The following is a 288358-nucleotide window of genomic DNA, read 5'->3' on the forward strand; positions in this document are numbered from 1 at the left end:
TACATGCATATGCATATACATGAAAAGTTGTCCAAAATACAGTTTTAAGAAACAGACTACCTGTAGTATATATGGTGTATCCGTATTTCTTCTTTTTTTTTTAACTTTCATTTCTTATTTTACATTTTTTATTCATATAAGAGGAACAAATTTCATGTGTTTCATAGGTATCGATTTAGGAGCAGAATGATACTTCCCACTCTTTCCTCTCTCCCACCCATGCTCCCACTCTCCCCTGCCTTATTCTTTATTTTAGTTTTTACAATGACCCACTTTCAGTTTATTTTATAATCATAAGATTAACCCTCCACTAAGTAAAGAATTCAACAAAAAGTAAGGAAAAACAAAACAAAACAAAGCACTGTTCCACAAGGGCTATAGAGACAAGGGCTGTAAACAATCAATTCTCAAAATGTCCATTTTGCTAATGACATACTTTCAATTTATAATCACAAGCTTAATCCTCCACTGAATAAAGAATCCAGCAAGTAATAAATATTTCTTTATTACTGAAATCAATATTCTTATGAGATCCTATTTCCATTCAGTGGTAGGAAAAAAATCAATCTCGCTCATGCAAAGTAACTTTAAAAACTATTTTAAAACGTAGGGAGGGCTGGCACCGCGGCTCACTAGGCTAATCCTCCGCCTTGCGGCGCCGGCACACCGGGTTCTAGTCCCAGTTGGGGAACCGGATTCTGTCCTGGTTGCCCCTCTTCCAGGCCAGCTCTCTGCTGTGGCCCGGGAGTGCAGTGGAGGATGGCCCAAGTGCTTGGGCCCTGCACCCCATGGGAGACCAGGAGAAGCACCTGGCTCCTGGCTTCAGATCAGCGCGGTGCGCCGGCCACAGCGGCCATTGGAGGGTGAACCAACGGCAAAGGAAGACCTTTCTCTCTGTCTCTCTCTCACTGTCCACTCTGCCTGTCAAAAACAAACAAACAAACAAACAAAAAACATAGGGAATTAGAGGTTAACTCAATTTCCTCCAGGAAATTGCTCTTTCATTCCTTCCCCCTTTTCTCTTGGGGCCTTCTTGCTGCAGTCTTCTGGGAACAGGAGAAGCTCAGGGATGTGGCCTTGGAAAGAGAAGGCTCCTGAGCATTGCACCTGGTTCCTGAGGGCTGGACACTGACTTCTGCAGGTGTAGTAGGTGCTGCCTTGCTTCTAGGTGTTTTGGGAATGCATTGCAGCTTGCTGTACCTCCTGGCTACACAGTTCCCTGGGCTCTGAGTTCCCAGGACTTCCACCCTCTCCTTTTCCCCAGCTCTCTCAGTCACTTGCTACCCACCAGGTCTCTCAGCATTTATTCCACACAATATATTTTAGGGGGAGAGGATAGTATTAAATGAGTATTCTTTTCCAGAAATAACATCATAACTCTCATAGAAAAAAAGAAAATGAATTAATACCAAAGATTTTCTTTAGCTTGCCAATGGATGAGGAAACCAGTAAGATGTTAACAATCCGGGTCAAAGGAGAATTGAAAATACAGGACCTGGAATTTTTCTCATCAATATGGAGCTCAAGCAGGGCAACTTTGCCACCAGGAGGCTCCAAACCACAGTTGGGAGGAGACAGTTTTAGACCGCACATGCAACCCCGGAAAATCCCAGTCGACTCACAGCCTGGAAGGCTGTTTCCAATAGAGTCAGTGTTACTGCCCTTTAGTTAGGCTTGACTTCCCCATACCACCGAGTCCTGAAACCATTCCTCTTGAATGGCCTGCATAAATAGAGACAATACTTGATGACTAGCACTCCATTTCTGCTCCAATTAGGGCAGTTCTTGATGACTATTAGTTTCCAAAAGCTAAAATCTGATCATTTAGTTTATTCACATAACTAACCCAGTGTGGATAAACTAAACCAAACAAATTCAGACATATGAAAAGAGGACAAATTACCATCATTTGTAAAAAATATGACCTTCAACACCAAAAGGCCAAGTGTAGGGGACATTTGTTGTTTTTACTGTCCAATCCTTTCCCCTCCTTGAAAATATCCCAATTATCATGCAAGTAACTACCATCTTCCTTGTGGGCGGAGACTGTGGACATTAGCTCTGCCCTGCCCTTTCCTCTCTAACCCAGCCAAGGGGATGTGACCCAGATAGGTCTTAATGGACTCTTAAATAATGATCCAAAAGTCAAAGGGGCTAAAAATGGTTAAAATCCATCTATTGCAGCAGAGACATTCTGACCACATTGTTCTAATAAGAAGGATTCTTGTAATTCCTTCTTGCTAGTTCTGTTCCTGTTTATTTCCAACACTATTTTTTGATCTAGTTAATTTGGTAAACTCTAAATTTCCTTTTAATTAATTTCCATTTTGCTTAAGTTACCCAGGGTAAGATTTTACTAATGCAACAAAAAACCCCAACTGATGCTCCCAAGCTGCACACAATTTTTATGTTTGCTAAAACAAAGAAGAATTTAGTAGCCAAATTCTAACAAATACCTAAAAATTAATTTCTTTCTATATAACAACAATAATCAACTAGTTAAAGACTATAATGTAGAAAACATTCTATTCAAATCACTAACCAAAATATAAAATACATAGCCATAAGCACTTAAAACAATTAAGAATAAGAAAAACAGAATAAAATGCAATTTAAAGACCTAAAATTTGTGAATAAAGAAACATATCAAATATTTGGATGTCAATTCCTTTCACATTATCTTACTATAAATGCAATTCCTAGAAACAGTGCAACAATTACTCTTTTTCAGCTGTGTTAACATTTCTCCAGGTTTGGTCTTGGCTTCCCCTTTCTACCCAAGGTGCCTGTTTTTCCTGAGAAATTTCAAACATGCTTCTTTTTCCAGGGCTTTCTAAATGCCAGTGGATTTCAAGTTCTCTTTCTCTAAGCCACATCTTTTCTAAACAACTACAATTTCCTATGCCATCTCTCCTCTTAGGGTTCACAGAAGTAGTAACTACCTGTTTCTACAAATGAACCTACCCTTACCCCAAATCTGTTCTTTCTCTAAAATTTACCATCTTATATTTTCCCATCCACACAGGTGCTCAAATCAAAAGCAAGAAAACTTTGCTTATTGTTTCATTTTCCTTTAATACCCCCAGTCACAGTATGTTGACTAGTTGTACCTTTTAAATATATCTAAAACATTCCTACATCTTTGCATCAGTACTGCCAGCATCCTAATCCAAGTCAACTTCATTTTCAGCTTAAATACATTAGTAGCATCCTATTTTCTCCTTTCCTCCAATCACGCCCACATCTAAGCCATTATTTAATTAGCAAGCTTGGAAAATACCTATTTCATTACATGAAACATGCGTGTGCCTCATTGACCTTAGAATAAAGGGTGGAAAACCTGAACATGAATTACAGAGTTCAGCCTCTTACAGCTCCTGATAACTATTCCAGTTCTAGTCCCTGTTTTTCTTGCTCCTTACATATAATCTTTCAGGTCCTTAAGTAAACGCTTTAAAATTTTTACGTGTAACATTCCATCAGCTTTCCTATATCCCTTTTCCCCCAGATGTAACTTCTCCATAGTTCTCAGTGTAAACTGTAAAGTCCCTTTCTCAGGGAAGCCTTGTCTATAACCCCACTCCCATTCACAGACACGGTTAGTGGATTTGTAGTAATCACTCTGCCAGTGGCCCTTCTCCTTTCTAGACTGTGAGATCTGCAGGCATAGGTGCCATATCTTGCTTGTGTTGTCCACTCTTCCCTGAGCATGTGACATTCATTAAATAATGCTTTGCTAGGAATCAAAATATTTTTAAAGAAGTTTAGAAAATGGGAGCTTAAGTATGGTTTTATTTGTGAAGAGTAAAAAATAAGTAGAGATACACAATATGATAAAATGAGTGTGGAAAAAGAAGTGTTCTCAGCTGTGATTAACAGAAACCTGAAAAACACTTTAGGGATTTTTTTTTTAATATCTTGAAGAACCTTAATATATGGAGGTCATGCCTATAGAAACAAGGGAGTTGGAGGAGGGGGCAGAGAGAGACACTCACATAACACCCCCTCCCCCCCCACACACACAGAGCAAGAGTGAGAGCGAGAATGAGAGAGAGAAACTACATGAAAAGAATTGTCTCTGGAGCTAGGGCCCAGGGAGATCTCTTATCACCTGGACTACTTTGGCTTTTCCACCATCTTTCCTTCCACCAAGATCTGGGCCAAGATTCATGAACTGTTCATATTGTACAATGAATGAAAAAGGAATCACCAGCAGATCTTACCAGAAGTACTGCAGGAAAAAAAAATGCATAGACAACAAAACACAGATGAAGAGCACAGAGCAGAAGAGTGCTGCTTTGGAGTAGAGGAAATTCATGCCAGGCAGCTCTCCATGGAGAAACACTAACACACGTAACCTTCAGGTGTGCAGGGAACTCAGGCAGAAACACGACTCAAGGAAGAAATGAGACGACAAGACGAGAAGATGAAAAGTGAGGTGTATAGTCTGTCGTCTTGTCATTTTGGATTCTTTCACTTAGCAATGTGCCCTTACAGTTTCTCCATGTTTTATATGGCTTGATAGCGCATTTCTTCCAAGTGCTGAGTCTGAAATGGCACAGTGTAGCTATCCACTCTTCTACTGAAGGACATCTTGGTTGTTTCTAAGGTTCGGCAGTTATGAAAAAACTGCTAGCACCATTCACGTGGAGGTTTTCGTAAAGTTTTGACTCATGTAGATTACATACCAAGGAGCATGGCTGCTGGATCACGTGGTAGCTTAGTTTGGAAAGGAACTTCCAAACTGTCGTGCGATGTGTGTGTTCACACCAGCAATGAACGCGTTCCAGTTGCTCCATATCCTTGCCAGTATTTGATGTTGTCAATATTTTGGATTATTGCCATTCCCAGTTAGTTACACTCATATTTGCTTATTAACTCCAGGAGTTTGTGAATTACTGTCAGACTTTCTATCTGGACAATCATGTCATTTGCAAAAACAGCTTTGTTTCTTCCTTCTCAAACTGTATACCTTTTATTTCTTTTCTTGTCATATTTTATTGGTTAGGATTTCCAGAATGAAGTTGAAAGGAAGTGGTGACAGGGAATATCCTTGCCTTAATCCTGATCTTAGTAAGATAGCTTCATTCTTACCAGAAAGCATGGTGTTAGCTGCAACATTTCTGTGAATGTTCTTTATCAAGTTGAGGAGTTTGCCCCTTTGTTCCCAATTTACTAAGAGTTTTCTTCTTTTTTAATCATGAATTCATTTGATTTTGTCAAGTGGTTTTTTTTTTCTTCATCTAGTGCCATACTATGTGATTTTGTTTCTTCAACTTGTTGGTGTGATAGGTTACATTAACTGACCTTCAAATATTCCAACAACTTTGTATGTCTGGAACAAAATCTACTTGGTCTTTAGTGTATAATTCTTTTTATAAACTGGTAGATTCAATTTGTCAGTATCCTGCGGAGCATTTTTCATCAATTTGCATGGGATATACTGTAGTTTTGCTTTTCTAATATTGTTGGTTTGGGTATCGGGTAATGCTCACCTCATTTCGATCATTTAGAAGAGATTGTAGAGGATTCACCAGTGAACCCATGGATGCTTGGTGCTTTTTTTTTTTTTTTTTTTTTTTTTGGTGGGGGAAGGGGAGGGTGACTATTGGTTCATTGTCTTCAATAGCTATAGGCCCACTCATTTCCTCCTGGATAAGTTCTGTCATGCTGTCTCTTCTAAAATCTAGGTTATCAAATTTGCAATATGAAAAAAAAAGAGCTGTTCATAGTATTCATTTATTATCCTTTTAATGCCCATGAAATCTTTGGTGAGGTACCCCCTTCCCTATTAGAAGTTTGGGGACTCTTTCATTCTTAGTGTGGCTAGAACTTTATAAGTTTGATCAGTCTTTTCAAATAACCAACTTTTGAGTTCCTTGATTTTCTCCATTTCTCTGTTTTGTTTTTCTAATTGTATATTGCTGTCAGCTCCTATTTTTAAATTTGTTTTTCCAACTTACTTTGGGTTTAATTTACATTTATTTTGCTGATTTCCTAATGTGGAAGCTTAAACTGTTGATGTAGATTTTTCTTCCTTTCTATGAATTCACCACTATAAATTTCCCTCTAAGTTTTGTTTTTACTACATCTCACAAATTTTGATGTTTTATTTCCAGTGATTCAGATTTTTAATTTCTCATGATATGTCTTCTTTGACCATGTGTGATTTAGAAGTGTGTTGTTTAATCTATAAGTATTTGGGGATTTCCCAGCCAAAGTCTCTTTTAATTTAAGAAATTCAAAGACTAATAGTATTCAATGTCAATTAAGAACAGGGCAAAAAAATCACCTCATAGAATGTGATCAGTCTCACAAACTGATCCAATATTTCTGGAATATATTTTGGTGTTCTCTATCAAAATTAAAACTTAAATGTACATTTCCTGTGACCTAGAAAAGAAAAAAATATTTTAAATAGCCCTAATACTTACCTAAATTGAATACTATTTACTAACTAGAACAAGGTAAATTATGTGACAGTACCAAGTGCACCACAACACACAGTATGTGCTTATCTCTTGATCATCCCATCCATTCAGCATGAAGTTATTCAAGGTCCCAGGCTCATGGGACTTCCCCCTCCTGTGATCCCACTATCTCCATTCTTGGCTTTCATGGATGCAAAGGGGGAGAAGAGATCTGGAAAAAGCATGGACGTCTTTAATTTTGTTAGCCTAAAACATCACAAGGCATATCTACTCGGAGTCCACTGGCCGTCACCAGACAGATGGACCTACCTACCAGAAATGAAGTTTCCTAAGCATCCAGGTAGCAGAAGTAAACAAGATATGTACAGACCTGAATAGTCTCTACTTCAGCTGCACAGCAAAGTAGCAATGTATTTCCCAACTTTGTGTATCTATTTCTATAACGGATTATCAAGTAAAAAAATCAAATGCATGCATACGTATAACCTTATTTTCTGGAAGAGAACCATTTTTTTTTTTTTTTTTGACAGGCAGAGTGGACAGTGAGAGAGAGAGACAGAGAGAAAGGTCTTCCTTTGCCGTTGGTTCACCCTCCAATGGCCGCCGCGGCCGGCGCGCTGCGGCCGCTGCACCGCGCTGATCCGATGGCAGGAGCCAGGAGTCAGGTGCTTTTCCTGGTCTCCCATGGGGTGCAGGGCCCAAGCACCTGGGCCATCCTCCACTGCACTCCCTGGCCACAGCAGAGAGCTGGCCTGGAAGAGGGGCAACCGGGACAGAATCCGGCGCCCCGACCGGGACTAGAACCCGGTGTGCCGGTGCCGCTAGGCGGAGGATTAGCCTAGTGAGCCGCGGCGCCGGCCCGGAAGAGAACCATTTTGACATGTATCTGAACAAAATATTCAGACATTAGGTTCAACTCTTTTATTTCTTTTGAAATCTCATGTCTTTCTTCTTAATCAAGCAGATAAGAGAATCTGTGCTTCCCCTCTCAGGGAAGACTGTAGTGAGATGGCAGCAGGGGGAGAGGAGAGGGGAGAGGGGAGAGGGGAAAGGCGAGAGGGGAGAGGGGAGAGGGGAGAGGGGAAAGGCGAGAGGGGAGAGGGGAGAGGGGAGAGGGGAGGGGAGAGGGGAGAGGGGAGAGGGGGGGAGGCGAGAGGGGAGAGGGGAGAGGGCAGAGGGGGGAGGCGAGAGGGGAGAGAGGCTCCAAAATCTAGATCTTCAATCCAGAGATAGATTCTGAGCTTCACATCTCACATGGTCAATTCCTGGCTGCAAAATTCTCTTGATGGCTCACAGATCTCTCCAACATTACTCATTATCTCTTCTTGTAAACTTACTCCTCATCCTGGAACCCTTATCACAGCATCTTGGATCCCCATGCATCCAGTGGTAAAGGTCACAACATGTCAACACATCCTAAATGTGCCTGGAATCCACCATCAGCCTCTCTGCACCTCTACTGCTATTTTCATTCTTCATCTCATTTAATGTGACAACCTCTGATCCTGGCTGATACCTCTAGTCCTACTTCTTTACAACTCATTCTGAAGTATAAACCAGAGCATTTTTTTAAAGATTTATTTATTTGAAAATCAGAGTTACACAGAGAGGAGAGGCAGAGAGAGAGAAAGACTGAGAGGTCTTCCATCTGATGGTTCATTCCTCAGTTGGCCACAACGGCTGGAGCTGTGCAGATCGGAAGCCAGGAGCCATGTGCTTCTCCAGGTCTCCCATCGGGTGCAGGGCCCAAGGACTTGGGCCATCCTCCACTGCCCTCCTGGGCCACAGCAGAGAGCTGGTCTGAAGAGGAGCAGCTGGGTCTCGAACCGGCGCCCATATAGGATGCTGGTGCTTCAGGTCTGGGCGTTAACCCACTGCACCACAGCACAGGCCCCCCAGTCGGGTTTTTGACTCAAATCCTTTAATTCATTCTTCACAACTCTCAAGGACAAAATGACTTCCAGTCACTCTGGTCATCAAGCCGACCTGCCTTTCAAACCCCATTCTCACAGTCTGTTATTGCTCTTCTTCCCCAGGTGGCACACCTTCTGTTTCCAACTATTGACACATCTTGCCAGAAATGCCAGTCTGCACCTACTGCATGCACGCCTGTTTTCCTAAACTGTTCTTTGATGTGCACTGATAAACAAAGTGGCTGCAAATGCAGGAGCTTGAAACTACCACACTGGGGCTGGTGCTGTGGCACAGTGGGTAAAGCCACTACCTGTGACACTGGCATCCGACATGGGCGCCGGTTCATGTCCCAGCTGCTCCACTTACAATCCAGCTTGCTGTTAGTGTACCTGGAAAAGCAGCAGAGGATGGCCCAAGTGCTCGGGCCCCTGCACCTACTTTGGGAGACCTGGATGAAGCTTCTGGCTCCTGGCTTCAGTCTGGCCCAGCACAGGCTGTTGCAGTCATTTGAAGAGTGAACAAGCAGATGGAAGATTCTCTCTCTCTCTCGCTCTCTCTCTCTCTCTCTCTCTCTCTCTGTGTGTGTCTCCCTCTGTCTTTGTAACTCTGCCTTTCAAATAATTTTTTTAAAACAGAAAAGAATCACATCTCTGTAGAAGTTCAGGTTTAAGATGAAGGGCTTAGGAGGAGCAGTTTCTTTTCTGAGACATTTCTGTGTCATGCCATTGTTTCCCTCGTTAACTCTTAATTTACAATTTTGCTTTGAACTTTTTTCCCTCACTTCTGCTAAATCCTAAATCTCCTGCACATCATATTCACAATATCATAAAGGTCTGACATGCAGAGGGCTTTCAGAACATACTTGTGGGAGCAGGTATTTAGCTTAGCATGAAGACACCACATCCCACATTGCAATGCCTGGGTTCAATCCCTGGCTCCAGCTCCTGATTCCAATTTCCTGCCAGTGCAGATCCTGGAAGGCAGCAGGTGATGGCTCATGTAACTGGGTTCCTGTCTCCTCTTCCATGTGGAAGACCTGGATTGTGTTTCTGGCTCCTGGCCCCAGTTCTGGTACAACACTGGCCATTGTGGGCATTTGGGGAGTACGCCAGTAGATGAGCGCACTATGTCTTGGTTTACCTTTCTCTGTCTCTCAAATAAAAAAGGAAAACAAAATTTTTTTCACCATATTTGTGAATAAACCAAAGAATGAGTGACAGTGATAACAACTATAGGACCTAATTATAATTAGACCTAGACCTTATAATTCTCAATTAAGAACCATTTAATAGATGGTACCATATTTCTTGTTTTATTCCAGTCATTTGGATCATAAAAAGGAGCTGAAAAGCACAAGGTTACCTTGCTCTCAAAGAACTTATTACTGGGGCCGGCACAGTGGCACAGTGGGTTAACGCCCTGGCCTGAAGCGCTGGCATCCCATATGGGTGCCAGTTCTAATCCCAGCTGCTCCTCTTCCGATCCAGATCTCTGCTGTGGCCTGGGAAAGCAGTGGAAGATGGCCCAAGTCCCTGGGCCCTGCACCCATATGGGAGACCTGGAAGAAGCTTCTGTCTCCTGGCTTTGGATTGGCGCAGCTGCGGCCGTTGTAGCCAACTGGGGAGTGAACCATCGGATGGAAGAGCTCTCTCTCTCTGCCCCTCCTCTCTCTGTGTAACTCTTTCAAATAAATAATAATAATAATAATAAAAAACAGAACTTATTACCTAGCCTGGCATTTATGCATGCGTGCAGTAACACTCACAAGACAGTTCATGCACCCATTCTTGATAATAAATTCTCTTCTATAACTTTAACTGTGCTATGTTCTTTGAAGGATTAAAATAATACATAGGGGCAGGCATTTAGCCTAGCAGTTAAAATACCAGTTAAGACCCCTCCATCCCATGCAGGAATATGGGGTTCAATACCCTGCTCCAGCTCCTGATTCCAGCTTCCCACCAATGCAGAAGCTAGGACACAACAGACAACAGCTCAAGTGACTGGGTTCATGCTACCCACATGGGAGACATGGGAGATGGGGATTGAATTCTCAGCTCCTGGCTTCAGCCTGGCCCATCAGCCTGGCTGATACAGGCATTTGGGAAGTGAACAAAGAGATAAGAGCACTCTTTGAAAATAAAATTCAAATCAGATACATTGTATCTCTTTTTAAAGAATTCCTGTTTCCAGAGCCTAGATATCAAGATATATATAAGGAAATATCAGATGCAGTAGAAAGAGTAAGCAATTAGGCATAAAATGCAAAGCTACAAAGATCAGACTCCCATTTTTTCCTGATTGTTTCTTCATATGTAACAGAATCATCACAAGGATCAAAATACAAAAAAAAATCTTAAAAAGTATTTATTTATTTGAAAGGTAGAGTGACAGATAGAGAGAGAGAGAAACTAAGATTCCATCTGCTGGGGCCAGCACTGGGACACAGCAGGTAAAGCCGCCGCCTGCAGTGCAGGCATTCCATAAGGGCACCAGTTCGAGTCCCAGCTGCTCCACCCCTGATCCAGCTCTCTGCTGTGGCCTGGGAAAGCAGTAGAAGATGGCCCAAGTCCTTGGGCCCCTGCACCCGCATTGAGACCCGGAGGAAGCTCCTGGTTCCTGGCTTTGGATTGGCACAGCTCCAGCCGTTGCAGCCAATTGGGGAGAGAACCATCGGATGGAAGACCTCTCTCTCTGTCTCTCCTTCTCTCCCTGTGTAATTCTTTCAAATAAATAAATCTTTAAAAAAATGATTCCATCTGCTAAATGCCAGCAAAACACAGGTCTGAGCCAAGCCAAAGCCAAGAGCCAGGAATTCCACCCGGATCTCTGGCAGGAGCAGCAGGGACCCAAGCACTTGAACCATCTTCTGCTGCCTTTACCAGACGCATGAGCAAGGAGCTGAATTGGAAGCAGCCGGGACTCAAACTGGCACTGCCAATATGGGATGCCTACATTGCAAGTAGAATCTTAACCTGCTACACCATCACACAGTCCCCAGGGCCAAACTACAAATAATATGAATGCTTTCTGTAAGCAGCAGAGCATATTACCGAAACAGCAAAGTAGTGCTACTAAAAATCTTCCTAAAGTTAAGCAAGACCATTCAGAAGATGCAAAATGATATTGGTAAAACATATCATTCAAAGGACTTGATGTTGGCTTTTGTTAATCCTACTTATTTATTTTTAGATTTTATCTATTTATTGAGAGGAAGAGTTACAGTGAGAAGGAGAGACAGAGAAAGTCTTCCATCCGTTGGTTCACTCCCCCAAATGGCTGCAATGGCCAGAGCTGAGCTGATCTGAAGCCAGGAGCTTCTTCCGGGTCTCCCAAGTGGATGCAGGGGCCCAAGGACTTGGGCCATCTTCTACTGCTTTCCCAGGTCATAGCAGAGAGCTGGATTGGAAGAGGAGCAGCTAGGACTAGAACTGGCGCCCATATGAGATACTGGTGCTGCAAGTGGAAGATTGACCTACTGCGCCATGGTGCCGGCCCCGATCCTACTTCATTTTAAACAAAGTAAACACTTAATCAGAGTTGTGGAATTAAGCAACAATTCTTGTCTAAAAATGCCTTTACTTATGACTGGCATATAAACTTGTAAATATGGTAGTATTTCAATAAAACCATTGATACACTGAAATTAGAATTTCATATCATTTTCATGATTCGCAAAATATTTTCCCAATCATTTAAACATGCAAAACCCATCCTTAGCTACTAGATCATGTAAAAATGGGTGGATTTGGCCATTAATCCTTAAGGGGAGAATAAGAGAATTTGCTACACTGACTATCAAGAGGCAGATAATCACTGGAGTAGGAATGGACCCTGCTTAGTAGATTCATGACACGCTGTGGCTCCAGTTGCTCCTGTTTCTTCTGTCGAAACCCAATCTCACTTAGAAGCCACCCAATCTTAATCGATAAGGCATGAATTCTCATGAAGGTTTGGGATCAGGTGGTGTGCACTTGGTGTTAAAGAAAAATGTAATCTGTTTTAAAAGATCTTAACATAAAAATGTTCTGCTTAACTTGTATAATGAAGGGATTTGAAGTAAGTGTTTCTAGTTTTTACAGAGTACAAGTGCATAGTCTGGGCTTCAGGGAAGAGGCCAGAAGCAGTATTCAAAAAATCACAATATTTCAGAAGCTGAGAGACTACAGGAATACATTAGAAGGAAGATGAGCAATGGGACCTCAAGCCTTATCTAATTGGTGAAACACAAAGGGAAGGCCAAAAAGACTCACTAATTGTATAACAGATGTTAGGTGCGATTTTGAACCTAAGAATTATAATTTCACTAATTTTATAAAAGGGACTATATAAGGGGCGAATACTGCCCAGATGGGTTCAGTATCAGTTGATTTCTAAAACCTCACATCCTTCTACATTTAGAGGTTCAGAATTCTCTCCCAAGTACTCACTGTGACAGTCTCAAGTAAATATTTTATCGTATTCCAACATATAATTGTAAAATACAGTTCCCTTTTATCTTGTTAGCTTTATAAACTCCTAGCAAGAGCTTTTCATAATGTTGTAAGTTTCTATAAAGTCAGTTTTTCAAAAGCAACCTCACTCTGATCATTGTTCTGTTGAGGTGGAGCACTGTCCCCGCGCACGCCCCCTCCATTCACGGAGCCTCAACCACCCTCCCTTAGATACCCAAGAGACTCATTAGCCAGGCTGCAACAAGCAGGTCTGGGCTGGGGGAACATACAGTGGTTTCACATCTCAGAGTTCAGCAGCCATGACAGCAGGAAAATAAAGGAGTTCACAGAGGGAAGACCAGGCAATGCAAGCCAGGAGACTCTCAAATTGACCAGAAGCACACATTATTAAACACTGATTGACAATGATTTATTAAGGTCCATTCAGTATGCTCTTAATTTCAAATAGTTCGCATCGCCCCCAGAAACTATGCACATCAGCAAGAGTCCAGGTTCATTTCTGTCACGTCCAACACAGTGCGTTCAGTGTTTTGTAGAAAGCATGCACAAACATCTTTTCACCACCCAGTTCCCCATTCTCTCCACCGTGGGCTCTTGGCAAGTCTGCCCCCTGCTCAATCGCGAACCATGCACCAGCTTCCTTTCTAGACAACCAGTCATTCTTCTTCCTGGTTTCTTTCTCTCCGACATCCTTCTGACCTCCCCAAACCTGCTTCAAGACTGCCCCTTCCTGGATACAAGCAATCACTGATCTACCTGGACAATGCATTAAACAGGCGTCACCTCTCACGGTGCCAGTCTCTCAAGGGTACTTCCTGGGGGAACACACAGTAGCCTGTTACACACTGACTTACTCAACCCCTCCAGCTACTGAAACACCCAAGCCATTTATCACACCAATCCTTTTTCTACTTGGCATGTTCAATGTCTTTGTATCTTCTACAATTCTGTACTACACTTGTGGTAACCAAGAACTGGATAACTGGTCCCTCACATGAAATTTGGAATTGCTAGATACAGTAGGGGGTCTTGGTTATTATGACAGCTGACTATTTCTAGTCCATCTTGTTTTATTAAAAAGAGTCACTTTCAACTAAAGTAACCGCTGCATTTCCTTTGTTAAAAAGGTAATTTAACTGGCTTTCCTCACAACTGCCAACCATGAGTGCAAAAGCGGGAAATCCCTTTTGATAAAAGGTAAAAAGCTTAAGAAGACATTTCACATTTAAAAAAAAAATCCTTCATGGGAATATCACCTAAGTAAACAATCAATGACATGGACAAATTTTTATGTACACAAACTTTTTGCAGCTTTAGTGAAAATTAGAAATAACCTAAATAGTCAACAATACATGGGAACGGTTACATGAATAGGGTTGTATCCATTAAATGGAATATTATGGAGCCATTAAAATCATGTTTTTGTAAAAATTTTAATGCCATAGGAAAATGTGGCAATTCTTCAGTGAAAAGACAAACTTGTTTTAAAACGGTTTATGATATGATCCCACGTATACAAAAAATTGTATATGATATACACATAGACATATATGGGAGAGAAGCTGCTAAAGGTGGTTACTTCTGGGTTGTGATATTATTTGGAAATCAATTTTATACATTCCTGTGTTCTCCAAGTTTTCTACCATGTATGAATTTATTAATTCAGAAACAGGGTGTTAAAAAATTTCCTCTGATGTCCTGTAGGTTTCTGGGAGTATTAGGCTCATGAAATGCTCCAATTAGAATGCATTTGGGTATTTTCAATACGTAGGAACAATATTACTGTGCTCCATCTTCTACTACATTTTTAAGAATACAAATTCTTTTGGTAACAAATTACATTCCCTGTTTATTTTATACTTGTTACAACACTTGAATAAAAAGGTAATATCGTGATTAGAGCAATATTTGCTTCATAACCTACACAAATACTGGCTTTGACATCTAGGTTCTTCTATTTCTTAAAAGATTTAAAATTAGTACCCTATTATCTTTTTAAGTAAAGCATACTGCATATACACATTACATGTATGCCTTCTAAACAGAAAACCATTCTAATTTACAGTTTTCCTACATAAGGAAAAAATGAAATTACGGTAGTTTAACAACAGTCTATAGGCTATAGCATCACGGACATGCTGATAGGCATAAATATGTTTATTAAATGAAATGTATCCTTTAAAAATAAAAAAGGAAGCCTGTATGTAAATGAAGTTGTGGATTCAACTTGTCAGAATTTATTCTGACTTGCACCAAAGCACACAAAACCATTTCAAGTCTAGTTAGTGTAGTCTAGATGGATACTCCAGAGTCTGTTCCTGAATCCATTGCAAGAACTCCATTTTCTACTTTCGGAAGGGAGGGAGCCCGGGACGAGGGTTGTCACATAAGCTAATCTTCAACACATCAAGTCTTGTGGGGGCTGGGAACAAATACTGCCATTGGTTAGTGTTTAAGTACATGAGCTTGCTCGCTCCTCGCCACTCCGCCACCTTGCCCTGGCAGGGAAGTGGGAGAGGCTGTTCGTCCATCTGAAGAGGACGGCCGGCTCTTCGTCTCAGTCCGCTTCCTACACCACGGAGTGGTCATCGCTGTGGACCCCGGCCAAGATGGTGTGGTTGAGGGAGGAGGCAGAGCGGTCTGAGCCTTCGGCCGGGCCGCTGGTACTCTCGCTGCGCTGGCAACAGAGGATCTGCCTGAAGGTGGCGCTCATCTCCTTGTCGCGGTAGGAGTAGATGATGGGGTTCATGGCAGAGTTGAATTCAGCAAGGAGAAGAAAAAATTTCTCATAGGCCAGAACGTCACACTGTGGACAGCACACGTCGAGCAGTAACAAGACCAAACCAGGAGTCCAGCAGATGATAAAGGCACCTGCACGGGATAGGGATCAGGAAGATTCAAAGGAGAAAGAGAACGGAAGACATCGTTATGAAGTCAGCCACCATAATGCAAAATGATTCCAGTCCAACACAAACCATCAGTGCACATGCAATGCCCGTTTTCTGAGAGGATCAGAAAAAAACCCTAGTGATCAAATAATCAACTTAATAAAAGTCCATTCGGATCCTACTAAAACTAAGTACTTAGGAGATACTGACGATCATTTTGAGCAAAACACGAAAAGTCTGATAAGCATTTAAGACATGAAAAACTGTATTCAGGGACACATTTCCCCTCTTACAAAGACATGGTTTATAACAGCAAATAGCTATTGTCAGGCAAAGGATAAGCACTAATGGTAAATGTTCTTTAATGTGTCATTGAGGCACAGTTTCTGGATTCAGGTTGCTTGGATTCAAATCCTTGCTATGCCACTTAGAAACTGGGTGAACTTAGCCAAGTTACTTTCTCACGTCAGAATACTCATCTGAAAAACAGAGATGATGACACACAGCTTCTGAGTTTTGTTTTAGGATTTAAATGGGTGTGGGGTGGGGGTGGGGTAGTTACTTGGTATCTTAACAACAACAGTAATAGTATTATTCCAAGCTCAGCAGCAGGGGCCCATTTGGAAACAGCAATTCTCAACAAAAGATGTGTTTTCCTTTTATTCAACAATTGCTCACACAAGGTATATACTTTACAAATAATAACTCGATCTTCACAAAGTTATGTGACATAGAAAGTGCCATCCTCACTGTCCTGAAGAAACTGAGACATAGAAAGTTTATGTGACTTGCTCAAGGGTATGGCCCTGACAAGTAGATGCTGGAGACAAATCCTCCAGGGATTTCTGTTCCATAGTCCACACTACAGAAAATACAACACTGTATTCTCACTTCTTGAAATATTTTAAGCCAAATTTTATGCTTCAGAGGTTTTACTAATTTGGATCAATTTTCTTTTCTTCAACTATTCTGAATCAAGATTTTACTACAATTGTAGGAACAGACAGAGAGACTGTGTTAATTCCATTATGTTTGGTTCTTGAAATCATTCATCATTTGGATCCCAGAGAAAACTGTGGCCATAAAATGGCATTAAAACGTACTACCGTGTTACCCCAGGATCAGCGGCGGATTCTACACGGGAAAGACAGAACTGGCCAAGGACAAGGAGGTACCACCATGTCCCTTTACGCCTCATCTGATGGCCCCAGAAGGATGAAGGGGTATAGGGTTGATCCCAAAAGTTTATTTGAACTTTTAGATTCAAATGGTGCTAGCCTTGGTGGATGGAGACCTGGCTTGGGGTCATGGATTTGGACTAGCCTCAAGGAATGAGTTTCACAAAATGTAAACAAACAAGGCTGAGTCTCCAAACAGCCCAGTTTCAAATGTGAGCTTTCTTTTTTGAACCTTTTCAGCGGGGAAATGAAAATAAAGCAAGGAGAAAAGTACCCCCATAAAGCTCTTTGTTCTACAACAGAAATGTGTATTGGTTTTAAACTGCTGTTCACTTTGAAGACTGTCCAAGGTGCTTCATTTTCTAATAAATACAATACCTTAGACTTTCCTTAGAGAGAAAAAAATATTTCGAATATCAAGGGATAATAGCCAAGCAGCTCTCTGAACTTCAATAAGAATGTTAATAAAGCATTCATTCCAAGTCCTTGAATTTCCTTGCTTGAAAATCACTCAGAAAGCTAAACATAAAGGAAAATCAAAGAAATGCCTCTTGGGTTTCAGAAATAATGCATTATTCATCGAGAAGCCAGGAAGGGAATTATTCTCAGGGTGGAAAATGCTTGGATGGAAAATGCATGGTCCCATTATTCCATTTACTTGGAAACTAAAACACACAGGGCCCTTCATGAATGGGAAAGCATTCTTTCAAGTTTCCTTTCCCCTTTCTTTTATCAAAGCTCTAATTGAGTTCAAACTCAGAGCTTGATTAGATACCCGCAACAAGCATCTCAACAGATAAATTCTAAATAAAATGATCTTTCTTCTCCTTCCAGAAGGGAATACCCTGACCCTCACATACTTGCTCCAGCTGCTTTGTTCAAAAGTGAGATAATTCAAATCCAGTCATTTGTTGTTAAGAAGATCTGTCCCAATGTTAAAATTCAAAAAGAGCGTGATCTTTCCAAAAAAAAGAGTCATGGTCAAATCAGCCTATGGGCCTCACTTTTAGAGCAAAAAATGCAAGGAGTCTTGCGAGATTGCAGACAGGAAGTGGGCAACACCACAAGCCTGACACAGGAGCAAGCACATGTGGCCGCCTCGTTGAGGAACTCCGGGGCCTCTCCCTCCTGCTTTACCGAAAGGGACTGTGTTCAGCACCATAATTAGGCTCAACCACACAGCCCCAACACCGTGTCTGGATCTGCATGACCGGATGGGATTCTTTCACTGACTCACCATACACGACTCAGGAGCCTACACCTAAAACCCATTGTGTGGAATTCTCCCCTCCTCTGCCTTCCTTTCTCTATCACACAGGTATCAAGAAGCAAACTGACCAAAAGATGAGGATGTTCTACAGAAGGGAGAGTAGAACCAGGAAGATTCCATGTTGATTATGCTCGTAAACCAAGTAAAAAAAAAAAAAAAAAAAAAAAAAACAAAAAACCAAAAAACTCTGAAATCATGTTTGTTCAAATTATCGATTCCCGCCATCATGAGCTTCTAAAAACAAAATAAACCTGGGGGCTGGCACTGTGCCACAGTAGGCTAAGCCTCTGCCTGTGGCTCTGGCAACCCATATGGGCACCAGTTCCTGGCCCGTCTGCTCCTCTTCCAATCGAGCTCTCTGCTTATGGCCTGGGAAAGCAGCAGAGAATGGCCCAAGTCCTTGGGCCCCTGCACCCACGTGGAAGAAGCTCCTGGGTCCTGGCTTCCGTCTGGCCCAGCACTGGCCGTTGCCTCCATTTGGGGAGTGAACCAGCAGATGGTAGACCTTTATCTCCATCTCTCCCTCTCTCAGTCTGTAACTCTACCTCTCAAATAAATAAAATATTTAAAAAAAATAAGCCTTAAATAGTAAGTAATCATCGGTGGGGTTGTGGGACTTGAAATGTACATCAGGGATCCTATCATCACACGTCTGCAGAGAGCCGGCTGTATACCTGTATCGTGATCATCTGTCACCCATCAGAGTGAAAAGCCAAACCTCTGTCTCAGCATCTGCAAAATGGGGAGATCATCGTTCCCTGCCTACCCCACAGGACATGGTGAGGATCACGTTGGACCACAGCCTGTAAAAGCTCTCTTCCATGTGCTACCACCTACTGCCACTGACAGTGGCATTGACTCAAATGGGCTGGTGACTTGGATAGGCATCTGGTGAAGTAGTTGAGATGCCACTTGGGACACCTGCAGGGATATGATAATAAGAACTACAGCAGTTTATTATTATTTATTGTAAAGCTGGAAACAAAAGTGGCAGAAGATGAAATATCCCAGGTCATGAAGGTCTTGTGTATCTGGCTAAGTCATACAAAATAGGCCAATCCAACATTGGTTCTTAACCCTAGCCACACATGACGACAGCCTGAAAAGCTTATGAGAAGTCATGATCTTCACCTGCCTCTCCCCCTAACAGATTTTAACTTCATTGGCGTTGGCAGTCAGATGTTCATGTAGGTTACAACATCAGTGAGAGAGAGGAGAGAGAAAATGATGAAAATAAAGGCAAAAGAACCAGACATTCCCACATGCTTGAAGAGAAATAAAGAGGGCCCGAATTAGGGCAGCAGCATTGGAAAGAAAGGCACTGGAAAAGTATGTAGGAGCTAACCTCCATGAGAAGTACAAGGAAGAAGAAATGGGCGATGATGGGTCCTAGATTTTTCAGTTTGGGCGAAGGAAGGATGATGCTACCTTTTGCTGAGAGAGGAAACCGGAGACAATGCTGACCGGTGTTTAGGCAGGGCAGGTGAACAGGTAGTTGATGATGACGCTGGTTTTACAGGTGTCTCGTGTGAGGCACCTGCCAGACTCCCAGATGATAAATGTCACCACAGGCACACGATAGCTGGAGTTCTGGGAAGCTCTGCCCTAACGTGCTCGCACTCTACCTGATCTGCCATTACAAGAAACACGGGAAGGGGATATTCAAAACATAGCCACAGGTCGCTCTTCCTTGAACAAGCTTAGTGCCTTTCTTATACATCTGCCAAAGCAATCTGGGAGGGGGGGTGCCCACAGAGCTGGAGGGAGGGGCGCTGGAATGTAGGTGCAAAAGGCAGGGAGGAAGGAGGTTGTTTTGGAACAACAGGTCACAGCTGCAGACCAAGATCATGTTACCACACCTTCCCTCCAATCTACACAACCCCATCAGCCCAATAATGCTTTCCATCTGGCCTCACAATTACAGAGTCTTTTCGCTAGGATGGCTTTTTCCTAACTAGTTGAACTTTGCTTACATATGGAATGCAAGAACCGAAGTGAAAGAGGAAAAAAGTCCTCCGGAGAGAAGACCTCTAGGGAGAGTGTGCAAGATTTTTGATGAAAAAAGCAGAAAGTTATTTCCAGCCTGGCTGGCAAAACTGTGTTTTTACAAAAAAAAAAAAAAAAAATCTAAATCAAGTCAAGGTGAATCGGTTCTACACTGATGCTGCGCCCAAGTTAACCTCTTCTTGGTCTCACTCAAATGAGGATCTCAGAAAGAGTCCTCCTGACTCAGAGATTCGTGGTGGGGACCTCGTGGGAACACTGTGAGTACATAAGCAGCTTCTTCTAATGCCACTAGATTGTGGACATCCTCAGGGAAGGTACCTTGGTACTCCAGAATCCCAACCCAATTTTAGTTCCTCTCTAGCTACATTATGATTTCTGCTATTAAGGTGCTTATACACAACTTCATTAGCTAGGAAATTCTTCTGTATTACATATCTTAAATAAGGCCATGTTAGGTAAAAAAGTTAAATTCCTTGGTCGAGCAGGTAAGGGGGTTGTGATAAGGGAGATGTATGTGGGTGGCTTTTTGAAATTAAAGCTTGTTCTAAAAGAATCACTTAATTATATTTTCCCTAACCAATGGAAATATATAACTAATTCAACTTAGATATTGCCACAATAGATTATTTCTGTGTTGAAATCAACATTACTCTCTAATTCAGTGCCCAACACTTCCCACTTCTTCATGGTTACTATGAATATTGTACACACTTCAAGTTTCATCATTTCCTTCCTTGTGTGATATACTCTAAAGTTTTCATTACTCATTCCCTTTTTCTCTTTTAGTTTTTAAGATAACATTATATGTAATATAATGCAAATATAATAAAATATATAATGCAATAAAATAAAATATAAAAATTTATTCATAAATTAATTTAAATTTATAAATATTTAAATAATAATAAATAAATATAATGCAAATATAATAAAATATAATTATATTATTACTGATCCACTACATAAAGACCTTGGTTCAGCGGGAATGTAGGCAGGGGCTATTCCTGAGAGCAACACCTAATTTTTAGAGGACACTAACACAACACAGAACAGTAAAGCATAGCGGAATCCTCACTATGTTCTCTCTTGAACTGGGTGAAGGGTTCAGCCCCATAATACTGTCCCAACCAACACAATTCTGCCTCTTTTATGCACAAGAGAAGGTTAACGTCACCTTCCCTATAGCGTTTTACACTCACTCTTCTTAGCTTTAAGCAGTATCTCACACACACACATATTCTCTGTATCCTACAATAGACCATAAATCTCATCCTACAACTGTCCATTGGAAAAGTGTACTCTGAAGTGACGGATAAACCAGTGCCATCTCTTCTGGAAGACCGTTCTCTGCTGCACGGCCAGGAGAAACCACTTCTCCTTTGCTAAACCCTGGCCAAGCGAGCGACACCTTTTATCTGCCTATCGCACAGACCCCTCACCAATTCCTCTTCCTCCACGAACTTCCCTAAAGTCCAGCTTGCACACAACAATCAGATCAGTGTGCACGATGCCACCTTGCTTCTTGAAGTCCCTGAAGGCTTCCTGTTTGCAATCCGTACTTGCTCCCTAAGGCCTGGCACAGGACTGGCTCCTGCCAGTTTTGAATCTCATCGCTTTCCACTCACTCCTCACTTATTGGGTTCCAGCTACAAAAACCAAACTCATTTCTGCCTCAAGATCTTTGCAATTACAGTTCCTTCTGCTGGGAATACTCTTCCTGTGGCTCTTCAGGTCTATTTTACTCAGCAAGAAATGTCACTTCCTCAAAAAGGCTGTCCTTGGCTCTGTGGTTTGAACAGGGTTTGCGCCCTCTGAAACCCATGTTGAAGTTTGATTCCCATTATGAGATGTTATAGAGGTGGGATCTAATAGAACCTCTGAGAGACGGAGAGTCACTAGGGCTCTACCTTCATGAATGGATTACTCCAAGCATGCAATGGATAGATGAACAGGCTATCTCTAAAGTGAATCTGCTATAGTCACACAGCTGGGTCTCATGTACACTCCCCGTCTCTCATGTGATGCCCTGAGCCACCTCGGGATACTGCCAGCAGAAGTCATCCCCAGATGTGGCCCCTTGACCTTGGGCCAGAACCAGGAGCCAAAAATATGAACCTCTTTTCTTCCTAGTTTTCCCAGTCCATGGTATATGTGATTAGGAACAGAGAATGGACTTGGACACTTGGCTACTGCAGCCAAAGCAGTGGGCCACTGCCACCACCAGAGCAAACCATTTTATCAAATTCATATCCCCTATCTATACCCCAAACTATTTCTTATTGGTTTACATGTTTATTGCTGATCTCTCCTCAACAAGAATGTAATCTTTACGAAAGAAAGAATGCTATCTCTTTCATATTTGTATCTCCAGCATCTCAAACAGTACCTACAGCACAGCAAACACTCTTCTTATGAATGAATGAACAAGTCACAGCTAACTGCCTAATAGGCATACTGAAAACAAAGAAAACTCATTGGTAGAAATGTCATAAAACTGTTTGGAAAACAGACATTAATATCTCCAATCTGCAAGGTATTTGAATACATGCTACAGGGCATTCAAAGGAGCAGGAGGTGGGCTGTATACCTTTAGCTTTGTCCCTAAAGATTCAATGGTCTATGCACGGTTATTTTATAGGCTGTACCATTTCCTGGTGATTAAGAGGCAGGGAGGGGGAATACATCCTCTATCCCTGGAATATATTATCCTACCATGTTTCAAGATATAAAATACAGTGTTTTTTTTTTGTTTTTTTTTGTTTTTTTTTAATTTTTGACAGGCAGAGTGGACAGTGAGAGAGAGAGACAGAGAGAGAAAGGTCTTCCTTTGCCGTTGGTTCACCCTCCAATGGCCGCCGCTGCAGCCGGCGCACCGCGCTGATCCGAAGGCAGGAGCCAGGATCCAGGTGCTTTTCCTGGTCTCCCATGGGGTGCAGGGCCCAAGCACCTGGGCCATCCTCCACTGCACTCCCTGGCCATAGCAGAGAGCTGGCCTGGAAGAAGGGCAACCGGGACAGAATCCGGCGCCCCAACCGGGACTAGAACCCGGTGTGCCGGCGCCGCAAGGTGGAGGATTAGCCTATTGAGCTACGGCGCCGGCTTATAAAATACAGTTTTATTTATCGCATAGGCAGTATCCATCTATAATACTAAATTTGAATAGCCACAGGGTTTTTCTCTAGGTGTCATAGTCATACATGTTTTACAGACTTTCACATTGGAAACTTAAGTAGTTACTTACAACCCTACAATGTAGGGATATGTTAGTATACTATCTTTCACTTTTTAGATGTTGTTGTGCATTTGGCCTAGTGGTTAAGATGCCATGTTAGACACCTGCATCTTGTATCAGAGCGCCTGGGTTTGGGTCTCAGTGCCAGTCCCAATTCTATTTTCCCATTAATGCACAGCCTGGGAGGCAGTCGGTGATTGGGTCCCCGACATCAACATGGAAGACCTGGATTGAGTTCCTTGCTCCTGGCTTTGGCACGGACCAGTCCTTGGCCACTGTGGACACTCAGGAGATGAACCAGCAGATAGGAGATTTCTTCACCTCTCTCTCTGTCAACCCCCTTCTGCCTTTCAGATAAATAAGACATATAAATAAAATAAATAAAAATTATAAAAAGATTACACCTTTTCCTGGTTACATATGAAATTAATATAGAAGCTGAAAACAAATTAATATTACATCTCACCATAACTATAATAATTGTAACATTTTAACATTTCATATAAATTTAAAACTATTTTTCTCATTTATAGTGTTGTAACAATACTACACACACACACACTTTTCTGTAATGATTTCACAACAAATACTATATTGTAGCCATTTTCTATATATAATCAAATAGTATTTTTTATTTATTTGAAAGTCAGATTTACAGAGAGAGGCAGAGGCAGAGGCAGAGGCGGAGGCTGAGAGAGAGAGAGAGAGAGAGAGAGGTCTTCCATCTTCTGGTTCACTCCCCAGTTGGCCACAACGGCTGGAGCTGCACCGATCCGAAGCCAGGAGCCAGGAGCTTCTTCCAGATCTCCCATGTGGGTGCAGGGGCCTAAGGACTTGGGCCATCCTCTACTGCCTTCCCAGGCCACAGCAGAGAGCTAGATCGGAAGTGGAGCAGCTGGGTCCCGAACCAGTGTCCATATGGGATGCTGGCACTTCAGGCCAGGGCGTTAACCTGCTGTGCCACAGCGCCGACCCCTCAAATGGTATTTTTTTTAAAGATTTATTTATTTATTTGAAAGGCAGAGCTAGAGAGAGGCGGGGCGGAGGGGAGGGGGAGAGTGAGAGAAAGTCTGCCACGGCTGGTTCACACCCCAGATGGCCGCAACTGCCAGAGCTGGGCTGACCTGAAGCCAGGAGCTTCTTCTGGGTCTCCCATGTAGGTGCAGGGGCTTGAGGACTTGGGCCATCTTCTACTGCTTTCCCAGGCCATAACAGAGAGCTGGGTTGGAAGTGGAGCAGCCAGGCCTCAAACTGTTGCCCATATGGATGCCAGCACAGCAGGCAGTGGCTTTACCTGCTATGCCACAGCGCCAGCCCCTCAAACGGTATTTACAAACATGAATTTTCCTGGCTTTCATACAATTACAACAGTAATAAATATAAGTAGAGCTAGAAATTATGAATATTTCTGATATCTCCTGTTATACATGAAGTTTCAGGGAATGCTTTCATACATGAAATATTTGACCATATATTTTTATTATTTTATCAAAGATTGCAAGAGAAGATCTTATTGGGTAAAACAGTGCAAACATTTCTGGCTATTATTCCATATGTCTAAATTGTCCTTAAGCAGTGTTGTACATTTTTAGGCACTCATAAGCAGTATGTATTTGTGTTAATGTAACCTCTAAGAATGTTGATCATTATGATTTTATAAAACCTTTGTCAATCTCATAGGCAAAATAAAAAATGGATTTTATTTTTTAATATATTATTGAATGTTAACTACATCAATATGTTCATTGACCAACTGAATTTATTATTTTATAAACTGTTCATATCCTTTATCCATCTTTCTATTTTTTAAAAGGCTTACTTATTTTTAGACAGAGTTACAGAGAGAAAGGGAGGAAGAGGGAGACGGAGTGGGGGAGGGGAGCAGACAGATTGATCTTCAATCCACTGGCTGACTCCTCAAATGGCTGCAGTGGTCCAGGCTGAGCCAGGTGGAAGCCAGGAACCTGTAATTGTATCCAGGTCTCCCACCTGGGTGTTGGGTCCCAAGCACCTGCTCCATCTTCTACTGCTTTCCCAGGCACATTAGCAGGGAGCTGGATCAAAAGCACAGCAGCCAGGACTTGCACTGGTACCCATATGGGATGCCAGCATGGCAGGTGGTAGCTTAACCTGATGCACGACAATGCGAGATCTACCCACTTTCTATTTGGGTGTTAGGGCTTTTGTTACTTGTGTACTACCGACTCCTCTTTGTTTAACATGAATAAAATTTTCTTGATCCTATTACTATGTTTTTCAGATCTTCATAAACATTTTATCTTTCTTGATGAGTTAAAATTTATGATTTCTAGTTTTTTGCTTTGTTTATAACCACAAACATATTTACCCATATTTACTTACTACTAATTAATGATTCATGCTTTACTTTTAAATCTTTCATAATTAATATTGACAAAATATTTTACTTACCTATTATTAACTTAGTTATTTAATTGACAAAACTGTATATATTTGCAGTATACAAGAGAAATTTTGATACTTACACACATACACATTGTGGAATGGTTAAATGAAGCCACGTTTTAAACGGCCCCTTTGTTAACACTATCTGTCAATTACTTCACGTTATGTGTGTATCTGTAATACACAATGTATGCATACTGCGTCTAGCAGTGTTCCCTCCACAATGCTGTGCATTTTACTAACAGTCATAAACAGAAGACATTACCATCTTCACATAAGAGTTGCACAAAGACACCACAGAAAGATGGAAAGAAATACCAAAAAAGAAGTAAAAAAGGAAACATTTTTTGAGCCAAAGCCTTAAGTCTTCAGATTGAAGCAGCTCACTTAGTGCTGAGCAGAGAAAATACACTTATTTATTTATTTCTTACTGAAATATCTGAAATCTTAGCATGCAGAGAAAAATCCTGCAGATGCAGCTCCGGCCAATGCGACCAACTGGGGAGTGAACCAGCAGACTGAAGATCTCTCTCTCTGCTCCTTCTCTCTCTGTATAACTCTGACTTTTAAATAAATCAATCAATCTTAAAAAAAAATTATTGCCTATGAGATTGACAAAGGTCTTATAAAATCACAGGGGCAGGGCAAATCATCATCAGTTACCCAATAAGAGTAAGAATCACAATGGAATCCCACTTCTTATCTCTGAAAGTCAATTCTAGAACAATGCAACAATTTATGCTAAATTTTGAGGGTTAAGGACTTTTAAGAGTGTAATTTTAACCTATTATACCTGGCCAAATTACTTTTAAGGGTGAGAGTTTTTTTAATGGGTTTATATGGACAAAAATGCAAACATATATATAGGAATATAAACAGCAATTTCAGGACATCTTCTGGGAAGAGACTACGAAAGGGTTGGGTGGGGAGAGCTCTGAATAGGAGGGCACTTCAAAAAGTCCGTGAAAAATGGAATTTAAAGATGTTTATTTTTGCCCCCAAAATTTTGAACTTCAGTCCTACTTCTTTCATAGTACGAACTTTCCATAAACCTTTTGAAGACCCCTCATGTATACGATTTAAACATTTTTATACCACAATTATCTTTTAATTCCATGAATCCATGGACTTTTTGAAGTACTCTTGCATCTGTAATTCTTTTAAGAGAGCTGAAGGAAACTAATGTTAAATCACTTTATGCATTTTTATGTGCTTAAATATTTGCTATTCAGATGTTTATATATTTAACCAACTAAACAACATAAAAATAGAATGTGTAACTTTTTTCTTTTAAAAGTAAGAGATGAGGGGCCGGCGCCGCGGCTCACTAGGCTAATCCTCTGCCTGCGGCGCCGGCACACCGGGTTCTAGTCCCGGTCGGGGCGCCGGATTCTGTCCCGGTTGCCCCTCTTCCAGGCCAGCTCTCTGCTGTGGCCCAGGAGTGAGGTGGAGAATGGCCCAAGTCCTTGGGCCCTGCACCCGCATGGGAGACCAGGAGGAAGCACCTGACTCCTGGCCTTGGATCAGCGCGGTGTGCTGGCCGCGTCAGCCGCGGCGGCCATTGGAGGATGAACCAACGGCAAAGGAAGACCTTTCTCTCTGTCTCTCTCTCTCTTACTGTCCACTCTGCCTGTCAAAAAAAAAAAAAAAAAAAAAAGAGAGAGAGAGAGAGATGAGGAGAGTAGGTTCAAGAATAGATACCATGCTAGCAGTTCTGTCTTGTTATGGGCCTACTACAGATACTGTTAACATCTTGAATCCTTTTTTTTTTTTTTTTAATTTATTTATTTATTTGAAAGTCAGAGTTACACAGAGAGAGGAAAGGCAGAGAGAGAAAAAGAGGTCTTCCATCTGATGGTTCACTCCCCAGTTGGCCGCAATGGCTGCAGCTGTGTCGATCCAAAGCCAGGAGCCAGGAGTTTCTTCTGGGTCTCCCACGTGGGTGCAGGGGCCCAAGGACTTGGGCCATCTTCCTCTGCTTTCCCAGGCCATAGCAGAGAGCTGGATCGGAAGAGGAGCAGCCGGGACTAGAACTGGCGCCCATAGGGGATGCCGGTGCTTCAGGCCAGGGAGTTAACCCACTGCACCACAGCGCCAGCCCAAACATCTTGAATCCTTAAAATATGTTTTTAAAATTTAAGGTTAGCCACTAGTAAAAAGATACTGAAAGTACAACTCAAGCCATTAAGAAACAAAGACATAAAAAAGAAGGACAAACAAAACAGGAAAAGAAAACTCAGTTTTCTCAAAATCTACATTTAAAATCTGATCCTTGGCCGGCGCAGCGGCTCACTAGGCTAATCCTCTACCTAGCGGTGCTGGCACACCGGGTTCTAGTCCCGGTTGGGGCGCCGGATTCTGTCCCGGTTGCCCCTCTTCCAGGCCAGCTCTCTGCTGTGGCCCAGCAGTGCAGTGGAGGATGGCCCAAGTGCTTGGGCCCTGCACCCCATGGGAGACCAGGAGGAAGCACCTGGCTCCTGCCTTCGGGTCAGCGCGGTGCGCCGGCCGCTGCGGCAAAGGAAGACCTTTCTCTCTGTCTCTCTCTCTCACTGTCCACTCTGCCTGTCAAAAAAAAAAAAAAAAAAAAAAAAAAAAAAAAAAAAAAGCTTAAAATCTGATCCTTAAAGTCTCTTATTATTTCTTTGTTATTTTTACTTCCATGCTTTTTTATTTGGTATCCTAGGAAATTTCGTATCCTTACCTTTTAGACCAATATTTGGCTCTTAGCCATGTCTACTTGTTATTTGGTTGTGTTTATGGCTTTGTCTCTTTATTAGTGATGGACAAAAAAAGGCAATCAGATTTTTTTTTAATTTTCAAGAATACTTTCTTGTTCCCTGATACTTCTATATAGTAATGCATGGTTATTTAGTCAACACAGTATCTTCTTGCATCTGTGAAGCTATTGACTAGAGTTTACTCGAGGCTATTCTGTGCTTCCTATATCATCACTTTTCCATTGAGGATGCTGCTGTACAGTCCAGCGAACTGGGGGGCATCATGTTTCACGGGCTTCACTGTGCAGGAAGCTTTCCTGACAAGGGGACCTCCTAGGTTTGGGAAGGCAGCGTAACGAACGGCCACCAAGATCAGCTCTTCGTATACCTAAAACATCTAGAGATGCCACCTAATGAGTAGATAAAATGCTGTTTTAGATGATCACAGGGAGAAAGTAACCCTCAGAAAAGTTCTTACCCATAACTACAGAAAGCAAAGTGACAATAATGTTCATGGAACATGCAAACAGCGTGGCCATGTGGTTAGCTACAGGAACACCCACTCTGCTTCCACTGGTGGACAACGTTCCCAAGAGCAGAATGCGACCCCTGAGCTCTCTGTGAAAATGGGAAATGCTTCAATTGACTTTCAACAGAACCAATGCAGTCTATGGCATGTGCGGAGGGGTCACCGGCTCTCCCTTTTCTCTCATCCACGTCTTCTCATTGCTACCCCAGCTCTGTCTTGGGATGGAGTAGCTGAAGTCAATACTGACTCAGCACAGCCTTAAAACTAATAACTGGTCGGCGCTGCGGCTCAATAGGCTAATCCTCTGCCTGCAGCGCCGGCACACCGGGTTCTAGTCCCGGACAGGGCGCCGGATTCTGTCCCGATTGCTATTCTTCCCGTCCAGCTCTCTGCTGTGGCCCAGGAAAGCAGTGGAGGATGGCCCAAGTGCTTGGGCCCTGCACCCGCATGGGAGACCAGGAGGAAGCACCTGGCTCCTGGCTTCGGATTAGCGCAGTGTGCCGGCCGCTGTGTGTCGGCCGTAGTGGCCACCTGGGGGGTGAACCAACGGAAATAGGAAGACCTTTCTCTGTCTCTTTCTCTTTCTCTCTCACTAACTCTGCCTGTCAAAAAAATAATAATAATAATAATAACCAACAAACAATGCTACTCCAACACCTACCAAGTGATTGTCTTAGAAGTCCTTACTATTTTCAAATAGCATAGTGTATTTAGTGTAAAATATTTTTATAACTCATACATGCTTTTTCATATGTATTACACAAAAAGGTTTTTGCCCCTCCCAATTTTTTTGCACCAAAGTAAACTCATATTATTTTTAAAAATTTATTTATTTGCACGGAAGAGTTACAGAGAGGCAGAGGCAGAGAGAGGTCTTCCACCTGCTGATTCACTTCCCCAGTGGCTGCAATGGCCAGGGCTGCACTGATCCGAGACCAGAAGCCTGGGGCTTCTTCCGGGTCACCCAAGTGGGTACAAAGGCCCAAACACTTGGGCCATTTTCCACTCCATTTCCAGGCCGTAGCAAAGAGCTGGATTGGAAGTAGAGCAGCCAGGACTTGAATCAGCACCCACGTGGGATGCTGGCACTGCAGGTGGAGGCTCTATCCTCTGTGCCACAGCGCCAGCCCCTAAACTTATGTTTTCATTTACACTTTTTCATGAATGTTTTGAAGTTCCCTCTTCATATACATATTCTTGTACATACATATACCTGTATCAGTGTACATGTACTGTGATACATACATACATGGACACTCGGAACAGTCCCTACATTTTATTTAAAAGATGATGCGATCCATTTATTTCATATGCAACAGATATTGGCAAATGAACAGAGGGCAGATAAAAATTACTATATACTTTTTTTTTTGCATGGTAAAAAACAGTCCACCTACAGGAGAGGGAGCGGGAGATGGGAGGGTTGTGGGTGGGAGGAAAGTTATGGGGGGGGAAAGCCACTGTAATCCAAAAGCTGTACTTTGGAAATTTATATTTATTAAATAAAAGTTTAAAAAAAGTCCACCTTTCTCAAAATACTTAAATCTGTTTTGCTTCCTAAACCTAGTGATAAATTGCAATTTTTTAAAAAAGTAAGTTTGTCTGTTTATCTGAAAACTAGTAAATCTTACACCTCACAGAAAATCAATGTTGTCAACCCGAAGCCAACAGCATGTAACTTAGAAAGTGATACTACACGGATTGCATGACTGTGGTCCAGCTGTTACCAAGGGGACTTGAATAATATTTACCCCTTTAAAAGGATAAATGAAATTCTCCCCAGAATCTTTCCCAAGTAAAAGCTCAATATTAACAGGAAGTTTATAATTGATTTTGCAACATATTTAATTTTTCAATTATGAATTAAGATTTTTCCAAAATGAAATGTCTAAACAAGCATTGAAATCTTGTTGCAAATGCTCATAGACTATAGCTAGTGACAAAATCCTGGAGGTTTCCCTTCTTGCACTTCACAAACACTGGCATGGAGCAAGAAGATATATTATTCAGGAGAAGAACTTCAAGGACAGGGACATGTAATGAAGCTTCATTTACAGTTCATTTTTTCTACTATCAAACAGGAAAAAATTAAACACTTAATCCAAAAGCAAATTTAGAAGATTCTGTGAAATGTTTTGGCAACATAAAATATGTTTATTAAATACATAATAAATATTTAATGGCCAAAAGTCATGAAAAAATGGCAGAAATTGTAAATGTGTTCATTCTTTTTGTGATTGGTTATGTCTCCTGCAGTTGCCAAATGTCCTGGATTGATCTTGACAGAGCTCAGATTCTTGGCAGAGCAGGAGGGAGGTACAGTCTGTTCTGCTATAATATGATGGCTTTGTGCCTAAGATATCTCCCATTATCAAAAACTTCTACAAAACAATTTTTTTTTTAATTTAAAAGAAAGGCTATTGGGAAGTCAACATTTAAGCTAAGGAATTCCATATTCACAAATCATTAACATTTTTCTACATGAATTTCAATTATTTTAAGGAGTATGAAGAAAAGAATCAGTGAGCAAAACTAACGGAATCAAGTTTAAATAACACAAAACAAATTCTGACAAGAACATAAATTTTAAGCCTTTAAAATAAAGTGTAACAATATCACTTCCAGGAGTTTATCCTATAGATGTATTCACACAAAATATGTACAAGGAATTCTTTGTTGTGTTATTTTTAAAAATTGGAAATAACTTAGATAATTGTAAGTGCAGAAATTGCATTGCATTCCTAAAGTTGATTGGTATTCATTTTAAGTGATTACGGTACTGTGTTTTCACTGATATCAAATAATCTCCAAGATACATTATTTGTTAAAAAAGAACACCATATAAAATATATGTATAATTATGTTATCAGTTATGCTTTAACAACAAAAAATGCTGACACACAAGACATCCCATAATAAGCCCCAGTTGAGGTTAACAATTTATTCTCTTAAATGTTTAGAGGCGGGCATTTGGCAAAGTTTTAAGACACCCACATCTCACATCAGAGTGCCTGTTTTGAGACCCAGTTCCTCTGCTTCCAATCCATGTCCTTTCAATGCACAGCCTGGAAGACAGCAGATGATGGCTCGAGTTCTTGGGTCCCTGCCACTCATGTGGGATCCCAGGAATAAGTTCAGGGCCCCTGGCTTTGGCCTCACCCAGCCTTGGCTGTTGCAGACAACTGGGGAATGAACCAGTGAATGGAAGCTCACTCTCTCTGTCCTTCTGTCTGCCTTTCAAAAATATGAAAATTTTAAAAAAAGATTTAATAAAAATACAGTTAGAGCAAGACATCATAAAAATATCTTAAATGTGTTATTTGAGTAAAATTATAAATTTGTTTTCATTTGCCAATCCTCTGATTGAAAGCCAAGGCCTTTTATTTGGCTGTGGGTGTGTTGCCCAAAGCGCGGTCATCTTCCCAGCAAAAGCCACACCAATTAAGCAGCACATACCACTTCCAATTTGGCTCCTTCAGACTGCAATCAGAACTTGAAATTCTTGCACAGCAGTTGGAGTGCAAAAACACTGTGGATTTCTTTATGGTTTCTCCAAACTTTAACAGTTATTTTATCCAGTTATTTTAAAGCAACTTGCTTTCATTGACTAATAACAAAGAATTCACCCAAGTTTTCTACAGAAATAATTTTATAACCATTTTTAGATAATGGAATATTTAACTAGTTATATAATTGTAACAGTCTGGCACAATCAGTCTTAGGAACAAAACAACTGGTTTGTAGTAACTCTCACGAGCTGAATTGTTGATCTTAAGGCTATATCATACTACCATTTTATTTAAAAATATTCATTCAGATATATGAGTGTCTATGTTATAGCAGACACCACTGTTCCAGGTACTAGGGATGCAGAAGTGAACCAAACAGAAAAAGAAAAATCTCTGCCCTCATTGAGCTTGGGTTCTGAGCAGGATTAAGAAAGACCACCAGCAATGGCCAGCACCACAGCACGGGGGAGGAGTAAGCTGCCATCTCCAGTAACACGGGCATCCCATAGGATGGTTCCGGTCCAGCTCCCTGCTAATGCACCTAGGACAGCGGTGGAAGATAGCCCAAGTGCTTGGACCTCTGTACCCACGTGGGAGACCCTGATGGAGTCCAGACTCCTGACTTTGGTCTGTCCCAGCCCCAGTCCTGATGTGGCCATTTGAGGAGTGAAGCAGTAGATAGAGGGTTCATATTTCTCTCTCTAAATCCACCTTTCAAATAAACAAACAAATCAGTCTTTAAAAACAAAAAGAAAAGAAAGACAAACAACTAAGAAAATAAACAAGGAAACAACCTTTTAGAGGGTGGTGGTATTTGGAGACCCTGAGAGAGCAAGTTCAAGGCTCATACAGTAATCTGGACAAGGGGTGATGGTGTCTCCAAACATGGGATGTTGGTGACCACACAAACATTTTCACAGTAGAGCTGATACGATTCATTAAAAAGCTGGATGATGAACAGAGGAGGAGGAATCAAAGATAACTGGAAAGGGCCGGCGCTGTGGTGCAGCAGGTTAAAGCCCCAGCCTGCAGCACAGGCATCCCATATGGGCGCCAGTTCGAATCCTGACTGCTCCTCTTCCAATCCAGATTCCTGTTAATGCACCTGGGAAAGCAGTGGAGGATGCCCAAGTACTTGGTCCCATGTACCCACATAGGAGACCCAGAAGAAGCTCCTGGCTCCTGGTTTAGCCCTGGCCCAGTCTGGGTCATTGCAGCCATTTAGGGGAGTGAACCAGAGGATGGAAGACCTCTCTCTGTGTCTCTATTTCTCTCTGAAACTCTGCCTTTCAAATATATAAAATAAATCTTTAAAAAAAAAAAAAAAAAAACAAGGATGTAGTAACAATGAGGTCCCTGTTGACAGTTTGGTGTAGTCCTGAGAACAGAAGCTTGATAGGATAGGGGTCAAAAGAGAACAGGAGAAACTGGGGACCACAAGTATATACAACTCGTGCAGCAGTTTTGCTGTGAAGGGAAAAAAAAATGCATCTGTGCGAATTCCTGTTTTACAAATCTATGGCAGGCATATTGAGATGGAGAAGTCAATTAAGAATAGGTGTTAACTCTGTGTATACAAAGACACATGTGCCCCACACCCCTGGATGTGTTTGTTCCAAAGGGTAGGGAATATTCTTAGAATGCTACGTTAGGAATTGGCCATTGCCATGGCTGGGGATTAGAGTGAGAGAGGGAATTCACTGCATATTTTTCACTGTTGGAATTTAGTTTTAATACAAACTGCCAACTGCCATTTAAAAATCATGATGAAATCATAATCGAGGTCTCAGCTGCCAGCATTAAACCTTAAAGAATCACAACTGAGATGCCAGAATTCACAGCAGTTTTAGATTCATTGGCTGCACAAACAGCACACTGTGATTATAGAAATAGTCAACAGCAAGCATATACGCTAATTAAGTGACTGCATTCTACCCAAATCAAATTACAAAAACTCAATCAATGAAGAAATGGTGACATACTTTCAACCAACCCCACAACACTATCACAGTTTTGCAATCATAGCTGAATTGTTTTTACAACTGAATAAAAACAATCAAAAGTAAATGAATGCATTCAACTCAAGAAATTGAGAACTCCCCTCCCCAAAAAAGAAATTAAAATTTAAATGTTACTGATATAGAAAATAATACTTGATCAATGCCACCAACCTAGTATTTGAAGAAACAAAGAGATAAAATTCTTATAACTATAATCAAAAAACTTAATTTTTAAAATGTTTCCATCATCCAGATGGATTTATGGATGAATTTTAGTGAACCATTAAGAAACATATTAATTCCTTTAGAATGTACATTTTTCCCAGGCATTAGAAATCTTTTTAAAGTTTCTGATTTTATTTTAAAACACTAAAGTGTAAGAAATGGTGGAAAAGAAACCAAACCTCCCTTCAGGAAACCACTGATTAATTTTTCTCAATTGGATCAGGGTTGGCTTTAGGGATGGAAAAATTTGTTGCATGTAATTGTTCCATGAAGAACAAGAGCATCTGCCACCCTGCCCCGCCCTACTAAATACTAGAGGACACTCTCCTAACCCACACTCTGAGCACTGTGGTCGGCAAAAATACTCCCACACATGCCCAAATGTCCCTAGAGGGTGGGGACGGAGAACCATCCCACCCCCTGAAGAAGCAGTGTACCCATGAACCTGCAGGATACAGATAAAACTGCAGCCAACTGCGTATCATCAGTATACTATGATGCAACCAAAAAAAGGCTTAAAATTAGGCAATCTCTTAATGCAATTCACTATGTTACTGTAAAGAAAAATATTAACTCCAACAAGTCATTTGGTAAAATTGCACATCCATTTAAAATGAAGATTAAACAAAAAATAAAAATACAATTAAAAATGGTCTAGGTATATGGAGAAATTATAGAAAATTAGAAAAAATAAAAACACAATACTTAGTGGTCTAGGAAGTGGAGAAATTATAAAATGTATCAGGAACCATAACAAATCTTTTTATTTAACTATGGTGTACTAGAAGGGATGAGAAAAGCATATCATTCTTATCGACATTTTAGTTGATTAATTCAGAAAAGAAAAAACAGATACAGGCATTGCGAAAAAATAAGTTATTTTCAGATTGCCTATCCGTTATTAGGAAAGCTAAATTGTTGATAACCATCCAATTAACTACTGAAAAAAATTTTAATACACATAGGTGGGCATATATAAGCAAAAATGCAAAACTAAATAGCTGTCTTGTACAGAAAATTAAGGCCCCATTTGCAAGATAATAATCTAGCAAAAATGTGTTGCCCTTCCATAAAGAACATTTTGTAACTTTTAAGACTCAAATAAAGGCCAGCGCCGCGGCTCACTAGGCTAATCCTCCACCTAGCGGTGCCGGCACACCAGGTTCTAGTCCCGGTCGGGGCGCCGGATTCTGTCCCGGTTGCCCCTCTTCCAGGCCAGCTCTCTGCTGTGGCCAGGGAGTGCAGTGGAGGATGGCCCAGGTGCTTGGGCCCTGCACCCCATGGGAGACCAGGAGAAGCACCTGGCTCCTGCCATCGGATCAGCGCGGTGCGCCAGCCGCGGCGGCCATTGGAGGGTGAACCAATGGCAAAGGAAGACCTTTCTCTCTGTCTCTCTCTCTCACTGTCCACTCTGCCTGTCAAAAAAATAAATAAATAAAAAGTAAATAAATAAAAAAATAAAAAAGACCCAAATAAAAGTTGAGAAGATTCAACATTTTTAAAATAGAAATTCCAAATTAATTTGTATATTAAATGGAGAAAAGTTAATGGCAGAAGTTTGCCTCATATTAAAACATGCAATCAAACCATAATTACTTTGGTATTCACAGAAAGATAAACAAACAGCCAATTGGGAATACTGGAGTCTAGAAATAGATCCCTCACATAACAAAATCTAATATATACTGTAAAAGTAGAGAAAAGATGAAATGGTCAACAAATTTTCTTGGAATAATTGACACTTTGGTGGGGAAGGGGAAATCAAAGTTAGATTTCTATTACATTTGGATGCAATCATCAAATGAGTAATCCACTTACAAAGGAAAACGATTTAAATAGATGTTTCTCAAAAGAAAATATATTAATAACTCACTGAGCACATGAAAGGATGCTCAGCTTCATTAGTCATCAGGGAACTGCAAATTAAAACCACAATAAAATCCCATTACACACCTACTAGAATGATTAAAATAAAAAGGACTGAATGTAGCAAGTGTTGGCTAGGATGGAGTGGAATTGGAACTTCCATCACTACTGGTGGGAAAGTAAATGGTAAGAATGCTCCGGAAAACACTCCGGGGCAGTTTCTTAAAACGTTGAGCGTTTCCACGCCATACAACTAAGCCATTCCACCCTTAAGTAATTATCCAAGAAAAGAGCTTAAGTTCATACAAAGACATGCATGTGAATGCTCACAGCAGCTTCCTTTGTAGTAGCCAAAAACTGGAAACAAGCCAGAAGTCCATCACCAGATGAATAGCTGAATATGTAGCAGCATTACCATTGTATGTAGTATTTTTGTTACTTTAACTAAAATACCTAAGAGGGGCTTCTTGGGAAGTAACGAGGTTTATTTCAGCTTGCGGTTTTGGAGGTTCACATTCCAAGCTCAGGAGGCCTTACTGGTCTGGCATCTGACAGTGGAACACATTGTGGGGGTTGGTGGGGGTGTCACATGGGGAGCCAAGAAGCAGACAGGGAGCACGTTCTTCTCCCATTGTCCAAGGGTCTCTTTTTATGAAGCCACCACAGTTCAATCTTGGGGCTCTAACAATCTAGCCTAGCAATCTAATCCAATCCAATCACTTCTTAAAAGCCCCACCTCTAGACACCATAATTGGATCAAGCCTCCAACCTAATCCATCGAACATTAGCATTAATCCATTAACATAAGATTTGGGGATTTAAATATCTGCATGTTTTGGGGGAGCCAATTCCTGTTCAGCTATAACAACTACCCAAGCAATAACTAGAAACAAACTTCTGATATGTGAAATAGCATGGAAGGGGCTGGCACATGGCTCACTTGCCTAATCCTCCACCTGTGGCGCTGGCACACCGGGTTCTAGTCCCAGTTGCTCCTCTTCCAGTCCAGCTCTCTGTTGTGGCCCTGGAGGGCAGTGGAGGATAGCCCAAGTGCTTGGGCCCTGCTCCTGCATGGGAGACCAGGAGGAAGCACCTGGCTCCTGGCTTCGGATCGGCGCAGCGCGCAGGCCATAGCGGCCATTTGGGGAATGAACCAACGGAAAAGGAAGACCTTTCTCTCTCTCTCTCTCTCTCTGTCTAACTCTGCCTGTCAAAACAAAACAAAAAAAAAATAGCATGGAAGATCTCAAAATAACTATGCTATATGAAAAACACTATAGTATGTTAAGTATTGAATTTTTAGAAAATAAAAAAATATCTAAAGTGACAAAAAGATCACTACTGCCAGGGCAGGAGTTGAGTGGAGGAATTAATTACAGAGAGACTCTAGGAGACTTCTGGAGGGGTGTAAATCTTAGTTATTTTACAGGTATATACCTACGTCAAAGCTCATCAGACTGTCTGCTAGGTAGATATTATTATTTTTAAAAGTTTAGTTGTTAAGTGGAGAAACAGATAGTACTGTTGAGAAAGAGACGGACCAGGACCAGAAGCACTAGCACCAACCATCTTGATTTCTTCTTCTTGTCTCCTGGTGGGAAATATTTCAAAGCCATGAGGTAAGCATGGTGGGTATGGACCCTTGCCAGGGAGGTCCATGGTTGTCCTGTAATGTCTGTGGCTGGGCGGCTGAGTCTGTTGATCCAGGAATGAAATACTAGCAGGCACTTTGGCTTCAGAACTAAAGCTCTTCAGTATTAAATGTTTGCTATTCTTATCTTAAAAAAGAATAGCTAACAGACTGGAGATTTAAAATGCTCCTATTAATGACATAATGAGTAATAAAAAAAAATGGGCACACTCATACTATTGATAGAAGTCATTTGGTAGCCTTTGTAGAGGGCAATTTGGAAACATCTACCAAAATTTTAAATGTTTTTTATCTAACAGTTCTACCTTTAGAAATGGATTATCCAAAATACTTGAAGCACATAAAAAGATGACTACATAATGATCAATGAGATATTTATAGTGAAGAACAATGATAAATGATCTAAATGTTCTGATAATTTAAAGAGGAATAAGAAGCAGCCACTGCTCTATTGTATTTGCCCACATGGGATGTTACAAACTATGCTAAGTCTATACATTTACACCTTACACAATATCCCATTTGTCAAGAAACTGCTATAGGTACTCTATGATTTGCGTGTTGAATATCTCACAGAAGCCCATGTGTTAAAAGATTGCTGGCCAGCGCCGTGGCTCACTAGGCTAATCCTCCGCCTTGCGGCGCTGGCACACCAGGTTCTAGTCCCAGTCGGGGCGCCGGTTTCTGTCCCGGTTGCCCCTCTTCCAGGCCAGCTCTCTGCTGTGGCCAGGGAGTGCAGTGGAGGATGGCCCAAGTCCTTGGGCCCTGCACCCCATGGGAGACCAGGATAAGTATCTGGCTCCTGCCATCAGATCAGTGCGGTGCGCCGGCCGCAGCGCGCTGGCCGCGGCGGCCATTGGAGGGTGAACCAACGGCAAAGCAAGACCTTTCTGTCTCTCTCTCTCTCGCTATCCACTCTGCCTGTAAAAAAAAAAAAAAAAAAAAAAAAAAAAAAAAAAGATTGGTCCCTAGGATAGAACTTATAGGGAGGTGGTGTTATCTTCAGCAAGTGTGGCCTAGTGGGAGGCCCTTAGGCCACTGTGGGCCTGCTCTTGGAAGGTGTTCCCTTGTGCAGGCTGTCCTAACAGCCCGAGCCCTGCCCCACTGAGTCTCTCTCTGCTTCCTGCTTCATGTATGTTCCACCATCTGCCACGGGGTCTTTACCAGAGCTGGCATGGTGCCCCTCAGACTTTCACCCTCTAAAACTAGGAGCTAAATAACCCTCCTTTTGCTTTATACGTAGCTTATCTCAGAAATTTCATTGCAGTCATGAAAAGTAACTCATAGAAGGTTCTCATCTGCATATATATTTTACATGCTTTAGAAAAAAAAGTATTAAAGGATACATATCAAACGGCTAACATTAGTTACCTCCAGGGGTCGCGGGCGGCAGTTGTGTTAACTTTGAATTTAACACATTTTTGTAAATTTCGTGAGTTTTGTTCTAAATTTTGTGAGAAGGTAAATGTTTCTCTTAAATAACTCAGGAAATAGAGGGGGCTGGGGTTGTGGTACGGCAGGTGAAGCCGCTGCTTGCTATGTGGACATCCCGTATCACACTGCCAGTTCAAGGCTTTGCTGTAGGTATAATACCAAGTAAAGGGCCACCAGATAGGTCCACTTCAATTTTTTTTCTTTCTTCCTCTAGGGACTACCCAAAGAATAAGCCTATAAGAAATATGGCTATTTGAGGGGGCTGGCGCCATGGCATCCCAGGTAAAGCCACCGCCTGCAGTGCCAGTCTCCCATATGGGTACCAGTTCAAGTCCTGGTTGTTCCACTTCTGATCTAGCTCCCTGCTAATGTGCCAGGGAAAGCAGTGGAAAATGGCCCAAGCCTATACCCATGTGGGAGATCAAGAAGAAGCTCCTAGCTTCTGGCTTTAGATTGGCCGAGCTCTGGCCACTTGGGGAGTGAACCAGAAGATAGAAGACGGACCAACCGACCTCCCTCCCTCTCTCTCTCTCTCTCTGCCTCTGTCTTTCAAACAATCAATCTTTTTTTTTTTCTTTAATGAAATTTGCTTATATGAGGGGCCAGCCCCACGGCATAGCAGGTAAAGCCACTACCAGCAGTGCCAGCATCCCATATGGGCTCTGGTTCCAGTCCTGGCTGTTCCACTTCCAATCTAGCTCCCTGCTAACGAGCCTGGGAAAGCAGCAGAGGGTGGCCCAAGTCCTTGGGCCCCTACACCCATATGGGAGACGTAGAAGAAACTCCTGGCTCCTGGCTTTAAATCAGCTCAGCTCTGGCTGTCACAACTCTGTGGGGGAGTGAACCAGTGGATGGAGGACCTCTCTCTCTGGGTGTCTCTACCTCTCTCTGTAACTCCGTCTTTCAAACAAATAAAATGAACCTTTAAAAAAAAAAAAAAAAGGAAAATGACCTGTAGCTGGATGTTCAGAAGGTAATTCAATCTAGAGATAATAGTGAGCAGGTGCACTGGGCAATGTGCTATGTCAGTGTCTGTGGAAGGATACAGAGATCAAACAAGCAACAGCGTGGCTCGAGGGGCCTCGAAACTGAAGTCGGGAAGAAAGGCATTTATGCAGCTCAAAGGAAGAACTAAGGGGAGAAAGCAACAGGGCTGGGGGTGGGGGGGTGGATCAAGACAAAGTCACCAAGACCTGTGCTTTTCAACTTGAATGTACATGTGAATCTTATTAAAATACGGATTCGGTAGACCTGGGGTGGGGCCCGAGAGGCTGCATTTCTAACAGCTCCCTGTTGATGGTGATGTTACTTGTCCACGTACAACACTTTGGACAAGGAGAGTCTAGAAGATCAGCACTACCTGATACAATTTTTGGCGATGATAGTACGTCCTATAGCAGAGCTGGCCACTAGGCCCATGAGGCTAGCGAGTACTTGAAATATAATGAATCCAACTGATAAACTGAATTTTAAACTTGAACTTTAATGCGTTGAAACAGTCACGTGTGTCTAACACCCAGGCTACTGACCAGTACAGGTCCGGGGGATGCAGCTGGTCTAGAGAAAACTACACGGCTGACCTCAATCTCCTACATGCTTTGAATGCAGAAATTAATCAAGCACGGGGTTTCTCAACCTCAGCACTCATATTTTGAGCTGGAGAATTCTTCCTTGTGGGGAGAGAGGTTGGTCTTTCCATGGTGAGATGTTTAGCCATATTTCTGGCCTCTGCTCACTGGATGTCAATGTACCCTCTTCATTGTGGAAATCAAAAATGTGTCCAGACATTGCTAAAAGTCCTCCTAAAGAAAAAACCAGTGGCTTAGGTAACACTTTTATGTAGAAAGTTATATGAGGGGCCGGTGCTATGACATAGCGGGTAAAGCCGCCACCTGCAGTGCCGGCATCCCATATTGGAGCTGGTACAAGTCCCAGCTGCTCCACTTCCGATCCAGCTCTCTGCTATGGCCTGGAAAAGCAGTGGAAGATGGCCCAAGTGCTTGGGCCCCTGAACCTGCGTGGAAGACCTGGAGGAAGCTCCTAATTCCTGGCTTTGGACAGCACAGCTCTGGCCATTGTGGTGGATGGAAGACCATCTCAGTGGTTCTAGCAGCTGGAAGTCTGACATGGGTCTCACTGGGCTACAATCAAAGTGCTAGAGAGGTCTTCTATCCGCTGGTTCACTACTCAGTTGGTCAGAGCTGTGCTGATCTGAAGCCAGGAGCCAGGAGTTTCTTCCGGGTCTCCCACATAGGTGGAGGGGCCCAAGCACTTGGGCCATCTTCCACTGCTTTCCCAGGCCATAGCAGAGAGCTGGATCAGAAGTGGAACAGCCGGGACTCAAACTCATGCCCATATGGGATGCTGGCAGTGCAGGCAGCAGCTTTACCGTCTACGCCACAGCCCTAGCCCCAAAGCTTATCTTCTAATTGCATTTAGCACAAACTTTTTGAAGTATCTTCAAAAATTATATTTTAACATCCAACAAGTGAAAAACTATTTCTGAATCTTAGGGTGTTTCCTAGAACTTAAGAATTTCATTTGTATATCATTTTATTTATGGCTCTAAAATTTTTCTTTCACATTTTTGGGTCACTTTCCTTTAAAAAATAAAGAAGGCATTTGGTGATAAAACTCCCACCCAAAACTTCATCAATACCTCCCCTGTAGTTTTTAGCTTATAATGTGCCAAGGCCTGGGGTTTCTGAAGTCACAGAACACTCAGTGACGAAGTTAACTGAATCTAATTATAGTCCTCAAAGGCTGAGAGCGAATTCTTCAATCTGTTCCCATAAACTGATCTTTAGAGTAAAAGCCTGTATCTGCTCCAGCGTTCCTACAGCAGATGGGAGAAAATGAGTGAACTTCAACTTGAGATTTCTCTCCCTTTTTGAGCTAGATGCTGAAGACGGGACTGTCTTGAAAGCCCCCTTTCCCAGCCTTGGGATGTTAGGTGTGGTGAGGTTGGCAAGAGGCAGCGAGGAGGAAGGTAGAAGGAGAAGTGGTGGCCCAGGGACGGAGTAGCTGCTGACTCACTTTCCCACTGCAGCGAGAACTGCAAACCCAAACTCAGGCTTTCACTTAACTCTTCTGGAAGATACAAAGATAAAAACTTAACTCTCCTGGAAGCCTGGCGGGGAGAAGCATGATGACACAGTGAGAAGGAGAAGGGGAGGAGAGCGTGAAGGGTAGCTTTCTCTCAGTTCCATCTGCAGGAAGCAGGAGAGGTAGAAATGTAAAAATAAAAAAAATTTTTTTTTAAAAAAGGAATGCTTTCTGCACAAAGACTGCCCCTAATCAACCTGGTATCTTCTGTGATGGGGAGTCTTAGGGGTTCCCATGTCCCCCAAATTATCCTGGTCCAGACAAGATGATGCAGACTACCTTTCACCTGCTTCTCCCAGCAACCCCTAAACATAAAACCTTTGTGGGGGGGAAGAAAACCACAAGAAGAACCAAAGTGAACTCTGGACGGCAGAGAGAGGAAGCTGAGCTGGTTGGAGATCCCAGGACCAGAGGAATACCACAGGCTGTCTTTTAACCTCTGACCCCACAGAAGGAGGCGACACAGGCTCAGTATTTCCAGATCTCTGACCTGGCCACCGAGGTAGCCCAGGTGGGCTCATTTCCCGTAGATCCAACAGAAATCCCCCCAACTAGCAGGCTGCCAGCAGCATAGCATGGTGGACGGAATGTGAGCCCCACTCAGGAGAAGGGGCCATAACTAAGTGACCAGGGAGTGCTCTCCTTACTCACCAGGCCTAAGACTGCCTTCCTCCAATGACGGATAGCATGAGGCCCACAGGTCCACCCCAACACAGGCTCCCCCTGCGAAGGGTTCTCCTTGGAGGGTGGGGGGCAGCACAGGTGCCTGTCTCCAGGAAATCTGCCCTCCCTGTTAGCTCCACCAGGGCATAAACAGGATGCCTTCACACTGGCAGGCTAAACCAGCAGCACCCAGTAAGAGCCCCAGATAAACCAAGCCAACTGAAAAAGTACCACTGGGTGTCTGAGAATGTAATTATCATTGGAAGCTCAACCCACACATTGAGCTAGGATCAGCTCAATGGAATGATTGCCTGCTAAAATAAAAAGATGTAACTAGGATTTTGAGTCTGCTAACATAATAGTCAAATGTCCAGAATACAATGAAAAATCACTCGTTATACCAAAAAAATCAGGACAATCACAACTTGATTGAGAAGTGACAACCAAATGATACTAATGGTGGAATTACTAACAAGGATTTTAAAGCTGTCATCACAGGCTGCTCTGATTTCTCTTCAGGTCCTATAAATCTTTTGCCTTTTAAAGTTGCCATCACCGAAAATCTTCAGAGGTGCCAGGGCTGTGGCGTGGTGTGCTAAAGCCTCCGCCGGCAGCATCAACATCCCACAAGGCTCCAGTTCATGGCCTGGCTGCTCCACTTCTCACCCAGCTCTCTGCTATGGCCTGGGAAAGCAGCAGAAGATGGCCCAGGTCCTTGGGCCCCTGTGCCCATGTGGGAGACCTGGAAGAAGCTCCTGGCATCGGATCGGCGCAGCTCCGCCCATTGCAGCCATTTGGGAAGTGAACCAGCAGATGGAAGATCTCTCTCTCTCTCTCACTGTCTGTGACTCTACCTCTAAAACTTTAAAAAAAATGAAAAAAAAAATGCTTCAGAAAGTCATTCAAAATTCTTTAGAAACAAGTGGAAAAATAAAAAATCTCAGCAAAGAACTAGATGTGATAAAAGAAAAAGTGGAAACTATAAAACTAAAACATACAATAATGAAAATTAATTTAGTTAGTCAATAAAAAGTGAAATGAGAAAGGGCAGAATTAGTGAACCTAAGGACAGATAAATAGAATTGCAGAATTGACTCAAACAGGACAACAGAAAGAACATGGACTAAAAAGAAAAAACAGAGCCTCAGGGACTTGTGACACAGTAACAAAAATATCCAACATTCGTATCATCAGAGTTTCAAAAGAAGAGGAGAAAGAAAGTGGATTTGAAAAAGTATCAGGAAAAACGATGGCTTGAAATTTTCCAACTATGGCACAAAATGTAAACCTACAGATTCAAGAAGCTAGATAAATCCCAATTAGGATAAACCCAAAGAAATCCATGCCAGGACATTCCATAATTAAAATTCTGAGAAATGAGGGAAAACATTTACATCATGACCACTGCAGAGAGAAGGGACACATCCTTCATAAGGAAACATGGAATCAAATAACAGCCAATTCCTGACATGAGTGGCCAGACAGAACAGAGGGAATGGCCAGCACATTTTCCAAGTGCTGAAGATAAAGAACTGTCAACTTCAAGTTCTATATCCAGCAAAACGGTTCTCCAAGAGCGAAGGGAAAATAAAGCCATTCTCAGATGAAGAAAAAATCAGAAGAACTTGTTGTTGGCAGCAACAACCTAAAAGAAGGTTTTCAAACAGAAAGGAAATGACAGAGGACCTGGGAGCTTCAGCAAAGAAGGAACAACGAAAGGAGCAGCAGTGTGGCTGCCCAGCAGACAACCCTCCTCGTAAGCATTACAGGACTCCCCAGATGACTGAAACAAACAGCACTACCCACACTCAGGACAATGATATTGAACAGCTGGGAAGGTAAAGGGACTTAAATGGAAATAAGCCGTCCATATTCCAATGTGGTAAAATGTTGGCATCAGTAGACTGTTATGTGTATTGTAATAAAGGAGAAGTCAATAAGAAAACACTAGGAGGAGATACACACGCAACAAATAAGGGGCAGTCTCCAGAATCCTAACACTGAAACCCTGCCTGGGATTCCGCACAAAGGACATTTCATGTACATTCTGACCAAATGTCAATGAATGCAGAAAGTTGTTCAGGAAGAGTCCTGGACTGGGAGTCAGATCACTCTGGGACACAGCTAGATGGAGCATGATCGGACTCTAACTAGGAAAACAGATCACCAGAACCTTGTGGGCCTTGGCTTTCACATCTTTCAAACAGCAGTGCTGGGAGGTTGGTTTGTAAGACAACCTGGGCCATTTCTGATTGCCAGTTCTATAGGTTATTATACGTCTCCATTCTTCCTACCCATCCTGTTCTTCCTCATAACTCAGATGTCTCTAACAGCACTCTGAAAATCGTAAGAAAGCCCACAATCTAGAGATAATAGAATGTATGCCCCACTCAAAGCTCTCAGAGACCAAAGTCGAGAGAAAAGGAAGTGAGGGGAGAAAAACACTTCAATGTAACATTGGAGTGTGGACCATTTCCATTTGGAGGAATTATTCATTTCTTTCACACCATGGGAAGGGAGTGGAAATAAGCAAGGTAATGTCAACTATTTACAGCTGTTAATGTAGCATCCCCTTAGATCAATCTACACCAGATTTCTGGAACTAAAGAAAGTATATGAAAACTGGCTGATCACCATATCACCAGGATACCCTATTCCAAGTCTGCATAAGTGGGCCAAAGACAACTTCCCTTTGGAACATTCAGATCACATAGGAATAGTTCAGTACATAGAAAACAAAAATGTGTTTAAAATAAAAATATGCCTGTATTGTGTTTTACAAATAAATATAAATACCTTAATCGTATGAAAAACATACAATGGTCACAATTTTCTTATCAAGTTATAAGCAAGGATTGAAAATATTTTATACATTTCCTTTAGCCTTGTATGTTCTACAGCAAGAAAGAATTATTTTTCCTAGAGAAAACAGATGGAATCATGTAGGAAGGCTGTCTATTATAGTGGTTAAGGGCATGGGCCTTGATGTCAGAAGTGCCAGGCATATTTAAAGTTCCAGTACGTGTAACCTACTCTGTCTTGGCATAATACCTTGGACCTCATTTTCTTCATGTGTAAAAATGTAATGGTTATATCTGCTATACAGATTACTTGTAAGAATCAAATGAAGTTAACATAAAGTACTTGTCATGGAAAAAGACATATTATTATTAGACATATATTAGCTACTACAGTCCAGGGATGTCCTTTTTTTGTTTTGTTTTTTGGTTTTTTTTGCTCATAAACTATGTTATCACAGGGAAAAAAATGAAACATTACAAGAAATGAGGAAGGTGAGGGCTATGGCACAAAAAATGTATCAAGTGTGAGTTGTTACCTCTGAAGCCCAAATTTCCTGTGCTTAGCTTTGGGACTCTACAACCAACCACATACCCACAGGAACGATCCATACTCTGTCTTCTGTGTTACGAAAGAGTTAACTCCTTCTACCCTTAGTGTGATGTAGTCCATGAAGCAGTAAAACCCCACTGGCCTATTTGTATACTATAACGCTGACACTGATGATTTTCTTTAAAAAAAATAAATAAATAAAGCAGCTTATTTAAGCCGTATTTCCTTTTCTTTGGTGGAGAACTTCTGAGTAAAGACCTGTAATCATTCAGAATTATCATCTCTGTAATTTAGCTTGTGCTAGAAATACAAGCTTATCTTTCCTTTTAAGTATCAATTTTAGCTTGTGCGAGAAATACAAGCTTATCTTTTCTTTTAAGTATCAACCCAACATATGCCAAAATGATCACCTCAAAAAATGATCTAACGCAAGCACACATTCCGAGCATTCTGCGGTAGATTATTTTCATATTTAAATATTTTTCTTGGGTTTGCCTCTTTAAGTCAGGAAAATAAAATGCCTCATAGCAACAAACTATTAGAGTTGATAATAAGTTATCCAAGTACTTCAAAAACAGCTGGGGTTCTTCTAAATCTTTTCTAGGAGGAAAAAATAAGTTAAAATGCTTTGCTATATAAGATGTGTAAATATATTCAGCAAATATGAAACATAACAAACACATCCTATAAGGTATAAGCTTTACATATCTTATGTGTAAGACCAAAACTTCAGTGGTGATATGAGACATCATCTAAGGGGCAACAAAGGACCAACAAAACTTCTAAAATTCATGACAAAGAATTTCTTCATGGATGAAAAACTGGATGCAGATTGTTTTAATTTTGTACTTTTTAAGTCTAGAAGTAAGAATAGTGGCTGGTGGTTGGTGCAGTGACATAGTGATTTAAGCTGCCACCTGCAATGCCAGCATCCCATAAATTATTGCCTGGTTTACTACTAAAATTTAAATACACTAAAATTATTTTAATTATTAAAGTATTAAAATAGGACATTCCTATTTTCAAAGAAAAAAAAAAGAAAAAAGAGGACAGGCATGCCCAGCACTCATCAAAAGAGTTGGTATGTTCATCCATGCAAAGAAGTTCAAAGAATTTTGAGTCTCCATTTCAGACAGGACAAGAGAACTGCTTCGGATATAGGCAGGCAGGTAGGCTTAAACTGATTAATTTGTGAGCTGGAGACCACTCACCCTTTGCCTTGACCCCTTTCCTGATCTCACACCCCTACCTGACCTCACCTGCATGCCCATCTGCCAATCACACTGTGTAACCACTCCCCTTTGGAAGTGAATAAAAGACCCGGAGCACGGTGGGCCCGCCTCTTGTTGTCCCATGCGGCCTTTTGGCCACCTGCTCTCTGCTTTTCTGCCCACACTACGCTACCTGTGGCTGAACCTAACTGCACACTTGCCATGGCTCCCGGCCTGCTCTCTGCCTGGTATGGACCCAACTTGCATCTCTAGACTTCTTTCTCCCCTAAATAAAGCCCTCACTTCCCTGTATATTTCTTTCACCAACTAAATGCTAAAAACTTGCCCCCTATTCCTATCCTCCTATTTCCCGGCAGAGATCTGAATTACACAAGTGTCATACACAGTGAGCTGGGTGCTCGTTTGCAGAGACAGCAGGAAGTAGAAGGGCTCTGTGCACTGTTCCTCTCTCCTCCAGGCAGGCAGAAGGGTGAGAAGCAGCACACCGGGTCCCGGAGGACTGCGGAAGGGAGGAAGGAAAGCACAGGTGGCACTCAGGGGCACGGCCCAGCTCTGGCGACCTTGGTAAGAGAAAGGAAAGCAACACACAGCTTCTTTCCAAACACCCCCTACTTCTGACCACCCCTAAGGCCAGGTCTCCTGCCTGTGACCCTTCCTACCACAAAGGTCACCACAAGATTTCAAACCACCAGGGAAGCTTGGAACTTGGGAACTTGAACACTGCCAGGAATCTCCACCCTGCACACGCAATTCTGAGTTCTTTACAAATGCAAACCTCTGATCCCAGCCCTGGAGACCAGTATAAAACCCTGCAAAAGAAAAACTCCAGTGTCCTTCAGTGACAGTTTCAAAAGAGAGAGAGATTTAGTAGGGAGCAAAGACCTTATTGCTGACCACCGAGTTCTCATTTAATTGTTTTTTCTTCTAAGAGTGAAGAGAGAAGAGGTAAAATAAGTTTCTCCTTTCACAATAAAACTCATCTTCAGGCACGCATTACTTAGAGAGCATGGGACTTTCTTTAAAGGAGCTCAGGTTTGCATACTGAGGCTTCCAGCAACTAGAGAAGGTGGCAGGATCTAAAACTGAATCAACTGTTAAAATGCAGCCTAAGTCTCTTACTGAAGATGAACGTCTCAACGTCAGCTCTTTTTTCATTACTCAGTGTCCAGGAAGCAGGGCTACAGATTCCACCCTACACATCCCCGGCCGCTCTGTCCTCCTTCTCCCCTTGCAGGTGAGACGAGCACCTTCAGTCCTCTCTCAGAACTGTCCCAGGAATGCAAGGGCTGACTTCAGCCGGACTGAGCAACCCCTCAGACCGAGGAAGGTCGGAGATTCGGTCTCAGGCAGAGGAACAAGGCAGGGAGGCTCCAGGGCCCTGGGTTAGAACTCCATGGCAGGCCGGCGCCGCGGCTCACTAGGCTAATCCTCCGCCTAGCGGCGCCGGCACACCGGGTTCTAGTCCTGGTCGGGGCGCCGGATTCTGTCCCGGTTGCCCCTCTTCCAGGCCAGCTCTCTGCTGTGGCCCGGGAGTGCAGTGGAGGATGGCCCAAGTGCTTGGGCCCTGCACCCCACGGGAGACCAGGAGAAGCACCTGGCTCCAGCCTTCGGATCAGCGCGGTGCGCCGGCCACAGCATGCTGGCCGCAGCAGTCATTAGAGGGTGAACCAATGGCAAAGGAAGACCTTTCTCTATGTCTCCCTCTCTCTGTCCACTTGTCCACTCTGCCTGTCAAGAAAAAAAAAAAAAAAAAACCCAACAACAAAAAAAACACAGAACTCCATGGCAGGTGCTTGTGGCGTATTCTCTTTAGCACAGCATCCTAAGCAGGTTCCTTTGATGAGGAAACTACACTTGAAATCAATGGACTTCCCAAGCTCCTATTCAAATTAAAGTCTGTTCAAGTTTGGTCTTCCAATATAGTCCCGGATCTAGAAATCTGTCTGGTTAAAAACAGGTGCCATCTATGTATGTATCTATCCACGTATCCATCTGTATCCTCCTATGGATCCAGCCCACCTATGCATTTGTATATCTACCTATGTATATTCATAGGAATCTATAAATGTATGTGCATATCTATCTGTGTTCTACATCCATGTATTTATCAATGTTCATGCAACCAAGATGTTGAAGGGGCCTGACTCCAAAGGCATTTTTCTAACAGACCTTTGGAAATACAGACTTTTAAGGATGAGTGTTGTGGTGCAGCAAATTAAGCCACTGCTTGGGATGCCCACATGCTGTATCAGAGTGCTGGTTCAAGTGAAAGAAAAGCTTATTGCGGGGTAAAATATTGTGGAAACCCATGTATAGTTTTTTTTTTTTTCAGAATGTACATAGTACATGAAATTTTTGAGGAATCTTAGTACAGATGGATTTTTTCTGGACAGGCAGAGTTAGACAGTGAGAGAGAGAGAGACAGAGAGAAAGGTCTTCCTTTGCCGTTGGTTCACCCCCCAAATGGCCACTATGGCCGGCGCTCTGCGCCGATCCGAAGCCAGGAGCCAGGTGCTTCTCCTGGTCTCCCATGGGGTACAGGGCCCAAGCACTTGGGCCATCCTCCACGGCACTCCCGGGCCACAGCAGAGAGCTGGACTGGAAGAGGGGCAACCGGGACAGAATCCGGCGCCCCAACCGGGACTAGAACCCAGGGTGCCGGCGCCACAGGCGGAGGATTAGCCAAGTGAGCCACAGTGCTGGCCAGTACAGATGGATTTTAAAATGAACTTATCTTTAAACCCATTTTCTAGGAAGTTCTTGCAGTACCCTTGCACTAGACGAGTGATTGAACTGTATCTTTTTTAAGGAACAAAGACATGCTCTGAGGTGCAGGTTGATCTCAGGCTGCCAGTCTCCATCGAGGAACAAGCAATGACCTCGGGGACCCAGATCCCCTTACTGTAGGGAATGCTGCCCAGTCCAGGACATCGCATGGTGACTGATGTGTCCAACACAGATTAAACCCCACAGGAGGCCGGTGCCGCAGCTCAACAGGCTAACCCTCCGCCAGTGGCGCCAGCACCCCGGGTTCTAGTCCCAGTTGGGGCACCGGATTCTGTCCCGGTTGCCCCTCTTCCAGTCCAGCTCTCTGCTGTGGCGCAGGAGTGCAGTGGAGGATGGCCCAAGTGCTTGGGCCCTGCACCCCATGGGAGACCAGGAGGAAGCACCTGGCTCCTGCCTTCGGATCAGCGCAGTGCGCCAGCCGCAGTGCGCTGGCCGCAGCGGCCATTAAGGGGTGAACCAACGGAAAAGGAAGACCTTTCTGTCTCTCTCTCTCTCACTGTCCACTCTGCCTGTCAAAAAAAAAAAAAAAAAAAGAAAGAAAGAAAGAAAGAAACCCCACAGGAGAATGTCCCTCTGGCCTCAGTACTTAGGAGGGCTATTTCCGCTAAATGTACCTTCCAGTCACCAAGACATGAACCCAATTGTGCTTACATCTGCATTAATTTCTGAAAAATATCTCCTTTCTTGATCCCATATCACTTTTTTTTGCATGTATTTTTTCCTTTCCCTCCTTTTTCTTGCTTATTTGTAATTTGACTTTGTCCTCTGAACTGTGTGCATCTTTTTAAGCTGGCTTAAACCCTTTTATGACACAAGGTTAAGGACAAATAAACACAGGCACATATTCTTCACATGTTTTTGTAAGACTGTTTATGCAATACTGCTATTTGGACATAAAACCACCCTACATGAATGGGAACAGTGTGTCTCCTATAGACCAAAAAAGAAGAAAATAAATTTTCATCCCTGTCTTAACAGTGAGGTCCAAACAGCCTCAGATCCGTCGCGCACAAGCCATTCTGCAGATGCTCAGCTCACAACCGATCCCAGCAGGGCTGGGGCTTATCTGTAGGGTCACAATTAGAGCGGGATTAAGTGTGCCTGCGCCTCGACGCTCGGGAAGTCAGTGATCTGCAGAAAGACTGGAGCCGGCCTTGAGGGGAGTGAACACAGAGAACTGTGACGCTAAATGTGGTATTTGAGAAACACCGCGGATAAGCGAAGTGCCATGAAGGAATGGCTCAAGTGATATGGGAATCAGAACAGAGCAGCATCTCCCCAGCCAAAAAGCTCAGAAAAATCCAAGGAGGATGTGTTACATGATAAATATTTTTTTAAAAGAGAAGACAAATATTTTTGGTGCAAATATATTTTTAAAAAATAAACATAGATTTAAATACATAACATTCCATTCTTTAGTTTTCAACCTAATAACATTAATTCCTTTTATAAAAAGCAAACATTTCTCCTTATCTGTACTCCAAACACACAGTACATCCGTGGTGGACACGCCCTGAGGTGACCCCCAGCGAGGCACACCCTGTGCGGTTCCTCCTTCTTTGGTGTGGGTAGAACCTGTGACTTGCTTGCAGTGGTGAAGTAGCAGTCTCCCACAGACCCTCTCCTCTCCTGTCTTCTTCCCACCCTCCTTCCTTTCCTCTCCATGGCAGACTTGGAAGAAGCAACCTGCCATAAATTCTATAGCCACAAAGAAACGAATGCTGCCAACAACATTTGGGAACTTGGGAGCGGATCCTTCCCAGTCATGGATACAGATGAGGGCAGCCCAGCCAGCATGTTAATTTCGACCTGTGAGATCCTGAGCACTGTACAAAGGCATACCGGCACTAATTTCCCTCTCTCTCTCTCTCTCTCTCTGTCTCTCTCTCTCTGGCTCATTCCCCAAATGCCCATATAAACCCAGATAAGGCATGCTTGGATTTCTATCTATCTATCTGGTCTATTTTATTTGGGAGGTGAGAGACAGAGAGAGAGGGAGCTCTCATCAGCTGCTTCACTAACAAAATGCCCACAATGGCCCACAGCTGGGGCCAAAGCCAGATGCTAGGAACTGTTTAGGCCATCACCACTTCCTCCCAGGGTCTGCCTTATTAGCATGCTGGGACCAGGTATCCAACCCAGGCACTCTGACTGGGGACACGGGCATCTTAATGGGTGGCTTAACCACCTGGCCAAATGCCTGCCCCCAGTGGACTTCTAACCTTCAGAAATAGTGAGAAAACAAATGGATGTTTTTAACACTACTAAACTTTTGGCGATTTGCTATGCAAAATAGAAGAGCTACACACCATCTAAAGAGAGGGCACCAATGAGCACAAAAATTGACTTAGCATATCAATAACACAGAAAACAGAACTACAATGGAAACTTCAGACGCCTTCCTTAACCTCCTGCATCCCACTTGGCCAAGCTCCCCTTCATCAGGAGCTCCCCACACTTAAATGAAAGCTGCTGTCACCATGCCCTGTGATGTTGCACTGGAGACCCACCACAGCATCATCAGCAGGGCCTGGGGACCTCAGCAGGCTGGGAAATGTTTAACCTGGCCAGCCTGTGCCTTCCACAATTTTCTAGTCACCAGAAAGACAAACAACACCTTGAGATTATTCTAGTGACTCAGCACTGGAACAATCTAACATCTTTGTTAAGGTCCGTCTAGCCAGCGCCTCCCGCCCCAAAGCTACGTGACCTTTCTCCCCTCACCTGTTGTTTCTGCATAAAGATCACCAAGCAAGCAGAGAAGCAGCAAACACCCTCAAGCTGCAGGGAGCAGACAACGTCTCGGTTCCATTTCACCCCTGAGATCCTAACTGGCACTCCATTCCAAAACAGCGTGTTCTCTCTGCTGTGCACAACATGGTACCCCAATGAAGCATTTCCACCCCACGGGCCCCACAGAGGGGTCAGGAGGCAGCAGCTCTAGCAGGCTTCTGAACATGGGCAAGGAAGAGAAGAGAGAAGGGGAAAACTGTCTTCTTGTGAAGCATTTTCCTACAATCAGAAATGAAACTTAGAAGTTCTTGTATTACATTTGCTCGAGTGATGAATGTAGTGCGTGTGATATGTAGTTCAACTAAGGCCAACCAGTGTGGGTTCTTTTTTTCCTTTTGAAAATATTTCTAACAACAAAGCATTGGCAATTTTCTTTCAACCAGTGGTGTGATTTTTACATACCAATTAAAACAACTATGACACTTAAATGTACTAGACAGGGCAGGAATAGTGATTTTTCATTGTTTAGACAACTCAAAGGGAATAATTTTTCTTTTCCTTCTTCTTTTATCCTCTTTTAACTTTTGAAATATGAAAGGCAACAACAGAAGTAAGGAACACCAGCACTGAAATTATAAATGCTTGGTCAGGGTGTGGGTCCAACAAACAGTGAGTTACCATTGGCAATTCATGGGCTCTCTGAGCCTAAGTTTTGTTTTTTTTTTTTTTTTTTTTTTTTTTTTTTGACAGGCAGAGTTAGACAGTGAGAGAGAGAGAGAGAGAAAGGTCTTCCTTCCGTTGGTTTACCCTGTAATGGCCGCTGCACTGATCCGAAGGCAGGAGCAGGTGCTTCTCCTAGTCTCCCATGGGGTGCAGGGCCCAAGTACTTGGGCCATCCTCCACTGCACTCCCGGGCCATAGCAGAGAGCTGGACTGGAAGAAGGGAGGGACAGAATCCGGCACCCCGACCGGGACTAGAACCTGGGGTGCCGGCGCCGCAGGCGGAGGATTAGCTTAGTGAGCCGCGGCGCCGGCCTATCATCTTTAAAACAGGCAAAATAGTATCTGCACTATGATATCTACACTTTCATGAAAATCATAGGATTATTTAACCCCATGAAGATTCCTTAGTGCAAACCAAATGTGATATGACTGCTTTTTTCATTTTAATGGTTATGATTTCTCTCATAAACTAGCAGGGACAGATACTGAATTTTTAAAAATGAGTAGTCTGTTACTTTATTGTCAATGAAATTGATACTGTTTTAAAAGTAAACTTCAAAGTGGCCGTCAGGAAAAAGTAATAGTGAACATTTCCAAAGTGCTTACTACCCGGGAGGCCCTGGGCTGATTTCATTTCATCTGATTTTCACACAAACGAAGACCAGTTATTCTCACGGTTACACAGATGTGCGATGTGAGCTTTCAGGAAATGAGGCAAGGACACAGAATCAAGCAGTCTAATCCAGAGCTCACCATCAACCGCTCAACCATTTTCCAATCCATTTTCTGAGTTGCCACTCCAAGAACAGGGGCCATGAGATGCGCCCTTGGCATGAGTGACCCTGGTGAGCCAGGAGGCCTGGTGTGGCAGGCACGCACGCCCACATTGCAGGGAGCATGCCACAGTCGGGTAGCTACAAGGGATCCGCGTCACGGACAAGCCACTGAGGCAGCCTGCCTCGGAAACCATGCTCCTTGGAGTTGTGAACTAAAGAAATCCTACAGGACTGAAACACTAGCAATTGACCTAGAGCCAGCTACCAACCACCCCAGAGCCGCAGGGCTGCTGGTGGGTCTGCAGAAGTCCAGAAACTGCTTACTTCATGCACCTTGGAAGGCAAGGGAGGACGGCTCAAGTGCTTGAGCCCTGGGAGACCAGGAGGGAGTAGGGGCTTCCTGGCTTCCGTGTGCTCCAGACCTGGCTGTTGAAGCCATCTGGGGAGTGAAGCAGCGGATGGAAGCACTTGTTCTCTCTCCTCCTTTTCTCTCTCCCTCCCTCCTTCTTCCTCCCTCCTCCTGCCTCCTTCCCTCTCTGTCACTCTGATTTTCAAATAAATCTCTTAAAAAGAAAGGAAGGCAGGCAGGGAAGGTGAGAGAGAAGGAGGAAGACATTTCTGCTGCTTGATGGTGAGCAAACAAACGAAGGCCCTGGACAAAAGGGAAGCAGCACAGAGAGGTCTAACCCTTCAGAAAACAAAAACAGGAATTAGGGGACAAGAAGAGGCAATGAGAACGAAATCCAACTAAAGCCAGAAGCCAGGGATGCAATAGGGCCCTGGCTCCCAGCTGTGATCCAAGGATTTTCAGGAGCACTGCTAGATAGTTTACATTTTGAAGGACATGGTGACACTGGACCTGAGACACCCTCTGGGCTACTGTCAGGAGAGACTTCACAGCTTCAACATCAGATGGCATTAAATTCCCTTCTGTAACATCCTGTCTTTGCTAGATGACATCTGCAGTGATGCAAACAAAAGGTTGCATCAAGCTCCATGTGCCACAGGCAACGAGGAAGGCAGGGTTCTGTCTGTGGCCACGTTCTCAGAAGCCACGCAGCGTCCAATGGCCACACGTGTCTTAGTGATTTAGGAGTTAAGACAGGAAGCATCTTCTTCCCTTCTGTGATTATTTGGTTTTGTTTTGCAAAATGGCTACTAATCTATGGGACCTACGTACTCATTAATTAAATTATTTCACACGCTTAATAAATGAAATTGTTGAGTGTTTCATGTGGCCTAGGGGCACTATGAAAAAAAAAAAACCACCAAACTAGTACAAAGAGTGAACTGAGAAACTGCAGAGCTTAGTTGGGGATCACAGTTTTCTAGGGAAGACAGAGAAGCAAGGAACGTAAGAGCAAGTTGCACGTCTGCCTTCCGTCTTTTGGAACCCTTTGACGTGGCAGCACCGTTGGGGCTAAGGGAGATCTGCCCCGCTGAGTCCCAGAAGTGAGGTGGGTTCTGCTCCTTCCCACAACATGACAGAGACCTACCACAATGAGGACTGACCCAGAGACTTTGCATTTCAGCGGAGAAACAGTAGAATTTGGCAAAAGCACCAAGGTTGGCATTATGCAATCTGCAGAAGTATCTACCAGGTACTCATGCGCTTGGCATCTTCTACAGTAACTTCCCTGAACCTTACACAGTTGCATCGTTTCTGCCCTGCTTCTCATTTTACAGATAAGGAAACCAGAGCTTGGAGCAACTGAAATTGGTTGCCCGAGATAATGCCACTGGCATGGAGTGGCAACAGGATTAGGATCCAGGAAGTGGGGACTTCAGAAGCAAGGCTGTGACAGCCAGGCTGCAGCATTCAGCTGCCAGGCCTTTAGAGTCTACAGGAACATAGAAACTTACAAGGAACAGAGTACTTCAAAGCAGTCATATATTTAAACGTGATCAATTGCATCCCCGTTTATATTTATCCTTAATTCCTAAATCACCAAAAAGTTTCCATCTTTTTTTTCTTTTTAGACTTGGTCATGTTTATCCTCATGAATAAAAATGTCAACAGCTACAATGTAGTGCATGAAGAAAAAAGTCGTCCAATATTACCACGTATGTGATGAAATCCTCCCATAGACTTGTGGCAACAGTGTACACTGGCACAAAATTTCTGGAGGACATTACACAATACATAGTTAAGATTCATAGTTTCAGTGAGAAGAGTAAAATTTGGTATTGAATAATATTTATCTTAACATTATTTGTCATAGCAAGAAAAAAAATGACAGAAAACTTAAGTACACACAGGTTCTAAGAATACACTCACTATTCCATCCTATGGATGTACTGAAATTTGTTTAGAAAAGTCAGGTTTTTAAATGTTACTTCATGACATAAAATCACATTTTTAAAATCATAATACAACTGTGTGTATTACAAGATATCAATTATAAACTCTCAATTTGCACAAAGGACTAGAAAGAACATTCATTTTGATAATTTTGGTTTCTCTATGAAAGGTAAAATTCTAAGTGACTTTTCCTTTTTTTTTTTTCTAAGATTTATTTGTTTATTTGAAAGGCAGAGTTACAGAGAGGCTGAGGCTGAGGCTGAGGCAGAGGCAGAGAGAGAAAGAAAGAGAGAGAGAGAGAGAGAGAGAGAGAGAGAGGTCTTCCATCCACTGGTTCACTCCCCAGATGGCCACAATGGCCAGAGCTGTGCCGATCTGAAGCCAGGAGCCAGGAGCTTCTTCTGGATCTCCCACGTGGGTGCAGGGGCCCAAGGACTTGGGCCATCTTCTACTGCTTTCCCAGGCCATAGCAGAGAGCTGGATCGGAACTGGTACCGCAGGTGGTGGCTTTACCTGCTACGCCACAGCGCCAGCCCCATTTTTTTTTTAAGACTTATTTCCTTTATTTGAAAGGCAGAGTGACAGAGAGAGGAGACACAGAGAGAAAGAGATCTTTCATTGCTGATTCATTCCCTAAAAGGCCCAATGGTCAAGGCTGAGCCAGACTGAAGCCAGGAGCCAGGAACTCCATCCAGATTTCCCACGTGGGTGGCAGGGACCCAACTGCATTAGCAGGAAGCTAGACTGGAAGTGGGGCAGGCAGGACTAGCACTGGTGCCCTGATATGGGATGCATCATTGTAGGCAGAAGCCCAATCCACTGCACCATGACTCTGGCCTGTGACTTTCATTGTTTTAATTTTTCTTTTGTTTTTTTTTCCAATGAAGGTACATTACTTGGTAGTCAAAAAAGTAATAAATATTATTAAAGCAAGATTCAGTACATAAAAGAGTAAATTTAATCCAATGTAATATCTCATTTCCAAACCTGTATCATTTATACTTTAACACCCAAGTCCATGAAGTCTAATAATATGATCTAATATCTCACATAATACAATCTAATACATCCAATAAAACCATCACACTTCAACACCCAAGTCTAAACTCATTTACATAAAGTTTTCCTGATTCACTACTGACTGAACACTCAGCCCCTGCCTTTCCTAAGAATCACCTATATACACATAACATCTCCCTCTTCAGCCTGTAGGTACTGGATTGGGATGATAGGGCTATATGTGCTTCATACTTACATGTACTGTGGACTTACTGTCATTGTGTATGGTTTTAATCATGTTTGTAAGTGAGCAAGGATTATACACTTTAGTATTTGTTTTCCAAACACACAATAGGCTATATACAGGAATGTCACTCAAACTCAGTTTATACATAATGGTTTTCTTGATGGCACCAAAGGAAGAGAACTAGATCCAGGGGGGTGGCATCTGATAATAATCTGTTCTCTGGAGAGATAAGATTTTTCTCTACATCCAAGATGTTTGAACAGATGATGGCAAACCATATGCCATTGCTACTCTACAGACAATTCAAGCCTGGCATTAGAAGACTGTGTAAACGCCATAAATTTATAGTCTCAATCCAGTACCAACTTGCAGCTCCTCTCCCAATTCCAGCTTCCTGATAATGCACACTCTGAAAGGTGGTAGGTAATGGCTCAAATACTTGGGTCCCTACCAACCACGTGGGAGACCTGGATTGAGTTCCAGAGTTCCAGGTTCCTAGTTACAGCCTGGCCCAGCACCAGATGTTGTGGGCATTGGGGGAGTGAACCAATGGATGAAAGAGCCCCCTTTCTCTGTGTGTCTATTTCTGACTGTGTCTTTCTCTTTGCCTGCCAAAAACATGAGCCAGGAACTCAATCCTGGTCTCCCAAAGAGGAGGCAGGGACTCAATCACTTGAGTTAGACCTGCTACTTTGTAGGGTGTGCAATTTGTAGGAAGGTGGAGTCGCAGTCTGAGCCAAATCCAGGCACTCTTATAAGGCATGTGGCCATCCCAAGTGGCATCTTAACCACTGTGCCAAATCTTGCCTAAGAATAATATAAAATTATATGCCTACTGAAGAATTCCTAGATAAGCTATAATTTCTCAAGGAACCTTATAACAGATCAACTGCATTTTTAATGTAAGTGAAATGAACTTTCAATCTAACAGATTATACTTTCCTAAGGTGATAAAACTAGGGTGAATATTTCAAATACTTGGAGAGGAGAGTCTATATAATAGAAAAAGTCTACATTTCCTTGGATAGTAAGCTCTCCAAGAGCCAAGGATCTTATGTTAGTGGTCCTCTGTGTTCTCTCTGACTCTGCTTTTCCTCCCTTCCACTGCCCTTCTCATCCTCTCCCCTGCAAAGCAGGTGTGTAAATCCATACACATGGGGCAGTCACAGCTACTTACTGTTTAAATGGTACCAAAAATGAGTCATTTTCACTGGCAAAGGTGAAAAAAAATAAAGAGTTTAAAGTTGAACAAGGACAGGTTGAATGCCTTGTAATTTAAACCAGAGAACCCAGCACCGTCAGGGCTGGAGGTGTGTGTGACTGAAGCATTGAGCCTGGATGCCAACACAAAGATCCTACTTCAGCAAATCTGGGCTGGGGCCCAAAAACTGCCTGTTAACAAGCATCCCAGGTGACTCACACACAGGTGGTCATTGGACCACACTTGCAGAAATTCTGACGCTGACGTAGTCCTGGTCCAGATAAGGAAGTTGTTGTAAAGGTTAAGTGGATTGCCCAAAGTCACACCGACCGCTAAGTGGCCGGCCTGGAGTTCGAACGCAGCGAATGCCTTCGAAGCCACACTACATCACATGCCCTCCTTGGTATGCCAAACATTTTTTTTTTCTACTTTGGGCGACTGCTCAGTACTCAGCAGCTGCAGAGACACTTATAGCTTAGATTTGAGTGACACCTCCCAAAAAAGAGCTTCTATATACATTACCATACACAACCATCACAAAAATCTATTTTCTGTATTTGGCAGTGAGGAGACAGATTCAGAGAGACTTTCATTCTTGTTCAGAACTATAGTCAATTTGGGACAAGGCAGAATTTAGTAAATCCTGATGATTAGTAAATGCTCAGTGGTAACAATCATGACCAACACTTCCTTAACTCTCAATTCTAAAAATATTGACCTAGGAAAAGTTAAAATGAAAAGTTAATGAAAACGATGAAATTGTACAAAATAGTTATCCTTTCGTATTAAAGTTTAAAAGAAGAATCAAATCTTTTCACAAAATTTAAGTAAGGCCAATGATAATTAAATGAAAGGAAAATGAAAACTTACAATGGTACATGTATTAGTTGCTACTCATGTTCAAAAAATTAGTCAATAAATAAGTCTTCATTCTATAATTCATATACAAGGATCTAAGTCTCAGGAAAATTTCAGTTAAACCAGAAAAATACAATAAGCAAGAAATATTTGAAATGTATGATATATTAAATTGTTGAAGAGCTTAAAGTAGATTAATAACATATAATACATATTTCTAGGAAATATCTTCTCAACAAAAAATTGATAGTATCTTAATTCTAATTTAGAGATGCATTTGTAAAAAGTCAGTATCAAAAGTCCTCAAAATCTGATTGAAAACAGGGGATCAAAATATCTCATGATCTCAATGAGCTACCCAGTAATAAAGCTAAACACAATACTATTATTATTAAAGCTGTAAATCAGTAATTACTGAGGAATAATATATTGAATATATAAAGTAACCACAACAAATTATTTTTATGTACTGTATCATAGATCAATATGTAAATGAATGTTTTGTCTCATCTCTTTTCTAATTTTAATGTTGTTTTTTAAATTTATTAATATGTTATTGACAAGTCTTTTGCTTCAAAAGTGGTAGAAGTAATTCAGATTGAACGAAAACATTAGGAAATTCCATTATGTTACTCTTCTCTGATTATATAATGGAATACTATTGATCAAATTTGAATTTGATCAAATTGAATATAATATTAATCATATTTGGTTTCTACAACATTTTCTTCCACTCTAGACAAATTGTTTTTGGGTGTTAGTGGTTGTTAATACACTCTAGAATATATGCACAGAGCCTTAGAAATAGTGTTTTTAATTAAAACATCGTCACTTCTCCCCTAAAACATTAGAATTTGCCAACTTAAACAAGGCTAGTGCTCTAAGTTCTACAACTTTTGTTTATTTGACCATTTGATCATTTTACACACACACACACACACACTTTTTAAAGGATGCCTAAATACAGCCTCTCTTGTTTTAATTCAAAAACTCACTGATTCCAGCTCCTCGATTTATAGCCTAGCTTTTCCTTTGGAACTGGGCCAGTATACGAAGGAACATTCCCGCGCACCAAGTGCTCATGCTCAATAAGGTTAGCAAGCAAATCCCTTTGGCAGGAAATGCTGAAACACTCACGGCACTATAGAAATAGCTTCTGGACTTTTCCTCGGTCTCTCCTGCAGGTCCTTTAAGGCTGCACTCCTAAGTGGCTATCTTCTCTCTCCCACGAGAAAGGAAAATAACTCAAGCAAATGAATTCATGCCTGCCACATACAGAGAAGCCTTCTGAAGTGCAGAAATACTCATTTAGAATGAACTCATGGAAAACCCCACTCAACACGCAGTGTTCCTTGTGTCAACAAAATCCTGCTAGGGCAGGATAAATAGGGGCAGCCATGACTTTCCAGTCTCCCCATGCCAGATTCAATCCCACTTCTTCAAAAAGACCCTGTTACTGCTGTGTCACCCTATTAGAACTTCATATTTGCTTTGGCCCATTATAATGACTCCTCTATTGGTGGAAGAGACCGGCCAGGGTTGAAGTCAAGCCATGACAACATTTAGTCTAGACACTATCATCTTCAAATACATGAATAAAAAGTAGCTTCTCAGAGGCACAAGTCTCTGGTTTAAACCTCAAAGAAAAATATCAACAATACCAACACACACACAAAAACCCTCTGTGTGCAAAGAGCTCATTTCACTAAAATGATTTTTTTCAAAGAGCATGATCAAAAATGCATAGCAGAAGAGAATAATTTGGGTTTGATATGGAGGTACTCAACTCCACCTGCTCATAGGCAAACATCATTGCTGAAAATCAAATATCACATTCAATAAACAGGACACAACCCTTTATTTCCAGGGAACGCAAACTAAAAATCAGAAATAGTAAATCAATAAATTCATGGTCATAAACTGTTCACTAGCATAAAACGGAAAACTATAAAGAAAACCTACATAATAGAGAGTCAGCTGTCATCTCAAATGCTTTATTTCCCAGTCAATGCATTTTATTGTTATGCCTGTTGTGGGTGCCAGATAAAATAGAGGATGTCCAGTTAAATTTGCATTTCAGATAAACAACAAATTCTGTTCTTTTAGTACAAGCATGGCCCATGTGATTATTTTTATTTTGCAAAGTCTGGCAGTTTGCCCAGGCATGGATTCCATGTTCGTTCTTACTTAATCCATGTGTATCAGGGAATCAGAAACGATGCACTGTCTCAAAGAATGCAAAGCCCTGAAAATAGCACTGTACACTTGTAGAGGTGGCAGCTGCCCTGCATTCTCAAATCTTCCTTCCCGACAAAGCCACTGCAGACTGTGAGACGCCGTAGAAAATTATACTCCCATTATGCTACAGGTGTAGGTGTCAACTTCTCCTAGCCATGATCTTTCAGGCACTGAAACACATTTTTGTCATGATAGAGTCCTGGTTCCTTTTCATAGGATGTTAATTTGCACATATTAAAATATATACCTTTTTTTTAAAGATCAGTAACCATTCAAAACACATGTACTTCATCACCAGTTTAATGATGCTGATCTGCTACCTTTGGCCAATTTAAAACATGCATGTATTATACCAGTGCAAGACGCAGGCAAACAATTATAAGCAAATGTGATCTGACCATTAGAGAAGCTTCCCCTGCTACATCTAGGGATTCCTTTGAGATCTGCCTAACAAGGGTTAAGGTGGTATCTAAAGTGGCATAATAATTGCAGTCTCAGGAGAGTGACTGAACAGGCTGTTCAATTCAGAGTGTCAGTAATATCTGATGAAAATAATTCCTTTGCCTGAGGTCACTCAGCAAACCCTCACACATCAACCATGATGGAATTCCAGTTTTACGTTTATCTTGAAGACTTTCCATTCAATGCCCAGCCAGAAAACAGCACTCCTATAACCCTTTGCATACTGTATACATAGCACAAGTATACTGTGTTTACTTACATGGTAGATTGCACTTATTCAAACTATCACTCATTACCTACCAAGATGAGGGCTCCCTGAGAGCAGAGTCCACATTTTCTCCACAACAGAACTTAGAAACACACAATAAGTGTTTGCACACAATAAGTGTGTGTAACCAAGCCTTACAAATGCCCCAGACAGGTGGAGCTGCTTCACTGTAGCAATCCCAGGACAAATAGAATGGAAGTTGTGATTGAATCAAGTTGGATTTCAGGCTGCACAAGTATATTTCTATGGTAACTGGGAAACCTGTAACACTCCCAACTCAGACTAGCTCAATTAGTCATTCAACAAATAGCTAGAGTTTGCTAAGCCCTGAGACCTGCTCAAGGTGCTGGGATGTAAGACAAAACCTTGTCCATGAGGATCCTCCAGTGAGATGGACCAGGTCGCAAGGAAGAGTCAAAGAAATGAAACACCCTTTCCTTCCTGGGTGGATGACCACGAAGCCGAAGCCTGCAGGATTCGTAGATGGTTACACTGTGAAGATGGGATTCCATTCACTTACCATTTCCCCCTATTGATCAAAAGGACACAGAATGGTGCTCTAAATGATATCTGGGTTGCCAGCAGTGCCTTAAGTGTTGCAGATGCATCTGAAGGAGCCAATGACTTTTAAGAGATACCGGCAGAGCAGCCTCTGCCATTCCAAAATTCATATTAGTCAACACCACTTATTCATCTTCAGGAAACTTCTATTTCCTTGATGCTACCAGAACTTCTCATACGCAGAGTTGAGGCTCAACGAACAAAGTATAGCCAACACTGCAATACAGATATATCTTTGGAAAACCAAAAGCTTTACAGATAAAATGTACATCCTATTCCTAGAGCCAACAGCTGCTAACAACAACAGTATCTTTATAGTATGTCAAAGAAATGAAGTGGCATCTCAAACAGCAAATCCACTATTGTGATTTGGTGCGTGGGGAGGTGTGGATGCCACTGTCAGAAAAAGAGAAAGAGGGGCTGTCATTGTGGCGTAGCTGCTTAAGCCACTGCCTGCAATGCCAGCATCCCGTATGGGTGCTGGTTCAAATCCCAGCTGCTCCACTTCTGATCCAGCTCCCTAATAATGGCCTGGGAAAGCAGCAGAAGATGGACCAAGTGCTTGGCACCCTGCTATCCACATGGGAGATCCGGAAGAAGCTCCTGCCTCCCAGCTTCGATCTGGCCCAGTCCCAGCTGTTGTGGCCATCTGGGCAGTGAACTAGCAGATGGAAGACAGTGCGCTCGCTCTCACGCCCTTTCTCCCTCTCTCCCTCCCTCTCTTTGTAACTCTGAGTTTCAGAAAAATGAACAAATCTTTAAAATAAAAGAAAAAGAGAAGGTGGAAGGATGTTCATGTGGGCCAGCCCTAACAGTCCTGATAGCCATTGCCACCACGTATCACCTGCTTTCTGCAAGCCAGAGTCTGCACTAAGTGGTTTACATCAATCAGTTTGCCTACTGCTCACAAGCTTTGGACGAGAAAGATCCTACTATCCTCAATGGATGAATTCTGAGACTGGGGCTCAGAGAAGTCATTTATTCGGGGTGATGGAGTGAGTAAGCAAGGAGCCAGGACTGGGACTTACAATACTGGCCCATCTCACCCTAGATGCCGGCTCTCAGCCCCTCGGCCAGGGGATGCCCAGTGGTCACCACGGTTCATCTGCGGCCTCTGGTTATCATTCATTACCTTTAACGACACGGACGGATACTTTTGCAACCTACTCATTTAGACCGAGGGAGTCTCCACAGGAGGAGGGCTGAGTCAGACCTAAAATAAGAAAGGGCTTCATGTCCTGGTGCCTGCGCCCACACCTCCACAGGCACTGTTAGGTCTGCGTGGTATTTTGGGGTTTTGTTTCTGTTTACAAGTTGCTTCTAAGTAAAAATATTTGAATGGAGATGGGCAACAAAGGGGTACAAAGAACTGGTGTTGCAAGGCTGTTTTTGCTTCTGACCTGAGCCTGGGGCTTGGGGTCTGGGCAGGCCTGTGGGACTGCTGCAGGGTGTGTCTTCTGGCCACCAACCGGGGTGCCAAGCCGGACCAGGGGCTGGCTCAACAATCAAGGCTCTCACGAATATTCTCCCGGGTTCTTCCTCAAAGAACCCTTCACAGGGACACCACTGGACCTGAGGAGACTGGAGGTAGCTTTGATTCCTTTTTTTGGAGCAGCAGGGTGTGTGGCTGGTCACCTGTGGCCAGGGAATAAGGGACTTGTGTCTATTCCCTTGCCCTAGCAAAAGCGCCAACTGGACACCTTTCCTTCCAGCCACACGGCTTTCCACAGGAACATAAAGGCTAAAACTCATTTCTTTGACATAATACATTATAAGTGCATCGTTCCCTTTAACAGAGGAAGAGTGCTCTTTTTACTTAACTTTTTAAATTCATTTGAAAGACAGAGAGAGGCAGATAGAGAGCCTCCAGCCACTGGTTCACTCCCCAAATGGCTGCAATGGCCAGGGCTAGGCAAGGTGAAAGCCAGGTGCCAGCAACTCCACTCAGGTCTCCCATGTGAATGCAGGGGCCCAAGCACTTGGGCCATCCTCTGCTGCTTTCCCAGGTGCACTAGCAAGAAGCTGGATTGGAAGTGGAGCAGCTGGGACTCACACTGAGGCTCTGCTGTGGAATGCTGGAGCAGCAAGAGACACTTAAGTTCACTGTGCCACAACACCAGCCCCAGGGATAGTGGTTCTAAAAGTGAATCATTAAAGAAGACGCCCCAGCTACACACAGTCTCGTGCTTTTATTCCAATCCCATTGTTAAGTTTTTCACTAGAAAGTTTTACATGATTGATCCACAGGGAATACTCCTTATAACTAGATCCCCGATTAATCTGGGAAATCAGACTAGCCAACTTGTTCCTACAGAAGTTACAGAGAAAGTCACTTGCCAAGCAGCACTCAGATAGGTAAACCTAAGTGAGGAAATACACACATGGAGTACAGTACAAACTTGAAAAAAGAAAAACTGAATGAACAGAGAGCAAGGCACTGCTGTTATTAAGAAAGTTAAAGGATGCCGATATTTGCAACTGCTGCATAATGCCACACTGATTTGCTTTCAGATGCCTTTGTCAATACTTCACCACAGAGATGACCAGTCCAAATTCAAGGTGATCCTTTCTATGGGGACCAGTTCCCTTCATAGGCACAATGTTTAGACCTAATCCTAAGCAGCTACATAAATATACTGTGTAGTTTACAAGGGGGGGAAAAATGGAAAGTGTGCCTGATTAGGGTGATGGCAACACAGGCCAACATTTGCCAATGAACGTGGGAGTGTGAGTCTTCTCCTTTGTAAGAGGAAGGAAGTAGATGGTGTCATTATAAAGAACCTTTTCTAGCTCTCAAATTCTAAGTCCAGACCTTTACCGCAAAAAAAAAAATAAATAAATAAAAAATAAAATCTCCAGTATCATTCTTACATGGTGGCACAAGCCCAGGAATGAACAAGCTCCACCTCTGGAAAGCCAAAAGAGAACCTGGAGAGAACAGACACCAACAGAGAGCAGAGCCCAACAGGAGAGGGACCACACAACCTGGGGTGCCCAGAACAGGCAAGGTCTGCAAGTGTTGTCCCAGTATCGCAACAAATTAGTGTCTGTTTTTATTACCGAAAAGGCCTCAGTTTGGATGGTAAATTCTGATGATCCTACCTATAAGAAACTACCTATAAGGAACTTTATCTTGAGGGGCCCTGTAGCCTCTCCCATCGCCTACAGGCAGAAGCCCCAAACTCCTTCATATATTCTGAAGGTACTGCCCCCCTAATGGAAACCGCACCTGGATACCCACTCTACACTAATCACACCTGCCTACACTTCCACAAAGGTGACGGCCCTCGCCCGTACTGTGGCTCACCTCCTCCTCCACCACCACGTGGCCGGATGGCAAGCTCCTCCACCTCCACACTTCCTGCTCTGGGAGACCCCCCCTTCCCTCCACTCAGGGTTACACGGCGCATACCTCCCCGGGCACACAGCTCCTACTGCCTTTCACCTCTTTCTAAGTCTCCTCTACTACACCATAAACTCTGTAAAGAATTTCCCTTACTTATCTTTTCATTCCTTGACACTCAACAATATGCTTGTGGATTTAAACTGAAAAGAGAAGTATATAAGGCTCCACTGGCAGGATGCTAGCCAAATTCGCTTTCATCAGGATGAACAAGAAAACAGCAGGCTTAAACTTATCTGGCTCCTACCACCAGCAACATGACAAGTAATAATCTCTTAAATGGGATGTGGAGTGTCAGGGTCCTGTAGTCGGAGGGTATAGCCCACAACTCTCTCAGCTCTTCAGCTAACAAGCAGAATGATCTTAGACAAGTTACTTCTCCCATAATAACTTGGTTCATTCCATACAAAATGGGGGAAATGCAATTTTCATTGTTAAAGGGGTTACCAACAACCAATGATGCAAAGAGCCTAGTGTTGACCTTGGCACAGAGTACACAGGTAAGAAGGGATAACTTAGTTTCGGTGGTGATATTTTCCAGCCGAAACAGATCAGTATCTTCTTCCGCAAAGCGATAAGCCCCACCTGAACACCGGATTTGTCTTACTTTATGTCTCTCCCAGGACACACACACACACACACACACACACAACATTCACTGTGATCATTAGGATTTTTCTCCTTCCAAGTTTCCTCCTTTCTAGTGACTTCCCCAGAAGAAGTAGCATCATGAAGAACAGAACCAGGCAGGAACAGACGTACAGCTCCAGGCAGACCGTGGTCAAATAAGGAAGCAGATCTTGACCGCCACTCTGATTCAACCATGGAACAGACTCAAAAGGAATTCTTGGTAAAGTGTCAAACATGGAGAATTCAAGCCTGGGGAGGGACTGCATGACTTCACCCCGGGACAGTCGCTCGCTGATGCTGCCACGCCAGAGAATGGAAAGGGGCAGGCGAAACGAGCGTCGTGGCATCATCAGAAGAGAAAGGAAGAAAGGAGTTCTCCCTTAAAGCTTTCACTGCCCACAGAAACAAAGCACAGGCAGCCGCAGGCAGTACCAATGGAAACCAATGGGTCACAGTTTCAGTTTAGCAACACCCTGCTGATGAAACTGAGACAAAATAAAACATGCACCAGGGGTTGTTTTCATTATAGAGAAGCAAGAAGGCATGGATGTGAAAAATTACCTGGGCTCTGGAACCTGAGAGCCTGACTTTGAGTCCCAGCTCCTCTAGGTAAATAGCTATGTGGTCTTAGACAAGTTTTTTAATGTCTCTGAACCTCAGTTGTTACTATATGGAAAATGAGACTAACAAATCAATAATAGTACCTATACTCCATAAGGTTGTTATTTGCAAATAGTAATTTCTTTTTTTTTTTAATTATTAATTTATTTGAGAGGCAGAGTTAGAGAGAGAGAGAGAAAGAGAAAGTGAGCATGTGTACTCTTCCATCTGCTGGTTCACTCCCCAAAAGGCTGTAATGGCCGGAGCTGGGCTGATCTGAAGCCAGGAGCCTACAATGTCTTCCAGGTCTCCCACATGGGTGTGGGAGCCCAAGTCCTTGGACTATCTTCCACCACTTTCTCAGGCCATTAGCAGGGAGCGGGATCAGAAGTGGAGCAGCCAGAGCATGAACCAGCACTCGGGATGCTATGGGATGCTGGCACCACAGGCAGAGGCTCAACCTACTACACCACAGCACTGGCCCCAACAAATAGTAACTTCTAAGTGCTGGGCACATGATTGATCCTAAATTAGTGTTTGGAAGAAAAAAATAATTATTAAGATCCAATACTCACTTAAAAACAGCTTATATGCAACCTCATGCCTAACAACCTGCCCCTGGTATTGCCATCATAAATCTGAAAGGAGCCTTTATTTTTAAGTTGTTTTCTAGGAACTCAGCTGCCAACCAACATATCCTTCTCTTGATCACCACAACTGTACAGGTCTAAAATCCAGAGGTCAAGGGCAGTGTTCAGCCTAGCAGTGAAGAGGCCGGTTAAGTCACATCAAAGTCCCAGCTTTGCTCCCAATTCCAACTTCCTGCTAAGGCAGACTGTGGGAAGCAGCAGTGATGGCTCAAGCCAACAGATTCTTATCACTCACAGGGGAAGGTCTGCACTGAGTTGTTGCATGCTAGCTTCAGTTTGTTCCAGGCGTGGTCACTGTAGGCATTTCAGGACTGAACCAGCAGATGGGAGCACCCTCTGTCAGCCTGTCTGTCTGTCTGACTCTCTTCTTCTCCCTCTATTCCTCTTTCTTCTCTGCATCTCTCTTTCTCAAATATTTAGTCCAGAGGTCATTGTGACAAAGTGAAAACGGGAAGAGCAGATTTTCCACACAGCTAATCACTGTGTAATTATCCCCAGAAAAAAAATGAAAGCAAAACGCATTGTTTACGGCACACACATTGCATCTGGTTATTTTCCAATCTGGTGCGTCTGGACAAGAAGACACAGAATGGGACAGGAGTACAGCCAGGCCTGGCTCCCATGCAGCTAAATCAAGTGGCAACCACCATCATGAACCATGGCTCTCCCTGCTCCTCAATACTGAAGGCTCAGAAACATGGTCTTGGCACCACATTCATTCATTCAACAGTTAGCTGTAGAGCATCTACTTTGTGCCCAGCAGTGGAGACAGGCAATGTGAAGAGCACAAGTATCAAAGATTACAACAGCTGTCTATTTTCATGAAGCTACCAATCTGGCAAAGACTGATACTAAAAGTCAAATGTGCATAAACTAAAGCTTAAAAAAAAAGTAGTCAATAGATTGATTTACAATGAGGGAAGCTTGGGTAAACCAGAATTCCCATTGCTACAACCCATTTTTTTTTTAATATATATAACCATACCCACATAGGTATGGACACTTGTGATTCAAGCAAGGAAATAAGCTATTTGAATGGCATTAGGTCTCACCTTGACAAATATCAGACTGGTCAGGACTGCAAATTCCCTCATCTAAGCTTTCTCTCTACTTCCCCGCATGGGTCCTGCTCATTCTTGCTGCTTTTTCTCAAGAAAAGTACAAATTATTCAGTGAATTCCTGCCTCCTATTTATAATAATCACACTCCTACCTCGCCTTACCAAATACCTTCACCTGTTACCCTGACTGGACTCTTCCATTTTCTGAAACTTCCTCCCCGTCATCGCTATAGAAATAATGCTATTTTATTCCAGAGTAGTCAACTACTTTGATCTCTGTAGAGCCCAAAAGTTTAAATCTCAGAGAGCCACATTATTTCTGATAATTTCCAGTTAGAGGTTTGTGAGGATGGGGTTGGAGAAGAGGTGTTTAGGGGAGATGTACACTGTCTGTATAGCCCTATAAACCTTCCAAATAATGACCTCAACCTGGACAACAAGCCAAAGAGGCCCAAAAGTTTATTTTATTTGGATCATTAAGTATATTGCACACTGAAGAATGACAGATATTATACAAAGATCAAAATTAAGACAAGAACTTAGCAGGTTCATCTTGCAAAATAGTCGATTACAACTGGTGGTTCCACAACCTGTAAGTCCCACTGGATGTCTTAATAGAAAAAGTGCACACACATGAAAAAAAATGTCAACCACCATTTAGGCCATCAGTAAATCAATATTTGGGATAGTACAGAATATAGTAAAATGTCTCATGTTACTTAATTTCATACAAAAATGATGTCCATAGTAAATGAAAATGTATTCCATCCATATCATATAAAATATGTCCTTGGGGCACAAGGATGCTTAAGTTTTTTGTTGATAATTAAAACATACAAGAAAATCATTTTTATACTTCTACTAAATGTCACTGGATGGAATAAGACAAGTTCACATCTGAGGCAACAGGGAATCCGGTGAGGACATCACCCACGTGATCTCGTCAGTCAGGCAGGGATCCAGTGAGCACATCATCCACGTGATCTAGTCAGTCAGGGGATCCAGTGAGCACATCACCCACGTGATCAGTCAGGCAGGGGATCCAGTGAGAACATCATCCACATGATCTAGTCAGTCAGGGGATCCAGTAAGGACATCACCCATGTGATTTAGTCAGGCAGGGAACCAGTGAGGACATCACCCACGTGATCTAGTCAGTCAGGGGATCCAGTGAGGACATCATCCACACGATCTAGTCAGTCAGGGGATCCAGTGAGGACATCACGCACGTGATCTAGTCAGTCAGGGGATCCAGTAAGGACATCACCCATGTGATCTAGTCAGGCAGGGATCTAGTGAGGACATCACCCACATGATCTTATCAGTTAGGGGATCCAGGAAGACATGGCCCATGTGATCTAGTCAGGCAGGGATCTGGTGAGGGCATCACCCACGTGATCTAGTCAGGCAGGGATCCAGTGAGGACATCACCCACGTGATCTAGTCAGTCAGGCAGGGCTGTAGCTGTGCCAGCAATTCCAGGACCTACTTCTCATTCTTACAGGTCCAGAGAGGGACACAAGCAATATATCCCAAAATTATCTCTGTGACATATTTATTCTACCCTAAAACAGAACTGGTACACCATCCAGAATGTTCATTTATTTAATGATAATTAGGGCTCCATTTCCCTCCAGTGACTAAAATTAATGTTATTCCTAAGTTTCAGAGGAGACACATAACCCCATATTACAGTCACCCAATACTGCTTTATAAAGCATTACAAAGAGAATTATAGGAACTTTCCAGTGAATTTCCATCAGGAAAGATGAAAGAATAAAAGGATATTTTTAAGATTTAAAAATGTAATCAAACATTAATCTGAACACAGCCTATGGAGAACAGGTAATTCAATTGGGTAATTATTTAAACAAGTCTCACTCAGTGAACTTTAAAACAGACACTCTAAACTTGAGAAGAAATGTTCTGTATGTGTGTATCCCCAGGGGCTGGCACAGAGGCTAGAACTTAGTAGATGCTCTTTAACTATTTTCTGAGTATATCATGGAAGAAATGTACTCCTCTAGATCATCATCATAAATTTTCTATCCTGGAAAAAATGTTAATTAAAGGCAAAAGTAATGAGTCCATAAAAATAAAATCTTGTTGTTCACTTTGAAATATGAACTAAAAAGCATAACCACAGGCAGAAAATTAGTGAAAGAAACAAGCTTTCATGAAGATGACTATCACTCATTATAATCTGTTTTGTTCAGAAAATCTACACAAAATTTTGTTATATTTGCTTATTAACAGTAACAATTACAGAATGAGACAGGTAACTCATTCTGAAGTAAGTGAATAAAAATAGCTATATATAGGGGCCAGTGTTGTGATGTAGCAGGTAACACCACTGCCTGCAATGCCAATATCCCATATGAGTGCTGGTTTATGTCCCAGCTGCTCCACTTCTGATCCAGCTCCCTGCTAATGTCTTAGGAAAGCAGTTTAAGATGGCCCAAGTGTCTGGGTCCCTGCTACCCTTGTGGGAGACCCAAATGAAGCTCCTGGCTCCCGGTTTCAATTTGGCCCAGATCCAGCTGGTGCAGCCACCAGGAGTGAGAGTATGGATGGGAGATCTCTCTCTCGATCTCTCTCTCTCTCTCTCTCTCTCTGTAAATCTTCCAAATAAATAGATCTTTAAGAAAAAAAGTACATATGAAAACTATTCTTATTACACAAAAGCACTCTCTGGGAATCTGTAACATGGCATTATAAAGCAAAAATTCCCCTCTGTGGGCTATAAGGAAACCTTTCAAAAACTAAACAAATTTCATTGATTACTCTGATACTTTCAATACCAGACAGCTGTACTTTTCGGGGATATCTTTCATGCTATCATCATTTATCCTGCACCAACCACAGGGGCCCATAGTTCCCTAAAGCTGGTTCTGTGATTGGATTCTGCCACAGGCATTTGATATAAAAGTGCCTCTTCCCTGGTGGATACTCACCACCACCATCAACACACAAATTTACACTGGGAGCCCATAAAGCGAGAGTCAAGACGAAACTTACCAAGCACAATGACCACTGTCTTCAGAAGACTCATCATGGTGTCCCGATTCCTCCGGGGTCCAGAACTATGTCGGGACATCCTCATAGTCCTCTGGCGAACATAGCCAAAGATGTGAGCGTAGAGAACCACCATGACCACAAAGGTCACCAGGTTGAAAATGGCCCAGAAGACTAAGTAGGATTCACTGTAGAGGGGTGCCATGTTGGAGCAGTGCTCAATATCACAGATACAGTTCCAGCCCACACTGGGGATAGCACCCATGATGATGGCCATAGTCCAAATAACCACGATGACCACTACCACGCGCCGGTTGCTCATCCGTGTGTGCAGCTGCATGCGGAAAACTGTGATGTGCCTCTCAATTGCAATGGCCAGCAAGTTGGCCACCGACGCTGTCAGGCTAGTGTCAATGAGGCCCTGACGGAGGAGCCACGTGCTAACCGTCAGTCTCCGCGTATTGGGTCCTGTGTTGAACATCAAGTAGAAGTAGGCCAACCCTGCAAAGAAGTCTGCAGCGGCCAGATTAGCCATTAAGTAATAAATAGGAAAATGGAAGCGGCGGTTGACGTAGATTGCCACCATGACCAGTAGGTTGGCCAACATGATGAAGATACAGACCGTAATTCCAAGTCCCATCACCAGCTTGCTCACTGTGTTCCATTCTGTGGCAAGGTACTTTCCACTCCGGTTATAAAAGAAGGCAATGGACTCATTGTAGAAGCACTGGGGTTCGTTCATGGCTGTGAACTAAATGGGAGGAAGGATAGAAAGATGAGGAATAAAGAAAAAAAGAAGGCATATATCAAACTCAAAGACAGATGTGCATGTATATATATATATTATATACACACACACACACATACATAAATACATAAGGCTTTTATGGTGGTATACAGCAGAAAAATAAAAGCGAAGAATCTGAAAATCTGACTTTCTATGATGTTCTGTGATCATGCTAAAACCCCAAGGTTTCTCACAGTATTACTGTCCTCTAGATTAAAGACAGTTGGAGTCAAATAAATGACAAGGTCTCTTGCTTGGTGGTTGCGTGTCATTGAAGTCTACTAGAAAAGCCACATGACCCAAAAATCTTGCTTAAAATACATGAGACAGACAAGAATTTTACAGAACGTTGCAATTGGAGTATTTACCATAGTGAAATCTATTTCGACCTGTTATTTAGGGAATCTGTAAACACAGTTGGTTTATAGATAGGGTATCATTGCCCTATTATTTTGCACTTCTAGTCTCACATAGTATCTTCAATCTGTGACAGACATTTTATAATGCAGGTTCCCACAGGGACCATCCATCCCAACATTTCAAGGAGGTCACTATGCATCAAAGCTTCTTTGGCCAGAGCCAGCATTTGCTGTTCTACATTCCTGTGGTCAGCACAGCCTACCCCCACGACTCCTTATACCCAGAATAGCATTCATCAACCAATCTGTGACGTTGGAGGATCTTTTTCTTTTTGGAGCACCTAAGATAACCTCTCAAGAGCTTTTGGCACTTTGCTCTGCAAGAAATCAAACATACTGAGACTGCAGGAAGTATCATAATAAGTAACACTACCTGTTTATGTTTCCTTATTTTGCAATATTATTGATTAGAATACACGGGCCTATGATTGGTGCTCTTATTTGAATCTAAAAAGGATAGAGACAGCTTATCATAGAATAATATCTGTACTCAGTAAAACTATTTAAACAAAATTAGAATGTAGAAAGTTACATGGGAGAAACTAGGAAATTTTTTTTTTTTTTTTTTTTTTTTTTTTGACAGGCAGAGTGGACAGTGAGAGAGAGAGACAGAGAGAGAAAGGTCTTCCTTTTGCCGTTGGTTCACCCTCCAATGGCCGCCGCTGCAGCCGGCGCACCGCGCTGATCCTGGCAGGAGCCAGGAGCCAGGTGCTTTTCCTGGTCTCCCATGGGGTGCAGGGCCCAAGCACCTGGGCCATCCTCCACTGCACTCCCTGGCCATAGCAGAGAGCTGGCCTGGAAGAGGGGCAACCGGGACAGAATCCGGCGCCCCAACCGGGACTAGAACCCGGTGTGCCGGCGCCGCAAGGTGGAGGATTAGCCTATTGAGCCACGGCGCCGGCTCAGAAACTAGGAAATTAAATATCACATAGAATAAATCCCTCATCCCAAAGCATCTAGTTTGTCCAAAATTTCTAGAATTAGAAAATATTTCTTAAGGACAGTTCACATTTTACTTCTTTCTTTTTATCTTGCTTTGTGTGGGGAGCAACCCGGACTGGACTGAGTTACTGGAATTAAGACTTATTCTATGCATCTGCTCTCCCACAATATGGCGCTGGGAGAGGAGAAAACAGCTTCTACGCAGCTGCCTCTTGCCAACTTGAGTGCTGACCTCCAGGAGCTGATCCTGCTCCTGATTGGAGGAGAGCAGCGTACTCGGCGTGTGGGCAGCCGAGTTGGGATTGGCGGAGGAGGACTATAAAGGAGGAGAGAGACGGCATGCACCAGGAACATCTAAGGGGAACATCTTTTTTTTTTTTTTTTTTTTTTTTTTTATAAATTTCCAAAGTACGACTCATGGGTTACAATGGCTTTCCCCCCCCCACCGTCCCTCCCACCCACAACCCTCCCCTTTCCCACTCCCTCTCCCCTTCCATTCACATCAAGATTCATTTTCGATTATCTTAATATACAGAAGATCAGCTTAGTATACCTTAAGTAAGGATTTCAACAGCTTGTTCCCACACAGAAACATAAAGTGAAAAATAATAGATGATTTTTTTTTAAATCATGATGAAATCAGATCAGACCTATTGTCATGTTTAATCCCAGTGAGAGTCAAGTTGGGAATTGATAATTTCTTTTTTTTTTTTTTTTTTTTTAACAGAAGATCAGTTTAGTGTACATTAAGTAAAGATTTCAATCGTTTGCACCCCCATAGAAACACAAAGTGAAATATACTGTTTGAGTACTCGTTATAGCATTAAGCCTCAGTGTACAGCACATTAAGGACAGAGATCCTACATGAGGAGTAAGTGCACAGTGACTCCTGTTGTTGACTTTACAAATTGACACTCCTGTCTATGGCATCAATAATCTCCCTATGCACCAGTCATGAGTTTCCAAGGCTATGGAAGCCCCTTGAGTTCTCCGACTCTTATCTTGTTTAGACAAGGTCATAGTCAAAGTGGAGGTTCTCTCCTCCCTTCAGAGAAAGGCACCTCCCTCTTTGAAGACCTGTTCTTTCCACTGGGATCTCACTCACAGAGATCTTTTTGCCAGAGTGCCTTGGCTTTCCATGCCTGAAATACTCTCATGGGCTTTTCAGCCAGATCCGAGTGCCTTTAGGGCTGATTCTGAGGCCAGAGTGCGATTTAGGACATCCGCCATTCTATGAGTCTGCTGAGTATCTCACTTCCCATGTTGGATCACTCTCCTAAGGGGAACATCTATCTGAAGGAACACCTGTGCAGCCCCCCGAGAGAGCCAGCCGGCGGTGTGCCGCTCCCCCGCGGAAGTGGGGAATGTGGCAGGGGGTGGAAGGGACGGTAGCCAACCCGGGAAGAACCAGCAGCAAACCCGGGGAGGGCCGAGCAGACAAAAGAACAGCGCAGGGTCTTGTGTCGTTCCTCCACGAAGAGGGGGAGCGACACTTTGTTTCTGATAAATTGCTTAGCACATATGATAGTTTTAACACTATTTTTGATGAGATTTTACTTACTATCCATAGTCTGTGCAGATGTTTATCAAACACTGACAATTTTGAAAGCAGGATAAGACACGTGTGTGGTTAGCCTTCCGACCTGGCCCAACACTAAAGCCCCTTTCCTCACATCTAGACTCTACTGGATTTTAGATCAGGATTCCAACATCACACCTAATATGCTGTATATTACTCTATCATACTCCAGCATAAGAGTGAAGACCTGGTCTTACAAATGTTGGTATCTTATGTGCCTGCCTAAGTGCCTCATTCATGGGTGATCAAGGAACTTGACCTCCTGTGCTCCGATCCACCCCAAATTATGCCATTACTATGAGTAATTCACCTAAATTTCTTGCCCCTCGTTTTCTTGATGTCATCTCTAATAACTTCTATTCCATTACATCTCAGTCACCCACACCCAGTGGTTACACCCTGGACCGTGTAACCACCCAGAACTACCTCCCTTTGGAAATAAGTGAGATAGTCTAATTACTCATCAACACCTCCCCCACTACAAAGTTGTCCTCATTTGACCCACCAAACTTCAGTGCTTTGAATGTGTCTGTGTCCTTGACCCTTCTGCTTCCCCACCCCCCGTGCATTACCCTCCCCACTTTACCTTCCCCTTATCTGCCTAAGATTCCACAGTATATCATTCCAACCTCCTCACTGCTAACAGGAACACACTCACTTCTTGAAGACATTTGAGGTCAGATGTCCTTCAAAATTTTTCTGGTTTTAAGAACAGTTATACACTACATATTCCAAATGTGCTGTCACTCCCCAGCACTCTATAGGCACACACATTAACTTGTGAAGCAAAATATATGGGCATATATATTTGGTAAGTGGAGACTATAAATAACTTCACAACAGTTCATTCAGAAAAGTTTTGACACCAAATGAGTAATGAGAAACCTTCAGTTTTCTGTTTCCTGAATCTTGGAACTTTTAGATAAAGGAGAGAAGCATTTATCTTTTAATCTCTTTTCTTCACTGTACCTCCAAAACAACGTACTAGAGTAACAGTCTTGGATGAATCCAACTTGCTGTTATCCTTCTGATAAATGTTAGACAAAATCAACATAGCTGCAGATTGCTCTCAGGATAATTTTAAGATGTTTGTCTTCAACTGGAACTTCAATGCCACACAAAAACCTGTTTTCCCCTCATCATTACTATATTTATTCTACACAATGGCAATTTTAAACTTATGTGCCATTCTCAAAGTTTTGAGCCCTATCTTCTCTCTCTCCATCAGCATTTGCCAAAAAAAGAAAAATAGAAATCATCAACTTGGAACTCCCTCATTTTCTCCCAATAAAAGACAAAATTCCCTTTTCAATAGTAAGTCCTTCTTTTCTCCTCTTCTGTTACCACAGCAGTGCACCCTTTTCCACCCAAGGGCTCTGGATCCCATCCCTTCCTGCTGTTCCGAGAACCTCATTCTAGCAATTGCTTCCTTTCTCTTCCCTCTCTCCAGGTTCTTCTCCTTCCTCCTTCTATTCTATTCTTTCCTGCTCTTGCTCTGCTTTCCCGTTCCCCTACCGCCTCCTCTCCCTCCACTGCTATTCTTCCCTTCAACATTCAAGACTAAGTCTCTGTCGTCTTAGAAAACAGAAACAAGAAAAGGTCCCCATGATCACAGGCTCTCCTCCGAGCTCTGATCCTTTCTCCTTCACAGTGAAGTCCTCCCTAACGTCTGTGTGCCACTGATTTCCTACAGAATGGCTGCGGTCCCCACCTCTCCACTAAATGCACCCTAGTCAAATCCTTGAGATTCATTTACCTTCTCAGTCATCCTGATCCTTGTGTAGCTATTCTATCCTAACGGAAACTTTTCAGTTCTCCCCTCTTGACCAAGAGGCTCTTTATGGAAAATTCTCTTTCCTTGGCTTCTGTGACATTATACCATTTTGGGTTCCGATTCTTTTCCATGGCTGGTCTTTCCCAATCATTTTTGGAGGCTCCCCTTCCTCTGCCCAATATGCATGTTTCTGCACTATTTGTGTCGTCAATCATTCAATAATTTCAGAGAATTATCTATTTAGATTTCAACTACCTCATATATCCCAAATATTCCCAATATGCCTCTAATCCATATTTCCTTGCTTAGCCCTAGTGAATTGCCTGCTCCTATCTCTATGGATTATCTTACAAGGTACTTCAATTTCAGTGTTCAAGATCAAACTCAAACCATAATCCCCTACAAGACCCCCAACTTGCTCGTTCTATATTTCTTATGCTGTGGGCTAGAGACCCACTATATATCCTGGTTGCCCAAGTACTAAACCTGGGATTGTCTCCTTTCCCCCTCATCCTCATCATTTAACTCAATAACTGAATCCTGGAAATTCTCTCAAATATCTATTCCAGCTGTCCACTTTATGCCACCTTCATGGCCATCACCAGTATTGCTATGCTGGCTTCTCAGGGGTTCTTTCTACCCAGCTCTAACCTCTTCCTTGCGAGCTTTCTCTAAGACCAAGTTGACCAAGCTGCTTCCCTAATAAAAAATGTTCCAATGGCATGTAAGTACATTTAAGATGTAAATCTAAGCTTCTCATCATCTTATCAGTCCTTCCCTGTGTCTCTAGCCTCAACTCAAGCTGTTACTGACTTGCGACTCTCTGCTTTAGTGCTGTATAATGGGCTGTGTTCTCTCTTACCTCTGTTTCTCAGTATCAGGGAGAAGAGGATTTCCTGCGTCAGGATTATCTGGAAGATTTGTAAAACAGATTGCTGGCCATACTCCAAGAATGGCTTCAGTGGATTTGTGGTGAGTCCTGGGTGTTACTGCTGGTCCAGGGACCACACTTTCAGTGCTACGATCATCTCCCAGTTTTTTCTTTTTTTTAATTTTATTTATTTGAGAGGTAGAGTTACAGACAGTGAGAGGGAGAGCCAGAGAGAAGTCTTCCTTCTGCTGGTTCACTCCCCAAATGGCGTCAACGGCTGGAGCTGCACCAATCCGAAGCCAGGAGCCAGGAGCTTCTTCCAGGTCTCCCACGTGGGTGCAGGGACCCATGGACTTGGGTCATCTTCTACTGCTTTCCCAGGCCATAGCAGAGAGCTGGATAGGAAGAGGAGCAGCCGGGACTAGAACCGGCGCCCATATGGGATGCCAGTGCTTCAGGCCAGGGCTTTAACCCGCTACACTGCAGCGCCAGCCCCCAACCCCCAACCCCCAGTTTTTGTCAGCTGAGGTGTTATTCTAAATCTAGGTAATATGTTTCCTCCCATAGTTCCCTACAGTTCTCCTGCATTAACACTTGATAGACTGTACAATAATTGTTTAATTATCTGTAATTTCCTCTCCTCTTGGCTAGAAACTCTCTGAGAGTGGAAATTCTAGCTTTCTTGTACATTGCTGTTTAACATCAACTGTTAGTTGCAGTGGATACTAAATATATATTGGTTGCATCAATAAACTAGAGCTAATCACACTATTCTTTTCTTTATCCGTTGTGACTACTTTCTTTGGGCAAAGAGAAAATTTTGGAACGAAATTTCAAGCAAATATTATTTCATGGCATTCCAACTTCTGAACGTGAATTACCAACAAAGTTAAGTAGGTATACATGCGGCTTCCAAATCAGAAAAACAATACAGCTAAGGATGACAACATTTTAAAAAGCATGAATTCTTCTAAGAATAACAAAGCTGACAGATTTTCTCTAGTGGTATCACATGTGCTGAATCAGCATGGCATTCCTTTTCTCTCAAAAAAATTAAGTTATTATACTCTAAAAACCATACCATTATAATGAAATAACATGTGGTTTTTAGAACCTCAGTTTCATCATTTGTGAAATGAGGAAATTGGACTAAATTATCCACAGGCTGAATATCTCTCATCCACAACGCTTAAGATCAGAAGTGGTTCAGATTTTGATTTTTTTCAGATTTTATTTTATTTATTTATGGTGAAAAAACATGTATTTAGAATTAGCCAGCTGGACTCCGTTCAGATGATCCCAATTTTGTTGGCAACGTCCAGAGCATCCTAGTCAGGAGCCAGCGCACATACGCCTTCTTCTCTCCATCAGGGCTGATCAGGGTGTCGACTTTGGCCACATCAATGTCATAGAGTTTCTTCACAGCTTGTTTGATCTGCTGCTTGTTGGCCTTGACATCCACAATGAACACCAGTGTGTTGTTGTCTTCTATCTTCTTCATGGCTGACTCCGTGGTCAGGGGGAACTTGATGATGGCATAGTGGTCAAGCTTGTTTCTCCTGGGGGTGCTCTTCCGAGGGTATTTGGGCTGCCGTCGGAGGCGCAGTGTCTTGGGCCGCCGGAAGGTGAGGGACGTGCGGATCTTCTTCTTCTTGTGGCTGTGGACGCCTTTCAGCACTGCCTTCTTCGCCTTCAAGGCCTTCGCTTTGGCTTCGACTTTAGGAGGGGCAGGAGCTTTCTTCTTCGCCTTAGGCGCCATCTTGGTGAAAAGCTTTTTTCAGATTTTAGAATATTTGTACAGACATAATAAGATAATTTTGGACTGAAACCAAGTCTAAACATGAAACACATTTGTGTTTCACATCCACCTAATACACATAGCCTGAAGGTAATTGTATACAATGTTTTTAACACTTTTGAATATGAAGCAAAGTTTTTGGATGTGGAATCTTTCATTTGTGGCATCATGTTTATACTCAAAAAGTTTCAGATTTTGGAGTGTATCAGATTTCAGATTTTCAGATTAAGAAAGCTCAGTCTGTACACAAGCTCTTTCAGATTTAAAATTCTATATGAGGATTCTGAGTAATAGTTCTATGTTTCATGAACATGACCAGCCAAATATTAAACTAGTACAAAAGGCAGTAGGAATTAAAAAATAGTATGGGTAGAATAAGACCAAGAAAAAACAAGTCAGATTTCAGCTAGATTTAGTAGAAGAGGACGAACTGAAAAAAGAGCCAGCTCTCTCCTCCTATCACCTGCACACAGCAGCGGGTCAGGAGAAGTCGAGGAGACTTGGGGAGAATTCCAACAGTCATCAGAAGGGCAGCAGGACTGGGCTTTCTATCTGCTCAGGACCTCGGGGGCTCAGGCAGAAAACCCACAGCAAATGAAGAGAGAATCATTTAATTTCAACTGGACTACAAGACAGTAAGATAGCCATGGCTGTCAAGATGGAGCAACCAGGGGGGAAAAATGCTCAATATAAGGGGGAAAAATGCAGTCCCAGGAGAGGACCACCCTGAAAAGCAAAAAAAAACATCTCACCCAGAAGCAGACTTGTGAGAGGAAAAAGACAAAGAGACAAAGGGAGGAAGGAAAGCATTAAATGATGGGATATTTTTTACTTGTGTTTTTAGTGTGCTAAGTTATGAGCAGTGAAAATAGAACAAGCCATTATGTAAAACCTACACGAAAATCGCATTAGTTTCCTACTGCTACTATAGCAAATTGCTAGCACCTTAGTAGTTTAAGTACATAAATTTGTGATGTTGTAGTCCTGGGCATCAGAAGACCAAAATGTGTCTCACTGGGAGAAAACCAAGGTGTTGGCAAAGCTGTGTTCCCAGAGGCTCCAAAGGAAAATCCAGTTCTTTCTTCTAATGTACAGGGGTTGCCCACATTCCTGGGCTGTGGCCCCTTCCACATTCAAACACCACTCATGGCGGTGAGTCTTCTCCCTCTGCATGACTCTGATAATGACTCGTCCACATCCTCTCCCATACAAAGTGCCCTTGTGACTCCGAGCCCACGGGAATAACCTAGGATAACGTCCCCATTTCAAAATCCTTAACTCAATCTCATCTGAAAACCCCCTTTTGCCTTGCAGGGTGGCACATTCACAGCTTCTGGGACTGAGTAGTAGAATTCTTCAGCGGCCATCACTGTGCTTACCAGGACAAATTGAAAACAATTTCTGAATGAAAAATAGTAATGCAATGAAGTGGGAAAGGGCTAGAGATGACAAGCACAGAAGGAAAGGAAGAATACATGAGGGTCCTTCCAACAGTCTGTGGGACAAAGAATTAAAAGATGTTTATTTGGTGCACAGAAAGTTTGAAACTGATGCATTTGTTCGTGGAAACCATGTATTTTGAAAAACGTATGCATGGATTTCAAAACTCCTTTTTATCCCAGAATAAACTTATCTTTCAATTCCATTTTTCCATGAACTTTTTGAAAACAATGTGTTTAGGCAATTCACAGAAATGAAACCCTTAAAGGACAATCATCACAGGGGAAAAAAATCATCCTTACAAGGAATTAAAGAAAGTTAAGTACGAATTGCAGTGAGATTCAATTTATCTCTGTCAGGCTGGCAGAAATTAACAAATCTGAATACATCCGTGGCTGGTAGATGTAGTCATGAGTCCTGGAGAAAAAGTAAAAGTGTCATGTACACCGCTTATCTTTCTCTCTGCTTGTCAGTTGCAGTAATATGAAAAGTCATTACCTTTTTGTAGTGAATTAATCATTCCATTTCATGACTTTGGCATCAGCATATTTAAATGTATTTTCGACAATTACTGCCACAATTTAAACACTATGTTTTGATTCTTATTCCAGTAATGTGAGAATTACTCGCATATTATTAGTACAATAGCTCTGAAAAGGTTTGGCAAAATCCACTGAAGTTAGACATGTTCATACACAAGACTGAGAGTCTAACCTTACTAAAATAAAAAAAATCACTCAAGTGCCCAAGGAGACACTCAGGAATTTTCATTGCTCCTGTTCCATAATATTAAAATGTTAAAAGCAACATTAATATTCATCAACTGGAGAATGGATAAATTACAATATACTCAGAAAGGCATACTATAAATCAGTTAGGATAAACAAAGTAGAGCTTTATATATGTTAGCAATTAAAGCCACTTGCACAAGTATACATGTGTTATACCATTCTTAGGAATGTAAACACTTGCCGAAATCTACTATATATTGTTTGTAATTTTCCCACATACATATACTCCCGTAAATGCATTCAGACAGAAGACAATCATCAATTTATGGTCTGGGCAAAGAATCTAATAGAATTGTGAAGGACTACAGTGGGCCTCAATTTATCTGTAATCATTTTTTATTTATTAAAGCCCAAAAGATTTTGAAAAATTAAAATGTTAAAATTCTACATAGCTGAGTAAGTAACAGATACATTATGGTATTACAATTCTCTGTATATATTTTACTACGCTTCATATAGTCATACTTCATTCAAAGAAAAAAGAAATCTAATTCAACCTGACCCATAAAAAGAGGGGGGGAGGGGAAATACTAGTTCCTTCATCTGAAAAGTAGAGAGAAAACCATCAACTTCTTGTAAAGATTGAGTGTGTATTATTGCTGCGATGACTTTTCTCCTGAAACTTAAATCAATATCCCAGAGAGCTTCAACCTTCCTAAACCAAACACCATCCCTAAAATGCAGTCCTACTTGAACAAACAGATCAAAAGAATTAAATAATTCATCTTATGAAGTAAGTAAATTCTTTCCTGCTGGCCTGTTCTTCTCATAGGCTAGTAATAGAACATACTTCATCAACTTGTTCAATTTTAAGAGACAGCATTGTGTGCCTGTTTCTTTCCTCTTCTTTTCTTTTCCTTTTTGGAAGAATTTTTTTAAATGTTATGTTCATCTACTTGAAGCTGATTCACTTGCCAAATGTGCCCACAATGCCCAGGGCTAAGTTAGGCCAAAGCCCAGGAGTTCCGAACTCCATCCAAGTCTTCCATGGGGTGGCAGGCGCCCAAGCACTTGAACCATCATCTGTGGCCTCCCTGGAAGCATTAGCAGGAAGCTGAATGAGAAGCAGCCCAGCCAGGACTCAAACCGGCACTCCATAGGGGATGGGGGCAGGCCGAGCAGCAGCCCACCTCACCACACTGCAACACTTACCCTACAAAGGCTCATCTCTTTCAGTTTCTACAATCGTCGCCCACCTCACCTTACTGTGACTAGCTTGGAGAAAGCAACTGAATACAAAATAAAAAGCATTTAGTATTTTAAATTTCAAGAGCAGTTTTCATCATTTTTTATAAGATTTGATTTATCTACTTGAGAGCTTGAGTTACAGAGAGTGTGAGAGACAGAGTGAAAGGTCCTCCAACTGCTGTTTCACTCCCCAAATGCCCTCAATGGCCAGAACTGGGCAGATCCAAAGCCAGGAGCCTGGAGCTTCTTCCGGGTCCTCCACGTGGGTGCAGGGACCCAAGTACTGGGGCCATCTTCTACTGCTTTCCCAGGCTGTAGCAGAGGAGCAGCAGCCGGGACTAGAACAAGTGCTCATATGGGATGCCATTGCTGCAGGTGGAGGCTTAGACCACTGTGCCACAGTGCTGGCACCACAATTTTAATCATTTTAAGAAACAATTTATGCAAAAAGTACCTAAAGAACTCTCAGTAATTGTATATTCCGACTATATCATTTTTTAATTTTAATTTTTATTTTTTTATTTTTTTTGACAGGCAGAATAGACAGTGAGAGAGAGAGACAGAGAGAAAGGTCTTCCTTTGCAGTTGGTTCACCCTCCAATGGCCGCCGCGCTGCGGCCAGCGCACCGCACTGATCTGATGGCAGGAGCCAGGTACTTCTCCTGGTCTCCCATGGGGTGCAGGGCCCAAGCACCTGGGCCATCCTCCACTGCACTCCCTGGCCACAGCAGAGAGCTGGCCTGGAAGAGGGGCAACCAGGACAGAATCCGGCGCCCCGACTGGGACTAGAACCCGGTGTGCAAGGCGGAGGATTAGCCTAGCAAGCCGCGGCGCCGGCCCCGACTATATAATTTGAAAGATGAATGATAATTATAATCCTCATATCCCATGATATCCCTATCACTTGCCATCTCATTTTCTCTGCCCCTTCTTTCTCCACTGCCACAGAGTTGAACTGCCACATACAGCTTCGTTCTCGCCCAAGCGCTCCAAGCAATGCCTGAAGGAGACAGTGCGATGATCAGGGGTGAAGTCTCCCCACTCTGACACGTTTCACAGAGGTGGAATCTGCACGTGACCATGACAGCGGATTCCCACGGGATTCATAAGCCATGGATGGGGGTGCTCTGAACCTCCCTTCCGTTTTTTGCCATTTGCTGTAGTCATCTGATCAACTGCAATTAAATTCATTAGTGCTACACAGAGTCCTAGAGTATGTAAAGTCCTGAATTTGGGACCCACGCTGGAATTCAAATGAGTGGCTCTTCCTCTGCTGGCTGGCGCAGTCTCATCTAAGTGTCACTGTCTGAAAAATCACCTGCTGGACATTCCGACTTTGGAATCAAGAGACACCTAACTCACCAACAACCATACCCCTCTTCTCTTATGGCAGGGCTCAACACCTTGGTACTAACCAATGCCTGCATCCTCTAAAGCTGCTTTACTTTTATTTTTTATTTTTTATTTTTTTTTTTTTTGTGACAGGCAGAGTGGACAGTGAGAGAGAGAGACAGAGAGAAAGGTCTTCCTTTTGCCGTTGGTTCACCCTCCAATGGCCGCCGCGGCCGGCGCACCGCGCTGATCCGATGGCAGGAGCCAGGAGCCAGGTGCTTTTCCTGGTCTCCCATGGGGTGCAGGGCCCAAGCACCTGGGCCATCCTCCACTGCACTCCCTGGCCACAGCAGAGAGCTGGCCTGGAAGAGGGGCAACCGGGACAGAATCCGGCGCCCCGACCGGGACTAGAACCCGGTGTGCCGGCGCCGCAAGGTGGAGGATTAGCCTATTGAGCCACGGCGCCGGCAGCTGCTTTACTTTTAACCTAAGCCCTCAGAAAGCACTCTGCTCCACAGCCCATCCTGACGCTAAAGGGTGGGATCAGCCCAGTTCTACTTCTCTCCCAGCTTGAGCCTGCCCAAGACAATCATTTATGCAACAGAGGAAGTTTAACTGAAGGCCAAGTGATGCTATAATAATTACCAGATGGCGGTACCATCACCCAGCAAATGAAGGTTTTTGTTTGTTTGTTTTTAAATGATGGCCTTACTACAGTAAGGTAAAGGTTTCAAAAGACAGAAATCCCTTAGCCTCCATGATTATGGTTAAAAAAAAAAAAGTCATTGTCCCATGTTGGTGTTTACTCACAGTGAAGATGCAACGAAAGTTCAAAGAGGAGAAGTTAGGAGTGTGCAAAGGAAAACAGGAAACAGCGCTATAATGGGCAGTAAGGGGAAGACCACACCCCTTGGAAGGGTAAAGAAGTAGTTCCATTAATCATGAAAGAGTATACCAATTAGAAGGGATGTATTAGAAAGAAAAAGAAACATAAAGGTCTCATTTGTGGCCTACCCTGGGTGCCCCGGCACAATTTTGTGTTATGAAACGAAAATTCAAAGTGTGCTCTCGGATGCCAAAATAGGATATTCCCTCAAACTTTGTCTGCATTTATAAATACAAAGGGAGCGTGGATGAATTTAAATTGCAATACGAGAACAACTTTTATTTCTAATAGAAACACGCTTCGGGATGGAGTCAGTCAGACAGCGCAGTGTTTATCTGCACATGCATTTATTCCTGGCAAAACGCTGGTGTTTTCTGCAGTGTTTATCTAAGCTGACTTTCCTCTGATGGGTCTCCTGGCACACGGCGTACGCACACCATATGCACGGGCCATATGGAGCCGTAAGCACGTTCCCCTGGAAAGAACTCCCAGAATAAGCATGCAGAAAGCAGAAGGAACTCACACATGTCTGCTATCTGTTAAAGGCTGATACTGCACACAGCACTTAACACATGTTTTGCTATCTCAACTTCTAAGCATAGTGCATATTATTTAGATACGATAGGTTAAAAAATAATGAAAAAGAAACTGAAGCAGATCCCTATATTGAAAGATCTCTTAGCTGCAGCATACAAAAGCCTAGATTAGAACAAAAATGTACAGGATGGATTTAAACCCATGCATTGTCTTTTCTCCGTGTTAGTGGGAGCCAGACCCACACTGTGTATTTATTCATTCTGTGGGGACACACTTCTGTCTACGCTGCAGTCTGAAAGGCCTCGCTGTGAAGAAGATACCCACAAGCCCTTAAAGGCTCCTAATTCAACTGCTGCATTAATCCCCTCCCACTGGAGCCTTCAGCGGGAGTCTCCTGTATTCTTCAGTGGCGAAATAGTCTCCTTATAATCGCCATCTACCTCCCCATTTAGCGAATAAAGCGGGGGTGGAGGTTCGAAGTTGCCTCTCGAGGTTTATACAGAAGAGTAAAGTGATCTCGTCAATGGGTTTTTGAAAAAGCCTAATAATACAGCAACTGCAAGAACACTTTCAGGAAAAGCCATTGGAGAAATCTGAATACAAATTGAATATAAAGCAATATTAAAGAGTTCTTTTGATTTTGTTAAATGTGATAATGCTATTGTGGTTTATGTAAGCAAATTAGTGTTTAGAGATAAATACTGTCATATAAAAGGTGGGATGAGATGACAAGATGTCAGGGATTTGCTTTAAAATACATCATCCTCCCAAAATGGGAGCAAGTGAAGTCAGTGTAACAAACTGTTAATAACTGTTAAATGTAGGAGGTGGCTGCACTGAGACCTAGTATGATATTCTTTAAATTTTTGTGAATATTTGAAAATTATGATAACACAAACTTTTTAAGATCTTATTTTTATTTGAGAGGCAGAGTTACAGACAGAGAGAGGGAGAAACAGAGAGAAAGGTCTTCCATCTGCTGGTTCACTCCCCAAATGGCTGCAACAGCTGGAGCTGAGCCAATCTGAAACCAGGAGCCAGGAGCTTCTTCCAGGTCTCCCACATGGGTATAGAGGTCGAAGCACTTGGGCCATCTTCCACTGCTCTCCCAGGCCACAGCAGAGAGCTGGATCAGAAATGGAGCACTCAGGACATGAACTGTTGCACCTATGGGATGCTGGTGCCATAGGCAGAGACTTAGCCTACTACACCACAGCACCAGCCCTGATAACATAAATTTTTTTAAAGTCTTTGAACCTCAAAATATGCAGCTAATTTTGTGTAGATTTCAGTTTCTTTGATCCAAAAGTAACTAATCTCTAGTAACAGAAATAAAACTTTCTAAAACATAGATTTTGGAAGCATGACAGAGTTTGTTAAAATAATCTATAGGTCATAATGTTTGAAAAAAATTACCCTCTAATAGGCAAGTAGAGACCAATCAACTTTTATTGGATTACTGGGGCGAAGAATTAGAGGAACAATCTGTCAAAGACATTGAAAAATCTACCCTAAGACATGGAAAATCTACCCAAATTCAAACCTTTAATGAAAGCTACAGAAAAATCACTTGAAAGTATCAAAATATTTTCATGCTTGGCTTAAAACCAAAGTGGCCACTTAGCAAATGAGAGGCAGAATGAAACACCTTCTAGAATACTGAAGGAAGAGATTCCTTCTATGTGGAACCAGACAGGAGAGCTGGATGCCTTTAAGTGCTCAGGCACCTGTTCTGGTCTCTAACACCAGTTTGGGCTGGGGTTTGAGAGAAGCCACATCGCTCATTCAAGTATCGAACTACTGACCCTTCCAATAAACACACTAAAACCTTCATTCCAAACTACCCACAGCAACCTGATCGATCACCATTAGAGTAGTGCTCCACAGAGTTCTAGAAACAGACAGCGGCCATCGAGAGTGGCCAAGTTGAGTGTTTTGGTTTCCCATCCCCTTCCACCTCTCGCCAGTGTGTGCCGGATGTGAGCCCAGCACCTTAACTGATGGACAGGTTCCTGTCTCTGAATGCATCCCTGGAGTGTACTTATCAAAGCAGGCTGCCTATCAGTGTCTAGACTAGCACAACTACAAATCAGCTACACACACAGAGTTTTCCTGCTGCTGCTAGCCCAGTTTCGCCCTAGCAGCCACCTAGCTTTGTGAGAGCAAGGTGCCGTCTCAGCAGGCGAAAACGGAAGTCCCTCTTGCAGTGCCAGCAGGAGCAAAGCGAAGGGAACAAACTTGCTCCACTTCAAAGCACAAGGCTTATCTTTCACTAACTACACTGCAATCCCAGCAGGGGTGACAATGAACTCTTTCTTCCCTCTTATTGTTTGAAACAATCACTGGCTATTTGTTCACAGTAATTAGTTTATATCTAGTATTAAGCAGCCTTGATTAAAAATATTTTTTGCTACCAATGACTAGAGGAACAAACAAAACCAAAACTTTTTTTTTAATTGTTTTTGCCTTAGGAAAGGATTTTTCAGGCCTTTCACACTCCCTGAATTCAGTCTCAAGAATGCAAATTGTTGTACCAGACAATACCAGGCTGAGCTGACTGAGTGAACTGCTTATTATACTTCGCCTAAGGAAATGCTGCATTTAAATAATTTTTTTTTTTCTTCTCTGAACCTGGAGAAAGCTAATAATAGGAGAGAAGACATCAGTGTTGGCTTGGAGGCAAGGGTAAGTTAGCCTTGGACTAAAATTTGACTCTACAAATTACATGTGAAGAGTTGACATACAATCAGGAGGCCCATCATTATGCACCAGAGGATCCTGGGAGTTAAATGACCCAATGGTCTACTCGCTGCAGAAGTATAGAATCCCTCTCCCTATGCCTTAACATGCCAGCTTTCAGCTCACTCCTTCCATATGGGCTGATCAGTCCCCAGTTACTGCTACCACTATTCATAACAGCAGCCAGGATTCTCTGCATACATAGAATAATGGGACACAACTACCCTGGTTGACAGTAAGCAAAAACTTGCTCAATAGAATTGTCAAGAGTCAGGAACTGAACTCAAGTCTAAGCTCCAAGGCATGAGTAACCATTAAGTTAACTGCATTGGCTCCTTTTTTTTCTTTCTTTTTTCTTTTTTTGAAAGACAGAGTTACAGAGAGGAAGACAGACAGAAAGAGCTCTTCCATCCGCTGGTTCACTCCCCAAAGGGCCACAACAGCCAGGGCTGGGCCAGATCAAAGCCAGGAGCCAGGAGCTTCTTCCGGGTCTCCCACACAGGTGCAGGGGCCCAGGCACTTGGGCCATCTTCCACTGCTTTCCCAAGCCACAAGCAGGGAGCTGAATCAGAAGTAGAGTAACTGGGTCTTGAACCAGCGCCCATATGAAATGCTGACATCACAGATGGAGGCTTAATCCACTGTTTCACAATCCTGGCTGCTACACAGGCTTCTTTAAGATCAATGTTAAATTCCCTAATGTGCTTTGCACAGCCCTGTGAGGTTTCTAACCTAACTCACCTACACTGATTGTTAGCATTTGTTAATTTCTGTAGTGTAAAATACTCTATGTGGCCAACTTCAAGCTACCAGCATGAAAGTCAAATGACACAAAATTCCTGAAACTCCAATCTGTCCTCTGAGCTGATGACACTGGCTCTAGAGATGTCCCCGACTACAACCCCATCCCCTGCTACACGGCAACCCCAGCACACTCGCTACTCCACGCTGGGCTCTCTTTGGGACATCTGACATTCTCCCAAAGTAACCCCTACTCACTCATTAACTCCCAGCCTCGTGCTCTTCCTCCAGGAACCTTCCCTGATACTTAGTTTTATCTGGGTGCTCTGGCTTTACTCCTGGGACCCTGTTCACGGCACTTGTAACACAGTGGCATAACTGTTTCCTTATCTGTGTATCTCCTATTATGTTTCTAAACTATCAAGTGGAAAGTCTTATTTATCTTAGTTATTCTGGGGTCCCCAGCTCTGCTATGGTGCATGCTGAACACAGATGGGCAACACATGCCAGCCAGTATGAGAGAAAATGAGAGAGAGAAGAGGTAGAGAGAGAAAGAGAGAAGTGAGATATTCCATCTGCTGGTTCACTCCCCGGATAGCCACAATGGCCGGGGGTGAGTCAGAGTGAAACCAGGAGCTAGGAGCTTCCTCCAGGTCTTCCGCATGGGTGGCAGGGGCCCAAGGACTTGGGCCATCTTCTACTGCTTTTCCAGACCATTAGCAGAGAGTTGGATCAGAAGGGAAGCAGCCCAGAGTAGAACAGGCGCCCACAGGGATGCCAGCATCACAGGCTGTAGCCTGACCTGCTATGCCACAGCACTGGCCCCAAACTAATCTAAGCTTTACATGTATTATCTCATTTCATGCTTAAAACAACCTTGGGAGGTTGGCTTCAACATCACAATCCCTGTTTTGCAGGTAAGGGCACAGAAGCACTGAGAAGGTGAATACCTTCCCCTTGCATTCACTCAAATCTTGTTGGAGCCAAGATTTTAACTCAGGCAGAGTGACTGCAGAGGCCTTGGGCATCTTTCAAAACACCAGTGTCTTTTTTTTTTTTTTTTTTTTTTTTTTTTTGCAGTATTGACCATCAAGGAGAAATTTTTAATTAAATTTAAATTCTCCTTCACAAAATGAATTACTTACTAAAGAAAATGATTTTGTTCAATAGGTTAAGCTTTGGAGGGTTTTTTCATCTCCCTACATCCAAATCTGGCCCTCTCGTGGGCAACATTATTCCATTAGGAATGGGTGCTACAGATCTTTCACTATGGCATTTTCATTAGCATGCCATATGTCTATCCCTAAAAACACATGGTCTTGTTTTACAGTTTTAACGATATCTTCCTGTAAGTATAATTCCACATCTTGTTTTGCTTTGCCTCCATAAGATATCTTGGAGCAATAGAGCTGGGTTGATATCCTCACTGTTTCAACTGCTGCCTGGTATTTCGATCAAATCCATGTGCCTGAGTTTACCACCTTTCCATTGTTGGGTATCAGAAAGTTCCGTCCTTGAACAACCTCTTCAGGACTATCTTCACATGCCCCTCCTTGGGCTCACGTTTGAGTGATATTCAAATAGAGGTACCAAGTCAGCAACAGAGTTGGTGCAAAGGTATGTAATTATAATGGTGCCAAATCACCCCGTCTATTAAACATGACCTCTTGCTCCTTCGGGCGGCGTTAAGCATTGTCATTAAATGAATCACATGAAAGTACTTCCATTACTCACCAGCTGATAGGAGCTCTTCTAACAAGGAAGATTAGGAGATGAGAGGACACTGTTGCACCTGCTGATAAATGACAGCAGTGATGCTGGCGTGCCAAAATGCTGTTGCAGAAAACCTGTCCCGGGGCCTAACTCACTTCCTTGGATAATTTGGGAAGTTCTGTACTTGAACCAGAATAGTCAGTACCTGGGAACTTGGAAACTGGACTTGGAAAGCGGTGACCTCAGGTAACAGACACTAAATCTCTCTACCCATCCGCTAAGTGTCTCAGGCACCAAAAACCAACCAACCAACCAACCAACCAATAAAATAACTACTGGGGCTGAGGGAAACCAAACGCCCAAAGTCAATGAACTGTTCAGGAGGCAACGATCCCTTCATCAACAGCGAAATACACATGATGGAGGTAACACTAGACATCCTGGAAAAGAACACTAAAGAACTGTGACGTTACCCATATGATAAAATCCTCAAGTCTTTTAGGAGGCAGAAAAAAAAAAAATCACGTACAACAAATGAAGCAAAAAGACCCCTCTTCGGAGCAGGTATTGTGGTGCAGCAGGTTTGCTGCATCCCATATCTGCATTCTGGTGCAAGTTCCAACCCCTCCACTTCTGGTCCAGTTCCCTGCTCAGCATCCTGGAAGCCAGCAGACTGGCCCACGTGGTTGCATCCTTGTCCCCAGTGTGAGATACCTGGATGGGTTCCTGGGCTCCTAATTCTGGCCTGGCCCATCCCTGACTGCTGTGGGCACTGCAGAGTGAACCAGCAGACAAAAGACCTCCCTCGCTCTTACTCTTTCAAGCAGACAAAAATAAATAAAAAGTACACATTTTTAAATACTACTTTCTCCTTCTTTCTTCTCTGCTTCTCTCACAAACACAGGCACTACTTGAAATACATATAGAATTTAATAGCCTACAAAATTAAACAGAAGAACAAAAATGTGGAGCATCGTTCTACATCTTTAAGACTCAAACATTAATGAGTACAGCTCTTCCTCAAAGGTTTAACAGGAGTCTTCAATAAAGTCCAAGCAAAATGTATATTCCAATAAAAAATGCACAGATTTCAAATTTTTGTACCAAAATAAGTTTATCTCTCTCTCTCTCTTTTTTTTTTTTTAGGTTTTATTTCTATGAAAGGCAGACTTCAGCAAGAGAGGGAGAGAAAGACAAAGAGTTTTTCCACCTGCTGGTTCATTCCCCAAATGGCCACAACAGTCAGGGCGGGGCCAGGCCACAGCCAGGAGTCTGGGACTCCACCTAGATCTCCCACGTGTACGGCAGAGAGTATTTAGGTCATCTTCTGCTGCCTTCTTAGGCACATTAGCAGGGAGCTGGATCAGAAGCAGAGCAGATGGGACTTGAACCAGTGCTTGGATATGGTGTCAGGTTAACCTACTACATAAAAATGCTGGCTCCCATAAGCTTATCATCTAATTATAATTTTTCGCAAACCTTTTCAAGTACTCTAGTACTTTGTACGTTAGCCTTGGCCTAAAAATGACTGTCATGGAGAGAGGTCACCCTCAAGAAAGAGTGAAGAGAAAGGAAGAACAAATGAGAAACTATCCTTGTTGACCCACAATGTGTGCTGTCCATGTATTATATCATTTAATCTACACACCACCATGTGAGGGAGGATCACAGGAGAGGAACTGAAGCTGACAGAGGTTAGCACGAGGAAGGTTCTTCTTCTTTTTCTTTCTTTTTTTTTTTTTTTTTTACAGGCAGAGTGGGCAGTGAGAGAGAGAGACAGAGAGAAAGGTCTTCCTTTGCTGTTGGTTCACCCTCCAGTGGCTGCCGCGGCCGGCGCATCGCGCTGATCCGATGGCAGGAGCCAGGTACTTCTCCTGGTCTCCCATGGGGTGCAGGGCCCAAGCACTTGGGCCATCCTCCACTGCACTCCTGGGCCATAGCAGAGAGCTGGCCTGGAAGAGGGGCAACCGGGACAGAATCCAGCACCCCGACCGGGACTAGAACTTGGTGTGCCGGTGCCGCTAGGCGGAGGATTAGCCTATTGAGCCGTGGCACCGGCCAGAAGGTTCTTCTCCCATAATCAGAGGACCAGGGATGTGATTGGAAGCTCGATGACCCCAAAGTCTGTTCCCCCACTGGACCATGCTACCTGCTGAAACTCAAGAGTCCAGGGAAGATTCAACTGGACCAGGTTGTAAAATAATGCAAAAACACAATGTCCCTGCCATCTCACTTCTCTTCACCGGACAGAAATACCACCTCATATGACTCTATTCAGAAGTTTCTGGAATCACATTTTGTTTTCAAAGTTCCTAGAACAGGTTCAAGAAAAATAATAATTATAGGAAGAGGACAACAAGTTTGGCAAATTTGTTCTTAGATCCATTCTGAGTATTTCATTAAACCCAAAAGCAGAGAAGAGAGGAAAAGCAGCAGGATTTACTACTGACTTATCTTGATTTGGAGCTGGCTGCCTACAGCAACAGCCAGGCGTGCTACGCCCTAAAAACCAAGGCCGCCTATGCACAGAGGCCAGTTCACTAAAATCACTTGTCCATTGTTCCAGCTGCTTCCTGAACTAAATGGCACCTCACTCACAAAAGCACCATTGTCCAAATACCCACCCAGATGACAATGAGAGCGAAATACATGATCCCTGGAGTCGAACACACTTGCTGAAACTCCACTTAAGTATCTGACAGAACTGTGATCAGCTCAAATCTACGTGAGTTTGAATCCTTACCTGGGGCTGTGAAATTACAGGGGTGGAAGTAGAGGCAGCAGCCATGGCTGCTCTCCAGAGGGCGGTGGTTGGCCCAGCACTCCAGTGTCAGACAGGGGTGTCCAATTCTTGTGCCTGCTGATCAGATGGTAGTCATGCTAGGAGAAAGTGTGCACCTGGAAGGAACAGGAAAACCCACATTTAGCCTGGAAGATTAGCACCTGGGAGTGACGTACCATCGGCCAGAGACCCAGAAGGAAGATATGACATGTAAACACCATGACTTAAATGATGTTATGTAGATATAGTTTCAAAAGTGGGAAACCAACTCTGTGTGCCATCATTCAACAGGAAAGGGAATGCCTGATCTACAACTGAAACTACAATATACAGTTTATATACCATGAGTAGACAGAATAACAGTGGCAAACAACCCAGTTCAACTTTATTCATTTGCAAAAGGAAAAATGAGGGTAAGACACAAGAAGGAACTAGAATCACGCATTTAGTTAATAATACAACTTGGACTACAGCAATAGCCCTAATTCCTAGTCCAGTATGGAACATAAGAAACTGAATACACAATAGGTTTTGCTTACTCAAGGAACTTAATTACCATTCTGAAGACTAAAAGGCAAGACATCACCATGTCACCAGTCAGTCCCAAGAACAGGTCAGGTACTCAGGCAGCAGGGGGAAGGGAAGCTTTAGAAATGTGACCTACACAAGTGTAAAGAGGGGGCAGATTTTGAAAGTCTTTTGATGTCTCCAAGAAAGGATGCTAAATGAGCACAAGGTGTAAGGTGTAACCAAATCTTCTCTTAACAGCATGCCCATTAAGAAAACAGAGGGGCCAGCGTTGTGGCATAGTGGGTAAAGTTGCTACCTGCAATGCCAGCATCCCACATGGGTACCAGTTTGTGTCTCAGTTGCTCCACTTCCAATCCAGCTCCTTGCTAATCTGCCTGGGGGAAAAGCAGCAGTAGATGGTCCAAGTGCTTAGGCCCCTGCCACCTTCGTGGGAGACCTAGAAGAAGCACCTGGCTCCTGGCTTTGGCCTGGCCCAGTCCTGGCTCTTTCAGCCATCTAGGGAGTGAACCAGCAGACAGAAAATCCCTGTCTGTGTCTCTCCCTCGCTATGTAACTCTTTCAAACAAATAAATAAATCTTTAAAAAAAAAAAAAGAAGGAGGAGGAGGAGAAGAATAATAAAAAAAACCTCACAAAGATGCTCAATTTCCAGCAACACAGCTTGGCCTTAGTTCTGTCAAAAGTCTGATGTGGTCATTTTACACACTGCAGTTTAAATTCAGAAGGGGGACCTTTTATTTTTATTTTGAGAAATTAAGGAAATTATTTCAAAAGAATTTTTTTTTAGTTTTTATTTATTTACTTGAAAGTCACAGTTACACAGAGAGATGAGAGGCAGAGAGAGAGAAAAAGAGAGAGGTCTTCCATCTACTGGTTCATTCCCTAGTTGGCCACAACAGCCAGAGCTGCACCAATCTGAAGCCAAGAGCTTCTTCTGGGTCTTCCACGTGGGTGCGGGGCCTAAGGACTTGGGCCATCTTCTACCGCTTTCCCAGGCCAAAGCAGAGAGCTGGATCAGAAGTGGAGCAGCTGGGACTCGAACCAGTGCCCATTTGGAATGCCGGCACTGCAGGCGGAGGCTTTACTGGCTACGCCACAGAGCCAGCCCCAAGAGAAACTTTCATTTTAGGTGGTCTTCAATATATTTTCTTTTACTCGAAAGATATTTATTGAGCATCCACTGCAGAGACGGGGAACCTCTGGACCATGGGCCCGCAGAATCACTGGGTCTGGCCGTGCTAAGGCAACCGCAGCGGGGGCTGGAAATTCACTCAATCTGTAAGCAGGCTAACTGTTACTGTTTGTCATTTTGTGCGGCCTGTGAATGATACAAATATCCAAATGGCCCTTGGTGGAAAAAAGGTTCCTGTGGGGAGCAACTGAGACTAGACTAAGTTACTGGAATTAAGACTTATTCTATGCATCTGCCCTCCACAATATGGCGCTGAGAGAAAGAGACCAAACAACCTCTACGCAGCTGCCTCTCGCCAGTTTGACTGATAAGCTGCAGGAGCTGATCCTGCTTCTGATTGGAGGAGAGCAGCGTACTCGGCGTGTGGGTAGCAGAGTTGGGATTGGTGGAAGAGGACTATAAAGGAGGAGAGAGACAACATGCACCAGGAACATCTATCTGAAGGAACATCTGAGCAGCCCCCGAGAGAGCCGGCCGGCGGTGTGCCACTCCTCCACGCAAGCGGGGAAAGTGGCAGGGGGAGCTGCCCCTCCACGGAGGTGGAGGGGTCGGCAGCCAACCCGGGAAGGACCAGCAGCAAACCCGGGAAGGGCCGAGCAGACAAAAGAACAGCGCAGGGTTTAGTGTCGTTCCTCCACGAAGAGGGGGAGCGACAGGTTCCCCACTCCTGAATAGAGAACCAGAGGCGTAACAATAAGCCTGAGCCAGCCCCTGCCTGCAGGGAGCTTTAGTCTGTAAATATACTTTCTAGTTTCACCAACATGCAAGACGACTCTTGAGCACTTTCATGGAAAATCATGCTCTCCATAATGGTAACAGTAATGAACCACAGATCACCAGACCCAGGCCTTGTGCAGTGGGAAGGGGAGAGCCGGCTGCTCCATCCACATCCTGTGGCAGCAAACCCTACAACATTGTTCCCTCTCAGCTCAGGGACGCTGGGCAAGTCACCAGCTCGGAAGGGTGCCTCACTAAGTGATGATGCAGGTTTGGCACCGACTTCCATGAACTTGATTTGTTAATGTGTATGCTTTTGTGTATTAGCCTTCAAATGATAGTTTCCATCACTTTAGTTTTTAATTGTTTAGAACTGTGGAACTTTCCCATGTTCTTCCCCCAGTGAGATTATTTTCATTAACAAAGAGATAGTAAGTCTTACGCTATCTTGGCAGGGCACTCAATACAGAATCACATTCCTGCCCTAGTGGTGTGGCCCTTAGATCCAGTTTTAGGTGGAGAAAAAGACCTGTTGTTTACCACACCCTGAGTTGAAATGAACAGCCCAGAAGAGAGGTGTACGTATGTAGGAATGCCTTTCCTTTTTCATGATGGTTGAAGGAGTGCTGAGAAAATTACAGGATTCCACAGTGCACTGTTTTTACTGAACTTATTCTTGGCATCACTTTGTAGCCACTCCTACTTTTGTTTTTCCTTCTCCTTTTATGTATTTATAATTCACATGCTCTTGCTCTAGTTGAGAGGTAGACAGATGGACACATAAACAGCATGAGAACCAAAGTACAAGAAAAGCAAAGTGAGATTCTATTCTTAAGCATGCACACTATATGCTAGGGTTCTACTCATTTTGGCCAAGGTAAGTCATTATGCAATAGAGCCTTAAAATATGACCAACATTGAGAATACAGAGTTGCCAAAAAGGTGAACACAGGCTTGTTCTAGTAGAGAAATAAATTTGGAAATAGATAAAATCAGCAAAACCAGTATGATACACAGCATCACTGCCAACAGAAGAGGGAGAGCAGTCTGGAGTTTACTGAATGCCCCTGGACGTCTAGCCCTGGAGCAATCATTTCAAGTAGCACTAATGCTGGTCCTGTTATTTCACTTCTCAGAGGAGACACATGAGGCTTGGAAAGGCCATGAATCATTCTCAAAATCACACAGCAAGGAAAGGAGAGGGCTGAGACCTGAACCAGGATCAACACCTGGGCCCCTGCGCTTTCACAGACCAAGCTCCAGGCAAACAGAGTAAGAAGACATGGAGGGGCTGGCACTGTGGTGCAGTGGGTAAGGCCGCCATCTGCAAAGCCAGCGTCCCACATGGGCACCAGTTCAAGTTCCGGCTGCTCCATTTCTGAGCGAATGCATCGAGATGGCTCAAGTGCTTGGGCCCCTGCACTCACATGGGAGACTGGGAAGAAGCTCCTGGCTCCTGGCTTTGACCTGGCCCAGCTCTGGTCATTGCAGCCATTTGGGGAGTGAACCAGTGGATGGAAACTTGCTTGCTCGCTTGCTCTCTCTCTCTTTTACTCCCTCCATCTCTCTCTGTAATTCTGCCTCTCAAATAAATAAATAAATCTTTTAAAAAATAAAAAGATGAGGAGAGTGCATACAATCTAAGCAAAACTTTCAGATAATCCTGAAGACAGCAGGATGAAAATCGTATGGCCCACAGAGTGTGCCATAGAGAGAGAACCCAAGCTGCTCACCTCATGGAAAGCTTTACGACGTGGTTCTCATTTTCATTCATCTCATATCCTTCAGATGCCTGATATGCAAGATAGGTAGTGTCATATCTTCAAGAAGAAATAAGACAGAAAATGAACTGTCTTCCTCCAAAAGCACTCAAGATATATCTAGTTTAGAAACTTCTGTTGATCCTACTTGCACATGGTAAGAACTGTTTATCAAACCAGCTGATGTTTACTTATCTCTGCCAAATACAAGGGTTAAACAACATTGCTTCAAAAGTACAGGAATGGGAGTTTAGCCTACAGGTAAGACGTCTACATCCCACATCAGAGAACCTGGCTTCAATACCTGGCTCCTAACTCCAGCTTCCTACCAGTGCAGACACCAGGACACAGCAATGATGGCTCGGGTAGCTGGTCCTTGCCACCTGTGCGGGAGATCTGGCTTGCATTCAGCCCCAGCCCAGCCCCAGCCCAGCCCCGCCCAGCTACCACTGCAAGCATTGGAGAAGTGAACCAGCAGAAGAGGAAGCGCTCACACACTCTCTCAACTCTTTCAAATAAAAAAAATAATAATTTTTAAAAAGTAAAAAATCAGCTCTGTCAGGTGAGTGATGTGTTAAATGTACATCTATGGACCTTACTTCCCAACATAGTCAGGAAATGCACAAATCATGGAGGAACTAGACAACGTGACAAGATAATATCCTAAGTAATAGCGTGACTCAGGGCCGAGCTGAATAAGCCAGTTCGTGCTGACACGCTAACCGCCTGTCTTGCCAGTGCCCTATTCTAGCAACTCTAGTGTTGCACAACAACTTCTCAAGAAATACACCCGTCTTTGAACTCTTCCAAGTACTTGGCCTGTCCTGTAATTCTTCCAACCTCCATAAACCTCCATCTCTTTGCTGAAGCTCTAAAACTGTGTTCTAGCCACAGAAAACCACAAATCAGTGTGGGTTTGCCTCACTAACATCAGGTTTTCCAGCTACTCATGGGTCATGACGAGTGCTCCTTCTCCTCTGCCCTAGTTGTCTCCACTTTCCATCATCCTGCTACCTCTTCTCATTGATCTCTCACTTCTGAAAACCACAGAATTACCTCCTATGCCTCTGACCTGCAAAAGATGAGCTTTGCCATCTATGTATTTACAAGAACATTTATCTAACCCCCTATAGTTATTGGATATGAATTACAATTCAAACTAGATATATAAAAGTCAACTTCCAAATACAAAAACTGCATGCAAAGCTTATTCTTCAGTGACAGATTATCCAAGAAACTATCAACTGATTGTCATAGGAAAGGTCCTGAGTCAGCCCTAGGAACCACAGATGGACCCCAGATACTGCTTCAACTTCCACAAAAGAGGCTGACAAAAGGACCAAAGCCCAAAATTCCCTGCATGTGAAACTGTGCTGGCGTGCACAGAGGGTAAACAAACCAAAACCCAAAGATCTGTAATGATGCCTTCTGCGAAGATGAAGACCGGAGGGGACTGAGCCAGGAGAGAGCTGGGATCCGTTGAAAACACACCAACTCCTTAGACAGGTTGCTGGTCAACCAAGCAAGCAAGCAAGCCATCTCTGGCTGTATTTACTCCCAATTTGCATATGGCCATGATGACTGGCCCAGAAAACCTGAGAGAAAAGAACCTTCCCAGCTGGCTTCTGACTAGGACAGCCAGGCCAAGTGACAATGACCTTGCTAATTACAGTGTCACACCAAACACCTAAAAGAAAGTTTCTGGTTTGAGGCAAACTTTCCTTTGATTACTCTTAGAGCTGATGCTGGCTCTCTCCCCAGGCCTCCCAGGAAGATGAATTTCTAATTGGTAAATTAATTTACTACAAATTTAACCTTTTTCCTTTATCTGGACTTGAGTCAAGCAGTGACTCATGTAAGTCTCCTGAAAGAACACAGGGCAACACTCAACCCTGGATATGCCAGGGCTTTCTCGTTCAAGGACAAGCAACAGAGAACAAGCTAAACCCACCAGGTCAATGAAACCTACTATCCTTCAAAATCAGAGAAGACTCCAGAATCCATGCAAATATTTACTTAAGAAGTAGATGTACTGCATGAAAGAGAAAACTTCAGAAGATTTCTAGTTCATGGTTTTAAAAATTCCTGAGGGCACAGCAGCATCTCTGTACACAGAATGGTCATGGAGAGAAACACGAGATCAGAAAAGAGTTTGCTTTCCATGAGTGAGGTTGGACATCTTTCCATTTGATTATTGTTTGTAGTCCTTGACTATTTGTCTGCTGAACCATGGTCTTTTTACTTTTTATTTGTTGAACTCTTTATTTAGTAGTCATTAAGCCTTTGACTGTAATGTAAATTAAAATGTGATCTCAAAAAAAATAAAATATTAAGTTGAAAAAAAGAGTTTGCATTCACCAAAAAAAAAAAAAGGAAAAGAAAATTCAGGTTAGAAATTCAGAAGTAAAATATAAAATAAAGCAGAGAAGAAAAATTAGTGATGCAGAAGACAAACCAGAGCTTCCAGGAAGAGACAGGGGGAAGGGGAGGACAAAAAAACTACATAGGTGAAGATTTTAAAGCCTCCAACCCCAAAACAGAAAAACTGAACAAAAATTAATAAAAAAAAGGAAAGAAATCATCAATGCTGAACCTAGAAAAGAATAAATTTATCCTCAAAATTTTAGAGAAGTATACACACAGGTACACAGCATTTTAGATGACATACGGAAAATTTTCAGGCTTGGAGTCTGTGCACATTCTGTAGAGAGCTCTACAGTCTGGCAGAAACCAAGCATAAAAACTCTGGACCCAAACCTAAAGGAACTAGAAGATGAGCCATACAAGGACCAGAGCTACATCTCATCTTTCTTAGCATCTGTTGCCTCTACCTAAGCTGAATAGCATCTGAAGCCGGTGTTCCATCACGTAAGGCCTGAGATCAGAAGATTCTTCTCTCTGGAATGTGAGCAAAAAAAGACTTAACGATTGTAACATCAAGAAGGAATCATTGCAGCCATGCAAACAGAAACAGGATGCTTGAAACTGATGATCCAAAAGTCCATGAAAGGTGAAATACAAATGGAAGGGGCATGCCCAAAATGCAGAGCAAGACACAAAGTGAAGGGAAACAAGAGGAAAAATGAGAAAGCTAAGGGAGTGGCCCAGGAAGCCTCACAGCCAAACACCAGCAACTCCAGAATGAAAAAGCAGAAGGAAAAGTAAGGAGAGGGATCAAATAACTAACTCGAAACATTTCCTCAACTGGAAGGGTATATATCTAGAGACAGTAAGGCCCACCAAGTGCATACTTTCTGATCACCTTAAATGATTTAATAGGCACATGTTATATACTACGCCCAGATTATACACATCTTGCATAAGATTTTCTTTAACACTGCAGGTTTTTTAAACTGCTGTAAGATATCAGAAGGGAGGCAGGGAGAACTCACAGACTAAGGATTAGGAATCAGAAATTTGGGGACTTCTCAATTGTTAACCCTGGAGGTTAGAGGACAAGGGAGCAATCCTGGATCTTGAATACTGAAGGGTGTTCTGCAAAAAGCGAGGAAGCTACAGGCAGGGAAGGCGTGTGATGCAGGAATCAGGGGGCCAACGCAGAACAACAAAAGGAGTTCCCGCTTAACTGAGAAGGAAAATCACTGGACCACAGGTAAGAAAGACCCAAAAGGCAGCCCTGACAGAACCACTTTCCACCTGGATACAGGGAGAAGTCTCTGTAACTAGGAGAACTTGAGGTTGAATGAGCAGTAAGCACATTTGAAAACTGAGCAAACACCAAAAGAAAGAATAACTAGAAGTAAAAAGCTGGGGATTCTACAACATAACCCAGGAGCCAGGAGCTTCTTCCAGGTCTCCCACGTGGATGCAGGGGCCCAAGGACCTGGGCCATCCTCCACTGCCTTCCCGGGCCATAGCAGAGAGCTGGATGGGAAGTGGAGCACCGGAACAGGAACCCGTGCCCATATAGGATGCCGGCACTGCAGGGGAAGGCTTAGATCTTAGAGATTTTTAACAGCCCTTGTCTCAACCTATGAGGAACAGTGTTTGTTTCTGAATACTATGTTAAACTCTTAATTTATGTAGGGTTCTTATGAGTATAAAGTTAACTAAAAATAGATCTTTGTAAAAATTAAGTAGGAAAATAAAGAAGGGTGGGAGTGGGCGTGGGAGGGCAGGGGAGGGTGTGAAGTATCACTATGTTCCTGAATCTGTACACAGGAAATACATGAAATGTGCATTTCTTAAAGAATTTTTTTTAATTTTTAAACATTAAAAAATCTTAGAGATTCAATGCAAATATCAACTGCAGCAACTACAACAACTGAAAGTGGTAGCTTTAGTGATGGAAAAATGACAAGGAGGAGAATAGGGCTCCTGGGACCTTCATAAAGCTATTTGACACTTTAAATCATAAATTTATAATTTTGATTTTAAATAATTTCACTGCCTAAATTAAAAATATAGAGCAAAAGTGCCACCTGGAGAAAATCAAGTCAATGCCATGGAAATTTGACTGGGGAAAAATCATATGCATTTGTAACAATGGAATTTATCAGACTGATTAGAAATTATGGATACAAAGCACAGAAAATATTCAACCTAATAATGGGCATATTTGAGAAGAGCAACTTACAAACACACAAAAACAAAATTGCCTGATTCTAAAAATAGGTAAAGGACTTAGACATTTCCCCAAAGAAGATACACATATAACAAACAGACATATTAAGATATGTTCAATATCACTAATTGCTAAGAGAAATGCAAATCCAAACTGCAAGGAGATATCACTTTACACAAGTCAGGATGGCTGTTATAAAAACAAAACAGAAAATCCTGCTGGTGAGATGTGCAGAAATTGGAATCCTTGTGTACCACTGTCTGAATGGATAAAATGGATTGTCACTATGGGAAATAGTATGGACAGTCCTCAAAAAATTAAAAACAAATCTACATTTTGACCCAGCAATCCCTCTTCTGCCTATGCTTGCAAAAAAACTGAAAACAAGATCTTGAAGAGCTATTTGTACACCCAAGTTCATAGCAGCATTTTTCACAGTAGCTCAGAAGTGGAAGCGGCCCAGGATGAACAGATAAAAGCACAATGTATAAAGGCAGGACATTCTGACTCTACAACATGAATGAATCTTGAAGACATTATGCTAAGTGAAATAAATCAATCCAAAAGACAAATATTATAGGATTCCACTTATACAAGGTACCTAGAGTAGTCACATTTATTTATTTATTTAAAAGGTGGAGTTACAGAGAGGCAGAGGCAGAGAGAGAGAGAGAGAGGGAGGTTGGTCGGTCTTCCATCAGTTGGTTCATTCCCCGAATAACTGCAATGGCCGGAGCTGGGCAAATCCGAAGTGAGGAGCCAGGAGCTTCTTACAGGTCTCCCATGCAGGTGCAGGGGCTCAAGCACTTGGGCCATCTTCTGCTGCTTTCCCAGGTGCATAAGCAGGGAGCTGGATAAGAAGAGGAACAGCTGGGACTCAAACCAGTGCCCATGTGGAATGTCGGCACTATAGGCAGAAGCTTTATGCGCTATACCACAGCGATGACCCCGGGCAGTCATATTTACAAGGACAGAAAGTAGAATGGAGGCTGCCAAGGACTGGAGGGAGGGAAGAATGGTGAGTTTTCATTTAAGGGATATAGAATTTCAGTTTTCTAAGATATCAAGAGTTCTGGAAATTGGTTGTACAACAATGTTAATATGCTTGGCACTAAACAGAGCTGGACACATAAATGACTAAGAGGGATAAGTTGATATAATGTGTATTTTATCACAATTTTTATACATATAAAGAGTTTACCACATTCCAGGAAAAATATAAAGACTCTACAGTGGAAACACAGGTTAAGTACTTAAACTTCAAATATTGAAAGAATTCCCATTAAAAGAAAAGCAAGGGGCCGGCGCCTTGGCTCACTAGGCTAATCCTCCGCCTTGCGGCGCCAGCACACCGGGTTCTAGTCCCGGTCGGGGCACCAGATTCTGTCCCGGTTGCCCCTCTTCCAGGCCAGCTCTCTGCTGTGGCCTGGGAGTGCAGTGGAGGATGGCCCAAGTGCTTGGGCCCTGCACCCGCATGGGAGACCAGAAGAAGCACCTGCCTCCTGGCTTCGGATCAGCGCAGTGCGCCGGCCGCGGCGGCCCTTGGAGGGTGAACCAACGGCAAAGGAAGACCTTTCTCTCTGTCTCTCTCTCTCTCACTGTCCACTCTGCTTGTCAAAAAAATAAAAATAAATAAAAATTTTTAAAAAGGAAGAAAAAAATCAAATCACAAGAGAAAAAAATAAAATGAGGCTAGACACAGCCACCATTCTGGCTACAACAGATAATAAGATGAACAACTTTCAAGACTTGGTCAGAATACAGAATAAGTCACAAATTTACAGTCAGCCAAGCTGTCAGTTACACAACAGAAGCAAAATACAAAATTTGAATATAAAATAATCAGGGTGTATTTTGGCCTGAAAAACATCGCTTGATACAATACAACTGCCCATATGACAAGTCAAAACAATGTGCTCGGGACAGAGTCGGCCTGAGCACCCTGTCCACCCAGAATGCTGGGGACAACAGTGGTCAAAAACAGGCATGCAGGGGTGGCTGTCTGGCCTAGCAGGAAAGATGACAGTTAGGGGTGGGCTTCGGGACATCAGCTAAGCTACCACGTGGGACCCTCACATCCCATCAGAAGGCCTGGGTTTGGGCCCCAGCTCTGCTTCTGATTCCAGATTCCTGCTAGCACACACCCTGGGAGGCAGCAGGTGTTGGCTCAAGTACTTGGATTCCTGCCCACCCTCATGGAAAACCAGGTTCAAGTCCCAGACTCCTGACTTTGGCCTTGCCAAGCCTGGCTATTAGCAACACTTGGGTAGCAAACCAAATGATGTAATCACTCATACTCGCTCACTGTCACCTTGCTCTTCAAGGATATGAAAATAAATATCTTTCAAAGCGACACATTTGAAATACACACAGCTCATGAACTAAAACTGCATAAAATCACAGAAAAAGAGAAAATTCTTTACTTTTTGAGAAAGAAACCAATTCACACTATTTTATTTCTAAAGTTGATAAAATCAGAATTTCAGGCTCAAAGACCCAGGAAGAAAAGAAACAGGGGAAAACAGGGTGCCAAGGAGCCAGCCCCGGTAAGCTGCCTTCTGGGCTGCCCATCCTGACCACTGGCTCCCACAGCAGGGATGAGGCTTGGGGACAAAGAGACTGGCGATCACCTTCAGAGTTCATTTGTGGGATCAGGGCAAGGAAACCAGAGAGGCACTTGAGAAGCCAAACACATTCCTCCAATTTTGTTCCAACACATCTGTGGCCGCACAAACTTTCTCCTACTCCCAGAAGACAATATAATTCACGTTCTTAAATCTTTCGATTTCCAAACACTGGGTCAGTTTTTCCATTTGCTCCTCCACCTTTTCGATCACAATTTTTATTCCACGTTTTGGCCTAAAAGTCCATCATTCTTTCCATGTAGCACCAAGCTGATGTGTTCAGGGGAATACAGTGAGCCCATGCTCACTGCAGAAAGGAAAACACAGGACCACAGTCCCAGCAGGACGTGTATTTTGTCCGTTGAATCCAGGATTGTGGAAATGAAGAAATTGGCCAGAAACTACATAAAGTCGCTATCCTGATTTCAAAGACTGGCTAGACAGGTAGTTTCACTATACATGTGTTCCTGATGGGGAGAAATGCTATCCTGAAACTTGTCAAAATAACCAGGAAGGGCCAGAAAGAAACGAAACTTTTCTTTTCACAGTGGGTTAAGCTACAATCTGCAGTGCTGGTATCCCATATCAGAACGAGTTCAAGTCCCAGCTACTCTGCTTCCAATCCAGCTCAGCGGACGATGGCCCAAGAACAGGAGATCTAGATGGAGTTCTAGATGCCTGGCTTTGGCTTGGCCCACACCCACCGAGACCATTTGGGGAGTGAACCACCAGTGGATGGAAGACCTGTGTGTGTGTGTGTGTGTGTGTGTGTAAATCTCTAACTCTGACTTTCAAATAAATAGTCCTTTTTTAAAAAAAAAAAAAAAGTTCATAGAAACACTGGAATTAAAAAGATAAGTTTAGGCTGGCGCCGCAGCTCACTAGGCTAATCCTCCGCCTTGCGGCACCGGCACACCGGGTTCTAGTTCCGGTCAGGCCACCGGGATTCTGTCCCGGTTGCCCCTCTTCCAGGCCAGCTCTCTGTTGTGGCCAGGGAGTGCAGTGGAGGATGGCCCAAGTGCTTGGGCCCTGCACCCACATGGGAGACCAGGAGGAAGCACCTGGTTCCTGGCTTCGGATCAGCGCAGCGCCAGCCATAGCGGCCATTTGGGGGGTGAACCAGCAGAAGGAAGACCTTTCTCTCTATCTCTCTCTCTCTCTCACTGTCTAACTCTGCCTGTCAAAAAAAAAAAAAAAATGTTTATTTTAACACAAAAAATGTAGTCCATGCAGTTTTTCACAGGACGCATTTTCCATGAACTTTTTGAAGACCCTTCAAGTACTGCTAAGTGGGGGAGGTGAGAAGGGAAGGAGGGTGAAGGAGATCAAGTGCGGGTGGGAGCAAAGTACCCAAAGTGCCAGTCAGAAGGTAGAAGTCTGTGGCTGTGGAAGACAAGGGATGAGCCAGAATGAGCTTGCAACAGCAGGGATTTCCGGGGGCTGTTCCCACTGTTTAAGATGCCAAGTAGCTGATAATTCAAGCACCTTTGGCAGAATAAGTCAGAAATCAATTCTGATTGCCTGAACCAAAGATATCACAGGATAGTGATTTAAAAACTGTACATCAACACGAGAACGTTATGTTAGAGAGTTTTCTGATACGTTTGAACACAAGGTAGGAAAACAGGCCCTCAGATACGATTCTTTAGTCAGTCCAATTGTTCTGATCGTTCCAGAATACATTACAGATTTGTGTGTAAGTGTGTGTGTGTGCATGGTTTGCATCAACAGCCTGACAAGTACGCTGACTCCAAGGATCTGTAACTGCACACTAAGAATTTACACTGTGGGAAGAATACTGCGGGCAAACAGGGTGCTTTAAAGATGCTTAAAACAAAGATCATGGATGACAGGAAAGTTTTAGAAGCCATCCAACACGATAGTACTTGCCAGCTGAGGTATTTAAACTAGATTTACATGCAAATCCATTTTAAACAGCCAATAAAATTAAACTACTGAAATATCTATCTCCTACTTGAAAAACATACACACAGAGAAAGATAATACCAACTACATGTTAACTATTACATCTTGGGGTGACACAGGCATTTTAATCTTCTACCAAAAAAGAATGAATAAGGCTACAATAGAGGACCAGGGACCAGTTATAACCAGATATAGATTTAAAGATATGATTCCCCCACTGATCCCAAAATGCACGTGAGAAAACTGGTGGAGGCCATCTGAAAGGATCACAGGGAACAGCACCTGTGATCAGAGAGCTGGGAACAGCCTCTGCTCCCATCAGCAAGCCCAGAAACCTCGGAATCTGTGGGCCATTTGGGTGGACTATCCAGAAGCATTTCGCCTCCGCAGCAGGGAATAATTCTCCCTAGACTAAACACCGGGCTGATCGTGTCTAACAACTCTGACAAGCAAGATACGAAGAAAGCAAATTGTTTCCAAGTAATTAACTGTGACTGAGAACAAAGCTTGAGAATATTTATAGGCACATAAAAAACATCACCATGCAACAAGGTAGAATTCACATGGCCTGGGTTCGCAGCCACACAAAGAAGCAGGAAAGGATGAGCCACAATGATGAGAAAAACCATTCCACTGAAACAGATCCGAAACGGACAAAGTTGTTAAAACTGACAAGTACATTAAAACAGGTATTACAACCACCTTCCAATGCTCAGAAAGTCAAGAGAGACATAAAAGATACAAATCAAACATCTACTTGTGAAAAAAATACAGTATATAAAAATGAAAAATAAATGGAGGTAACAGAAAACCTGACTTCATTGGAGAAAAGATTAGTGAAGTGGTAGCCATAAACTATCCAAACTTAAACACTGAGGGGAAAAGAGAATTATGGGGCCAATGCTGTGGCACAGTAGGCTAAGCCTCTGCCTGCAGTGCCAGCATCCCATATGAGCGCCGGTTCATATCCCGGCTGCTCCTCTTCCAATATACCTTTCTGCTGTGGCCTGCGAAAACAGTAGAAGACAGCCCAAGTGCTTGGTCCCCTGCCCCTATGTCGGAGACCTGGAAGAAGCTCCTGGCTCCTGGCTTTGGATCAGTGCAGCTTTGGTCATTGCAGTCATTTTGGGGGTAAACCAGCAGATGGAAGACCTCTTTCTCTCTCTCTCCCTCTTTCTGACTAACTCTGCCTCTCAAAAAAAAAATCTTAAAAAAAAATTAAATTTAAAAGAATGTTAGTGAACTAAGGAAAATTTCAAGTGGATTAATACACATTTTATTCATGTTCCCAAATGAAAGAGAACAGAAAATATTTTGAAAAGTAAAGGCTAAAAAACTCAAACGTTGATGAAAACTATAAGCCCAGATTCAATGAGTTCAATGAACCACAAACACAAGAAGCAAAGAAAAACACACAAACAGCGTAATCAAATTTATAAAAATACAGCCATAAAAATCTGCAAAGCCACCACAAAGATAAGTCTGACAGCAGGCTTCTCTGACCGTGAACAATGAAAACAAAAAGACCAAGGGTCAACACTGTTAAAGCAATGGGGATACTATAAATCTGGAGTTCCATACCCAGGGAAAATACTGCTCAAAATGAAAAGTGGAACAAAAAACAGTTCAGTTCAAACACTAATAATGAAAAATATTCATTGTAAGCAGATCTTACACTACAAGAAATGTTAAAAAGTCCTTTAGACAGAGGAAAATTATATCAAGTGTTGGCAAGAATGTGCAGAGACTGGAAGCCTCATACACTGCTGGCTGGAATGTAAAGTAGTGTGGCCATTATTAAAAACAGCCTGGTGATTCCTCAAAATATTGAACATAGAGTTTGTACAACACTTAGCAATTCCGCTCACTGCTCCACTCCCGAGAGAACTGAAACTGTACGTCCACCCAAACACTCCTCCGAGAATGTTCCCACAAGCATTATTCAGAATGCTTCAGAATGTCAAAAAGTGGAAATAATCGAGATGTCTAGTAACCGGTAAATGCATTCTAAAAGGTGGCATTTAACAACAGAATACTATTGGGCAACAAAAAGAGATGAGGGAGTGATAAATGCTGTATCACGCATGAACCTTGAAAACACTGAGTGAAAGAATCCAGTCACAAAAGGCCACATGTTCTGTGAGTCACCTATATGACGTGTCCAGGATAGGCACATCTATCTGTAAGTAGAAAGCAGTTTCCTCTAGAATGATACAAATTTTCTAAACTAAATTGTAATGATCACTGTACAACTCTGAATATAGTGAAAATTTAAACTTTTTAAAAAGAGAGATGTACATTTGAAATTTTTCATTTATTTTCAGTCTTTACTTGAAAGGCAGAGAGAAAGAAAGAGATGAAAAGAGGGTGATCTTCCATCTGCTGATTGACTCTTCAAATGCCTGCAACAGACAAGGCTGGCCAGGCCGAAGCCAAGCTCCCATAGGAAGCCTGAACCCTAAGCTCCCAAAAGAATGGCAGACAACCAAATACATGGGCTATCACCTGCTCCCTCCCACATCGCACAGTAGCAGGAAGTTAAATTAGAAGCAGAGCTAGAGCTACAACTTGAACCAGGCGCTCCAGTGTGGGCTGTGGGGTGTCCCGCAGAGCATCTTAAACCACTGAGCCAAACACCCACCCCAAAATTTTAACTTTAAGTGGTTTAGTTATATGATATGTGGATGATAGCTCAATGAGGCTGTTTTTTTAAAAAGTTATCAACAAAAATAGTAACTAACAATGAGGTATCTCTCAAAAGTAAAGGTAAAAAATGTTAGGAGGGGAAAATTCAGGATACACTACAGTAAGGCTCTTATGCTACACAACATGACTTAAAAGTAGCCTAAAATAACTTACAGTCTACTACAGACACTGACTGAGGCACTTACAACAAAACAAAGAACTCAGCTAATATCCAACAAGATAAAATAAAATCGTAAAACACACCAAATCCCAAATAGTAAACAACAGAGGGGCAAATAAACAGCGAGATATCAAACTGCAACACAACCATATCAAAAAGCATATACTGGTACACAAACGTTAAATTCAAGCGGGCCAAGCCACCCAATTAAAAAGCAAGGCTTGTCAGACTGAGGAAAACAGCAAGCCCTAACTACATGCTCTCTACAAAAACCATACTTTAAGGATGAAGACACGAGGATGGAAAAAGACCCACCAGGACAACACTAAACAAAAGAAGGCCCAGGAGCCTATATAAATATTGTATATGTATAAAATATGTATAAAATAAATATAAAATATAAGTGTACAAAAATACATTTTAGAGTAAAACAAATTACAAAGGTCATTTCATAATGATAAAGGGTCTATTTATCAAGACAATGTAACAATCCTAAAAGCTTATGCATCAAGTGACAGATATTTTAAAATATACAACCCAACACCAGCAGAGTACACATTCATCTCAAACACATAGAAACTTGTACTATTACAGACCAAGTTCTAGGCCATAAAACAAGTCTCAATACATTTAAAAGGAAGTGGGCTAAATAAAGTATGTTCTTTGACCACACTTAAAGTAGAAATGAGTAACAGATATTTGGAAGATAAGCAAATGCTTGAAAAGTTAATAACATTTCTAAATAACTTATGGACCAAAGGAACAATCAAAAGGGGAAATTATAAAGCAATCTGAATTAAATAAAAATGAAAACAAATTACATCAAAATTTGTGGGGTGCCACTAAAGCAGTAGCTAAGCGGAAACTTATACTATTTAACACCTATAGTAGAAGGGAAGAAAAGTCTCATTAAGTGACCTTATCTTCCATCATCAGAAACTAGAAAAAGGTCACCTAATTACTCAAAGGAAGGAAAAAAAAAAAAAAGAAATGGTAAATTATGAAATAGAGATCTAAATAAACTGAAAAAATGCTTCTTTGAAAACAAAAAACAAAAAAATTGCTAACCTTCTCAGACCAATCAGAAAAAACAAAGAAGACGGAAATACTAATATCAGAAATGAAAGAAGTGTTATCACTTCATAAACATTAAGTTAATAACAATGTGGTTAAGGACATAAAAATAGACAAGATTAATAGATCATAATATCTCTATCATATCCACTTTTATGTTCAAAAGTAGACCTACATTTATATAGACAAGTAGTTTTTTTAAATAGTATTTTAAATTTTATTTTCTTGAAAGCCAGAAAGAGAGAGAGAAAGAGACACACTCCATCCTCTGATTCACCTCCCAAATGCCTACAACAGCAGAGTCTGGTCTAGGCCACAGCCAGGAGCCCAAAACTCAACCAAGTTCTGCCACTCAGGTTGCTGGGACTCAAGCCCTTGAGCCATCACACGCTTTCTCCCAAGGTTCAAATTAGCAGGAAGCTGGACAGGAAGCAGAGCTGGGACTTGTGTCCAAGCACTGTGAACTGGGAGGTGGGTGTCTCAAGCAGCACTGTAACCATGACACCAAACACCCCTCTGAACACCTGAGGCAAAAGAGATCATGGAGAAATTACCCATTTTCCTCCACTCTTCAATACAAACAAACAATTGTGCTGGGGCTGTTGAATATAAATAAAACAAACTTAGATTTACCACATGCAAACATTAACTGAAATATACCACACATCTAAATACAAAACTTAGAACTATAAAATGTCTAGAAGAAAACATGAGAGAAAAATCTTTGTGTAGTTAGGGTGTAGGAAAAGTATTCTTAGATAAGATACCAAAAGCCTGATTTTTAAAGAACAAATTGGGAATGGGTATTTAGCCTAGGGGTAAGACACCCGGGTCTCACACTGGAGTGCCTGGGTTCAGTTCATGCCCCAACTCCTGACTCGAGCTCTCTGCCAACGCAGACCCTGGAAGGCAGTGGCAATGGCTCAAGTAATTGGGTTCCTGACTCCCACATAGGAGACCTGAACTTAATTCCCAGCCCTGGCCATTGTAGGCATTAGGGGATTGAACCCCCAGATGGGAGCTCTCCCTCCCTTTATGTCTGTCTCTGTCTCTCAGGTGAAATGCTCCATCTTAGATAAAAACAGTTTGTAGTAGGTTTTTCTTTCCTTTAAGATTTTAACAATTTTTAACATTTTCCCATATTCACTTCATATGTAGATATTATACACATTCACACAGTTTTGTTTCTGAAGATAGGGGTATTCACATCACAAAATGTGGTATTCATGACCATGATCCACAACTCAAACTTTTTCAAAAAAATTTTAAAAATGAAAAACTGAAAAATTGTACATCATTAAAATTAAAAAATTCTGCTCTTCAAGAGACACTGCTAAGTAAATGAAAAGACAAGCCATAGTTCCAGGAGAAAATACTTTCAGAGGCCAGAGTTTGGCATCAGTAGGCAAAATCACTGAGACACTGGCGTCCCATATGGGTGCCTGTTTGTGTCCCAGCTGCTCCACTTCCAATCCAGCTCCCCGCTAATGTGCCTGGGAAAGCAGTAGAAGATGGTCCGCATGCTTGAGCCCTTGCACCCACGTGGAGACCTGGAAGAAGCTCCTGGTGATACCCTGGCCCAACTCTGGACATTACTGCCACCTAGGGAATGAACCAGCAGATGGAAGATCTTGCTCTCTCTCTCTCTCTCTCTCTCTCGCTTAATCTTTCAAATAAAATAAATAAGTCTTTTAAAAAAAAACTTGTAAAGCATACATCTATTCAAAAAGCTTGTATCCAAAGTATGTAAGAAATCTCAAAATTCACTAAGAAGCCAAACTCCTTTTTCAAAAGGGGCAAAACATTTGGATACTTCACCAAAAATAATATACACATGACAGATAAGCACAGAACAATAATTAGGAAAATGCAAATGAAAAGCACAATGAAATGCCATTATATTTCTACTAGAATAGGTAAAATGAAGAAGACTGACCATACCACAGAAGGGTAAGGATGTGAAGGAACTGCAACACTCACTACTGATCTGGGAATGTAAGAAGGGATATGTTTGCAAACAATTTGGTAGTTTCTTTAAAAGTTAAATGTGTGCCAGCACTGTGGTGCAAGGGGTTAAGCCACCTACAACACCTACATCCCACACTGGAATGCTGGTTCAAGTCCTGGTTGCTCTGCTTCCAATACAGCTTCTTGCTAATGCACCAGAAAAGGCAGAGGATGACAGCTTCGGGACTTGGGCCCCTGCCATCCCTGTGGGAGACACAGATGGAGTTCCTGGCTGCTGGCTCTTCTGGGCATTTAGGGGAGTGAACCAGCAAATGGAAGATCTCTGTCTCGCCCTGTCACCCTACCTTTAAAATAAATAAATAAATCTTTAAAAAAAATGTTAAACATCATTCAAACCAGCCATTTCATTCCTAGATATTTACCAAAGAGAAAAGTCTATGCAAAGACTTTGCCACAATTGCTTACAGTGGCTTTATCTGTAATAGCCAAAAATTGGAAACAGCTCCAATGTGCCTGCCTAACTAAATGGATAAACAAATTGTTGTATACTCATACAATGGGATATTACACAGCAATAAAAAGAAATGAACTATTGATATGCACAATAGCATGTTATCAATCTCAAAATCACTAAGCCAAGTGAAAGAAGCCAGACAAAACATAGCACTGACTGTATTCCATTTATATAAGACCACAGAAAATGCAAGCCAGTCCATGGTGGTCAAAAGCAGACCAGTGGTTGCCCGGGAATGTGAGGGCAGAGCCACCCCAGGGAAGCATTTCAAAGATACAGGAGAAGATTGGGGAGTGATGGATTGGTTCATTATCTTGATTGTGGTGATGAGTTCACAGGTATATCAAGCTGTACATCTGAAACATATGCAGTGTATGTATGTTCTCAATTAAAAAAATAAAACAAGTCTTACAATAATGAAAAATACTACTCTATAGATTTTGAAATCACAAAATGTACATGGTTCTCTCTTGAAATGGGAAACTCCATAAGAAAATGTGACTACTAATCACTTTACTAATTTAAACAAATCATGCCTGTAGGTATGCAAGAGCAGCCCAGTGCCAGGTGTCAGAGACTGAGAAGGATGGCCCCACAGGAAGGGGCACAGAGCTCACGTCACAGCCTGAGAGGTGAGGGGGCGCCCAGGAGGGCAGAGACAGAAGTGTGGACAGAAGTGTGGACTCAGGGTTTCCAGTAGCAACAGAAATGAGACTGGGCACAGCGAGGAGCCCAGGAGAGGGACACCCCACTAACAGCACACACATCCAGCGCTAAGATCTTAGTCTCTAAGTGCCACCTGCTACTAAAAGGAACCAGGTCCTCTGGAGAAAGGCCCACTTCCAGCACGGGGGCCGGGGAAGTGTACTCTATCTTAGAGCAAAGTGATGTCTGTACAGCAGGCAAACACCTGAGAAGGCACTAAAACAACTGAGACAGGCCGGCGCCATGGCCCAATGGGCTAATCCTCCACCTTGCGGCGCCGGCACCCCGGGTTCTACTCCCGGTCGGGGCACCGGATTCTGTCCCGGTTGCCCCTCTTCCAGGCCAGCTCTCTGCTGTGGCCAGGGAGTGCAGTGGAGGATGGCCCAAGTGCTTGGGCCCTGCACCCCATGGGAGACCAGGAGAAGCACCTGGCTCCTGCCTTCGGATCAGTGCGATGCGCCGGCCACAGCACACCGGCCACGGCAGCCATTGGAGGGTGAACCAATGGCAAAAAGGAAGACCTTTCTCTCTGTCTCTCTCACTGTCCACTCTGCCTGTCAAAAAAAAAAAAAAAAAAAAACTGAGACAAGAAAACTAGTTTAAAAGGCACCCACTCGTCTAATTATTATTCTGAAAAAAAAAATTCTTAGGTCATTTTTGTTTGCATAAAATTTTTGATAAAAATTGGATATTTGCATAGACTCAAGTACTTTCCCGCAAAACAGTTATATAATCCCAAGAGAAAAATGGTTAACTCTATAATAGAGAAGTCTGGAAGACATCACCTTAATTAAGTGATCAAAGTAAACACTGCTAGTAAGGGAACAAAAATCAACGTTTGTGCGACCTGACAGGGTGTAATGAGAAAATGACTTTTGTGGCACTTCTGACAAGGGTTTCAAATATAAATTTGATCAACAAGAAACATGGGACAAAGACAAACCCAAACTAAGAAACATTCTAAAAAATAACAATAACAATAACTGGCCCATCGCCTTTAGGAGATCAAAGCCAGGGGAGGCATTCGGTACAGGGGTGAAGACACCACCTGGGGCCACCCACATTCCGTCTCAGAGTGCCTGGGTTGAAGCTGTGGCTCCACTTCTGATCCGGCTTCCTGCTAAGCAGCACCCTGGAAGGCATCAAGTAGCTGGGTACCTGCCACCTACACAGGAGACCCAAACTGAATCCCCAGCTCCTGGCTTCCGTCTGACTTAGCCTTAATTGTTGAAGCATTCAGGGAGTGACCCAGGGGATGGAAGATTCTCATCCTCTCTCTCTCTCTCTCACTCTCTCCAAATAAAATTAATTTTTTAAAAAAATAGGCCATCATAAAAGTCACCAAAATAAGGAAAACAACTGAGAAACTATCCATATTAAAGGAGATTAAGAGGAGACAGGACAACCAACACACTGCAAGATTCTGAACTGGATTATTCCCTATAAAGGATATCGCTGTGACAATTAGGGAATACTTGAGGAGAATCTGAAAATCAGATGAGAATAGGATAATACTGACTGCTTTCAATGCTTGCTTTACGACTGTGTGAAAGAATGCCCTTGCTCAGAGGAGCAGATTATGAAGTATTTGAGGGTGTCGGAGCGTCTGAACTGACTTGGTGATCAATGGTTCTTTGCACTTCTGTTCTGTGTACTTGCAACTTTCCTGCAAGTCTGAGCGAGGAGGAGCAGTGAGGTAGGGAGAGAGAGGAAGGAACAGGGGGGATTCAAAAGCATGATCATCTAAAACAAAACCCTTTCAAATGGAGGAAAGTGTTCAGGTGCCGCGACTAACAGTAAGAACAGACATGCCAAGAATCAATTCCATTTAAAAAGATGTTTAAAATCCAGCTAGAAGTTGCTGTTTCAAATTACAGGACTCTCCCAGACACACATGGGCCTCGTTTCAGAGACAGGTTTTTTTAGACAGGAAAAGACGTCTCAGACAAATCACAAAGTCTAAGGGGCACGTTGCCAAGAGTCAAATAGGTCTTTTGCAAAAGGAGAAGTCTGGACCACAGTAAACAATGCAGGCAGCATCACACCAGCAAAGTTTCTGCTGTATTTTCAAAAGCTACAGCCAACGTGCCAAAGAGATACATTTGCATTCAGCCCAAAACACAGAGAGCCATGCTGCAGCAATGCTGGGGCTCTTCTGCTGTGCCCAGCACAGTGGAGAAACGCGACACGGCACTCTGTCCTTTGAAGATGGTAGATTATGACATTTCGCCTGCCTACCAGTGAGAAGAATCTCTTCCAGATGGTGTTTGGCCCATGATGTGCTATTCAGAAATATGAAAGTTGTGTTTATTTTCAAAGTTCAAGAGCCAAATAAGAAACCCAGTTCCCTTCTCCAGCCTCTAATTAAATGGGAGATAAAAGTAGCTTAAAAAAAATCCATATACAACCTGAGTCTAGACTTATGCATCCTAATCTGAGTTTTGAGAAGAAAAATATATACCTGCTGAATTCAATCCTAATATCTGCTTCGGCCTGGGAAAAATGATGAGGTGTTTCATTTCATTTCCTTTCCTGCTCCCAGCATCCTCCGCTCTTCCTCAGTGAATTCCTCTTGGCAATACCTCTTCAAAACAGTAAGTACAGAGGGGAATCTAAGGAACACTGTGCTGGAGGATGAATTGTTCCCAGCTGGCCTGCGGATACGTAAATATGTCAGCTTCCTGAGAATTCACACGTGTGCAGGATTTGACCGACTTGAGGGTTCGGGAAGACAAGGCTGGCCTCACGTCTTCCAGACAACAGTCCTGTAAGGAGCATCTCAATAGTTCCACCTTGTAGGAGGAGAAATGAGGGCAGTAAAGCAAAGCAAATGCCATGAGACTTCCCTACTCACAATGATAGCAACCAAGAAGCCAAGGGAACAGGGCGGCCCCTCCCTAACTTACGTGAAGGGTCTTCTAGATCCGGTTTGCCTGCTATGAAAGGGTTTCTTATAATGTACCAGGGGATGCCTTTTAAAATAATTGCTGAGACTGTTTGTCCAGAAAGCAACAGACCATGAAAAGGAGAAGGGGCCTTCTTTATGAACTGTGAAGAGATAGCAAAACCACAAAACAGCCACAACGTCCCTATCTGCCGGACACGTGACCTAAAAAACAACCCGAGACCTAAGAAAACAGCTGTGGGGTCCTGCTTTAAAGATGTCAAACCATCTGCACATCAGCCTGAAAGGTGCTGTCTCGCATGTCCAGAAAAACACAGGAGAGTGAGGAGTTCAGTATACTGTGAATGGACAACGTCATACAGGCAGCTTCTAACCAGTGTGAAAAGGGCTGCCATGGCCACTCCAAAGAGGAGATAAAGCATCAGGTGTTAACAGCAGAAATGAAATTGTAGTTCAAAAGGAATCAGCTAAGGAAAAAATTAAAAGTTTGCTAAACTGATAGTCCCTAGAATATCTTGGAGAAGAAGAGAGAACCACATGGCCCCAGCGGCTGAGGCTTCTGCCTGACCCAGCATGTCCCAGGACCTGAGAAGCCAGCGTTAACATGGCTGCTGTATTAAGCCAGGTCCCATGGATAAAATAAGCAGGCAGCACTTCGCTAAGTCTTTCTATTCCCAGGTTTCCCCTTTGTACAGTATTGTCATTCTGGGCTGCAAGAGATAGAAAGTGCTATGTTCAATTCACTGCAGAGAAGAGACTCCCAACAAATAAAATAAATAAATAAATAGAGCCACCTCTCCAAAGTCACCTCGGTTTCTCCGGGCAGTGGCTGTGCAGATGATGAGGGTGACACACAAGGACCCTTCTCTGGCTGGGGCCTGATGGTGTCAGTGGGAGGCGTGCCCTCAGATCCCAGCTCCATGAACTGCTCTCAGCTGGAGTTCACAGAGCCACACTGATTTCACTGGCCCCACGCCCACCATGCAGCTGTTTGTACTTAACTGAGGTATGGTGTGTTTTGAAACAAAATGAACCAGATTTCCCCTACTGCCTATGTCAGTGCCTGGTATTGGGAAACATGAACTATTTCCCATGCAGGCCACCGACACTGTAGCACATGGGGAGGGAGACATGGACCCGGGGACAGGAAAGTTGTCCACACAAGATGCCCAGAGCAAAGCACAGATGTTCCATCATGTACTTAGTTTTTGGACCCCCTTTATCTCCAAACAAGTTTCCCCCCGTTAGAGGAGATTACAAAAGAACTAGAGTCATGGATTAAGGTAGGCGAGGGCAATAGATTTTTTTTTTTTTTTTTTTTTTGACAGGCAGAGTGGACAGTGAGAGAGAGAGACAGAGAGGAAGGTCTTCCTTTTCCGTTGGTTCACCCTCCAATGGCCGCCGCGGCCAGCGCACCGCGCTGATCCGAAGGCAGAAGCCAGGTGCTTTTCCTGGTCTCCCATGCCGGTGCAGGGCCCAAGTACTTGGGCCATCCTCCACTGCACTCCCGGGCCATAGCAGAGAGCTGGCCTGGAAGAGGGGCAACCAGGACAGAATCTGGCGACCCGACCGGAACTAGAACCCGGCGTGCCGGCGCCACAAGGCGGAGGATTAGCTTATTGAGCCACGGCGCCAGCCGGCAATAGATATTTCAAAACTGAGTTTTACTCTGAGCTCTCTGATAACTACAGCAAAAGATAAAAAGAGTTGCATATTAACTAACAAAAGAGAGCCACTATTTTCTTCTATCTAAATCCTACTCAAGGTTTCCACATGACATATACGCCGAGTTACTGATGAGGCAATTTCTTCTCCTTGGAACCCTTAATGAATGCAACTATGGGCTCTCAGGTGGCACATCAGCCCTGAAACCGAAACAGAAAACAAAACCTAAATGCTTCTTGTATCTTTAAAGTCTCTTTAATTCTGAAGCAACCCTGTGATTACATGCCATTATCTAATTCAGAGTTCTTGTCCAGAAAGACTCTTATAAGGAAACAAATGTAGCAGGTTCTACACTTAGAGCAACTGAGGACCTAACACAATGCAAGGTACCAACAGAGCAAGCTTTAATACAGAATCCAAAAACGGTGACTCCTAGGCTTTAGCCAAGCCTGCTGAATCAAACTCTGCGCGGAAGGAACCAAGAATCTGTAGTTTCAACAAGTGCCCCACATGGGCCTAAGTTGAAAGCTGGGCGAGTCGAGTACTAGGTCAGAGCAGTGGTTCTCAACTGCTGCACACAGCAGGCAGAACTCACTGGAAGGCTTTGCTCAACACAACACAGCGGGCTGGCTCTCTCCCTGCTCGGTTTCTGATTCAGTAGATTGAGTAGGTCTCGGGGTGGAGGGGCAAGAGCCTACCTTTCTCACAAGCTCCCAAGTGGTGCCGGTGCTGCTGGTCCTGGGGTGAGACTGGAAGAACCGCTCACTGTCTATTTAACACGCCCATGGCTCAGATGGTCTTTGATAGAACTGGAAAGCAGATCATTCAAGACTGAAATCTCTGCTAAGTGTCCCAAGTGTTCAGTGTGGCTGCATTAAAGCAACTGCACATGCTTCTGATAGCCAGCATCAAAGGAAAAATTGACATTTAAGAAAATGTAATTAAACCTGAATCCAAATGGAGTGTTGTTTTACCTGTTCAATGATGAGGACTGCATGAAATTTTCTTAGGAGAGAACTTCTGAAATATTCAATAAAGACTTTTACTGAAGCTCTGTGAGCCAGGGAACAAAAGATCTGAGGTCAGGCATTACCATTTGGAAATCTTGGACATTAAACACACACACTCTCTCTTAATGAAGCTTCTAAGAACATGTTGTTTTTGAAAAGGACTTCATCCCAGCATGTGTCCACGAGAATGAGAGAGCTGCAAAATGTACTCACCACATCATTATGTGAGGTGATCTATGGAAGGAAGCTTTTAAAAAAAACTTGTTTTAGCTGAGAAGCAGAAACGGGGCTCCCATCCCTTGGTTCACACCCCCCCAAATGTCTACAATGGTCAAGACTGGACTGGGGCCAGCAACTGGGAACTCGAGCCTTGTCTCCTACATAGGGAGCAGGAACCCAATTACTTGAGCCGTCATGGCTGCCTCCCAAGGTCTACGTTCACAGGAATGTGGAGTCAGCAGAGACAGGAATTAAACCCAGGCACACCATGTGATGCAGACAACTTAGTTGCTAAGCTAAATACTTGCCCTAGCAACTACTTAACACTGTCCATCTGAGTAGTGGAGGGTGTCACCAGAAGCAACAACCTTGGCCTTGACAAAGTCAATAGTGTGCTATCGTTTAAGAAAAAGGGCTGGCCAACAGATTTAAGGCTTCTTAATTTCCTGTTCATGGGGATAAGATTACAGCATAGCTTAACTGGACAGGCGATATTTAATTCATACAGAGTTTTCAGTTATTAAATCGTAAATTTAAAAGAAGGCAGAGGGATGCTGACGCAAGTGGGTTTTGTATCATTTGGAAATGGAATTTGATCTGTCAAAAGATAATTCCTATATATTATTCTGAGTTCTTATATCAATCCTTGTAAGAAACATAAAGTTTAAAATCAGTCAGCTCAACAGAGACATTTCATTAGGATCCAAAACTGTGGTTACATCATTAAGTCTTGCAAATAGTCATAAACCGATTTCTGAATAAAGATGGTATCAGCCCAATTTCCCGATTGCCGCCACCCAATTTCCAGTTAAAATACATATAAAGATAAACAAAAACTCACAGGGGCCAGCGCTTTGGCGCAGCAGGTTAAAGCCCCAGTTTGCAGCACCAGCATCCCATACGGGCACCGGTTCGAGCCTCAGCTGCTCTGCTTCCAATCCAGCTCTCTGCTGTGGCCTGGGAAAGCAGTAGAAGATGGCCCAAGTCTTTGGGCCCCTGCGCTCACATAGGAGGCCGGGAGGAAGCTTTTGGCTCCTGGCGTCAGGTATCAGCTCCAGCTGTTGTAGCCATTTGGGGAGTGAACCAGCGAATGGAAGACCTCTCTCTCTCTCTCTGTAAGTCTGTCTTTCAAATAAATAAAATAAATCTTAAAAAAAAAAAAAAACAGTTCTGAAACCAAGAATAACTGCCAGCCATTTATAAGAACCTAGCGATAATATCGAGTGTGTATGGTGCAGATAGAGCGAATTTAAGCCATTAGTGTCTAATGAACGCTTTTCTTGCTACAAAAGAACAGCTGCACATTAGAAGGTTCAGACTCTACTGTACCTCACTGTGCAGAAAACGCAGCTGACAAAGGCATCAGGCAACACCCAGGACTGTGCAGCTCTCTGCTTTAGTCAATTCAAGCTGTTATGACAAATTACTGTAGGCTTGCTAGCTTGAACACACACTTATTTCTCATAGTCCTAAAGGCTGGAAGTCTGAAATCAGGGAGCCAGCACAGGTGGGCTCTGGTGAGGGCCCTGTTCTGGACTGCAGATGGGTGGCTGCCTTCTCCTTGGGTTTGTGTAAGTAGAAGGAGGGCTAGGGAACTCTCTTTTATAAAGACAGGTGTCCATTAGTGAGGGTTCCAGGCTCAGGAGGTAATGACTTTCGAAGGTCCCGCCTCCCATTGTTATCACCTTGCAGCTCAGGATTTCAATATCAATTGGGAGGGAAATAAAAACATTGTCTATAACAATCACTATTCTCCCATCAATTGCAGAAGCCCTGGGCAACCCTGATTTTTTTTTCATGAGTCAGTAAGCACCACAAAAAATCCACTGATGGTTCACGACTTCCTGAGTATGAATGGACAGAAGTCCAGTTCCAAAAGACCCGTGTTCAACAGTTTTCTAACATGAAGAATTTCCCTGTCACTAGCTAAGTCTCTTAGTACTGCCTTGTAACATGGGAAGCAATAGGCTAGGCCCCACTTGGATTGGATGACTTCTTCGAGGAGTGGGACCAGACTTTCTCCTGTGTTGGCAGTCAGCATGGAGGGACTGCAGAGGTGGTCATGGGTAATCTTCCTAGTCATCCCTCCTTCTCCGCTCCCTCCCTCCCGTCTCTTTGCCTTTCAAGTAAAAAAATAAATTTAAAAATTATAAAGGACAAACTTTTCAGTAGAAGCATCTTCCTTAATATCAGAAATAACAAGAATTTCACTATTATTCCAACAATTCAACAAAGGCCTGGGAAGTCTAGCTACCTCAGTAAGACAACAACTAATAACAATCAAGGGGTAGAAAGAGTCAAAACTGCCCTTATTGCAATCAAAATTATTGTCTCCACTTGAAATCCTGGGCTAACTAGATAACTAGAGAAAATCTGATCCTAAATTTCAAGTAGAAATGCTAAGGGGCATAACGGGTAAAGCCGCCACCTGCAGTACCGGCATCCCATATGGGCACTGGTTCCAGACTCAGCTGCTCCACTTCTGATCCAGCTCTCTGCTATGGCCTGGGAAAGCAGTAGAAGATGGCCCAAGTCCTAGAGGCCCTGCACCCGCATGGGAAGACCCAGAGGAAGCTCCTGGCTCCTGGCTCCGGATTGCCGCAGCTCCAGTTGTTGCAGCCAACTAGGAAGTGAACCAGCGGATGGACTCACTCTCTCTCTCTCTGCCTTTCCATCTCTCTCCGTGTAACTCTGACTTTCAAATAAATAAATAAATCTTTCAAAAAAAAAAAAGGGGGGGGGTGGGAAGAAAGAAATGCTAAGGACCAAATGAATCAAGAATCAAGACAAATTAATAGACAAGGATGACCTGATCTACCAGAAAGCAAGACATAAAATCTTGGTAGTGAAGGCAATATATTTTTTAAGACCAGACATATGGAGGAGCAGTCTCGAGATAGACACATATAGATACGACATTAGAGTAGGGACATAAAGACACTGGACTGCAACAGTCCAGAGGCAAAAGGAGAAATGGCAGATAATCAGAACCAACAAAGATAACATCTAGGGAAATTACAGCCTAAACACGACTTGTCTGCCCAGGGAAAACTCGGTGTTATTATAATGGCTCTTACTTTATTTTAGCTTCATTTCTTTTTTTTAACTTCATTTCTTAACACTTCCACTATCATTCTGTGTTATTCCCATGTAGGGAATAACACTGCTTCTATTTCCTGAAATGATACAGAAAGAGGAAGTTAAAAAGTTGATCCTACTTGAAGGTCTCATTCACACCTAAAACTAACCACTTGCTTCCTTCCGCTCCAAAGTCACATACGGTTCCTGATTCCCCAGAAAGATTTTAAAAAGCCCATTGAGAATTCTGTTTTAAAAATAAGATGCCCAGCTCCACTCAGAACATACAAATGGACAACGAGTGAATACCCTAGGTAAAGCTTTCAGAGAAAAAAATGCCTATGAATGTCACCATCAACTGCACTGCACAACAACATGCAGCTCTTAATATATGCTAAATGCTTCGGAAATCAAATATTTTACATGTGAATTAGTGATTTTTAATATTCTGTCTTGGAGTTCTTGTGTCCTACACTGGTACCTGAGCTATATAAATTGATATATTTTAGCTGATCAACAACTACTACCGCAGAGACATTCAATTCCAGAGGCAATGTTAACATGGTCACAGATAAAAAGCAAAGTATCATAATAAAACCATTTAAGTTTTAAAAAAGGTATAGGGTGATAATTACATATTCATCTATTATACACTCCTCATAAAATTCGCATGAAACCAATTTTCAAACTGACATCTAAACCACCTTAATCTGTATTCTAATGCTACATCACAATATTACTCTTGTGTAGACCAGACATCTGGAGCTAAAATAAGTATTTCATTTTTCCAGATAGTATTCACGGGGTACCAAAGTGAATCCCACAAAACCAGAAGCATGACCCAACATGCAGACATACTTCTGAAAGAATTTATCCTTAAAATGGAGAAATGTCTCATAAATCAACAACTGGACAACAGCGAGCGTGAACATGATACAACTGCCACTGCAATTCAAGTGTAGACAGATGGGTATTCCTGTTTCTAGATGAGGTTAGGATAAACAAGGGGGCCTAAAACTATAAATGGTGAAAGGATTTTTTTTTTTTCCTGCTAAAACTAACAAAACAGTCAGTGAATGCAGAATACAAGGGCCAGGCTCTGGAAAGTTGTGTCCATCCAAGTCTAAAGCACAATGGTATGTGATTCTTCTTTAAAATATAAAGTGCTGAGGTGGGTGCTGGGGTGCCACAGGTTAGGCTGACACCTGGAATGCCCACATTCCCACATTCCAGTGTCACCTGGAGTCCTGGCTACTCAGATTCCAGTCTAACTTCCTGCTAATGCAACTGGGAAGCAGTGGATGATGGCTCAAGCACTTCAGTCCCTGGCGCCCACATGGCCGACTCAAGATGTAGTTCCTGCTCCTGATTTCCACCTGGCCCCGTCTCAGCTGTCGTAAGCATTTAGGGGACAGGGTCGGCTGATGGAAGATATGTGTCTCTCTCTGCCTTCCAAATCAATCACACATATACATACAAACATATATGTTTGGTTACAGAAAACCATACCCAGATGAAGAACTTCAGGAATCCAAGCAGGTCATCAGGAACTTATTTAGAATGAGAATCCCTTGGTCCTCTGGAGTCAACAGGAAAGTATTTAAACCACAGAGACTCGGTCTTAAACAGACAAGGAATGACTGTGGCTGCTTCAGCCCCTGGAGCTTAGTAGGCAAGCCTGAACACCCCAAGGTGAGACTGAGTCAATAGACGCATATTCATATCTCAAGTAAGAGATATGAGTAAGCCCTTTAGGATGGCACACAAATCACCCCATGGCCCAGCCTCTCGGGGCATCTCGTGTAATCTGCTTAATATAAAAAAACTGCACAGCAAAAGAGAACAGGCAATCTTCGGTGCTAGGGAGTTATAAACGCACAGGCATCTCTGAGGATGCCTGAAAGAGGAGGAAAATCCCCTTCTTTCTGGAGGTGAACCATCTTTGGAGGTTCAGAAGCCGCAAGGTTGTGGCGGCAATCACAGCGTAGCCAGTCAAGTGCAAATGCGATGTGGCGGGAGCTTCCTCGTTCCCAAGAACACCCACACAGCTGGAACCTGAAAACCAAACCAGTCTTTATGGGAGTGAAGGGGAAAGACTGGAGCCACATATCTTGGGATTTACCCACAAATTCCCAACATACATAGAACCGCCTGTATCTCAGGTTCATGGGGCTCCCAGGGACAAGGATGTATTAGAAACAAGAATTAGGCTAAAGAGTAGGAACTCAGAAGTAACTGAATTTAGTTACATGTATCCTTGGCCATCATTCCAATTGACTTGCAACATTCATATACTGTTAGTAGAGTCAACAATCATATTACCTCCTTCAATACAGTTTATCCCAACAATCTGGACTTAGGAGAAAATACTCAAATATATGATGAGGGCATAACCAGGCTTCTCTCATCCACCCAGTAGACAGTTGCCATAGTTCTTTGTGAAACTGGACATCTGTGAAATACGTGTCTTAAAAATGTGCATCTTCCCGTGACAGTCACAGTCCCGTTTGGGCCAACACTGGCTCTGCAAGACACTTCTCCCATCCACCCTCATCCACCCTCATCCACAATCTGCTGGATGTAGTTTTGAACTACAGTTTACTTCATTCAATCATTCTCTCTTCCTAAACTTCCACTCTGTTCTCCTCTGAGCTCCCAGCCTGCAGAATATAAACATTCTAAAATGCTTATTGAAAAGAGAATATTCCCTTGACCTCAATATCTTCTTTCTCTTCCTACCTCCCTGCCAAGACCCCTCTCTCACCCATCCTCTCTTCAAAGCCAAGAATACTGAAGAACTGTGCTCATTTCTCTTGCATCCTTTCATGATGCACTGTGGCTTCTGCCTCCACCACACAAAACTTTGATAAATGATTATTTTCCTCTAAATAAGGACACTTCTCTACCCTTATCTTACTTGACCCTTCAGTAGCATTGTGCCTCTTTTAATCGCTTTTTAAAAACTTGCCCGACTCACGACACCATGTCCCCTTGACTCTTATCCAACTTTCTAATGGCTCTTTCTCAGCATCTTTGCAAGATCCTCTTCCTCTGACAGTCGGGTAATGCTAGTTCACCACTGACTTCTTAGCCCTTTTATAGTCTAGTTCTGTTCATTCTCCCCTGCCATCGTACGCTATGAAGATTCCACAGGCATTTAGAGGCTAGTAATTCTTATTTTTTAAAAATATTTATTTATTTGAAAGTCAGAGTTACACAGAGAGAGGAGAGGCAGAGAGAGACAGAGAGAGAGGTCTTCCATCTGATGGCTTGCTCCCCAGATGGCCGCAATGGCCGGAGCTGCGCCAATCCGAAGCCAGGAGCCAGGAGCTTCTTCCAGGTCTCCCACGCGGGTGCAGGGGCCCAAGGACTTGGGCCGTCCTCTACTGCTTTCCCAGGCCACAGCAGAGAGCTGGATCGGAAGTGGAGCAGCCAGGACTTGAACCGGCACCCATATTTGATGCCAGCATCAGGCCAGGGCGTTAACCCGCTGTGCCACAGCACCAGCCCCAGGCTAGTAATTCTTAAACACGCATCCCCACTCCAGAACATACTATAACACTCCAGTTGGCTAGTATGTCACTTAAGAACCTCCTGTTTAAAGATATTCCAAATATAATTTATTATTCTCCTACACTGTGTATATCATTAAACCCTAATTACTAGAATTGTCAGTATATATATTCAAATCCATTCGGTCTGTCACTCACTCAGTTCAGGTCACCTCCTCTGGACAATGGTAAGGGTTTCTATTTGTAACCTTATTTCACTTCTCTGTCCCTCTCCTATTTAATCTCTCATGACGATCGAATAAAACCATGGAAATCCTTCCAACTGTTAAGAATTGGGAGGGAGAAGGCAAGCTTCAGATCCCTTTGCATTCTCCACAAACCCTCCCCGGATCTGGCCCCCACCTCACCTACTAGAAAGTCTTCTGTTATTTATCAGCAAAACGACTTGGAGTTCCTAGACAGTACCATGTTATCTCATGTCTTCTCATGTTAGATTTTCACCAATTAAAACGCTCTCGCCTATCTACATGATAAACTCCTCTTTATCCTTCAATCTTTCATTATCCAACTGGAGTTATCAGAAGTCTCCTCCTTAGGCAGTGCCCCCCCACACACACACACACGTCACCGTCTTCTCATATGCTATCATCTCTGCACCTTGCACATGAATGGTGCCATTCACCGCACTAAAGTCCACTCATTTATGAGGCACTTGCTGGACTTTGAGCCTCTTGAGGGTAAAGTCAGCACCACGGTTATCTTTATCCTCGTGCTCAGCATATCTGGCATGGTGAGTAACAAGAGGAGGAATGAATGAAGACCCATGGCCACTAGACGTGTACTAAAGAATTGGTTCACCCAAAGCACAAGTATTTGAACACAATTTAACTGTTCCCTGACCGGTGAATTCCCTTCACTCGTGCGTGCATTCCAAAAAAAAAAAAAAATTTCGTACTACACAAGACACAGAACACTGGTAACAGAAGTCTTCCCAGATTTCTGAAGCCACTGCAAATCACAAGACAAGATCCTTTCTAGTCAATCCTACACATCCCATCCCCGATGGCCATCAAGAGGAACTAGAGAGAGAGAGAGAGAGGGTAGAAAGGTGACTCTATATGGTTAGGCATTATAGTTCACCTCATTCCCAAGCACACCCCTTAACTCATCCTTCTTCCTTAATTCACTCATCTGCATTTTCATCATGAATGCAGGTTCACCATTGCCTATATAAATGTCTACACTATAAATCCCATGCTATAGTTTCATTTTCAAACTTTAAGCCTCAACACACCTATACACACAAGTTACTAGATAATCTGGTTTTATAAATCATACATTCAAGTAGATATCCATGCAAGCCAACGCAAATAAATTCATGGTGTGTGATAAATTCATGAGGTGTGAGATGAGTCTTTATATCACATAAAAAAAGTTTCTACAGGAGAATAAAATATGAAAAATAAAGCCTTAATAAACATAAAGTACCCATTATAACATTTATAAAATCCTAGCGAGAGCAGGCTATTATAGTACAAGGCTGAAGTAAAAATCAAAGTAAAAGGCCAAAGTAAAAGATTAATAAAGGCCAGCGCCGCGGCTCACTAGGCTAATCCTCCGCCTTACACCGGGTTCTAGTCCCGGTCGGGGCGCCGGATTCTATCCCGGTTGCCCCTCTTCCAGTCCAGCTCTCTGCTGTGGCCAGGGAGTGCAGTGGAGGATGGCCCAAGTGCTTGGGCCCTGCACCCCATGGGAGACCAGGAGAAGCACCTGGCTCCTGGCTCCTGCCATCGGATCAGCGCGGTGCGCCGGCTGCAGCGCGCTGGCCGCGGCAGCCATTGGAGGGTGAACCAACGGCAAAGGAAGACCTTTCTGTCTGTCTCTCTCTCTCACTGTCCACTCTGCCTATCCAAAAAAAAAAAAAAAAAAAGATTAATAAAGCTATCTACACATTTACAACTTCTTTACATTTAAAAGAAAAGGAAACACACAACTTGAAAAATGCATGATAAACTGTTAATATCTCAAAAAAGTTTTGAAAAGAATGTTATATATTAAATACATAACACAAAAATATCCTAATAGCAAAATGACTGATAAACATGAGTAGGATATTTTATAATAGAAATATAAAATAAATGGTAGTGAGCAGGTTAAAAAAAAGCACTGAAAATGCACAAGGAAATCTAAATTTTAAAAACACCATTTCCCTCAACAGTTTGATAATTTTTAAACATTCATAATATTCAGTGTGAATAAAGTTGCTGTACTTTCCAGCAGTAGGAGTAGGAGTTTCACTATGGAACAATTATCTGGTTCCTTTGGCATGACTCTAGTTCATAGCTACCAAACACCAGACAAGCATCCCCTTTGCCCTAGCAATTCGGCTTCAAGATATTCATTGTGGGGAAATAACTGGCAATTCACCCTATCTAAATGAGGACACCGTTGCAAAACTGTTCTGTAACTGTGAAACTGAAAGCAACCTTAAAGCTCCCCAGAAGGAGCCTATTCAAATAAAGAAAAATGCATTCGAAGGATGAACTATGTCCGCTATTTAAAAAGTCACACTGTAGACTTCTCTTCCAGGAATACTCAGGGCAAAATGCCCTGAAACCCCTTCCAGTGCAACAGCATCGGAAACTGCCAGGTGTGCGCGTGCATACAGAAACACACATACACGCATGCCTGCCCTGGCAAAGGCTTAGCCAAGTTGGCAACAGGAACGACTCTCCCAAGAAGCAACTGAATCCGGCAGTTGATCGTAGCCCAATTCCAGGCAGCTTTGAGCTGTGGCTTTTGCAGGAAGAAATCAAGAGGAGAGTGGAAATCAGATCAAAGACCACTGCAAAAAGCTGGGACATCCTATCCTCCAATGGGTGCACTAGAGGGGAAAATGCTGACCCGTGTGTCAGGGGAGAGAGTAACGACACCTGACTGACCTGCTCAGACTTAGATCAAAGTAGGAAAGTCTCCCCCGAGAACGTATATCCAGACACTAGCCCTTAATAAATCAAGGGCCTGAATTCACACTCTGTGTGTGGCCACACCCTCAAAACAATTCAAGTTGGATATTTCAACTGATGTGAACATGAGTTGATAATGCCTTTACGGCACCAAGCAGAAGAAAATACAAATTCTTTCAGGATGCATTCACCTTAAGTTCTCTAAGAAAAATGAGCTCACACATCAGGGGAGGTAACTTGTGCATCCCAAAACACATGCAGGAGCACACCACCATACCAAAAAAAAAAAAAAATCACCCAAAACAATAAATAGCATAATCAGACCTACAAAGTCTGCAGATACCACAACTACCAGAAACAGAAAGAAGCATTTAATATGTTTCAAAACAAAAGAATATAGTAAGAGGATATGTTAAACATGATCATGCAAATTTTAAAAAGATTCAATTAAGCTTTCTAGAAATAAAAATCACAGAATTTCAAATCAGAAACTCAAGGAGTGAATCAGGTAGCTGATTCAGTGCAACAATGAGAGAATCTGTAAACGGGACCACCACTAGGAAGCAACGCCCCAGAAAGCTGCACAGAGGTACAGAAAAGAAACGTGGGAGCTAAGAGAAAACGTCCATGAGAGCTAACAGTGTGCCAGAATCAGTGGTAAACATAAATCCTCGGAGTCAAAAAAAACAGCATGATTCCCAAAAAGGAAACCCACAGCAAAACAACTTCCGAGAGCACTGGTCTTTGTGTTCAAAAAAACACAAAGCAACATACTCATTCATTTTGACCTTCCAGTTGTGCAAGTGTGAGTTTAGACATTAAGTATACATATTCGGAAGAACTGGTAAAAGATTTTTTTTTTTGAGTGAAAATATTTGAGACCATCTTTGATATATACTTTATAAATTTTCCAAGGGATCTGAATTGTAAATGAACACTTTCATTTTAAGAGAAGTTATTTTTTCAATTAATAGAAAAGAATACTGCCAGGTGTTTGGTGTGGTAGTTAAGATGCTGCTTGGGACACCCACATCCCACACGAGAGTGATTGGGTTCCAGTCCTGGCTCTGCTTCTGATTCCAGCTTCCTGTTGATGCACACCCTGGGAGGTAGGAGGTAATGGCTCAAGTGCTTGGGTTCCTGCCACCCATGTGAGAGACGGGGATCATGTTCTAGGCTCGTGGCTTCAACCTGACCCAGGCCCAGGCTTTGCAGGCATTTGTGAGTGAACAGGCAGATGGGAGTTATCCTCCTTCTCTCTCCCTCCCATACATCAAAAATGTTAACAGCTAAAATTTCTAGTTTTCAGAATTTGGATGATTTAGATGATTTTTACCCAATTGATTTTCTCCAATGGTCGGCTAAATAAATTATTCAAGGTCTGGATCTTCAGAAAGTTGTTGGCAAATGTATACAATGAAAAAATTATGCATAGATTTCATTTTTTGCACTAAAATAAACTTATGATTTTTTGCATGAACCTTCTGAAGTAACTTCATACATATAAATACAAAAGAAAAATAGTTGATACTTAAAAACAAACATTCATAGAGGATTATTATGGATGCTAGGTTCCTATATTATGTGTAATTTTTATATTTTTCAAATTTTGTCTATTTTTACTGCCTATGGTTTCCATTTTACACATCATCTGTCATTTCACAACTAGGAAAAGAAGTGTCAATAGATAGATACATAGATAACATAGATATATAGATACATAGGTAATCAGTGGACCAATGCAGAATGAAGAAAATTTTGTGCAAAAAAAATTTCATTTTAAAATAATCAAAATTGAAAACAAATGTGCAGCATATTTGTAATTTACACACAATCTTTACAGAGATGGACAATGTCACTGCCTCGAAGTGTTAAAATTTAAGACTGAAACACACATACACACACACACCTCACAGAGAACCTACATGCACTAGCAAGCAAAATTACAGAAGCACATTAACAGTGCCCGTCCCTGGTGCCCCAGTTTCCTTCTTGCATTAATATCTGGGGAAGGAGAGAGAACAAGGCGGCCAGTCAGGGTTTCTTAATGTTGACACACATCTGGCCTCAATTTTGATTCTTGGGAACCAGAGCACTGGAAACAAGAGGACCAGGGAAATCAGGCAGAAGTTAAAACCACCCATATTAAAGCACATTAAAATTTACAATCATTGGCAATTAGAGGGGAAAGTGACATTTACTATGCTCTTTCAAGATAAGCAAAAAGAACCAATGCAACTGAAAGGGGGAGGGGCTGAGGCTGATAACTGCTGGCTGCTGCCACTTCTCTTCTCAATGACATCAAAACCCACATCAGATTTACAATTTTGGGGTTGGGGGCCACAATACCTTTGAACTAGAAATCAGAGATTTTCACTCTTTAATTTGTTCAGAAATAAAAATGTAGACCCTAGGCAACATGCTTCCACGTATTAGCTAACGATAGGAAATTATTAGCTAATGATAGGAAAGCTTCACTCACATTGCCTAGTTGAATTTGCCCAAAATGTCCTGACTTTGCTCTCCTTCTAGAAACAGATGTTGGAGGACAGAGCCCTCGCCAAAGAACAAGAATACCAAATATCAAGAGAAAACTCAATTTCTTCTATTCAATGTTCCTCTAATCTTTAAAGGAGTGATTCTGCACTGCTTTCCAAATTCATAGCAGACACAACGTATAAACATCAAATCAAAGACGGTTCAAGAGAGCACTTCACTTCTAGAAACATTACAAACTAAAACATAAGAGCGCCTACACCTGCAAATAATAAACTTCAAAGGCAATCCAAACCTACCCTGGCATTTATCATTTCTGTGTGTGCGTGTGTGTGGTGGGTGTGTGTCTATGTTTGCTTTGAATAATCAATCGACCAACTACAAGTAGTCTTATTTCAGCCTTGGATTCTGTAGGGTTCTAAAACAGCTTTAATTGTGCTGTTCTTACAGTTCAGAGCATCGCAATGATTGGAAGGAAATTTCTGAGGTCATGTGGTTCCAGCACTTATACAATGCTGTAATCCCAGCAGAAGCTATATTCCCCAGCCCCTGGTGGACCATTTCCAATAACAGGCAGCACGCTCCCTCTCACGTCCTTGGGCAGGTCACTCCCTACAAATTCTCTTAAATGTAGTTCAAAGCATCCTGACTGAGAATGCCATCAGTAGGTCCCAGCTGCTCTCCTGTAACCAAACTGAATCCTTCAAACACTTAGGGCTCATCAGACCAGTGAACATAGGGATCAGATCACTTTTTCTTTCTTCCTCTTTCTCATAATTTCTATTATTTCTATTTCTCAGATCCTTATAAGCCCCTCTTCACTGAAGATACTACAGTTTACTATCCTTAAAGGAGGGCACCTAAGACCCTATATGGTACTCTTACTGGGTAGTTCTGACCAGGCCAGCCTACTGTGAAGTCACTATCTCACCTGCTCTTACTATGTATTTATTCACTTATTTGAGAGGCAGAGAGAAAGACACAGAGCTCCTATCCAGGGCTCCCTACTTGGGTGGTGGGGATTCGACTGCAATAGCAGGAAGCTGGAGATGGATAGTAAATCCAAATGCTCTGATGTAGGATGTGAGCACCCCAACCTTTAGGATAAATGCCCTCTCCCTCGCTTGCTCTTATTTTAATTTTCAGATAAATGATGTTTATAGAAATAACATCTACATAGAAACCATTTAAAATAGGATCAGCTTTGAAAAATGTTGCTACCATGACAAAGAAAACTATAAAAATTAAAGTCTCCAAATATACTCTTTCACAAAGAAAATGTGGCCCATGCATAGTTTATTAAAAATGTAGAGTCCTGGATCCTTCCCATAGTGCTTGACCCTGAAACCCAAGGAATGGACCCAAAAGTAGGCATTTTAAATACATATATCTCTGGTGACTCTGTTGCACAAAGATAAGAACTGATTCTTGATCACATGCTCACCAAATCGTCACTGCTTTCAATAAATGCAAACGCACATGCGCCCATATTCAACCTTCTAACAGCCCACAAAGGCAGAAATGCAGGGACTAGAACAATCTGGATTGTTTCCAATTGATGGTAAAACTAAGGTTAGAACAAGGCTCTGGGAATCACAGCTTTTAGGCCAAGTCTGTGTTTGCCATTCAAAGAAGAAAACAGTATGTGAGATATAGTAGGAGGATGAGGACAGGGGTGAAGTATTACGGGGGGGGGGGGGGGGGGGGGCGTGCTGTGGCATAGCAGGTAAAGCGACCGCCGCCTGCAGTGCCGGAATCCCATATGGGCACCAGCTCGAGTCCCGGCTATTCCAATTCCAATACAGCTCCTTGCTAATGTGCCTGGGAAAGCAACAGAGGATGGCCCAAGTCCTTGGACCCTTGCACTCATGTGGGAGACCTGCAAGAAGCTCCTGGCTCCTGGCTTCAGATCAGCCCAGCTCCAGCCATTGTGGCCATCTGGAAAGTGAACCAGCAGATGGAACACCTCTCTCTCTCTCGCTCTCTCTCTCTCTTTGCCTCTTCCCCTCTGCAACTCTGCCTCTCAAATAAATGAATCTTTAAAAAAAAAAAGTATTGGAATCCCCTGGCACATTTCTAACTCCACCATTTGGGGCAAGTCTGATTGAACATATCCCAAATTGTACATCTCCTCCATCTCTTACTCCCACTCTTATATTTAACAGGGATCACTTTTCAGTTAAATTTTAACACCTAAGAATAAATGTGTGTTAATTACAGAGTTCAACCAATAGTATTAACTAGTTTACAATCCCATCAAGACTGCATGTACCAATGCCATCTCACTAGTCCAAGTGATCAATTTCAGTTCACAGTTGATCACAATGATAGGTCTAAGAGTCAAAGGGATCACACAAACAAGACAAATGTCTGCAAATACTAACTGATAGAATAAAAAAGGGAGAGAACGATCCAACATAGGAAGTGGGATACACAACAGACTCATAGAATGGCAGATGTCTTAAACAGCACTCTGGCCTCAGAATCAGCCCTTAAGGCACTCGGATCTGGCTGAAGAGCCCATGAGAGTATTGCAGGCATGGAAAGCCAAGACACTCTGGCAAAAAAAAAAAAAACAACAACAACAACAACAAACCTAAATGAAAGATCTCTGCAAGTGAGATCCCAGTAGAAAGTATGGGCCATCAAAGAAGGAGGTACCTTTCTCTGAAGGGAGGACAGAACTTCCACTTTGACTATGACCTTGTCTAAATAAGATCAAAGTCAGCGAACTCAAGAGGCTTCCATAGCCTTGGAAACTCATGACTAAAGCCTAGGGAGATTTCTGACACCATAAACAAGTGTGTCAAATTGTTAAGTCAATAACAGGAGTCACTGTGTACTTACTCCTCATGTGGGATCTCTGTCCTTAATGTGTTGTCCAATGTGAATTAATGCTATAACTAGTACTCAAACAGTATTTTACACTTTATGTTTTGTGTGGGTGCAAACTGATGAAATCTTTACTTAATATATACTAAATCAATCTTCTGCATATAAAGATAATTGAAAATGAATCTTGATGTGAATGGAATGGGAGAGGGAACGGGAGATGGGAGGGGTGCGGGTGGGAGGGAAGTTACGGGGGGGTGGGAAGCCACTGTAATCCATAAACTTTACTTTTGAAAATTATATTTACTAAATAAAAGTTTTAAAAAAAAGTATTAGATGGTGCTGAATTGGGGGAAATAAAGAGCCTAGGGCTATTATTCTCTTACACTTGAATTTTTGAGATGGGTGATTTAAAAAAAAAAGAGAGAGAGAGAGAGAAACCACTCAGTTGGGAGGCACCTGCGGGGTGGGGGTGGAGGGCATTTTAGGACAGGAAGAATGTCACAAAAAGCAAGAAAGAAGAGGAAGAAGAAAAGAGACTCCCAGTAACAGGGGAATTCCTGCGGCTGTACTGGGCAGACCAATCAGATTCAGGCAAAAGTTTTGCCAAAGTTCTACAGTTCACTCTTTCAAGTTCAATTGCCACATTTTCTTGTGCTACTAGTAAGCTTTATGTGACTTAGAAAACATTCTCTCCAAACAAGCAAATTCCAAAGAGTTGACATGTGCATTTGTTGCAAGAAAAACAACAAAAAATAATTTCCGCAAGGGTCACTTTTTTTTTCCCAGATTAGGATAAAATTTATTCCCTCATATGACAAGAAGGCAGTCTAACATGAAACACAAAATGTGCTTGAACCATTCTTTCTGTCGCTTTGGGGCCCTAGTTTTTAAAACTACACTTCATTCCAGTTCCAAAAATGGGTTCAAACTGCAGACAAAACATCCTACCACAAAACTAAATCTGAAAATGCCCAAGATCAACCAATCCACAATAAAGAGGTTACACACCAAACCCATAATGGCAAATGCAATAACCATGACCCTTCCCATGTGGTAAAAGATGAATCCCATTAATGTTACCTTAAAAAGAACTTAAGTAACGCCTCTCCTTCCTGCCCTAATTGCCTATTGTAGACCTCAGAAGCCAGCTGTGCGGTGCAGACAGGGCCGTTCAGAGAAGCATTTTCTGCCCGAGGTACTGCTTTCCCCTGTGTGAACCCTATCAAATGTACATTAGTGGCCTCCAAAGGCATTTAAAGAGGCTATAACCTGTCAAACATTTACAATTACAAGAGAATCAATAAAAACGGGATTGTTAAATGGCTATTTTCCAAACTGCGTTCTTCTTCTGGTTCCAAAAGGAAAGGGGACAGCACTGACTCAAAGCATGACACTTTTGTTACAAATGGTGAGGCTGGAAGGGACCTTAAAGGTTATGGAGGAAATCCCCCTACCCTGCATCCCCTCCTCCAAATAAATCAGTCACCCAGCAAGGGCGGTTTCAACATAACCAAGCCTGACCTCCCAGCCTTTTCCTCTCCGGCCCATTCCAGCTAGGCCCTCGTCACCCAGAATTGCCCCATGACACTCCAAAATCCCCCTTCTAACTGGAACTGGACATCTGCGCAGCTGTTTGCACTCACACACACTCCATCTGCCCTGAGATGTCAAATCGTCCAGCTTCCTGCCTCTCTGTTTCCCCCAGTCCTCAACACTGCGCAGCCTCCGTTCTCACAAAGTGCAGCCTAAAGCCTCTGATGCATCTGCCAGCTCCTTTCAGACGGGCCTCTCTGCCCTTTAACGCTGCAATCCTGATCCAGCTCCGAACCGCCTGTTCTACTCCCACGCACAGCATGCAGAAAACTCAAGGACAAGCTAAAGCCGTCACGACTAACCAATGCATTCTAACCTCGGCCAGGCCCTCAGTGGCGGCCATCAGCGTTGTCACTTCTCTGCTCTCTTTCATTTCTCATAGTGCCTCTGCCAAGCCTTAAATCTCCTGAAAGAAATCCCATAGTTTGCGTGGCCAGTATGGAGAAGTCAGGGAGTCCCCAGGACCCAGCCTCTTCTCTCCTTCTCTCTCTGCCCACCCACCAGGCGAGCAACCTGGGCCACGCTTTTCCATCTCTTCTCCAACTCCTGCCCCACACTCCCTCTAGGACAGCCCTCTCAAACACGGATGCCCATTAGCACAAGCAGGTGGCTGCCCTGACCTGTCTCCCAAAGACCCCCTCGCCTGCTCTGAAGTGGGTCCACAGCACATGGCACGTTTCAAAAACTCCTCAAGATGATTCTTAAAATAACTCAAGGTTGGGCAGCCCTGGACAAGACATCTTTATCCAGCTGCACGGATTTAAATACCAATTCTGAGGCTCTATTCGGTGCTGTATCCTCACATACTTAAACACGTTCTAGAATCACCCTGCCCCCTTGCATACTTCATAGGCACCTCCAACTCAGCAAGTATCAAACTCATCCTTCCTGCAAAGGGCTCAATGGCACCCCCCAAAATTCACATACTGAAGCCCTAATCCCTGGTACCTCTAAATGTGAACGCACTTGAAGACGGGCCTTTAAAGAGGTCATTAAGTTCAAATGAGGCCAGGAGTGGTATCAGTCCTAACCCAATAGCAGAGTTCTTCCAAGAGAAAATTTAGATACAAACATGCACAGAGAAAAATGCATGTGAGCACCCAAGCAGAAGAGGATCGCCTACAGGACAAGGAGGGGGGCCTGAAGAGAAACCAACCCTACCAACACCGATCTCAGACCCAGCCTCCAGAGCTGTGAAAACAGTGCTGTCGTGTAGGCCACCCAGTCCACAATACTTGTATATGGCAGCCTCCAAAACTCACACACTTGTCACGCCTGCATCACTCTCTCCATCTTGATCAGAGGCATTGCCATCCATCACCTCCCGTATCTACCCACTGAGTGGTTTCCATTTTCTCCCTAAATATCTTTCATATCATCCTTCCCTCCAAACCATATCTAACTGTCTTAATCCAGGCCCTCCTTAGGTCCTTGAAGAAACTCTAGCACTTGCTTATTCTCACTTATACATGGAATCAAATACCATTAACTCAGGGCTGGTGCTGTGGTGTAGCGGGTAAAGCCGCCACCTATAGTGCTGGCATCCCATATGGACGCCAGTTCAAGTCCTGGCTGCTCTACTTCCCATCCAGCTCTCTGCTATGGCCTGGGAAAGCAGTAGAAGATGGCCCAAGGCTTGGGCCCCTGCACCTACCTGGGAGACCTGGAGGAAGCTCCTGGCTTCAGATTGGCACAGCTCCGGCTGTTGCAGCCTTCTGGAAAGTGAACCAGTGGATGGAAGACCTCTCTCTCTCTCTCTCTCTGCCTCTCCTTCTCTCTCTCTGTGCAACTCTGATTTTCAGATAAATAAATAAATCTTCAAAAAAAATACCATTTATATGAAGGTAATTGAAAATGAAACGTGATGAAGGGCGGGATGGGAGAGGAAGTGGGTGAGGGGAGGGCCACGGGAGGGAGGGAGGTCGGGGGGAAGCCACAACAATACAAAAGATGCATTTTATTTTCTACTTAAAACTATTGGTTGAGCTCTGTAATTAATACACAATTACTCTTAGGTGTTTAATCAATGCTATAACTAGTACTCAAATAGTATTTTACACTTTGTGTTTCTGTGTGGGAGCAAAATGTGGAAATCTTTACTTAACATACGCCAAATTGATCTTCTGTATATAAAGATAATTGAAAATTAATCGTGATGTGAAGGGGAAGGGGAGAGGGAGTGGGAGAGGGGAGCGTTGTGGATGGGAGGGAAGACACGGGGCGGGGGAGGCTATTGTGGTCCATAAGCTGTACTTTGGAACTTTATGCTCATTAAATAAAAAAAAAAAAATACCATTAACTCAGAAGTAGAGTAGGGTCAGCATTGCAGCACAGCGAATTAAGCCAGCTCCCCGGCTACTTTCTCTCTCATCCAGCTCCCTGCTGATGCACCTGGGAAGGCAGCAGGCCAAGAACCAACTACCTGGGTTGCTGCCACACACATGGGAGAACTAGATGGAGCTCCAGGTTCCTGGCTTCGGCCAGGCCTACCTTCTGCCCTGGATGGTGTCAGCTGAGCCCTTCCTCAATTCCTCGGAACCCATAGTTCCATGACATAAGAACAAATCGCTGTTTAAGCTATTTACTTCTGAATTTAAAAAACAGCAATATTTAACTGGAATAATACAGTGCAGATATCTTTCAATGATATAACTGTGGGTAATTTTTTCAACTGTGATGCTGACCATAAGAAAGCATATATCATTTCTGTAAACAAAATCATTTCAAGGGTGGGCATTTGGTATAGCAGTTGACATGTTGGTTAAGACATCCATGTCCCATACAGTAGTCTGTTGTCTGTTGAAGAAAGACATTCCAGGCTCTTCCATCTTGGAACTATGTGTCTTGTCTGCACAGAGAACAGTCTTCCTGAAATGGAAACCCAGCAAGGCAATGATCTGTTTCAAACCCTCCCATAGTTCGCTGGTGGCTCAAGTCCAGCCTCCCCAGGCAGGGCACATGGAGTCCACCAGCTACTTCCCTCTTCAGCTATGCCCCAGCTTGCTTGTTCAGCTCCAGCCCTCTGGGACTCAGGACTGCTGTCACATAAAGCTGACCCACACCATTGTCTGCACATGCACGTGTCCAAATTTTATGCCTTGTAAATACTTACTCATCCTTCCAGGCCACGCCTCTGAAGCAACACTCAATGAAGCCTTTATGAGCCTCCTCTCCACCCAGATTAATCACGGCCTTTTCTATGCTGCCTCTGGAACTTACAGCACATGCTCCACATTACGCTGTGAGCGTACTCGGGCAGGTGGCAGAAACACTAACACCCACAGGGACCAGCCGGTATCATAAATGCACCAAGTGCCTCGTGAAAACAGATCTGAGACTTGCATGATACAGAAACTACGCTTGTACAAGCCATCAACCATGATGCCAGCCCGTCTTCGCAACCTGGGAAAGCCTTGACCTGAACAAATAAAATGCATGTGGGAGAATTCATTTAGCAAGTGGAATGCCAGTCTTACAAAGCCTTGCCAAAGGCATCAGATGTCAAGGTCTTCATTTCTCTTCTTTCTGCTCCTTGAAATGAAGAGACTTCTAGATGTGCCTGAAGGTATCCCCTTAGCCCAAATAGCTGTGGTCATGGGCTTATCCTTACCCTTAGTTCATGCTACTTAGTTAAGCCAACACTGAAAGCATATAGCTCCACACTGAACCAACTCAGTACTTAGCAAAAATATTCTCTTGAATGGAAATCTTAAACTTGCACTGATAAGCATTATCTAGAAAGATATCCAGTCCATCACCCCACATGGAATATGGAACATCTATCCTTGGATACAGACAGAAAAAAGCCACTCATCTGAACCATCTCACATTAGATCTCCTAGAATTGCTTTTCTGAGATAAGTTTTGCATTAGGCCACTGGCATATGTCTAAGCAACACTATTTAAAAAGAAAAAAAATCCACTGCTACATTCATTATTAAAAACTGTGTTTGAAGACACTGCTCAATAGATTAAAATATCCAGTGTCTGAAGAACCATAGGCAAAACCTTCTCTCTTGGGTCCAATGTTGTGGCACAGCGGATAAAATTGCCATCTGCAACACTGGCATTCCATGCGGGTGCAGGTTCGAGTCTTGGCTGCTCTACTTCTGATCCAGCTCTCTGCTGATCCACTTCTCTCCCTCCACTACTATAAAGAATTGTGCCCCTTGGTTAGTTCTCATCTGCATGGGCTCTTGGGATCACACAGTGGACTGTCACCTCTTTCTATCAACTACTAGGAAGGACACCAAAATGCATGGCTCTTTCCTCATATGTCAAAAGGAGTCTGAGGTGGGTCATCACTCTTGGTCTCTGTGTAAGTTCTCACTCTCACCTCCTCTTCCCACATTTCCTTCCTGTGGTTATCAACCTCATTATCTCCAGTAGAGAAATACACATGGAACTAACTTCTTAAAAAGGATTTTTTTGTTTGAAATGCAGAGTTACAGAGAAAGAGAGGAGAGACAGAGAATGAATCTTTCATCCACTGCTTCACTCCCCAAATGGCTGCTATGGCCAGGGCTGGGCCAGGCTGAAGTCAGGAGCCAGGACCATCTTCCAGGTTTCCCATATGGATGGCAGGGGCTCAACCATTTGGGCCATCCTCTGCTGCTTTCCAAGGCCATTACTAGGGAGCTGGATGGGAAATGGAGTAGACTGGATACAAACCAGTGCTCATATGGGATGCCGCCATCGCAGGCAGCTACTTAGCCTGCTACATCACCATGCGAGCCCCAGGACTAACTTCTAACATTGCACTTATCACGTAGTTTTCCATCTAGTTTCCATCCTTAGTGTTTTGAGTTTTTGAAGATAGATAGGAGTCTATATTGCTCATCGTGTACTCATCTCTATTTTTAACTGGATGTCACTTTTAATTGCATTCCATGTAACTATGGTTCAGTAGTGACTGATATAGTACATAAACTAACTACCAAGGAAACTCACTTTCAGTCCCCAAAGGGCAAAAAAGTACCCTTAGTGGTAATGCCAATAACATCTAGAAGAAAATAAAAGCTCACAGGGACAAACCTGAGGAAAATGCACCAAACAAGTGCATGTATGAATATAATTTGATTGATAATTCTTGGCTATCCACTGTCAGAGCCCTTGCTCCCGTTTCTAGTGGCTAACCAGTGACGTAACAGAAGCATACTCACCTGGAATACGCCACCAAGAGATGAGGAAGTGACTGTGATTCAAAACCAAAACTTTTCACGTTACATTAAAGCCAGTGTGTTCACAGGGTCCAGGACCCAGGGAAACCTGGGAGAAAACGGTTTCTGTCACAACAGAAAACTGTGTGGGTGAGGGCCAGCGCTGTGGTACAGCCGGTTAACACCTTGGCCTGGGGCCGGTGCTCTGGCACAGCGGGTTAACGTTCTGTCCTGAAGCGCTGGCATCCTGTATGGGTGCTGGTTCAAGACCTGGCAGCTCCACTTCCAATCCAGCTCTCTGCTGTGGCCTGGGAAAGCAGTAGAAGATGGCCCAAGTCCCTGGGCCCCTGCACACATGTGGGAAACCTGGAAGATGCTCCTGGCTCCTGGCTTCGGATCGGCAAAGCTCCAGCCCTTGTAGCCATTTGGGGAGTGAACCATCGGATGGAAGACCTCTCTCTCTCTGCCTCTCCTCTCTCTCGCTGTGTAACTCTGACTTTCAAATAAATAAATAAATCTAAAAGAAAAAAAAAAAAAAAAAAACCTTGGCCTGAAGTGCCGGCATCCCATATGGGTGCCAGTTCTGGACCCAGCTGCTCCACTTCTGATCCAGCTCTCTCTATGGCCTGGGAAAGCAGTGGAAGATGGCCCAAGTGCTTGGGCCCCTGCACCCGCATGAGAGACCCGGAAGAAGCTGCTGGCTCCTGGCTTTGGATTGGTGCGGCTCTGGCCGTTGCAGTCATCTGGGGAGTGAACCATCTGATGGAAGACCTCTCTCTCTGCCTCTCCTTCTCTCTCTGTGTAACTCTGACTTTCAAATAAATAAATGAATCTTTAAAAAAAAAAAAAAAACTGTGGGTGAGCAAAGGATTTCACGTAACAAAGACAGCATTATCCTCCCACGGAGTCTGGGCACCCCCACTTGGTGTCACCCAGGACCAATCACTGTTAAAACTGCCCATCATTCTAGTCACTCCCAAAGTTCCACAAATCTGTATTTCACTCACCCTCTTACTTTCAACTGTTTCTCCAACTCTGTTAGCAGAACGAGGAAGTGCGATCTCTGTTTTGGAAATCAATGCCATCATTTCTATCGCTTGCCATCAATTCTGGTACCAGGGATCTAAAGAAATCACCTGAAGTGCAGAGAAAGCCTTGCAAACAGCATTGTTCACTGCAGTGAGGTGCAACTACTGAAGAGAATTATGTCCCCCCCCCCCCCAGTGATGCACTACCAACAGATAGCCCAGGACACTGACTGTACCTTGTAGAGAGAGTGTCCAGGAGAAAGGAGAAGAAAATGTCCCATAATATGGACAATGATTCTCTTTAGCTGGAAATTGTAGCAACTTTTTTCTTCTTCATAGTTTCATTTGTTTTCTACAATGAATATATATTTACTTTATAAGTTAAAAAATTTTATAAACTTTTTAAATCTATTACTTGGAAACCAAATGACATTACTCTCTAATTAGTAAGCCATTTTTCGCTCATAATAATTATATAGAAAGTTACTGGGTGAAAAATTCCTAAGATAGCCAAGATGTAAGAAATAAAACTATATGCCTAAAAATAGAGCAATGGTTGAATGAGCAATTTAATAACTTAATGGATTATCACTCAGGCTATTAAAATCTGACTCAGACTACATGGCCATATATAATAATAGGTTAAAAAATGGTCATTTGTAGGGGGGAATGTTAGTAAAATGTCACAGTCCCGACACCATCCTAGGCTCTAGCCCCTGCCACCACTGCTGGAAGCCAGGTAGCCATGTGGCTCAACCACCACTGGTGTCAGCCCCACCCCCATCCTAATGGGATTCACTGCTCCTACTTTCCTGCCCACCCCCCCCCCCCAACCCCGGAAGTTTTAAAAGGACCTGTTCCTGAACAGGTGGCTCTCTTTCTCTCCATCTCCTTATCTCTGTCTCTGTCTCTCTTTCTGTCTCTGGGTCTCTCTCTTACACTCTCCTTCTCTCTCTTTTTCCTTCTTCACCCCTTCCCTCCAGTCTGTTGGGTTTCCCCCAATAAACTCTTTCCCTTAAAAAAAAAAAGGTCATTTAAAATAAAAACATGCATGTGTTACCTTCCGGTAAAAGTAGATTATAAAATAGACCATAATGGAACTAGACTATAAAACTAACATGATTAAGTGAAAAATATGTTCATTAGGAGCTGCAAATATGAGCAGGTTTACTTAAGTATTACCATAATCATTGCAAAAATAAATTTTAAAACATCTTATAAATACACTAAGCAGGATTTCACATAAAACAAGTACTTTCAAGTCAGTTCCACAGCTGAAAATATTATAAGATGTGTTTACAGAGAAACTTTGACCCACTAAGTTATTCTGCCATTAAAAGGAAATGAAAAAGGAAGAGACTTCAGCAGGCTAATGATCCTGTGCATTTTCCACTTATCAGAATACGGCCAAAGTAGGGCACACGTCTCGTGACAACTACCCACCTGTGTTCACGCTTTCCTTCCCAAACAACATGACTGGATGGCTGCACTACTTAGCCAAGGCTCCATAACTAAATATCATCCTCTAAACCAGGCAGCTTAAGCAAGAGAAACTGATTTGCTCCCATTCGGGGAGTCTGGGCATCTGAGATCAGGACGCCAGCAAAGCTGACTTCCAGGAAGGCCCTTCCTCCTGGCTTGTAGACAGCTCCTTCCTGCTGTGCATCCATGTGGCCTGTCTTCAGCACACGTGTGTAAGACAGACACCAATCCTGTCCGATGAGGACCCCACTGTTGTCATCTCTTCTCATCTGAACTACCTCCCAGAAGTGCTGTCTCCAATCACAGCCACACCGAGGGTTAGGGCTTCAACATGAGAAAACAGGGAAGACACAATTCAGTCCACAGCAAATGTCTAATATTATTTGCAGAAATACCATATTGAAACATGAAACCTAGACTGACCCCTGCTCTGAGAGAAACAGTCCTCAACAAGACTCCTAAGCCCTGAATCGACAAGAATCTGGGATAGATGACCCTGCAATTGGGGAAAGTCAAATGCTTGAGGCTGGGACTTCTTTGTGACAATAAAGCTTTGCTTGGTTGTTGAGATTTCCTTGAACAAGCAGAGAAGCTCAACTGATGCTTCCAACTCTGAAAATAAAATTTCTCCAGGAGTTTTCGACATCTGTGGACACTGCGTTTCTCAGGGCATCCAGAATGCCCTTCTCAGATGCCTAGAGAGCGTCTCGGAGTACTCCATCCTTCTTCCTGGTTCCTCTGCCTTGAACCTAACCTAACCCATTCTGACTCAACCTATTTCTAACACCGGCCTTGACCAACACCTGTGCCTATCACCTGCCTGAACCCACATCTCATCTCATCCCAAACATCGCCTGTGCCCTGTCCCTGTTTTGTCCCACAGCGGAAGCCTGGAGTCCCAGCTGGTTTCTACATGGTAATCAGCTTAAGGTGAAGATGTTCAGGGGCTGGAGCTGTGGCACAGTACCTTAAGCCACAGCCTGCAGAGCTGGCATCCCATATGGACACCAGGTTCAAGACCTGGCTGCTCACTTCTGATCCCACTCCCTGCAACTGGTCTGGGAAAGCAGCGGAAGATGGCCCAAGTCCCTGGGCCCCTGCACCCACACTGGAGACCCAGAAGAAGCTCCTGGCTCCTGGCTTTGGTCTGGCACAGTCCCAGCTGTTGCTGCCATTTGGGAAGTGAACCAGCAGATGGAAGATCTCTCTCTCTCTCATCTCTCCCTTTTGCTCTATGAAACTCTGCTTTTCAAATACATAAATATTTCTTAACGGTGATGATATTCAACAGCAAATAAAACAACAAAAGCCAATAAATCAGCACCAAAACATGCAAGTAAAAATCCCACAGCCACAAAGACCTCCTAAAAATATTCAGAATAAGGAATTTGTTAAGGTTTGAAATAGCATGTATCTTCTGTTTTTTCCTCAATATTTGAATAAAGAAAATGACAATAAAGTATTCATATTACAATTAGTGAATTTGAAAGACTGAATAATTTGAATGACAAAAACATTCAAATATATTTGAATCAACTGATTTTATACACTGGAAAGAAAAGCTGAGTTGGTGAGGGAAACGGACAGATGCTGGACAAGGGGTACAGACTGGGGTGGGTATTTGGTGCAGCAGTTAAGTCACCCTTTAGGAAGCATGCATCCCGTGTCAACAGCTCAGCTCTGCTTCCAATTCAGCTCCCTGCTAATGGCACCCTGGGGATAGCTCAAGTACTTGTCCCTGCCACCCACCGGGAAAACCTGGTTCAGCCTGGCCTAGCTCAAGCTGTTGCAGGCATTTGGGGAGCAACCAGTGAATGGAAGATTCCTCTCTCTCTCCCTCTATCCCTCTCTCCCTCTCTCCCTCTCTCTCCCTCTCCCTGCCATTAAAATAAATAATTTTTAAAAGGGTATAAACTTTAGTTATAAGATGAATAAATTCTGCAAATCTAATGTATAGCATGGTAATTACAATTAATACTACTATATTGTATATTTGAAATTTGCTGAGTGAGTAGTCCTTAAATGTTCTCACTCACACACACAAAGGCAATTAAGTGAGTTAACAGATGTATGCACCGTAACCAGCTTGATTGTGGTAATCATTCCACTATGTATGTATAACAAATCATCACACTGTATACCTTAAACACAATTTTATTTGCCATTTATGCTTCAAGAGACATTGAGTTGCCAAGTACCTTTCATTCCCTTCCACATAAAAAAAACACTCCTTATAAAAGATCTGGAAGCTATCCTCTATACGATTCTTTGCCTCTTCAAATCACTTTCAGATAACATCGCCCAACATTCAGTGGGTTTCTATGAAATGTCTTTTACAAAACTTAGATACTGCACACTTCTCCAAAGCAAGCAGACAGCATGGAAACCTGAAATGATGATTTCCCTCCATCTTCACTGAACCTAAAAGGTTAAAACAAATTTCATTTCAAGCAGCCAAAGTCCAAACGATGGCACAAAATTCTTAAGGATCTGCTCAAGAAAATGTTCATCTTTGCCCACGGGTCCACAAGTTGAGACGCATTATCAGAGCTGCCCAGGGAAAAAGTGCTGACACCACCTGAGGTTTATCTCCTAAGACACAGAAGGGTGCACATACCTGGAGTTCTCCCACAGGTAGCCGGAGCTTGTCAGACAGAATTAGCTAAACAGAATAGGAGCAAAGTCTTTAAGAGTAAACACTCAGAACAAAGTTGAAGAAACAAAGCCCACAGTCACTGAACAATGAGAATGGGAAGTGATTCAAGCAGATTGGTTACAAATTCTCCGTTGTTAAGACCAGGAGCCCGAGACCTGGAAAAATTGGGTGCTGGCTGAGGCCCATGGGCAGCAGTAGGAAAACTGGCCCCTTGATCTTGAACACCTTCCTAAATGAGTCTCAAAGTTAGTTTGTGGATTTCTAATTCTGAAAACCTTTTAAACTCTTCACATAGCTTTCTAGAGTGAGAGAGAAACTGAATCCTAAACTCCTACCATGGCAAACACAAACAAAAAATAAAAATCCTAGCAGAGCAATAAAGATCACCAGGAAGCTATGACGTACCCACCCAATCATCTCCTCCTCGCTTATCAAAAGCTTAACTTTAGTTTTTTAACTTCTTACATGTTATTCATAGCTACTAAGCTTGCAACTACATTGTACGAGAGTATCTTCTTAAACCAATTAAAGGGGCTGGTGCTGTGGCGTAGCGGGTAAAGTCACAGCCTGCAGTGCGGACATCCCACACGTGTGCTGGTTCAACTCCTGGCTGCTCCACTCCTGATCCAGCTCTCTGCTATGGCCTGGGAAAGCAGTGGAGGATGGCCCAAGTGCTTGGGCCCCTGCACTTGCATGGGAGACCCAAAAGAAGCTCCTGGCCCCGGATCAGCACAGCTCCCGCTGTTGCAGCCAATTGGGGAGCGAACCAGCAGATGGAAGACCTCTCTCTCTCTCTCTCTGCCTCTCCTTCTCTCTCTCTCTCTCTGCCTCTCCTTCTCTCTGTGTAACTCTGACTTTCAAATAAATAAATCTTTTAAAAAAATAGAAATAAACTAATTAAATCCACTTCTCTTTATCTACAGTCAGCTTTGTACAGCTCCTAATATACAGTAAGTCTTCCATCAATGTGGGCTATTATTTAGCTGTATACTATATATATTATATGACATTATTATATATATAACACGGCTTCAACAAAACACCTACACTCCTTTTCCCCTCCAAAAAAATTCATCCTACTCACATTTGATTTTTGTCAAATATGGGGAAAAATTACAAAAACCCCTTGTCTACACTCTTGAGGACCAGTGGTTTTTCTATTTACTACCTGCTGAATTATTTATTTAGTGGAGGGTCAAGCTTGTGATTATAAAGTAAACTGAAGGTATGTCATTATAAAAATTAAAAGAAAAATAAGGGGCCATCATTGTGGCACAGCTGGTAAAGCTGCCTCCTGCGATGCCAGCATCCAATACAGCTGCTCCACTTCTGATCTAGCTCCTGCTAATATACACGGGAAAAGAAGTGAAAGATGGCCCAGGTACTTAGGCCTCTGCACCCACGTGGGAGACCTGGAAGAAGCTTCCAGCTCCGAGCTTCAGCCTGGCCCTGCCCTGGCCATTATGGCCATCTAGGGAGTGAATCAGCAGATGAAAGATTCATTCTCTATCTCTCTCTCTCATGGCCATCTAGGCAGTGAATCAGCAGATTAAAGATTCATTCATTCTCTCTCTTTTTATCCTTCTCCTCCTCTTCCTCCTCCTATTTCAAATAAATAAGTAAATATATCGATCTTTTTTAAAAAGAAAGAAAAACAGAAAAATAAAGCAAGGAGGAAGGTGGATGGGGGTGTGGGAGGGAGAGTAGGCTGTGAGGTATCATTATGCTCTTAAAACTGTGTATATGAAATACATGAAACTTGTTCCCTTCATATAAATAAAACAGCAAAGATACCCCAAGAAAATGTTGACTCATCAAACAAAAATGACTGCCTTCCACCTGTCATTCACTTCCAGCACTCTATTTTGCTTCCATTACTCATTCCTTCCATGACTACAGTCCAGGCACACACTCCTGCCTGCCCCTTTGCAGTTAACCCACTTCATTCTGCAGACCTCAGCAAATGTCATTTCCCCATGGAAATCCTGAATCACCCCCAAGACAGATGAGCTCCCTTATTTAATCTTTTTTGCTCTTCTAACATCATCACATTTTGCATGTACCCATTTGGGTTACCACGTAGTCAGCACTCTCCCTCTCAGGAGATCCCATGCATCAGGCCTCCAGTGAGAATGACTGCTCTGCTCACCACTCTACTCCTAAGGACCAGCACAGTACCTAGGACAGCACATACTAAGCTGATGTGGAATAATGAATGAGCCTAACATCACACAGCAGAGCAGCAAACCGGATCGGTGCCATTCAAACAGTAGGTGGTTCATGAGAAGATCAGTGATTTCAAAATATCTGAGGTGTGGCCAGTTGTGTAATGAAAATGAACAGGCTATAATAGGAAAATTATAGAGAAAAAAAATCAGTAAACTGGATATAGCAAACTATATGAAACTGTTGTTTCATTTCTGTATGTATGACCACCTGTAACTATAAGTCATTGGAAAAAAGTCTGAAAACCCCAGAATTAAATGTCCTAATACAACTCCTAATTTCCCATTAAAATGCTGGAGAAGGTATACACAAAGAAGGAAATGGCAACAGAACTACAAAACTGTTTATAAACACAAAATCAAGGCACTATTTCCACTAACTACATACCACAAAGCGTGGGTAAGACGCATCGTCTTGGACCACATGTACAATACACATTTTTGAACGTCAACAGATGTTTTGGTGAATACAAAAATCTTGAGTCTAAATCAGGACTGTAGAAGACGTGACTGGTCAGATAAATACGCGGATACTCCCCAACCACAGGAGAGGTACCTTTCAAGATAACCAAAGCAAGGGGCCTAGATGCCCCACGTGCTAATGAGGATCAAAACCAGTTGTAGAACAAAACATTGCTGCAGATTTGATTACAAGATAGAATACAAACTCCCAAAGTCTATTCTTAAAAGGTACAAAGTGAAAATGTGTATGTGTACATATGTGTATACATATGTGTGTGTATCTGTGTGTTTATATTGTGTATGTGTACATATGTGTATATGTGTGTATGTATGTGTGTGTTTATGTATATATGTGTGTGTATTTGTGTGTGTATATATTTGTGTGTGTACAGATATATGTATATTTAATGGAAATTAGGATGAACCATGAAAAATCAAAGCACACAAAATCTTTTGTGCACAGAAGTGGGATGAGAAGTTACTAAGTCTTTGACTTTGGGATTCAGGAAACACAGGTTCATGAATGTCTTGGAAAAACTTAAGACAATCACTAGTAAACCTGAAAACTAGATTTGATGATTTTGTAAGACTCCAGATATGTGAAGCAAACAAAAATGCATACAAAAAAAAAAAAAAAGGCCAAGAATCACATGATTGGATTCAACCATTGAAACTGCCATTTTTATAGAACAAGAACAGTCAAGTCTCAGCCTTGTCGTATGACTCAGCCTATCAACAACAACAACACAAAGGGCAGCTAATAGATTCAGTACGCAGGCATTTAAAAAACTTCAGGATTTGTATATGTGTGCATTGTTTCTCTACAAATAAACAACTATTGGCCTAAAGACTATTTACCTAAGGTCATGTAGCTAAGTTAGTGGACACAGAATTAAACATGGTATTTAACACTGTTTAAAACTGAAAATATAGTGTTGCCTGGTGACCTAGTGCTTCAGACCAAGCTAGTACCTTTCATAACAACATTTAAAAAAAAAGAATTACTGAGACCAGCATTGTGGCTGACCAGGTTAAACCTCCACGGCATCCCATGTGGATGCTGGTTCAAGTCCCAGAAGCTCCACTTCCCATTCAGCTCCCTGCCAATGGCCTGGGAAAGCAGTGGGAGATGTTACAAGTGCTTGGGCCCCTGTACCCACATGGGAGAACCGGAAGAAATTCCTGGCTTCTGGTTTCAGGCTGGCCCAGCTCTGGCCTTTGCAGCCACTTGGGGGGGTGAACCAGTGGATGCAAGACCTCTCTCTGTCTCTCCCTCTCTGTCTGCAACTCTCTCAAATAACTATATAAATCTTTTTTAAAAAATAAGAATGACGATTAAATGTACCAGTTGTACAAATAAATGTAAAGTAATAGTTCTCTTAACAGGAGGTACTGCAAAACAAATTGAATTAAATGTCACTAACAAGGCAAATATATGAAAAAAAAAATTACACCAAAAGTTGAAAATCAAAAGGATAAATGAAGCCATTGCAGACAGACTTACAGAAAGAAAAAAGAAAAGAAAGGGAGAGAAGAGAAGAGGATTGGCAACATTAATATGAAAGAAAGTAGCTCCAAATGCATAGAGGGTTATTTCATATTGACAAAAACATAACAAAGACCTAACAAGAGCCTTTATGTAGTTAACGTTATATTAACACACAGTAATTGTTATAAAGAAGTTGACAGAAGCCCATTTGTAGACATACTAAAGGCCCATTATCAGTGTGCAGACAGATAAACAAGGCACTGAGGACATGAATAATGGACATTATAGTGAATAATGAATAATTATAATGAATAATTCTAATACATTATAATATATTATATAATACATTATAATGAATAATGACATTATAATGACTGAATTAATACACATATACTGTACTTGTTACCTGTAGAAAAACACACTGTCTTCAAGCATTCGGGAAACAGAAACCTTTAACCCACAAGAAATAAAAAATTCATTTACCAGGATAAATAAAACCGATAATCAATACAACAGTTTATGTGTAGAAGCCCCTACAATAAAAATCACTAGTAGTACTCCAGTGAATATTAACAAGAATATTTATTGTCCCTGTATTGTTTTAAATTTTTATAGCAATTAGTATTAGCATAAAACACAGAAGTTAAGCTAGGTTTTTTTTTTTTATTGCCAATCTCAGATGGAAAATTTATCTTCCTTTAATAATGGTAGATTCAAAACTAAAAATAATTGTTAGGGTTGAGGTTTGGCCTAGCAGTTAAGTCACCAATTATGTCTTTTTTTTTTTTTTTTTTGAAGATATATTTATTTATCTGAAAGGCAGAGTTACCGAGAGGCAGAGGTAGAGAGAGAGAGGTCCATCTGATGGTTCACTCCACAGATAGCCACAATGGCTGGAGCTGGGCCAATCCAAAGCCAGGAGCCAGGAGCTTCCTCCGGGTCTCTCACGCGGGTGCAGGGGCCCAATGACTTGGGCCATCTTCTACTGCTTTCCCAGGCCATAGCAGAGCTGGATTGGAAGAGGAGCAGCCGGGACTAGAACCAGCTCCCACATGGGATGCAATGCAGGCAGGAGGGGCTGTACCCGCTATGCCACAGCACCAGCCCCACCAACTGTGTCTTAAGATGTCTAAGTCCCACATCAGAACGCCTGATTTCCTGAATGCGATTCCTGACCCCGGCTCCCCACCAACACAGACCCTAGGAGGCATCAGTGGTGGCTCCATTGCTTGGGTTCCTGCCACCCACCTGGGAGACCTGGATTGAGTTCCTGGCTCCTTGGCGTTTTATAAGAAAACCAACAAATTCTTCTCTTTCTCTTTTTCTCTCCTTCTGCCTCTCAAATAAAATTTTAAAACTAATTAATACCACTAAATCAGAAATACCCTGGGTGCTTATTAAAAATGATAGTTTTAAATCATTTAAACTATTGATTATTTCAAAATTATTAAAAATCAAGTACTACATGTCAAAACTGCCAACAAAATTGATAAATGTCAATCCTTATATAATGTCATCACTTAAAATAAATGACCTGGAATAGGTGTTGTGACACAGTGGGTTAAGCCACCACTTGCAATGCCTGCATCCCATAACAGAGAATGGGTTCAAGCCCTGGTGCCTGCACTTCTGATTCGGCTTCGTCTAATGCACCCTGGGAGGCAGCTGGTGATGACCCAAATACTCATGTCCCTGCCACTCACATGGGAGACCTGGACAGAGTTCCTGATTCCCGGGTTCTGCCTGCCCCAGCCCTGGCTGTTACAGGCATTTGGAGAGGGAATCCCTCCCCACTTCCCCTCCCCCTTCCCTTCTCGCCCTCCTCACTATGCCTTCCAAGTACATGAAAATAAATAAAAGATCTCATTTCAGCTCAAGAAGCGAGAACCAGAGTTTTGCTGGTTTTCCCAATTTCCGTCAACATGCCCCTCTTCCATCCCCCTCTCCCAGGCTCACTTGACCAATTCGACTCAAGTCTGGGCATAAATACCATTTTCCCAAAGAAACCTCCCTCAGCCTCCCAGAAAGTGCGTCTCCCTAGCAGGCTCCTCCAGGACAAACAGCCTCCCGCCTTCCTCCCTAATCCCTGTCACACGGAGTCAGCCGTTCAAAGGCTGATTCTTTCACTGGATTATAAGTCTCGTGGAGTCGAGCTTGCATCCTATGTACCACTGTAATACGCTCAGTAGGTGGTAAACGTGTTGTTTTTCATGAATTCAAATATCGATCATTAGGAAGGTCATTACTATATGCCAGGTATTGTTCTAAACATTTGGAAAACGACACAAAATAAAACACTAATTACCAAAAAAAAAAAAAAATCTTTGCCCTCATCTAAGAAGTCAGAAGAAGAAAATACAAGAGAAAAAAGCCTTCAGGCAGGATGAATAAACAGGAAAGGTCACACAGCTGTGAGTGCAGTGGTTAGAGAAGGCCTCGCCAAAAGGTGACCTTGAGTTAGAAAATAGGGAGCAAGCAAGATACTTCGGAAAAGAATATTCTAGACGGAGGGGACAGCTGATGGCAAAAACCTGGACATCATGGTCTGCTCTGTAGTTAAGCCAGCACTGGGCACAGAGGTGAACAGGCTGCTTGGGTCACCAGGATGCCATCTCAGAGTGCCTGAGTCCAGGCTCAGCTTGGCGCCAGCTTCCTGCACAGGTGCACCCTGTTGAGTAGTGGATGGCTCAAGTACTTGGCCCACACCCCTACAAGGGAGACCCAGAACGAGTTTCGGGCTCCTTGCTTCGGCCTGGCCCTGGTCAGGTTGTTGTGGGCATCTGGAGAGTGAACCGGGGATGGGAGATCTCTGAAACTATTTGTCACTGTCTTTCTGCCTCTCTGCCTTTCAAATAAAGCTAATGTAAATGAATAAAGCATTTTAAAAACACACATGGCAATTGTTGACAGTAAGGACAGAACTCTGGGAACAGAGGCACCTGCAGATAGACAAGCACAAGCCCTTAAAAAGATACAAAGAAGCAAGCGGAGGTAGAGAGTAATTCATTAAATGTGATACACATTAAATATTGCGACTATTAGATAGTCCTTAGAAATTTTAAATGAAAGATTTTTTAATGGCATGTGGACATACTTGCAATACAAAGGAGGAAGGGCAGATCGGTTTAAAACGGTAAGAAATTATCCCAAATTGGAATAAGGAAGTTATTCTTTAGTGGCAGAACTACAGAGAAATCTTTTGTACCTCCCAAATGTCCAAAAAGGAGCATGCGTTGTTTTTGCTACCAAATGGAAATGGGTCTCATTTTTAAAAAATCGTAACGGTTTAGGGAGCAACAACTCAGAATAAATTTATCTCTGTTCTATCTTGCATGTAAAAAGGCACACCCGTATAATTACCTGAAATGGAAATAAATTCTTAACCAGAAAACAGATTGTCTTTAACCAGATAAATAACAAGGCGTATACTGTATCCTACCCTTTACCTTAATTGGGCAATTAAAGCTTAAAATTACTTGACCAGACTTTAAAAACTTCTGTTCCAAACCTTGACTCCAGCCAAACCTGTTTGGCTCTTGAAGTGTGGTCTTTAGGCTACTGGGAATTCCAGAGTTCTTCAAGAAATCTATCTTTTGTCATGGCCGTGGCAGTGACTGGACTCTCACTACTGTTAGTGTTATACCTACAACTCTCTTTAGTCCCCAAAACACCACCAGTCTCATAATTACTTTCAGGATTTTTCCAGATAGCTTGAACAGATTGTCACTGGAATCTCTGTCGCCCCAAATATGATGCCCAAACTCAGGCCATTTCCTTTGTGTTGTCCAAGAATCATCATGTTCAGCAGTGATCCATAAAACCATCTCAATCATCTACTACAGAAAAATAACCTAGAGAATCTACAGATGTCATGTCCTGGTCAAGTTACTGAGTCTATCACCTTTCACTCTAACAGTGGTCTCCAGCTTATCACATAGACGTCACCGGCATTCACTTCAACATTTAACAACTATTCCTAGGAATGCCCAGTTACACTGCCAACTCAAATCTCCAGCTACCAGCTGAAAACCTCTGCCTGCCTGGCTTCGGACACGTCCTAAACTACCCAATCTCACAGCAACAATTCTCATATTCCCAAGTCCCATCTGGGAATGGCATCAACATGGCCTTTGAGGTCCCAAACAGCCTCCGGCAGCTTTCTGGTCTACCTCCACAACCTTCACATTTGGCATGCATGCACACCGCCAGCAACCATAAATTCCAGGCTCTCTTCCCCAAGCCTGTCACTCACCAGCAGCACCCTGGGCCTTCCTTGTTACCCCTCTGCATGTGAAGAGTTTCTCTACTGGCTGGACCTCTGAGGCCAGCATCCTGCTACAAATCATCCCTCCACTCTAACACAGACTTGGGCTTGCCATCGAGCCTCGGTGACACAGACAGCCCTTTGTGTAAACTTGGGTTTACAGTATTTATCACTGTCTGCCCAATCTGAGTCATTTGTGTCCATGTCTCTCTGTGTTTACAAAGCTACTGAAGAACAGGGACCATACTTTCTTGGTGACTGTTTTCTTTTTTAAAGATTTTTTTGATTTATTTGGAAGTCAGAGTTAGAGAGAGAGAGAGAGAGCGAGCGGATCTTCTATTCACTGGTTCACTTCCCAGATGACCACAACAGCCAGGTCTGGGCCAGGCTGAAGCCAGGGCCTTCTTCCAGGTCTCCTATGTGGGTACAGGGGCCCAAGCTCTTGAGCCATCCTCCACTGCTTCCCACCAGGTGCATTAGCAGGGAGCTGGATTGGAAGTGGAGCAGCCAGGACTCGAACCTGTGCCCATATGGGATGTAGGTACCGGAGGCTAACTCACTGTGCCAGAGGGCTGGCCCCATCTTTTTCTTTTTTTATTTTAATGTCCTTAGGCAAGCGCAAGGATGTCAAAGTGCTGCAGGACATCCATTGCCTGGAACTGAACGGAGCAGGTCTCAGAAAGTGAGTAGTCAGTCATGTTGGCCTAGCCTTTGAACCTGTGTCTACTCAGGGAGTGAAGCAGGCAGTTCTCTGTGGAAGCACAACAAATAGGGGGGACAGAATGAATGCCTCATTTTCTTGACATGACAATAATCCTTCCCACAACAAATCACAGTCCAGGAGGCGAAGGAGCCCCTTAACAAAAACTCCCCTGGTAAGAACGCGCCATCCTTATCATCTGCTGATTATGGGGAGCACCTGTCTACCACTCCCACGGTGAAACCTGCCCCTAATGAATAACTGCACCTATCTTCTCCGCTCCAGAAGTGGCCTGCCCACCTGTGCCTTGTTTCCCTAACAAAAGGCTCCTGGACACCAGATACACGCTCCCAAGTGCTCCTACCCCCTCTCCCGAGCCCCGATGAAGCAGAGTCCTTGTGCAAATACCATTCTCTGCAATATTTGTCATCTGGGTTGTCACACAGCTGGAAACAGTTTCCTCGCTGGCTGTTCCTAACAGCCAGACATTCCTAGCACTGTGACAAGAACTCTGAATTGAGTAATGTCACGTTGCCCCCAATCAAGAAGAGACCACGCAGGCTCTTCCAGCCTCAAACCTCTCCCCCTCGATGGCAGCCTCCACTGCAGCCTCCCTAGGACACAAGGGAACACCAGACTTCAAAAAGCTCATGGAAGAATGGGAGGGAGTGAAAATGCACATTATCCATGCACTTTCTGAAGATCCCTCAGCTGGGCCGTCTCAGGTGCACACAAACCTGTGTATGTATATACACATACCATGCACACACATCAATATTCACAACACCTACATGTCTGTGGGTTCATACAAGCAAAAGGACAAATATGGAGTCTATTGCAAATTGCTAACAAGGGGTGACAACCACACAGATCCAACTGAAGCACCAGGGGGAGGTTATCACATTTACTTTAACCACATCTCCATCATGTGAACCACTACAAAAGGCATACATTGTTGCAAATGCACACAGCTACCTTCTTCTGGTCCGAATACTTTCTGCTCTGTTTATAGCCCTAAATCATTTCAACAAGACCATAAGTAAGATGCATTAAGAAAGCAAAGCACCATGTCAGTGTGGCCTCAAAGTAATTCTGACTTCCCAGGAATACCGGATCTGGATTATTCTAGGAAGCAAGCGATAAACAGGACAGAGCAGCTCAAACACAAGCAGGGTCAAAACTAAGAGCATACAAAACGAGACCGAAGGCAAGCCTACAGATAAGACACAGCCATGTCTGGCTGTAGACTCTTACAACTAACAGGTAAGTCTTGGCAAAATATTTCAAGTTTATGAGAGGCACTTCTGCCCCCTCTGCTTGCTGGCAGGATGAGGGTCGGTTTGCGTGCACCTGGGCTGATGGCACAGCTGCAGGGAGAGGCTGGGCGAGGAACCGCGCACCTGACCTTCACTTGTCCTGCAGTGAGGTTCCTCAAAGCATCCAGGGGTTGCTGGGGCAGGGGTTAAAAGAACAAAAAAAAATATTTCAAGTTTATAAGATGCAGATGAGAACGTTAGGTTCTGCCTCCCTTCCTAGGAGGGAGAAGCTGACCTGAGAGTCCTAAGACCACTTTGCAGAAAAGGTTCCTGAGATTGAGGAACAACCCAGCAGACACACCCCCATGTTTCTAGGCACTTCCGAAGAGCCCCCATCATTCACAGAAGATGACGGAATGCAGGCTCCAGGAGAGAAGGGGCCTTCCACGGCTTAGATTCCACTGTTCCCCAGGATGCAGTGGGTGCTCAACAAGTATCTACTGAATGTGGCCTGATGAATGAATGAACGTCAAGGATTAAATTAAGAACCATGTACATTGGCCGGCACCGTGGCTCACTAGGCTAATCCTCCGCCTAGCGGCGCCGGCACACCGGGTTCTAGTCCCGGTTGGGGCGCCGGATTCTGTCCCGGTTGCCCCTCTTCCAGGCCAGCTCTCTGCTGTGGCCCGGGAGTGCAGTGGAGGATGGCCCAGGTGCTTGGGCCCTGCACCCCATGGGAGACCAGGAAAAGCACCTGGCTCCTGGCTCCTGCCATCGGATCAGCGCGGTGCGCCAGCCGCAGCGCGCTGGCCGCGGCGGCCATTGGAGGGTGAACCAATGGCAAAGGAAGACCTTTCTCTCTGTCTCTCTCTCTCACTGTCCACTCTGCCTGTCAAAAAATTAAAAAAAAAAAAAAACCATGTACATGAAAACTAGAATTGGCAACCAGAGAACACCAGTTCTTGCTCCTGCTTTACAGATATTACTTCACCCAGAAATAGCAACACTAGAAATAGGAAGCTGCCTGGTGCCCTCTTTCTGGATCCCTTCTTTTCCTCTCCTGGAATTCATTTACCTTGCAGGATCCTTCCAGATCCTAACCTTCCAGAGGTCTTCTTGGATCCTCTGCACCCCCGAGTGTCAGGTGTTACCCCAGGGTCACCAACCTATAAAGCTCACAATGCTTGATACACTGGGCTGTAATCATCCCTTAGTATGTCTGTTAGCTCCTCCTGCAGGGTAAGAATCCTGCGGTACTCACCCTCACCCACCACGACCTGTTGGTATGCAACAGGCAGGCAATTAAGTGTTCCTGGAGTTGAACAGAACTTGCTTCCTCTGCCCTGATCCAGTTCTCCCACCTAAGAACAGGACTATGCCTCTAATGGGAGCAGAGTTTCACAATTAAGGTGATTACAGATTGGTCAAAGAGACCAATCTGACAATAAGTCAAATCTGTGCCCTGTTTTGACATTTAAGATGATAAATAAAGGGAAACTCAGAAAAAGGGAATGGCTCACGGTAGCAGTCTGTGTGCAGGAATCCTGAACCACACATCTGATCACAATGAACAAAACTCTCTGCCTAACAGTTACCATGTTGGCAACCCCGTGGCCAGGCATTATCAGCCAAACTCGCTTTTTCTCTTTTAGACGCGGCGGCTGGTTTTGAAATCATTTTTCTTTACTTCTCATAACGCAACAAACACAGCCCGATCTCTCTCATTCAGGCTTACACATGTTGTTTTAGCACTGGGCCAAAGAGTCTACCCTGTCAATATGACACTTTTTAAAAACAGTATCACAAAAATTAATTACAACCTAAATCTATGCATATGAGAAAATGGTCCCCTGCCATTTCTTGAAAAAATTTTTTTAAATTTTTGTATGAACTTTAGGATGAAAGGTCCTATAGCAGTGATCAGATGACAGAAGCTAACATCTAAATATTATGACAATTTTCTTTGGCTGATCCCTACATGTCAATAATAATTAGAACAACGCTACTTTGAAATCTTACTAACTTGCTAAAAGAAAAAACTCCAGGGAATTTAAACTAAATCTCCATCACTCCCCCACTCCAACATGTCCTTCCAAGAAATAGAGTCTAATAACCTTGTGCTCCTTCAACTTAAGTAACTTAATTTATTAAACAGGTCGAACCCAAGTCGCCTGGCAGAAGGTACACTGCTGGAAGCACCATTCATTCAAACTGTCTTCAGAGAACAGCCGGAAGCAGATAGCCTCATCTCTACCAATGACCTCTCTCTAGCCTGGCATCTCCAGATTCAAGGGCACTTAAAGGATTTAGCCAAGGCAGCTGCACCTTTGCCATGCAGCTGAAACCTGTCCATTCCCATCTGTGACACCAAGTATTGAACTACAGAGCTCTCCCGGCTGGATCCCACAGAGGGTCTTTCCATCTGAGAGATAATGAGCTCCACACTTCAGCGCTGGAGTTTAGACTTTTTTTTTTTTTTTTTAAAGGAAGTAGTACATGCAGGATTGAACCAACTACTAGAGACTGAATGTCAGAAAGGTTTCTTGGGGCTATGTCAGCCCTCACTACAATATTGAGGGTACTACTGTCTGTCCATTACAGGGGCACTGACCCCACTTTCAGACTAGGAATTCTTTCTCTCCTATGCTGCAGATACTCAGCCATTGTGGCTAAATGCAATGTGTAACATAAACAGGGTCAAGAATGCCAGTTGTCAGAAGAGCCATGTTTAAATTAGCATTAAGTAGCAAGCCTTTCCCTAAACAGAGAGAGAGAGAGATAAAATGTCTTCTTGGTCAGCCTCGGGCCTGCAGAGTGATTTTAGCACACATGCTCCGAAAGCCCCACCAAGTCCAGATGTAACGCAGTAAGTACCATTAATGTTCGCTAAATTCAATTTGTCTAAAGTACAGAGAGCATTGCCAGTTGGGAGGGGAATGATGGAGGGAAAGAAACCGCACATAGTTTATTCCACGATCTTTAGATAGTATGTATACACTGGAGGAGCCATGAGTTACAATCAAAATGTGCCAAATAAAAACCCAGTCATCCCTCCATCATTTCACCGCCCCCCCACCCCCCGCCGGGATGTGTGTCACTCAGTATCTTCCTGCATTGTGAAGTTCAACCACCCTCCCCCGCCCATCCTCATGTAGCACACTTATCAACATAACCTCCAAGGTTTTCTGTACTTGTCACCTTGTAACTTCCCAGCCCTCATCACCCTGACTCAGACCACATTGCCAAAGAATAGGTCTTCCGGCTCCCACCACTCATCTTTTCAGAAACACGTCATCCATCACATTTTGTTGCCAATGTCTTCGCCAGAGTCAGCATTTAATTTTCCATTGCTGCAATTCCAAGGCTCCCACGTGCTTCAGCCTCTCAGGTATGCAATATGGTGTCTATAGAGACGAACGAATAGACTACGCATCCTGATGTTAGCTGATCCCTCCCCACCGTCCATGGCAGCTCTAGTTTCTAGATGTTTATTTTCATTATCTTTAAATTGGCCATAATAAAAGGAATTCAAGAATTGCTTAGTGAATTAAAAATCCCTCCTTTTCCCCCAACTCTCTATGACATCCTTAATCTCTCTCCATAAAATAATAACACAATCGGGACTTTGGGGCTAACATGCATTATATATAAACATAAGAACCCAGGGGCCGCTGCTGTGGTGCAGTAGGTTAATCCTCCGCCTGCGGCACAAGCATCCCATATGGGCACTGGTTCTAGTCCCGGCTGCCCCTCTTCCAATCCAGCTCTCTGCTGTGGCCGGAGAAAGCAGTAGATGGTGGCCCAAACACTCCGCCTGGGAGACAGGGAAGAAGCTCCTGGTTCCTGGCTTTGGATTGGCCCAGCCGTGGCTGTATTTGGGGAGTGAATCAGCAGATGGAAGATATCTCTGTCCCTCTGTAGCTCTACCTCTCAAATAAATAAAATAAATCTTAAAAAAAAAAAAATAAGAACCCAAACAGTAGTAATGCTGACTTCACATGGCCAGAGCAAACTTTCAGACCCCAAACCAAGAGCTTATATTTAAGTTTTTATTACATCATACTTTGTTTTGAAAATAAATCAAGTTCCTCAACTGTACAGACATACTGGTACCAAAAAAAAAAAAAAAATTAAAGAAAAGGAAGACAAGCCACAGACATTAAAACCTTGACCTCAAACTACATTTCAAAAGTCTTATGATTTGCTGGATATTTGGAGTTATCTTGTCAAAATGATACAGTGAATTCTGCCCAGATTGCAATGTGCCTTAGGAAGCATTTGAAATGATTCTCTGCTTGCAAAAGCAACGATCTCAAACTCACTGTCCTTGTGTAGCAAAAAGACCCAGCAAGTGGGATTTGTACTCACAATGTTCCAGCAGGTCCAGCAGAACAGATTCCACAAAACCTCGCAGCCTATGGCATTATGGGGAGGGGTCAAATCACACTTCGGAAAATACCTGCTCTGAAAGAAAGCTGAAGCTCAGAGGGGGCCGCCACCTTCTCACCAGGACCACCCCTCTCTCCGAGGCATGTGCAGACCCAAGCTGAGTGCCCATGGCACTGGGCAGAGGCAGTCCCCCAGAGGCCACGACAATGCAAATGGGAAGACAGCCTGCTGTCGCTAGCAGAGGTGGGAATACAGGGATCAACCTGACCTCTCATCGACTGTTAGTCTGAGCAGGCTCAGGAGCCTTAGATAATAAAGGTATCAGGAGGCTGATCTGGTGGAGGGAATGCCACCACCTCCCTGGTGGAGGAGGAAAGAAAAGCTAGCAGAAAGCAAGTCCCCGCTCAAGTTTCTTGTGCCTGTTGGCATCCCCTTCTGGTTTCCTTCCATCTTCCAGGCCCTCACACCGATCCCGCTCAGGCTATAACCCTTCCACTCTTCCCTCTCTTCCCTCCTACGGTTCCGGTGAGGGATAACGGCCCTCCGGCAGCTGGAAGGGAGGAGCTGCAAAGATCAGCAAACCTCTCCATTTTCCAGACCAGGACCCCAAACCCGTCCCCGCCCCCGCCCCCCCAAACCAGGGGACCGGCCCGACTAGGGTCGCACCGCTAGGGGACGCCGAGTCCTTCCCGGTTCAGAAGAACACACCAATGCCTCCCTCCAGGCTCCTCAGCCCGGCCTCCCGCCGACCTCCTCCGGATGCTCGGTTTCTTTTATGCACAAATTGAACAGCATCGAGGGAAACGCAGCATTCACATACTTGCAAGGCTGCAAGTATTCGTAATACTGCATTTGGGGCAAGCGTGCTCAAAACAGCTCGGTGGTATTGTGTGTGTGTGCGCGCGCATTCAACAGCCGTAACCCTAATAATGCACGCCCTTTTCCCTTGGCACTCGCTCCTGTACCTGACCAGGGAATGACTTCTGCCCACAACCTCGCGGGCGTGCAAGTCGAGTCGGCCTCCCCTCTCCCCAGAACTGCAGGCTTTGAATCCCAGACCGCTCGCTGCCTTCCCAGCACTGCTTACGCAGAGCGCAGCACATCTGGGCAAACAGGCGCAAACGCAGCAACTGAGCGCCTGAAGGAACAGAGGGCTTTGCTCGCACAGTTAATCACGTTTTCCATATTTATGTCCGCAGAGGAGCCTCTGTCCCACTGGGTAACAACGCATTCGCCGTGGAACCTGAACAAGCCAGCACCCACCGTGACGAAAAGCCCAGAGACTTCAACCAACAGCAAAGAACCAAGAGCAAGAACGGGGAACAACCGTCTCGGGCCCCAGACCGAGGCAGCGACCAGTCCTGGATGCTGTCACTCTCAACACATCAGAGGCCAAAGGGCAGCAGAGGAAAACGTGCATAAATCGAAGCCACTCGCAGCCAGCCCGTCCCGCACCAGCCACACCAGTGCCCAGATTTCAAAACCGTCCACTCCAAGCCAGGTCTCTCCCTCGCCTCCCGTCTCCCCGTAAACTCGCTAAGCGTGTTTGTTAGGCGGCTGGACAGAAACTTAGGTTTAAAGTTCTCAGCCAGGGGAAGGAATTGGTGCCGGAGTTGCGCGCGGCGGGGCTGGGGATCCCCCGGCTGCCCAAGGCCACGGGTCCCGGCTTTAGGGGCAATCGCAAGACCTCCGGGGCCCCATTTCCGATCCAGGTAGCCAGAGGCCACCTACGTGTCACTTGGGCGGGTCCCGGCCGCGGACACGGCGTACAGCGCGGGCCCGGGGGCGCACAGGAGAGTAGCGGCCCCGGGACGGCTGCGGGAACTCCCCTCCCGGCGCTCGCTCAACCGGTGGGTAAGGGAGGCCGGCCCGGCCGCACGCACAACCACCCGCCCCGCCACCCGGAGCGCGCGCACTCGCACTCTCACCGCCGCCACAAAGCCGGTCTGCGGCGGGACACCGGGAGCCGAGAGCGCCGTTTGGCTGCCGAGCCGTCGCCGCGGCCACTGGCTCCGCGCCCAGGGTGGGCGCCGTCCCCAGCCCAGCCCCGCTCCGCACCCGCTCTTTTACCTGCGCCCGCCGCCGCGCGTCGCCTTCCCGCCGCCCCCGGGCTGGCTTCGGGCCCCGCGGCCCGTCCCGGCGGCCCCCGCCCCGCGGCCAGCCGAGCCCAGCCCTCCGCCCTCCCCCTCGGCCGTCGCCCGGCGCGGGGCCGCCCCCTGCGCCCACCCCGCTGGGGTGCGCCGCTCGGCCGAGAGGCCGGGGAGGGTTGCGCGGCGCTGGGCCCGGGCCGCCCAAGATCCGGGCAGCGCTCGGCGCGGGGACAGGGGAGGCGCCACTCGGGGAGCGTCAGCGCCGCTCGGCCCCTACCGTCCGGCTGGGGCGCGCTGGCCGGGACGCGGGGAGGGGGCGCCGAGGGCGGGACGGCCCCGGGAGGAGCGGCGGGCGCTCTTCCTCCGCCTTCTTCCTTTGCCACTTGGCCCACGCCGCACGAGCTGGCCGCCCCAGCAGCCGCGGACGCCCCCGCACGCAGCCCGTCCCCTTACCTGTGTGGCGCCCCCGAGAGCCCCGGCCCTTTGCGCTCCCCTCCCTCGCGCATTCGCTGAACTTCCCGCCGCGGCTGCAGGTCGGGAGGCGGAGGCTGGGGGCGGGAGCCCAAGCCTCCCATTCATTATCTCACCAGCCCTCCCGCCCCCGCCAGACACACCCACGGCGGGGGACCCGGCGCCCACGCGCGCCCCTCCTGCGCTCACCCCAGCGCCGGACGGCCTGCGGGACCGCGCCGGGCTCCCCGGGACGCTGCCTTTTCATCGGGCCGCTTTGCGCTTCGCTCTTGGAAAGCTCTGGAAAGCATCGCAAGACCCCTCAAGCGTGGCCTGCCTCTCTTTCTCTCTGCCTCTCGTAGTTCACTTTCTGAACTTCCCAGAAGGCGCACGGTCCCTCCCCAGCGGAGAGCGAGGAGTCCTCTTGGCTCTGTTTCTCTTCTCCGTCTGCTTTTTCGACGGACGGGACCTGCCGATCCCGGCCAGCGGGACTCCCTGCTCGCCTGGCTCCCCAGAACCACCAGGAGACCTTTCTCTTCCGCTTTCCCAGTGCAGCTTTGCAAATGCAAACTATCAATTTTAGAGTAATTAAGGGCGGGGAGTGTACACCTGGAGGTGTGGGCGGGCGCTGCGCGGGCCGAAGGCCAAGGAAGCGTCCTCCGCGGAGAGGCAGCCCCGGGGATCCTCCCGGGTTCCACCTGGACGCCCGGTCGGTGGCGCGATGCGGTGCGGCGGGGCAGGGCGTTCTCCGGCCACCCCACGCCACCCAGCTCCCACCCCTGCCGGGGCCATCTGAAGTCCCTGCTTTGTGGTCCCGCCAAGAAAGCCACCGCAGCTCACAAGCAGCCCTTTGAGAGTGGAAGCGCAGGGCGCGCTCGCCTGAAATGACACCTGGCCTTGCAGGACCGCCGTGAGGCCGGGGGACTCCGGTCAGAGGCAGCTAAGAGGGAGGGCCGCTGTGTGGGTGGCAGGCACCCTGGAATCCAGGGCTCTGCTCTAGAGAGGCCGCGGTAGATGGCGGGGAGGAGGGGGCCGGCCGGGGCTTCTCGAAGGGGCTGGAAAGTTTTTAGGCCTTGGGTGAGCTGTGCACAGAAGGAACCGTAGCATTTCCTGCCGGTGGCTGGTCAGAACCTTGACCAAGCTCATGTGGTTTTCACAGGGCGCTGGCGACGGAGTCCTGGCTGCTGGCGGTTTTCTATCCAAAGCTGTTTCCTTTTTAAAACAATCATCCAAATCTCTTTTTAAAAATCAGCTTTAAAGAAATCAGAGTTTTCATCTTGCCGACCGCATAATGATTTATTTTTACGATAATCTACATAAAATGTGAAAACACTCAGGTTTTAATTCATGTACAGTGCCACTATGTTCACTACAGCATGCAGAAATGTATACAAATAAGTATACCTATGAATTCAAGCATAAACCCACTCCTTTATCTCGCAGATAATGAAGGCGTTGGTTTTAAACTGTAGGAAATATTATAGCGGGTAGAAGAGGAAAATGCCTACTATAAAACCTAAATGTCAGACCGGCGTTGTGGCATTACCGGTAAAGCTACCCATAGAGGCTCCTGTTCCAATCCTGGCTGCTCCACTTCCTATCCAGCTCCCTGCTAATGCACCTGGGAAAGCAGTGGAAGATGCCCCAAGTGCTTGGGCCCCTGCACCTATAATGGAGACCTGGAAGAAGCTCCTGGCTCCCGATTGGCCCAGCTCTGGCAGTTGCAGCCATTTGGGGAGGGAACCAGCATGGAAAATTCTCCCTCTGCCTCTCCCTCTCTCTGTAACTCAGAAAAAAAAAAAAAAAAAGATAATTTTTTTTTAATTTTAAATAAACCTAAGTATCATAAAAGGTGTGTGTGTAAGAAAAGGAGAATAAATTCAAAAGGAAGGTGTTTTTTTTTTTTTTTCTTTTTAAATTTATCCCAGAAGCAAAGAGACAGAGTCAAATGCCAGGAATGGCAGCAGCTGGGAACCCAATCCAGGTCTCATCCGTTCATAGTGGCGGGAACTCAACATTTGAGTCATCACTGGCTGCCTTATAGGATCTGCAACTACAGGAAGCTGGAATCTGGAGGCTAGCCAGGAACTGAACCCAGACACTCCAGTATGGCACATGGATGTCTTAACCACTAGGCCAACACCTGACACAGCTCTACTCAATGCAGAAAAATTACTTCTAGCTGATTTTTTCTACACATACTTCTGCATCTAATGAAAGGGATATTTTAAAATTAATGATCTCCCAGCTCCCTGCTAATGCACCTGAGAAAGTAGTAGAGGATGGCCCAAGTGCTTGGGCCCCCTCCACCCATGTGGGAGACTCAAATGAAGCTCCTGGTTCCTGGCTTCAGTCTGGCCTAGCCCTGGCCATTGCAGCCATTTGGGAGAGTAAACCAGCAGATGGAAGATCTTTCTCTCTGTCTCTCCCTCTCTTGCTCTAACTCTGACTTTCAAATAAATAAATAAAACTTTAAAAAAGTAAAATAAAATAATAATCTCCAGGGTGAGCCTTTCCCCAGAAATCAAAGATGAGTTTCTCATCTACCCCTCAGCTTGAGTGTTTTTAATATATTCATTTTATCTCTGGCCTTCTTAAGGAATAGTTGCTTCCACTTCAACTGCATACATTAGCAATGCAAAAACTTTCTGAAACATGGAATTAAAAGATAAGTTTATGGTGCCAAAAAAATTGAAATTCGTGCTTAGTTTTTTTTTTCTTGATATGCGTTGTTCATGAACTTTTTGAAAACTCATTGCATTAACTGTGTCCCCTTCTAACGGCGAGGGGAAAGGTCTGTCCTTAAGGGCCACATGTCTTCAAGAATAAGCTAATTGCTGTAAAACGCTTCAGTTCCCCCCTCCTTTTTTTTTATCCTGGCCTAAAATGAAATGGGGAACATGATAAAAGGTCTGCCTGGGCCTGTCTGTCTTCCTAACAAGCACACACCTGTCTGAGGGAGACTGCTCGTGCAGCCAGCGTGAGGTCAGTAACCCCAGCATCGAATGTAGGCTGTGCGTCCAGCAGAAAGTGAAACACAATGCAGAATAAAGTTCAGCATGCAGCTAACTCCATCAAAACGAGTATGAGGTTCCAAATGGGCCCATGTTCTCATCTGTAAAATGGATAATAGTGTTAGTATAATCTACTTTATAGAGACCTATCCTGTCTTTATCAAGATAATAGAGGTCACTGCTATGGTGTAACAGATTAAGTTGCTGCCTACAGCAACAGTATCCCATATAGATGCTGGTTCAAGTCCCAGTATGATCCAGCTTCCTACTAATGCTGAAACAGCAGAAGATGGCCCAAGTCCTTAGGCCCCTGCACCCACGTGGGAGACCCAGATGAAGCTCCTGGTTCCTGGCTTCAGTCTGGTCCAGCCCTGGCCCTTGCAGCTATTTGGGCAGTGAATGAGCAGGTGGAAGATTCTCTCTCTCTCTTTCTCTCTCTCTCTCTCTCTCTCTCTCTCTTTCTCTCTCTCTCTCTCTCTCCCTCTCTCTCCCCCTCCCTCTCTCTCCTCCTCCCCCTCCCCTCCCCTTCCTCCTCTCCTTCTCCCTCTCCCTCTCCCTTTCTGCCTCTTCGTCTCTGTAACCCTGCCTTTCAAATAAATAAATCAATCTCCTAATTTTTTTTTAAATAATATATTTGGATGGGCTTCTTAAACCACTAAGCCCCCGGCTGATGTTCTGTGGAATAAAGCAGGATACTTTGATAAACGTTCTTTATTGCTCTCACCATCTGTAGCCCACTTCTCATTCAAATTTCCTCCCTTTCTTGGATGGTCCCTCCCAGGCTCTCTGCCCTAACCTTTCTCTCTTTCACCTGCCGAGCTGTGTCTCTCCAGATTGATTTCTTCAAGTGACTTCAGCAGAGCCAAAGACAGCCGGTGCCGTCAAACATGAGAAGAAATGTTCCCAGCCAGTGGAAGAGGATTTTTGGTGAGGGATGGTCAAACCGAGGTTTTATGTTAATATCGTAGAAGACTGTCCACTTCAGAAGATGGCTGAAGCTGTCTGTCGCTTGAGAAGCATTTAGAATTGAAAAACCGGCTGTCGCTGCCTTTGGCACTAGCATCAGTTCTAAAGGGTTTGCCAGCCTTGCCAATTCTCTCTTCCTCCCTGTGTTCCCTCCGCTCTGCAAAAAGCCTTTGAAATTTTCTACTATAGAGTAATCAAAACTATCAGCAAAAAAGATCTTTGGAAGCTTTCCCACCAGTCTACGAGCTGTAGAGACTGCTTCAGTCAATGTATTTTGCTGAAACAATACCCTGAGAGAATTCAGCCTGCTTGGGAAACTTTCTCAAGATGCCTAGGGCATAGGTTTCTTCCATCTTAAAATGGGGTATTGATTTGTGCCTCTCTGGTGTTTTTCCTCTTTGGCTAAAAAAAAAAAAAAAAAAAAAAAAAAAAAAGGCATTCTTCTAAGGAAACCTTTCTATTTCTTTCTATTTTAAAAGGCCAGCAGCAGAGGTGGGTGGGGCAGCCCAATTTAGGGAAAAAAAAAAAACTTCAGGGTAAAAGTGGCCTAAGATTTCAGCCTTCCGGAGGCATGAGGCTGCATGAAATAAAATCCGAAACACAGTGCCCTGGTGCTCACCTTTTTCTTATCGTGTATCTCTGCATGAATAAGCTAGGTAGCCCTGGCAGTGGGTCAAGGGCCAGCAGGTACTCAGCATTCTTGCTTGTGCAAATGAACAAATGTAGACCTGAAATGAAGGAGAGAATAAGAAAAGGAAATGTGTATGTGTGTGTTCTGTATTTACAATTTTAGACCTAGGTCTGGAAGCAAAGAAATCATAGGAATCTCAGCAAAAGAAAAAAAAAAAAGCTGCTTCTATGGGGAGACTTCAAAAAAGTTGGTGGAAAAAATGGAATTAGAAGATGAGCCTAGAGGCTAGCAAACAGGTAAGCCTCCAGTTAGGACAACCCAATTCCACATTTGAGTGCTTGGGTTCAGTTCCCACCTCTGGCTTATGATGCTAACTTCTCATAGCTACACTCCTGATGGGCACAAGCAGTGGCTCAAGGAGTGGGGTTCCTGCCACCCACGTGGGAGACTTGGATCCTGGCTCCTGCGTTTGGTCCCTCTGGCCTGCCATTGTGAACATTTGGGGCGTGAACCAGAGGGTGAGAGTACACTCTCTCTCTTTCTTTCCTTCTCTCAAATAGTAATTTTTTTCTTTTCTTTTCTTTTTTAAAAAGACTTATTTGAAAAGGCAGAGTTACAGAGAGAAAGGGAGAGGGACAGAGAAAGACAGAGATTTTCCACCTGCTGGTTCACTCTCCAAATAGTCTCCACGGCCAGAGCTGGGTCAGCAGCTTCTTCCAGGTCTCCTGAATGGGTACAGGGGTCCAAACACTTGGGCCATGTTTCACTGCTTTCCAGGCGCATTAGCAGGAAGCAGTGGCTTTACCTGCTACACCACAGTGCCGCCCCTTCAAATAGTAATTAATTAAAAACATCTTATTTTATTTGAAAGATAAAGTTACAGAAAGAGAGAGGGAGAATAGGAGAGACAGAGAGAGATCTTCCATCTGCTGGTTCACTCCCCAAATGGCCACATGGGCCAGAGCTGAGCTGATCAGAAGCCAGGAGCCTGGAGCTTCTTCTGGGTCTCCTACATGGGTGCAGGGGCCCAAGCACTTGAGTCATCTTCTACTGCTTTCCCAGGCCACAGCAGAGAGCTGGATAGGAAATGGAGCAGCTGGGACTCGAACCAGCACCCATATGGATGCCGGCACTGCAGGCAATGGCTTTTCCCACTATGCCACAGCACCAGCCCCTCAAATAGTAATTATTTAAAAATGTCTTTAAATTAGTTTATTTTGGTGCAAAAAAAATTGAGACCCATGCATGGTTTTTTCATTTCCCAGACCCACTTGTGAAAAACAATAGTAAAAAAAGGTAAATTTCTGGTAAAACTACAATGAAAACAGAAAAAAGCAAGACTATGAATGTGAAGAATATGATTATAATAGAATTTTTCAACACTAAGAATACATGAACTTTTTAAACTTAGTTGAAACCAAGGTACTTTTTAATAAATAAACTACAAAAATGTATTGACTCAAAAAATAGCATCAATGTATTTAAAACCATTGGATAATTTGAATTCTTTTAAATTCTATTACTCAAAACTCAAAATTTTGGTGAGCAATGTTTATCAAATCTTCATGAACAGATAACTTTCATTCAAATGTTTTCTAAGAACAGAAAAATAAAGCACCACAATAATATAATATAATTAATATAATATAATAAGATCTTATTTTTTTTACGATTTTATTTATTTATTTGACAGGTTGAGTTATAAACAGTGAGAGAGAGAGACAGAGAGAAAGGTCTTCCTTCTGCTGGTTCACTCCCCAAATGGCCACAGCAGCCGGAGCTGTGCCGATCCGAAGCCAGGAGCCAAGAGCTTCTTCCAGGTCTCCCATGCGGGTGCAGGGGCCCAAGCATTTGGGCCATCCTCCACTGCCCTCCTGGGCCACAGCAGAGAGCTGGACTGAAGAGGAGCAGCTGTGTCTCAAACCGGCGCCCATATGGGATGCTGGTGCCACAGGTGGAGGATTAACCAAGTGAGCCATGGCGCCGGCCCCAAGATCTTTTTTTTTTTTTTTTAATATTTATTTATTTGAAAAACAAGAGAGAAAGAGAGAGAGAGATCTTTCCTTTGCTCATTCATTCCCCAAATAGCTGCAATAGCCAGGCTGAAGCCAGGAGCCAGGAACTCCATCCTGGTCTTTGACATGGGTAGCAGGGGCCTAGATACTTGGGCCCTCTTCTGATGCCTTCCCAGGTACATTATCAGGAGGCGGGATTGGAAGCAAAGTAGCTGGGACTAGAGCCAGCGCTCCAATATGGGATGCCAGTGCTGCAAGATATATAACTGACTGTGCCACAATGCCAGCTCCGGGCTAAGAAAAATCTCGATAGCCAAATTGAAGACATAGCCAAATAATAGGCCAATCTTATAAGGAATAAAAAATTGTAAACTTCACATATAATGTCATCAAGCCACGTTCAACAATGTGTTTGAATACTCCAGAAGTACATTGGGTTGATACCACAAATATAGAGATAGTTTAATATTAGACAATATGAAGTAATTTGTCACTCTTTTTTTTTTTTTTTTAATTAACAAAGTAGGCATTTGGAAGAATTTCCTGAACATGATAAAAAAATTTGCTACTTGGCTGGCGCCGCGGCTCACTAGGCTAATCCTTGCCTGCGGCGCCAGCACCCCGGGTTCTAGTGCCAGTTGGGGCACCGGATTCTGTCCCGGTTGCTCCTCTTCCAGGCCAGCTCTCTGCTGTGGCCCAGGAGTGCAGTGGAGGATGGCCCAAGTGCTTGGGCCCTGTACCCCATGGGAGACCAGGAGAAGTACCTGGGTCTTGGCTTCGGATCGGCGCAGCGCACCGGCCTTAGCGGCCACTTGGGGGGTGAACCAATGGAAAAAGGAAGACCTTTCTCTCTATCTCTCTCTCTCACTGTCTAACTCTGCCTGTCAAAGAAAAAAAAATTTGCTACTAATTCTAGATGAATTGTTCTCAACATTAATTCATTAGACAGTTTCCTTTTAAAAGTGAGCAACAAAATATAGTGTTTACCATTTTTATTCTACATTGTGCTTCAGCCTCTTGATAACATAGGACCAAGAAAATGAAAATAGAGGGGCCAGCGCCATGGCTCACTTGGTTAATACTCTACCTACGGTGGGTGCTGGCATCCCATGTGGGCGCCGGGTTCTCGTCCCGGCTGCTCCTCTTCCAGTCCAGCTCTCTGCTGTGCCTGGGAGGGCAGTAGAGGATGGCCCAGGTGCCTGGGCCCCTGCACCCGCATGGAAAACCAGGAAGAAGCACCTGGCTCCTGGCTTCAGATCGGCGCAGCGCCAGCCATAGCAGCCATTTGGGGGGTGAACCAACGGAGGGAAGACCTTTCTCTGTCTCTCTCTCACTATCTATATCTCTATCTGTCAAATAAATAAATAAATAAAAAGAAAATGAAACTAGAAAGTTGTGAGAACTAGAAAACATGATTTATAGATGATATATCTATTTAAGAAACCTAAGCAAATCCAATAAAATATTATATCAAAGAATTTAACTACTCTACCGAATATAAGATTATTGTACAAAAAAGCCACTGCACATTAGAGATAGTTTTTTTTTTTTTTAATATTTATTTGAAAGGCAGCAAGACAAATGGATAAACACAGATCTTCCATCTTTTTGTTCACTCCCCAAATGCCCACGATAGCCAGGGCTGGGCCAGGCTGAAGCCAAAAGCCCAAAATTCAGTCTGGCTCTCCCATGTGGGCGGCAAGAGCTCAAGCATCTGAGCCATCACTTGTTGCCTCCCAGTGTGCACAGCTGGATTTAGAAGCAGAGCTGGACCGTGAACCCAAGCATGCCAGTATGGGAAACGGGTATCCCAAGTGGTGTCTTAACTGTGGGCCCAAACACCTGTCCCACAGATAATTTTTAAAAGGTCCCAGTCATGCTATCAATAAATCTTTTTTATAAGTTAGAATAAACTTAACTAAAAGGTACAGCATCTGTGTGAAATTTTACATCCTTATTAAAATATGTAAAAAGGCCCAGGCATACCACCTTTGTGGCTGAGAAGACTCCAGGTATATAAAGCAATCTACTCAAAATTCAAAGACCTTGACAAAGTCATTCCAAAATTTCTATAATATCATAAGATTCCAGAAATAATCGGGAGAATTCTGAGGAAATGTAAAGCGGGAAATTCTTCTCTCCAGATACAAAGAGATTTGAAAATTGCTCAGATTGAAATAATGTATGGTAATTAGTGAGGCGACTGACAAATAACGGACAATTAGAAGGTTTGGAAACAGAACAGCATATGAATGACCAATGAATCGATGCAAATTAGTGCATAGAAATGTTCTGTTTAGTAAATGACGCTGAGACAATTCGCACTGTGTGTGTGAGTGTGAAAACCAGATCCCTTCCTTACACTATTTTTAAGAGCTCTTAATGAAGCAAAATCTTAAATTTGCAGAATGCAACTTCCAGCCTAGAAGAGTTCTAAAAGCACAAGCCACATGAACGCATGTACTCCTTTATTTAAAAAGTAAGACTGGTTCTAATATGCTGAGCTTTTGTGAAAGCTGGTAGTTGGTAGAAGATCTACACGCCCCATGATGAGTATTACAAGAAATATTGGGGCCAGTGCCGTGGCTCACTTGGCTAATCCTCCGCCTGCAGCGCCGGCACACCGGGTTCTAGTCCCAGTCGGAGCGCCGGTTCTGTCCCGGTTGCTCCTCTTCCAGTCCAGCTCTCTGCTGTGGCCCAGGAAGGCAGTGGAGGATGGCCCAAGTGCTTGGGCCCTGCATCCGCATGGGAGACCAGGGGGAAGCATCTGGCTCCTGGCTTTGGATCAGCACAGCGCGCTGGGGGGTAAACCAGTGGAAGGAAGACCTTTCTCTCTGTCTCTGTCTCTGTCTCTCTCTCTCTCTCTCTCTCACTGTCTAACTCTGCCTGTCAAAAAAAAAAAAAAAAAAAAGAAAAAAGAAAAATATTAACAGTATTGTGGCACCCTGTGCAACAACAATGAAAAGGATGGTTTTCCCACGTCCCGGGTATTTGATGTTATTCCTGTTCTTCAGCTTTGATGGCCCCTTAGATAGATACCTCCCAGAGCAAGGTGGACACAGCGGTGCTATTCTTCGCTTAACAAGAGACTCTCAAATGTTTCAGAGTTCAGACCCACCTCTCGGAACCTGATCAAAACTATGAGACTGCCCTATAACAAATGCAGACTATCTATTTTGGAGAGCAGAGCACACTGGCCACAATATCCATTCTTACCTGCTTGCACACCAGCTACACTGGATTTCCCTGTCTTTCTCACAGTTAGTGGAGGCCACCTAACCATTTTCCCCAGTAGAATGGGAGCCTCAGTGACTTCTGCCCATGCTAAAGCTTGCTGGCCCTTCTTGCTGACTGTTACGGTGGTGCCCGCACAAACCTTGGAAGCTTTGGGTTGAAGATGGTAGGCAGCTGTAGTCCTGTTACACAGTGTTCATGGAAAGGCACCCCTTTCTGCTGATAGGAATACCCACTTTGGACATTTATGTGAAAAAATTTTCTTGCCCTTTGGGCCACTAAATTTTGGGAATCTGAATATTACCTTAGCTTAACTAACACATTCATTCACACACATTTTTAATCGATGACACCCTGTAGGTTGGATTGTGGATGGACGAGAGAAAAGGAGGGATTCAGACATTGCCCTCTAGAGTGAGTACTCCCCAAAGTGGACAAGTCAGAGACGTTACACCTTGCACGAATTCTGCCTCATTTTACACCAGTTATCTTTAACTCAATGGCTCTTCCGGGCACCTTGCTTTTCTTAGAGGCCTGCATATATTCTGCCAGAAGCAAAGGTACAGAGAGTGCCCATGTAAAATTTAAAAATGAGGGGCTGGTGCTGTGGCACAGTGAGTTAACGCCCTGGCCTGAAACACAGGCATCCCATATGGGCCCCGGTTCTAGTCCCAGCTGCTTCTCTTCCAATCCAGCTCTCTGCTGTGGCCTGGGAAGGCAGTGGAAGATGGTCCAAGTCCTTGGGCCCCTGCACCTGTGTGGGAGACCTGGAAGAAGCTCCTGGCTCCTGGCTTCAGATCGGTGCAGCTCTGGCCATTGAGGCCATCTGGGGAGTGAACCAAAGGATGGAAGACCTTTCTCTCTCTCTCTCTGTCTCTACCTCTCTCTGTAACTCTGTCTTTCAAATCAATAAAATAAATCTTGAAAAAAAATTTAAGAATGATACACATGGCAGACAAGTTAGCAATATCAGGAACAAGCCACTGATATATACAGCATGGATGCATCTCAAAAACATATTGACCCAGGAAGAGAGACACAAAACCGTGCATAGTTCATGATTTTGTTTCTACATAGTTCTAGAATATCTGGAGTTAATCTATAAAGATAAAAACAGCAATGGATGGAGTGGCAGCTGACTGAAAGTCACACGAAGGAACTTTCTGTGGTTGGACAAATGTGCTGCATCTTGTTTTGTCTGTAGTTACATGGGCTTACATAATTATCCAAACTCGTGGAATGGGACATTTCAGTTGGTAAAACTTATTTTTCATGAACTATACCTCATATTAGTCAGCCTTGTGTTACTATAACGAACTACTTGACATCAGGCTACTTATGAAAGAGAGATTTATGCAGCTCAAGGTTTTGGAGATGGATGGTGCAGGCCCTGGCAAGAATCCCCCTCCCTTGGCTGTGTCACCTCATGACAGATGCAGGGGTGGGACAGCAAGTATGAAAGAGATCACACATCAATGCAAGAAGTCAGAGAGTGACTTAGGGCTCAGGCCGAGGCTTTCAAAGTAATAAAGTCCCTCGAGAACTCACACCCAGAGACCAGAGCAACACCACCAGTAACTTAAATACCCCCTACTAGAATCTATCTTTTCTTTTTTTAAAGATGTATTTCTTTATTTGACAGGCAGAGTTACAGAGTGAGGGGGAGACAGAGAGAGGTCTTGCATCTGGTGATTCACTCCCTAAATGGCTGGAATGGCTGGAGCTGGGGCAAGCTGAAGCCAGGAGCCAGGGGCTTCTTCCAGATCTCCCACATGGGTACAGGAGCCCCAAGCACTTGGGTCATCTTTCGCTGCTTTCCCAGGCTCATTAGCAGAGAATTGGATCAGAAGTGGGGCAGCTGGGACTCACCAGTGCCATATAGGATGCTGGCTCTGCACTTGGCAGCTAGGGGGCTTTACCTGCTACACCACAGCACCAGCCCCTGGAATCCACCTCTTAAAATCACCACATCTCAGCACCACTGCACTGAGGAGCAAGTTCCTAGCACATGGGACTTTGGATGATGCGGGGAAACCCTATCCAAACCTCAATAATATATCTGAAATGCAAATGAAATGATTTGGATCTAACCATACAATCTATTTTTAATACAACCTATTGTAGAATAAAGTTTGCCATCAGTTCCATCAGGGGCTATCATGATTAACCACATATTAACACTACGACATCTCAGAGCAGAAAAGAACTGTGCCCCTATGTAAAACCAAGACATATGATGAACACGTCCTAAGGCAAAGTACAAGAAGTCAATAGTCATTACTTCTGTGCCTAAAGCCTGTGGTGTCCCAGGAGCTGGCCTCCGAATTCTACGTAACCATAACCTGCACTTCTGTAATCAGCACTGTGTAGTTTCTTTTGCCTTTAGTGGAAGGTAACAATGCTATGCCAGGACTCTGTTTTGATATTTTTGCTCCATATCGTCTTCTCCCTGTATTTCCGTATTCTTGTCTCTCCCTGTTGAACAACAACATGCTCTGTGTATGTTGCTCAGAAAGGTAGATGACAGGCCCAAAAAAAAAGAACCACAAATATTTACAGAAAGATTAGGAAAAAGAGATTTACAGGGTGGTATGAATAGACCTGAAGGAAAAACAACTCCTCTGGACTAAAAACAGATATATATGAGTGACAGAGAGATGTCTGCACACACTGAGTACAGAGGGCGCCTCTGCCCTGCTTCCCGGCAGTGATGTTGGGGAGAGAACAAGACACCAGAGAAGAAAAGACAGCAAGGCGTGTTTAGGTAGGTGGAACCCAGAGTAGATGCCCGTGTTCCACAGGTAGCATAGCCGCAGTGGAAGTCTCAAAGGTCACCGCTGAGGACCAAAGCTAGACAGATCTTCATCAAGACGTTGCCACTGTAGAAAACTCTCGAGGGCTTGCGCCGCGGCTCACTAGGCTAATCCTCCACCTAGCGGCACTGGCACACCGGGTTCTAGTCCCGGTTGGGGCGCCGGATTCTGTCCCGGTTGCCCCTCTTCCAGGCCAGCTCTCTGCTGTGGCCCGGGAGTGCAGTGGAGGATGGCCCAAGTGCTTGGGCCCTGCACCCCATGGGAGACCAGGAGAAGCACCTGGCTCCTGCCATCGGATCAGCGCGATGTGCCAGCCGCAGCAAGCTGGCCGCGGCAGCCATTGGAGGGTGAACCAACAGCAAAGGAAGACCTTTCTCTCTGTCTCTCTCTCTCTCACTGTCCACTCTGCCTGTCAAAAAAAAAAAAAAGAAAGAAAAGAAAACTCTCGAACAGTGACTGACCTGGGTAGGCATGCATAATCAGTTCCTTAAGAATGGGAGAAAACGCCAACAAAAAGAACTAACTCTGAAGAATAGGAGACTTCTCATTAGTAACCATACAACCCCTGGGAAGAGGCATTGTGGTCAGAAGAATAAAACAACAGCAATTGGGCCTTGATAGAATTTGCAGATGAGTATAACTTACCTTCAAGTTTCAAGAAAATGTCTAGAAAGGAAGGACTATGAGAAGTTTGCTTTAAAACTCCATTTGGGACTTTAAGTTTCTGAAAAACTAACAACAATAAAAATAACTGGACTTATTCCCAGAGAGAACTGCACTGACTTGTAGACATTTAGACTCAGACAGCATGGGCTTGATCCGTTAGGGACAAGTTTTGGCAAGTGCAAATTAAATTATCATGATCAATTCCAAAATAAACTTGAATAAACATGATCCTCCCCCTTCTGAAATCCTTCCAACCGTAAAGGAGAGGGAAAAGGTAGAATCCCTGCTCATTTCCACAAGCAGGAAGGCCCAGCCAGCCTCTGTCAGCAGCAGCCCCAAAGACGAAGGTATTAAGTGGCCATCATGGCAAAAAGGGAGGCGGTGGGTGGGGCCAACAGCATAACTCTCACTTACCCAACCTATCATGTAGTTAATGCTGCTTCTCCACACTACGGGCAACAGAGCTTCTAGGAGCCCCTCTTCCTTGAGACCAGCTGGCCACTTGGTAGTGAGTTGGCTAGGTTAAGCCTTTTCCACCCTGAAAGGATCAGTGCCTCTGTTGTTTAGAATAGACGTCTATTCTCCATATGCCATTGCCTTTCTTGCCCTTACGGTCTCAACCAGTATCACTATTCAGGGCTTATGGAATGTCGGATCCACAGGCATGGAATCCAACCCAACACTCAACCAGGGCATTTAGTTTACAGTGAAGAAGGTACATGAGATACATATAAGGTATATGAGAAGGTATATGAGATATACATAATGCACCACCCAGAAACTTACTGCTGAGGGAAGGAATGTCCTGCTAAACACAGCTAAAATCCAACTAGGAGACAGAAGCCTGCACAGATGGCTAGCTGTTTTTCAGGATGTGCAGTGGACCAGACACTCTTAGGTAGTGCCTTAATGCCTATAAAATAACATATGCATACATATTTATAGGTCCACAAAGAAAGGAGATGGAAGCAAAAGTGACCTCACTTACCACCAGTATCAAAGACTCAGTGTGGGACTTTGTGCTTCTCTCTACACCACTTCGTGATCTGTAGGATTAGAGGTTCTACAGTCCACAACAAAGCTCCAATTGCTATAAGCCGTGATTGCTGCCTGGGAAATTTGTGGTCCTTGTGTCTAGAAATCAAAGTCTAGCCACCATGATTTTATGAGTAATTCACCTTGACAATTAACAGGAAGGATATAGGGCTACCATTGCTCAACAGGAGCAGGGAGGGATACATGTGGGACTCCTGGGTGCCATCAGGCCCTCTTAAATTCCCTTGTGGCTGTGAATGGACAAATAGGGCAACTCAAGAGCTGTATGGCTATGAAGAACTCAGACTCCTGAGGAATAAGGCTGTGAGTCCTACTGGGAGGTAGGTGGCCACGACTGGCAGAGGTGTTAGTGTGGGTTTGGGCGATTTAGCCTGGGTAATGAGGGGAAGAAGAGAGTTATTACCAGTTCTGGGCCCGAGACGAACTGCAGGGGTGAAGGCTGCTGTTCACTCCACTCACCTTCCTCTTCAAAGTTTTCCATCAGGAAGAGATGCCCACCAGACACTTGGAGGTGCTGCTGCCTCAACAGGTTTGGAAAAATGCATCCATGTGGAGTAGTGGCTGGAGCGTGGCAGACATAGAGATGTGGCATTCTGATCATTTCCAAGATAGAGCTCCCTGGCCAGCTGGAAAGTGTTCAGCCGATGGTCCATGACATTTAGCACATTCAGTGTCCTTTGTAACTTTGGAGATGGGGTCACGTTCTTCTTAGAGTATCCTTTCACCAATGACTATGCCAGTCAGTGATAGCCAAGAACATGCTCTTCTCAGGATGGACCACAGCCAGTGACTAGTGGGGGCTGAGTCACCTCTTTTACTGAGGAACATCACTAATGGGCTCTTTGCTTCCAAGATCCATATTGGGCTTGCAAAGACTCTGTCTGACGCAACCCCCTGCCCTATTTTGCTTCTCTGCCTTTTCCTTTCATAGATCACTGCCCCATAAACTTTTTTTTAAAAAAAGATTTATTTATTCATTTGAAAGGCAGTGTTACAGAGAGGCAGAGGCAGAGAGAGAGAGAGAGAGAGAGAGAGAGAGAGAGAGGTCTTCCATCTGCTAGTTCACTCCCCAGATGGCCACAACTCCTGGAGCTGGGCTCTTCCAAAGCCAGGAGCCTGGAGCTTCTTCCAGATCTCCCATGCGGGTGCAGGCACCCAAGGACCTGGGCCATCTTCTACAGCTTTCCCAGGCCATATATAGAGCTGGATAAGAAGTGGAGCAGCCGGGACTGGAACCGGCACCCATATGAGATGCCGGCACTGCAGGCGGTGGCTTTACCTGCCACACCACAGCACCAGCCCCTGCCCCCATGAACCTTTTACACTCCTAACTCAGCTTCACTATCCACTCCCCAAAGAACACAACCTTTAACAAGTATCTTCCATAATTTGTTTTCTTTATCTTATTATTTATCTTTAAATAATTTTCATGTGATAATATTTTTGTTAACATTTTTTAATTACCTGACCTGAAATTATTATGATGTTTGCTTACTGTATTTCACCCCCTTATTTACAATGGTATGGTGGATTAACATTTTTTTAATAATTTACCTTTGCTAAATGATAATTTAATAATCTAATAATTTACCAGAACCCCCAAAAAAGAAAGCAAATGAATTCATGATATTTTTATCAATCTTCTTCATTTACTGCTGTGTATCTCACTAATTGTTTTGAGTTAAATATTTTCTATGAATTTTTTTTATTATTATTCCCTTTAGTTTCTGAGGCTGAGTACTTAATGTAGTTTATCCTTTCTTTATAATAATAGATTTAAATACTCTCCACTTTCTCTACTTGGCGTACAACTCAGTCACTCGGACTAACCTATACATTTTTCAATAAAGTTTCCTGGATGGTTGCTATGGTTTCAATATTTGTGTCACCCACCACCACCACCACCAGAAAAAATAAAATTCAGTAACCACAGCAGCAGTATTATAAGGCAAGACTTTCCAGATGTGATTCAGTCAAGAGGGCTCTACCTTCATGAATGGGAGTAGAGCCCTTGGAAAGGAGTCCCCACACAGCTGCCTTCCCCATTCTGCTGTGTGAGGGTTCAACAAGAAGCTGCCATCTACGAACCCAGGAGCAGGCTCTGACCACATACTGGACCCGCCAGGGCCTTGATCTCAGCTTTCCCAGCCTCCAGAACCATGAGACCTAAATTTCTGCTGTCTAGAAGAAATCTTCCATGGTATTGAATATAATTTATTCAAGAGTTTATCCCTCCCAATCACGTGTCAAAGGCTTCAAGAGTGGAAACTGAATCTGACTATAGAGTTTAAGAGGGAGCTCCCATGATAAAAATCCGGGTTATAGTTATGAGCTGAGGGACAGAGACACACAGACACAGACAGACACATGCATCACAGACAAATGCAATGCTCTGCACTCCCTCGGGACTCTGCCAGAAGAAAGGCCATCACCAAGCAAGGCCCCTACATGATTCACTTCCAGAATCACAGGGCAAAATGAACCTCTTTCAATATTATTCCAAAAAAAAGGAGGTCAAATACTACCCATACCGCACAAACATATACAATTGCTGTCAATTAAAAGGAAAGATTTTCAAGTTTTTTAAAGGCTACCCAATTTAGTAAAATTTGTTATAGCAACCCAAACAAACCAAGACTGTGGTAAATATTTATTCTTTGCATATTCTTGAACTTTTCTATTCTCAAAAAAATGAAAGAGAAAACTAAGTTGAAACCTAGAAATCCCTTCAAATCTACAAAAATAGGTCATATAATGGAATTGTAAGTAGGTTCATAAACCTTTCTAAATCACATTCGGGAACATTTTCTTCTACTATATCAGTAATTGTTGCCTTTGTTTCATTTGTTCTGTCTCCCTCAGCCACTACCTTATCTGTGTTCACTCTGTGTTCCCTGTTCTCCCTTCAGTTTGTCTCTGGTCACTTTCACCTCTTTGTCTTTCCCCCTGCAACCCTGGGAGAACTTACAAACTGTGAAATCCCCAATGCCAATTCTATTTTCCACAGCATATGTCTCTATAATCAATCCAGTGTAGTTTTCCTTCAGATATTTTTTTGGTAAAGTATATTGCACATCTCCTTTCCTTCTTCCCTCTTCTTTCTTCATCAAACCAGCTTATCTTTCAAAGAAAATCTCTCAAGCTGTCAATATCTTATGCCAGTCTTCCCATTGGAACAGTCTTGTTCCAATCTCTTCAAAACCAGTCCTCTTACATTCTGAGATACACGATCAGTATCTGGCACTTACTGGAGGCTCAGTAAATACTTGTGGGATGAATTAACTTTAAATCAAGGAATGAACCTTTGACAGTAAGTCAAATTTCATAGTAAAGGGAAAAGATAAAATATCAACAAAACTGGCAATTCGCCCAAACATGAAATATCATTCCTTTCTAGGTTCCCAGTTTAATCAAAATCAATTTTTAAAGTGAAATAATTATTCAGAATTTAATTTAAATCTGGTTAGAAGAGAAACTGAGGATCAGTAAGACTGTAGCCTGCTTGTGTAACAGAGCACTTCTCTTTTAAAAAAATTGCCTTAAAGGAAAAACTCTTTCTGAGGACATTGAAATCTTTTCTCTTTAAAAAATAAAAATAGAAAATTTGAAATGCTACCAATGAAGCAGCAGAAAGGAAAAAAAGAAAAAGAAAAACCTCTGCTGGTAACACTAACCAGCCACAAGCGGCCGGGTGGACTCCCTTCAAGAAAGCTTCTTGCCTAGAGGTGGGATTGGGTCATTACGTCTGTACAGTAACCGCCCGGACAAACAACATATGAATGCCACATGGTTGGAACGGTTCCATTCAGAAACTCATGTTTTCATTGTTAGGAATTTGATTTTGCAGCGTTCTCTATATAGTGATTTGATTGCAGCATTTTGAAACGTTGAGAATTTCCCATAAAGTATTCCACCCCTTGAACGTGAAACAAGGCTAGGCTATTAGCCTGTTTTTCCGTTTGTATGTCATTCCCACTTTCTTACTCAGATGTGAATAATTTAAAGCAGGATTCATAAAGTGAAATGTGGGTTTTCCAACTCGGTAGTTTCTTCAAGGAACCTGCTACTGAATTAGGCTTCTCTCACTTTGGTATATATTTGTGTATGAATTTTCATGAAAAAATAATAAGCATGAACAAGTATTAAGTATTTATAGGGCTTTTACAAAACTTTCATAGTTCTTACACTCTTCTAAACATTTTATAAATATTAACTCACATAAACCTCATATCGAATCTGTGAGATTAATATTTTACACTTCAAGGAACGATGAAGCCGGCGCCACGGCTCACTAGGCTAATCCTCCACCTTGTGGCGCCGGCACACCGGGTTCTGGTCCTGGTCGGGGCGCCGGATTCTGTCCCGGTTGCCCCTCTTCCAGGCCAGCTCTCTGCTGTGGCCCAGGAGTGCAGTGGAGGACGGCCCAAGTGCTTGGGCCCTGCACCCCATGGGAGACCAGGAGAAGTACCTGGCTCCTGCCATCGGATCAGTGCGGTGCGCCGGCCGCAGTGCGCCGGCCGCAGCAGCCATTGGAGGGTGAACCAACGGCAAAGGAAGACCTTTCTCTCTGTCTCTCTCTCTCACTGTCCACTCTGCCTGTCAAAAAATAAAATAAAATAAAATAAAATAAAATAAAATAAAATAAAATAAAGGAACAATGAAGCCAAGGAACTTATCTAGGACAGAATAGGCAGTACATAGCAGAACTAGGATTTTAACCCGAGAGTGTGCCGTTGACCACATCACCACACACTGCAGTCAGCCCCAACCCCAATGGGGCTGGCTCCAAGAGAGCGATAGTAAAGCCAGATTCTATGCCTACTACTTAGTCCTCGTTAAAGCACATAGAGTCCTGTTACTTGCTGTTAGTAGACGTTTTGACTATTACAAGCCTTACAGAAAATCCTAGGGCTTATAACCACCTATCAATAGGACCAGTCTTAACTGAACCTTGGAGAAATTCATGATTCTTCTTGGGTAGTAAAGATTTTCTTTCCTGAAATTCTTTACAAACTAGTCTGGCTATGGATACTCTAATCTTGGTGTTCCCCATTCTCTTAAAGTGAATCATGAAAATTTTTAGTAATTCATTCACAGTAGAAATAAAGTATGGCATAAAGTTACAGAAAAAGGAAGTGGGCTGTAAAATCAGAACTAGAGGGAGTTACAAGAGCAACACGGTAATTATGAGTTGTAACTTGGGATCAGAATGTCCTAGTGGGAAGACATAACGCCTGTCCTTGATGTTAAAGGACAGGGGGACATAACCACAAACATTTAAAGTATGACACTGCAAGAAGACTCACAGGAACTGGTTTGTTCAAAGGGCTTTAGAGAATATCCTTACTCCAGGCAAGTGTTTAAGAGTTAGCTGAGGTTTGGTTCCGTTGTGTCGGTTCCACCAATATTACTTGAGTTGCCGACATTTGTTATTGTATTGCCCTGTGTCCACACTCCCCTCTGCTAAGAATACCCTGGTTTTCTTTTCCACCATTGTTTTGTGGTGTTAGCTTAACCTTTTGCTCTGGATGTGGGCCTATGATGTGGTTCTGGCTATTGAAAGCATTGAATTCTACAGTCAGATTCATTGATTAAAAATGAGCCAGTGATCCCGTCAGAACCAATGATCTGTACCAATGATCTTGGGTACCAAAAGTACCAATGATCTTCGGTACTTTTTCTTGAACAGATGAGACAGGGATGCACTTTCCTTTCCTGCTAGAATTGGAAACTGAAATCTTGAAATGTGGCAGACCACCATGATTAAGACTTTGCCAAAGGGAGAAGCCAACACACAGAGAGGTAGCATTGAGAGACATATCTGAGACATATTTTGAACCCCCAAGTCAAAGTGTATCTACAGTCTGTTCCTTGAACTTTTACGTTACATAAGACAGTAAATTCCCATCTTTAATAAAGATTTAAAAAATTGTCCTTGCTACCCAGAGAGTACCAGCCGAAGGACTCAGAGGCCCTGGCTCCCTTGGAGACAATTTACCTTGTGTTTCTTTGAGAGAGAAAACAATGGAGCACTTGGAAAAGGCTCTGTGAGAACAAGAGTAGGGATTTGAAGATAGCTCTGAGCAAAGCCAAGCTTTCAAGGCATTAAAATAGAGGCCTAGATTCTTCCTGTTTAGCAAAGTAATGAAAACATTTCTCACTTTCACAGAGAATCCTTGGGGAATGAGGAGAGAAGAAAATTATTTGAATAGACGACTATGATTTTTAAAAAAACAAAGAAGTTTTATGGTGGTAATTAAGAGGTTCCTTGGTGTTGTTGTGCCACACTTCATAGGCTTGATTTTTTGTTTGCTTTGGTGTTTTTGTTTTTGTTTTTGTTTTTGACCTATGAGCCACAACAGCATTGGGCTCTTAGGAAAGCTTTGCTGATCTGGGTTTCTATACTTTCCAAGAGACTTCTTTTCTACATAGGGATCGATCTGGTGTGACAGACTGATAATGGTCACCAGAAATCCTTTCTTCTCTTTCCTAGCAGTGGAATTTTAGTGGGGCACATGATATTCAGCTAGAATCTTCTTCCAGCCTTCCTTTACAGCCATTTACAGCCATGTGGTTGGGTCTTAGCAACAGGATAGGACAAGGTGTGTGTAAGAATGTGAGGAGGAGAGATATGTGCAATTTATCATTTGCTTAAAAGGAAATCGCTTGCCTTCCATTTCTGTGCTTTGTCCTTCTAGCTTGATCAAATTTTTGATCAAGTAGGACAATACCCTTAGGATTAAATAAGCAACAAAATGGAAGAAACCGTGTCCCTAAATGACTGACTGAAGAAAGGAAAGTCATCCCACCAACCTGGACCACTCACCACTAGGCTACTAATTGACAGAGAAATAACATTCTGCATTATTTAAGGCTCTGTATTTTGGGGATTCTTTTTTACAGCAGCCTATTACCTATTCAAATGCCACCCCTCCCCTTTCTAATCTTTTCCCATCGCCTTCTCCGTTTTTACCTAACAGATCATTTCCACTCTATACTGTACCCCTCATCACACTCAATCTCACTAGGGTCTTATGGGTATTCTTCAAGCACTAGAAGCTATAGCATCCATCATTTTATCATTTAATCCTCTGACAATCAAGCCAAAATGTTTATCAAAAAAAAACATTTGGAAAACAGCTCTCTTCACTGAATTTTCCAAATTTAGAAGGTCTTTGGCTACTAGAACTTCATTTTGATTTATTCCTAGAGACTTTGCCGGCTTAGAGTCCGTAAGGGCTCTATGTCTGTGTCATTCGTAATCTCAGGGAGACTTTACCTACTCTCTTAATGATTATTGCTGAATATTTCAAAACAAAATACATCTTTCACTGTAACTTTTAAGTGCATTGTAAAGGGGGAAATTGAAAATTAAGAAATTTTTCCCCATAAGATATCTGGCACTTTTCTATATTTTGGACTTCAGAAATGTGCATGGCTTAATGATTAAGAGCCACGTCATTTTGCCCCAAAAGTCAGAGGGTCTCATTGTCATAGACGCACCTCAGTGCAGGTGCACTCTGCTGCCCAGAGTGATCTCATAGAGGCTGTAACCAGAGCTCTGAGAGTGGCAGGTTGTTCAAAACTCGACTTCCTCCCTGTCTCAGTCCCTAAAATCCCTGCACCTTCTTGCTTCTACTGTCAACTGAATTCATTCGTGTTAACTATCACTCTTTGATTTCCATGTTTTCTGCTTCTTCATAATTTGACTTGATTGTGATCCCTGCAGAGCCTCAGACTACACCCTTCTGTCCACTGTTCTTCCTGCTATTCCCTGGTTCTCACCACATTTCCTTCCTCAAATACTTGAGGATGAGAATATGATTGGCTGAGCTTATCCCTATATGCAAACATTTTTTTTCCCCAGGCTTCCTTAGAAGTCACCATTGGTTCAGATGCTCCCTCCCTTCTCTGACAACTGGGATGTAGTAAGGTGGAGGGGAGATCCTTGTGCTACAAAACATAACTGCCCAGGAATAATAGCTCCAGCAACGAAGCATTAGAAGGACAAGGGCAATTTTTCTAAGACATGATTGTGGGAAAGGCAAGTACTTTGATGAATCATTATGCTACAACAAGAAATATAAAACCCACTAAACCTGTATCCCTCACATGGGCCATCCAATTCCATTGTTTCTTCTTAGGTTTCATTTGGTAAGGACAACTAAAAAAATTAAAATGGACAATTCTCTGTAGCCAGTTTTTGAAGTAAAGAGTGGAGTTCAAAATTTTACTCAATGAAAGTTTCCATTACAAAACCACATAGGAGGGAATCAGCTCAGGATACCAATAAAGCCCCACTCATGATTAGTCACCATGGCAACCTTGCTTCCCGCCAGCAACTACATTTCCAACAACTGGTCATGAGCAAAGGCTGTGTGAGTGGGCAAGCTGACAGTCATCAGAGAGCAAAGCGCAGGTGCCAAGAGCCCACCTTGGGTACCACATATTGAGTGTTGGGCATATCACTTCACCCTGAGCTTCACATGTACCAAGCAACAGAGTACACTGAGCATGGCTTTGGCATCCAAGAACTTACTGAAGGGGTTGTTCTGAGAGCATTCTTCAGGTCTGCTTCTAGCCTGCGTATCTTCAAAAGAAGAAAGTGTTCCAGCCCAACCCAACCAACCTACCTGAGATATGCAGGATCCTTATGTCTACCTGTCCTGTATACAAGAAGGCAGGGAAGAGAAATGTCTTAGCCCATCCTCTGCTGCTATATGAGAAGAACACATCCTGGGTAATTTATAAACAACGGAAGTTTACTTGGCTTTTGGCTCTGGAGGATGGGAAATCCAAGAGCACGGTGGGTGCCAGCATCTGGTGAGGGCCCGTGCTGCATTACAGCATGACGGAAGGACAAGCAAACACATGTGCAAGACAAAGAGAGGATGGAGTCCAAACTTACCCTGTTGTCAGGAGCCTGCTCCTGCAATCACTAACCCATTCCCTCAGTAACAGCATTAATCTATTCACAAAGGCACTGCCCTCATGACCTTATCACCTCAAAGGTCCCGCCTCTTAATACCATTACAATGACAATTAAATTTCAACCTGACTTTTGGAGAGGCCATTCAAACCACAGCAGGAGGAGAAGAATCCTGCCCAAGGATACTAAACACAATCCATAAGGTTGTTAAGGAAGCCCATTTTGGCTACTGCTGCTGAGCCTTCTAATTGTTCATCCATAGATAAGCAGAGCTTAAAAAATCAGGGATTGAAAGAAAAGGATCAGTCACCAGAAAAGAGAAAATTTAGCTTAAAAATCAGATAAAATGTCCTCAGTGGAACAATGGTAATGGAGAAAACTAAATGGAAATATATATATATATATATATATATATATATATATATATAATTGATCATCTCAAGGAGAGCTACAGGATAATGCATACATATGATAAAATTATGCTCCCATTAGGATCTATGAGTATTAGAGAGTAGTAACTGGAAAGCAAAGTACGATTACACAGAAAATAAAAGCTAAGTCAGTAAGTAGCAGAATGGAAATCAAATTAATGGGTGACATCACTGCTGGACTTCTAGATCAAAGTGTAGCCATAGCTGTGCTGTAATGAGGTCATGGGTGCTTAGTTAATTTTCAGTGGTAAATGCGATTGAAGGACAGATAAGTAAGAAAAAAATAAAAAGACGTAGGTGGACTTTTATATTAGACAGAATTCAAGAGACACTGATCAATTACAGTTTACAAACATGAGTTGGATTTTGATTCCAACATACAAATTGTACCCTTCAAAAAATGAAACAATCCAACCTTCTGTTAATGTACACCCTTGGAGGCTACAGATAAGGGCTTAAGTATTTGGGTCCGTACCACCCACATGTGGGAGACACAGATTAAGTTCTAAGCTCCTGGTTTCAGCCAAGGCCCAACTCCAAGTGTTACAGGCATTTGGGAAGTGCCTGTAATGTTAATTCATTTTCAATTCTCTTTATATACAGAAGATCAGTTTAGTATATATTAAGAAAAGATTTCAACAGTTTGCACCCACATAGAAACACAAAGTGAAAAATACTGTTTGAGTACTAGTTATAGCATTAAATCACACTGTACAGCACATTAAGGACAGAGATCCTACATGAGGAGTAAGTACACAGTGACTCCTGTTGTTGACTTAACAAATTGACACTCTTGTTTATGGCATCAGTAAGCACCCTAGGCTCTTGTCATGAGTTGCCACAGCTATGGAAGCCTTTCGAGTTCATCGACTCTTATCATATTTACACAAGGTCGTAGTCAAAGTGGAAGTTCTCTCCTCCCATAATAATTAATTAATTTTATAATTAATAATGTTAAGAAACATTAATTTTAGCTAAGATTACAATATTGTGGAATGTTTAAAAGTTATTTCTTTTTTACAATTTTTTTATTTATGTGAAAGGCAGAGTTACAGAGAGAGAGGGAGAGACAGAATTACAGAGAGAGAGGGAGAGACAGAGGGGAGAGAAAGAGAGTTCTTCCATCTGCTGGTACACTCCCCAAATAGCCACATCAGTCAGGGCTCAACCAGGCAGAAGCCAGGAGCCAGGAGCTTCTTCCGGGTCTCCCACGTGGGTGCAGAGCGTTTGGGACTCAAACCGACACCCATATTGGATGCTGGCACTGCAGGCAGCTGTTTAATGCTTTGTGCCACAGCACCGGCCCCCAGTTATTTTTTTATATATATATATACGACAATATTTAAATATGAAGTGATATGTCTGAGATTTATTTCCAAGTCATTGGAAAACTTGTGAGGATAGGGGTGTCGATGAAAACAAGTGTAAAATTTTTTTTTAAGAAGTGGACTGAATTTTTTAAAGATGAGCTGTTGTTTTTAGGAAGCATGCCTACAGTCCTCTTTCCTGGTTGGAAACATGGACGGGGCTGAAGAGAAGAAAAAGAAGGTTGTTGCTGTGCCAAAACCATAAGAAAAAGGAAAGGAATTCCACAGAGCTGAAGATCAAGTACCTGAGAGAGAAGTTTGCCCTAAACTTGGAAAGGCAAAGGGAAAGCCCATCTTTGAAAAAGCTAAGCATGCAAGCTGACTTGCCCCAAACGGTCGAGTTAGAAACATACCAGGGGATTCCAATTCAATCCCATCAAGGTGGCATGTACCAATGCCATCTCACTAGTCCCAGTGATCAATTTCTGTTCACAATTGATCATAATGATAGGACTAAGAACCAAAGGGATCACATAAACAAGACTAGTGTCTGAAAATACTAACTGATAGAACAAAAAAGGGAGAGAACGATCCAACATGGGAAGCAGGATACACAGCAGACTCATAGAATGGCGGATGTCCTAAACAGCACTCTGGCCTCAGAATCAGCCCTTAAGGCATGCGGATTGGGCTGAAAAGCCCATGAGAGTATTTCAGGCATGGAAAGCCAAAACACTGGCAAAAAAAAAAAAATACAAAAAAACAAAACAAAACAAAAAACCCTAAATGAAAGATCTCTGTGAATGAGATCCCAGTGGAAAGAACAGGTCATCAAAGAAGGAGGTACCTTTCTCTGAAGGGAGGAGAGAACTTCCACTTTGACTACGACCTTGTCAAAATATGATCAGAGTAGGTGAACTCAAAAGGCTTCCATAGCCTTGGCAGCTCATGACAAGAGCCTAGGGTGCTTACTGATGCCATAAACAAGAGTGTCAATTTGTTAAGTCAACAACAGGAGTCACTGTGCACTTACTCCTCATGTAGGATCTCTGTCCTTAATGTGCTGTACAGTGTGATTTAATGCTATAACTAGTACTCAAACAGTATTTTTCACTTTGTGTTGCTATGTGGGTGCAAACTGTTGAAATCTTTTCTTAATATATACTAAACTGATCTTCTGTATATAAAGAGAATTGAAAATGAATCTTGATGTGAATGGAAGGGGAGAGGGAGCGAGAAAGGGGAGGGTTGTGGGTGGGGGGAAGCCATTGTAATCCATAAGCTGTACTTTGGAAATTTATATTCATTAAATAAAAGTTAAAAAAAAGAAAAAAAAAAGAAAAAGCTAAGCATGGTTGCAGGCAGATGTACAGAACTGAGTGGAATGGCCAGGATGGCAAGGAAAGAGGGCAAGGTCTATGCACCTGCAGAGCCCAAGCTGGCATTCGTCACTGGGATCAGAAACGTCAAGTGTGTGAGCCCAGAGGTCAGAGCAGTGTTGCAGCTTCTTCACCTTCCCCAGCTCTTCACCGGCACCTCTGCTCAGTACAGCAAGGAGTCCACGAGCCAGCTGAGGGCTGTGGAACCATAGATTGCACAAGGGGACCCAAATCCAAAGCCAATGAATGACTAATTTACCAGCGCGCTGTGGCGATATCAATAAGAAGCCCTAACAAACACCCCCCTGCCTGCTCCCTCTGTCGGTAAAGGTGGCATTGTCTGCGTGGAGGGTCGGATGCAGGAGATCTAGATGGTTGGAAAATGCTTTAAAGAAGAGCAGCCCACCCGGGGCCGCGGCTCACTAGGCTAATCCTCCGCCTTGCGGCACCGGCACACTGGGTTCTAGTCCCGGTCGGGGTGCCGGATTCTGTCCCGGTTGCCCCTCTTCCAGGCCAGCTCTCTGCTGTGGCCAGAGAGTGCAGTGGAGGATGGCCCAAGTGCTTGGGCCCTGCACCCCATGGGAGACCAGGAGAAGTACCTGGCTCCTGCCATCGGATCAGTGCGGTGCGCCGGCAGCAGCGCGCCAACCGCAGCAGCCATTGGAGGGTGAACCAACGGCAAAAGAAAGACCTTTCTCTCTGTCTCTCTCTCTCTCACTGTCCACTCTGCCTGTCAAAAAATAAAAAATAAATAAATAAAATAAATAAAAAGAAGAGCAGCCCATTAATTATCTTCTCTACAAAGTGGGATGAAGAGAGACCACCCATGGTGTGGGGGAGGAGTTGTTGGCAACAGGGAAGACCAGATCAACAGGCTGGGGCAGAAGGATGGATTAAGGTCTCTACTGTGATATTTTTGTGATCTGATCAGCTAATTAATGGTGACTGCTCACAGACTGAACTGTATTGTATTGGTGATTTTTGTTAGCCAGTCTCTATCTTCCCTTAACTATTATAACAAATCCTAGTGTGTGAAACAAGTCAAATCAACAGCATCACATGTAAAAAACCAGGGTCCAGTTTGTGTTTTGTGAAAACCTATCATAGGTTTGATAAAGGCTTTTCAATATGTATAGAAAAAGAAATCTTACTTTTCATCTTGGAATTGTGCTGTGAGTTGAATGCATTTACTCCAAGTAAGCCTGCTTCCTATGCATTTGTGCATGATTTGTAGGTAAGGTAATAAACTCTTTTTTTTTAATTTTAAAAATTTATTTGAAAGAGTCACAGAGAGAGGTAGAGACTAAGAGAGAGGTCTTCCATCTGCTGGTTCACTTCCCAGATGGCCGCAACGACCGGAGCTGCGCCAATCCAAAGCCAGGAGCCAGGAGCTTCCTCTGGGTCTCCCACACGGGTGCAGGGGCCCAAGGACTTGGACCATTTTCCACTACTTTCCCAAGCCACAGCAGAGAGCTGGATCAGAAGAGGAGCAGTTGGGACTAGAACCGGCACCCATATGGGATGCTGGAGCTTCAGGCCAGGGCTTTAACCCGCTGCACACCTGCGTAGGCCCCAGGTAATAAACGTTTTGTTAATAACAAAAATGCACACCTAAAACAAAAAGAAAAGAGGTTTAAAAATAAACACACTGGGAAAATACTAGGTAAATACTAGTTTAAAAGCTATAGATTGGGGCAGGCACTTTGGTATAACAGATTAAGCTGCCACTGACAACACTAGCATCCGTATCAGAATGCTGGGACAAGTCTTGGCTACTCTGCTTCCAACCCGGCTTCCTGTTAATGCACCTGGGAAGGCAGTGGAAGATGGCACAAGTACTTGGACCTCTGCCACCCATGTGGGAGAGCAAGATGGAGTTCCTAGTTCCTGGGTTCAGCCTGGGCCAGACCTAGCTGTTGCAGCCATTTGGGGACTAAACCAGCATATAGAAGATCTCTGACCCTCCTCTGTTACTCTGCCTTTCAAGTCAATAAATAATTTGTTTTCTTTAAACTTGTGCATTGCATTTTTTCTTTTTTTTTTCAAAGATTTATTTATTTGAAAGACAGAGTTGCAGAGAGAGGTAGAGACGAGAGAGAGGTCTTCCATCTGCTGGTTTTCTCCCCAAATGGGCACAATGGCCAGAGCTATACTGATCTGAAGCCAGGAGGCAGGAGCTTCCTCTGGGTCTCCCATGTGGGTGCAGGGGCCCAAGGACTTGAGTCATCTTCTACTGCTTTCCCAGGCCATAGCAGAGAGCTGGATTGGAAGAGGAGCAGCCGAGACTAGAACCAGCACCCATATGGGATGCCGGCACTTCAGGCCAGGGCTTTAACCCACTGCGCCACAGCATCGGCCCCTGGATTGCATTCCTAAGATCAGAATAAATAATATCAAAGGAAACATTAAATGAGGTAAACGTGGACAGGCCATACAGAAAACCATTGAGCATTAAATAATGTAGCACTACACTATTTAAACCAAAAATTGTTAGAGATACAAAGAAATTTTATGACAAATAAAAGAAATTACAAATCAAGATGACTTATAAACTAAATGAAAATGTTTCTTTTTTGAAATTTTATTTGAGAGGCAGAGAAACAGTGGGAGGGGGGAGAAAGAGAGAGAAAGGAGAGAGAGAGAGAGCTCTTCCATCTATTGGTTTATTTCTCAAATGCCCACAATAGCCAGGGCTGAGCCAGGCAAAGCCAGGAGCCCAGAACTCAATTCAGGTGTATCACTTAAGTATCAGGGACCCCTGAATGCCTCCATCACCCACTGCCTCTCAGGGTGTCTGTTAGCAGGAACTGAAATTGGGAGCAGAAGGGGAACTGAAACCCAGGCACTCTGATATGGGATGAGGGCATTCTCCACCCCCCCCACCCCCCCACCCCCCCACCCCCGGCAGAGTGGACAGTGAGAGAGAGAGACAGAGAGAAAGGTCTTCCTTTGCCGTTGGTTCACCCTCCAATGGCCGCCGCGGGTGGTGCGCTGTGGCCGGCACACCACGCTGATCCGATGGCAGGAGCCAGGTGCTTCTCCTGGTCTCCCATGTGGGTGCAGGGCCCAAGGACCTGGGCCATCCTCCACTGCACTCCTGGGCCACAGCAGAGAGCTGGACTGGAAGAGGGGCAACCAGGACAGAATCCAGCGCTCCGACCGGGACTAGAACCCGGTGTGCCGGCGCTGCAGGCGGAGGATTAGCCTATTGAGCCGCGGTGCCGGCTGGGGTGAGGGCATTCTAAGTGATTTCTTAACCATTTTACAAAATGCTCATCTCAAAGATGAAAATATCTGAAAAGAAGGGTTGTATAACAGATTCCAAATGATAAGATTGCTAAATAACTACATAAAATGCATTTGATGAGGTTAAAACTGTCTTGTAATTTCATAAATCATTCCAAAATGAGGTCAAAGGAGAAAAAGTACATTTTAAAAAAATAAAGACATTAAGTAATATTTTAGAACTTGGGGATATGATAGTGAATGAAATATTGCTCGCTGTCAAGGAACCCACATTGCAATGGGAGGAAACAGAAAATCAATAGGCAAATACTGTGTCAGGCAGCAATAGTGCTAAAAAGAAAATTAGAGAAAGGGGAATGCAGAATTATTAAGGGAGTGCTTGTTTAAGTTGAGAAAGACCTTTCATAAAGATATAATTCATTTTTAAACATTTATTTATTTTATTTGAAAGTCAGAGTTAGAGAGAGAGAGAGAGGTCTTACATCTGCTAGTTCACTCCCCAATTGGCTGCAATGGCCGGAGCTGTGCTGATATGAAGCCAGTAGCCAGGAGCTTCTTCAGGTCTCCCACACGGGTGCAGGGGCCCAAGGACTTGGACCATCTTCTCCTGCTTTCCCACACCATAGCAGAGAGCTGGATCAGAAGTGGAGCAGCTGGGACAAGAACTGGCGCCCATATGGGATGCCAGCACTGCAGGCAGCAGCTTTACCAGCTACACCACAGCGCCAGCCCCAAAGATAGAATTTAAACAAGAGACCTAACAGAAAGACAAGGAGCAGTGGTAAGTAGTCCAGGTAGAAGAAAAGATAAGTGCAACAGTCCTAAGATGAGCCTTCACTTCTCTTCTTCACAGGAGAGCAAAGAGGGGAAGGTGAGGGTAGCAGGGGAAAGAAGAGTAAGAGGAAGAAGACTGGGAAAGCAAGTCAGAGAAGGTCATTTAGGGGGACAGGTGAAGGCTTGGTGCACTGGGGGGAGAAATCACACAAGGCCTGGATGCCCAAGGAAGGCCTATGTTTTCATCAGAATGAGATGGGAAGTCATTGGTTTTAGGCAGAGGAAGATCTTATGCATTAAAAGGACAGTCTTCCAGCCATGTTGCTGACAAGCTACAAGGGGAGCAAGGACAAGGCTCCCGTTGAGGAGGCTACTGTCACTGATCAGATGAAAGACATGGCCATACTTGCAGAAGTGGTGAGAAATGGGGGGATCCTGGGCATATTGCGAAGGATACGCTAACACCATTTGCTGAGAGATTGACTATGTTGACATAAGAGAAGCACAGAAGTAAGCATGATGCTAAGGTCTTGCCCTGAGCAACAGGAAGAAAGTCATTATTATTTACTGCAGTGGTCATTTGTGCAATAAACACCTGTGTTCATACATGAAAGCATTAAACATATATGTTATTGATTTAAAAAGTCTTTAACTTGGGAATACTTTGCCATGACATCAATTGAAGAAAACATAAAGGAAAAGATAGACTAAATTACACAATTTTAAAAATAGAAATGAAACATTTTTGTAATGATAATGATCTGGGGACAACATGTAATATGAATATTTAAACAAATATTTTAACGTAGTTTTCCTGTTTTGAGCATCCATCTATCTTGGCTAAGAGTCAAGAGCATTTAGGACAGTGAATGGCAGGAATGCAAGAGACTAAAAGGACACTGTCTGACTAGAAAGTGACTTTGCCCAGAGAGGAAAGGATTTCCTAAATTCTTTGAGTGCTCACGTACATACTCACTAACTTGGTCATGGGCTCACTACAATTACGGAGAGCTCAATAAACCAAGTCCCTGCCACACAGAAAGGAATGAAACCTATCCCTTCTTTCTTCTGGTGCAGTTTGGAGAAAACTGCATTTCCCCAAATGGAGAAAAAGGGTAGGATCAAGTCAGAACCAGTGTCCTCATTTCTCTCCTCTTAACAGCAAACCTCTAAGGGGACTGCCTTTGTGGCACAGCAGGTTAAGCCACTACTTGTGACCCCAGCAACCCATATTAGAAAGCCAGTTTGAGTCCTGGCTGTTCTGCTTCTGATCCAGCTTCCTGCTAATGTGCTTGGGAAGGCAGCAGATGATGGCCCAAGTGCTTGGGCCCCAGCGATCCCTGTGGGAGACCATGATGGAGGTCTTGACTCCTGGCTACAGCCTGGACCAGGCCTGGCTCTTGGAGCCATTTTGGGAGTGAATCAGTGAATGGAAGGTAATCCCCCCTCTCAATAACTCTTTTTCAAAAGACACACAGGTAGGCGGTGTGCATCCAGCACAGGGGTCAATGTACTTCTTTGGACATCCACATCATCTATCAGAGTGCCTGGGTTTGAGTCCCATCTCCATCTCTACTTCCTAACCCAAATGTTCACCCTGGATGTGCAGAAAATGGCTCAAGTATAATAATAGGTCCCTGCCTCCCACCTGAGAGACACAGAATGAGTTCTGAACCAGTCAACAGAAGATCAATCTCTCTCTCTCTCTCTGCCTTCCAAATAAAAACGAAAATAAATAAACAAAAGTTAACTTAAGCAATATATATATATATATATATATATATATATATATATATAAAAGGTGTCAGAGAAATTGAGGACCCCTGGAGCACCTGGACTTCTTTCCCGGGTCTAGGGGATGCCCTAGCTATATTCGCTCAGTGTGATGTTGGACAATGTACATGAGCTGTAATGCAGCATTGGTGGAGGGAGGTGACTGATAGATGGCTTCCCAGGCTTGTGTGTGCAGTTCAGGGGAACCAGGCATCTGCACTTGCCCTCATGTGGGAGACATAAGGGCACTGAGTAGATTGGCACTGGGTGTCTGTTATTGAGGCACAGGGGCTAGAGTGGTGGTGCCTTCCCACTTTGCTTCATATCAGGTGGTAGGACATGCACTGGTTATTTCAATGTCTTTGTAGTCAGCAGAGTCCCCTCCAGAACACAGGCAATGGTTTATCAGTCTCTTTAAGACTCGTGTTTTCATTTTTCCTGTGGTGTTCTAGGAGACTGCTTCAGGGAAGAGTGGCTTCAACAGGCCGGCGCCGTGGCTCAATAGGCTAATCCTCCACCTGCGGCGCCGGCACCCTGGGTTCTAGTCTGGGTCGGGGCACCTGATTCTGCCCCAGTTGCTCCTCTTCCAGTCCAGCTCTCTGCTGTGGCCTGACAAGTGCAGTGGAGGGTGGCCCAAATCCTTGGGCCCCTGCACCCACATGGGAGACCAGGAGAAGTACCTGGCTCACTGGCTTCGGATCAGCGCGGTGCACCAGCTGCAGCGCCCATTGGGGGTGGGGGTGAACCAACGGAAGGAAGACCTTTCTCTCTGTCTCTCTCTCTCACTGTCCACTCTGCCTGTCAAAAAAAAAAAAAAAAAAAAAGAGTGGCTTCAACAAAACAAAACAGAGCTGGCATGGCTCATGGCTTTAGCCACCCCTACCCAACCACTAATAATCTTGCTCATTCCTATTCGTTGAGTTGAACAGCTGACTTTCTTGGACTTCTATCAAGTACTTTGTAAACCCAACATTAGGCTTCCTTCCAACCCTGTTCCTGCCTACCAACTTCTTACATCGATGTTTTGTAATCAACAGTGGCTAACCAGACACCATTTTGAACTCTAAACCCTTGAAAAGGGCACTTGAACTTTGAAGTTTTCGTTTCTGGGGCAGAGAATAACAAGCTTCCCTCTCCCTATTGAAGATGTTTGATCCTATCTCTTCTGAGGCAGGTTTCCTTCAGCTTCTTTGAAATTTCATCTTCTTCTCTCACAAAAGGTAGGCACCTCAGTAGGTCTTCTGGGAATAAGAGCAGTTAATTCAATCTGTCTTTTTTTTTTTTCTCTCTCTCTCTCTGATCTGGCTTTCTTGGGCTTCCCCATTGTGCAATAAGTATCTCAAAGAGAAGCGTTAGAGCATGTGACTGCCCAAGTGATGGAAGAATTTAGATCCAAGTTTTGCTCCATTTCATCAATGTCTTAGCAGGCATTGATGCATTGTCCTCCCTTTCTTCTTCTCCTGTCTTCTCTTCCATCTCAACAGGCAAATCTCAATGTTCTAAAGGATTGGATGGATCTGTGAAGCTACTCACTTCTTTTAACCCTCTTCTTACACCTCGCTTGTGTTACTTTCGGGTTGCTCGTTAGGCAACTTGGCTTTCCATGTTCCCTGGGCCCTCTGACCTGTTCATTCTTCTTTCTGCTTATGTGCTTTCTTTTCTTTTTTTTTTTAATTTTTTTGACAGGCAGAGTGGACAGTGAGAGAGAGAGATACAGAGAGAAAGGTCATCCTTTTTTCCGTTGGTTCACCCCCCAATGGCTGCTACGGCCGGCACACCGCGATGATCCGAAGCCAGGAGCCAGGTGCTTCTCCTGGTCTCCCATGAGGTGCAGGGCCCAAGCACTTGGGCCATCCTCCACTGCACTCCCTGGCCACAGCAGAGAGCTGGACAGGAAGAGGAGCAACCAGGACAGAATCCGGCGCCCCGACCGGGACTAGAACCCGGTGTGCGGGCGCCGCTGGTGGAGGATTAGCCTAGTGAGCTATGGCGGCGACAGCGTGCTTATGTGCTTTCATCCTGTCCACATGACCCACCTTCAGGCAACCTCTGCAAGGCCCTTGTACCAGGGATAAACATCTTTTCAATGCTACTATTGTTATTTCCTGTTAAAATGACTATTCCTGGGTCCCAGACCAGCCCCACCAGATCAGGAACTGTGAGGAGGCCCTGCGATTCTGCATTATGCAAACTTTGCAGATATCGAGGGTGCACACCGAACAGTGAAGAACTACTGACCTAGAAGGGAAGTGAAAAAATAGGTAAGACCTTTCAGTCCTCTAAATTCTTGGCTTTCTGCTTCCTTCCATCCTTTCTCCCTCCCCTTTTACTGTCTTTGGAATTTAATGGAACACACAGGGCTCATTCTATGGTTTTCATCTTTCTCCCTCCCTTCCACTCCTTCTTTATTCCTCCTTTCTCACCTCCTCCCTCCATCTCTCCCTCTCTCTCTTCCTTGGCTTGGCATGTCAATGCATCATGGCTGTACGCTGATTGTGACAAGGATTTGAGACTCTTTATTTTAAAACAGAAAAGAAAAGAAAACTAGCTTGTGCAAGAGCTGCTGGATCGAAATCTCCCTTGAGCTTTGGACACAGAGCCCACAGAATACAGAACAGCAGAGAGCCAGGAAACCCGAAAGTAAGCACAGCTGGGATCCATAAACTCCCCGCCCCCTTTGATTCAGGGCAAAACATGAAAACAGCTGACCTACTGCTCCGGCATTGCTTTTCCATCATCTGGAATGCGTGATAAATGGACATTTAAAAGCTGACACTGTCCTGCACCCTTCACCACAATTTCACCAACTCATTATCTTTCCAGAAAGTCTCCATCCTACAGACCTTATATAAAAGGGCTTAATCACTCCATGTGATATTAGAGGTCTGTGTTAGTGAAAAATAAAGACATTTCTACAAAACTTGTTGGCTGCAGGAGTGGGTAATACTGGCAAAGACTGTGGCTGTTATTTTGAAAACAAAAAGTTATAAAAAACTGCTCACAAGTTTACTATTTTTCACTTCAATTTATAGTACTGAATTAAATTATAATTAATGAAAGTATATTTAAATTATATTTCCAGAGTCTACAATAAAAACAGAAACCTTGTGGTTATTTTTTTTTTTTTGGTCAAGTAGTGAATACTTTCTGATGTGCAAAACATGCACTCTGCAGCAGGCATTGTGGCATAGAGGGTTAAGCTGCCACTTAGGACACTCGCATGCCATATCAGAGGACCAATTCAAGTTCTGGCTACTCTGCTTCTGATCCAGCTTCCTGCTAATGTGCCTGGGAGGGAGCACAAGACAATTCTAGCAGCTGGGTTCCTTTTACCTACATGGGAGCCCCAGATGAAGTTCCTGGCTCCTGGCTTTGGCCTGGCCCAGCCCTCACTGCCGCATGCATTGGGAAGTGAACCAGCAAATGGAAGATCTCTCTCTCTCTCTCTCTCTCTCTCTCTCTCTCTCTTTCTCTCAGCCTTTCAAATAAATAAGTAAATCTTTTATAAAAAAAATCAGCCTTCTATGTCTTATTTCATAAATTAAGGTTGATCAAAAATCTATTTTCTCTAAGGCAGAGGTATTTCTTTCCCTGAAAGTTTTATTTAAAGGTTGAGGAAAACACAAGTGCTACAAGCATGCTTACCTTGAATTAAAAAAGTTAACTAATAAGTATCACAGTTTATTTTTTAAAAATACGATGTGGAAAGTAGACTGAAAACTATTAACTTGCTCTGGAGTTGTCGTGAGGCTTTGTGATCCAGAAGCCAAATGCTTCTTTCACTTGAAGAAAGATCTATTTTATCCCATTTGTTTTTAAAATAACAAACTCCATTTTTATTTGCAAATGTTCACAAAGAAACCTATATGATTTGCTGAATTTGAATCCTTTATAGACAGATGGCTTTCCTAGAGATAGAGAGGGAAAAAAAATGTAGCAGCAGCACCCACGGAGAATTATCTTCCAAATACAGCCTCTAAGTCTGGACTTCACATCAAGATCTGGCCAGCACACACAACTGAAATGGTCAGTTCTGAAAATGACAGCCCACTGTCTGCCGGAGGTCTTACAACTGAATTCATGAATGCACATTTCTCTTTAACGTAGCAATTCTCCCTCTGTTCATATTCTTCTCATTCACTTTTATAACAATCTTATTAATTTGCACCGATATCTCCCTCAGCTGTACAAACCTACAACAGGAAATATAATCAAGGGGCTAAGACAGACGGGGAGCGGGGAAGTGCACATGCAAGAAAAAGAAGAGACACAGAAAGAAAGCGCCAACTCCCGAACACTTCCAATACGCCCGCCTCAAGCCTGATAAACATTGCCTCATAGTGCGCATTGGCTGCTGGGACTTCGACACAAAGGAAAAAGAAGACCTTTTTTTATGATTTTGCAAGGTGAGCGTAAGATCAAAGCAGTGCAACATCGAAGTTCCTTGACTGGAATTCTAGCAACACAGATGGAAAACCCATTTAAAAAAAATCAAATATATTCACAAATAAAAATAAGCCACTGGGTTTTAAGAGCTCTGGCCTGTGTTATGTGGAACATCAGGAACCAATTAAATTGCTCTCCCCTTCTTGTTTATCCTAAATAATATGGTCTTTTCCCTCCTCTGATTATACCAACTTTGGATCCCTGTTGCAGGGGCTTGCTCATTTGCTCTCTATTAAAATCCTTTCTCCACAGCACATAAGCCTTGGAGAAAGACTGAAAGCCTGCACTGTATCAAGCTAAAGAAAAATAACTCAACATCCATCTTATATCTTGCAATATTTTCTTTTGCCCCCAAAAGACAATCGGCAGTGGTTAATGGCTGGCTGCATTGGTATGTGAACCACACTATCCAGCCGTTGACAATGATTCTGTTTTTCATTTGCTTAAACTTTTCACCTCCATCCTGAGCTTATAATGGAACATATTCTTCATGAGCTGCTTTTAGTTTTTCCTTTTTTAGGCTCGTGCCCATCGTTCAGTTCCGAGGGGATGAAGGGCTAGGCTTAGTAGCTTATTGTGAAATACGGACTACAAGAATGACATCAGTCCTTCCACTTGCCGTCTCACAACCCATCACCCAGCATGTCTGTTTCCCGTCTGCTCACCGGGACCACAGCCCCCATACAGGACACTATGTCTCATATCCGCCTATCAACAAATCTACATATCTGCCCCCAGGGAATATGGCTAGGGACAGGGTAGATATTACACATTGGAAAGAGCTACCGAGTAAGTTCATAAAACCACAAGCCACATGGCTCTTGGACAATACACAGGCATCGTCACCCTTGGAGGTTGTAGCATAGAAACCAAAAGGAGAAAGAGAAGGAGTTTGAGCCCATGGCCTTTGACACCTGTCCAGGGTGAGGAAGACAACATCAAGTCTCAGGTGCACACACACCTCTCACAAGACATACGTTCTGAAGTTTTAGTTCCCTGTGAACCTCCATCAGTGAACTCAAAGCTCACTCATTATGTTGTTAATATTCAGATGATTATGCCTGTTAATTACACATGAGTTAGTATCTCAAAGTGCCAAAGCAGCTTCCATCTTATATCCACAATAACCCAAATACTCATCAAGAACACTTTTTCCTTAATAAACACTTCACCATTCCACTTAGATACGCCAAGTGCCTGCTACCTGTAAGACATCTCACGGTTCTTCTCTGTGTCAATCACTAGATTAAATCACATAACCTCATGGACAGCTGATTGGTCCTCTGCCCTGACAACTCCATGATAGGCCTACATTTCACGCATTTCTAGGAAGCAGAAAGAACAGCTGCCTTCTTCGAAACTGCCCAGTGATCCACTGTCACTGCATGTGTCCAGGTCGCCTAGTAGAGGTCATTCAAACTTGAGTGGTGACAAAACATAAAGGAGGAATAATTAGCTAGGAAAAGAAAACCCAAATTTGGAGGCTGGCACTGTGGTATAGCAGGTAAAGCCGCCACCTGCAGTGCCGGCCTCCCACATGGGCGCTGGTTTGAGTCTCAGCTGCTCTACTTCCTATCCAGCACCCTGCTAATGTGCCTGGGAAAGCAGTGGAAGATGGCCCAAGTGCTTGGGCCCCTGCACCTGTGTGGGAGACTCAGAAGGTGCTCCTGGTTCCTGGCTTTGGATCTGCCCAGCTCTAGTCATTGCAGCTATTTAGGGCGTGAACCAGCAGGTTGAAGATCTCTCTCTTTCTCTGTGGGCCCCTGCCTCTCTGTAATTCTGCCTTTCAAATACATAAATAAAATAAAAAAAAAAAAACACCTAAATTTGGTGACATGTCTTTGCCATAGACATCATCAAATCTCTGAACATAATGTTCTAAACTCTTTAAAAGATGGCAGAAAATTAACACAGATTTGCTGTAATGTTCCAAAAACTTCAGAAAATGGTTTAATTTTTATTATTCACACAAATGCCTTGCAAAGGATGATGTTCTCTCCCCATGTATACGGGATAAAACTGGTATTCAGAAAGGTTAATGAACTTTCCCAGGGTCACAAAGCAAAAAAAATACAGAGCTTTTTCTTTTTTTTTTTTTTTAAGATTTATTTATTTATTTGAAAGTCAGAGTTACACAGAGAGAGGAGAGGCAGAGAAGTTGGTTCACTCCCCAGATGGCCGCAATGGTTGGAGCTGTGCCAATCCGAAGCCAGGAGCCAGGAGCTTCTTCCGGATTTCCCAAGTGGGTGCAGGGGCCCAAGAACTTGGGCCATCTTCTACTGCTTTTCCAGGCCACAGCAGAGAGCTGGATTGGAAGAGGAGCAACCGGGTCTTGAACAGACTTTTATGGGATGCTAGTGCCTCATGCTAGGGTGTTAACCCGCTGCGCCACAGCGCCAGCCCCAGTACAGAGCTTTTGAGTTGATATCCAACTGACTTCAAAGCTATTGCCTTCCCTAAAAATCCATGTATGGAAGCAATATGCAAGGCATATAGCTAGTACTTTCTAGTCCCATCTAGCTTTAGCAAACAGATTCTGTGACAAAGTCCAAGTTTCAGACCCATTTGTTAATGTAAATCACATGTCTCCTTGTGTATAATCTGGAAATATTGGCTACATTTAATTTTCATCATGTTGCTCCCTCTTACAACAGCTTCACTTCTTCAGAATAAACTCTCTGATATCCTCTTAGTCTAGAGTTTCCACATTCCAATCTTTGGCCTTCTAAAGGAAATTTTTAACTTATTCATTTGAGAGACAGACAGAAAGGGTGAGACAGACAAACAGACAGAGAATGAGAGTACCCGTCCGCTGGTTCACTCCTCAGATGCCTGCAGTGGTCTGTCACAGGGCTTGAAGCTAGGAGCCAGGAATTCTATCCAGGTCTCCTACGTGGGTGACAGGGGTCCAGTTGCCTGAGCCATCACCACTGCTTCCCTGAGCCGGCATTGGCAGGAAGCTGGAATCAGGAGCCAGAGCCGGGAATCAAACCCAGGCTCTCTGATAATGGGACACAGGCATCCTAACTGGCAGCTAAGCTACTAGGCCAAACGCCCACTCCTCATCTTCGACTTTGGAAAAAGTTATGTCCTACTTTTTGCCAAGTTCTGACTCATTTTTTTATGCTAAGATTTCAGCTTTTGTTAAGAGTTCTTTTCAGAGAAAGTTAAAATAAGAACAGTAATTCCCTGACCCCACATCACCCATTTAATAATTGATTTTCATTAAACAAATAAAAAATAAAAATGCTACATATACTATAATATGTATAGCACACTATATATACTATACACCATATATAATATACATCATACATATAAAATATATATACTATATACCATATGTAATATATAGCACATATATAAAATACATAGCATGTGGTATAGTATGTTATTCTACATAGAACACACTACATTGTATATGTAAAACAGAAAGAACCTCTCAATTCAGATATTTGATATCAGTAGTACAGTCTTCTATGTGCAATAAAATGAAAATTGTTATTTTAATGTGAGAATTTGATTGCAATAATTGAATGTCAAACAATACTTTGGCAAACTCCTTAAGTGATAGACTGAGGTTGAAGATGACATTGGAAAAAAGTAGATGTTTGCCCACTCTGTGTAGGAAATCAGCATTAAGCGTGTTGACGAGAGAGGTGTGCTGGTGAGCAGAGGCAGAAGAGAAAGAGGCTGACGGTGGTGTGGGCAACAGACTTTTTAGAAGAGGGATGGTGAATGATCCAACTTAAATTGTTTATATTGCTGGAAGATAAATTCCCTCCTTTGCACTGCTACTTCAGGAGACTCCACTGTGCTCATATCCAGGGGGAAAACCAAGGTTGTCATGAAAGGGAGAGAAGACAGCAGCCATGAGAATCAAGAGGAACAAGCAGTAGCCTTGAGAATGTATCGCAATCACGGAGAGACGACCGGACTTCCCAAGTGCACGGGCTATGAGCCATGAGTTGAGAGTCCTAGATTTCCTTTAGATTTTCAAAGACAGGTGTTTTTTGCTAGTAGGTGGGTTCTATTTATAGTAAAGCATACATGGACCATCAACATCATTAGACGCTACAAAAGACAGAAAGTACAACTGCAATATTGTTGACATTCTTCATTTTTCTTTAAAAATCCTCCCAGGGCCAGCACTGTGGTGCCGCAGGTTAAGCTCCAACTTGGCAACTGTGGAATCCCGGAAGGGTGCAGGATTGAGTTCTGGCTGCTCTGCTTCCAATCCAGCTCCCTGCTACTCACCTGGACAGCACAGACAACGGTGCAGCCCCTCAGGCCTCTGCCTCTCACCTGAGAGATCCAGAAAGTTCCAGGCTTCCGGCTTCTGCCTGGCTCAGCTCTGGCAGTGGGGGCCATCTGGGGAGTGAAGCAGCAGATGGACGGTTTCTTGCTCTGTCTCTCCTTCTCTGTCACTCTGCCTTTCAAATAAATAAAATAATTTTTTTTTAAATCCTCTCATCCTTCTTTGTACCCCTTTAAATCTAACATTGCCAATCCATGGTGTAGGCCAGTTCTGGTCTGTTGCCTGGTTCTGCCAATAAAGCTTTATTGGAACACCGCCATTCTCATTTGCAGACATATTGTCTATGGCTGATTTTGCACCACAATAGTAAATTTGAAGAGTTATGATACAGACTGTATGGCTGAAAAGCCCACAATATTATTGGTTATTTGGCCCTTTACAAAAAAAGTTTGCCAGCCTCAGCACTAAATCAATGATTCTCAAACTTGGTAGCGCATGAAAATCAACCAACAAGCTTTAAAATAATACCAGCTACTAGATCCCAATCACAGATAGCGATTTAATTTATTCTGGGTGGAACTGGAACAAGCAGCACTTTTTAAATTCCCAAGGTGATTCTAACGTATAGTTAGACTGTCTATTCTAAGCATTTTTCAGCCCATTAGTAAAGTTGAAAAATCACACTCCAGTGGTACATGTTTTATATTTTACCTAACAAGGAAAACGTATCATCAATGATTTTGTTTGTTCACTATAAAAATCTGGAAAGAGGCTTTTTGACCAATAATTCCTCTCAGTGGCCACAAAACTATGGAATGCTTCATTTTCTTTTGAAACACAGATGCATAGTAAGCACGTTACCAGAGCTTCCTCTTCTAGCTAAGAAACATTCTCATCAGAACAATAGTACATCTCTATTATTTAACTAAAATATCTGAAAGCTAAATAACTGAACTTTAGATCCCTGCAATTTGCATGCATTTCTATTGAATGCTAAATCCCACTGACATCAAACTCCAAATAATGTGTTTATTAAAGTTTGTTACTGCCTGAGTCTTTTTTTTTTCAAACAAAATTATTTACTTGAGAGGCAGAGAAAGCGAAAGAGAGAGTGATACAGAGTCAGAGAGAGAGAGAGAGAGAGAGAGTGCGAGCAAGAGAGAGAGAAAGCACCAAAGAGTTCTCATTGGCTAGTTCATTCCCCAGATGCCTGCCACAGCTGGGGCTGGCTAGGCTGAAGCCTGGAGCCAGGAACTTGATCCAGGTCTCTGCCATAGGCACCAGGGTCCCAGATCCTTCAGCCACCACCACTGCCCCAGGAGTGCGCATTAGCAGGAAGCTGGAGTCAGGAGAGGAGCTGGATGCGAATCCAGGTGCTCCAACGTGGGATGCAGGCATCTCACCGGCAGCTTCATCACAAGGCGTAGCGCCCACTCCTGCCTCAGTCTTTAAATGTCTTTCTGAGGAGAGGAACCGTAAGACAAGGTTTCTAAAGAAAATCATCTCGAGTCCTTCACAGCCAGGATTAGGTTCTGTTAAATGCCTGTCGTCCTGGTTGCTCACATGCTGTTCCTTTAATTGTAGATCAGGGACATAACCTGTTGCTAACAGTTCTCCCCCTCCTCCAAGGAGCTTAGACACGGATTGAATCTTAAAAGAAGATAACAAAATACTTAAAAAAAAAAAAACTTCATCACCCATGGTTCTTACTTCTAAGAAGTAACTGAGGGGATGGCACTGTGGCATAGTAAGTTAAGCCTCCGCCTTAAGCTCTGGCATCCCATATGGGTGCTGGTTTGAGTCCCGGCTGCTCTACTTCCAATCCAGCTCCCTGCTAATGCGCCTGGGAAAGCAGTAGAAGATGGCCCAAATACTTGGGCCCCTGCACCCACATGGGAGACCTGGAAGAAGCTTCTGGCTCCTGGCTTTGGATTGGCCCAGCTCTGGCCATTGTGGCCATTTAGTCCCTCTCTGTCTGTAAGTCTGCCTCTCAAATAAATAAATCTTAGAAGAAGGAAGAGGAGGAGAAATAAGGGACTGATTTAAGCAGTAGAAGAAATTCTTGAAAAGATATTGGCTCTCTCACTGAGTTGCCAGGAAGACTGGACAATAAGCTAGGATTATGCACAAATACAAAGGGAAGCCCAATGGAACTCTGATGAAACACACACTCCACAGTGACTGCTGGGGATTCTACTGCCAACACCATTACCACGCAAAGCAACAGCTGGCACGGTTAACACCACTAACCGTGAACACCAAAACATAGCTGCCACTGATACCCACAGCAACTGAGTATTTCTGCCTTTGTCACTGTCACCTACCAGGAAGGACTCCTTTCTTTGTGTCACCAGTTTAAAATTCAAAGGATGGGCTAGATGCTTCTGACTCACTCGGTCTAAGTCACATGTCCGTTCTCTAGTTGCAAAGGGGTCTGGGAGAGGAAGAACGTGGCAATGTGAACTTCTATAGCACAAATCAGGCTCAGCCCTTTTCCAAAACTCAGGTGTGGGACAGTTTTCAAAATATAAGTTGAGGGCACATATTGGGCAGCCCAAAAATTATAATCTGCTATGTTATCATAACACATCACTGAAGAAGAGAGAGGGGAAAAAAAGAAAAAGAAAAGTTAAGAGATTTTTTGCTTTAGTAAAAATTGAGCTGACGCTGTGGTGTAGCAGGTTAAGCCTCCACCTGTGGTGTCAGGATCCCATATGGGTGCTGGCTCGGGTCCCAGTTGCACCACTTCCAATCCAGCTCCCTGTTACTGCGCCTGGGAAAGCAGTGCAAAATGGTCCAAGTGCTTGGGTCCCTGCACCCACATGGGAGACCTGGAAGAAGCTCCTGGCTCCTGGCTTTGGCCTGGTCCAGCCCTGGCCTTTCAGCCATTTGGGGAGTGAACCAGCGGATGGAAAAACCTCTCTTTCTCCCTCCCTCTCTGCTTCTCCCTTCCTCTTCCTCTCTCTCTCTCTCCTCCTCCCTTTACTTCTCCCCCTCCCTCTCCCTCTCTTTCTATAACTCTGAGTTTCAAATAAATAAAATAAATCTTTAGAAAAAGAAAGGCATATCTGAAATTCATTTTGAAAAAGTTCAAAAAAGTCTAACAGTACACTAATAATATGAATTAATGCTTTCCAGTTTCACTAACAACCAGTTTTTCCCTCATGTAATGGACACTTGCTATATTTTCTTAACATGTAAGGTCACTTTTTCTAATGTGCTCAGAACTGCCTAAATTATTTTCCTGCTTGCTGGCAGGAAGTCTCTTCAACAGAAACTTCTCTCCCACACCAAAGACGTCAGAAGGAAATAGCATAACCTGGGCATGCTCCTGATTGGAACAGCAGCATGAGTTTCTATGTATGGTTTTGCTAAGACATCGCTAATTCCATTTCCTTTTTCTTTTTTTGGTTTTTTTCTGCACATCCCCAGTGTGCTGCGATAGCCATGAAAGCCCAAGCACACAAACACATAGTTCATAGGAAAAATAAATGGTTTTCAGTACTTGTGCTTTTAAAAAAACGCAAATTTCCAGGACACAAAATCTGCCATGAGCGATTTCTGTCCATAAAGAAGTCAACCTTTAGTCCTATAACACTTAATGGTCTTGTCCACTCTAACTCAGGATGAGATATTTGTGGTCGCCTTCCCATAACAAAGGAAGTTTGCCTCCATCACACACACACCACCACCACCACCACCACCACCACCGCAACAACAACAATTCTTGGAAGCTTTGAACCAACAATGTTTGAATGGGAGTCAGCCCCATCACCTTGGAGCCCTCTTCCCTCAGCAGCCTTTCAGCAAGTAGCGACTCTGAGGCCAGAACCCGTGTCCCGAGGAGGGATGCTGGACGCTGAGATGAAGCCAGCAGTTGATTTCCCCATCCTCAAGTAGAACATATCAGAAGTCATGAGCTTTGTTCCCTGTTAAGTTCATTGGTTTTTCTCTTTTTTAAAATAAATCTATTGGGGCCGGCACTATAGCGCAGTAGGAAAAGCCACTGCCTATAGTGCTGGCATCCCATATGGGCGCCGGTTCGGGTCCCGGCTGCTCCACTTCTGATCCAGCTCTCTGCTGTGGTCCTTGGGCCCCTGCACCCATGTGGGAGACCCAGAAGAAGCTCCTGGCTCCTGGCTTCGGATGGATGCAGCTCTGGCCGTTGCAACCAATTGGGGAGTGAACCAGCAGATGGAAGACCTCTCTCTCTCTCTCTCTCTGCCTCTCCTTCTCTCTCTGTGTAACTCTTTCAAATGATAAATAATAAATAAATAATTTATTTATGTAAAGATTTCATGCATTTCACATGTATGGTTTTAAGAACATAACAATACTTCCCACCCTCCTTCTCCTTCTGTTCTTATTTTTCTGTCAACTTTTGAGATAAAATACGTTCAATTTACTTTATAATCACAAGTTTAATCTTCCACTAAATACAGAATCCAGCAAGCAGAAAGACACTGTTTCTCATGTATCCACGGGTTTGCATCTTTTTTTGAACCCAAATCCATACAATGCATAAGAAAGACAACTCTCAGATTTGACCTTAGCTATGCTGCAATTCTATTTTCATTTTTCTCCTTGAACAATTTTTTTAAAAATACTTATTTTATTTATTTGAAAGTCAGAGTTACAGAGAGAGGTAGAGACAGAGAGAGAGGTCTTCCATCTGCTTGTTCACTCTCCAATTGGCCGCAACAGCCGGAGCTGTGCCAATCTGAAGCCAGGAGCCAGGAGCTCCCTTGGGTCTCCCATGCTGGTGCAGGGGCCCAAGGACTTGGGCCATCTTCTACTGCTCTCCCAGGCCACAGCAGAGATCTGGATTGGAAGAGGAGCAGCCAGGACTAGAACCGGCGCCCATATGGTATGCCGGCGCTTCAGGCCAGGGCATTAACCAGCTGTGCCACAGCGCTGGTTCCTCTTCTTAGGCAATTTTATGACAATAGAAATTGGTTTAGAAGAAATGTTGAGTACAGGAAAAAGCAGCAAAAAGAAAAAAAAAAGTCTGGCAATTCAGAAAAGAAATCTTAATATCTTAACATCTATCTCTAAACTTTCCATAAATGAAAATTTCCAAAAAAATACTTTAGGTTAGTTTTACTGTTTTTTTTTTTTTAAAGATTTTTGTCTCTGTTGCCTTAACATAATAATTCTTATAGAATTTTTTTTTAAAAGTTCACATTATTTTTCTTCCAACCTTAGCTAAAGAAAGAAAAGGAGTGTAAGGCAAAGGGAATTTGGAACCTGTCACTGTTTTTTTCTCTCCTCATCAGCTTTCCTTTTACTCATTTCCTCATCTTGCTCACTGGAGATCACAGTCCAAAAACTGCCCACAGGGACTGATCAGAGAATAAAAATGCAGCTCTGCACTATATACTCACGGCTGCTGGGTCTCGCTCGTTAAAATCTGGAGCGAATCACTCTTCTCAGTTGAAAACATCGATTTTTTTTTTTTTTACAGGCAGAGTGGACAGTGAGAGAGAGAGACAGAGAGAAAGGTCTTCCTTTGCTATTGGTTCACCCTCCAATGGCCGCCGTGGCCAGCGCACCGCGCTGATCCGATGGCAGGAACCAGGAGCCAGGTGCTTTTCCTGGTCTCCCATGGGGTGCAGGGCCCAAGGACCTGGGCCATCCTCCACTGCACTCCCTGGCCACAGCAGAGAGCTGGCCTGAAAGAGGGGCAACCGGGACAGAATCCGGCGCCCCGACCGGGACTAGAACCCGGTGTGCTGGCGCCGCTAGGTGGATGATTAGCCTAGTGAGCCGTGGCGCCGGCCCAATTTCTTTCTTAAAAACAGAGATGCTAACCCACACCTAAGAAGGAGCCTCAGCCCGCACACATCCTCAGCATGCCTCCACTGAGCCCCTTTGCTGCACGCGAAAGGTAGCAGCCTCCTCATCCCAACCCCACTCTCTGGAGGCAGTCCGAGGGAAAAGACGAAAAATAGTCCTCCTTTGCTCCAGGGTGGACCATCAGGACCCAGTAGGAGACTTCGTGGGAGTGTTGATTCTCTGGGTATTTTCCAGCTTCAGATGAGTTGGATATCAGGTAAGAAGTTATCCAACAGGGCCGGTGCCGCAGCTCACTAGGCTGTTGAGAAGGCCTGGAGCTAACAACAGAAAGCCATATTTGGAGATGGCTAGCAGAAAGGGAAAACTGAGACAGATGTTGTCTATACTGACATAAGTGATGGAGCTGTGGAAACCCATTTGGAGGGGAATCTTTAAGAAAGCATTTAGTTACTGGTTGAGGCATTGATAGAGAGATAAAATAAATCTCAAGAAACATCTAATTTAATTAGCATAAGACTGGGAAAATTGACCAGGCAAAGGCAAAACACTAGAAATGGATATGAACTTGGTTATAAGGGCAGGGCTTTCAGAAGAGCCTATTGCATATTGCCCATGGCCTCTAGGAAAGTGAAGAAGAAAAATTGCTTCCATCAAAAGGAATTTTGTGAAATCAGATGGAAAATGCATACCCCCAGCGTCTCCAGAGACCCACAGAAGGCTGTGTGTGACTTCTTTTAAGAGAGTGATGACAGGGGGTGATGACTTAGAGGGCCAACTCCTACTCTTGGAAGAATATTCTGATGGCCTTGGGCCAAGTCTGAAGTCACTCTGTCACATCAGCAGTCATTTCAGCTTTAAAATAAAGAGCCGTGGGTGTGGAGGACCCCCACCCAACTTCCTCAGCAAATGGAGGCAGGGGACCTGAATGCCTTGGCCCTGATCTCTCTCATGGGGCTGTGTTTGTGAAGGTACCAGTTGATTCCAAGGGTTGGTAAACTCCCTATTGCCTGCTTTTGATTAAAATGGAGGAAAGAGACTAAGCTCATAGAGGCCTCCATATGCAACCAATAGGACTCCTTGTGGTTTGGTGAAAGAATCCTGGCACGTGCCCTTTGAACCATACGGTTTCCTGAAAAGTTCTGGGAATAACTCCTTAGTCTGTATTTCTAAGAATTCCCCTCTGATGATGGGGAAGAGCAAAGTTTACATTAAAAATTATTTTAATGCATGTAGCTGTAATTTGAACAAATAATATTAGATTTTTTCAAAGTTGGTATTTACAGTGCATATCATTCTTATCAATAATGGCTTCCATTATACCAAATGTACTTCCCATTTCTCTTTGTCCATTGTATTTATTCTCTTGAGTATCTGTTGTTTAGAATATGTATCTATCTCATTTTTGCTCATATAATGAATTTCTGTTCATCTCCAGTGGGATTATTTCAGAGGTTTTTTCAGAAGGCAAGGAAAGTAAAACAAATCATGTAGACAGCTAGTTCTAACATTGACTTGGAAAATTACTATTTAGAATGCAATTCTATTAATTCAAAACAGGCTTCATAGTACCTATCCCAGAGTGTGAGGTTTATGTGAGGTGGCATATATACATATGGCACCAACTGGCATTTAAAAGCTCAATAAAGGGCCTGTGTTGTGTCACAATGGGTTAAGCTTATATAAGCTTGTAAAGTCAGCATTCCATATGAATGCTGGCTTGAGTCCTGGCTACTCTACTTCCAATCCATCCTGCTGCTAATGAACCTGGGAATACAGCAGAAAGTGGCCCAAGTACCTGGGCCCTTGCCACCCATTTGGAAGATCCAGAAGGAGTTCCTGCCCCTGGATTTGCACTGAACCAGCTCAGGGCATTGCAACCATTTGGGAAGTAACCCATTGCCGAATCTATCTAACTATCTCAATTTGTGTGTGTATGTGTGTGTGTGTGTGCTCACGCCTCTCTGTCATTCTGCCTTTCAAATAAACAATTCTTTAAAAATATTTATTTATTTATTTATTTGAGAGAGAGAGAGATAAAGAGAGAGATAGGTCTTCCATTTGCTGGTTCACTCCCCCGATGGCTGCAATGGATAGGGCTGGGCCAGGCCAAATCCAGGAGCCAGGAGATTCATCTGAGTCTCCTATGTGGGTAGCAGGAGTCCAGACACTTGGGCCATCTTCCTCTGCCTTTCTCAAGCCATTAGTAGGGAGCTGGATTGGAAGTGGAGCAACCAGGATTCAAACTGGCACCCATACGGCATGTCAGCATTGCAAACAGTGGCTTTACCTGCTACACTACAACATTGGCCTATCAATCTTATTTCCTTTTAAAAAGACCTCAACAGCCGGCGCCATGGCTCACTAGGCTAATCCTCCGCCTTGCGGCGCTGGCACACCGGGTTCTAGTCCCAGTCGGGGCGCCGGATTCTATCCCGGTTGCCCCTCTTCCAGGCCAGCTCTCTGCTGTGGCCCGGGAGTGCAGTGGAGGATGGCCCATGTGCTTGGGCCCTGCACCCCATGGAGACCAGGAGAAGCACCTGGCTCCTGCCATCGGATCAGCGTGGTGCGCCGGCCGCAGCGCGCCGGCTGTGGCGGCCATTGGAGGGTGAACCAACGGCAAAGGAAGACCTTTCTCTCTGTCTCTCTCTCTCACTGTCCACTCTGCCTGTCAAAAAAAAAAAAAAAAAGAAAAAGAAAAAAAAAAAAAAGGACCTCAACAGATATATTTTCACTCTGAGATTTCTGGGTGGTGAAACATTCTGTATTCTGCTTCCTGTCTGGCATCCTATTGGGCTGCCACTACCAAAATTTATTATCCGACCTCCCCAAGTTCCTTTATCCACTTCTCCATTCTAAACCCTAGAAATATGGGTCTGTATTTGGTGGTGCAGTTAAGCTGCCACTGGAGATGCTCACATCCTACATCACAATACTTGGGTTTGAGGCCCAATTCCACTCTCCACTCCAGCATTTCTGATAGGCCACAGGTGGTGGCTCAAGCATTTTCATTCCTGCCACCCTTGTGGGAGATCTGAATTGAGTTCTAGGCTCCTGGCATTTGGGGAATGAGCCAGGAGTCAGTCAATATGTGTATATGTATGTGTGTGTGCGTCTTGTTCTGCCTTTAAATAAATAAAAAATATTGTTAAAAAATAAGACCTATAAGACATACTATATATGTATATATATACATACATATATATAAATATATATTTATTGTTAAATAAAATAATATTTAAATTATTTTTTATTATTAAATAAAAAAATTGTTAAAAAATAAGACCTATAAGACATACTATATATGTATGTCTATATATATATAAATAAGACATATACAAGACATACTAATGTACTATAATTCCTCCCCTAAAACCCATAGCTACCCTCATGGAGCCTTCAAACACTTGCTCTCCTACTGCACTGAACATTCTACAAGTTGCCCCTGGCTTGCACTCCACAGCCCAGCCCAGCCGCCTCTGCTGGCAGCACTTTCTAACTCAGGAACCTTCCTTCCCCTCTCCGGTCACTGTCCACTGTCAGTCTGCCCTATGTGGCATTTTCTACTGCACTTACCAGGACAACTCCAGTGGCCTTCTCCAGAGCCCTATTGAGAGAGAGAGACAGAGAGATTGATTGAGATAGATAGACTTGAGAGGTTGAAAAATAATAATAAGGAAAAAAGATGGTGTAGGCATCCAAGAGAAGCAAATAAGTAGCTCAGTCCGGTTGGGAATCCCGAAATATCAGAGTGAAATGCAAAGTTCACAGATAACCAAGAAATCTTCATTCTCCACTCCAGGTTTTTCTCCAATTTGGGTAATAAAAACAAGAACTTTTTGAGTTTTGTGTTTAATAGTCATCATTAAGTAATTTATAAGTTACCTTATTTTACTATAAAATAATTTTGTCAATAGGTACATTTGTTATCATCTTCTTCATTTTACAGATGTTGAAATCAAAGCTTAGAAAGACATTCAACTTCCCATGAGCAGGGCGTGATTCTGGATACTCTGGCTCCCTGGCTTGTCCCCTTAATCACCGCTGCCATGCAGGGTCAAGCTACAATGACTTCTATTATAAGAGAAGGTAAACATCTCACCTTCCCCATCTGTCTAAGATGTTTGGATCCAATTCTCTTCCTGATGCATTGTTAAGGAGCCCTGGAGAAAGGATCTGACAAAAGTTAAAAGATTAGTGCATTGTTCTCTGAGCACCAGAATTCTCCACAGTACTAATGTAAAATTAATCATAGGTGCTATTGAGCATCAGGTACTAAACTAAATGATGCTACTCTAAGACCTCCCATTTTATAACTGGGAAAACTGAAGCTTAAAATAAGTAAATCAGTAGCTAGGATGGGAGTTTATTTAGATCTCTCAAACTCCAAATCCCTTGTTCTTTCCAAGATCCTGTCTCCTAACTGCTTTTTTGCTTTGTTTGGTTTGCTTTGAGGAAAAGCTTGTATTGCAACTTTTCTTGCCTGAAGTCCGTGACTGATGGCCATTGTTAATTCTAAAGGAAAAGATGAAAATGATAAAGAGATTACAGTGATTCAAGTAATCAATTTCTGATTATCTCAAATTGCCAGACAAAACTAACTTATCCCATGAGCCAAGACAAGGAATAAAACAAACACACTATTTTATCTTTCATTATGTGGTTTGCAACTCCTAGTGAAAGGAACTGAGCTGTAAAATTAAAAAACAAAAACCAAATGGTTCACAAAGAAGTTCTGGAATCTATTCTTTTAACAGGTAAGAGAAAGGGAAAAGATAAGAAGAAAATGGGCTCAATAACTAAAGTGATACTGACATGATTATTGTCCACTGAAAGAAACCAGAGATTGAGCCTAGTCCCAGTTTTATAGATAAGTGGTCGATTCTTAAATCAGTCACTTTTCTTCCTTGAGATAACTAAACTGCCAATATCTGCCTTGCTTAACCCATTTGATTCTTGAAAGAATTAAAATAAAGGAGATAATTAAAGTATTTTATACTTCATAAAGTCTTAGTTAAATACTGTTCCATTCTCATTATTGGCTTTGATGTCAAATGGGTCAGAGGGTAAGTCCTAATTCAGGATTATCCACTGTGAGACATTGGTCAGCTCACCTAATCTCTGTGTCCTTCTGGTTTCATTCATAACATGAGTGTTGTAAATACTTGGTACCTATGCCAAAACCTAATCCTCTCCTTCTGGCATCCAAACATTATCCATAATTTTAGTTCAGGTATCCACTGTATTTATTCCCTGTGGAGGTAAAATACTTTAGGTCACCCGACTCCACCCCTAACTTAAAGGGTGAATTTTGATAGCACAAAGTACACCCAGAAACATAATCCACCCTATCCTAGTGACTGATCCACAATTGGCATGATCTGAAAGCTGAAGAGGTTGGTTCAGATATAAACATACTGTTACCCCAGTCTGTTCAGTGAAAGTCAATGAAGGCTTCCAAACGAACCAGGGCTTCGGGAAACAAGCCTCCTAGTTCTTATGAGATGGATTCTTTTTATTTTTTTTTTTTGAGATTTATTTATTTATTTGAAAGAGTTACACAGAGAAAGAAGAAGAGGCAGAGAGAGAGAGAAAGAGAGAGAAAGAGAGAGAGGTCTTCCATCCCCTGGTTCACTCCTGAAATGGCTACAGCAGCTGGAGCCGTGCCGATTTGAAGCCAGAAGTCAGGAGTTTCTTCTGGGTCTCCCACGCGGGTGCAGGGGCCCCACTTGGACCATCTTCCACTGCCTTCCCAGTCCATAGCAGAGAGCTGGTTTGGAAGAGGAGAAGCCAGGACATAAATCGGCACCCATATGGGATGCTTGCACTGCAGGCGGTGGCTTTTACCCACTTTGCCACAGCACCAGCCTTGAGATAGATTCTAAAAGTACATTCAAATGCATTTGTTCCATTGTTGACCATGATGAAATAACTGGTACCTGAGTAGTCCTCCCACTACAAACAACTAGAAAACTGAAGAAAATATATAAAGCACTTACTTCTAGACAACATAAAATAAGCCACACAAGACTGAAATACCAGAAAGAAGGAAAACAACTGAGCTGAGTCCACTGATTCCCCTAAAATCCCTGATGAACATGGATGCAAAAATCCTCAACAAAATACTACCTGCTAATCAAATGCAACAATACATCAGAAAAATCATTTACATGGACCAACATCCTTTCATGACAAAAACATTAAGCAAATTGGACATAGAAGGAACGTTTCTCAACACAATCAAGGCCATATATGGCAAACCCACAGCCAGCTTCATATTGAATGGAGAAAACTTGGAAGCATTTCCACTAAGAGGTAGAACCAGACAAGTATGCCCACTATCACCATGACTATTAATATAGTTATAGAAGTTTTAGCCTGACCCATTAGACAAGAAAAAGATATTGAAGGGATACAAATTGGAAAGAAGGAATTTGAAGTATCCTTGTTTGCAGATGGCATGATCCTATATATAGGTGAAGCAAAAGACTCTACTAAGAAGTTATTGGAGAGGCCGGCACCGTGGCTCACTTGGTTAATCCTCCACCTGTGGTGCCGGCATCTCACACAGAAGCTGGGTTCTAGTCCCAGTTGCTCCTCTTGCAGTCCAGCTCTCTGCTGTGGCCTGGGAAGGCAACGGAGGATGGCCCAAGTGTTTGGGCCCCTGCACTCACATGGGAGACCAGGAGGAAGCTCCTGGCTCCTGGCTTCAGATCGGCACAGCTCCAGCCATAGCAGCCATTTGGAGGGTGAACCAACTCTCTGTCTCTCTCTCACTGTCTAACTCTATCTTTCAAACAAATAAATAAATAAAGAAGCTATTGGAACTCATAAGCAAGTTTGGTAAATTTCAGGATACAAAATCAACACACGAAACTCAATAGCTTTTGTATACAAAAATTATACTATGGCTGAGAAAGAACTTGTAAGAACAGTCCCATTCATAATAGCTACAAAAAATCTAATTACTTTGGAATACAGTTAATTAAGATTGTGAAAGATCTCTACAATGAAAATTACAAAACATTAAATAAATAGAATACACACACACAAAATGGAAAAATCTTCCATGTTGTGGATTAGAAGAATCAATATCATCAAAATGTCCTTACTATTTAAAGCAATTTACAGATTCAATGTGATCCCAATCAAAATACCAATGACATTCTTCTCATATCCAGATGAAAACATACCAAATTTCATACAGAAACACAAGAGACCCTGATTAGTGAAAGCACTCTTAAATAACAAAAACTAGGATGTAGTCATCACAATATCATATTTCAAGACATACTGGGGCCGGCACCATGACGCACTAGGCTAATCCTCCACCTGCAGTGCCAGCATTCCATATGGGCACTGGATTCTAGTCCCAGTTGCTCCTCTACCAGTCCAGCTCTCTGCTGTGGCCCGGGAAAAGCAGTGGAAGATGGCCCAAGTGCTTGAGCCCTGCACCCACGTGGGAGACCAGGAGAAGGCACCTGGCTCCTGGCTTTGGATTGGTTTAGCTCTGGCCATTGTGGCCATTTGGGAGGTGAACCATCAGATGGAAGACCTTTCTGTCTGCCTCTCTCTCTCTCACTATCTGTAACTCTACCTGTCAAATAAATAAATAAATAATCTTAAAAAAAGACATACTACAAGCCAATTAAAATCAAAATAGCCTGGTACTGGCACAAAAATTGACATGTAGACCAATGAAATAGAAAATAAATCCCAGAAATTAATCCACACATCTACAATCAACTAATGTTTGACAAATGAGGTAAAATCATTCCCTGGAGAAATGACAGTCTCTTCAACAAATGGTGTTTGGAAAATTGGATCTATGTATGCAGAAGTATAAAACAAGACTCCTACCTTATGCCTTATACAAAAATCAACTCAAATTGGATCAAGGATCTAAGTCCAAGACCTGATACCATCAACTTAATAGAGGAAAACATTGGGGAAACTCTGAAAGACATTTTAATAGGCAAAGACTTCTTCGGAAAGACCCCAGAAGCACAAGTCATAAAAGCAAAAATAGACAAGTGGGATTACATCAAACTAAGAAACTTCTGCTCTGCAAAGGAAACACTCAACACAGTGAAGAGGCAGTCAACAGAATGATAATATATTTGCAAACTATACAGCTAATAAAGAATTCATATCCAGTATCTATAAGGAGCTCAAGAAACTTAACAGCAATAAAACAAACAATTCAGTTAAGAAATGGGTAAAAGACATGAACAGGTATTGTCCAAAGGATGAAATACAAAGTGGCCAACAAACACATGAAAAAATGTTCAGGATCACTAGCCATCAGGGAAATGCAATTAAAAACCACAATGACATTTTTACCTCACCCCAGTTGGGATAGATATTCTCCAAAAATCAAAAAATAATAAATTCTGAAGAGGTTGCTGGAAAAATACACCCTAATACACTGTTGATGTGAATGTAAACTAGTAACCATTATGAAAGACAATATGGAGATTCCTCAGAAATCTGAAAATAGATCTACCATATGTCCAGTTTCTTACTCCTAGTAATTTACCTAAATGAAATGAAATCAGCATATGAAAGAGTTATTTGTAACCCTATGTTCATTGCAGCTCAATTCACAATAGCTAAGATATGGAATCAACCCAGATGTCCATTAACTATGACTGGATAAAGCAAACATAGTACATATACACTATGGAATGCTACTCAGCCATAACAAAGAATGATATGAAATCTTTTGTAACAAAATGGATGCAACTGAAAGCCATTACACTTATTAAAATAAGCCAGTCCCAAAAAGACAAATATAATATGTTTTTTCTCTGAATTGTGGTAGTTACTATAGAATATAAACAATGCATAGGAATTAAATGGACATCTTGTGATATGATTTTTGTTTTTAGTCCTGTTTATGTTCCTTTGGAACTGTGTTCTTCCCAATTTCTACTTGTTGAATATTATGGTTAGTGGTGCATTAAGCCTGTGATTACAAATATTAAAGAAAAAAAATCAAAAGTAGGATGAGGGTTGAAGGAGGGAGTGAAGGAGACAAATATAGTGATCTTCTTAGATTTGTTACTATGAAATATAGGAGCCCTTTCATCTTTATATTAATAAAACTTTGAAAGTATATATTAAAAAAGAAAGAACTTTGATGACAAGAAGATGTACCATACAAAAAGTAAGCATTAGAAATCTGGGGTGTCTATATTAATATTATATCAAATAAAATAGGTGCCATGACCAAGTGTATTACACAAGATATAGAAGGACATTCCATAACAATAAGAGTTGATTCATCAGAAAAGCTTAAGAATTAAGTACTCAGAATGCACCCAGTAACAAGACTTCAAAATACACAAAACATAAATTAACCATTTCACAGAGATTTCAATTGCTGACACTCTTGTCTCAGCTATTGATAGAGCTAGATATAATATCAGCAAAGACATAGATGATCTAAACAAAATTATCAGCTGTTATTCCTGAAACTGTATGGCCAATACCATATGTTCTTTTCAGGATAGACCATATTCAGAGCCATAAAAGGAACTATTATAGCAGAATTATAACTATTATAGCAGAATTTACAGATATTGAAAGTACACAGTATGCTCTCTGATCATAAGATCAGTAAATTAGAAATTTTTTTAAATTCTTTTTTTTTTTATTTTTATTTTTTGACAGGCAGAGTGGACAGTGAGAGAGAGAGAGAGAGACAGAGAGACAGAGAGAAAGGTCTTCCTTTTGCCATTGGTTAATGGCCGCCGTGGCCTGTCGGGGACCATGCAGCATGTGGCCTCTTAGTGGAAAACTAGTGAGGCAGGACTAGACAGCCCAGGCCGGCTAGTACTGATAACGCAACCTTGTGTGACCTTGTGCCTTAAGACCTTGTAACCTTTCCCCTACTTGCACAAGCATTGCAGCTACAAGATAAGCTCCCCCTCCTTCCCCGGCCCGACGTCCTGCCCTCCTAAACGCCCCTCCTTCCCCCGCCCGACACCCTGCCTTTATGATATATAAGTGTGGTTGAAAAATAAAAATTGCAGCTTGATCAAGACTTGTCTTGCTGCCATCTTTGTGTCCCCTGTCCCTTTCATTTCTCCTTCTAGGTGCTCAGCCCCAGTTGCTGTCCCGCGGGATGGGACAGTGGCCAGCGCGCTGCGGCCTGTGCACCGCACTGATCCGAAGGCAGGAGCCAGGTGCTTCTCCTGGTCTCCCATGGGGTGCAGGGCCCAAGGACTTGGGCCATCCTCCACTGCCCTCTCGCGCCACAGCAGAGAGCTGGCCTGGAAGAGGGGCAACCAACCAGGACAGAATCCGGTGCCCCGACCAGGACTAGAACCCGGTGTGCGGGCGCTGCGGGCAGTGGATTAGCCTATTGAGCCATGGTGCTGGCCTAAAATAGAAATTTGTAAAAAAATAGATAGTATAGGTACCCAATACTTGCAAATTTAAATACACATGAATAAATAGTCAATGAGTCAAAGAATAATTTCCAAAGGAATTAGAAATATTTTGGAGGGCTGACGGTATGGTGTATTAGGTAGAATCATTACCTGCGATGTTGGCATCTCACATGTGCACTGGTTCGTGTCCTAGCTATTCCATTTCTGATCCAGTTTCCTGCTAATAGCCTGGGAAAGCAGCTGAAGACGGCCCAAGTGTTTGGGCCCCTGCACCCACGTGGATGACTCATAAGGAGTTCCTGGCTTCAGCCTGGCCCAGTGCTGGCTGTTGCAGCCATCTGGAAAGTGAATCAGTGGATGAAGGTCTCTCTTTCTGTCTCTCCCCTTCTCTCTGAAACTCTGACTTTCAAAATAAATAACTCTTAAAAAAAAAAGAGACACAAATACTCAAAACTGACATGAGAAAAAAATTGAACACTTACTTATTCTTTTGTGTTTTTTTTTTTTTCCTGACAGTCAGAGTTAGAGAGACAGAGAGAGAGACAGAGAGAAAGGTCTTCCTTCCATTGGTTCACCCCACAAATGGCCACCACGGCTGGCACGCTGCGCCTATCCGAAGCCAGGAGCCAGGTGCTTCTCCTGGTCTGCCATGCGGGTGCAGGGCCCAAGCACCTGGGCCATCCTGCACTGCACTCCCAGGCCATAGCAGAGAGCTGGACTGGAAGAGGAGCAACCGGGACAGAATCCGGCGCCCCGACCGGAACTAGAATCCGGTGTGCTGGTGCTGCAAGGCGGAGGATTAGCCTAGTGAGCCGCGGCGCCGGCAGTACATAGTGTTTTATCTATTAAAGAAGTTAAGTTTCTAATTTAAAATCTGGTGTTAGCTGTTGTTTAACCCTGTGGAGTCCAAAATCTGTAAGACACACAGACACACATACAAGTATACATGCATATGTAAATACACGTGTGTGTACGAGTCATCTAACCATGCAAGTCACATTAATCCACTTACTCAACTATGGTGATTTCATTAGGATCTCTTGCACACATCATCCTTCTTCATCCCTTTCTGGAAAACCCTGAGCACCAAGCCCTCAGGGGTTTCTACAACAGCCTCTCTGAAGCTGTCCGTGAGCATTATACCCCACAGAGATGGCTCCTCCCACAGATACCTGTTTCACCTACGTATCTTTCACATCCATGTGTCTTCTGTCTCAAAAGGGATTGTTTGTGCAAAAAGACAAGGATTTCTCCTCATTCAGATCTTCCTCTATGCCTAGGAAAAGGTTCCTACACAACAGGAATTTAACAAAACCTTAGCAGTTGCATAGAAAAACAGAGAATTTTGTCTAAATATTCAACCAGATAGCATTAAGGGAGATGCTACTTCATACTCACTGAAGATTGAATGCTGGGCTCCAGAAAATAAGAAGCTAATGAGCATAGCGTTCAGATAAGTAGAATTGGAGACAGGGAGAAGGATGATGAACTCGGGAGGAGCCAAGCAAGGCTGCACCGCTAGGCAGAAGTCTACTCAGTACTCAGTGTGCGGAGGCGAGCCAGAGAAAGACACACAATTACTGGAAACCGTGACAAAGGACCCGTTCCCTGGGTGTGGTGGCAGAGGGAATACAGAAAGATTGTCTAAGGTAAGCAAATTCCGATCCTTTGAATCTATAAGTTCTTCCTCTGTCACTTCTCAGCATGAAGGAAGTTGTTTATGGGTTCCAAGGATATAGTACCATCTTCCCCTCAACACTGGAATGTATGCAATACCCCAGGTCCATCCTCTCTCAACGAGGTTCTCCTGAAAGCAGGGTGTATTAGATTGTTTCTATGAGGAGAGCCCCAAAATTTGAAGAGTATAGTCCTAAGACCTTTATCCCAAGACAGAACCTGGAGGGTTCAGGCAAGGACATGAGGAAGTCTCTGTGTCACATTCTACAAGAGACATAACAAATTACTAGGTCAGGCTTGCCTGGCTATGTCATATGCTGGAACGACCTCAGCAGAAAAGCAAAAACGCTCAAGCCGGCAACTTAGACAAGACTCCTCTTAGTCCACACCGGGGGAGAAAAGGAGGTCTAATCATTCACACTGGTATGAATTTATTTTTAGAATTTCTTGCTTAAAAAACAATATTCTCTGTTAGATTACAGGGGAAAACTAAACTGACATATTTGTCCCTTCAGAGTTAAACACGGAGAGAGAGTACAAAATCCCTCTAACAGCCCTACATGTCATCAAACTGATGCGTGTCCAGCCAGTGGGGATGCTCCCAGCGGCTGGTAACCGGGAGTCATTTGAAAGCTATGGGCAGTCCTCCCAAACAGCTTTCTTGGACAATGCCATTAAGCTTCTTGTCTCCATGAGCACCAAACTGTTTTAAACAGCTTTCCTGTGACCCCACATGTGCTTAAATTTTGTGGAATTTTATCTAATTTAGAGAGTTCAGCTTAGAGCACGTCTGAGCGAGGCAAGGTCATTTCACAGAATCATTGGGCATGAAGCTCCTCCCCGTTATGCGTGAGACCAGGAGACAGCAGGAGCACATGAGGGTGTAACTAGGGAGAGGATGTGTGTGTACTGGAGGAGTGGGAATCTTAACAAAGAACAAAATACTGTTCTTATAAACCATTTGGAACAAATTAAGTTCTTAAAAATTTCGTGGTGCTAGATTTTGACAATTTAGGGATCAATCTCCTTTGCTCTTTGGGGTTTCAATGTGGTTTAGCACTTCCTGTCTCCTTGGAGACTTGGTGTCAATGTACTAGCCCTCATTTGCACTGGTGCCCAGTGCTGAACATCAAAAGCACCTGGGAAGCTTAAAACTTCTGCTTTGTGAGTCCGATTTCCAGAGATTCTGCTTCAATTGGTCTGAAGTGCAGATTGAGCACCAACTGAAGATAAAACTCTGCTCATTCTAACAACACAGCAGAATTGGAGAACAAGGGCTCCTATGCCTTGTTAGTCTAAGGGGGGTCTGCGGACCAGTGAGCTTGTTAGAAAAACAGATGCCCAGGCAACATCCAGGTCCACACAACTATACGTCACCATTTGAGTAAGATAATTGGGTGACTCATAGACACACTAAGCTTGAGAATCATTGCCTTATTTTTCTATACACTCCTTACATCCTGCACTCTGGCTGTACTTCTTTACTGTGGCTGTATGTTGCAATCACTGGGAGGGCCTTTCAAAACTATCAGTGCCTGGGCCTTCTCTCTAGAATCTCTGATTTAATTGAGTTTGTGACCCAAGCATGGTTTTTAATTTTTTTTTAAAGTTGCCCTAGGGATTTTAGTATAAACTCGGGCTGAGAACACCACTATACAAACATATTTTTCTTCTTTCACTTTAATAGCTTTGGTATAGAGTGAACATTTCTGTTAAATATTAGGTTCCCCCTAAGAGTTAATACCTTAGTCTATTTTTCTGCATTGGTCACCAATTTTGAATGTGCAAAAGTTACATTTGAATGATTTATTGATGGTGCACTTTTTCAGTGCTTCACCTTCAGAGTGGTGTTGTTTGTTTGCTTTTGGTTTTGCTAAGTCTGGAAAGGGATCTAGAATCTATATGTTTATAAGCCCCTCTTGGAATTCTGATGTGCGTGGTCCTTGTACCACATTTTGAAAATCACTGTTTTCATGTGACAGGAAAACAAGAGAGTCAGCTCTGATGGTCTTAGGGAAAAGAAGAGCGTGAGGAGTCCCAGAGTGCAGGGCCAAGGAGCAGAAAAAAGAGATGCAGATAAAGCACTAGCTGGAGCTCCCACGGCTGCTGAAAGAGACGAGGAGGAAACCCCACGGCACAATGCTTAGGAAGAGATGGGAAAGTCCGAGCTCCGACCACACTTCTAGTCTGATCAGCTCCAAGCTGCCCAGGCAACAGCAGCGGCCTAACCCCAGTAAGCAGCATCTCAGAAGCCCCAAGATAAAAAGTTCAGGTTTCTAATCACTGCTTCCCAGGACACCTGACATTTTTTTTCTTTCCCTTCTTGGTTGATCAAATTAAGAGTGAAAGAAGTAAGAGCAACTTGGAAGAAAACTGTCCAAAATTCACAACCCATAAATGTACTTGGTCTTGCAGAAAAGTCGTTTGCAGAAAAATTGTACATAGAATTTTGGCAAATCAAATGATATTTCCAATGGCTACAAAATGGGAAAAGAGCTTACATCTGAAAACAATCCCGATAACTCCCGAGTATCTGAGTTTTCTTAGTGAAGGATACACATTGGATATTGACCATCCTTGGAGTCACTATTGGATTAAATGAGAAAATTCATTTAAGGCACTAAAGCAATCCCTGGCATGTAAAAATTGTTCAAAGAATGTTAGTTCTTAAGACTTTTTCAAAAAGCAACTTCTATGCACAGGAAAATTGAAAAGAAGATACACGAATTTCTCATTTACCCTCCTCTCTCACGCATGCATTGCCTCCCAAACTATCAAAATCCCCACCAGGGTGGAAAATTGGTGACAGTTGGTGACCCCACACTGATGAATCCTAATCTCCTGAAGTCCACAGTTTACCTGAGGGCACACTCCTGGAGTTGCACATTCTGTGGGTTTAGAGAAATGTACAATGATGTGTATCCTCCTTTATAATATTTTTAAATAAAAATTGTAAGAAGCCATTGTTTTGGACCACACTCCTGAATTGGGCCCCAAAACACCAGCCTAAAAATCAAAATGGAGTCACTCATGCTAAAGTTGCACATTGTCAAGCTGAGGTCAAGTTGCTTTTCTGACCTTCCAAGGAATCAGGATTGGAGAAACCACAGTCTTGTTCCCTAATATATCAGCTTCAGTTGGCAGGACAATGAAATTCCCTTGCCTAATTCTTACACAGAAAAGGTAACCTGATGTTGACTCATTTTTTTAATTGTTCTATCTCCCTGTCTCTGCCTTACAAGGAAAGTAATTTGAAAATGACCAATCTGCTTTTGGTTTTTTATTTCTGTTTTCTTCAGTCCTTCTCTCTGTATAAAATCCACCTCCTCTGTTTGGTTGATGGAAACATTTGTTCTATTTCATAGAATGAATGTTGCTCAATTCTAGAATTGAAAATAAATCTAATTGGGATCATTAAACTAAATCATTGTGATTTTATCCTTTGACAGTAGCACACAAAATATTTTCACTGTCTTCCAAATCCTCAGTGTTCTTGAATTATTTTCTTTAAAAAAAAAAGATTTATTTTTATTATTTATTGGAAAGAGTTACAGAGAGACAGAAGCAGAGACAGAGAGAGGACTTCCATCTGCTGGTTCACTCCCCAGATGGCCGAAATGGCCAGAGCTGCACCAATCCGAAGCCAGGAACTTCTTCTGGGTCTCCCACATGGGTGCAAGGGCCTAAGAACATGGGCCATCCTCCACTGCTTTCCCAGGCCATAGCAGAGAGCTGGATGGGAAGAGGAGCAGCTGGGACTAGAACCGGCGTCCAAATGGGATGCCGGCACTTCAGGCCAGAGCGTTAACCCGCTGTGCCACAGCGCCGGCCCCCTGAATTATTTTATATTATGAAAATGGAATGTGTACAGCCTAAACATAAGAAATAAGGAGGGTTGTGTCTCTACCTGCCCACCTAGAAGTCATACCCAGCCCCAAGAGCCTTAATGAGAGTTATGTCTATCATTTCTATTAATGTCTATTCCAGATGGGAATATTGTCAGGTGAACCTACAGTCTGTCCATGACTGACCAAATGACAACTCCCTATGATGTCAGCTAGGCAGGAAGTCCATGAGGGACAAGAAGCTAAGGAATGCCAATCCCCAAGCCATGGGCATTGCACTAATGCCATCACCTTCCATACTGATTCGGCATGGTTGAAGCCTGGGCACAGGCATTCCTCATCATGCAGTTAAGCCTCACTTTCATCATGCACCAAGTGCCACGACAGCTTCTTAGACAGCACCCTATGCACTACAGCCCCACCCCTAGTCCTATAAAAGGACAACCCCCCGCCTGAGTGGGAGCACTTCTTCATGAGGTTGTCTGCATGCATGTCCTATGTACTATCGCTTAGCCTTTCAGTAAATCTTGCTTTTCTTCTCATCCCTACATCATCTGTTAGGAAACTGGCGCAGTTTTAGCCAGGTGGCCGCTTGGCCCAGCTACCTGAGCCAGGCTCCATCCCCATCCTAATGGGAATTGCTGCTCCTGCTTCCCTGCCCGCCCTCGGGCAAAGTTTTAAAAGGGCCTGTTCCCAAACACGTGCTCTCTTAGCCCCTCTCTTGGCTCTTGGTTCTTCTCTCTTGGCTCTGCTCTCCTCTCTCCTCTTCTCTGCTCTATCTTCTCTCCTTGCTAGCTCCTCTCCTCTCTGTTTCTCTCTTATAGTCTCTTTCTCTCTTTTTCCTTTGCTGCCCCTTCACTCCGGTCTGTAGGGTGTTCCCCAATAAACCCTTTCCCTTACTCCGGTGTCCAGTGTGTTTTGCGATGGCTAACATTAATATATAACATCACCCAGTTGTATTCTTGGACATGAGAAGACAAGAACCTAGACTAAGTCTAGCTGGGGATCTCTCCAAGCCCAGCCAGGGCTCTTGATCCCCACCACATCTAGAGGTCAGAATGAGTAAAGCAGAGAGATCCAGTCCTCAGCCTTAGTAAGAAATAGCAGTGATTTCCTGCTCCACCCCCCAACAAACCCGGTTACAAACCATGTGGTCTCATTCAATGAAGAATTATTATGTAGACACAGGTTTAAGAGTCATTGAATCCCTAATTGTCATTGGCCCCACCTTAGGGATGATACAAAAAGTCTAGAAAGTAGCAATGCAGCTAATCAAATCTGCATCACTGCCCAGGTTGTAACCACTCTACCCATCCTTCTTCCACAGTAATTATTACCCCAATGAATGTTCTTTGCCTCATTACCAAAATAAGCGAAGGCACACCGTTTGTATGGAGACACAGAGCCGCGTCAAAATGAGACTTTGACCACTTGAAATCATGTTAGGTTGCAGCACAGACAGCTCCTTCCCTCAGGAGACAAATCCCAAACAAGAAGTTGGGGAGAAATTGGGGGTTCTTCTGACATATCAGATCTCCCTGGTTTTGAAGTACGTCTTTGTTTATGAAGTTCCATTTTTAAAGCTGAGCTGGGATGTCACGCAGAGCCCCATGGTAGGTACTTCCATTACGTTTATGGTCCCACCGGGTGTTCTCAGAAGCCAGGGTCTAACATTTGGTGGGGATTTGCACCCAGAGTAGGACCACGGGATGACATCAGCAGAGCCTGGGAAACCAGCCCATAATTGTCTGCAGCACTTAAGGAAATGAAATCCCAGCAGGTTTCTGATTTCTTCCTTAATTAGCTTCCTCCATGTCCTCAGGCATAGCGGGATCCTACTCCATAAACTTTCCATTGTCCTGGCTCACAGGTGTTAAGCAAATCCCCGGGAGCAATGGCCTGTAGCTTTAGAGGGCTTTTTACAGCCCACCACCAGGTCCTTGGCCTGCAGGCTTCTGCTAATGCTAATTGGAGTGCTTGAGCCAGGCTTTCTGGAGGGGAGGATTTCAGCACCCCCACCCCCCAACACCCCACTCCCTCACCCCGTGGTTCTGCCTGCCTGGAGCCCCTGCTGTAACCTGCAGAGCACTCAAAGGACTTCTATAAACGTGTGCTGAATCCTCGCAAGGCTCCCGAAGCCTCAGCAGTTGCATATTGTGTGTGTTTAAGGACTTTCTCTCCGGGTGTTCTATCAGAAAACAAACCAAATCAACCCATAACTATAATATTTATCCCCGTGTGTGAAATTCAGATGCAGACAACCCAAATTTGCAATGGAGGCTCATGCTAATTTAAAGTGATATACATCTCACTACATGGTTAGAAATAACACCCAAATCTGATGCCCCATAGGTTCCCATTCTTTCTAGCACAATAGCCTTTCCCTGCTCTGAATGTTGTTGGCTCCATGACTCTGCCAGATCTGATCTCTGATCGTAAGAACTGCTGTGATTTTTAAAAAGAAAATAGGGAAAGAAGGGAGAGAAGAGGAAGAGGAATCCTTTTACTTCTGTGTGAAGGAATCTGAAGGAATCTGAACCTCTATTTCTATGTCTACCTTACACTTCTGAATAAAACACTGCGAGCCAAATTTCTGTTGGCTAATGTAATGCTTTGTTTTTTGCCCCTTAGATGAGGCTACAAATCCATCCATTCATTTATCTGTTCATTCATTCATTCATTCCATATGTACTGGGGCTAAGATAAATATACAACTTACTATCTAAATAAGGACAATTTAGAGTGAAAGGGTTCTTAATTAATTCCCCATCAAGATAACAGATTCCTACCAGGACAGTTATGAGCCCAATAGGACATATGGTCATCCTAATTACTGAGCACTTTCTGTATACCTGGAAATACTTTGCTTTACATAAAAACAAAAAAAAATCTGTGGAAGTGAGAAAAGAAGCTATTCTTTGTAGGTCCAAAACCAGTGCTACCTATCCCCCACTTTCAAAATACCAAAAGATTTGAGGAGTCTACTGGTTCTTTCTGATGAATTAAAAATATGTGCTTGGGCTGGCATTGCAGCACAGTAGGTTAGGTCACCTCCTGTGACAGCTGCATCCCATACGGAGTGCCTGCTGATCCATTTTTTTTTTTTTTTTTGATAGGCAGAGTGGACAGTGAGAGAGAGAGAGACAGAGAGAAAGGTCTTCCTTTTCCGTTGGTTCACCCCCCAATGGCCACTGCGGCCGGCACACTGCGCTGATCCAAAGCCAGGAGCCAGGTGCTTCTCCTGGTCTGCCATGCGGGTGCAGGGCCCAAGGACTTGGGCCATCCTCCACTGCACTCCCGGGCCACCTGCTGCTCCATTTCTGATCAAGCTCCCTGTTAATGCACCTGAGAAAGCAGTGGAAGATGGTCCAAGTACTTCTGCCCCTGCACCCATGTGTGAGACCCAGATGGGGTAATAGGTTCCTAATTTTGGCCTGGCCCAGTCCCAGCCGTTACAGCCATTTGAGGGGAGAATCAGTGGATGGAATATCCCTCTCTGTCTCTTCTCTCTGTAATTCTGCCTTTCAAATAAGTAAATAAATCTTTTATTAAAAAAATGTGTGGGGCAGGTATTGTGGTATAGTGGGTTAAGCTGCCTGCCTGTGATGCTGGCATTCCATGTGGGTGCCGGTTTTAGTCCTAACTGCTGCACTTCTGATCTAGCTCCCAGCTAATGCACCTGGGAAAGCAGCAAAAGGACGGCCCAATTGCTTGGATCCCTGAATCCATGAGGGAGATCCAGATGAAGCTCCTGGTTTCGGCCTGGCCCTTCACTGGCCATTGTGGCATTCTGGAAGTGATCCAGCAGATGAAATCTCTCTCTCTCTATCTCTCTATCCCCCCGCCCCCCCATGCTTTGTAACTCTGCCTTGCCAATGAATAAATTCATTAAAAAAAAAAAACAAGTACTTCAGTTATTCAGCCACTGATCTTTCTGGCCTGGGACAATTTTCTCTTTTTTTTTTTTTTTTTTTTTTTTTTTTTGACAGGCAGAGTGGACAGTTTGAGAGAGAGACAGAGAGAAAGGTCTTCCTTTGCCTTTGGTTCACCCTCCAATGGCCGCCGCGTCCGGCGCGCTGCGGCCGGCGCACCGCGCTGATCCGATGGCAGGAGCCAGGTGCTTCTCCTGGTCTCCCATGGGGTGCAGGGCCCGAGCACCTGGGCCATCCTCCACTGCACTCCCTGGCCACAGCAGAGAGCTGGCCTGGAAGAGGGGCAACCGGGACGGAATCCGGCGCCCCGACCGGGACTAGAACCCGGTGTGCCGGCGCCGCAAGGCGGAGGATTAGCCTAGTGAGCCGCAGCGCCGGCCCCAATTTTCTCTTCACAAAGAGGACACAGCTCCTTCTATCTCTTTGAGGACAGGGTGAATTTTGAGAAGTTATTCCATATTTACTGCACCGGTTGTGAGGAGTAGGTCACTGACACTTCTTATTCAAAAAGATTACTACACACCCTGAAGAAGCAGAAAGCTGCCTCTCACCATTCAGGGGACGTCACGCAGGATGGTGGGGATCGAATGGGCTAGTCAAGCGAGAGCAGATACGAGAAGTCGTATCTGTGTGTTTATATCCCATAATGCAGAGCAAAACTGATGAATGAGCTCCACAGAGGAAGAGGAGCGCGGGACCAGCAGCCCCATGCCGGAACCTTCCGAGTCTGCTGCCAGCTCCAACCCACCCTCTGAGGTCACACCATTTCATTCAGCCTCTCCGTGCACTCGGATTAAACAGACAACAGTTTTAACTTCCACCCACCCATGTTCTCATCCCTTTCAAATATCAGATGCAGATGTCCCCACGGCCAGCAACAAAGCCAAGGAATGACTGAAATTTCTCTTTAGCTCTGGGAAACAGGCCACATCATAAGGAAGAGGGTGGTAGCTTCCCTGAGCGTCCCACAGTGAAATCACTTTTGGCTGTTTTGATGACATAAATGGCCTGAGTGATTGGATCCCATCCTCTCAAGAAACAGCTCACTCCAGGGTGACCGTGTTCCTGACCTTAGTGTGAGGGGGCTCATTGTACCCCTTCCCCCCAGTTCCCAAGTTGAAGTTCTAACCCCCGGACCTCAGAATGTATTGATGCTGTGAGACTGTTTCTGTAAATAGGTAATTCAGTTAAAATGAGGTCTTTGGGGTTGGCCTGAATAAGAACAGATTTGGACACAGACATGCATGCCCAAAGACTGTGAAAAGACACAGTTGGGAGGAAACCAACCACAAGGGAAAAGAGAGACCTCAGAAGAAATTGTATCTTCTGAAACCTAGGTCACAGACTTCCGTCTTCAACCACGAGAAAGCAAATGTCTGGTGTTCCAACCACTTAGCCGGTGGCACTTTGTTAGGGCAGCCCTTGCAATCCAATCCAGGCAACTCTTCAATGTGGCACAATAAACGCACAGTGATTCCCGAAGATGAAGCTACATTGTAACGAATCGGTCTTACAATTAAGTGTATTGATAATGCACAGTGGTGCTGTGTATGATGTAGTCATTAATTTACTAGTTGTCCAGGAATGTAACCATCCAGGACACTGCATAGTGGCTGGTGACTTGAGTTTTCTATCATGTTGGTACAGAATGTATTGATGAGTAGGATTCCATGGACTTAGATCCATTCTGTGGATCAGATGAGATTTGGCCCTTTCCTGTTGTATTTCAACATGTGTTGAAAAGCTGTAGGAAAATTGTGTTACACCTGAACAAATTATAATATTTAAAATACAAAGCTCTAAATATCAGATCACATTTCAAAAGCAGGAGGTAAAATGTGGGTGATGTCTCTGCTTGTGTAACTAGTCTTCCCCATTTGATGTGTCTCCAAGTTCCATCGATATGATTTTTGAAATCGCTCTCACATCTGCTTCCTCTACCAGTACTGATGGCACTTCCCTCATTCAACAACTTATGGTTTCTGGCCCACTCTGTTATCCACCTAACAGAACTTCTCAGTGGGAATGCATGTGGTTAAGGAGCATCATTGCTTGGGTTCCAGCTTTGCCATTTATTAAGTATGTGACCTCCCTCAAATCTAAGCCTCCAAATCTTCATGAATAAAATAGAAGAAGCAATAGCCTCTCTTCATGCTATTGGAGAATTCAATGGAAGATCAAGTCAAAGTGTTCGGAGGATGGGCATTTAGCCTGGTAGTTAAGGCCCTCAAGTGCCATATCATAGTGCCTGGGTGCTATGCCTTCCTCTGACTCCTGGTGCCAGTTCCCTGCTGATGTAGGCGCTGGGAGGCACCAGGTGATGACTCAAGTTTCCAGTTCCTACCTCCAACCCCCTTGGGGCCATTGTGGGTATTTGGGGAGTGAACCAGTGGATGGAAGCTCTCTGCATCTGCTTGTCCTCTCTCTCTCTCTGAGATAAATAAAAAACTTTAAATGTATTTGACAGAGCACATAGTAAAATACTCAGAACATATTAAGCATGTTGTTACAGTTAACTATCTAAAATTCATCACTCTATCATTCTCTCTTCTGTATAATGCCACTGGCCAAGATTTTCTCACGCTTACCATTCCTGTAATTTGAATTATGAAAACAATAGACATTCCGGCGCTGTGGCTCAATAGGCTAATCCTCCGCCTTGCGGCGCCGGCACACCAGGTTCTAGTCCCGGTCGGGGCGCCAGATTCTTTCCCGGTTGCCCCTCTTCCAGGCCAGCTCTCTGCTGTGGCCAGGGAGTGCAGTGGAGGATGGCCCAAGTGCTTGGGCCCTGCACCCCATGGGAGACCAGGAGAAGCACCTGGCTTCTGCCTTCGGATCAGCGCGATGCGCTGGCCTCAGCGCGCAAGCTGCGGCAGCCACTGAAGGGTGAACCAATGGCAAAAGGAAGACCTTTCTTTCTGTCTGTCTCTCTCTCTCACTGTCTACTCTGCCTGTCAAAAACAAACAAACAAACAAACAACAACAAAAAAAAACAAAAACAATAGACGTGTTGGATTTTCCTTTTCAGACATCACAGGCTTCTCATGCTTATATTTTGAGGACTCAATGAGAGGGCCTAACGCTTCCCAGTTGAAATTCCCAGACTTTACTGATATTCTTAAGTTTTCCCTATTCTAACCCATTCTGCCTTCTACCCCATGCTCCTGACTTCTTTTTCTACAGCACAGAACTAATCTTTACAATTTGTGTGTGGCCTCTTCTGGTTGGTGAGATAAACCCCAAACACTCTTGTGTGTCCCACAGTGCCTCTGTCAGTCTGAATCTACCTCCACACTCCCATCTCCAGCCGTGAGACCCAGCACGTGGCCTGCCAAGGAGCAGGTGTGCAATCAACAGTGATGAGAACAGGATCTGGAACAGTCAACACCATCCCACAGGCGTGGTTCTACTCCACCAGCATCTGCCTGTTGAGTTCATTTCCTAGGGCGGCTGTCACAGGACCACAGATTCTAAGGGTTCAAGCAAGAGAAGTATATTCTCTCGCAGATCTTGGAGCCCAGATACCTGACAGCAAGGGGTTGGCTGGGCCACACTCCAAATGGTACTCTGGAGGAGAATCCTTCCCTGCCTCTCCCAGCTTCTGGCAGTCCCTGGTGTTCCTTGACCTATGACCGTGTAACTGACCTCTGCCCCCATCCTCACCAGACTCCCTTCCCCATGTGTCTCAGCTGCATGTCTCAAATTTCCCTTCCAAACCTTTATAACAGGGACACGAGCTGCTGGATTTAGGACCCACCCTAAAGCTAGGATGACCCCGTCTTGAGAGCCTTAACTTAGTTATATCTGTTTCCTACTTTTTGCCTGCTGAACGTAATGGTTAGTGGTGAATTAAGCATGTGATGATAGAATGGGTTGAAATTATGTCTTTGCAAAAATTAAAGAAAAAAAAAAGGGAGGAAGGATGGAAGAGGATTGAGGAAAGGAGAGGGGTAGAGAGGGAAATGCAGTATCTTCTTAGACCTGCAGCTGTGAAATACATGAAATTTGTTCTCCTTATATTAATAAAAAATATTAAAAGTCCTTATTTCCAAATAAAGCTACATTCATAGGTATCTAGGGTTAAGACTTGGACATGGCAAATGGGGACCTTGATTCAACCAGAATAAGCGAGGCCAAGAGGGAGGAGAGCTTTGACCAGAGAACTCTGACCATGCTTGGGAAGGAAATGGGTTTTCCTTTGCCTATGCTGTGGTTCTGAGATCAAAGCTGCTGGGGTGCTGAGCCTGCCACACGGCCAGCCGTAACCCGGGAGTCAGTCTTGGAGAGCATGGGAACAATGGCTTGTGCCTAATTCTCTTGTTCCAGATCCGCTCAGTGATATTTTCTGTTTATTGTTTTTGTTGTGGAACATTATCTGTTAATAAGGCAAATTCTAGAAGGGAAGAAAATCACATAAAGCCCATTACTCTTCCATCATTTTTCCTGTATAATTAAGAATAATAATAATGCTATACCCAGTTGATCCAGGAAGTATAGGATTACTTTTTTCATTTTTCTACTTTAACTTTCTTTGGTATTAATAATTGCATTTTCTTCTGCCCCCTTTTCTGTATATTCATCACTACTGCATCTTTTCTCCCCCATCCTTGCAATATTCTTTCATTCCATTCATTTCTTTTTTCAGAGCCATTGCTTGCAGCCTGCTGACCTGGTGTCCCTGGCTTGGCCACTCCCTAGGCCTGCTGAGCAGCTGCCATCCTGAGATCTCTCAGCCCTCACGCTCAGGAGTTCCTCCACCTCCGTCTCCCATAGGGCCACCTGTTCCCCCAGGTCTCACATCTTCCTTTGTGTTTTTGGCTTACTCTTTCACTATGGGGGGGGGGGCACATTTTGTGCAATGGTTTCATGAAAAAAGATATTTAGATGGTAAATTCCTGGAGTCTCTGAATGTCTAAAAATGTCTTCAGTCCACTTCATACTTAACTGATTTTTTGACTGGGAACAGAATTCTGAGTTTGAAAACACTTTCCTGCAGTGTATATTTAAAAAAAAAACAAAATTACTCTGCTGATTCCTAGCCTCCTTTCTTGCTGTTGAGAAATTTCAAATCATTCTCTGCCAGCATCTCTCCAACTGCCCACTTCCACCTCCAAGTTTATAGGATTTTTCTCTTTGTCCCCGGGGTTTTATAATTTCATAATGATGTAAGTACCAGCCAGCGCCTGACAGGAAACTGAGCATAGTCTCCAGTGGGATGCTGGAAGACTTTTTAATGAAGGAACTACTTACACAGACCGCAATGAAAGGAACCCAGGGATTTGCAGGCATTTAGGAACTAGCAAGTGCAGGAAGCTAACGGCACCCTTTGACCTAAAGGAGCAGGAGAAGTAAATGTCTATACCAGGTTCTGGTTGTGAGCTGTAGCTCTGGATCAAGGTTGCCCAACAGCTACAGCAGCAACAGGCTTGACCACTGTCAGGTTTTGCATGTGAGAGCAAAACCACATCTGTGTCCATATTCTCAGTGTCTTTCCTACTGGGTACTGGGTGTTGGTTGGCTGCGAATTGGTCTCTGGCGTAACAGATGCTCATTCCGTATTTACATAGAATCAATATTGTCTTTTTGCTGAGGAAGCGATACTTCCCCTTCTCACCAGCACCAAGAGTACCTAAGTGGAGGAGGGGCCTTCATCACAGATCTCAAGGCGCCTGCCACCTAACAAGAGACTGACCGGCTCAGGGGGTTCTGGTTCTGACTGAGGACTGTGGCCACGCTTGGGAGAAAACTCTTCCTCTCCTGCTGGCTGCAGGGTGAGCAGCCCCAGTGGACAGTGGGGGTAGCAGGGCCTCCTCTGAGCCTGCATCACTGCAGGTGGGACTGGTCATCACGAGGTCGTGCACCTGGCCCACGAGATTAACACAAGAGAGCTGATTGCCAGCCCCCCCCCCAGCTCACGTCCTGGATGCCTAACTCAGCCCAAACAAGCAAACACCTTCACTTTTTGCATCTTGGTCTTTTTGTCTTTAAAATGAATGATTAAAAAATATGTGCCATTCTTAGGGTTAAGAAAATTAAACAAACACAATCTGCAAAAAAAACAGTGTACCAAAAAATGGAGAAAGACAAGTACGGATAGCCAGTTGCCTCCACTTGGTGAAGACAAGCCATCTTCTGGCAAAATGATTTATATTTTATGTTTATAAAATATTTACATGTCCTGTGTTTATATATCTCATAGTTATATGTCCCCTTCCTTGCCACTCAAAATTGTTTTTCCAATTGTGTGGGGTTTTTTTTTTTTTAGTTTTTAAAAGATTTATTTATTTTAGAGGGAGAGAGAGGAAAAGAAAAAGAGAGAGAGAGAATGAGAGTGAGTGAGAGATACAGAGAGCACTCATCCACTGGTTCACTCCCTAAATGCCTGTAATGGCCAGGGCTGGGCTGTGGCCAAGCCAGGAGTTAGGAACTCAGTATAGGTCCCCCACAAGGGAGGTAGAACCCAAATGACTTAAGCCATCACTATTGCCTCTTTGGATCTAAATTAGATGGATTCTGGAGTCAGGAGCCAGAGATGGGCATCAAACCCAATTATCCTAATAAGGGACACATACATCTTTACTGGTACCTTACCTGCTAAGTTAAATGCCCACCCCTCAATTGTTATTCTTAATTATGATTAAATGTACACAACACAAAATTAACTGAATTAGCCATTTTAAAATGTACAGTTCAGCGTTGTTAAGTATATTCATAATTTTTTACAATCTCCAGAAAATTTTCATCCTTTAAAACTGAAATCCTTCCATTAAACAACTTCCCATTCCTCTCAAGATTCCAGTCTTAGCAGCTAAGTTGGGACACAGGGGCATTTCGGCATCTTGTCAACTACTTGTGAAATGTTCTTTACAGTGAGCCTGCCGCATGGCAGGTCCTGTGTAACACCGTGAAGTTAAAAACATGTCATTATCTTCAAGGAGCTCACTAGACAGCTTACACGTGTGTCAGTAACCCAGTGTGACTCAGCATCATACGTGAGCTAGTGAACTTCCTTACTAGGAGCAGCAGTAGCACCAAAGAGGAAGCCAGCAGTGGGCCTGGGACAAGGCATGCAAAGCCAGCCTGTGAGGAACGCTCTCAAAGGCTTTGGGGAGAAGTTCCTCCAGCTGGGACTCGAAGAGTGAAGAAGCAAGAATTCATCATGGGATGGCAGAGAAAAGGTTTGGATACGAATATTTCAGGGAGTTTTAATCCAATGCACTCTTGTCAATTAAATGATGGCCATTTCAGACAGAACTAAAATGGGGTGTGGGGTGGTTATGACAATGATAGGCCGTTGAAGGAGATGACTTTGGCAGAGAGATTTAAGAAATTTAAGGAACACCTAACTCTACCTAATATGCAAATATTCCTTTGGGAACTAATACTATTCACTATAACAGGAGAACTTGCATAATTTTGTGTTTTTTTTTTTAATCGTGTTGAAAATTTCTTTTTCTGTTCTGATATACCTTTAGTTTTCAAAGCTTGGGTTTTATTTACATTACTAAAATGCCAACCAATTGTGCAGGGAGAATTTTTACAAAATTATTCTTCTGTTGTTCAATGCAATTTTTATAAAAAATCAATCATTTTAGAAACAATACCTAAGAATATATTTTACCAACAATGATTTCAAACATCACTTGTACAATTCCTTGTACATTTCCCAACTTAACTGCTAATTGAGAATTCAATTGCTAGTTTGCTTTCCTTTTTGCCTAAATATTCTGAAATGGTTATGAGATTGCTCTAAATTATTTCAAACACAATGAAATATTTGAAGATCAGTGTTTAAGGCTTAAAATTTCTAGTACAAATTCTATGGATATTTTTAATGAAGAATCAAAACATGTACAGTCCTATATATTTTAACATCTCTTATAGCTTGAAATTTTATTTATGGACTCTACCTTAACTGAAAAATGAATTTACAAAGTCAGGAAGTCAGGGCTGGGACCCCTCTTGGGGAGACAACCACAGGGCTTAGAGGTGCACTCCCTGGACAAAGGCAAATAGCCTGAGGACCTCAGCACTTCTGAGAAGCACCTACTTGAGTTTTACCTTACCTTTCCTGACATGCAGAGCCTGTAATTCAGAGGCTACATTCCACAACAGAATCCTAACCCCCAGTGACATTACCCTGAAATGCCATCCCTTAGCATAGAACTGAGGCCAGCGTAAACAAATGGCCCAGGTAGACCTGAAGAATCCTACGCAAGCTGAACCTATGTCTCTCCACCTTCATTTTACTTTGCTATGTCTATGACACAGTTTTAACAGAAAATTAGAATTCCACAACATGTTGAATAAAAACAAATATGAATTCTACCCAGGAGACTAGAGATACTTGCTTTTATGTGCATATGCACTTGGCTGGGGGAAGAAGACAGATATTTTCCAGATGTTGTGGGCCAGGGGCTAATATCCAATTGCCTTTGATTGGTTGGAAAACAGGAGAGTCCATTTGACAGAGCTTCTCCAGGTATAATTTAAATACCAGGATTCCGCAATCTTAATTAGACAAAGAAGAGATGTCCCATACTAATTGGTTTCATCGGCAATCTCTCCAATGATAGTCTCTGGCAGGAAATCTTATAATCCTTGGAGTACAAAGGATCTAGCAGCCTCCTTGGACTTCTTTCTATTCCATTTCCTCATTTAGTATCACTTTTTCCATTCTTGATCAGTTTTAACCGAAGACAATACTTTAACATAGCTCACTTCTGCAACAAAAAGTGACATGTGTTTTTAAAAACTGAGCCTTTTTTCCCATTTCTTTCTATATGATTTAAATTTTTCTTTTTCTCAAATCAGTTCAGATATTAGAACATCTGTTTTAAATATAACAATTTTGGTAGATTTTCCTCCCACATTTTTGTTAAGTAATACATCTGTTTATTGGTTCATCTTGAATTCCAGATGAAATGGTGTCAGACTCTTTTAAATATGAAAACATATAAGAAGAAGGAACTATATTCTTCATCTTGACAACGTTACATTTTGGGGTATATACATTTGTAGTAAAGGATTTAGAATATTTTTGAGAACTTCAAGATAATGGCTAGCTCTCCAGAGGCAGAGAAAAGAAAAAACGGGCCTCAGCTGTAACAGTATCAGTACATTTCTTTAACAGGAAAAAAATCTGAAGCAGTTACAGCAAGATATTAAGGTCTATGAAATCCGGCTTACGGCATAGAGATCATTTGCAGTCACCACAAGAAAAGCCACAAAAGCTTTAGAAATAAAGTTCATGCTAAATATTCATGAATTGCAAAGGTGCAAAACACGAGGATGAGTAACGTGAGGGAGTGTCTTAGGACATGGGAAAAGCCCGATTTTGAATTCCAACTGATTCATTTTTTAGACATGTGCTAGAACCAGCTGCTGAACACTTTGAGCCTCAATTGCTCCATTTCTTAAAGGAATTTGAGACTTATTTTGCAAGTTATGAAGAGTATTATGTAGTTACACACAACACAGAATATAAAACTATTATCTGACCCATGCCTAATGTATACAGAGTGACAATCAATTTATCAGTAGATTAAGACTTAACATTTACTTCTGAGTTGATTTTTGGATCTATGGAGTCTCTCTCCCTCCCCGTCTTCCCACCCCCTCCATACACACACACACACACACACACACACACAACACATATACATATATAAACTGGAGAAAAAATTTCTTAAAATATTATTAACTTCTGTGGGAAAAAAAGAGAAAATCAGAACTATCTAACTGCCAAGAGGAGAGAGCAAGAGGAAAGTTGATCATTGCTTTCACAGATGCCGCCTCTTACCCAAGATTACACAGTTAGTAGGCAGGATAACTAGACTTCAAAGGTAGGTTTGATTTTTTTCTTAAATGTACATTTCTCCATTACCCTATTAAAAATTTCCTCTCTAGCCCTAATTCTGGTGAACACAAAATTTGCACTTCTCCGTTATTCCATAAAAATTTTCCCCTCCAGTCCTAATTCTCATCAACACAAAGGACTCTGTTCCTTCCAACTGAAATTACAAACATCGTTAACTTCTTCAGATTGCCTAACAATTAGCTGTTAAATAAGAGCAGCTACATTTATTTCTGCAAAACAAACAAGTAGTAAACTCTACTACACATGAAGAAATGTCCTGACCGCTCCCATAATTAGCTAAGAGCATCTTCATTCCAGCTGTTCGTCTTGAGGTTGCACCAAGGAGGGAGTTTCAGTCACATTTTATTAACCATCTGTTTCCATCAAGTCTAATACTTGTCCATGCTTTGCCCCTTTGCATTAATCCTTCTGGCAAAGCTCAGCCACTTTGTTTAGGAATGGGGAAACAGAGTTCAAGAGAGGAAAAACAAATCAGCTCTTTGGGGGCAGGGTTTAGACCCAGGTGCTCTGACATAGGACAGAGCTCTTCCTAGAACTGAGGACTCTGAACCTCAATTCCTTTCCTAGAGGATCATCCCAGAAAGGCTTATAAAAGATTTCAATTATCTCTGTGTTCAATCAAACTGTTTAAACATCAAAGCATTCTCTAGTATTCAAATTTTGTAGGAAGATTGTCTACCCACCAACATATGTCCGTATGCCTCAATGATTTGTTAGCTAAAATGCTAACCAGAGACAGAGATGAGGTAGCCCAAAGAGTTGAGATGGCTTTTCGTTTATTTGTTTGTTTTTGCTGAAGGAGATTATCTTGGTCCATTTTGTGCTGCTGTAACAGAATAGCAGCGACTAATAGCAGCAAGTAATTCAGTTCTGGGGGCTGCCAAGTCCAAGTTGGAGGGGCTAACAGCTGGCAAGGGCTTTCTTGCTACATGATCCCATGGCAGAAGGTGGAAAGGCAGGAGTAAGAGAGAGGGAAGGAGGGAGGGAGGCAGGAAAGAAAGGAGGGGAGAAGGTAAGGAAGGAAAGGAGGGAGAGAGGGAGTGTGGGGGAGAGAGATTAGTGATCACACTAATCTATTCATCAAAGTAGTGCCCCCATGACCCAAATACCTTGCTAATATCATATAAATTTGAACTACAGACAAAAGGCATGAATTAAGTCAAATAATTAAATTCATATTAATAAAAGGTCATTATTCATGAATGTCTATATATAGTATAATAAAACATTGACATAGATACTTTTAAAGGCACAATATTGAGAAATGTTTATTTTGTTTTTATCAAACTATGAACTTTTGACAAGAAGTTGCTATGGATAGTGACCAACGTATGACATCTCAGATACCTTAGACACGCAATCCTTTGTTTCTCCATGAAAGAGTATTTCTGGAGAATTCCATGTCAGCTGGAGGGGTAGCCTAGAACAAGCCAAATCTTGGAGATTTGTGAGATACGGAGGCCAGATGTTTCAGAAGCCTACAGAATTATGTGATGTCATAAATTCTTACGCTGATCTAAAGCATATGCTGCACCCTGCAGGGTAATATCCCAATTGTTCAGGGTTCTGTCTCCCAGCTCCCTTCAACAAACAGGTGGATCGTTGTTTCTAGGGGTGAGGTCCATGGTGATATTAGTGAATTTCTTGGGTCCATGCCCTTCATCATATTTCTTTTACCATTTTGTGATCAGTAGAAATGTATGGAAGGCCTCGACAAAGGGTAGGGTGATGGATAAACCCATGAAGAGTAGTGCTACCCCAGCGAGGCAAATCTGGGTCAGGAACTGGTAGGTATTTATCTGAGGATATATTGCTGCCCCCTGTATGGTGGTGATGACAAGTTACTTGGGGAATGTCTCCATAGCAGGGCCTTAGCCTTGGTCTCACATATTGGTAGGGTGGACAATCACCAGGGTAAAAGCTAAGTTAGCCTTGGCAAGGGTAAATCCACACTCCTGAGCTCATTTCTGTCCACAGGATCACTCTGTGCATAAATAAGTCTTTAAGAGAAAGAGACTGTGACTTTTACCAGGGTGCCCTGTTCGGAGCCCTCCACCATCTGCTATGCTTCCACAGCCTACAGCTGCTTGCCACTGACGCCTTGTAGTGTCAGTTTGAGGGCTTCCTCTGATGCAGGAACATGCTCAGGAGGACATAACAGGGAGACCTGGAGTCCTCATCCAGCAGAAGGCAAGGATTCTGCAGCATCTCTCAGGGATGCCAATAGAAACAACTGTCCTGGCTGACAATGGTGAACTGCACAGCAGGTGCCCGTTCCTGGATTCCTTTCTCCCTTCTGTCTCACTTCTCCACGCTGCTAGTGGGGCTTCCTGGGATGGCCTCCTAAACAAACAGCTTGCTCTTGAGAAAAAAAAAAAAAAAGAGGCTGTCTGAAATCCAAAGGATGGGTTATCCTGTTAACCTAAGTTTGAGATTTCCCTCACCAACAGGTACCATCTTCTGGGACACAAAGATCTTCACGCTTTCAATCTGTGTGGTTCATCAGTGTATCTAGTATTACCAGTTCTGTGCTTCCCAAGTCCTATACCTGCTAGCCAAACAGCATTTATTTCCCATTATCTGAATAATTTATCCCTTACTAATGCATGCAGAGTACTCTATACATCCTGCCTTCCAAATAAAATTAGATTATGACTATGTGAAATCAACTAGCATGATGTTCTTTCAACTTGCCACCAGATCAAAAAGAACAAGTGAATCACTGTACTGAGTCAAAAAGATGAAGCAGTTCCACCTCCAAGGTGAGCATAAAATGCTGTTAGTTATAATTATCAATCAAATATCAGGAAAGTATTAATTTGCTACAGTAGAAATACCATATTTGGAATAGCAGCTACAATCAGTGGTAGAAACCATGATGCCACTATAGGTAGCAGTTTATTCTTATCACATTTCCATCATACTCACAAGCTGGGAGGTTATCTTCATTAAATAAAAGAACAGTCTTGGGGCCGGCATTGAGGCGTAGTGTGTAAAGCCACCACTTGTGATGCCATCATCCCACATGGACACTGGTTTGTGGCCTGGCTGTTCCACTGCCGATCCAGTTCCATGCTAATGGCCTGGGAAAAGCGGCAGAAGATGCCAAGTATTTGGGACTCTGCCATCCATGTGGGAGACCCAGATGAAGTTCCCGGCTTCCAGCTTCAGCCTGGTCCAGCAAAGGCTGATCATCTGGGGAATGATCCAGCAGATGGAAGAGCTCTCTGTCTGTCTGTCTGTCTGTCTCTCTCTGTAGCTCTGACATTCAAATACATACATACATATATATATAAACTTTTTTTTACCAAAAAAAAAATTGAACAATTTTGTCTAAGAATTCTCACCCTTGGGGTTAATTCTTGGGCTAATATTGGTACTAAGTAGCAATCAAAGAATTCACCTCAATAGATTGAAATTTAGAATTTAATAAATGTACTACTTATAAACATATGGGCAGTATTAATATTTTTTGAGTTTAGCAGTAACAGGGAACCATTACCAATGGTAGACTTGAGGGATACACAGAGGAAATAAGTCACTAGAGCCCAGTGAGAAGTGTCATCAGTGGGGAGCTGGACTCATGGATTGTTACAGCTCTCATCAGAGATACAGCATGGACATAGGAAAGGTCAGGATAAACACTGTGATCTCTCTCTCTCTCTCTCTCTCTCTCATCTCACCTTCTTGTCTCCATCAGCTAACTTTAATTGGAAGTAAGACGGCAAGAGAGTCTCAGTGAGAAAGTGGGAAGAGATCAGTTTTCCAGGGTAAATAACAGTGCAGAGGAGAGACCATGGTTATGAATGAGAGGCAGCAAGCAGAATATTCAACACAGAAATGCATGAAGAAAGCAAGCCGGTGTGGTCTTGATTTCAGATTTCAAGGGAAAATCAGAAGATCTGTCTAAAATATTTAGCATATATTGCATGAAGGTATTTCTACAAATGATTTTTCTAATGATTTATAATAGATAACTAATGTTTGGCCAACCCAACCCAGTATCATCTGGGGGGATTCCACCCTTCTTTATCAGTCTATATGAAGAGCTAGGTCAGTGAATAGCATGGTAGAAAGTAAAGCAGGTGATCATTGAAAACATAGGGGAAAAAATGGAGAAAGAACATGGCCAGAACAGTTCCTTCTCAGTCCATTACTGAGACACAGCATCGTGTTGCCTTGATCCCTTGAGACTGCCCAGAATCCTCAAGCAAACTTTTCTATTTTGCTTAAGTTTAATTAGACTTTGGTTCCATAAAGGTCTAATAGATCATTTTTATGACTGCCTAGTGAGACAACACAATGGCGTGCATTGGTCTATCAGGTCACTTCAGACACAACAATCTCTCAAATTCAGGTGATTCCTTTTTAAAAAATAGAAGTTAATGAAAAACAAAAGAAGTATTACTTATACTGACTGAATGGAGAAGAACCACAGAAAAGAAACTGAGGGTCAAGGAGGCACACTTTCCTATCACCAAGTCAGACACCCCCACTGCACCTGCGTAAGTGTTAGTAAAATGGCGCAGTCTATGTGGCGCCATCTTAGGCCCTGGCCCACTGGCTTCCATCCTAAGCCCCTGGCCCAACCACTGGTGTCAGCTCCACCCCCACCCTAAAGGGATTCACTGCTCCTACTTCCCTGCCCACCCCTTGAAAAAGTTTTAAGGGACCTTTTCCTGAACATGTGGCTCTCTCTGGATCGCTCTCTCTTTTTTTTTTTTTTTTAACTTTTATTTAATGAATATAAGTTTCCAAAGTACGAATAATGGATTACTATGGCTTCCCCCCATACCGTCCCTCCCACCCACAACCCTCCCCTTTCCCACTCCCTCTCCCCTTCCATTCACATCAAGATTCATTTTCGATTATCTTAATATACAGAAGATCAGCTTAGTATACCTTAAGTAAGGATTTCAACAGTTTGCTCCCACACAGAAACATAAAGTGAAAAATAATAGATGATTTTTTTTAAATGATGATGAAATCAGATCAGACCTATTGTCATGTTTAATCCCAGTGAGAGTCAAGTTGGGAGTTGATAGTTTCTTTTCTTTTCTTTTTTCTTTTTTTTTTTTTTTACAGAGGATCAGTTTAGTATGCATTAAGTAAAGATTTCAACAGTTTGCACCCCCATAGAAACACAAAGTGAAATATACTGTTTGAGTACTCGTTATAGCATTAAATTTCAATGCACAGCACATTAAGGACAGAGATCCTACATGAGGAGTAAGTGCACAGTGACTCCTGTTGTTGACTTTACCAACTGACACTCCTGTCTATGGCATCAGCAATCCCCCTATGCTCCAGTCATGAGTTTCCAAGGCTATGGAAGCCCCTTGAGTTCTCCGACTCTTATCTTGTTTAGACAAGGTCATAGTCAAAGTGGAGGTTCTCTCCTCCCTTCAGAGAAAGGTACCTCCTTCTTTGAAGACCTGTTTTTTCCACTGAGATCTCACTCACAGAGTGGATCTCTCTCTCTTAAGCTCTCTTACCCTCTTGCCCTCTCCCCACCGCATGTCGGGTTCCCCCACCCGACAATAAACCTTTCCTCTGACTCGTGTGTGGTGTGTTTTGTGGCGGCCTTACAGTCAGCAGTTCTGGGAAGGGAGCATGGTAATGTGTCCTTGGGATTTTGTGTGGATGGTGGATCTTTTCTTAGAGATTTTTAAACTGTAGGCTGTTTGACTCACAATCAGTTTTATTTCACCTTGCCAATGCATTTACATTGCTGACATTGATAGTGGCCTCTTACCTTTTGGAAACTCAGTGAAATACAGTAGCTTCCGAAAGTCTATCTACTTACCACTGACAGAACAGAAATAAAATTAATATTCTTGAAGGCCAAACAGATTGAGAAATGACTTTTCAAAGGAATTTGAATTCACAAATTTCCTTAGCTAGAATTCTCAACCTCAGATTTCTATACCAAGAGTTTAGCTTAAAACATGTATCCATTAGAATAAACATCCTAAAAAAAAATAGCCTTCTAAATTTCTCTTCCATATCTAAGCTAAAGTCAAGAAAATAAAGCTAAAATCAAGAAAATACACTGTAGGGGCTGGTGCCGTGGCTCACTTGGTTAATCCTCCTCCTGCGGTGCCAGCATCTCATATGGGTGCCAGTTCTAGTCCCGGTTGCCCCTCTTCCAGGCCAGCTCTCTGCTGTGGCCCAGGAGGGCAGTGGAGGATGGCCCAAGTGCTTGGGCCCTGCACCCCATGGTAGACCAGGAGGAAGCTCCTGGCTCCAGATCGGCGTAGCTGTAGCGGCATTTGGGGGGTGAACCAATGGAAGGAAGACCTTTCTCTTTGTTTCTCTCTCTCACTGTCTAACTCTATCTAATTTTTTTTAAAAGAAAGAAAGAAAGAAAGAAAGAAAGAGAGAGAGAGAGAGAGAGAAAGAAAGAAAGAAAGAAAGAAAGAAAGAAAGAAAGAAAGAAAGAAAGAAAGAAAGAAAGAAAGAAAGAAAAGAAAGAAAGAAAGAAAGAAAATACATTGTGATGTAAAGGTTAGCCACTGCCTGCAGCACTGGCATCCCATACTGGTGCCAGTTCAAGTCCCTGCTGCTCACTTCCCATCCAGCTCTCTGCTGTGGCCTGGGAAAGCAGTAGAAGATGGCCCAAGTCCTTGGGCCCCTGCACACACATGGGAGACCTGGAAGAAGCCCCTGGCTCCTAGCTGTCACAGCCATTAGGGGAGTGAACCAGTGGATGAAAGATCTCGCTCTGCCTCTGCCTCTCCCTCTCTGTAACTCTGCCTTTCAAGTAAAATATTTTTTTTTTAACAAAAAGACTATCTACCTAAAAGAAAATAAATTTAATGTAATATAAGAATTGGCCACAGAACTTCAGGTTGGTGTATCCTTAGAAATATAGTTATAATATTTTGATATTGCCCCCAAGAAAGTTAAAACGGCTTGGTTTGTTGTGTTTAGTTAGTAGAGGAATGTTTGTTCTATTACTATCATAAAACACATTGATCATTGTCTGTAGCCATTTGGTTTTACTGTTTATATTTGAGAGATGTTGCAATATTGAATAAAGGAGTTTGTCACAGAGGGGAATTATTTGGACAATGAATGGTTATTTACAAATAAAGGCAGCTTATTCATCTGTGCCTTGTTTCCATTGCTAATTATCAGAACTAAATGAACCTTTTCATTTAGACTTCTCCTGAGTCCCAAGTCCCTTCAGGCAGATTTTGAATACCAGAGGATTTATTTTTCGCTAATCATCACAAACAAATATTTAACCTAATTTCTGAACTATTGCATTGTGATTCCTGCTTCTTTATCTTTCCCTAATATCATAAAATCAACATTAAAAATAAGAACATTTTCAGTTCAATGGAGCAAACACCTGTATATTTCTTGTGCCAGTCCCTGTGCTAATCACTGGGGGAAAAGGGAAGTAAAAAAAATAATAATTTGAGAGGCTTCAGAAAAAGTTTATGAAAGTGCATTATTTTAAAATTGCACCTCTCCACAAAAATATTGAAGACACTTCCCATTCTCCCGATTGTATTTGTAGATTCCAGGACACTGGAGATCCACACTTATTGTCCTCTATTCTCCAAAATGCCAAGAGAGTCATTAAGAGTGCAGAGGAGTGGGGAAGGAAGGCAGGTTCACATACAGGACATTAAAATGGAGGCTACCAGAGGCTGGGAAAAGGTTGATTAATGAGTACTACGTTATAGTCAGATAGGAACAAAATGTTCTGGTGTTCTATGGCACAGTAGGGTGACTATAGATAACAATAATGTACTATAAAGAAAAAGCTCAAAGAAAGTATTTTGAATGTTTTACCACAAATAAATAAATAAAGGATGAATGTTTCAGGAGATGCTTCCTCTGATTTGAACATTATACAATGCTTAAATGTATACATGTTTCAAAACACTATATAGTACCCCACAATATGTACAATTTTATGTGTCAGTTTAAAAAGATGTAGAGGACATAGGAAAGGAGCAAAGTTTAGGATTCACAATTAAAATAAGAGCTACAATTAACTGAATATTATGTTCCAGCCAGGGAGGGACAAATTGTTTCATATACTTTGTCTTTTGAATGCTTAAAACAATACTGTGATGTAGGTACTATCGTCCTTATTTGACAGGTTAAGGAACAATGATTCAGAGTAATTGAATGATTTGTCCAAGATCTTACAGTCCAGTGAACTTTAAAATCAGTACCCAGCCCACTATCTGTAGAGGAGTTTGACTAGAAAGAAGTGAAGAAGCATGTGTGGCACTAAGGACCATGCTCAGGTCAACATTGAAGGATTTACAGTGATAGAAATTCGCAGAATGAGGCCACGTTTTCCAGCATTGCCTGAAAAAGCATGAAGAAACCTAATTGTTGACTCCATCCAGGACCCTCTGAGCATGGAGCCGGTTGTTGTGGCAAATGCATAGGGGCAGCAAAATGAACGGATGTGAAGAGTCCTGTGCAAACGACGTCAGATTCGGAAGAAGAGATAGAACCACTGAGGAAGTTCCAATTTATTAAAAAACAAATGAAGAAGCCGGCGCCGCGGCTCACTAGGCTAATCCTCTGTCTGCGGCACCGGCACACCAGGTTCTAGTCCCAGATGGGGCTCCAGATTCTGTCCCGGTTGCTCCTCTTCCAGGCCAGCTCGCTGCTGTGGCCCGGAAAGGCACTTTTTTTCTTTCTCTCTCTCTCTCACTTCTAACTCTGCCTGTCAAAAAAAAAAAAAAAAAAAAGTGCATTGATGGTCTAAAAGACTCAATAAAGACACAGAAAAGACTGAATGGCTATCAATATGTGGAAAAGGAGGCAATAGAGCAAATGCAATCAGATTTGGAATTCTAAACCAGATTTTAATTTCAAGCAGTAGGAAGGGAAGCAGGAGATTTGAAATAGTCATTGAGGAGGGTGGGTGGGTGAATTACAATTTTATAGCAGAACCAGTGTGACCTACTGTGTTACTTCCTCCAGCAGGATCGGGTGCAGATGGACATGGGTGGAACAGATAAGTGGATTCCTCTAGGATCGGAGATTTAGCAGACCAAGGTGATGAACAAAACAGAGGTGACAGAGAATTTTGACTACAGGAAGGAGTGTTTTTGAAATCCTGAGCCCTAGACTCCATCCTGGAGACAAAGAAGGAAATGAAGAAACAAGATGCTAGAAAGGATATTAAATTACATGTTATGAAGAGGTTGAAGAAAATTCCAGCAGGGGCATTGAACAAAAAAATGTAAGGAGAAGAGGCTGTGGTCACAGAGCGTGATATAGACTCTGATTTTGAGACAGGATCAAGTTGAAGTACTAACTATTAAACTAAGAGAACAAGGCAGAGAGAAAGACAGGAAGATGAGCCCGTGACTAATTAGAAGGCCAAGGAGCTCAGGGTTCAGGGCATAGAATGGGCTATGTATGCTATCAGCATTTATAATAGCTAATGTGGGAAGATGCGAGGATCAAGTTGGAGAAGATTAAGCAGGTGCCAACGTTTTGGAATGACTGGTGGGAGAAGTGATTAGGAAAATTGGTATATGACAGCGAGTAACAGGGTTGAGGGTAGTAAAACCTAATGGACAAAGCATCAACAGTTTCTCAAGATGATGGTGAAATAAAGGTCTATTATAGCAAAGTTACAGAAAATAACAAATTTAAAGGAGCATAAAAAAAGAAGACATAACATAGAAGAAAAGAAAGATACAAAGGAGACAAGGGATTGTCATCTTTAAGATGTTAAAGGAAGGCCGGCGCCGCAGCTCACTAGGCTAATCCTCCGCCTGCAGCGCCGGCACCTGGGTTCTAGTCCCGGTTGGGGCACCAGATTCTGTTCCGGTTGCCCCTCTTCCAGGCCAGCTCTCTGCTGTGGCCCAGGAGTGCAGTGGAGGATGGCCCAAGTCCTTGGGCCCTGCACCCGCATGGGAGACCAGGAGGAAGCACCTGGCTCCTGGCTGTGGATCGGTGCAGCGCACTGGCCGTAGCGGCCATTTGGGGGGTGAACCAACGGAAAAAGGAAGACCTTTCTCTCTGTCTCTCTCTCTCTCTCACTAACTCTGCTTGTCAAAAAAAAAAAAAAAAAAAAAAAGAAAAAGATGTTAAAAGAAAAAAAAGAAGTTTACCTAATTATTTTTATCCTCTAAAAATAAGAATGATATAAGGAGAATTTTTAGATAAAGGTAAGAGAAATTGTATCCAGCAGACCTACACTATAAGAAATGCTAAATGAAGGTCTTTAGGTTGAAGGAAATGGCATATCACAAGTAAAGTTGTGTTGATAAGAAAGCAGTAAAATAACACTGGAAATGGTAAATATTTGAGTGAGTGTACAAAACCAGCATTGTTTTCCCTCTCAATTTCTGTGAAAGACAACTGACAATTTAAAGCAAAAATAATGACACTGGGTTGTGGGTCCATCATATGTAAAAGAACATACAACAACACAATAGATGAGGATAAATGGAATTATTGTACAAAACCTCCACTTGTAATAGTATCAAAAACTAAATGAAATACTTTGGAATAAATTTAACAAAATGTTCAAGATTTCACCACTGAAAATTTCAGCACATAATTGAAATAAGTAAAAGATTTAAATAGATGGAAAGACACTTCTGCATTCATGGATTAGATTTAATATTGTTTTTATTTTTTTAATTTTATTTATTTTTTATTTTTTGACAGGCAGAGTTAGACAGTGAGAGAAAGAGAGAGAGAGAGAGGTCTTCCTTCCATTGGTTCACCCCCCAAATGTCGATACAGCCAGCGCGCTGTGCCAATCCGAAGCCAGGAGCCAGGTGCTTCCTCCTGGTCTCCCATGCGGGTACAAGGCCCAAGGACTTGGGCCATCCTCCACTGCCCTCCCGGGCCACAGCAGAGAGCTGGCCTGGAAGAGGGGCAACTGGGACAGAATCCAGCGCCCCAACCAGGACTAGAACCCAAGGTACCGGCACCACAGGTGGAAGATTAGCCAAGTGAGCTGCTGCGCCGGCCAGAAGATTTAATATTAAGAATGATAATATATAGATAGATCTATAGATTCAGCACAATGCATATTAGAAGTTCAGCTGTCATTTTTTCTTTATAGGAATTACCAAGCTGTTACTGAAATTTATACAGAAATTCAAAGGACCCATATCACCAAAACATTCTTATAAAAGAAAATCAAATCAAAGGACTTGCACTTCTCAATTTTAAAACTTACCACAAAGCTACAATAATGTGTTCTATATGGTACCTCACATAAAAGGATGTATTGATCAATGAGACAGAATTGACGGTTTATAAATAAAAGCTAGCACACAGAATGGGAGAAAATATTTGCAAAGCATATACCTGATAAGAGGTTGTATCCAGAATACATAAAGAATTATTTCAAGTCAACAAGTATATAATCTAACTGAAAAATAAGCCAATTGGGACAGACAATTCTTCAAAGAAAATGCACAGATGTACCAACAAATGAATCATTATCCATTGCCACTTATAAGTTGAAATAAAACCATAATGAGATACCACTTCACACCCAATAAGATGGCTATGATTAAAAAAAAAAGATAATATGGCCGGCACCGCGGCTCACTAGGCTAATCCTCCGCCTTGCGGCGCCGGCACACGGGGTTCTAGTCCCGGTCAGGGCGCCGGATTCTGTCCCGGTTGCCCCTCTTCCAGGCCAGCTCTCTGCTATGGCCAGGGAGTGCAGTGGAGGATGGCCCAGGTGCTTGGGCCCTGCACCCCATGGGAGACCAGGAAAAGCACCTGGCTCCTGGCTCCTGCCATCGGATCAGCGCGGTGCGCCGGCCGCAGCTCACTGGCCGCGGCGGCCATTGGAGGGTGAACCAACAGCAAAGGAAGACCTTTCTCTCTGTCTCTCTCTCTCACTGTCCACTCGGCCTGTCAAAAAAAAAATAATAATAATAATAATAAGTGTTGGTGAGAGTAGGGGAAAACTGGAAACCTTGTGCATTTCCAGTAGGAGTGTAACGTTGTTCAGCCATGGCAATTCTCCTCTTCATGCTGAGTCACCCCACACGATCCAGATGCTTCACTCCCAGGTGTGCACCAAGAAAACAGGACCATGAGCCTTGCCACGGGGACAGCGCTGGGAAGGGCAGGTGGACCTGTATGGTTTGTTCAGTTCTGGGCCATCACATCATGGCTGAAAACGATATAGATAAAAAACCAGACTGAGAAACTCCCAAGAAGAATAAAAGAACTGGAACAGGAGGTACAGAGATTTTTAAAGGAAGAGGCCAACCACAAGGACTCATGTGTTAAAGACAAGTCTTCAGGAGTTGGGAAAGCTAAGCATACATCTGATTTCAGTGCTCCTGGTGGAAGATGTGTTTCCTGAGAGGCGCCTTCCTGGACAGGAAAACACAACCAACACCAGTGAGGAGAAACTGAGGCACTAACAAAGACTCAACTAATGGAAAGCACAGGTGCAACTCTCTCTGGTGTGGATGAACAAAGGAGTCTCTGGACAGGGAATTTCTCTTGATCTTCATTCTCAATTCCAATGGCCAGAGATTCAGATGACAGTAATTTAAAAAATGACGCCATTGATGCTGCTAAAGAGATCTGTTGACCCCCACATCCTCAGTAGGGGGCTCCCTCCAGACACCCGTGTACTGGCCTGGGCCCCTGTAGATCCCAGCTTCCGCACTAGGCTGGCTTGAGCAGACTTACCACTATGTTTTCCCTCATGCTGATTTAGTTCTTGTAATTGGGTGAGGAGAGGTGGCAAGAACAATCCCAGTTATGTCAATTTGAAGTGACTGAACAGGCGTTCCTGGGTCATCAAGCCTGCGGTATGAAGGCTGTCCTCTTTCTGATTGGCCGACGAATGGTGAGACCAGACATCATTGATGAGCTGCTGAATGTAAGAATTCTCAGTGCAGCATGGTTGTAGAATTTCCTCTAGTCTTAACACGATTGTAAGTTTGAAAATATCAAGTGCATCTATGAACAGGAGGTCTAGCAGTTCAATGTCACCCACCTATAGGCAACAATGTGCCAATTATGCTCTCAAAACTCACACATCGTATGGCATGTTACAAGGACTGGACTCTGTTGCAGTACCTCTGTTTTCAGTACCTTTGGCACAGGGCTGAGGATGGATGGAGTGATAGAATGGAGAAATGGTAATCCCCTATCATAAAGCACACCAGAACCTTTGTAGAAGGTGTGAAAATATACACATATAAACCCCCTTGTAGATCATCCTAAATGCCAAGGATTGGAATCCTGGATCCAGTATTTTATACACAGGGGACACATTTAGCACTCACACTTATTCCACAAGGAAGAAACAAACTGCAAAGGGACTATAACGACATACTGGAACAAGAGAATACAAGCAAGAGACGCTAACAAAGAGGGAGGCTCTGTGTTGATACAGAAATTAAAAGCATCATTTAAGCACAGAAAACTGCAGGACCTAGGAAGCAACAACCAGCTAGTGGTAGGAAGGTAGAAAAGAAATACAAAAGTAATATTTATTGCTAGAAGTCCTAGAAATTCATTTGAGCAGCTATTGTGAAAAAGGATTCTAAGACTGTATTGGGGAAATACTTACTTAAAAAAGAGTTCAAATGTTCGCTCTTGTTTGTCCAAAAGATTTAAGAGATGCAGGGTGCAACAATTGAAAATAGAAATGCATTTGTGCACACCTGGAGACTTGTGCCTTGTGTTCAAATCATTAAAGCCTGACCTTGCTGGTGTCAAAGGTACAGGATATTTTCTTATGAAGCATATAAATCTACTGCAGAGGTTGGTAAACTTTCTATGAAGGAATCATAGGGTAAATATTTTAGGCTCTGTGAAACATAAAACAAATTGAAAACATGTGTTCACACAAAACTTGTACATAGTGTTCACAGAATTATATATAATTACCAAAAAATTACCATCCACAATTCATCAACTGATAAATGAATATACAAGATACATTTTGTCCATCCGCACTATTTATTGTGTATTTATAGGCAGTCTTTATGGTATATTTACAGGAAGATGCGATAATAATTAGACAGTGATGATGAGGTTTACACAACTCTGTGAATGTATTTTAATCCACTCAATTATATGCTTTAAAAGTGGGAATTTAATGGTATTTAAATTGTATCTTAATTTTAAAACTTTTGAAGAATTCTATGGAAGGACACAGGGCTGCTTTATTGGGGGTAGAAAAGCTCAATATGGTAAAGATGCCAACCTTTCCTAGATGATTCCATAAATTCCATATAGATCCAATCCAAAAAATCAAGTTAAAAGATCTGCCATTTATGCATCCCTTCTCCAATGCTAGGTTATCCCATTTCAGGCTGAAGATTTCTGTTCTTTCAATGTGTCCTCTTGTGTGTGATTTCAAGTACCTTTTTAAGACTTGTTGATTTTTCTATGAATATGGGTTAATTTATGAATAGCCTTCCTAGAGTCTGGCATCTACCTTCGTTACATTTGGTATGGCATGATTGGCATAAAATCAAGGTCTACTTTCTTGGTTATTCTAGTTGCTTTATTTACATTCATCCATCCTAACATCGTCCTTGAGATGCTAATTCATAGTGTTGACTGATACTGAGTCAGACTACTGATGAAGCTCTGTGACTTTTCAATTCTCAATGTGACTAAGTTAAACTGTCTTTATCATCTGTCCCTTGTGCCCCGATATTTGGAATAAAGTACATGGCCTTACATTTATTTCTATCAAATTTCGTCTTGCTCTAGTTGTTTCAACCTGTTGCATTTGATGCAATTATCCATTATTGCATTAACTCTGGCAGTTCTGCGATATCTGAAAATTTCTAAGGAATAATCCTTATATCATCATCCAAACTGCTAATAAAGACTATTATCAGAACATCTTGGGGGATACAGACTGCAGCATGTTATGAAAATAGCCTTACATATTAATTAGTTCTTATTGTGTGTTTCTGGCCTCCAGCCCAGAGGTGCTCAAACCTCAGTGTTTTTATGAGTCTTGTGGGTAGCTTGTAAATTCTCTAGACTTACCTCTAAAGATTCTGATTCAACAGGTCTAGAATAGCATCCAACAACTAGCAATTAAAACTAACATCCACAGACGTGACTTAGACTTACACAGACTATTTCTCTCTATTGGTTCTTTTTTTAAAATTTTATTTATTTATTTATTTTTTTGACAGGCAGAGTGGACAGTGAGAGAGACAGAGAGAAAGGTCTTCCTTTGCTGTTGGTTCACCCTCCAATGGCCGCCGCGGCCAGCGCGCTGTGGCCGGCGCACCACGCTGATCCGATGGCAGGAGCCAGGTGCTTCTCCTGGTCTCCCATGGGGTGCAGGGCCCAAGCACTTGGGCCATCCTCCACTGCACTCCCAAGCCACAGCAGAGAGCTGGCCTGGAAGAGGGGCAACCGGGACAGAATCCGGCGCCCCGACCGGGACTAGAACCCGGTGTGCTGGCGCCGCAAGGCGGAGGATTAGCCTAGTGAGCCGCGGCGCCGGCCCTCTATTGGTTCTAAGCATGTAGAAGTCATGTCATACATCTTATGGAAGACATGAAGATATGATACACATACTTCACCTAGAAGCCTGGGTTCCTGTATAAAGAATGGTATTAATCTGACATAAAGCCCAAGTCACCTTTATAAAAAAGGTTACTGAGTGCCCACAAATCATTGTTAAATGAATAATCCAGGAGATTTGTGTTCAAGCATTTATAATTAGCAAGTATTTGAGGAACTGACTTTATGTCAAATATTATGCAAAGGGTCCTAGAATTCTTCTTTGACAATAGTTTGACAGAATAGAATGTATTTGTATTATTTTAAATTGTATTTTTTTATTATTTTCTACACTGAAGTTGGAAATGTTTCATATTTTCTTGGATATTATAAACTACCCATTATTGCTTTTTTCCATTTATCAAATGTTGCATACTTACTTCTATTAAATATGTAAGTTTTCATTGATTTTTCAAATAGGAATCAGACAATTTTCTCAATTTGTTTCTCTGTCTCAGTTTTTTATTTGTCTAGTAATAATCTTTTAATGTTTTCTCTTTTATAGCAATATGCTTTACCTTAGGTAAACAAATATAATTTTTTAAAAATTGTTTCTATCATTTAAAGTCACGCTCAAAATGCCTTCCTCCAAGATTATGTAAACATCCAATTGTATTTTCTTTAGAATTTAACCTGTGATACTTTTTTGTAAAATGTATCTTTGAAATCATTTTATCCTTTTTATCTTTTATGTCATTCTATAATACTTTTCAAATATAATCCTTTGAAAATCTGGATCAAGTATGCTAATGGATTAAATATTAAAACTTTGAATAACTGTCTCAGTGTATCAGAAAATGAGTTTAGTTGATTATGTAAGACTTTCATGAGGCAAAGGAGATTTTGCTCTAAAAAGATACTTTCTAACATGAAAATCTTAATATTTCAATGTTAAGTGCAACAAAGCAAGAATGTACACACATATCCCAATTCTATTTAAAAAATTGTGTGTGTGGGCATAAAAGACAAGGAATGGAAAGGGAGAAATGGGGCAGTTTGTAAGATGTAAGTAGAAATGTCAGCAGTGCTTGTCACTGTATATTGGCTAAATGCTGTTTTCATATCTTGTTTTCTTCAATAAGCATTCTTTGATAATAAAACATAACACATGACATGTAAAGCTAAAGCAATATCTTATGTTGAATTCTAGTAAGTTTGAACAAAATAGGAAAATTTTGTAAAATATAACGTAGAAACTGTTTGGTTTTTGATGACCTACACAATATTCGGAAGTTACCAGGAATGTTTTATTTCAAATACAGCTTAGCTGTTACTGTGAATCACCAATGCCCAAATCAACTCAGTAGTATACACACTTAAAATAAGTACAGTTTAACTACTTCTATGTCATCAGATGCAAATGTAAATATAATATCACTTTTTTTTTATAAAAATGACTTGAGAGACAGAGAGAGAGAGAGAGAGTCAGAGAGAGAGAGAGCATTGTTCCATCTCTTGATTCACTCCCCAAATGCCTGCAGTGCCAAAGCTGGGAACCAGTGGCCAGGAACACAGTCCAAGTCTCTCGCAATCACTTGAGCCATCACCAGCGCCTCCTGGGGTATTCATTAGCAGGAAGCTAGAGTCAGAGGCAGGAATTGATCCCAGACACTCCACTGTGAGACACAAGCATCTTTATCTGCATCTCAACCCCTTGGTGGAATGACGTCTCTAGGACAATCTCTTCCTGAAGTGATGGAGTCAGCATTTTCCTCACTTAAATGCCTTCATTTAAATGGTATTTATCCAACAATTACAACTATAATTCTGGAATGAGAGTTACAGCAAGGTGATGTTTTAGGTGGCTCATTGGGTTTTGGTCCCCAAAACCATGCTCAGGTTTGATGATTTGCTAAGGAAAATGCACAGGTCTCAGCATACAGCCATACCCATAACTAAAATTTATTATAGCAAAAATATCAAAATAAAATGAAAACTAAGCCCATAGGAAATTATACCCAAGATTTAAGAGTCATGTCCCACTGCAGTCACACATGATGCCCTGAATTCCTCTGGCAGAGAGTTGTGACAACATGTGTGAAGTGCTGTCTATCATGGAAACTCCTTAGAGACCCACCATCCAAGACTGTTACTGGGTGCTGGTCACAGAGCCAAGCTCTATCCAGCAAGTCCCCAAATTCCAGACTCCCAGAAGGAAAGCAGGGTATTTACTACAAACTACATTGTTTGTATAAATTGTCTAGGCACAGGGAGCCACTCTTGTTAGTGCCAAGAACAGTGAGAACCTTCCAGAAATTCAAGTTCCCAGAGACCAGCAAAGTCCCTTAGAAACAAGTCTTCTTGAAGACAACGGTCTCAGGTATGTTATGTTAACTCTTTTCTACACACACATGTTCACTTTTAAGGAATAAGTTACCAAATTAGCAGCTGTGGGAATCATATATGCAAATTTGATAGATCCGTCCACATTCAAAAAAATTAAGCAAAGAAAATGCAAATGAATCAAGTTTTATCCTAAAATATTCTTTCAGTGGTCCCATGAATAACTTACTTGGCTATCTACAAACTCAGAAGAATCACAAATAAAAATATTGCAATGTTTTCCTAGACTTGCCAAATTAATGTACATTGTTATAAAGGTATAGAAAAATCAGAAATGATTCACTGAAATCCTCAAATTATAGACAAACATGGCTAACTTCTTCCCTTCATGTATATTAATCTAGTTGATACCACACTTAATACAAAACCTTAGTTTAGGGTCAGACATTGTGGTACAACAAGTTAAGCCTCTGCTTAGGACACCCACATTGCATAGCTGAGTGCCCAAGTCCCAGCTACCATGCTTCCTATCCAGCTTCCTGCTAATGTGCCTGGGCAGCAGCAGATGGTGGCTCAAGTGCTTGGTCCCCACCACCCAAGTGTGAGACCCAGAAGGAGTTCCAGGATCCTGACTTTAGCCTCATCCAGCCCTGCATGTTGTAGGCGTTTGGGGAGTGAATCAGCAGATGGAAGATCTCTCTCTCTCTCTCTCTATATATATATATATAGATAGATAGATAGATAGATCTATATATATATCTATGTCTCTATATCTCTCCCCCTCCCTCCCTCTCTCTGTCTCTCCCTGTCTCTGTGTCTTCCTCTCTGCCACTCTGTCTTTCAAAAAATAAATAAATAAATCCTTTAAAAAATGTTTAGTTAGCTTCATTTTCCATGTCATGAAAAACCCCTAATAGATATTTTTAATAATGAAAAATATTCTAATTGTGTTTTTAATGTCTAAAGTCTTTCTCCTTCTGTTAGACACATAGGTGGTTTCCTCTCATGAACAGTTTCCAAATCCTCATAAAACCTTTCAGTGGCTTCCTATGGCTCTTAGAGTAAAGTCAAACCTTTCACGTGGGCAACACAGCCCGCAAGAACTAGGGCCTCCCTCCCTTTCAGCCCCACTTCGTTCTTTCCCTTTCTTTCTCTACGTTTAGTTACCACAACATCTCTGAATTCCTCAAATATACCACTGCCTCCCACTCCATGGTTGTCACAAGTAATACAGTCCCTACATTACTTATTGCAGTTATAACAGTTTTAATTAATCATGTCATTATGCATGTAAATTTCTCCTCAAAAGTAATAATCCATGAAAACAGACCGTATCTGTCTTGTCCACTGATATTTTTCCAGTGGTAAAGGTTGTCTTTGAACACAGACATGCAAAGATAATTGTGGAATTAAAGAATAAACACATAAATAATAGGATTCTACCTTTATGTGAATTGCTTAATCACTTAGTGTATTTGATAATTATTCACTGGATTTCCAGTTATCACGGTGTTTTCTTTTTATAAAGCTTTCACTTTCTCATGGTTTCTAATTACTATAGTAAATAACTAGAACATCTGATTCTGCCTTTTATCTAAACATTTTATTAATTCTGGTCATTTTTAATGTATTAAATGGAGTTCTGGTTATACAACCACAGTGGCCATCACTTAAGATACTTTGAGTGGCATGGTTTTATTTTATCACCTATTATATCATTCTCCTATTCACTTTCAGTAGTTAACATTTCCACTTTGAGCCAATGCTTGCTTCAATTCTTTGAATCAATATTTATTTCATAGCTTTAAAAATTTCTTTGCAGATGAGGGTTTTACTTAATATAGTTTGAAAAATCAACTTCTCTCTCTTGTAGCATCTGCTTTTTTAAACTTATGGGGGCTTAATCGTAGGTAAAGAGTTTACCTACATATTTTTGTTGGTTTATCTTTAAACTGGGATATTAGGCAAAAATTGAATGAGGGGAAAACTGGAGTTTTTTTCCTTTTGTGGGGAGGAACTGAAAGGCCTGGACTCCCTTACAGGGCGTTAGGTCAAAGACACCCTAACTGGAAGACATGAATTGGCTCCTGCAACTTGGTAATGGAGAGGAGTAACACAGTGGACTCCTATTGCTGCGGAGGGATAGGTTTTAGTTTACAAGCATTTAGAAATGTTCCTGTCTAATATCCAAGATCTTCTTTTGTAGGTTGCATCTCTTTTAGTTATCCAGAACTGTTTGTAGAGCTTGCTTAATCGGCATAACCAGGTCTTAGCCGAGCTCCATGTAGTAACTGATGGGCCGATGCACACACTGGGATGACCCTGTGCAGGAACAGCAGCAGTGGCCTGAGCGAGCTGTTTAAGAAATAGTAAGATGCCATCGTCCAGAGATCTGAGACCCAGGTTAGAGGGAGGCTGTGGGCCACGCACACAGTGAGAGAAGGCAGGCAGGCTTGGGGAGCATGCGCATATTCTGCAGGGAGTCCTGGCGGCCTTGGGAGGCAATGCTGGTCAAAGTCTCACTTTCCTGCGGTCAGATATAATGAGGGCTCCGATCCTTTCATTTAGAATTAAGTGGAAGTGCTACTTCTGACAACTGAAGGGGTCAGGCACCTCGGGGTTACAAAGCAATAAATCGATTTAATAGGCAGTTGAAGAGACAGAACCCACTTTTCCAGATGCCCTCATGCCTTCCTGTGCAGTCCTGTGCCTCCTGCCATAAAGGTTTGTTTCCAACTGTGGTATTAATAACTTCATTAGCAAGAAACATTGAATGTGGTCGAAGGTGTAAGTACAAAGAGCCACAAAACAGCTGTGCAGCTAAACCTACAAAGTCTACTTAATGAAAACAGTTTAACATAATATACAATATATAGAGGAAAGTATAACAAGGGGCTAAAAATAAATTTGAATTAACAAAGCTGCCTTAGAACTCAGAGATAAAAAGCAAAAAAAAGTGCTTTCAAAAATGAAAAATATCGATTAATTCATAGGTCACACTGATTAATAGTGATAAGGAGAAACATATACTCATTTAAACTATTCATATAGTATAAACATTTTGGAATCACATATAAAATTCAAGAGATGGGTCAAATAGGCAGCAACATGAGTGCAAAATAGTAAATAATATCTGATGCCATTAAATATATTTAAGTTTTCAAAATTTCAAAATTATAATAAATCTTCCATGCAAAATGGAAGAGTGTTCCTGGTAAAATGGGAAGAGGCAACCACCACACAAACAGTGGGACTCTCTGTACTATCTTTGTTGCCCATTCGTACTATATAGTCACTCTTCATTATCTATTGCTATATGATTCAAGGGTGGGGAACACACCTTCATTAGCAAACAGTAACAGCCTTCAGAAGTCACTTTCTTTCCTACTTGCGTATAAGTAGCAAACCAGGGGAACACTGAGGACAATTCAAAGCCCACCACAGTGTTATTCATGCCAGTAAGCAACTGAGAACCTAAAATGACAAGGAGTAGGGAAACAGTTAAACACCCTATCATCTGTCAGCTCAGGGACATATTTTAGAACCCTTAGACAATAATTATTTAAAGATGCAATCTAAAAAAAAACACTTAGGTTGAAAAATAGAGTTAAAAGCAATCCAAACTACACAAACATAATTAGAACATGTCAGATTTATAAAACCCTCCGAGAACTAACCTACCAAAATGTTTATTATTATGGTGACAGGTTATAGAATTTTTCTCTAATTTTTGATATGATGAAGTTACTTTTATAAGAAAAATTATATGTGAAAATAGGTCTGAAGTCTCTTGTTTGCTCCCATGTTTCATTTTATTTTGTTTGGACCAGAATCCCAACTCATCAAGGTGACCAGAGCTCTGTGGAGCCAGGCAGCCACAGAGCCCCACTTTCAGCCCTTCTGTTGAGTGCTGCCAAGGGCTCAGAGTCCATAGATCTGTCTCCTTCTTCGTGTAGCTGACAGAGGATCACCAAAAAGGGGATGTTCCGGCAGGCGCCGCGGCTCACTAGGCTAATCCTCCGCCTTGCGGCGCCAGCACACGGGGTTCTAGTCCCAGTCGGGGTGCCAGATTCTGTCCCGGTTGCCCCTCTTCCAGGCCAGCTCTCTGCTGTGGCCCAGGAGTGCAGTGGAGGATGGCCCAAGTGCTTGGGCCCTGCACCCGCATGGGAGACCAGGGGAAGCACCTGGTTCCTGCCATCGGATCAGCACAGCGTGCGGGCCGCAGCGCGACGGCTGCAGCGGCCATTGGAGGGTGAACCAACGACAAAGGAAGACCTTTCTCTCTGTCTCTCTCTCTCAAATGTCCACTCTGCCTGTCCAAAAAAAAGGGGGGGGGGTGTTCTGGGGGAAGAGATGAATGGTAACCTCCAGAAAAAGAACGGTGCTCTTATACTGAGCACCTACGTCCATTCTCATTCCCAGTCAAGGTCACCCTTTGAAAAAACTAAGGAACTCATCCCTGCGGGGGCAAGCTTACAATATTATTATACTAGGTGGTCAGGTCACCCTCCGTCTATGATGGAAAAGTGTAGAAGAGAAGTAGACAGGAAATTTCAGAACACATACTGTCACCCACGGGTGATAATCACAGAGCCCCTGGAGACCCCTGGGGAAAAGGGATAAGGCGAAACAGGAGGCTGTAGCTGCAGCAGATTCCAGCCCATCCCCTTCCGCTGTCCAGAATCTACCACCCACGAACCTAAAAGCCTCCTTCAGGGTGGCTGCTGTGGGGCCTTGAGTTAAGTCACTGCTTGGGAGGCCCACATCCCATACTGAAGTGACTGGATCCACTTCCAGTTACTCTGTCTCTCCAATCCAGCTTCCTGCTAATGCATCCTGGGAGCTAACAGATGATGGCCCTAGAACTTGGGTCTCTGACACCCATATAGGAGACTCAGATGGAGTTCCAAGCTCCTGACTACAGCCTGGCCCAGTGCCTGCTGTTGCAGGATATTTGGCGAGGGAACCATGGATGGAAGATCTCTTTCTCTATCCCCATCACTCTGCCTTTCAAATAAATGAATGAATAGAAGCCCATCCTCTCCTCTTCACTTCCAATCTCCTCAGCCGAGTGTTCTGTAGCAAGTGCATGAAGTGTTAAGACCTAGGATGTGCCCCCTCCATAAATCAAAATTTATGAAAGAATTGCCCTACATTTATTCAGTGCATGTTTTGATTTCACTTCAGGCTCAGAGACAGCCGGGAACCTGTATAGGTCAATAATTTGATACTTTAGGCAGGCTAATCAGTTGGGTTCCTCCAAACATGTTATTAGGTATGTGGGCACCCTTTACTTAAAAGGCAGAATGACAGGGGGCCGGCGCCGTGGCTCACTTGGTTAATCCTCCACCTGCGGCGCTGGCATCCCATATGGGCTCCGGGTTCTAGTTCTGGTTGCTCCTCTTCCAGTCCAGCTCTCTGCTCTGGCCCGGTAGGGCAATGGAGGATGGCCCAAGTGCTTGGGCCCTGCACCCGCATGGGAGACCAGGAGGAAGCACCTGGATCCTGGCTTCAGATTGGCACAGCACGCTGTCCATGGCATTTAGGGGGTGAACCAACGGAAGGAAGACCTTTCTCTCTCTCTCACTGTCTAACTCTTCCTGTCAAATAAAAAATAATAAAAACAGAATGACAACGCTGCATCAGGAGGACCACGGTCACCTCCCTCTGCCTCCTCTGCACTATCCTGGGACCAGAGATCCATCACCCATGACTGGAGCCTGCCTATTAGGAGCCAGCTGCTTCCACCCCACGTGCTTATCTAAGCCAGTACTCTCCAACCTGTACAAGTCTCCTTGGGAGCAGCACCAAGGACGATTTTGACCTTGTTATGTTTTCAGTAGTGTGTTAGCATCCATCCCCGTGACTAGAAACTCAGGCAGCTAGCTGTCTTGCTGGCTCCCTCTTTCCCCCTTTATAGAAAGCAGGCTCCATGGAAAAAATCAGAGTGGTTGACTTTGGCAGGGAGAGGTGGGGAAAGACTGTCTGGGAAGGGGCACAAGGGAACTGTCTGGGTGAAAGTAATGCACTACCTTAATATGGGTTTGGACTGCACAAGTGGATACTTTTGTTAAAACTCAAAATCAAGTCTTAAGATCTATGCACTTCATGCACATAAATCTTATATCACAAGAAAAAATTACAGAGTTAATTCTTGCTGATGCTATGCATAATACAATATAGTAATGTCAGCATGTTGAGGCCTGTACTTTTCTCCTTACTGCATCAACAAAAATGAGTTCATGGACAGCTAGAGGGCTGAATAGGTAGATAAGAGACAGGGCAAGCAAAGTAAAATGTTAACGATAGAATGGAGATAGCAGACATGGGGCATTTGCACACCATTTTTTCACCTAAGCTATATGTTTAAAAATTCTGGATGCTAAAATCCTGGAGAGAAAAAGAAATCAACGTACAGTCTCAGGCCCAGTGCTAAATGAATGATGAATGAAAGAGATTGCCGGGCCAGTTTCCAGGGACCTCCTCCACCCCTAATCACTTTAATTTTTTTGGAGTTGCAGTCTCCGTCTCCTCCCCAAACATAGAACGGCCTATATTAAGTATGCAGCTTCTAGTATGAACTTCACAGGTTCAGCTTCAAGTACTTTGCCTAATCTAGAATAAAAGAATATTAACTAAGTCTCTTGCGTTATGATCACCAGAAACTGACTCTGCATTTAGCAAATGGAGAAGTTATGAGAAGGATACGGGGAAGCTTACCCTGTTGAAGGGAGGTTTGGAGACCAGGCACGGAACACATAGACATCTGCTCCAGAGGGTCAGAAGCAGGAAATGCATTGTCACCCCCCAGAGACTGATGCTATAACGAAAGGACTACAATCATTAATGGAATTTCAGCATCCTGCTCATAATCTACATGAACTTCCTCTCCCTTTAGACTGCATCCAACAGAGAAAGGTCATTGCCAAGTAGAAATCTGGGTGCTGCCACCAATGGAAATGGAGATGGGTGCTGAAAAGCCCAAGAACAAAACCATAACCAAAGATCAGAATGCACTCAAATTCTTATGTCATCCTTAACAATTAAATATTCTATCATTTACGGACTACCTTCTGTTTTCCTTTGTAAGATTTATTTATTTATTTATTTGAAATAATCACAGACAGAAGGAGAGACAGAGAGGGACACACACACACACACACACAGAGAGAGAGAGAGAGAGAGAGAAAGAGAAAGAGAAAGAGAGAGAGAGAGAGAGAGAGAGAGAGAGAGAGATACTCTTCCATCTACTGTTTTTACTCCCCGAATGGCTGCAAAGGCCAGGGGTAGACCAAGCCAAAGTCAGGAGCCAGGAGCTTCCTCTGGATCTCCCACATGGGTGCAAGGCCCCAAGCACTTGGGCTATCTTCCACTGCTTTCCCAGGCCATCAGGAGGGAGCTGGATTGGAAGTGGAGCAGCCAGAATTGGGACTGGTGCCCACAGGGGATGCAGGCATCCCAAGTGGCTGCTTAATCCACTGCACCACAACACTGGTACTTTTGATTTTTCATTTCCATCTGTATCTCCTGTTTTGTCAACCAACTTTGTCTGATAGTGCTAAAATTTTCACCAAAATTACGTTTCCCCTCTAAGCCCAAGAATCCAAACTTTCACCAGGAAGTCTGGTCCCACCTACCCATACTACTGCTGACTAGAGATTTAACACTTCCTCAGCTCACCTTCATCCTACGTGGGTGCACTGAAACCTACAACACTTTCCAAGTTCGCATCTATCTCCTGATTGGAAAGCTCTCCTCCGGACATGGTAATGAGCAGCCGAGGTCCACCTTGGCTGTCCAACACAACAGGGCAGAGGCTGAGCCCAAGGAACTCGCCTGACTCCCCTAGCACCACTCTCTCTAGAACCAGAGCAGTTAACACGTGCTCTGGGATGACCACGCCTTAGGAGAGCTGCTACCCGAATACACGAGAGTAATGAACACCCGGAAAGCAGGGTAAGGCACATGGAACAGGCGCGTTTGAAAGAACTAACCATTTCAGCAGGAGTTTTCTAGTAGGGAACGGGGACTTGGCTCCGGTGCGGCACACGGGGGCCATCCGTGCTTATGCGAGTAGGGAGAAAGCCCGGAGCCAGGGCTGACACACTAGCACAGTTGTTGCTCATGCCTCTGGGGTAACAAGGAGCACACCCAGGAGGGATCAGCCCTCCTGCGTGGGAGGCCTGTGGCCAGAGGGAATCGTTCTTTCCGTGGTCCCCCCACCCCTGGGTTTTCAGGGTGTCTTCACACCACTGGATCCACTGTGAAAGGGCACACCCATCAGCAGATAGCGACCTGGGGGGTTTCCATCGCCACTTGATTTTTCCAAGTTCTGATTCATTTTCTCCAGGGAATTTTCTCCTCATTTTTTCTGGTTCCAGGGACTGCAGCTGCTTTATTTGGCTACGTTTGCCCTTAAATATGGAATATTAATTGTGTTAAGAATCTACAGCTGCCTATTCATATTTGGAACATTTTCATTGTAGTTCTGGCTTCATAAATTATTAATTGTTTGAGTTTTGGAAACCCATTCAAACTTCTATAAATTGTGGTTTCTTCACCTATAAAAAAATTACCAAAATCATGCTATCTATATTAGAATTACTTTGGGCCACTCAACTACAGGCATCTACTATGTTTCTGATAAAGTGCCGCAGGTTTACATGTATATTAAATATATTAACATTTTTCAAAAACATTTTTAAAAGATATTTGGCCTGCCAGTTATGACACCAGAAAAGATTCCCATACCCCACATCAGAGTACCTAAGTTTGGTACCTGCTTCTGGCTCTCAATTCCAGCTTCCTGCCAACACAGATCCTGGGAGGCAACAGGTGATGGCTTCAGTAACTGGGTTCCTGCTGCCCATGTGAAAGACCTGGGCTGAGTTTCCAGCCCCCAGCTTTGGTCCAGCCCAGCCTCAGCAGCTGTAGGTATTTGAAGTAGTAAACCAGTCAATGGGAGCATGCTCTCTCACTCTCTTGTTCCTTCTCTCTCAAAAAACATGAAAAGATTAGGTATAATGATTCTAATAAGAGTACCTAAATATTACAGTTTTTAAATGAAAAGAAACTCAAAAATAAAAATAAAAATCACCCATAACCTCATCATAGTATGAATTTTGGAAAATTTACCTTTTTATTATGAATGTATTTGCAAAGACACATAACAAAATTAAGATCAGAAACACATGCAATTTTGTAAACTCCACTTTCTACTTTACAATATGTTACAAATATAGGTGTGTGGGCCGGCGCCTCAGCTCACTAGGCTAATCCTCTGCCTTGCGGCGCCGGCACACCGGGTTCTAGTCCCGGTCGGGGTGCCGGATTCTGTCCCGGTTGCCCCTCTTCCAGGCCAGCTCTCTGCTGTGGCCAGGGAGTGCAGTAGAGGATGGCCCAAGTCCTTGGACCCTGCACCCCAATGGGAGACCAGGATAAGTACCTGGCTCCAGCCATCAGATCAGCATGGTGCGCCGGCCTCAGCGCGCCAGCCACGCCATTGGAGGGTGAAGCAATGGCAAAGGAAGACCTTTCTCTCTGTCTCTCTCTCTGTCCACTCTGCCTGTCAAAAAAAAAAAAAAAAAAGAAAGAAAAGAAAAGAAAAAACAAACAAATATAGGTGTGTGAAAGTTTGGAAAATGTGAAATGCATAGCAGATTTTTCCTATTAGTATAATTTTAGTAATTTTACTATTGATCCAGCAAAATTTATTAATTTTCCTAGGATAGTGATTAATTATAAGATTATATTTCTGGGGCAGAGCCAAGATGGCGGAATAGTGAGGGCACGTGCCGATAGTCCGGGAAAATTTAGTTTAATAAAAGGGGAGTTACGGTAGCCTCAGAAAAAAGAACCAGGAAAATATTGCAGAGGAAACCCTTCTGGATTGAGTGGTCGTGAATCGGAGGACCTACTGGGAGAACAAGGTCGCCCACCGCGCGGAAGCCGAGCCGCGGGACCGAGCTGCGCAAGCTGAGCCGTGGGACCGAGCCACTGGAACGCGAGGTGAGCCGAACCTCAATAGCCCGAGACACCGGCAGGCAAGCGGAGAGAGGAGACTAGAGGGAACGACCCCGCCGGGGGGGGGGGGGGACTTCACCAGGCTAACTTGAAGAGAGAGAGAGGAAAAAAAAAAAAAAAGGTGACTGGTACGGACACGGGTTTCTCTCTCTCCGCTCACCTCTCAAGGGCGAGCAAGACAAAGAGCAGGCGCCATCTTGGACATACGTCATAAGCAGAGCGACCTCAGGTCTGCACCGGCCCTGAGCCTAGCAGAAAAACCTGACTCTGGGCGGGGCAAATTAACAGGAGATTAGGACCTAGTAAATTTGTGGTGCTACTGAACTGAGACTGTGAAAAAAGAGACGGTGGGGGAGAGAACTCACAGAATTCACGTGAGCACTCTCCAGAGACGCTATAATTCCGTAACTTTGGCAACCCAGTGGGAGACTGAAGGAGAATTTGAGCACACTCTGAGGGCCGAACAGATTCCCTGTGTGGTCCTTGGGAAAGAGCTTCTGATCTCTGGCTCCTGTGGGTATATCATTTGCCTGCTAACTACCTCCAACTTCATTCAGCTATGCAGAATAACTTCCCTTTTGAATCAAAAAAAAAAAAAAAAGAAAGAAAGAGAGAGAGAGAGAGAGAGAGAGGTTTACCACGCCTAACCTGGGAGTGTCACCTTTGGTACACCAAACAGAGCTCTCAGGCCACACCCATCTCAAGCCCTAAGGCTCCATCAAAAACAGATAGTCCACTTAATCTAGAGTCATAGTATAACAAGAAAAAGCACCACAGTGAAGAAACCAAATATCTCCAATATGCCAAATAACAAATGCAAAAACCAAGGTAATAAAAACAAGGAAGTCACCATGAAGCCCTCAAATGAAAAAGACACCCCAATTCAAGATTATGAGGATGATGATATAGAAGAAATGCAAGAAGCAGATCTCAAAAAATTGATAAGAATAGAGCCGGCGCCGTGGCTCAATAGGCTAATCCTCCACCTTGCGGCGCCGGCACACCGGGTTCTAGTCCCAGTTGGGGCGCCAGATTCTGTCCCGGTTGCCCCTCTTCCAGGCCAGCTCTCTGCTATGGCCAGGGAGTGCAGTGGAGGATGGCCCAGGTGCTTGGGCCCTGCACCCCATGGGAGACCAGGAAAAGCACCTGGATCCTGGCTCCTGCCATCGGATCAGCGCGGTGCGCCGGCTGCAGCGGCGGCCATTGGAGGGTGAACCAACAGCAAAGGAAGACCTTTCTCTGTCTGTCTCTCTCTCTCACTGTCCACTCTGCCTGTCAAAAATTAAAAAAAAAAAATTGATAAGAACATTAAGAAGTTCTCAAAAACAAATTCTTGAACTACAGAAATCCTTAATGGACAAGATAGAAAATCTCTCTCGTGAAAATGAAATATTAAGGAGGAATCAAAATGAAACGAAACAACTAGTACAACAGGAAACTGGGATAGTGACTGAAGTGAAGAATTCAATAGATCAAATGAAAAACACAATAGAGAGCCTTACAAACAGAATGGGTGAAGCAGAAGAGAGAATATCGGACTTAGAAGACAGAGAACAGGAAAGGATACAGTCAGACCAAAGAAAAGAAGAGGCAATTAGGAATCTAAAACATATTGTCGGGAATCTTCAGGATACTATTAAAAAACCCAACATTCGGGTTCTAGGAGTTCCTGAAGGCATGGAGAGGGAGAAAGGATTAGAAGGCCTTTTTAGTGAGATATTAGCAGAAAATTTCCCAGGTTTGGAGAAGGACAGAGAAATCCTAGTACAGGAAGCCCACAGAACCCCTAATAAACACGACCAAAAGAGATCCTCACCACGACACGTTGTAATTAAACTCTCCGCAGTGAAACATAAAGAAAAGATCCTAAAATGTGCAAGAGAGAAACGTCAGATTACTCTCAGAGGATCTCCAATCAGACTCACAGCTGACTTCTCATCAGAAACTCTACAAGCTAGGAGGGAATGGCGAGATATAGCCCAGGTACTAAGAGAGAACAACTGCCAGCCCAGAATATTATATCCTGCAAAGCTATCATTTGTGAATGAAGGTGAAATAAAGACTTTTTCATAGCAAACAGAAATTGAAAGAATTTGTCGCCACTCGTCCAGCCCTGCAAAAGATGCTTAAAGATGTGTTACACACAGAAACACAGAAACACGGTCATCAATATGAAAGAAGGTAAAGGAAGGAAACCAAGGAAGGAAAGCTCACAGCAAAAGATCACAGGGAATTCAAAGCATATATTAGAACTTATCTTTGGCAAATGGCAGGGCAAAGTTACCACTTATCATTAGTCACATTGAACGTGAATGGCCTGAACTGTCCAGTTAAAAGACACCGATTGGCTGATTGGGTTAAGGAACAAAACCCATCTATTTGCTGCTTACAAGAAACTCATCTTTCCAACAAAGATCCATACAGACTGAAAGTGAAAGGCTGGAAAAAGATATACCATGCCAACAGAAATGAAAAAAGAGCAGGCGTAGCCATCTTAATTTCAGACAACATAAACTTTACCACAAAAACCGTTAAGAGAGACAAAGAGGGACACTACATAATGATTAAGGGATCAATTCAACAGGAAGATATAACAATTATCAATGTATATGCACCTAACTACAGGGCACCGATTTACCTAAAAGATTTGTTAACGGACTTAAAGGGAGACTTAGACCCCAATACAATAGTACTGGGGGACTTCAATACTCCACTCTCAGAAATAGATCAATAGGACAGAAGATCAACAAGGATACAGTAGATTTAAACGACACTATAGCCCAAATGGATCTAACAGATATATACAGAACTTTCAATCCTACAGCTAAAGATTTTACATTCTTCTCAGCAGTACATGGAACCTTCTCTAGGACTGACCACATACTAGGCCATAAAGCAAGTCTCAGCAAATTCAAAAGAATTAGAATCATACCATGCAGCTTCTCAGACCATAAAGGAATGAAGTTGGAAATTAGCAACTCAGGAATCCCTAGAGCATATGCAAACACATGGAGATTGAACAACATGCTCCTGAATGAACAATGGGTCATAGAAGAAATCAAAAGAGAAATCAAAAACTTTCTGGAAGTAAATGAGGATAACAGCACAACATACCAAAACTTATGGGACGCAGCAAAAGCAGTGTTAAGAGGGAAGTTTATATCAATAGGTGCCTGCATCAAGAAATTGGAAAGGCACCAAATAGATGAGCTTTCAATTCACCTCAAGGATCTAGAAAACCTACAGCAAACCAAACCCAAATCTAGTAGGAGAAGAGAAATAATTAAAATCAGAGAAGAAATCAACAGGATTGAATCAAGAAAAACATTACAAAAAATCAGCCAAACGAGGAGCTGGTTTTTTGAAAAAATAAACAAAATTGACACCCCATTGGCCCAACTAACTAAAAAAAGAAGAGAAAAGACCCAAATCAATAAAATCAGAGATGAAAAAGGAAACGTAACAACAGACACCACAGAAATAAAAAGAATCATCAGAAATTACTACAAGGACCTGTATGCCAGCAAACAGGGAAACCTATCAGAAATGGATAGATTCCTGGACACGTGCAACCTACCTAAATTGAACCAGGAAGACATCGAAAACCTAAACAGACCCATAACTGAGACAGAAATTGAAACAGTAATAAAGGCCCTCCCAACAAAGAAAAGCCCAGGACCAGATGGATTCACTGCTGAATTCTACCAGACATTTAAAGAAGAACTAACTCCAATTCTTCTCAAACTATTCAGAACAATTGAAGAAGAGGGAATCCTCCCAAATTCTTTCTATGAAGCCAGCATCACCTTAATTCCTAAGCCAGAAAAAGATGCAGCACTGAAAGAGAATTACAGACCAATATCCCTGATGAACATAGATGCAAAAATCCTCACTAAAATTCTCGCCAATAGAATGCAACAACACATCAGAAAGATCATCCACCCAGACCAAGTGGGATTTATCCCTGGTATGCAGGGATGGTTTAATGTGCGCAAGACAATCAATGTGATACACCACATTAACAGACTGCAAAAGAAAAACCATATGATTATCTCAATAGATGCCGAGAAAGCATTTGATAAAATACAACACCCGTTCATGATGAAAACTCTAAGCAAACTGGGTTTGGAAGGAACATTCCTCAATACAATCAAAGCAATCTATGAAAAACCCACAGCCAACATCCTATTGAATGGGGAAAAGTTGGAAGCATTTCCACTGAGATCTGGGACCAGACAGGGATGTCCACTCTCACCACTGCTATTCAATATAGTTCTGGAGGTTCTAGCCAGAGCTATTAGGCAAGAAAAAGAAATTAAAGGGATACAAATTGGGAAGGAAGAACTCAAACTATCCCTCTTTGCAGATGACATGATTCTTTATTTAGGGGACCCAAAGAACTCTACTAAGAGACTATTGGAACTCATAGAAGAGTTTGGCAAAGTAGCAGGGTATAAAATCAATGCACAAAAATCAACAGCCTTTGTATACACAGACAATGCCATGGCTGAGGAAGAACTTCTAAGATCAATCCCATTCACAATAGCTACAAAAACAATCAAATACCTTGGAATAAACTTAACCAAGGACGTTAAAGATCTCTACGATGAAAATTACAAAACCTTAAAGAAAGAAATAGAAGAGGATACCAAGAAATGGAAAAATCTTCCATGCTCATGGATTGGAAGAATCAATATCATCAAAATGTCCATTCTCCCAAAAGCAATTTATAAATTCAATGCAATACCAATCAAGATACCGAAGACCTTCTTCTCAGATCTGGAAAAATTGGTGCTGAAATTTATATGGAGGCACAAGAGACCTCGAATAGCTAAAGCAATCTTGTACAACAAAAACAAAGCTGGAGGCATCACAATACCAGATTTCAGGACATACTACAGGGCAGTTGTAATCAAAACAGCATGGTACTGGTACAGAAACAGATGGATAGACCAATGGAACAGAATTGAAACACCAGAAATCAACCCAAACATCTACAGCCAACTTATATTTGATCAAGGATCTAAAACCAATTCCTGGAGCAAGGACAGTCTATTCAATAAATGGTGCTGGGAAAACTGGATTTCCACGTGCAGAAGCATGAAGCAAGACCCCTACCTTACGCCTTACACAAAAATCCACTCAACATGGATTAAAGACCTAAATCTACGACCTGACACCATAAAGTTACTAGAGAACATTGGAGAAACCCTTCAAGATATTGGCACAGGCAAAGAGTTTCTGGAAAAGACCCGGGAGGCACAGGCAGTCAAAGCCAAAATTAACTATTGGGATTGCATCAAATTGAGAAGTTTCTGTACTGCAAAAGAAACAGTCAGGAGAGTGAAGAGACAACCGACAGAATGGGAAAAAATATTTGCAAACTATGCAACAGATAAAGGGTTAATAACCAGAATCTACAAAGAGATCAAGAAACTCCACAAAAACAAAACCAACAACCCAATTAAGAGATGGGCCAAGGACCTCAATAGACATTTTTCAAAAGAGGAAATCCAAATGGCCAACAGGCACATGAAAAAATGTTCAAGGTCATTAGTAATCAGGGAAATGCAAATCAAAACCACAATGAGGTTTCACCTCACCCCGGTTAGAATGGCTCACATGCAGAAATCTACCAACAACAGATGCTGGCGAGGATGTGGGGAAAAAGGGACACTAACCCACTGTTGGTGGGAATGCAAACTGGTCAAGCCACTATGGAAGTCAGTCTGGAGATTCCTCAGAAACCTGAAGATAACCCTACCGTTCGACCCAGCCATCCCACTCCTTGGGATTTACCCAAAGGAATTTAAATTGGCAAACCAAAAAGCGGTCTGCACCCTAATGTTTATTGCAGCTCAATTCACAATAGCTAAGACCTGGAACCAACCTAAATGCCCATCAACGGTAGACTGGATAAAGAAATTATGGGATATGTACTCTTTAGAATACTATACCGCAGTAAGAAACAACGAAATCCAGTCATTTGCAACAAAATGGAGGAATCTGGAACACATCATGCTGAGTGAAATAAGCCAGTCCCAAAGGGACAAATACCATATGTTCTCCCTGATTGGTGACAACTGACTGAACACCAAAAAGGAAACCTCCTGAAGTGAAATGGACACTATGAGAAACGGTGACTTGATCAGCATAGCCCTGACTGTTAATGAACAACTTAATACATTATCCGTCTTAGTAGTTTTTTTGTCTGTTCTACTTAATATGACTGGTTTAATTCTGTAATTAATACACAGTTATTCTTAAGTGTTAAAAATTAACTGAAATGTGATCCCTGTTAAACATAAGTGTGGGAATAAGAGAGGGAAGAGATGTATAATTTGGGACATGCTCAAGCTGACTTGCCCCAAATGGTAGAGTTAAAAACATACCAGGGGATTCCAATTCAATCCCATCAAGGTGGCATGTACCAATGCCATCTCACTATTCCAAGTGATCAATTTCAGTTCACAATTGATCATAATGAAAGGACTAAGAGTCAAAGGGAGCACATAAACAAGTCTAGTACCTGCTAACACTAACTGATGGAATAAATAAAGGGGAGAGTGATCCAACATGGGAAGTGAGATACTCAGCAGACTCATAGAATGGCAGATGTCCTAAATAGCACTCTGGCCTCAGAATCAGCCCTAAAGGCATTCAGATCTGGCTGAAAAGCCCATGAGAGTATTTCAGGCATGGAAAGCCAAGACACTCTGGCAAAAGATCTCTGCGAGTGAGATCCCAGTGGAAAGAACAGGTCTTCAAAGAAGGAGGTACCTTTCTCTGAAGGGAGGAGAGAACCTCCACTTTGACTATGAGCTTGTCTAAACAAAATAAGAATCGGAGAACTCAGAGGGCTTCCATAGCCTTGGAAACTCATGACCAGAGCATAGGGAGACTACTGATGCCATAGACAGGAGTGTCAATTTGTAAAGTCAACAACAGGAGTCACTGTGCACTTACTCCTCATGTAGGATCTCTGTCCTTAATGTGCTGTGTATTGAGATTTAATGCTATAACGAGTACTCAAACAATATATTTCACTTTGTGTTTTTATGGGGGTGCAAACTGTTGAAATCTTTACTTAATGTATACTAAACTGATCCTTTGTAAAAAGAAAAGAAATTATCAACTCCCAACTTGACTCTCACTGGGATTAAACATGACAATAGGTCTGATCTGATTTCATCATCATTTTAAAAAATCATCTATTATTTTTCACTTTATGTTTCTGTGTGAGAGCAAACTGTTGAAATCCTTACTTAAGGTATACTAAGCTGATCTTCTGTATATTAAGATAATCAAAAATGAATCTTGATGTGAATGGAAGGGGAGAGGGAGTGGGAAAGGGGAGGGTAGTGGGTGGGAGGGATGGTATGTGGGGGAAGCCATTGTAATCCATAAATCGTACTTTGGAAATTAAAAAAAAAAAGATTATATTTCCATTCTTAACAATCAGTAATGTACAAAAAGAAAACAAGTCAAAATATACAGAATGCTGACAGCCTAACAGTCTAATGTCTCTGAAAAGGACTTTCAGATGGGGATGTGTTAAAGTACTGTGCTCTTGGTCTGATGTCTGGCACAGTGGTTAAGATGTCATTGGAGGGGCCGGCTCTGTGGCGCAGCGGGTTAAAGCCTGACCTGAAGCGCCCCGGCATCCCTTAAGGGCACCGGTTCTAGTCCCAGCTGCTCCACTTCAATCCAGCTCTCTGCTGTGGCCTGGGAAAGCAGTAGAAGATGGCCCAGGTCCTTAGGCCCCTGCACCCAAGTGGGAGACCCGGAAGAAGCTCCTGGCTCCTGGCTCCTGGCTTTGGATTGGCGCAGCTCCAGCCATTGCGGCCATCTGAGGAGTGAACCAGTGGATGGAAGACCTCTATCCCTGTCTCTACCTCTCTCTGTAACTCTGACTTTCAAATAAAATAAAATAAATCGTAAAAAAAAAAAAGCCATCACTGGAGACACCACACCCTATATCAGAGTGCCAGCTCCACTCTCAATTCTAGTTTTCTACTAATGTGTACCCTGGGAGGCAACAATGATGCCTCAAGTAGTTGGGCCCCTGTCCCTGAAGTGGGAAACCTGGATTGTGTTCCTAGCTCCTGGCTTTAGCTTGGTTCAGCTCCAAAAGTTGCAGGCATTTCAGGAGTGAAATAATAGAAGACTGAAATTCTCTCTCTCTCTCTCTCTCTCTCTCTCTCTCTGTGTGTGTGTGTGTGTTCTTTCCTCCCTCCCTCCTTGTCAAATAAATGAAATAAGTAAATAAAAAAATTAAGTATTGTGCTCTAATGAATAGGAGCCAGGGTTTTGTAGTCAGATCTACTTGGGTTTGAATTCAAGCTCAGCCTCTCTCTTTTCCTGTCCATAAACAAAACAAAATATAGTTCTTACTCTAAAATAATTTTTCTTCATCTAATACTTAAAATACTGACACTTTGAGGAAAATAATGCATAGTACCTATCACTAAATTATTACTACATGTATTAAACTTGGATCATGGCTATTTAAATAATAAAAATGCTCTTTTAAAAATACCAAACATGCTACGGCTTTCATGATCTAAGGACGTAACCTATTAGTCAACTGCCACAAAACTGTCTTCCTCCTTCACCTAGATAGAAAATTGGACCATTAAAATCTTTCCTATCACCATTTTCCTGGTAGAATCAGTGAAAATACATGATAAGAGGTTTCACAAAAAGAGTAACTATAATCTTATTGCAATAATTATAAATGTACAAGTCTCATATTAAGAAACTAGGCATGGGGGCCGGCGCTGTGGTATGGCAGGTAAAGCTGCCACCTGCAGTGCTGGCATCCCATATGAGTGCTGGTTTGAGTCCCGGCTGCTCCTCTTCCGATCCAGCTCTCTGCTATGGCCTGGGAAAGCAGTAGAAGATGGCCCAAGTCCTTGGGTCCCTGCACCCGCATGGGAGATCCAGAAGAAGCTCCTGGCTCCTGGCTTCGAATTGGCGCAGCTCTGGCCTTTACAGCCAATTGGGGAGTGAACCGGTGGATGGAAGTTCGTTCTTTCTCTCTCTCTCTCTGTCTCTGTCTCTGTCTCTGTCTCTGTCTCTGTCTCTCCTTCTTTCTCTGTGTAACTGACTTTCAAATAAATAATCTTTAAAATAAAGCTAGTCATGGAAATATGTGTTAGTATGATAACTCATACATTATGATAAATTATCATAAAATTATGTTATAAATTTTTTACCAGTTATGTTATTAAAGGAAAGCAAAGTCAAGAGCTCCTGCGCTGGCAAATGCCCCATAAAATACAGTCAAAGACACAAAAGTGCTATAGTAGTGTAGAAAGCGACTTAATAGTGTGCAGAGAATCACCAAAACTCCATTTCCAGGATTCTTTTCTAACAAAAATAATTTATTGTAGAACCATTATCACAAATATGATTATTTTATATATTTATGTTAGTCAAAAAATATAGATATCTGACAACATGAAAATAAAGAAATATTAGTATATGCTTTCAAGGTAACATATAATCATTAAAATATGTTTAAACTGTGTTTCTAATAACATTAAAATGCAAACTCAACCTTAGTGCATGGGCCTGCTGTGATTTGGTTTGGTTTCTCATGCTTAAATATAGAGGCGTCCACTCAGAGCGTACTTTTGCCCACAATCAAAGTGTGTAGCAAATCCTGACTCTTGCATTCTTTGCATCAAGACTGAACCTCCAGGCCGGTGCCGCGGCTCAATAGGCTAATCCTGCGCCTTGCGGCGCCGGCACACCGGGTTCTAGTCCCGGTCGGGGCACCGGATTCTGTCCAGTTGCCCCTCTTCCAGGCCAGCTCTCTGCTGTGGCCAGGGAGTGCAGTGGAGGATGGCCCAGGTGCTTGGGCCCTGCACCCCATGGGAGACCAGGAGAAGCACCTGGCTCCTGCCATCAGATCAGCGCGGTGCGCCGGCCACAGCGCGCCAGCCGTGGCGGCCATTGGAGGGTGAACCAACGGCACCCTTTCTCTCTGTCTCTCTCTCTCACTGTCCACTCTGCCTGTCAAAAAATAAATAAATAAAAATAAAAAAAAATAAGACTGAACCTCCAGCTCAGACACCCTGAAGTGTACTGTCTCGTAGCATGGCTCTAGGTCTCTGACAATAGTCAGAGATGGGCAGCCGTCTGAAGTTTTATCTTGCTCAGGTATGTGGCTTGGGAGGCTTCCCTGCACCTTCCACGTTCTTTTCATTTCTTCCCTGACATACAACCCCTCACTGAAGGCAGATGCATGTGTTGGGAAACGACCCATCTCCAGACTTCTCCCCTTCAGTCCATGTGACTGCCAGGTTGCCATTGCAGAAAACAAACAAACGAAAAACCCAGACACCTGGTTGGTATAGGAGTTGCAGAGGAAGGAAAGTCTATTGGATGCCCTTACAAACGGATGGATATATATAAGGTGGGACAATGGCATTTTTTTGGCTGGTGAATTTTCTGTCTCTCAGAGCTGAGGCTGGATAGGAAAGGAAGTCAAAATCTCTTGTTTTTATCCTGCCATGTGCTATGGCCTTAGTAAGGATGCATGGGTGTGTGGTTCACGATCTTTCTATTTCCACCCAGACACTGCAGCTGGGAGCATTCTCTTCTATTCTCTGGTATCTGATCTCCTGCTATCCATAGTTTTCAAGGTCTTCATTTATTTAGCTTTATTTGGTTTTAAGGCCCATATTTAGTTATTTTTGTATATCATTAATAACCTAATGCAATCCCAGTAAAGGATACATCATGCACTGAGGTTTTTTTTAACTTTTATTTAATAAATATAAATTTCCAAAGTACAACTTTTGCATTATAGCGGCTTTTTCCCCCATAACCTCCCGCCCACCCTCAACCTTCCCATCTCCCACTCCCTCTCCCATCCCACTCTTCATCAAGATTCATTTTCAATTATTTTTATATACAGAAGATCAGTTTAGTATATACTAAGTAAAGATTTCAACAGTTTGCACCTACACAGAAACACAAAGTATAAAGTACTGTTTGAGTACTAGTTATACCATTAATTCACATAGTACAACACATTAAGGATAGAGATCCTACATGAGGAGTAAGTGCACAATGACTCCTGTTGTTGACTTAACAAATTGACACTCTTGTTTATGGCATCAGTAATCACCCTAGGCTCTTGTCATGAGTTGCCAAGGCTATGGAAGCCTCTTGAGTTCGCCACCTCTGACCTTATTTAAACAAGGTCATAGTCAAAGTGGAAGTTCTCTCTTCCCTTCAGAGAAAGGTACCTCCTTCTTTGATGGCCCGTTCTCTCCGCTGGAATCTAAGTCACAGAGATCTTTCATTTAGGTTTTCTTTTCTTTTCTTTTCTTTCCTTTCCTTTTTTTTTTTTTTTTTTTTTTTTGTGCCACAGTGTCTTGGCTTTCCACATGCACTGAGTTTTAAAAGCAAATTTGGGCCGGCGCTGTGGCTCTCTAGGCTAATCCTCTGCCTTGCGGCGCTGGCACACCGGGTCTAGTCCCGGTCCGGGCGCCGGATTCTGTCCCGGTTGCCCCTCTTCCAGGCCAGCTCTCTGCTGTGGCCAGGGAGTGCAGTGGAGGATGGCCCAAGTGCTTGGGCCCTGCACCCCATGGGAGACCAGGAGAAGCACCTGGCTCCTGCCTTCGGATCAGCGTGGTGCACCGGCCACAGCGCACCAGCCGTGGTGGCCATTGGAGGTTGAACCAACGGCAAAAGGAAGACCTTTCTCTCTGTCTCTCTCTCACTGTCCACTCTGCCTGTCAAAAAATTAAAAAATCAATCAATAAATAAATAAATTAAAAATTTAAAAAAAGCAAATTTGGTAATGCCAACTCTGAACAGGCATTGTCAAACAATTGCCGTTACCTAGCAATGTTTGAAACATTGTGATCACACATTACTAAGCTGCTAAGAAGATCTGATTGTAAATAAATTGTTCTATTCCTTTGGAAATTCAACACATATCACTTTGTTTAATTTCATAACTTCTTTTCACAAAAACTATCTGGAATTCTGCTATTCTCGTCCATTTCACTAGACAGACGATTGTAAGGAAAATTTAACTGAGATGATTAGAGAAACAGGTAATATAAAAGGAGAAAAATAATTTTGCTTAGCTTGATTTTTAAATGATGTCATCAGCTGAATCTGATTCATTTGCTTTAGGACGAAAGTATCCACTGAACTGCCCAGCTGTGAGGAACATGACGATCAGTGAGCCTCTAGCCCCGACCACAGAGAGCGGCCTCACCTCAGGTCTCCCCCTTCTCAGGGCAGGCTGAGAATTGGCCATTCAATGGCCAGGGGAGATGAAAGACTCAATCATTAATTTGCATAGTATGGGTCCAGGAACCACAATAAATTAAAAAAAAAAAAAAGAAGAAAAGGGGTACAAAATGGAGAAATAAAGGTAGAGGATAAAATAATAACTGGCGATAGGATTAATCACAGTACATTCTAGAAAGTCTTATACACCTGATAGCAGTGGGCTACACATTTGAGTTTAACACAAAATGTGCCCTCTGAATCAGTAATGAATACATGAGTAAATAAACTACAATAAGATACATTAAAAACTACAAAAATAATTAGAAATATAGTAAATTTGAAGATTTGAATTGACCAGTAATGATTCCGGTTGTAAAGATAATCTTGCAAATTTTCTTCCCAAAATAATTCACGAACTTGATGCAATTCTAATCAAAATTCCAAAAAGCTTCGAAATTGAAAAAATTCCTGAAGTTAACTTGAAAGAGAAAACAGGCAGGAAGAGCTACAATATTTTGAACTACAAGAATAAGGAGGGGGAATTGCATTACCAGATTTTAAATGCAATGCAACAATATTATTCTTAATATAACGGGAGATGTGGCGGAAAGACACGTTGCAATGGTACTAAATGATGAGACAAACAGATCCGAGTGTACATTAGAATTTAGTACAGATGTCAGTGAGTAGGCGTGGCTGGTGTTTGGCATAGCAGTGACGACACTGCTTGGGATGTGCCCACATCCCGTATCCTAGTGCCTGAGAGTGAATCTGAGCCCTGCTCCAGATTCCAGCTCCCAGCAACTGCACCCTGGGAGCCAACAGGTGATGCCTCAGCTGGCTGGGTTCTTGCCACCCCCACGGGAGACCCAGACTGAGCTCTGGGCTCCTGCTCTCAGCTTGGCCTCACCTTGACTATTGCAGACATCTGGGGGGTGGACCAGCAGATGGGACGGCTCTCCATCTCTCACTTTGTTTTCCTTTCTCTCTCTCTCTTAAATACATTAAATAAATACATTTGAATTGCTAATTATTTACTATTTCTCATGATTCCAAAACTTTGATAGGGCTCAGAATATACATTTTATTTGTGCCTAACACTGTGGGCTAGAGATTCCAAGATGGCTTTGATCACACGTCTACTGCCTCAACTGAAGTGTATGGAGTGGACAGGGATGGATGAACCTCTCTGTGTTTCTGTCTTCCTCCGTCTCCATTCATTCTCCACAGTGGACTCTTATTCAGTAATCTAGTGTGAGTGTTTTTACATGATAGCTGATCCCAAGAGAGTGAAAACGGAAGCTCCCCAGCCTGTTAGGGGCCATAAGTAGCATGGCAGAATTACAGCTGCATCCTACCGACCAAAGCACCAGCCCAGATTCAAGGAAAAGACAAATGGATGGTAAGTTCTTAGTCGAAGGAGTGTTCTGTCCCTACAAGGATGGGGGGTGGGGGGTGGGGGACTGCTCAGGCCCACCTCTGAGACAACATGCCAGAATAAAGGCTGTTACCGTGACAGTAGACATACATGCATGCCCAGGCACTGCTGGTCTTACAGACTAATCACACCAAAAATTCCCTTGCAGAAAACAGAGAAGAATGTTTTCCAAATCATTATATGATTCTTATATAACCATGATTCCAAAAGCAAACTAAACTACTACCAGAACAAGCCAGTTTTTACTTTCAAACATAAATTTAATAGATCCTAGATAAAATACAAAATTGAATCCAGTGACATACAAAATAGATATAATGAATAATACATTAAGCCTAATTTCACTTGGGTTCACATCAGAAAACCTAATTAGTGTAATTCAATCACATTAACGAAATAAAAAAGGAAAGAGGTGAACATTTTAATGGATGAAGGAAACAGATTTTTATCATTCAAAAAATAATTCATGATTTTAAAGAACTCTTAGTCAATAAAAATGAAAGCAAGAGTGGGCATTTCTTTGGCCTGGTAGGTAAGGCACTGGTCGCAATGTCTATATTTCATATCACAGTGCCGGAGTTTGAGTCTCAGTTCTAATCCTGATTTCAGCTTCCAGTTAACGCACATCCTGGGAGACAGCAGGTAACGGCTCAAGTCGCTGGGTCTCCGCTACCCATGTGGGAGACCTGGATTGAGTTCCAGCTCCAAGCTTCAGCTTGGTCCAGCCCTGGGTATTGCAGGCATCTAGGGAATCAACCAATGATGGGAGCTCGCTCGCTCTCTCTTTCTCTCTCCCTCCCTCTCTCTCCCTCCCTCTCTCTCTCTCTCTCTATCCCTCCTTCTCTCTCTCCATTTCAAATAAAATAAAATGAAATAATTTTTCCAAAAGTGAGTTTCCCTAACCCGACTAAGAGAATCTACAGAAAACTTAAAACAAACAGCCTTTACAGCAGGAACATAAGGGCATCCCCAATCAGTGCCCTGTTCAACACTGTACCAGAAGCCCTATCCAGAGGAGGAAGGGAAGATAAGCTGCACTCAAGCCAGAGAGAAACAGAACAACAATTATCCACTGATAACATTGTCTTTCAATTAGAGCTCCAAGAAATTGTCAAATAAACTACTAGAGCAAGCATGACTTTTTAGGAAGATTGTTGGGTAAGGCTTACCATATAAAATCAATTGTATTCACATACACTAATAATCCAGTTAAGTCGATAGAGATTATTCAAAAAGAAGATAACATAAAATTTACTTTTGCTAAATTGAAAATAAAGCATCTTAATCCAAAATAAATTCTTATGAATTAATGTTACCACTTTAAAAAATGAAGCATTTGACTCTGGCCTCAGAATCAGCCCTTAAGGCATGTGGATCCAGCTGAAAAGCCCATGAGAGTATTTCAGGCATGGAAAGCCAAAACACTCTGGTAAAAAAAAAAAAATGACCTAAATGAAAGATCTCTGCAAGTGAGATCCCAGTGGAAAGAACAGGTCATCAAAGAAGGAGGTACCTTTCTCTGAAGGGAGGAGAGAACTTCCATTCTGACTATGATCTTGCCTAAATATGATCAGAGTCGGTGAACTCAAAAGGCTTCCATAGCCTTGGCAACTCATGACAAGAGCCTAGGGTGATTACTGATGCCATAAACAAGAGTGTCAATTTGTTAAGTCAACAACAGGAGTCACTGTGCACTTACTCCTCATGTAGGATCTCTGTCCTTAATGTGCTGTACAGTGTGATTTAATGCTATAACTAGTGCTCAAACAGTATTTTTCACTTTGTGTTTCTATGTGGGTGCAAACTGTTTAAATCTTAATATATGCTAAAGAGAATTGAAAATGAATCTTGATGTGAATGGAAGGAGAGAGGGAGCGGGAAAGGGGAGGGTTGCGGGTGGGAGGGAAGGTATGGGGGGGGAAGCCATTGTACTCCATAAGCTGTACTTTGGAAATTTATATTCATTAAATAAAAGTTTAAAAAAATGAAGCATTTGGACTATTAGAAATTTTGGGTGAGTGTTTAGGTAAGTGCAAGATTTTCCAAGGGTAAAAGCTATAAAAGGAGTCATAAAGCAAATAATTGATAAATTAGACTCCATAAAGTATGTTAAGTAACATTAATGAACTAGAAAACAGCCATAAATCGGACAATGGATTAATAGCTTTAACATAGAAAGCACACTTAGAAATCTTAAAATCCACTGGAAAAACACTAATGCTCAAATAGATATGTTAGCAAAGAAATATGAACAAATAAAAAGCCCATGGAAGAAAACATCACTAATAAACAGTGCAAGAAAATTTATTTTCTCCATAATAAAATAATTCTTTATTAAAATGGTGGTGCCACATTACTACTTTTCAACCAGCAAATAAAAAATAATAACCCACAAAAGGTAATTTGTGTGTTCTGAGACAGAACCTCTCTTTCACACCATGTTGTTAGGAATTTAAGTTCACAACCATTTTCTAGGCAACATTTATCTAGCACTACGTGACGGTATCTAATGCTTGACCCACACTAATTCTCTATGTATGCCTTCCTGAGAAGTGAGAGAGATGCCCTCAACTTATAATGGAGTTACAGTCCAATGAGCCCATTGTAAGTCGAGAGGCATTTACGACACCAGAAGCAAGAGACATAAATGCGTATTAGATAAACATATTGAGATGCCAAAACATGACATTCAAAAAACACTGGCCACACAGCATCAGTTGTCCTCCCTGTAAACGGGTGGCTGCTGGGGAGCTGCTGCTGCTGCCACCCCACTTTGCAAGAGAGTACGATGAGGCAGATTGTCAGCTTTGGAAAAGATCAAAATTCGGAATCCAAAGTATAGGGTTTCTACTGAGTGCATATCCCTTGTGCATCATCATGACATTGTTTAATCATAAATCACTACATCACAAGTCAGGGAACACCTGTATATATATATGAAGTTATTCCCAACAGTCTATGAAAACACTAAATACCAACAAATGTGAAGTGGTCCAAGGATTTCAAGTTTTTCATATATTGAGAACCCTTCTTCAAGGAGAAATTTGTGCAGATGTCTAATATAGAAATGAATAAAATATGGAGCTGCTCTGTTTGAAAAGTGAAAGAGGAGCCTGGAGCCAATCATTTCAATGACCCCCATCCCAATTCCTGCTTATCCCCAGCCCTGTGTTGGACCCAACACACTTGTGTCTAAGAATCCCCAAGACAACACGGAAAACTGGGGAAAAAAAACTACTATATAATATTAAAAGACTACTGAATTCATGCTTTGAGAAATGAATAATCATGGAAGCAAAAGTTCAAGATATCACATAACAATTAATACACGAACAATTAATACATGAACTCAACCACATACAGATATGTACGGAAGGATCCAGTGGTTATCTTTGTTTTGTTCTTTATAGGTGTCCGTACTTTTCCATATGTCTTCTTCAGACCATATATTCCTTTCATAATGGGGAGCAATGGGAAATCATTAACAAGTAGAGTTTTCATTCAGGCCCATTAATTCATGCTAGAATGATGATATGCTGCGATAGAAAAAAGGTATCTTAGAAATTTAAAGAAAATTTTATTAGAAACAGCTAAGGAGTGCTCCAATCACCTACCTCTGGGACATTTATCTTCAGTGTTTTTCAGAGCACATCTGAAATCTATTAGAGCCCCCAACTGGCTTTGGGAAACCTCTGTGTGCCTCCAGCCATTGCCACAGCAAATTGCCTCAGCTGTGGTCAAAATCAAAATTTTTCAGTTGCCTTGGTTGACCTAGAAATGTTTTATGTAATGGCCATTATCTGGAAGGGAAACAGTTGTTAGAAAATAAATCCTTTTATTTAAAAAAAAAAACACTTCATTTTGCTAAAGTGGTGCCAAGAAATATTCTTCATCATTTATACATGCAAGAAGAAAAAAAAACAAATATTTAGTAAATAAATGGAATCTCCAAAATAAATCCAAAGAAAAATCACTGTTAATCAATGTCTGGAGATATGAGGTGAGGAGTCATTTGACTTTTAATCTTTGAATACCAGAAATAACTCTGAGTGGGACTTTTATTT

At 43.0% G+C, this 288358-nt stretch overlaps 1 protein-coding gene, 1 long non-coding RNA gene and 1 pseudogene across 9 annotated transcripts in view; 1 reads left to right on the forward strand and 2 right to left on the reverse strand.

Annotated features, from left to right (window-relative positions):
• Positions 1-13186: 13186 nt before the first annotated feature.
• On the reverse strand, positions 13187-167014 carry LPAR1 (lysophosphatidic acid receptor 1). 8 transcript variants are annotated; one of them, XM_008254984.4, is made up of 4 exons: positions 166513-167014; positions 95874-96028; positions 73597-74344; positions 13187-15670 (listed from the first exon to the last, which is right to left on the reverse strand). In XM_008254984.4, exons 2-4 carry the CDS (start codon positions 95916-95918, stop codon positions 15369-15371), a joined length of 1095 nt encoding a protein of 364 aa, XP_008253206.1. In that variant the 5' UTR covers positions 95919-96028; positions 166513-167014; the 3' UTR covers positions 13187-15368. The 8 variants fall into 8 exon arrangements, with proteins under 8 accessions (XP_008253206.1, XP_008253043.1, XP_051699252.1 ...); XM_008254821.3 differs by lacking the exon at positions 166513-167014 and adding an exon at positions 166306-166506; XM_051843292.2 differs by lacking the exon at positions 166513-167014 and adding an exon at positions 166130-166190.
• An 87885-nt stretch (positions 167015-254899) lies between these two features.
• Positions 254900-256165, forward strand: LOC100353739 (tRNA pseudouridine(38/39) synthase pseudogene; annotated as a pseudogene).
• A 30417-nt stretch (positions 256166-286582) lies between these two features.
• Positions 286583-288358, reverse strand: part of LOC138847449 (uncharacterized) — a 6282-nt gene continuing 4506 nt past the window's right edge. Inside the window, exons 2-3 of the long non-coding RNA XR_011385286.1 lie at positions 287909-288094; positions 286583-287830 (exon numbers count right to left, since the gene is read on the reverse strand). This is a non-coding gene — a long non-coding RNA (uncharacterized lncRNA). The remainder of the gene's footprint in view (positions 287831-287908; positions 288095-288358) is intronic.

Source organism: Oryctolagus cuniculus, chromosome 1 (genome assembly GCF_964237555.1).
Source record: "Oryctolagus cuniculus chromosome 1, mOryCun1.1, whole genome shotgun sequence".
Lineage (NCBI taxonomy): Eukaryota > Metazoa > Chordata > Mammalia > Lagomorpha > Leporidae > Oryctolagus > Oryctolagus cuniculus.

Excerpts from the sequence above, each read along its gene's own strand:
- LPAR1 (XM_008254984.4), bottom strand. The coding sequence starts at position 95,918 with ATGGCTGCTGCCTCTACTTCCACCCCTGTAATTTCACAGCCCCAG. Across the intron at positions 74,345-95,873 it reads CTGTAATTTCACAGCCCCAG|TTCACAGCCATGAACGAACC; the intron begins GTAAGGATTCAA and ends CCTCCCATTTAG. Across the intron at positions 15,671-73,596 it reads GACAGTGGTCATTGTGCTTG|GTGCCTTTATCATCTGCTGG; the intron begins GTAAGTTTCGTC and ends TATCCCGTGCAG.